The following is a 231028-nucleotide window of genomic DNA, read 5'->3' as shown; positions in this document are numbered from 1 at the left end:
ATAAAATCTTACCTGTAGCTAAGCAACCTATAGATACGGGCCAGGTAGCTGGAGTGCAGTCAGAATGGATCCAATTGATTAGTTTGGAAAGAATGAAAATTTTCACCATGAGCCTCTCAGGGTTACGTTTTAACTCCCTCCCTCCAGCATCTTGGTTGTATAGGATGAATCCCTGCATCAAAGTTCAAGTGGGCCTCACTATATCATAACATCCTTCCAAATCTTCTTATATTCCAGTTGACATCCATTATCACTCTCTTTTCCTTGAAAACCAACAGCCTGATTTGGCATTGAGAGAGTAAAGAAGAAGTTTAGGAGCAACAGAGCTAACTGCTCAGGCTGTCTCTATATTCAGTTGGACATTGACAAATTGGCAACCAATGTTGTGAGATATTGCCTGTTAAGAGCCCTGCACACCTTCAGAACCAATTCTGTTCAGAACATCAATGCTAGGTCACCACCACCACCACGCATGTGCATGCATCTCCTGCCGGCCAGCTGATTTTCGGGTGGCCCTACCCACGCCACTGTACCCCTCCCAGGTGTCTCTGTGCGGATGCCAGATAAGTACAGGGCTCGTGCAGGGGCTAGGGGAGGGCGAAAGATGGTCTGTTTCTGGCTGGGGGAAGTGGATTTCACCCTCCTGGAGACTCTAGGAAAGCCTCCGGAGCCTAGGGAGGGCAAAAAAAATGGGCCTTCTCAGCCTACTGGAAGGTTTTTGTTAAGCCCAAAATAATATACTATCAGTAGTAAGTATTTTAAATAATAGCCAACATTCATGGTATTCAAGGCAATCAAAATTCCTTGGTACTCAATAGTTACACAGGGTTAACTATGGGGGGATGCAATGTTCTCAGTGGCAGAGAGAACAGTTCAAAGAAGTTCCTGCAACATTATCCTGGCTCACATATATTCGCCTTTCTATGCACCAATTGCCAAGCACCCAAATTGTAATCACATGATTGGAGGATCACTACAGAGGTGAGTTCCTACCAGTTCGCACCTATTCGGTAGAGCCGGTTCGTCAAATCTACCGAACCGGTTAGAAGAGGTTCCACCAGTGGACCCGGAAAGCAGGCCACACCTACAGAAGAGGTTCCAAAAATTTTTGAAACCCACCACTGGCAAGGATCTTGTAACTTGACAGCTTTAAGACTTGCGTGCTTTAATGCCAGAGTTTTTGAATAGCTACTTGGACCGACCTAAGTACTAATTCATAATTTCATATCCGGTCACATGGGTGGCAAGCCACTCCCATTCAGTCACATGGGTGGCAAGCCACTCCCACAAAGGAGGCCACACCCACAGAGTAGGTTCCAACAATTTTTGAAACCCACCACTGGATCACTACAACACCTGCAATTTTGAGGACTGGCACATATGTCTCCTTTTCAGTAAACGAGGACTATCTGTATTTTGATCAAGGCTAGGAAACCAAAGACCTAAGAATGACTTTTTCAATAAAGCTGTTCCAACATTATTTCGTTAGAGTGTGTTAGAGTGTGAATTTTAGCAAGATAATGATATAAAGTTAAAACTGTAGTGAATCAGAGAGGCCAATCTTAGAAGTGAGAGCTGGGCATGATTACAAAATAAACTATTAAATGTCCAGGGGTCCAAAGAATTCAAGACAGACTATTTGACAAAGGATTAGAACTGTTGGTAGCATCAAAGCAGATGTATTTGATTCCTTTCAAATTCCTTGCTCTAATGTCTAAAAACACAGGGATCATCTTTGCTCAGTTCTTTTCAAATTTCTTCCAAGTTTTAGGGCTTGGCAGCATCACCACCAGACTGGCTGACAGTATTTCAGAATTGTATTAATTAGAAGTATGTGCTGTCATCTGAGATCAAGTCTGCTTTTCCAAAACACATTGGTCATCTACCATCTTCTGAGAAAACGATGGCATTAGCCAACTCAATCTAATTAATACTTGCCTTTCTCAAGGATAAATGTTTGCCATTGTTGGTGTAGTCTTCTCCTTTGCCCAAATGAAAACACAAAATAATAAGCAAGAACTAACTGCACATCGGTAACTGAAATTATTTAGTGCAAATGGCAAATGTTTTCTATGATAGAAAAAAGATATATTCTGTAATTCTGTATTCAATGCTTTGTCTATTTCAAGTAGACATGTTGATTATTAATATTGAGGAAAAATATATTAGCCATACTAAAGAACCACCATCTTTAAGTCAATGTTAGTGATTAAAAAAAAAATACATTCGTTAGTCAAAACTTCTATAAACATTTATAAAATCACAAAGAGTGAAAGAATGGCAGTTGATTTTCTTCTCGACTGTTCTCAATGATCTTTTTTTTTTCTCATTACAAGCAAAGGTATAGATAAAATATTAAAATTTACCATAGTACTTCCAAAGTAGAATTCCCTTATCAATTCTTATAACCTACTTCTGTGAGGATTTCCATCTTATCTTGTGTGAACATAGTGGTGAGAGAATTAGGAAACCCAAACCTATATTTTGAGCAACAGTGAAGTAACAGCAAGGCTTTCACATTTAAAACTGCTAAAGTGGAGCAAAATAAAATAGGTGAAGGCTAGTTTTGGCTTTCCTTTTTTAAAAATCAGTATTCCTACAGCTAGTCCTCAACTTACGACCACAATTGAACCCAAAGTGTATGTTGCTAAATGAAATGTTAAGTGAATTTTCCCCCCATTTTGCCAGTTGATTCACTTGCCACAGTTGTGAATCATTGCAGCTAAGTTAATAACAGGGTTATTAAGTGAATCTGGCTTCCCCATTGATTTTGCAGGTCACAAGGTGGATCACACGACTCCTGGACACTGCAACTGTCATAAATATGAACCAGTTGCCAAGCTTCTGGATTTTGATCATGTGACCAAGAGGATGCTAAACAGTTGAAAAATGGACGCCACTTTTTTTTCAATGCCGTTGTAACTTTGAATGGTCACTAAATGAATTGTTGTAGGTTGAGGACCTGTACTTATGCTTTTTCCGTGAAATATGTTGTATATTATAATCAAAAGCCACCGTTTTTTTCAGGCAATTGTTTCAGTTTACCATGTCTTTCTCTTTCTTTTCCTTTCTTTTTTTCTCTCCTTCCTTCCGTTTTTTCCTGAAAAATATAGTGTTTTCCAGGACAAGACACTCCCAAAAGACTGACTAGGTAGGAAAATGTTTTACTCCAGATGCCATCGGAAATAATTACCACAAAAATTAACAACAGATGTATATAATCTTTCTTGAAAAATAATTTGAGAAAGTTAAAATCCGATCACCATCCTGCCTAATAAAAGCCTAAAAATTAAAATATTTTAAACCAGGAAGTTGGGGAACTGTTCTTTTATGGAACTGGCAGAATTTTGTTTCACAATTGAGGAAATGAGTACTCATTATGACACACAGAACATTCCAAAGACTTGAAATAAGACTGCTTAATCTAGAAAGTACTGTGTAGTGTAATGTAATGCAAATATTTTATAACAAAGTAAAATGAATAATAAAAACTCAATCACAGAATTAAATGTCAGATCTTTCTCTACTAACATGAGTAGAGAGCATTTAATTTTTTTAATTTTTTTTGTTTCTTTTAAATGTCTTGTCTTTTTAAGAGGTTTGTGATAAAATGCATTGGTAGTAACTGTAGGTTATTAACTTCTGCGGATGCACAGTAGAAAAAGAAGGACATCCACGCAAGGAAGAGGGAGAACTTCTTTTGCAGAAAAAAGCTTTTCTTTAGGACATTACACTGGAGAGGAGCTGCGATGGTAAAACTCTGCTTAGTCTTATCGGCACCTCCCCAAACTGAACGCCATCAGAGGTGCAAAACAGCACATTCAACATATTCCGCTTGCAGCACCAAACTCATAGCAACATCCTTCGACGCAAGTAGCAAATTACGCATAGAATTATAACGTATCTTTTCTCCTTTCCCCTCCCAAAATAACATCTCGCTCATCCTTTGACTCGTCCGTCGAGTTATTTGGGACTGGGCGGCTCCCAAGCTTAACGTCATGTTGCAACAACTGCGTGTAGCAACGTTTTTGCTTCCCGAAATGGCGAGCCTGCTGGGTTGAAGGAGACGCGGAGCAGAGCGGCGAGGGCGCTCGGGCCGTGAGTAGAGCCGCTTGAGAAGCCGAGTTGGGGCGTGGGGCGTCCGCGGACCGAGGCGTTTGCTGGAGCGCTGGGAGACGAGGCTCCCGGGCAACAAAAAAGCCGAGCTAGCTCTGACTTCGCCTTTTGGAGATCCGTCTTTATCAACCAAGTTGCGCGCGCGTCCCTGCCTGAAAATGAAAGGGGCGCTGGAACCTCCTAAGGGCGCTTGAACCTCCTAAGGGCGCAAGCGGGCGACGCTTGGAAAGTTCCGTTTAGACTGGCCCTTTGCGCTTGGCTGAGTTTACCCCCGAGTAAAGTCCATTGCCTTCGGTCCCTACGAGAAGCGGCGGAAGAGAGAGAGAGAGGCCTTCTTATCCAACGCGCTTGAAAACAAAGGCAGTTTTAGCCCCCGTAGTGAACGGAGAGGGAAGCTTTTGTCTCCAAAGAGTGTCCTTTTCAATCGGACGCGCGCAAAGCGTTTCTGTCGTTACGGGAAGGATAGACGCGTGTTTTGACTTGGTCGGAAGAGGGAAGAATGCAGGGCCCGACCCCGACGACTTTGTTCCGTTTCGGCTGAGAGTCCGTGGCGCTGCCGGTTCTCCTTCCCGACGGCCGAGGGGAGCGCGCTTGTTTGTTTGTTCTCATTTTTATGGATCTGCACAACAGTCCCCTTCGATTCGTATATTTTACTCAGACGTTGCTTATAAATTTAAAAAGCTGTATTCATTGATTATATGCGCCTGTGCAACATTATAAAAGGAAAACAAAAGTTGCTTGGAAAAAGTTTTGCTGGTGACTTCACCGACAAACTCCAGGAAGTTTTCTTGGCCCTAATACAGGAGATGTTTGTGGGATTTTTTCCCCCCCTAGTGGGATTTTTGCTGCTTTCTGGTGAGAATATTAAGTCAGATCCTGCTGAATTTTTTCAAAAGCAAAAGGCCCTTCTATTCGTATATTTTACTCAGACATTGCTTATAAATTTAAAAAGCTGTATTCATTGATTATTTGCGCCTATGCAACATTGTGGGATTTTTTTCCCCCCCTAGTGGGATTTTTGCTGCTTTCTGATGAGAATATTAAGTCAGATCCTGCTGAGTTGTTTCGAAACCAAAAGGCCCACCAGATGGATTCGTGGCATTTTCGTTTTCCTTTTGTTGTCGCAAGAGATGTTAAATAGAACTTGCATGCGACGCGGATTATTCTAAATGTAAATGGAGTAAGATTGTATCCTCTGCTTCTGTTGGAATCCTTGATTAAATTATCTAGTATAGTATAGCCTGTTTTGTCATTGTACAAAAATAAATATAATGAAATTGGTTTTAGCCTCACTGGTCTCTATCATCTACTATGATTAAAATAATAGCTTTCGCTATAACAAGGTGTTTTTACGGGTATTTTAGGGAAAATCCTAATTACTTGGAGCTGTAGTCTGGACTTTTCATAACCTACCATTAGACTGACGCATAATATCTAAAGCCTTCTATTTTGGCTATTGTTATGTTCCATTATGTGTTTGTGACTCATAAGAAGGAAGTAGTCCAGTTTATTGATTGGCATTTGTACGTTTTGTTTTCTTAAAAAGTTCTAATGTTCAAGTGATAAGTTCAAGGAAAGCAGGATTCTCAAACTCTGAAAATACATAATCCTTTTAAAGGATAACATGAATTTGTGTTTACAATACCCATCCACTCTGATTAGATAGTGTCATCAAAGCAATGAACATGGATTTGGGCGAACTCTGGGAGATAGTGGAGGAGAAGGGGGGCATGGCATAATAGATTCCATAAAAAGTCAGATCAGACAGGATTTATTGACTGAACACTTCACCCTCTCATTATCTGGACTTAGTTGTGCAAGAAATAAATGTACACCTTTAATCAGTGTGTGATAGAACCATATAGCTTTAGAAAATAAAACCCTATCATTGGAAACTGAAGAACTGAAGAAAAATTGGAGAAAAAGTTTTAAACCACATTTTAATGGAAGGGTGAACCTGTTCTTCATTTTTGCATCATTTTCATTTTGAAGAGCCAGTTTCTTTCACTAGGCAGATGGGAAGTAAAAGGGTATTTCTTTGCCTTAAATCAATTTCTCTTCCTCTTTCTATTTTGAGGACTATTAAAAAGGCAAAATACTATATTTCCCCCAGGGGAAAAATTAAGAAATATTTTTTTAGAGGCAGAAATCAGCCCACGCTTTTTCTTAATAGCCCACGGCAGATGTCAGCACTTAAGGAGACAAAGAGCTTATTGAAAGAAGCCAACTATATAGATGAGTCTATTCATAAGCAAAGCAAATGTTGCAGACAGAAATCCATTCAAGCTATGATACTTCAAAACTGCTTGCAGGAATGTTTAACAGCTAACAAAGGCAGAGTGATAGGATTGGAAGCAGACCCTCACCCAAAACCCAACACAGGACAAAAGCCATTAGACACAATAGGAATTGCCCAATTCCCTTTCAGAACACAAGCCCCTACATCGCATGACCCCCAGAGCAGTCCAAACTTCACCTGGGAGCTCAGATAAACAATAAGTCACAGGTTCCATCTTTGGGTGCCAATTGTGTGGCACGACAAAACCGCGCTCGACTAAAGCGCGCCCGATTAAACCGCGTCGCTGACGTCATCAACAGGGCGACAACAGCGAGTGCGGAGAAAGAAGGGCGCTTTAAATAGCGCTTTGAAAGCAAGCCGATTCAACTTAAGGTAAGGGTTAGGTTTAGGGTTAGCTTTAGGGTTAGCTTTAGGGTTAGGTTAAGGGTTAGGGTTAGGTTTAGGGTTAGGTTAAGGGTTAGGATTAGGGTTAGGTTAAGGGTTAGGTTTGGGGGGGTTAGGGTAAGGTTTTCGCTTTAATTTTAAATTTACCGCTCACAGCGCGATGTTTTCGTCGCGCTGTGATGACGTCACGTACACGCTTTCGTCGAGCGCGCTTTAGTCCACCGCGGTTTTGTGGTGGAACCCTAAAAGTATATATTTTAAGATGAATATAAGTGGACTGTATTAAGATTAATTGGGGTAAAATAATAATCTTGGACTATTGTAAAAGCATAGGCCCCAAGTGCTTTCTGGATCCTAAACTAAAAAGCAGTCTTATTCCCTTTTTCTGTTGCAATATACAAAACAATATACCCTACAGAGGAGCGTAGATAGAATCATACTCTCAACGGAATCTCAGGGAAATTCCCTTTCCCTTTATAAAAGTTCAGTCATTTTTTAGAAAGGTTTGGTTTGGTTTATTGAATTTATATGCTGCCCTTCTCCCAAGGACTCAGGGTGGCGTACAACATTAAAAAAAACACACATTACAAAAGTTTTTAAAAAATTAAATAGAATATCCCAAACAAACCCAATTAAGATTAACAATAACATTTTTTTAAAAAGAAAATTGATTAAAATTAACAATAATCAATAATTTATTTTGTTTTGTTCAGGCCAGGCTTGCTTGCTGGAAAAGCCAACTTTTTAGGGCGCGTCGGAAGGACCGGAGGTCGGGGATTATACGGAGCTCTCGGGGGGCAGCTCATTCCAGAGGGAAGGCGCTCCCACAGAGAAGGCTCTCCCCCTGGGGGTCGCTAGCCGACACTGTCTGGCCGACGGCACCCTAAGGAGGCCAACTCTGTGGGATCGCACTGGACTGTAGGAGGCTACCGGTGGCAGTAGGTGGTCTCACAGGTACCCTGGGCCTAAGCCATGGAGCGCTTTAAAGGTCATAATTAGTACCTTGAATCGTACCCGGAGGACAACCGGCAACCAGTGCAGGCCGCCTAAAAGGGGTGTAACATGGGAGCACCTAGGTGCCCCCATGATAATCCGCGCAGCCGCATTCTGGACCAGTTGAAGCCTCCATGTGCTCTTCAAGGGCAGCCCCATGTAGAGAGTGTTACAGTAGTCCAGGCGAGAAAGGACGAGGGCATGAGTGACTGTGCACAGAGCATCCCGATCCAGGAAGGGGCGCAACTGACGTACCAGGCGAACCTGGTGAAAGGCCCCCCTGGTCACGGCCGTCAGGTGTTCTTTTAAACTAAGCCGCGTATCCAGGAGGACGCGCAGATTGCGGGCCCTCTCTGAGGGGGCTAAAATCTCTCCCCCTATCATTAAAGATGGAGCAAGATGCATAAATCGGGATGACGGAAACCACAGCTACTCAGTCTTGGAGGAATTGAGTTTGAGCCTGTTCCTCCCCATCCAGATCCGCACAGCCTCCAGGCATCCAGCTGAGAAAGGAAACTGAAAATACTGAAAGCCATACACTATAAATATGCTCAGTGACAGCATAATATTGACTAATTTGGGGAAAAATAATATATGGCATGTATGTGGTTTGAAATTAGCCACCAATTCTACGTTATATCTTATTGTTAGTCCAACTTGCAGCTGCTGAAATAGTAAGCTTATTTTTTTATTTACATTAAACCGCTATGAAAAGGTAAAATATACACAGAACTGATTGCACAGTATGGAGACCACAATTTTCAAGCCTTACTTTATATGTTTTTTTTTCTTAGCCCCATGCACTCGGTCTTCCTTCAGATTGGCATCTTTACACAAGATTCCTGGTTTCATCCAGTTTAAGAATATGGAACAGGCCTAATCCAAAGAGTTTGCTCGCTTATCTGTGGCTGTAATGGAATTTGCTTGGTTTTGACTTACAACTAGTGTTGGGTTAACTGTTTATTTGTAAACAGATAAGTGAGCCTTAAAACTTAAAATACAGAACATGATTGGATGTAGGATATGGTAGTATGCACAACCTATAAGATTTTCTTTAATGCAGTATGTCGTGTGAATATGTCCGGTGGTTATTTCTAAATTGTGATTTTACTGTATAAAGCACAACTGCCTGAATTTACAAAACACACACAGTCAAAATCAAATCATATTATGACTGGATAGTGTGCAAATCAGGTAAAGGCAGCTTTTGTCAGGTGTGCATAAAACTCAGTGAAGTCAGTGAGATTTAATTATTATTAAAAAACATTATTTTGTTACATAAACAACACATGCCCACACCAGTGGGAAAAGAAAAAATCAAAACACAAAAAAGACAAAAAACAAGGCAGTGAGATTTAATTGTGTATCCAGTTGTAGTCCGAATGGGCCTGGAAATGTTTCCCCAAAGCATGCACATTTTCTTAATCTTTCTAGCGTATTCATTATTAGAAATATCTTGTTATTTAGAAGAATGCGGATTTTGTGACTAATCCTTGACTTGCAAAACTGAAAGGTTGTAACTGCCCTTATCTGATATGCTTACAATTCTTGGAATGTCAAGTATGTGATTTGCCCTTCATTCCTTCAGTCCCTTCTCAGTGCAAACTGGAATTTCCTCTGGGGGGAGAGGAAAACCTAGTTTTATGTTCTCTCCCTTTTATGTATGTTCTTGATTTCACTGGGACTCATTTCAGTCTTGAAAGCTAAATCTGAACAAAGATACTCCGTGATCGTGAGCTATGAAAAAGCAACCTTAGTCTCTGCGTATGTTTAAATCAGTCTTAAATTTATAGGAATAATATGCTTTTGGTGATTGGTGAATATTTGTAGTATTTTCAGTATCAGTTTGCAGACATTGTGATGTTTAAATCTTGGCAGTGTAATCCTATACACTTTTACTCTAAAGTTGGGACGTAGATTTGGAAGAATGGAATTGCAGCCTTGGTATCTTTGTTAATTTCTTTCAAATGTTGATTATGAACCTTTTCTTGTAAAAAATGATGCTTCTTCATCTCTTCCAAGCGCTAATACTGCTATGAATGTAGGTACATATGTTAGTTTATTGATTATGGCAATTAGAAATCTTATAGTCCTGCCTTAGGTATGAAAGCTAGCTGGATGATTTGGGGCCAGTTACTCTCTCTCAGCCAACTCACCTCACAGGGTGGTTGTTAGGGAGAAAATAGCAATGGCGCTAGCAATAGCACTTAGACTTCTATACCCCATGGTCATGTGATCAGAATTCACATGCTTGGCAACTGGCATGTATTTATGACAGTTGCAGTGTCTGCCATCGTGTTGATGAAAGAAATGTCCTTCTGGGTTCGGCTCCAAGTGGGGGAAAAGACACTGGAGACGTGGAGGCTGCTTGGAAAGATGGTTTATTGTTGGACAGGGCCACATGGCTTGAGCCCTGAACGGAAAAGGTGGATCACATGCTTCAATGTTGGTGGAGAAGAAGAGAAGGGCTGAGGGAGGGGCTTGCTAGGCTTTTTATAACCTGTTCAGTCCCACCTCTCTGTTTCCTGTTCCTGTGTAAGAAATGTATTCTGATTGATTGTCAGACATCCATGGAGCCATGCAGGGGCAACTCTCTAGGCTGTGTTTTGAATCCAGGTTTGGTTGAATTATCAGATGCCATGTGGGGAGTTGTGGCCAATATTATCATGCTTTAATCCCAGCCCCCTGCAGCTGAAGTGGAGAAGTCTTTATTATGTAAAGGGACTAGCCTGGCCTTCTTAATGGCCCATTGACAAAGTGAGGATGGGCAGGAAGCTACAGGCAGCTATTCTGTCTTTTAAAACATGTTTCTTTCTTTTCACATCCAGAGAAATATTCTGCCTTTTCAATATTTCCTAGGATATTTCATTTTTTCTGGGAGAGGGCTGGGTGATAACTTCCTACAGTGTGATGACCTTTTGTGACTTTCTGACAAGCAAAGACAATGTGGAAGCCAGATTCGCTTAACAAACGTGTTACTAACTTAACAACCTCAGAGATTCATGTAACAACTGTGGCAAAAAAAAAGGTCATAAAATTGGGCAAAATTCATTTAACAATTGGCTTGCTTAGCAACAGAAAATTTGGGCTCAGTGGTGGATCTAAGTCGAGAACTACCTGTATACTAACTTAACTTTTAGTTAGTTAAAAGATTCGGCTGAAGCAAAATGATGTCCTGAACATGGAGTAGTTTGAATAATTGAAATAGCTAGAAATTTTTATTTTGAAAATACCAAGGTAGGAGACCATCTTCCCTCACCTTCCCTCACCTCTAAGTAGATTGCAGAAACTGATCTTAACATTTGATGAGAAAAGGAATAGAAGATTATGTTATAAATAAGTGATCAGGAGGTGGAAATTATTGGGGGGGGGTGTCATTCAATTGAGAAGCTCTTGGGGAGTATCTCTTTGGTAAATTTTGACTCATACAAGGACTGATCTTGACTCCTTTTCCTTCCTTCCTTCCTTCCTTCCTTCCTTCCTTCCTTCCTTCCCTGTTTAATTATGTCTTCCTGATTGCCCTCTCTTGCCTTCTTCAACGCCGTGGCACGACAAAACTGCGCTCGACTAAAGCGCGCCCGATTAAATCGCATTGCTGACGTCATCAACAGGGCGACAACAGCCAGCGCGGAGAAAGAAGGGCGCTTTAAATAGCGCTTTAAAAGCAAGCCGATTCAAGTTAAGGTAAGGGTTAGGTTTAGGGTTAGGTTTAGGGTTAGGTTAAGGGTTAGGGTTAGGTTTAGGGTTAGGTTAAGGGTTAGGGTTAGGTTAAGGGTTAGGATTAGGTTTAGGGTTAGGTTAAGGGTTCGGTTTAGGGTTAGGTTAAGGGTTAGGTTTAGGGTTAGGTTTAGGATTAGGTTTAGGGGGGTTAGGTTTAGGTTTAGAGGTTAATTTTAGGTTTAGCGTTTACAGCGTGCTTCTGTCTCCGCGCTGTTGTCGCCCTGTGATGACGTCAGCTACGCGGTTTCGTCGAGCGCGCTTTAGTCGAACACGGTTTTGTGGTGGAACCCTTCAATGCAGCTGCTCAGAATAGAATCTCCATTGGGATGGCTTCTCTGTCCCTGTTTCTGCTAGAAAGAATGAGAAGAAGATTTGTACTTGTGTTCCTCTGCAGTGTTTCTGTGTAAAACAAATAACTGTGTGGCTACTGGAGGTTCATACATACAGTATGAACGAGTATCTCAGCGGATACAAGGGGAAAAAAACCTTAATTCTTATACAATACCCCCCCCCCCTACATAACAGTAGAGAGGGAATCAGTTATAAGAAGGGCCACTTACAATATTTTAACCTTTTCCATGAGGCAGGCATGCATACTTGTTCGTATGTATATGCATTTCTTCTCCCTTTACACACATACACACACACCTTTTTTTAAATGAGGCATAAACATATCTAGATTGGTTAACAATTCTAGGTTGATCACTGGGAAAACTGAGTATGTCACAGGATTTTTGCATTTTTTCTGACTTCCTGTGAGACTTGGGGAGAACATCCTAAACTCAAGAGTTGTTTTCCATTAGAGTAAATATAGCAAAATGAACACTGTACATATTCTAAATGCTGCTATGGTGGTGCAAAAACCTGCCTTTAGAATTTGAAATTAGGAACAGAGGAAGCTGCTGTATAAAAAGTACCCTAAGTCAGCCCATCTTATTCAGTAATGTTCATAGCCGAGGTGGCGCAGTGGTTAGAGTGCAGCACTGCAGGCTACTTCAGCTGACTGCAGTTCGGCAGTTCGGCTGTTCAAATCTCACCGGCTCAAGGTTGACTCAGCCTTCCATCCTTCCGAGGTGGGTAAAATGAGGACCCGGATTGTTGGGGGCAATATGCTTACTCTGTAAACCGCTTAGAGAGGGCTGAAAGCCCTATGAAGCGGTATATAAGTCTAACTGCTATTACTATGGCTAATAATGTTAGTTCCCCAGAATTTTAAGTGACAATTTTTCCAGTTCTCTGTGGAAATGCCCAAAGATTGCTCAGATGTATGCAAAACATGTATTTCCTGAAGAGCTAAATCTCTCCATTCATTAAGCATAATTTTAGTGAGAGAGACATTTAATGGATATCAGTGGCATTGTGGCGAAAGTTTTTTGTGAGTTCCCATTTTCAATCTGCACCTTTTGCTTAATTTCAGTTTCAGTTCCTCTGGGCATTCTAAGTGGTGTGATTGTGAGAACTTTTTTTGAAAACTGGATATTCCATTTTGATTCATCCTAAGGGTTATTTTAATTTTTTAAAAAGTCCATACTGTTCCCAGTTTGAGCAAATGAACCAATGTAGCAGCAGATGAGATGGCAGAAGGAGCGCCAGCAGTGAACTTTTAATCATTGTGTGTGTGATTAAAATGATTTGGCTTTGTCTAGGGCTTCCCGTCTCGTCGATGGTCTTTCGATATATAAAAGGCATAAAATGAAGCCTGGATATTGAAGCTCAACAAGGACAGCGGATTCTGCATTAAGAAGGAAGCCTTATGACATGGCTGTTCTTGTTCAAAACCCACACAGAGAACTGTAAAAGGGCTAGGGGCCTGTGATGACAGTTTTCAGTGTGCCAGCATCCCTCCTTTACAAGCTTGAACAGGAACTGGATACAGATGAAAAGGAAACCGTGGTCTTCTTGTGCAGCGATCTCATGCCTGGCGAATCTATCTCTGATGTCCTACAACTCTTGACAGCTTTGAACGAAAAGGAGATTCTTACCACCATCAACTTATCTGAACTATTGTACAGGCTGAAAAGATTTGACTTGTTAAAGAAGTTCCTGGGGACTGGAAGAGCAGCTGTGGAAGCTAATCTAGCCCATCATTCTCAGATGTTGTCAAAATACAGGTGAGCTAAATTCAAGAGCATTCTGGGCTTTTGAAAAACATACACCTCTATATTAGTTTATTTCCATTGGTTTCTGTTTCTAAGAATTGCTTCGCTTGAAAATGCTCCGTTGTATGGATAACACCAGAATTGTAAAATTCTGTGAGTCCTCTCTTCCATTTCTATAAACTGAAAAACCATTTTGGGAGGAGGATAGTGATCCAGTATTAGGTTATAACTTAGATTAGCGATCCACAGTTATCAACTATGATAGCCGGCTATAGAAATTTAATATTTTAATATAAATTTAAATCAAGTAACTATTGCAATGATTTACATTGGAAATTCAGACTATGAATGAAAGCTATCTGTATGTACAGTCGATAGATACATAACTGTAATCTTTTAAAAATCTTTTAAAATAAAAAAATAAATATACCAATCATGCAACTTGATCATTCAGACCACCACGGGTATTAGAAATCTCAGTCATTTACACTAATTATTTGTTCAGGGGAGCGAGTAAACAACTGAAACCCAAACCAAAGCTAGCTTGTACTTGAACATTTTATAATTAAATATAAAATTGCTGGGGTACCCTTCTTTTTTTATTTTTTCGTTTCACCATAACTAATGCAAGGACTCTTTTCATCTTAAGAATTTTCAACAATCCTACATCAGATGCAGAAGATTAGGTTGCAAGTGTTGGGAGCATCCCAAATAAGTCAGAACTAGCATTATTTTATGAGAGTTTGGGTCTCAAGGCATCTGGAGGGCCCCAGGATGGGGAAGTATAAAAACCTAAAATTCAGGTAAGAAGCCATCAATGGCCCAGTGCAGGCTATTTCTGCTGACTCACGACTGCCTACAATTTGGCAGTTCGATTCTCACCAACCTCAAGGTTGACTCAGCCTTCCATCCTTCCGAAGTGGGTAAAATGAAGACCCAGATGGTTAGGGGCAATATGCTGACTCTGTAAACCGCTTAGAGAGGGCTATAAAGCACTGTGAAGCGGTTATATAAATCTAAGTACTATTGCTATTGCTATCAGTATGTCAGAAGAGTTACCAAAATCTGTAGACAAGTAGGAATTTAGCAGGATATCCAAAATATGCCTATTTTCATTCCTATCCATACATGAACTGAGCCTCAGCAATAGATATATATTTTATGGTGTACAAAGGATGCATAAAAGAAAAATCGATATATTATTGTTATGGGAAGCTGCTGTGCACTGTTGTATTACTGGCCCAATTAATTCAATATTGCCCAAACCAGTATTCTCCGTGGACAGCAAAGTGAAGTGCATGCCTCACCATTGGTCATTCTGTGTAGGATTGATAAGAATTATAGTCCAAAATAACCATACTAACTTTCAAAGTTCAATTTGTTCCCGAATACCTTTTCCTGATTTTATTAAGCCATATTCTCTATTTTTACTCTTGGTATTGGGTTCTTGCTATTTGCAATTGTACTGAGTATTCATTTGGTCTTGCTCTTAACTATTAATAATTATTGGTTGAAAAATGCATATATGGTTAAAATATAGTTCAAGAAAGGAGTATTGTATAAGAATATGTAGCACAGCCCCTTGGATGGGAGAGCAAAGCCTTTTCAAAATTAATTTAATTTTAAATTAATTGCAAACTGTGTTTGTGTGCAGGGTGTTGATGACTGAAATCAATGAAGATCTGGACAAAGAAGACTTGAGATCTCTCTCTTTCCTTCTGAAAAATCATCTTGGTAAATCGCATAAGGAGAAGGTAAACTTAAGATAAACATGATAGCAATTCATCTCAGTTCTCTCTGTGTTACAGTGAATGAACACAGAGGAAAGAACAAGGATGCCCTGGTTTATGTCTGTTGGCTTTGCCTCCTTCCCACACGCAGGTGTAAGAGAGCACCACGCACCTGCAGGATGTAGCTATGATGTATGCTTTATAAATCAAACTTTGGAAAGATAGTACTAAATCAACAGGAAGGTTAGAAAGCAATAAACCTAATGGGATAGAAAGTTAGCGTCTGTTGTAACCAGGCCACTTCAAATTACAAGTGAAAGGATGAATAAATAGCTCCTCGGGGTTAGGTACAGCACAATAGAGCCGAGGTGGCGCAGTGGTTAGGGTGCAGTACTGCAGGCCACTTCAGCTGACTGTTATCTGCAGTTCAGCGGTTCTAATCTCACCGGCTCAAGGTTGACTCAGCCTTCCATCCTTCCGAGGTGGGTGAAATGAGGACCCAGACTGTGGGGGCGATATGCTGACTCTGTAAACCGCTTAGAGAGGGCTGAAAGCCCTATGAAGCGGTATATAAGTCTAACTGCTATTAATAGCATTTTCTCTTTCTCTTTCCATAAGGTCCTCTTAACAGTATAGCAAGTTGTTCCTGCATTGGGATATGGAGAATGTTGATTTCTATCTAGGTGGTCAGTGATAATAAAATACAGAAACTGCAAGAAAGTTCATTTGGGAATAACCAGTGCTACTAATAACTTCCAGTTGTTGAAGCTCTTTATTATCACTCGTTGACATACATGAAGCAGAATTCTTAGCTGATAGATTAATTTAATCCATAACTGTTTTTATTTAATTTTACCTGATACTGACAATTCCTCAGCAGTCCCTTTCACCAATTGTGTGTTTCTTAGAATGATTTGCAATAAGAGTAGAATTCAATTATGGGCCCTTCAGGTGATTTGGACAAAAATTACTGTCATCTTAACTATGAGCCAATCTGGTATGGTGCTTTGAAATATATAGAGAGGCACTGGGATGGGTTGGAGTGAAAGATCCTATGTCCAGCTTGCTCACTGAAATGAAGTTACTCTGCTGCTAGTTTCAAGTTCAAGCTACTATGTTGTGTAATCCCTTCCTTATTAGTAAAACTGGAAATTCCAAAAACTCTCCCTTGCAGGATTAGTATAGGGTAAACACTGATTGTGAAGGAATATATATTCCCTAAATAGGGGAGACAGATACTGTACTACCAATCTTTCTATATTCCATGAAAGTTTAATATATAACTTGTCATTTTTCAGGAATGTGGTGGCTTGTCCTTTACAATTACACTGTCTGATTTTTCTAGAGTTTTCTGGCAATTATTACTGACTTGGAAAAGCTAGAACTGATATCTCCCATGCATCTGGATTTAATAGAAAATGCCTTCCTGACCATTCACAGGCGAGACTTGGCAAAAAAGATTCAAAAGTACAAACTAGAAGGTAAGATTTGCTGTGTTTTACCATTCAGCTTTAGAAGCTAATTCTCATAGTTTGCTGTCTTCACTGACAAAGAGTTCTGCATTCCCTGCCTACTGAAGTTGGAGAAATACTTGGGCGAAAATTATACTGAACTCAGTGAGGCTTATTAATATGTTAGCATACCTAGGAATGCTGCTAATAGTAAGTATATCTGAACAATTTGTTGAGTCGAGAAATTTGAGCTTCATGATTTTGAAACAATATGAAACAAACAATTTCATTTTGTCATCAACCCATTTAAGTCTTAGTTGAAAATGGTAATATTGGCAGTACAATAATATATGAAAAAATTATTTCTCATGTCATGATAGCAATAGCAATAGCAGTTAGACTTATATACCGCTTCATAGGGCTTTCAGCCCTCTCTAAGCGGTTTACAGAGTTAGCATGTTGCCTCCAACAACAATCCGGGTCGCCATTTTACCCACCTCGGAAGGATGGAAGGCTGAGTCAACCCTGAGCCGGTGAGATTTGAACAGGCGAACTGCAGAACTGCAGTCAGCTGAAGTAGCCTGCAGTGCTGCATTTAACCACTGCGTCATGAGAATTTGGGGAGGGAGATTGCAGGAAAAAACTTGTTGGTCATGTCCCATCCTTGGGATTGGGTTACCTGTCTGAACAATCCCCCAGACAACAAGTAGAGTTTACTGTTCTAATATTCTGTGCCTTGATTTTTCCATCATTCTAAATCTTGAGCATCTATAAACATATAGAACATGTTCTACTCATCCTTCCAAGCATGGGCCTTTATAGTAGAGCAGGTAATGAGGATATGTTAGAAGATCTCATTTATTTATTCTCTCTGCTTCTCCCCACGTACATGAACAGCAATCAGTGTAGAGGTAGAAGAGAATTGAGCGGAACAGTTGTTTTACAAAATAACCACTATTGATGTAATTTCTGAGATCTCTCTTTCATTTTTGGCTTTAGCACGCTTTCCAAATATGAATGCAAAAACTCTTCAGGTGTCCTTACCTAAGTTATCTCTAGCTGACCCTCCAGAGGTAAGTGCATTATAATGCAGCACAACTAAATGCTGGTAGTTTCCTCAATTTTGGGAGAAAAGGGTTTTCTGAAGTATGCAGAGCCAAGGAGCTGTAAAAAGCTTGTCTAACTACCGGGAACTGATGAGATGGCAGTGTGTGGTCCTTTCTAAGTGGACTTGGCAAGATCTAGCTTATGGGTATTACGGGTTTACGAGTTTATTGACATTTGTATGCCGCCCACTCCCTTGGGACTCTAGTCAAACTCTGACTCCGAGCAGTGGTGGGTTTCAAAAATTGTTCGAACCTACTCTGTGGGTGTGGCCTCCTTTGTGGGAGTGGCTTGCCGCCCATGTGACTGGATGGGAGTGGCTTGCCGCCCATGTGACCGGATATGAAGATGCCGACGACACTTGTCAGAACCGCCTTAAATGACCTCACACACAGCACTGGCATGCATAAGAATATGATGTCAACTTGTTTTTTAAAAGGCATCGTTGGTTTGTGTTAAAACAACTTCAACACACGCAATGTTCTGATTGCACCACAAACGCAGTAGTCATCCTTGCCTTCCACAGAGGCACCGAGTTTTATAAACATGAGCATGATAGTGTAGAATAATCATATCCAAGGACCAGTGGTGGGTTTCAAAAATTTTTGGACCCTCTTCTGTAGGTGTGGCCTGCTTTCTGGGTCCACTGGTGGAACCCCTTCTAACCGGTTCGGTAGATTTGACGAACCGGTTCTACTGAATAGGTGCGAACTAGTAGGAACCCACCTCTGACTGTGAGTCAAGATTATAAACAAATTGCAGCCATTAAACATCGAAAAGGAGGAGTCTATTGCATGGGATTGATCATTTTCTGATATCAGCTGTGGCCTAAGTGGGTTGGCCTAAAACTCCTGGAAGTCATTCATTGTGCAGCTGTGCTTTCACATCAAAGGACCTGTGTAGATGAGATTAGCAGGGAACTCTCTTCCCCCTTTGTATCTTTTTGTATAGTCTTATTAGTGAAGTTTTAAACAAACAACAATTTTAAAAGGGGGAGCAGGTATTTAAGCCAAATTAAGATTCCCATTATTTTCTTAGTTTTTTGATACAGTGTTTTATATCAATGTTTGAACTTTGCCCATCTGACTGGGAGAAACCCCGGGGTGAAAACCTGCTCACTGATGAGTTAAGGGGCATTTCAAGTTTTTTGTTAAATGGTTAGTTCAGGGATGTCAAACTCACATCATCACAGTGGTTTCATGTGACATATCGGGACTTTCCCCCTCTTCGCTTAACTGGCCATGGGAATGGCCAGCATGTGATGACTCTGGCCAACAGGCCTGGAGTATGACAGCCCTGAGATAATTTGAAAATGCCTTTACCTGCTAGGACAGCTATTTTAATAAGGGACACCTCCCCCTTACCAATAGTAACCATTTTGGGAGATGACCCACAGTTGGGTGATCTCCCCAAATTCTGGAATTTTGTATCTGGAACTCTCAGAATTCCATATATACCCACTGGACTTGAAAGATGGAGGATTCTTGGGCTGTGCAAAATCTGGCAGTCCTTGGGATGAACAGACATCCTTCCAATCTCAGCTGCCTCTCCAAAAGCCTGCTCCTTGCTATGCTGAAAACAAAAACTCTTTAAGAAGAGTGATTAGGACAGATGTCCAAATACCCCAGAGTAGCATTTTCTTCTTCTTCAGACTGTATTTGTGGCATGCTTTTAGTTACCATAGTAAAAAAAAAAATGCCACTGCAAAATGGGCAGCTATATAATGATGTGATTGCTAAATCAATCAACCAATTATCTGAAAACTGCGGTGGTACTTGGTGAGATTAAATTTGCGAGTTTGACTCTCATACCAAATCCCCCAAAACCTTTGGGGATTTGATCAATATAGTCCAATGTACTCATTGTTGTTAAATGTATATAACTTATTTTTACTCTCCCATATTTTTTAAAGGATCATAACAAATGAGTCTGAAATGCTGTATGAACCCAGCACCTTATCCCTATGGAGAGCGTGTGGGTTTGCCTCCTCCTCACCAGCCATTCACTGAGTCAGGAACTAGTTCTGTGCTGCTTGATTTTCCTTTTCAGCTAATGGGAATTTTGTGCGTGTTTTGTTTTTCCCAAAAAGAAGATGAGCAGAAAGCATGCAATAGAAACACGTGCTTCATGGAGGAAAGCTTTACTGGGATAAAAAGAGAGGGTTGGAATCGGGTGGGTTTCAACCGGTTCGCGGCAGTCCCCGCGAAACGGTTGGTCGGTGAACCTGGAAGTAAGTAACTTCCAGGAACGCCGAACGGCCCACCCGTGCTCCTTACCGGTCTTTGAAGGCTTCTGTGCTTCCACGCAGGTGCATGGCACATACAGCGCCTGCACGATTCTCCGCGAGCAGCTGGAGCATCGCACAGGCGCTAAGATGCATGCGTGAACTGTGCACGTGCACGAGGACGCCGCCGGCCCCATTCCAACTGTACCAGTTGGAACGGGATGAACAACCCACCACTGGTTGGAATGCTCAGTGAATCTAACTATAAGAACGAGGATCATAAATTCAAAGCAGTCTGACTCTGTCTGTTTATATCTATCTTAATGGGAGGGTGGCAAATGTTTGCAGAAGCAGATTGTTTCTTAATTAGTTTTCCTCAGTCAGAAACCGTGCTATGCATTGCATAGCGGTTCACCGACAAATGCGCGATAGACATATGCGCGCCGACAAAACCGCAACGGACAAATGAGCGCCGTCAAAATCTCTAATTGATTTTCGACAATAGTGCGACGACAAATGCGCGACGACAAAATCGCGTCATCAACAAACTATAGACAGCCCAGTGAGTGTGCTGGGCCTTTAACATAGTGGGACGCGTATACGTACGTTATAACCCTAACCCTAACATTTTTTTGATTTTATTGTGCTTGTCATCGCGAATTTGTCGTCGCGATTTTGATGTCGCGAATTTGACGTCGCGATTTTGACGTCGCGTTTTAATCGGCGCGATTTTGTCGGCGCGCATATGTCTATCGCGAAATTGTCGGGTCACGCTGCATAGCATGTGCTTCAAGCGCAGGCCAGATAATATCGCCGTTGCAAAAGAGCAAGTAGGTATGTATCCTTGGCAAAACATGCTGCAGGATAAGGAATAAAAAAATGATCTGCCAGATTAGAAGGTCTATTCAGTCTAGCCTTCTATTTCTAACCCGATTAGTCAAACGTTTTCAAGCAGCTTATGAAGGCTGTACAAAACTGATACTAAGAAATACTATATGATAGCTGTGAAATTAGTTTTTAGAGCTATTAGCCATTGATTGATTTACTCTGAATGGATTTACGTACTCATACTTGAAGTCAAAATTATTATTAAGCAGTTTATATTTTAGATTCCCCCTCCCCCAATTACCTGTCTAGAATATGCTTTTTCTGCTATCACAAATAGGCAAACATAACAATTTTCCAACAGAAACAAAAAGTGATTTCTTATTTAATTTTTACAGCCCGTGAACAAGGGAAGAGTAATGAATGGAGCCTGTGCTGCCCAGGGTAAGCCCTGTTATATCTTTATAGCCATTCTGTCCCTGACTACTTCAGAATAAAAATAGCTTGCATTTTGTGTTCTTTGAATATTTGTAAAAAAACAAACACCTTAATTAACTATTTGAATGTTTTTTTCAAAACTAGCATTCTACTCACTGCCAATCTTTATTTTTACATCAATTCTTATTATCCCCAGTTACACATTCATCAGAGTACCTTTTTCCAGTATATGCTCAATGTGATTTAAAATCTCTTTTAAGAGCCAGAGGTCATGAACTCCCTTTCAATCGCTTATATCTTTCTGGGTGTTTAATTTTCATATGACAATTATAGATTTGGCAAGATAGTTTGGCTAATTAAAATGTTGTGATTCTAAAGCTTTGCTGCTAACCTACTGTCCTTTAAATATGTGAACTTTGATTCCTGTTCCTATTTAGCATGGCCAATAGATACCGGTGCGAAAGGCATTGTATTTAGCACTTACGCAGACGGACATCTTGGAGAGGATTGTTAATTTATATAAATTTGCATGAGTTTTTACTAGCTTTCATATTCTGAAGAAAGTTAGCAGAACGCAACTAACGGGCATTTTTATTATATCTACAGCAGAACAGATTCACATATCCATAGCGGAAACAGCAGTACAGGTACTGTACAAAATTACGATAAAACAGTACATATGTTTTTGTTTAGTGTGGAAGCATTTTAGGAATTAGAAGAGTGATCTAACATTAGATTTAGATTTATTTTATTTGTATGCCACCCTTCTCCGGGAGGGACTCAGGGCGGCGAACAACTCAAAAGGGGAAAGGGGAACATAGAACACAATACAAGTAGTTAAAATAACCAAGAATCACACAACCACACAGGTCGAGAGGGGAGGGGAACTCATCAACCCCAGCCCTGCCGGCAAAGCCAGGTTTTGACGGCTTTTCGGAAGGCCTGGAGAGAGGTGAGGGTCCGAATCCCTGCGGGGAGTTCGTTCCAGAGGGCCGGAGCTGCCACAGAGAAGGCCCTCCCCCGGGTAGTAGCCAGGTGGCATTGGCTGGTAGATGGCACCCAGAGGAGGCCAACCCTGTATGATCTAATGGGTCTGTGGGAGGTAATTGGCAGCAGGCGGTCTCTCAAGTACCCAGGTCCAATACCATGAAGGGCTTTATAAGTTACAACTAGCACTTTGAAGCGTATCCGGAGACCGATCGGTAGCCAGTGCAGCTCGCGGAGGATAGGTGTAACGTGGGTGTAGCGAGGTGCACCCACAATCTCTCGCGCGGCTGCATTCTGGATGAGTTGAAGTCTCCGAATACTCTTTAGGAAATAACCGATTGCAGTTTTGGTTTCTGCCTTCTTTGGTCTGTTACAATGAAGTTGTATTTCCCTTGCCTTTTTAAACAACGGAATGCATTACACCATGTTCCCCGCTATGGAGAGGGAAAGTGAAAATAAACTGGATTGCAAAGTAGAATACGGTAAGCGGCAGCGGACACCGAAGAAAAAGAAAACTAATTATAAGAAATCCAGCCTCCTTAAGTTCCTCTGTATTGGCGTGACCCGACAAATGCGCGAACGACAAAAGCGCACCGACAAAAGCGCACCGACAAAACCGTGATGTCAAAAGCGCACCGACAACAGTGCGTCGACAAAAGTGCGCCGACAGAAGCGCGATTTAAGTTAAGGTAAGGTTTATGGTTAGGTTTAGGGTTAGGTTTAGGGTTAGGTTTAGGGTTACAGCGCGCTTCTGTCGGTGCGCTGTTGGCGCGCTTCAGCGCTCATTCGTCGGCGCGCTTTTGTCACTGCGGTTTAGTCAGGCGCGCTTTTGTCGTTCGCGCATTTGTGGTGGAACCCTGTATTGGCTACTGCAATTGGCTTATTGTTTGCATCAGTCTGTGAATTGTTGCTGGCTAGAGTCCAATCTATAACCCTTCATTCCAAGTTTGCATAGACTTTATACTGCACTTGGGTGTGGCCTGTGGACTTTCCAACATAGTGAGAAAATTTATGACTCAAATCACTCTGAATTGAACTGACAGCTGGGGAAGAAAAAGTCAATCCTTCCTCATTATCTTGCTTGTCAGCCCTCGGTAGATGTGGGTGGGGTTGAGAGAATATATTACAGTGGTGTGGTTAACCGGGTCAGAACTGACTTTGCATATTAGCCTTTGTGCTATTCGTCATCTGGTGCTGGTTGTCGCAAGTTTTGCAAAGAATACAGGAAAAGCATTTATGATACCAGCTTTGCTTCTCTGTTTGTGTCCTTGACGAACCCCAAGACTTGACAATGCTATTCCTACGAACAAAGCTTTAGAGCAGTGTTTCTCAACCTTGGCGACTTTAAGTCCTGTGGACTTCAACTCCCAGAATCCCCCAGCCAGCTGCTTGGGGCTTACCAGGGGTTGTAAAAATCTAATTATATATATATATATATATTGGGAGAATCAGTAAACATTTCTTCCTGTTTTTATCGGTGTCAGGATCCTATGAGCAGAACTCACTGCTTAAAGCAGGGGCAGTCAACCTTTTTATACCTACCGCCCACTTTTGTATCTCTGTTCGTAGTAAAATTTTCTAACCGCCCACCAGCTCCACAGTAATGGTGATTTATAAAGTAGGGAAGTCAATTAAATTTTAAAAACGAAAGTGCTTCAATATCGGACAAAACCCTTACTGCCCACCATGAAAGCTGGAACACCCACTAGCAGGCGGTAGGGACCAGGTTGACTATCACTGGCTTAAAGAGTCAAAGACTGATCAACTTATGCGTGGGTATTCATTTAAACGTATTTACCGACACACAAAAGTATTTGTCTGTTTCTATATGTAACATGTCTAGGCACTGTATTTATCAGCGTAGAATTGATCCCAATAGAGTTACATAAAGGAAGCAGTCAGCGCAGAACACCTTGGCTCAAGGCAAAATGTTAGAATTGCGCGGTGCTTCAGGTGCAAAGGCAGAAAAGTGTTTTGGGTGAATGTGAACAATGTGTAAGCACCTACCTGCAAACCTCTTGCCTGCCATTGCATCTTTTCTCAGTCTGCTCACTACAGCTGCAGTGAAATTCTGGAAAAAATGTTTATTTGGTTTTCAAGTTTGGCCAACACACACTGGATTACTGTAATGTGCTCTACATGGGGCTGCCCCTGAAGAGTACTCGAAGACTGCAGTTGGTCCAGAATGCAGCCGCGCGAGCGATAATGGGTGTACCTAGATACACCCATGTTACACCTATCCTCCGCGAGCTGCACTGGCTCCCCATTGGTCTCCGGACACGCTTCAAGGTGCTAGTCATTACTTTTAAAGCCCTACATGGTTTAGGACCTGGCTACCTGAGAGACCGCCTCCTGCCATTCACCTCCCAAAGACCGATTAGATCACACAGATTGGGCCTCCTCCGGGTACCATCGGCGGGTCAATGTCGGCTGACGACCCCCCCGGGGGAGGGCCTTCTCTGTTGCTGCCCCGGCCCTATGGAATGATCTCCCCGTAGAGATCCGGACCCTCACTACTCTCCCGGCCTTCCGTAAAGCCACTAAGACCTGGCTGTTCCGGCAGGCCTGAGGCTGTTGATCAGCATCCAGCCCCATTTTTAAGTCTATATATGTTGTGTATTTTTTAAAACGGTTACATTTCTATTTTTAATTTTAATTCTTTGTTTGTTGTAAGCCGCCCTGAGTCCCCTGGGAGTGGGCGGCATACAAATACCAATAAACTGAAACTGAAACACTACACATGCCCCTTGTGTCTTTTTCACCTTTGAACCTGGAAGTACTTGCACACCTCTCCAGAATGTAATGCTTCTCGCAAGGCCCATGTTTCAGAAAGGACTCCGAGAAGCCATTATTCCTTATTGTTTTCTGCCACACAAAGGCAAAACTAATTCGGCGGTGCAAGTAGACAGGAAGTGCTGTGTTGATGATGTAGACTAAGAGGCTTCATTCGTGATTCTGTTTTTGCAGGGCTGTAACAAGTACAGAATGCAAAGCAAACCTTTAGGAGTCTGCCTGATTATTGACTGCATTGGCAACGATGCGGGTAAGTGCAGTGGATATTTATTTATTTATTTATTTATTTATTTATTAGACTTCTATACCGCTTCATAGGGCTTTCAGCCCTCTCTAAGCGGTTTTACAAATTTTTTAGCAAATTGAGTCAGCAACTTGCTCCCACAGTCCGGGTCCTCATTTCACCCACCTCGGAAGGATGGAAGGCTGAGTCGACCTTGAGCCGGTGAGATTTGAACCGCTGAACTGCAGATCACAGACAGCTAAAGTGGCCTGCAGTACTGCACCCTAACCACTGCGCCACCTCGGCCCAATCAACTTGCTCCTTCCTGCCAGACATTAATTGCTACACTACATTGATTTGGTCACTACGATATGCATAATGTGTAGAGCAGTTAACCTTTGAGAAAGCCAAATTGTCCTATGTGTTAATTTGTTTGTTTTCCCCTCCTTTCGAATTGTAAGCCGCCCTGAGTCCCCCCAGGGAAAAGGGCGGCATATAAATAAACTACTCAAACTCAAACTCAAATTAATGATAAAGGTACAAATTAAGGACGTTTCCCCAAATGGCAAGATTCAACTATAATTTATAATTATAATTTATAGTTACCATTAATAAGAAACGTTTGATCATACTCTTCTGCTGCACTGGAGAGATATTTATCTTTGCAGGCTTTGTAGCTCCAAAGGATAGGAGGAAGGAATCCTATACTCAAAAACTCCATAAGGGATGAGAGGGGAAGGAAAGGATAACTTAAGAGAAAAATTTGACGTGAGAGAAGGAGGAGAAAAGAAAAGAAAAAAACACAGGAAAATACTTTTTAAAAAAATCTGAACTTTACAGCCATTCACACAATATAAATTACACTATCACAAAACAAAGTGCAATTTATTTTATTTTTTAATCCTGCCTTTATTATGTTTATAAAGACAGCGGACATACTAATACTCTTTCCTTTCCTCCTCCTATTCTCTCTACAATACAACCCTTGAGGTGGGTTCAGGTGAGAGAAAATGACTGGGCCAAAGACACCCAGCTGGTTTTCATGCCTGAGAGAGAACTAGAACTCCCAGTCTCCTGGTTCCTAACCTGGGCCTTTAACCATTACACCAAATTGGCTCTCGTGTAATGCACAGAAATTGCATTCTTCTCTCTCAAAAATTTTTTTGTAGAGGTACTCTTAAGGAAAAAGCAGAATATAAAGTAAGAAAATCTAATACGAACAGATTGAGGTGTAATCAAGTTCAGTGCAAGAGATAGTAAGCCCTCAAGATAGGACAATATCTTAATTTCTTTATTTCTTTTTTCTCAATAGATTTTAGACTGTGTTTGTTAAAAATCCATACCGTGTACGGGTTCTGGGAAGTCGGGGGGGGGGGGGAAGGAGGAGGGGGGTTAGGGTGGAGGGAGGGAGGGGTATACATTAGGCTAGACAAGAATTTGGTGGTAAACTAGAACTATTTTGACACACAAAAAAATTGTACTCCGATATCTCACTGATTGAGGAATGATGAAATGTTTGTTTTAAAAGAAAATAAAACTTTTGAAAAAGGAAGATAGGACCATATCTTCTGGAATTAATTTTAGCAAATGACTATGGCTTAAAATGTCTGCCAGCTTGAAATTAGACAGGTAGGCCAATAAATGTTAAAACAACTGGATCTTAAAACAAAACCAGCCTTCCTAAGCCTGGACTCTAACCTACTGACTTGGCCTGGTATTCTTGGCTCTCCTGCTTCTCTCTCTCTGTAGGTTTGTTGACGAGAGCCTTTCAATCACTACATTTTGAAGTTCACTGTCGATTATTTCTCAATATGGATGCAGTGATGTGTGATTTGCATGCAGCAGCAAAGCTGAGAGCTCACAAAGATGCCGATTGTTTTGTTTGCGTGCTTGTCAGTCGAGGGAACCAGGAACATATATTCTGCACAGACCATATCGCTCCAGGATTTCAACTGGAAAGGCTGAAGGATTTCTTTACTGGTGAGAAGTGTCCCGATCTCCTAGGAAAACCAAAGCTCTTTTTTATTCAAAACTATGTTGAACCCCAAAACTGGCAAGGAAATGCCAGCCTGACAGAGGCAGATGGAAATCTTGGCACAATCCCACAAGTAGCAGACATTTTCTGGAGCCACTGCAGATTGGATGCCTCTGTATTGGAAAGATCCCCATGCTCATCGTCCTATTATCTTTCCACTTTGGCTGGCCTTCTGATGGATCCTCAGAAGAGGTAGGTGTTTATATGTCAAATACTAGCCATGCAGGAGCCATGCTGTTCTTTGGGAGAATGGAAAATAGATAGGAATATGAAAACAGCATTCTGACAATACTTGGGTTTACAGCAATGAGACAAGCATTGATATTGGTTCCTGCAGAAAGAGTGCGTGACAGAAGTGAGATAATTTTGACACAGGTCAAAAGTACACTATAGATATGTAGTTGTCAGCGTTCCAAGTATCATGTAGAATTAAATCAGACTCCAAGGCAAAACGATCCTTAAAGTTCCAATTTAATAAATCAGGAATCTTAGCACATCTGTGTAATCCCAATTCTGGAAATTGCATCAGAATCCCACCCAGTTAAAAGTTCATGATTTTGTCCCCACACCCACAATCCATCACATGGTCCAATCTTCTTCTTCCACGCTGGCATCTCCACCCAGCTACTTCCGATCAGGTGCCAAGGTGCGGAGTCAAAAGATGACCTTGGTCTTCTAGAAAAGAATGACAACAATACATTCCACAGTCCTACTCCTGTGTGTTCCCCCCCTCCCATCAACTATACTAAAGAAACAGCATAATGAATAAGAGAAAGTGTGGCAGGCCAAAATTCTAAAAGGAATATAATTGCAGGCCTGACGTTCCCATTTAACTGAGCAGTGCCCTCCATATACATTTCTTTATAAAAGAGAACTGGAGGGCTTCTGATGGTTAGGCTTGGATCCAGTGCTTGCCGTACACATAAGGCCTCTATTCCAGACAAGTGATGGAAACACCGATACAAACACAACTTTCTTGTCCCATGGCTGGGAGCAGGGAAAGCATCTTGAATAATTTCTTAACCAATAAACGTTACCCTGTTAAATCTTCCAGGTAATACAAGGAATGGCCCAAAACACAAAGTCTTAAGTTCTCCTAAACATATTTATGTGGAAGTAAAATCGTTTGCAAGGAGGTGATATGTTTGCATCCCTGCATGCTGAAACATCCCAAATACTACACAATCCAAGTATGCCTTAAGACAGGGGTCCCCAACCCTTGGTCCGTGGACCAGCATCGGATCACGGCATGCCAGAAAATGAGCTGCACGAACAAGTGACGTCCCATTCGCAGGATGTAGGCATCATATGAAACCATGCCCCCTCTGGTACCCAGAAAGAAAACCCCTCTGTTTCTTTACAGGGAACTCTGGTGCCCCAAAAACTTAAGAAAAACTTTCTTAAGAGTAGCTGAATAACCTTCATCTGAATAGAATAGAATAGAATAGAATTTTATTATTTGTATGCCGCCCTTCTCCGGGAGGACTCAGGGTGGCGAACAATTCAAGGGGAAAAAAGGGGGAACATAAAAACGAAATACAAATAATGAAAGTAAGCAACAGTCGCACAACCATACATGTCGAGAGGGGAGGGAACTCATCACCCCCAGGCCTGCCGGCAAAGCCAGGTTTTGACGGCTTTTCGGAAGGCCTGGAGAGAGGTGAGGGTCCGAATCCCTGCGGGGAGTTCGTTCCAGAGGGCCGGAGCTGCCACAGAGAAGGCCCTCCCCCGGGTAATAGCCAGGTGGCATTGGCTGGTAGATGGCACCCGGCGCAGGCCAACCCTGTGAGATCTAATGGGTCTGTGGGAGGTAATTGGCAGCAGGCAGTCTCTCAAGTACCCAGATCCAATACCATGAAGGGCTTTATAAGTTACGACTAGCACCTTGAAGCGTATCCGGAGACTGATCGGTAACCAGTGCAGCTCGCGGAGGATAGGTGTAACATGGGTGTACCGAGGTGCACCCACAATCGCTCGCGCGGCTGCGTTCTGGACGAGTTGAAGTCTCCGAATACTCTTCAAGGGCTGCCCCATGTAGAGCGCATTGCAGTAGTCCAGTCTTAAGGTCACGAGGGCGTGAGTGACAGTTGCGAGCGCCTCCCTGAAAGGTAGAACTGAAAATCTGGAGCTGTTCACCTGCAGCTTTTTACTTTTTTATAAAATGAATGTAATCTCATGTTGAAGGTATTTTTCTCTCTCTCTCCTTTCCCTTTTTTATTTTCAGGAAGTTGCCTCTGCTGGATATTTTTGTAGAGCTGAACAGCAGAATTTATGAATGGAATAGGATTAATTCTACAGAACAGTACTCACTCTTATTAAAGCACACCCTGAGGAAAAAACTCTTCCTGATTGACAAGTGAAGGCCTTTGTGAAACCTTTCGGAGATTTATCAGTTTCTCCTGGAGTCAAGTAGACCACAAGTAATAGCATTCAGACATATTTTGTACTTTTAAACAAATAATTCTGGCTTCACAGAATTGCTGATTTGGACAAGAAGTAGTGGGAACAAGCAGCTATTCTTACAATGTATTACTTAAGGTCTTAATGCACGCCACAGATTTCACTGGATCTGTGCCTTATTTACATAACTTGGCGTGATCTTTCTCAGAACTCAGACCTCAAGAGAATTATATTACCTTCTGACTTGCTTATGAATATAAGTTCAAACAAAATCCAAGGTGGATTATTATGAGGCAACATAATTGTCTCGGCATGCGAGTATAATCAAAAGTAATAGCAAATGCAAGGGTAATACTAGTAATTTTTGCCTAAAATATAAATATGTATTTCACCTGAATATCTCGAGACGCGTATTGTGCATTTTGTATTTTAAAAATGGTTACAATTACTTTGGATATTTTGGTGATGGATTATATTTTTTTTCCTTTCTGTGGAAGCTGATCACAAACATTTCAATCTTTGTCAGGCGCAAAGAACTAGAATGAGACTGAAATGATTAAAATAGGGTTTTTTTTTAAATTGTTGCTTACCTATTTACAAGAATCTCAACAGACTAACTGCATTCTCTTGAGAACTCTTCAGATAAAGCCTTCAAACATCTTAAAGGGACTCTGGTCTCCCTTACTTCCTCCACTGGAAGGACTCCAAGCTTCTTAGTCTGGTTATTCAATCCTCTTTTTAAACTGGGATTGTACCACAATCTTATACATGTTTATATATATCCTGGGGAAAATTTTCCCTTTTTAAATCTAAATCTATTTATTTCGTTAATTGCTTGATTGCTGGTTTTATTATTTCAGTAGATTACTTTTAAGCCTTGTACCATGCTTTTCTATTAAAACTCATTCCCAGTGTTGTTTCAGATAGATTTGCCTACCTTCAATATCCCTGTAGGCACCTCTGTTATAAAGTACTAGAACTAGGCAATAATTTGGTGGATGCGGAGAGGATAACAGCGAGAGGGAGTAATTTAGTTGTTGCTGGAAAATTGTTGCTATGAGTTTAGGCTGAAGCAGCTATAGCTAAAGAAGCAGCAGGCACATATGCAGTGGGGGACAGAATCCAAGAATCTTGTCCGTCTCCTTCAGGAAGGAACAGTAGTCCTCAACTTACAATTGCATTTGAGCCCAAAATTTCTGTTGCTAAGCGAGTTAGGTGAATTTCCCCATTTTATGATATTTCTTGCCACAGTTGTTAAATGAATCAGCGCGGCCGTTAACTCAGCAACCCGGTTGTTAAATTAACCTGGCTTCCCCGTTGACTTTGTGTGTCAGAAGATTGCAAAAAATGATCGAGTGATCCTGGACACTGCCAACAGTCATAAATATGAGCCAGTTGCCCACCGTCTGAATTTTGATCATCTGACCATACAATAGTTGTACGTGTGAAAAACGGTCATAAGTCACTTTTGTTTTAGTGCCACTGTAACTTTGAAGGGACAGTAAATGAACTGTTGAAAGTTGAGGACCACCTGTAGGTAAGAAAGACCCGGAACGAAGGGGAAAAAATGTCACCGAAACGAGACAGAAGAGGTTGAGTCTGAGAATATGAAACCTTTCCCCCCACGAAGGCCTATCAACAGCCACCAGACCAGTGGTGGGTTTCAAAAATTGATGGAACCTACTCTGTGGGTGTGGCCTCCTTTGTGGGAGTGGCTTGCCACCCATGTGACCAGATGGGAGTGGCTTGCCGCCCATGTGACCGGATATGAACTTATGAATTAGTACTTAGGTCGGTCCAAGTAGCTATTCAGAAACTCTGGCATTGAAGCATGCAAGTCTTAAAGCTGTCAAGTTACAAGATCCTTGCCAGTAGTGGGTTTCAAAAAAATTTGGAACCTCTTCTGTAGGTGTGGCCTGCTTTCCGGGTCCACTGGTGGAACCTCTTCTAACCGGTTCGGTAGATTTGACGAACCGGTTCTACCGAATAGGTGCGAACTGGTAGGAACCCATCTCTGCGCCAGACCGTTAATAAGGCAACAGTAGCTGCCAGTCTTGTGACTCAAAAAGCAAAGACTTTGGAGGATAAAAGGATCCCAAAAACCTGCCCGCTCTTTGTGGTCTTTAGATGCAGATTTAAATCGTTCTAGCTGGTGAAGGATGTAGGTAAGTGTGAATGAATGTGTGTGGTGGTGGTGGGGAATAGCAAATGTGCCTTGTAACCAGTAAAGTTGTGCTGTATTTTAAATTCACTGGTTTTCTGTGGGTGCCAAAGAACCTATTGGGCCTCAATGTTCAATTGAAAGTAGTTTGAGTATTTCCCAGTTGTTGACCAGGGCTGTGAGTGTGTGAGTGACCGTGAACCAAACCTGGGAATGCGTGCAATATTTTTACTGGGGTCAGGATAAGATACACAAATTAAACGATTTAAATTTACTATTGGAGTGATCAATTATGCCTTGGTGGAAATGTGGGATGACTGACAAAAAGATACTTTATCACTGTCCAGGCTACAAGTCAGTGGTGGGATTCAGCCAGTTCGCACCTATTCGGGAGAACCGGTTGGTAACTTTCTAAGCAGTTCGGAGAACCGGTTGTTGGAAGAAATATTTTGTTTTTTCCCACTTTACAGGGCTAATCCTGTAAGGAAGGCAGGAAGGAAACATTCTGGTGTTGTTTCTAGCCTACTCTTTATTGCCCTGCTTCCAGAAACTGCCTCTCCGGTTAGCCCTTATTCTCTTGGAACAGCTAAGGCGAAGTGCCCATCGACCTGAGTGACATTGACTTGGCCACGCCCACATGACCACTGAGCCCCGCCTACCCAGCTAGTCATTAGGGCAGAGAACTGGTTGGTAAATTATTTGAATCCCACCACTGCTGCAGCTTTACTGGAGAATTCTGAGGAGGGGAAATGGGTTTGGTATTTTGTGAAGTGATGAAGAAACTGCTTGAGAAGTTGGGATTACCTATTGGAAGACTTGCAGCAGAAAATGAAATCAGTATATTCAGGGAGAAATGTTAAGATAGAATTTGGGAAACTCTACAAATTAAGAGCCGAGGTGGCACAGTGGTTAAATGCAGCACTGCAGGCTACTTCAGCTGACTGCAGTTCTGCAGTTCGGCTGTTCAAATCTCACCGGCTCAGGGTTGACTCAGCCTTCCATCCTTCCGAGGTGGGTAAAATGAGGACCCGGATTGTTGTTGGGGGCAATATGCTGACTCTGTAAACCGCTTAGAGAGGGTTGAAAGCCCTATGAAGCGGTATATAAGTCTAACTGTTATTGCTATTGCTAAGAGGAAGAAAGAAACAGAAAGATTTACCTGGAGTGTTAGCAGTACTATTGGGAGTTGGGCTGACCCAAATGGATGAGCTCTTTAGGCAGTTACAGTCAGAGAATTGGTCTTTAAAAACAGACTTGGAACTCAAAAATGACTACCATGTTTAGCTGATTACCACTTACAAAATAGCCCAATGGTAGAACTGAGAGAGACTTTGGCTCAACTGGAGGATAGTGTTGTAATGGGAGTGGCAACAAAATTGAAATTTTAAAGGACTTTCTGCAGACGTCTGATAAAACTAATCTCACACAGGATATGGAGAATGTAATAAGATAGGGAAGATGTGCGGACAAACAAGGCAAAAAGCTATACAGCATTGCCTGCCTAACAGGCTCAGGCCTTGCCAAAAATCCTCCATCTCACTTTCCCTTTAATGGAAAGGAACTTATTGAGCACTTAATCAACAACCTCCCTAGGACTTCAGTAGCAATTGTAGAAATATAAGCACAGAAATGGCATAGAAATGCCCCGAACCAGCAATGGAAATACTTTTTTTTTTTAACATTGCTGTCCCAGTTTATTCTCAGCAGTTTCTCTTTTTATGATCTCTTCCCTTCCCTTCCTCTTTCTCTCTTTCTCTCTCCCTGCCTCCTTCCTTTTTCTGCTCTTCCCTTTCTGTTTCTTTCTTTCTTTTTCTTTCTTTCTCTCCTTCCTTTCTTTCCGTTCCCTTCCTCTTTTCTTTCTTTCTTTCTTTCTTTCTTTCCCTGCCTTCCTTCCTTTCTTTCTTTTCTCTTTCTTTCTTTCCTTCCTTCCTTCCTTCCTTCCTTCCTTCCTTCCTTCTTTCTGTTTAAATTTTTTATTTTTTTATTTTAAACACCTAAGCACATCAACAAAAACAAACACATAACTTAAAAACAACATAGGAACAAAAAGTTAGCAATGGAAATACTCTTAAATAGTCATTCATACCTCTTTATTGGGATAAAAGTTGAAACAGATTGTTACAAATCTGGGGGTCTTGAGCCCTGACCCCCTGAAATGGACTTGGAGGCTACAGCAATTCAGCCTCCAGTACAATATTCTGACCATGAGATTGAGGAACCAGAAAATAACTCTTGTAACCATAAATGATGGTTTCTCGTTCTTAACAAAACTAGGATTTGCAAAGTTAGGACAGTCTATTCTGATCAGTGATCAGAAACAATTACAACAGGAGCTTGAGTTTTGAATTGAAAAAAAACAACAGTCCAGCCTATCAAAAACAGTACTGTAAAAGACAGATTAGGAATACAAATCAAGAAAATGATAAGAGAATACCTATCTACCTTAGATGATTGAAAACCAGGTCCAGATGGATTACATCCCAAGATTTTGAAGGAGCTGGGAGATGTGATCTCAGAACCACTGTATTATATCTTCCAAAGATCCTTGAGCACCAGGAAACTGCTAAAGGACTGGAAAAGAGTGACATGGTTTTCCATCATCAAAAATGAAAAAAAAGGAATTCAGGAAACTACAGACCTGACATCAACATCTGGAAAAATTCTGTAAAAGATACCTACCACGAATCCACAAACACCTAGAAGCAAGCCAAGTTATATATCCAGAAGTCAAAACGCAATCTTTTTGGCGTGTTTTGATTAAGTGGCTAAATCAGTGGACCAGTGAAATGTGGTGGACATAATTTACTTGGAGTTAAGTAAGGCATCTGATAAAGTAGACCACAATGTACTACTTGGTAAGTCAGAAAGATGACAGCATCACCACCAGATGGATTCATAACTGGCTGGCCAACCCCATTCAACATGTAACCTTCAATGGAGCTACAGCTACATGTTAGGAAGTATGTGCCTTAATACGTACATTACTTAAAGGTTAAAACCTTGCCCTGACACCAAGCTGAAGAGTAGAGGAATCAAGGGAACAAAGAAATAAAATATTTTCTGCAGTCTTCTACCCTGAACTAAAGGGGGGGTGGAGAGTCAGCTCTAAAAAAAAGAGGCACATGTAAAAGTTGTGCAACAAAATGGTGGACTCTTGGCAATTTCTAGCTGCCTGGCTGACTGCCTGTAGAGAGCACTCTATAGTCTAGCCAGCTGGAGCATGGAGTCAGGAGAGTTTAAGGTTGCAAAGACCCAGATGCCTTCATTTTGTTGATGAAAGAAATGTCCTTCTGGGTTCGGCTCCAAGTGGGGAAAAAAACACTGGAGACATGGAGGCTGCTTGGGAAGATGGTTTATTGGTGGACAGGACCACATGGCTTGAGCCCTGAACAGAAAAGGTGATCACATGCTTCAATGTTGGTGGAGAAGAAGTGAAGGGCTGAGGGAGGGGCTTGCTAGGCTTTTTATAACCTGTTCAGTCCCACCTCTCTGTTTCCTGTTCCTGTGTAAGAAATGTATTCTGATTGGTTGTCAGACTCCCATGGTGCCATGCAGGGGGCTACTCTCTAGGCTGTGTTTTGAATCCAGGTATGGATGAGTTCTCAGATGCCATGTGGTCAGTTGAGTAAAGTTCCAATATCATGCCTTCCTGTAAGCTGCTAGTGAAGTCTTTATTATGTAAAGGGGTAGGTTGGCCTTCTCAATGGCCCATTAACCGTGGGGATGAGCTGGAAACTACAGGCAACTATTCTGTCTTTTAAAACATGTTTCTTTCTTTTCACATCCAGAGAAATATTCTGCCTTTTCAATATTTCCTAGGATATTTCATTTTTTCTGGGAGAGGGCTGGATGATAGCTTCCCACATTGTTACACAACTTTTAGAGAGGACTTTATTTATTTTTTTTAGTTCAAGGCTAAAACCGCAGAAAGTTTTTCCCCCCCCTTTGCTCACTTCATTCCTCTACTTTTTCAGCCCGGAGTCAAGGTAAGGTTTTTAAAAAGGGTACGGATTAGAGAGTAAAGGTAAAGTTTAGTTTTAGCACCTAATGGGGTAGCAGCACCTGATCTACCACCACTTGATCTATCACCGTGGTCATGTAATTCAGTACCATAAAAACTCTATAATCTCAGGGTAAATTGCATTAAAATATTTTGATCTGGAAAGATCGCCTGGATCATAAAGGGGGGTGGGTGGGTTTTAATCAGTAGGGGTGGGTGGAAAGCGCTCCGGGGATTTAATTTTTCTTCCTTTCAAAAAAAAGCATGCAGAAGTCAAGTGGGAATAGGCGCCTCGCAATAAGCGTGGATTCCCGCCTATCCAACCCCAAACTTCCCCAGTTTGCAGGCAAGAAAGGAGGGTCCATGCCACTTTTCCCCCACCAGCACACAGATCTCCGCCAGTGGGGCGGGGGGGGGATCACTTCACCCACGCCCAACACCTCTCTTCCCCCTCTCCTCGGCCCTTAAGACTGCAAGTGAACTTCTTTCCCCCATGAAGCGAGCCTGGCCCAGTGGTAAATGCAGCACTGCAGGCTACTTCAGCTGACTGCAGTTCAGCGGTTCAAATCTCACCGGCTCAAGGTTGACTCAACCTTCCATCCTTCCGAGGTGGGTGAAATGAGGACCCAGACTGTGGGGGCGATATGCTGACTCTGTAAACCGCTTAGAGAGGGCTGAAAGCCCTATAAAGCGGTATATAAGTCTAACTTGCTATTGCTATATGAGATTTAACATCAAATCCACTTTCCTAAGGAAAGAGTGCTATAGTTGTGTTGTCAAGAGCAAGAAGGACTGTCCTTAGTCCTGATCATGAAATGGGCCTTAACACAGCCTTTCCCCTGAAGATACCCATGTTTTGAGAAAAACATGGAAGGTAGAAATTTTCTGAAATGCACTTTTCATGTCCAGAAAAGCCCAGTCCTAGAGATTGACTTAAGCCAATGCAGTTTGGGGGCAATATGCTGACTCTGTAAACCGCTTAGAGAGGGCTGAAAGCCCTATGAAGCGGTATATAAGTCTAACTGCTATTGCTATCTATCTATCTATCTATCTATCTATCTATCTATCTATCTATCTATCTATCTAATCTTCTTATCCTATCTATCAGCCATCTGTCTTTCTCTGTCTCTCTACCTATCATCCATCATCTCTCTCTCTCTCTCCCTCCCTCCCTCTCTCTCTCTCTCTATCAATCATCTATCTATCTATCTGGGTGAAATGAGGACCCAGACTGTGGGGGCGATATGCTGACTCTGTAAAACCGCTTAGAGAGGGCTGAAAGCCCTATGAAGCGGTATATAAGTCTAACTGCTATTTCTATCTATCTATCTATATCTATCTATCTATCTATCTATCTAATCTTCTTATCCTATCTATCAGCCATCTGTCTTTCTCTGTCTCGCTACCTATCATCCATCATCTCTCTCTCTCTCTCCCTCCCTCCCTCTCTCTATCAATCATCTATCTATCTATCTATCTGGGTGAAATGAGGACCCAGACTATGGGGGCGATATGCTGACTGTAAACCGCTTAGAGAGGGCTGAAAGCCCTATGAAGCGGTATATAAGTCTAACCGCTATTGCTATGAAGTGCATGCGACGCAACTCTCCGGAAAGCGAACAAATGCCGTCGAGCGGGCTTCCTCCTTTACAGCTGCACCGCCCTTTAAACCCGTATCTTCAGTGGAAGAGGAGAGGCCAGGCAACGACATCTGGGTAAAGCACAGGAGGGACGATGGGTAGGTGGGTGGGTGGAGACGGGCAGCGTATACCGGGCGCAGCGTGGCGCCACCAACCCAAAAAAGGAGATCGCTTCCTACCCAGGGAGGAGCAACACTGCGTAAATCTTGTGACTTCCAAGCCGGAAATTCAAAAAACGGAGCATTAAAAACTTGTGAGTCTTTCCTTTTTTGTAAAAGAGAAACTCGCTCTCTCTGACTCGGACGGGAGTTCTCCGATCGGCTTGATCGCACGGGATCCATAGCCGAGCGTTCCCTGCGCGCTTTTGGGTAACCCTGCGCTGCTTCTAATGAATGAATTCGGGGAAAGGACTTTTGGAAGCTCTGGCGCGTTTTTCAACCACCCTTTCGCCGCAGCCGCCTTCCCTACTTTTGTGGTTCGATTTAACACCTGCAACTAATCTACAACTCCAGCTCAAAACTTTTTACCCCCCCCCCCCCGGGAGCCGCAATCGAGGTAGTAAGCGACTTTGGAGAGGGGTTGGAGGAAACCGAGAGGAGGGAGGCAGGGAGGGAGCTCCGTTTTCCTGGATCTCGCTGTTGGCGTCTTTCCTTTTGGCGTCTTTCCTTTTTCCAGCCTTAACTGCCCCCCCCCCTCTTAAAATCTCCGTCCAGGCGAAAGCCGAACAAGTGGCAAAAGTTGCTGATGAACTTTTGAAAAGTTTTGCTCGGGAAATGAGTTCGGGGGGGGGGGGGGCAGAAAGTTCGTAGAAGGGCGGTGGCGTTTCGGGACCAGGGAAAAGGAAGCGGCTGTTGTGATCAAGAGGGGCGGTGGAAGATGAAAGTTACTCCCTAAAGACCTTGGGCCCTGTAACGGGGAAGGATCCTTCCTGCCCTGCCATGACAATCCGTGAACGAGGCCGCCAGTTTTCATTAGGGCCAGCGTTTCTCAACCTTAGCAACTTGAAGATGTCCGGACTTCAACTCCCAGAATTCCCCAGCCAGCGAATGCTGGCTGGGGGATTCTGGGAGTTGAAGTCCGGACATCTTCAAGTTGCCAAGGTTGAGAAACACTGCAATTAGGCCAAGCTGAAAAAAAAAAGTTTGAGTTTGAGTTTGAAGTTTATTTATACGCCGCCCTTTTCCCTGGAGGGGACTCAGGGCGGCTCACAACCCAAGGGGGAGGGGGAGACAAACTTTTAACATATAAGACAATACATAATTTTTTTTTAAAAAAGCCTTTTTTCCCCCAAATAAAGGCGCAGTCTCGGATGGGGGAATTCCCTTCTGTGGTTTTAGGGTGCCGGGCGCATCAAATGGACCAATTCAAAAAGGCAGCTTACCTTGATCCCATTGCTCAGAGGAAGTTGTGCGTTAGGAAAATGAAGGCTTATTTTTTTGAAAAGGTCTGGAAATCCCCCCAAAGGAAAATGGAGGGCCACGGTTGCCATGTGATCTAACTTCAAGTGTACATTGCAAATTTTGCATTTTTGTATTAAAAAAAGGATGAATTTCTCTCACTTAAGAATTCTCCAGGTCCTGTTTTTGTGATAAGGTAGGATGGAGCATTGGAAGTGTAGTGGTATAAAATCCCTGACTTCCTCCTGAAGGACTAATCTCAGATGATACTTGGCTTGTAATTTATAGTGTTCCAGAATACAGCCTATTATCCCCCTGGGCTTGAATCAATGCCATTTAGAATTTGGATCCACATAGGATGTGAATAACCTTCAGCTTTTATTATTATATCCATTTACTTGTCCCAAAGTCTTTTAATGAGGCCTGCAGAAAATTTGAGAATGGATCGGGCTGGGGAAAAAAAATAGAAATTACAGCAAAAAATATATATTGAAGAGCCCTTATTTATTATGAATGGAGATTTACAACTGATCTTAAGTGGGGCTGCATTCCTTGTGAAGGTTCTAAACTGGGACTCTGTATCAGACAGGGAAATGTAACTTTCTAGCAGTATTTTTTTATAAATTTTTATTTTAAACACATAAACACATCAACAGAAACAAACACATGAGTTAAAAACAACATAGGAACAATAAGTTCCATCGTATATCATACCGCGGTTCCGAATCGGTTTCTTTGCAGTTAGTGTTTTCCCTTCTATACATTTCTATCTTGCGTTCATAGTCTCCTTATTCGTTATCCATTTTTATGTACAATTCTTTATTTATTTATACTTAGCTACTTATGACCAAATATTATTTACCTATATTGTGCTTTATATTTTTACTGTCATTTATTCTCTTACATCCAGTTATAGGTATACATTCACATAGTTATTCTTTTTCTTTGCCATTCTTATATTATTATTACCCCAGTTAAAAGGTTATAAGGTATGGTTTGGAATGCTTTGTTTACCATCCTTCACACCTGCTATGACACCACCTTATTTTCTCTTTCTTTTCTCCCACCCTTCCTTCTCTACTTCCTTCCTTCCTCCTCTCCTTCCCCTTCTTCCTTCCCTTACCTCTCCCCTACTCCTACCCTCTTTCTTCTCCTTCCTACCCTCTCTCCTTCTCTTTCTCTTCCTCCCTCCTCTCCTTCTCTAGCAGTTTTTTTAATCTGGTAGAAAATCATAGCTGGTACACTATGTTGTGCTTTGAGGGCACCACCATACCTGGGTGACTCATGCACTCCTGCTGTGAAGGGTGAGCAAGTGTGATAAATGTATGCATGTATGCATGTGTATATGTACGTACATACAGCAGGGGTGAAATTATTTTTTTTTACTGCCAGTTCTGTGGAAGGGGAAGGATACTACAAAATCTCCATTTCCTCTCCACTCCAGGGAAAGGATACTGCAAAATCCCCATTCCCACCACACTCTGGGGCCAACCAGAGGTGTATTTGCCAGTTCTCTGAACTACTCAAAATTTCCGCTTCCAGTTCTCCAGAACCTGCTGAATTTCACCCCTGATATCCTCTGTGTGTGTGTGTGTCTGCGTGTGTGTGTTTTACACATACATATATACTGTGGGGGCATTTATATTTTAAATTAGTAATTTCAGTAGGTGTAAGGTGAAGCTATAGACTAGAGAGAGTACAGTTTATTATTATTATTATTAGGATTTGTATGCCGCCCACTCTCGAGAGACTCAGGGCGGCTTACAGATAAAACGGGGAGTGGGGACATATAAAAATTAAAAAGAACAGACATTAAAATTGCACAACATTCATATAGCTTAGAGTGGGGCTGGATAAATCAACAGCCCCAGGCCTGCCGGAACAGCCAGGTCTTAATCGCTTTGCGGAAGGCCGGAAGAGTAGTAAGGGTCCGGATCTCCACGGGGAGATTGTTCCATAGGGCCGGAGCAGCTACAGAGAAGGCCCTCCCCCGGGGAGTCGCCAGCCAACATTGACTGGCAGATGGAATCCGGAGGAAGCCTACTCTGTGTGATCTTATAGGTCTCTGGGTGGTAAATGGTACGGCATCTATAGTTTCACCTTGCACCATCTGAAATTATTTCCTAAAGTAATAATAAAATTGTTTGCTTACTACATTTAGACTGTCTGATGATTGAACAACTATATTGAAGCAGTTATCTTGGGTAGTGGTGCCTTTCCACCCCCTACAAAGAGCTGTGCTTTTCACTTTTATCTGATTTCTTGCCTTCATATGGATTGGTGTTCCTATCCTGTTGGGACATGATAAGCCACATTACTGCTTAATGTTTAGCTCTTTTGACAAATGGTTGAATTATGTCAAAAGGATTTTAGGTAATGTTTGTTGATTACCTTTGAAAATAACTTTTTAACCAAATAGATGGCAAACCATGTTTCAGTGAAATGGAAGGAAAGGTCTGGTCATGATATATTTGACTTTTTTAGTGTGTATATGAGTGCATGGGGAAAAAAAAATATGTTCTAGCTTTTAGTGACATTGCCACATTACAAAAGCAGTAACATGACTTATCTGCGTGGCACGACAAAACTGCGGTCCACTAAAGCGCGCCCGATTAAAGCGCGTACCTGACGTCATTAGCAGCGCGACAAATATGACCGCGGAGAAAAAAGGGTGCTTTAAAAAGCGCTTTTAAAGCAAGCCGATTCACGTAAAGGTAAGGGTTAGGGTTAGGGTTAGGTTAAGGGTTAGGGTTAGGTTTAGGGTTACGTTAAGAGTTAGGGTTAGGTTTAGCGTTAGGGTTAGGGTTAGGGTTACGTTAAGCGTTAGGGTTAGGTTTAGGGTTAGGTTAAGGGTTAGCGTTAGGTTTAGCGTTAGGTTAAGGGTTAGGTTTAGGGTTAGGTTAAGGGTTAGGTTTAGGGTTAGGTTTGGGGGGGTTAGGGTAAGGTTTTCGCGTTAATTTTAACTTTACCGCTCACAGCGTGATGTTTTCGTCGCGCTGTGATGATGTCAGGTATGCGCTTTCGTCGAGCGTGCTTTAGTCTACCGCGGTTTTGTGGTGGAACCCTTATCTGTCCCCTCGTCCCAGAGTGATCATTTGCTGAATTATTTAACTTTAGTTTATGTTGACATTATTTCCTGTAACTGTTGCTCTTACCAGTAATTCTTTTGTGCAAAAGTATTTGTTTTTGGTTGGTTGGGAGAGAATTTGTGAGTGTTTATCTTTCATGGATGTCTTTTATTTCTTTTCCACTACCTTATTTCTAAATGCTTAGCATTGTTTTTTCCCTCCCTGTTTTAGAGATTTTAACTCCTAAGAAAACGTTCCATCATGGGTGACGACAACAATGTGGCATTTCGCCAGCAGCTACTATCAATTGATGAAAACTTAGGGAAGGACGATGTAGAAGATATGAAATTTCTCTGTTCTGATTTCATCTCGTTCAAGAAGCTGGAAACAGTGAAATCAGCCCTGGATATTTTCCAATTTCTCATCAATGAAGACTTAATTAATAAGGATGATACTTCTCTCATAGCAGAGCTTCTGTACATTATTGAGCGTTACGATCTGCTCCAGAAACTTCGTTATACTAAAGAGATGGTTCAAGAAAAACTGCATAAGGAAAGAAAAGTATCTGGTTATCGGTGAGTTTTCCAAACACTTCCAGTTAAAATACATTGTTTGAGGCATTATTTTCTCTTCTGAATGGGTACTAAGCACTTTAATCATATATTTATTTTGACTCTGTATATCTAAATATTTGCCATCAAAGTTCATTACCCAAAATTAGGCCTCCTCCGAATTCCATCATCCAGCCAGTGTAGACTGGCAACTACCCGGAGGAGAGCCTTCTCGGTGGCTGCTCCGACCCTCTGGAACGAACTCCCCGTGGAGATTCGGACCCTCACCACCCTCCAGACCTTCCGCGCCGCCCTAAAGATCTGGCTGTCCCAGCTGGTCTGGGGTTAAGATTCTAACCCCACTCGAATTGTGTGACTGTTGTGTTTTTAATAATGATGTATTGTCTTTATGTTAGAAATTGTTTGTCCTTCCCCCCACCCTTTTTTTGAACTGTGAGCCGCCCTGAGTCCCCCCAGGGAAAAGGGCGGCATACAAATAAATTTAAAAAATAAAAAATAAAAAATTTCAGAAGCTTAAATTGAAAAGGCAGGCAAGGTGCTAAGGATGAATAGCTTATAATCTTATATAAAAAGCATTGGCTTACATGTTCTTCGGGATTGGGTGCCATATAAATTCATTAAATACTTAAATACTTAAATGTTTAGACTTGTCACCCAGACAGATGCTGTATGAAGTAACACAAGGCCTCACAAAGGATGATGTGAAGACTGCTGCTTTTCTTCTGAGGGATGACCTCCCAAAGAAACAATCCATCATGGTGAGTAAAACCAAAGACTAAGAAGCAAGAAACATCAAACATATTTCAAAACGCCTGCCAAAAATATAAATAAAGCAGGAATAATTTTTTAAAAAAATCCCAAAAAAGTTATAGGTGGTGCAGTGGTTAGGGTGCAGTACTGCAGGCCACTTCAGCTGACTGTTATCTGCAGTTCAGCGGTTCAAATCTCACCGGCTCAAGGTTGACTCAGCCTTCCATCCTTCCGAGGTGGGTGAAATGAGAACCCAGACTGTGGGGGCGATATGCTGACTCTGTAAACCGCTTAGAGAGGGCTGAAAGCCCTATGAAGCGGTATATAAGTCTAACTGCTATTGCTATATGAGATTTAACATCAAATCCACTTTCCTAAGGAAAGAGTGCTATAGTTGTGTTGTCAAGAGCAAGAAGGATTATCCTTAGTCCTGATCATGAAATGGGCCTTAACACAGCCTTTCCCCTGAAGATACACATGTTTTGAGAAAAACATGGAAGATAGAAATTTTCTGAAATGCACTTTTCATGTCCAGAAAAGCCCAGTCCTAGAGATTGACTTAAGCCAATGCAGTTTAGGAGATTTTCAATTTATTAAAGAAACATTGGATGTTGCTCTTATGTTACTGACGGGACTTGGTTGAAGATGTGGAAAAACTTTGGTTATTACCGCAGCATGGAAAGCACATTTAAGTTATAACTATTGCATTTATTTTATTTTTTTCCCAGTCAGCTTCGGAGTTGCTGACTTCCCTGGAGAAGAAAGACCTTCTACAGGAGTCAAACCTGGATATTCTTGAAAATATCTGCGAGAAAACAGCACCTTGTCTTCTGAAGAAAATAGAGATGTACAAACAACCGGAAGGTGTCTAATTTTGAAAAATATTGTTTATCAAATATTTGTGGTCATTCTTCTGTGCAAGTCACACGGTACTAGATTAATACTGTGCCAAGTAGTCCCAAGCAAAAAATGGGCTTATTAAGTATGCCCTTGTTATTCTTTAAAGGGGGGCAGGTGGCAAATGTGGAACATAACCTATTTCACTGCCTTCCTTTTTTCCCCCTTAAGCCAGAGGTGGGTTCCTACCAGTTCGCACCAGTTCGGTAGAACCGGTTCGTCAAATCTACCGAACCGGTTAGAAGAGGTTCCACCAGTGGACCCGGAAAGCAGGCCACACCTACAGAAGAGGTTCCAAAATTTTTTTGAAACCCACCACTGCCTTAAGCCCTGTACTCCATATCTGCTAGAGATCCCTTTCTTCTCACTTTTCATATTTCAGGAGAAAAAAGAGTAAAAAGGATCAGAGAAAGTTAAGGGAGGTGAAGCAGGGAAAGGGCTTGGGCTTCACCCCATTCGCTTCCTATGTTCTGTATCATGTAATAAATAGGCAAGAATATATTTAGCAAAAATAAATATATTTAGTATGTCACTTGGGACCATCTTCTGGTTTACCCTCCATTTCAATTATATCAGCTAACCTGCAAGTCCTATTGTCTGTGGGTCTCCTAAGTGGTTTTGGACTACTTCAAGCCTATGGAAGATAAACGTTAATCTATAATTAAAGCGTGGCACTACAAAACCGCGCTCGTCAAAATCGCGGTGATAAAATCGCGGCGCTAAAGCTGCGACGTCATCACCGCGCATCATCACCGCCGCGACAACAGCGCGGCCACAGAAGGGCGCTTTAAAACGTCGCCGCGGCAGAAAGCCGATTTCAATTAAGGTAAGGGTTAGGATTAGGTTTAGGGGTTTGTTTTAGGGTTAGGTTTAGCGTTAGGTTTAGGGTTCGGTTTAGGGTACTGAGTGCTTGGGAATGCGCGGATTTGCCCTCCGCGATTATGTCATCGCGGTAGGGTCGCGTTTTTCCTTAACGCTTAGAACGGCGCGAATTAGCCTTCGCGCTTATGTCTCCGCGGATAAGGGCTTCGTGGATTTGTGGTGGAACCTAATTAAAGTTCCCATTAATATTTTCTAACTGATACAAAAATACCCTTATGTGAGGTAAAAAATCTTTAGGGGTGAGAGAGTGGAAGAGGCATTTCTTTAGCCAAGATGCTTACGAGCTGCATCTGCCTGCATGGAGTATCATTGCCATCCCCTTGTAGCCTGATGAATTTAAGCATCTCCTAAGTTGATCAATGCTGAATTTGCCCAATTAGTCTTTCTTAAGGCATCTTGAGGATTGTTTGGATAAAACATGTAACCTTTGTATTATTTTGTGAAGAAGTTCGTTTATTCATTCACATGGATAGAGCAACACATCTCACATGGGTAATGTATGGGTAGCGTAATAATAGCAATAGCAGTTAGACTTATATACCGCTTCATAGGGCTTTCAGCCCTCTCTAAGCGGTTTACAGAGTCAGCATATTGCCCCCAACAATCTGGGTCCTCATTTTACCCACCTCGGAAGGATGGAAGGCTGAGTCAACCTTGAGCCGGTGAGATTTGAACCGCTGAACTGCAGATAACAGTCAGCTGAAGTGGCCTGCAGTACTGCACCTTAACCACTGCGCCACCTTGGCTCTTAACCCCACAGACTGTAAAAATAAACTTTAAAATTCTACCGTAATAGAAACTATTATAAAAAAAAATAGTAAAATCATTAAGCGAAATATGAATTAAAAAGACTAGGAGGGACCCTCTTGACATTAATTACAATAGAGGCATCTCACCATCTTCCCCAAGTCCGCTGACGCAGCCGCGTCTTAAGGGGCTTCTGAAAGATTGGCAGACACAGATGGGGCCAATCTCACTTCAGGGGTGAATGATGTTGGGTGAAATTGTGTTAGATGAAAATTTTTATTTATTATTAAAATTTATATGCCACCCAATCCCGAAGGACTCCGGGCGGCTTACAAAAGAAGAAAAAGAAAAGAAAAGAAAGCAGTTTAAAATCACAAAACCACATTCATTCTAACCGGGGTTGGACCTCAACATGAGGTCAACAGCCCCAGGCCTGCCGGAACAGCCAAGTTTTTACAGCTTTCCTGAAGGCCATGAGAGTGGGTAAGGTCCGGATCTCTGGGGGTAGCTGATTCCAAAGAGTCGGAGCAGCCACAGAGAAGGCTCTCCTCCGGGGGCCCGCCAGCCGACATTGGCTGACGGCATCCGAAGGAGGCCCAATCTGTGGGATCTTACTGGCCGTTGGGAGGTATGTGGCAGTAGGCGGTCTCGGAGGTATGCTGGCCCTAAGCCACGTAGGGCTTTAAAGGTAATGACCAACACCTTGAATTGCGTCCGGAGACCAATTGGTAGCCAGTGCAGCTCGCGGAGGATAAGTGTAACGTGGGTGTACCTCGGCACACCCAATATCACTCGCGCGGCCGCATACTGGACTAGCTGCAGTCTCCAAACGCTTTTCAAGGGTAGCCCCATATAGGAAAAAAAAAAAGAGGAAAGTGCCATTATTGGAACACCTTGATGGACTTGTAAAAAGGGTGACCAAATTCAAAATTCTAACATCACACACAAACACACACACACACACACACCATGGCTAAGTGATTGTAGCTTGTGCCCTTGGCAACCACCCTGCATTTATTGCCACTTGCAATAGCTTGTGGTCATTTGCTAAGTTGAGACATTTGTTAAATGAGTTTTGCCCCCATTTTACAACCTTTTTTTGCCACAGTTAAGTGAATCACTGCACTTGTTAAGTTAGTACCACAGCTGCTAAGTGAATCTGGTTTCCCCATTGCTTGTCAGAGAATCACAAAGGGTGATCACAGGACCCCGCGACTGTCATAAATATGAGTCAGTTGCCAAGCGTTTGCATTTTGATCACATGACCATGGGGATGCTGCAATGGTCATAAGTGTGAAAAATCAGCATAAATCTTTTTTTTTTAGTGCTGTTGTAACTTTGAAGGGTCACTAAATGAACTGTTGCAATTTGAGGAATACCTGTAGTGGGTTCACTTAATGACCACTCCAATAAAGCTTGTAAAATTGTATGCAGTTACGACCATTGTGACTTATGGCCGAAATTTTGGAGTCAATTGCAATTGTAAGTCAAAGACTTTGTGGTTTTTTTTTAAAAATTGCTGTCTTCAGACTACTGTCATCTTTCCGGGGCCATGAATAATAATAACCTAACTACACCCTATTTTTAACGACTTGCCTGAGGTTATGTTAAACAACCTGAATATTCTACTTACCAATTCAGTTATATGGCTACAATAATAAAAGAAAGAAAATGGCATTGCCAAAAGAGTTTCCCACAAAAGGGAGAGATTCTAGGTCAGGACCTCCATTATTGCGCTGATTTATTCTAGCATAAATACCACTTTTTGAAGCAGTTTGAAGATTACAAGATACTTCCCCCCCAAAAAACAGAAAATGTGTGTTGAGACTAGGAGTTAATATTAGGAGTGCGATTACTTTAAAAACTAGGTGTGCTAAAGAGTTCCGTTTTATTTGTTCGTTGTCATATGACTCTTCCTTCAACTTTTAGTTGATGAATCAGCACTCTTAAAAATGTTTAGTACTTATTTAGATTTTTTAAAAAAAAGTTGTGCTCTTCCCCAATCATTTTATTGTTGCTTTATAGTGCTTCCTCAAGGAATCAAAGAAACTGTTCCCTCTCCTGTTGGTGCCTTTAATAAACCAACTTTTGGAAGTATTTCACTTCAGGTATGTCTTCGCAAACATTGTGGTCCATTTGTGTAAAGAAGCCTGTCTCAACATTTTCATCCTGGATGAAACCTCGAAAAAATGGTCAGGCCCACTCTCATGGCCTTCCGTAAGGCTCTTAAGACCTGGCTATTCCAGCAGGCCCCGGGCTGTCGAACTCATGATTTGAGTTCCAGCCCCGATTAGATTCGGTGTATGTTGTGATCTTTTTTACTATGTTTTTCTGTGTTTTTTAACTTCTATTTTAATTGTATTGTTGTAAGCCGCCCGGAGTCCTCCGGGATTGGGCGGCCTATAAATTTATTAAACATTCAAACAAACATTCAAACATTCCACCTGGCTATTACCTGGGGGAGGGCCTTCTCTGTGGTAGCTCCGGCCCTCTGGAATGAACTCCCCGCAGGGACTCGGACCCTCACCTCTCTCCAGGCCTTCCGAAAAGCCGTCAAAACCTGGCTTTGCCGGCAGGCCTGGGGGTGATGAGTTCCCTCCCCTTTCGACATGTATGGTTGTGCGACTGTTGTCTACTTTTATTATTTGTATTTTGTCTTTTATGTTCCCCTTTTTTTCCCCTTTGAATTGTTCACCACCCTGAGTCCTCCCGGAGAAGGGCGGCATACAAATTAATAAATACGAATATGAATACGAATTCCTCAAACTGCCTGGCCTCTGGTAGAGGACCTGAGATTGTGGAAGACATGTACCACCAATAGGGGTGAGAAGGGAACTTTATAAAAATAGCATTAGTCTGGATTTGATTTTGAGCAAGTGAAAAGCTACTTGACACTGAATTCAAAGAGGAAAGGAGGTGTTTTTCCCCCCTATCTTTTAGCTAGGGGCCATGCTGCTTGCTGGAACATGAAAGCATGTCAGTATTTATGTTCCAGCATGTATTAGAGAGGTTCTTTTGATCCTTATTAAGATTGGTGATTCTGACCTGAACAAATATCTCCTTTCTTCTATTGCTCTTGTCTGCCTGTCCTCTGAGATGTCTTTTGTTAACATCTGTGTTACATCTCTGTATCTTAAAATGCAGATGATGCCTATTACTTTGTTCAACAAAAGCTACAAATTTCTGATAGTTTTAATATTCTAGCTCATTTTTTCCTTTTAAAATGTTGCAACTAATAAGTATAGACTGAAATTCGCATCAAGAGGAAATAGAAGTAGATTAGTATTATGATGAAAGAGATGGAATTGAAATGGAACAAAAAATATTCTGCAGAAAGTCGTGAGGCCTAACGTCCCCAATCCTGTTCTTTTTCCTGATCAGACTTCTAGAGTACCGTATTTTTCGGAGTATAAAACACACCTTTCCCCCCCCCCCTAAAAGAGTGTAGAAATGTTGGTGTGTCTTATACACCGAATACAGCTATTTTCGGGCCCCCGAAGCCCCGCATCCCATTTTTGTGAAAAATGGGCTGTGTTTTGCAAAAAAGGGGGCATTTGTGCCTTCTCCCACCCCTAGAAGCACTTTGCAGGCTTCAGCAGGGCTGGGGGCCTTCCCCGAGCCCTGCTGAAGCCTGCAGAGTACTCCTGGGGGCCGGGGAGGACAAAAACTTTTTTTCCTGACTTACCTCTTTGAAATCTTGGTGCGTCTTATACACAGGTGCATCTTATAATCCAAAAAATACGGTATTTGCTAGTAAATAGTAAGTAAGCCCAGTCATGTTAATTTACAATGGCTTATACGGGAGTAAGCTAAACTCCAAGATGACATTCTTCGGAGTAGATATGACAACAAATACCTCATTTTAATTTTTCTTATTTTCTTTTCTATGCAGGATCCTGTTCTGCCAAAGAATCACGGTAGGTAGTTTTGCAGTGTACTGAAACATTCTGAGTTTTCTCATTTGCCTGTTAGATTTAAGTTTTTGGCAAACTGCCTTGCCGTTCACCTAAGCATTGTAACATGTCCTGGCATGTAGAGTCATAGGTCCACCAAGTAAACAAGAAATGCAGTTCCTTTTGCCAGTAGGCTGGTAGAGTTGTCAGAAGTCTCTTCTAAATGGCCGTTTGAGTAATGGGGTGTGGCAATCAAAATACTTTCAGTTCTGCTTTCTACATGAAGTCTTGGACAGACCGGAAATAGACCCAGGGGTTCCTTTTAATGTTTCTTTTCTCATACCAGCTGTGAAATTAAAAGGCTGGGATATGGCATTGAAAGAAAATAGGAATCTGACTTGGGAAATAACCATAAGCTGTTGTTAATAATGCAGGTTGATTTATGAGCACAGTTGAGCCCAAAATTTCTGTTTCTAAGCAAGGCAGTTGTTAAGTGAGTTTTGGCTCATTTTATAATCTTTTTTGAGATAGATGTTAAGTGAATCACTGCAGTTTTTCAGTGAATCATGCCGTTGTTAAGCAAATCTGGCTCCCCCCACTGACTTCGCTTGTTGGAATCCGGCTGGGAATGTTATATGTTGATCACATGACCCTGGGACAGTGCAACTATCCTAAATACATGCCAGTTGCCAAGCGCTCAAATTTTGATCCCCTGACTACGGGGATGCTGCAACAGCTGTGAAAAATAGTCATAAGTCACTTTTTTCAGTGCTGTTGTGTTCTGACCCCCCTCGTCCCACACCAACACACTCCGAGTCAAATATACTTTACGGAATTTATTAACAGACAGACAAGTCCTTGGCAGCAAACCGGCACAGACAAGCCTGGGCAGCAATCCAGCACAGATAAACCGTGGCAGCAATCCAGCCTGCTAGGCTCACAATGCTGTTCTCCAACATTTGTTAATGCGTTGACTTCTGCAAAAGGGGCGTTTGCACAAGCATTCCCTTTATAGTCTGGAGAGGAGCCTAATTACCACCAGCTGAGTGTAATTACCTCCTGTAACTGCACAACTGTTCCTGACGCCTATTAGCTCTCCGGTGGCAGGCATCCAGGAACAACTCACTGCTGACATCCGGATCACACTCCCTTATCTCCTCCCCACTGGTCCAAGGCTCATGCGGCTCCTTGTGGCCAACCAGCCTCTCTGCGCCCTGCTTGGAGTCGGCACCCTGTCCAGGGTCCTCCACATCCTCCAAAGCCAACTCATAGGGCCCCTCGCTGTCGGAGTCTGGTGGCAGCTCCAACGACTCCTGCTGGGCCACAACATGTTGTAACTTTGAATGTTCACTAAACAAATAGTCGTAAGTTAGATTTATATCAAAGTCATTGATTGAGATGGACAATAATAGAAATTGAATGACTGAATAAAAAAGAAATAAATGTTTGCAATCATTGTCTAGAAATTGATTTAATTTGGGAAATTGCAGATTCTGCCATTCAAATGTACTGCCTTTTGCCTGAATCAGCCAATGTAAAACATTAAATTAAAAAAACCAAGTACTGTATTTTTCGGACTATAAGACACACGGATGTACAAGACGCACCAAGATTTCAAAGAGGTAAATAAGAAAAAAAAGTTTTTTGTCCTCCTTGGACCCCTAGAAACACTCTGCAGGCTTCAGTAGGGCTGGGAGAAGGCAGAAATGCCCCCCTTTTGGGGGAAAATGTACGGAAAATGGGCTATTTTTTGCAGAAATGGGGGAATTTTTTCCTTCCCTCAGCCCTGATGAAGCCTGCAGAGTGTTTCTGTGGAATGGGGGAAGGCAAAAATGCTTCTGTTTTTGCAAAAAACAGCCCATGTTACACAAAAATGGGATGCAGAGGCGGGGCTTCGGGAGGCCAAAAATGGCTGTATTCGGTGTATAAGACGCACCAACATTTCCATGCTCTTAGGAGGGGGGGAATATCCGTCTTATACTCTGAAAAATATGCTATCTTATATAAAGCTGTGTGCACAGCTCCTAAGTCAAGTAATATATGAATTTTCCTTTTCTTCTTAGAATCCCTTTGCGATGAAAAGCTTGGGAGTCTACAAGAGCATACTGGAAATTTTTATTCTTTACCTGCAAATCAAGGTTTGTTTAGAAATTTTATATGACGCCCTGTTTTTTGTTTAACGCTAGTTTTAAAATAAAACAGGTGCCAGGTGCTCTGAATTGGCATTGAATGAAACTAGAAGTACTTCAATATTTCACCACAGTAGAATACAGAAACATCCAGGGTCCTTCTCAATCTGGACAGAGAAGAAATCAGAAAGCGTGGAAATACAGAGAGCCTTAAGATTCTTGTCATGGAATCCGGGAGTAGAAAGAAGTGAGGAGGTGCCCTGTTTTTAATGTTTCAAAGAACCTTTTTCTTAGAGTGAGATGTGAGGTGGGTTCACTTGCCTGGCATCTTTATCCAAACATAGTTATTATATGTTACACCCACAGGCTGACGTTACGGCAGTATTTTTATGATTTTTTTCCCCTATTCTTTTAGAAGTCTATCTGATTCTTTTATGGCGAGATAAGATGATCACATAACAACTCTGGATGATGCTAATTAGAACTGATGGGGGACACTTTGATCCAGGCCAGTGGTGGGTTTCAAAAATTGTTCGAACCTACTCTGTGGGTGTAGCCTCCTTTGTGGGAGTGGCTTGCTGACCATGTGACCGGATGGGAGTGGCTTGCCGCCCATGTGACCAGATATGAAGATGCCGACGACACTTATCAGAACCCCCTTAAATTACCTCACTGGCCTGCATAAGAATAGGATGTAAACTTGTTTTTTAAAGGGCATCTTTGGTTTGCGTTGAAACAACTTCAACACACGCAACGTTCTGATTGCACCACAAACGCAGTAGTCATCCTTACCTTTCATAGAGGGACTGAGTTTTATAAATATGAGCATGATAGTGTAGAATAATCATATCCAAGGACCAGTGGTGGGTTTCAAAAATTTTTGGAACCTCTTCTGTAGGTGTGGCCTGCTTTCCGGGTCCACTGGTGGAACCTCTTCTAACCGGTTTGGTAGATTTGACGAACCGGTTCTACCGAATAGGTGCGAACTGGTAGGAACTCACCTCTGATCCAGGCTTTGATCCAGAAGACATCCAATTACTTGTGTGCTTTTTCTCAAAAGATACTTCAGTATACTCTGACCCTTTTTGTTTACTTAAAAGTACTTGTTTTAATAGTTTTGTGATCTATTTTTGAATGCAAATAATAATGTAGTGTGAACATTTTATTTTTATTTCATGCTTTTGGGAACTGCCAAAAATCATGAAAGGTAGCAGAATTCTTATATCCGTTAATGTGATAGAATTGTTATTATTATTATTATTTATTATTATTATTTATTAAATTTATAGGCCGCCCAATCCCGCAGGACTCTGGGCGGCTTACAAAGCGAAAGAAAAAAGGAAAATAAAATAAAAAAATTAAAATTCACAACACACATTCGTTCTAGTCGGGGCTGGATCTTTCAATAAGGTCAACAGCACCAGGCCTGCCGGAACAGCCAGGTTTTAACAGCCTTCCTGAAGGCCGTGAGAGTGGGCAAGATCCGGACCTCTGGGCGGGTAGCTGATTCCAAAGGGTTGGAGCAGCCACAGAGAAGGCTCTCCTCCAGGGGCCCACCAGCCGGCACTGTTTGGCTGACGGCATCCGAAGGAGGCCCACCCTGTGGGATCTTATCGGCCGTTGGGAGGTATGTGGCAGTAGGCAGTCTCGCAGATACGCTGGTCCTAAGCCATGTAGGGCTTGAAAGGTAATGACCAACATCTTGAATTGCGTCCGGAAACTAATTGGTAGCCAGTGCAGCTCGCAGAGGACAGGTGTAACATGGGTGTACCTCGGTACACCCAATATCGCTCTTGCGGCTGCATTCTGGACTAACTGTAGTCTCCAAACGCTTTTCAAGGGTAGCCCCATGTAGAGCGCATTGCAATAATCCAGCCTTGAGGTGACAATTGCCAGCTAAAGGAGAGAGGGAGGGGGAGTAAAAGGGCATTCCAGCATGGAGTCACTCCATGGACGGATACAAAAGAAGCCAGATGATTGAGGATCTCCAGAGAAGATCACAGGAAGGGAGGGAAGACATCCCTGGTCTGTGCAGTTGTGTCCCAGAAGCAGCCATCGTTTCAAGTGTGGTCACAACTCCTTGTGTGGCCACACTGAAAAAGCGATTGCTTAGGTGATGTGGTTGTGCAGCCCACCAACAAATGTGAGCTGCTGTACTTTCCTAGTGCTGTCCGTGTTGTGAAAAGTGCTGTGGCAAATGCTGAAATAACATGATCCCTTCCGGCACACAGCTGCATGGCCCAGGGACACTGAGGCAGAGTGGTTTATCCTCGTTCCCCAATGTGAGGTCCTGACTCTATATCCTCAAAGATAAGTGGGAGATAGGGAGGAAGGATAAAGGGGAGGGGGGGAGACAGGCCCAAGACCTGGGGGTGTCGCTTGGGAAAAAGATAAGCGAATGACTCTGGTTGTGCTGCAGCAGCCATGACTTCAAAACTGTTTGTAAGTAGCTTTGGGGGGGGAAGGTCTTTTATAACTTCAAACAGTTGCTAAGTGCCTGGTCGTACATCAAGGACTACCTGCACCAGCTAGTCCTGGAAGTTCTAGCCGCTGCAGCACCAATGCAGTCCCATAAACAAAATTTGAATGCTTAGCAAGTAGCTTGCACTTACGACGGGTTGCAGAATCTTGTGGTCACATAATCATCCTTACAAACCTTCTCTGCTAGCTTTCAACAATAGCAATAGCAGTTAGACTTATATACCGCTTCATAGGGCTTTCAGCCCTCTCTAAGCGGTTTACAGAGTCAGCATATCGCCCCCACAGTCTGGGTCCTCATTTCACCCACCTCGGAAGGATGGAAGGCTGAGTCAACCCTGAGCCGGTGAGATTTGAACAGCCGAACTGCAGATAACAGTCAGCTGAAGTAGCCTGCAGTACAGCACTCTAACCATTGTGCCACCTCGGCTCTCTAACAAGCAAAGTCAAGGAGAAATTCAGCAAGGCAGATCACAACTCAAGGACTACCTCCATTGTCTGCAGTATTCTACTCTCAAATGATTAAGATAAGATAAATCTTTTAAGTCTTCTTATTTCTTCGTAATTTTTTAAGATGTCAACGCAGTGCCTTCGCCTTGTTCCTTGGGACAGAAGTTACCACAAACTGCCAGAGAGAATGATACGAATGCTGAAGCCATGGTTTGTATCTTCTGAATTGCTTCTCGAGTATCCCAATCAATCAGTATATGAATTGGAATCTAGCTCAGATCTAGCTGTTTAGTATGTTTTATCTTGGCCAATTCTTAACTTTTAAAAGTCCTTTTACAACATGGTGGACATGAGCCCTTCAGATGCTATTGAACTTCAATTCTCATTAGACCCACAAGCAAATCTAATCGCCTGGGGTTTATGAGAATTGTAATGCAACCTCCACAGACTTTCTAGGTCAAGATTGACTCAAACGTTTACCTATATTCCTCTTTGCTTGCAGCTTGATAGACAATACAGTGGTGATGGATTGTGGTGTGGGGAATGGCCGCCAAGCAGTATCGGTTCCAGGGGTGGGTTCCTGCCAGTTCTAACCTCTTCTATAGAAGAGGTTCCACAAATCTACTGTTTAGAACTGGTTCCAGCTCCCTCTCCCTGCCCGTCCGCACCCCGCTTGCCCCGCCCACCACTCACTAATTGGCTGGCTCACCAATTGCCCCGCCCGCCTCTAAGAGTCCTATCTAAATCTTAAAGTCTTAAAGTTGTCAAGTTTGAACACCCCTGGGGGTTTTTTCTAAAGGGTTAGGGGTGCAAAGGTCTTGTAACTTGACAGCTTTAAGACTTGGTGCTTCAAATGCCGGAGTTCCTGAGCCAACATTTTGGTTGCTAAGCAAGAGCGTTGTTAAGTAAGTTTCATCGGATTTTACAAGTTGGCCACGCCCACCCGGTCACATGGCCGGCAAGCCACTCCCATTCGGTCACATGGCTGGCAAGCCACTCCCACCCAGTCACATGGCTGGTAAGCCACTCCCACAAAGCAGACCACACCTACAGAAGAGGTTCTAAAACATTTTGAAACCCACCACTGATCAGTTCCCATGAGACATTGCTGCCCCCTCCCCAGAACAGATGGCAGAGTGTGGTTGTCTGGTTCTCATAACAAAGTGAATAGAAGTGATTGGTGGGCATAATGGACTGTGGGTGGCCCATGAGGAAACGGGGAATGAGCTATGCATGCCTTTCCATGGGAAGCCCATGTTTTGCTTCTTCTGTGCCAATGTGGATTTATTCAGTAAAGTTTACACTCTTGGAAAAAATAATGTCCTTTTAAATGTCTGTATTCCTCAAGTTGACAATTCATTGCAATTTTGTTCGTTTGCTTCATCTGTGAGGACCTGACACCAGTGTAGCTATAGCTGTTTTTTTTCAGCTCAGGTCTCATTTCTAAAAGCAATCAAAGGAAGTTAGATTCATTACAGAACTGATCCGGATGACTCTCGGATGGTTCTTCACACACAAAATAACGTCCAACTTGCAGGTTGTAATAGTGATGTTGGTTTTAAAGGCAACGAATTTTGTGCACCAGATGTCTGTGACAAATATTCGAGTGCAAAACTTGGAATTTGATAGAGCAGACAATTGAAAGTCACCCATATTAAGATCTACTGGACGAGAAAGACCTTTGGTGTGACTTAGCAGGATTGCTGTTAAATCCTAGTTGGTTTTCTAGCAATTGAGCAATGAATAGAGCAGATTGAATCTCAATCAAAGAATATTTTGCTAGGATTCCAGACACTGTTGCAAAACAACTGAATTTCATTGATGTTCTATAAGGTATTTTAGACCAAGAAAGCAATGCCATATAAATCTTAAACTCTTTTCATTGGAACAGCTATAGTAACAGAACCTTGCATATCTGAATGTTCTTCCTTCCTCCCTCCCTCCCTCCCTTTATCTTTGGCCAAATTAGGGAGAGACCTGTTTGAGGTTTTCTCACATTAGTTTCCTGGAATGGATACAGGTTAAAGCTGCTCAGTTTTTCCTTACTAAGAGGCTGTCCCTCCTATCCTCCAAAGCTATCCCCTCTGCCCTCCACAATCGCTTTTGGTAATGCTAATATATTAATTATGAGCCAAGATGGCGCAGTGGTTAGGGTGCAGTACTGCAGGCCACTTCAGCTGACTGTTATCTGCAGTTCAGGGGTTCTAATCTCACCGGCTCAGGGTTGACTCAGCCTTCCATCCTTCCGAGGTGGGTAAAATGAGGACCCGGATTGTTGTTGGGGGGCAATATGCTGACTCTGTAAACCGCTTAGAGAGGGCTGAAAGCCCTATGAAGCGGTATATAAGTCTAACTGCTATTGCTATCGCTATTAAGATCTTACAAACCAAAGTCTGATACTCTTTTCCTGTCTTTCATTCTGCAGATGTTATCTCAGTATAAAATGGATGGGCAGTGCAGAGGATATTGTCTTATTATTAACAATGTCAATTTTGAAGGTTTTCTCAGAAAAAGGAAAGGATCGGACAAAGATGCCAGTAAGTGGCTTAAATGAGTGCTTATATTGAGATATCCGTCTTTAAAAACAAAAACAAAAAAAAAACCTTGCTTCCATATCTTTCTATAAAGTGCTTTCCCATTACAAAACAGCAAATGATTACTAATGTGTACCTTTTGTGTGGTTTCAGGTAAACGTTTTTAGTTATTGTTGTGGCCTGTGTCCAGATTTTTTTTATCTCATTTTATTCCACAGAAGGTGGCAGGCTAGGATTTTATGGTTCCACCACAAAACCGCGCCCGACTAAACCGCGTCGCTGATGTCATCAACAGGGCGACAACAGCGCGGAGACAGAAGCACACTGTAAACCCTAAACCTAAAATTAACCCCCAAACCTAAACCTAACCCCCCTAAACCTAATCCTAAACCTAACCCTAAACCTAATCTTAACCCTTAACCTAACCCTAACCCTTAACCTAACCCTAACCCTTAACCTAACCCTAACCCTAAAGCTAAACCTAACCCTAACCCTAACCCTTAACCTAACCCTAAACCTAACCCTAATCCTAACCCTTAACCTAACCCTTAACCTAACCCTAAAGCTAACCCTAAAGCTAACCCTAACCCTTAACCTAACCCTAAAACCTAACCCTTAACCTAACCCTAAACCTAACCCTAATCCTAACCCTTAACCTAACCCTTAACCTAACCCTTAACCTAACCCTAAACCTAACCCTAACCCTTAACCTAACCCTAAAACCTAACCCTAAACCTAACCCTAAAGCTAACCCTAAACCTAACCCTTACCTTAAGTTGAATCGGCTTGCTTTCAAAGCGCTATTTAAAGCGCCCTTCTTTCTCCGCGCTGGCTGTTGTCGCCCTGTTGATGACGTCAGCGACACGGTTTAATCAGGCGCGGCTTAGTTGGGCGCGGTTTTGACGGGTCACGGGATTTTATCACTAAGAGATAATTAGCTTAATGAAAATAAGTAGAACTGACATGTGCAAATGGAAATAAGTTGCGGTTTTCATGGATTGGAGCATTCACACTGCAGCTTCCCTTAATCTTATGGAAATGGGAGTGTCAATTCTTTTCCCATCAACTTCCTCATAAAATAGCACAGATAATCCTGACTCACCAACCGTAATTGCGACCCAGCAACTCTGTCACTAAGTGATGTGATTGCTAAGTGAAAAGTCAAATGACTTCCTGATTTGCAAAGTTTGTTAGTTCCAGCTGCGGTCGTTAAGCAAATCATCACAGGTCATTAAACACAATGTCATGTGACTGCAATTTGTGATGTCTTCCCGGCTTTGATGCATACAAATGTCACTTATATGACTGAGGGACATTGAGACCATCACAAATGTGCATTGGTTGCCAAGTTGTCAAATCCTAATCACATGACCATAGGGATGCTGCAATGGCCACAACTTCGAGGACCAATTGTAAATCTTCTTGTTCAGCACTGCTATAACTTTGAATGATTGATAAGTGAAGATTACCTGTGTAAAATTATTTCTACTCCTAATGTTGAGCAAAAACAAGATGTCTACTGTAGTGATTAAGGGAGGACCATAGCCATTAGATGACATAAGAGCCGAGGTGGCGCAGTGGTTAAATGCAGCACTGCAGGCTACTTCAGCTGACTGCAGTTCAGCAGTTCGGCTGTTCAAATCTCACCGGCTCAAGGTTGACTCAGCCTTCCATCCTTCCGAGGTGGGTAAAATGAGGACCCGGATTGTTGTTGGGGGCAATATGCTGACTCTGTAAACCGCTTAGAGAGGGCTGAAAGCCCTATGAAGCGGTATATAAGTCTAACTATTGCTATTGCTACATTTAGTTTGTATATTTTTTCACATGGCTGCCTACTTTTTTAAGTCCTTCCTATTCAATGAAGAAAGATCGGAGCTGTAAGGGACTGAGCTCGTGTTTGCAATTCCAAAACGCCTTTGCAAATTCTATCAGCCTATTGAAATGGGGCAATAGGCTCTCTTGTTAAGTTCCAAAACAGAACATTATTCAGTTTCTGCATTTATAGAATGTTTAGAAGAAGTAAACAGGTAAGGGTAGTCTCACAGTTTATAAGCCTAGTAGATTATCGAAAAAAGAGAGACCATTTTGTGGCCTTTCCCCCCACTAAAAATGCAGAAATAGAAATTGTTGCCGTATCATTTCTGTGTAACTTAGATCCATGAAATGGCCCAGCCACTGACATTGTTTTGTATTAAACGCTTTGCCTTCTTTCTTTGTAACAGTGGAGCTGAAACGTGTGTTTACCTGGCTTGGATTCCAAGTGAAAAAGTATGACGACAAGACTTCTACAGAAATTAAAGAAATCTTGAGGTTTTGGCAGTCTTTCGGGAATTGGAAAGACAGTGACTGTCTGGTGTGCTGTATTCTATCTCATGGAAAATCTGGGGAAATTTTTGGGACAGATGAACGTCTGATTCCAATCCGTACCATCACATCATACTTCAAAGCCAACAACTGCCCATTGTTGGCTCAGAAACCCAAGCTCTTCTTCATCCAGGCCTGTCAAGGTGAAAAGATACAGCAACCAGTCTATCTCCAAGAAGACTCCGACTATGCTGTCTCATTTGAACCAGATGCCCAAAGTTCAGGATATGTGTCTTCCCAACAGCTGACCTCAACTATTCCAGATGAAGCAGATTTCCTGCTTGGCATGGCCACTGTGGATGGATATCTCTCTTTCCGGCATGTACATGAAGGGACTTGGTACATTCAGGCTCTTTGCAGTAAGTTGCAGCTCCTGGTGCCAAGGTAGGATTCACGTTACATGGAAGTCTTCTCTTTAATGTCACTGTTCTGAATGAACTACCAAGTATAGATTCGTAAGCTGTTAGGAGGCCACTTAGCCCATTCCAAATGGACTTTCCACACAATTTTCAACCATCGTTTCATAGGCTTTTCATGCACCAGCTCAAAATCCTGATAGCACAGGCTTGTCTTGAGTTAGTGATTTCCCTTCCATCCTAATCCTGTGAGGGAGAGTGAGCTGGGAGAATGTGACTAGTCCAAGAAGCTACAGTAGCCCTCATCCTGGGTCTCCTGGTCTTCTCCAACATCTTAGCCACGACGCCATCCTGGCTCTGGTAATCTTTGTGCTGAATAGGCAGAGGGGAGATAAATGCATAAATGGTTAAATGCAGCACTACAGGCTACTTCAGCTGACTGCAGTTCTGCAGTTCGGCTGTTCAAATCTCACCGGCTCAAGGTTGACTCAGCCTTCCATCCTTCCAAGGTGGGTAAAATGAGGACCCGGATTGTTGTTGGGGGCAATATGCTGACTCTGTAAACTGCTTAGAGAGGGCTGAAAGCCTATGAAGCGGTATATAAGTCTAACTGCTATTGCTATTGCTATTCTTGATTGCAGACAAGCTGGGGCCCTAAGAAATTTCCAACATGCTAAATAATTTTGTCTCTAAGCCTAAACATGCAGTTGATGTCATGCTTTTCTGATTTGCAATTATGTTAGTTTATAGTCCAGTGATAATATAAAGGGAAGTAAGTCTTGTCACTAAGTGATGCGATTGTTAAGTGAAAAGTCAAATGACTTCCTGATTTGCGAACGATTGATATTTTGTTGATGTTCATTTTCTTCTCTTTAGAGGTGAAGATATATTATCCATTCTTACAGCAGTCAATGAAGAAGTGAGCAAACGGGCGGATGCTCAGTGCGAAAGGAAACAGATGCCCCAACCAGCTTATACTCTCAGGAAAAAATTGATCTTCCCTGTGCCTAACGAACCTTTGGTGCCATCAGAGCAGAGTTCAGACATGCAATAATTTAGATTGCTGGGGACAGAGGGAGAAAAGAGTGGTGAGTTCAAAAAGAACTCTTCTCTCTTGTTTTCATTCATTTTTTGTTGTGTTTTGAGCAGGAATTCTGTTCCATTTGATATTTAAGATGAAGAAACATGCACTTTCCCCATCTGCCGCTCATTTCATATGTCAAAAATGATTTGTATGATCAGCACATTTCTTAAGCAAGCCTTCTTTTCTACAGCTGAAGGATATCAGATATGATCTAACTAGGTTTGCTTCATTGGGAAGGAATAGACTGCAGAATTATTGTTGCTCAGGGATCTATCTCCAATCCCAGGAGCAACCTTTGTGGATTAAACACAATGAGATCTTTTTTAATACTACCACAATAGATAAATTAATATGTCTTTCAGCTATTAACTACAGTGGATACTCTGCTATATTTATTTAATGCTTGTGGAGGCAGAGAAGATGCAGTTTGCAGAAGCCTTGATTGCAGATCTTGCCTAAGTTCCAACTCTCTCCAAGAAGTTAATGAAATCCAGAACAAAATCTATATAAAAGGACAGAACCTGGTAGTTCTGTTTCCCCCCTTTCAATGCGAAAATGTTTCCTCTAATCCACAACAGGTATGGACTGTACATTGTAAATTGTAAATATACAGTTGTACATTGAACATCGGAACACTTGCATTACAGTGAGCAGAGGGAAATAAAGCGACATGATAAATTACAATGCAGTGTTTTAGAGATAAGACTTCAACAAAGAAATAATGGATAAATATAAATAGGCCAATCTCACGCCAATTAAAAATTGTGTCAGGAAAGAAGTAGCAGAAGTCTTGGTTTGCTATATATTTTGAAAGCAAGTTCTTCTATATGGTTCCACCACAAAACCGCGGTAGACTAAAGCGCGTGTGACTAAAGCGCGGTGACAAAACCGCGCGACAACAGCGCGCCGACAGAAGCGCGCTGTAACATAACCCTAAAAATAACCCTAAACCTAAACCTAACGCTAAACCTTACCTTAAGTTAAATCGCGCTTCTGTCGGCGCGCTGTTGTCGGCGCACTTTTGACATCGCGGTTTTAGCGCCGCGGTGTTGTCGGCGCGCTTTTGACGTTCGCGGTTATGTCGTGCCACGCTTCTATATATCCTCTAGAAAATAGGCAGAATCTCATATGTAGAGTCACATTCCAGGAATGAAGTAGGGATGTGCAGCATTTTAGATTTAGAGCCAAATTGGTGATTAAAACAAGTTTACGGCCAGATGCATGCCTTAAAGACACTTTCCTGGGTGTGCCCAATAGGTATACAATTCCATGAACATATGGGTTACGGAAGCACCAACAGTGGCTTTTCACTTCAGATCTGAAGTGTTATAAATCTCTAAAATTCAGCTCTTATTTTAATTGAAGATCGCTTCAGTGTTTTAAGTACACTGTGCAACAGTGGCCAAACATCATTCATTCATTGAATTTCTATGCCGCCCAATCCTGGAGGACTCCGGGCGGCTTACAGAATGAAAAAAAGAATTAAAAAGAATTATTAAAACAACGGGACACAACAAGTTAAAAAGGAACACAACAGACACCCAATCAGACGGGGCTGGACCACGATCAAGGGGTCAACAGCCCCAGGCCTACCGGAAAAGCCAGGTTTTAATGGCTTTGCGAAAGGCCATGAGAGTGGGTAGGGCCCGAATCTCCGGGGGCAGCTCATTCCATAGGGCCAGAGCGGCAACAGAGAAGGCCCTACTCCTAGGCGTCGCCAGCCAGCATTGTCCTGCCGAAGGTACCCGGAGAAGGCCCATCCTGTGCGATCTTATTGGTCTGAGGGAGGTATGTGGCAGAAGACGGTCTCGTAGATACCCAGGTCCTAGGCCATGTAGGGCTTTAAAGGTGATAACCTTTATGAGAACTGTTCTAGATAGGTGGTTCTACATCCTACCAGTTCATTAAAAAATAATAATAACTGCAGAAGCGAAACGTCTTCAAAGAAAAATCGGAAAGTCCAGTTGCCTCTTGAAAAAGCACCTTTGGGACAACCGGGTCCTTGGGTGACTGAGAATCTCCATAGACATTTAGACTACCAAAGTCTAAACTACCAGTTTATGTTTCACTTTGTCTAGTCATTTAACGATGGTTTAAAACCTACAGGACCAGGAAGTGCCCTTTTTATAGAATGTATGTTATAACATGTCCACCATCTGGCCAGGAAACGTTTATTCTATTTACAAGCTAGTGAGGGAAAGAAAATACAGCACCAAATTATGAGACAGCAGCTGATAAGAATAAAGTGAAAAACATAACGATACATATACGCAAGGAATCTTTTGACACTTCTGGTGTTCCAGGTTCAGCCTGATGTTCTGAAGAAATAGCTTCGCCCAATCTCCCATGAGCCAATTCTTCATGCATAGTTCTAATCAAACAGTCCATATATATTATTTTTTTGGGCCCGTTCATTAAAAACCTCTTCATTCTTCTCAAGAAGCTTACGCCTGAGGAAGAAAAAAAAGCAAAGTTTTTTTCCCCCTGTCTTTGTACAGGGAGACTTAGAGAGCCTATAGAATAATGTTGAAAACCATTTCCCTCAATCGCAGATAGGATTGGGGAGTGACATCCCCCCCCCAATTCCCCCCCCCCCCCCGATTTGCTGGGTCATTCATTGCACAATCAAGTGAAAGTAGTTTATAAGAAGCTGGTTGAAATTCTGTGCTAAAACAACTGCATGTATCAAATGTTCTGTTTAGCACACGCATAAATTACAAATTCAATTTATAAATTCAAATTGGATTTTGCTTGATTATCTACAATGAAGAGTTAAAGGCTCTTTTGTATACGATCCAGCATGTTACAAAGGCACATTTGAGCCTGACTATTTTTAAAAAAAGTTGGTTTGGGGACTCTGATTAGATAAAAATGCTGGGAAGTTATAGGAACAGTTGTATTATAGAAGAAAAATCTAAAAGCATAATTTGAGTGCAGCTTTTTCCAAGCTCTCAAATATGGCTATGATCCTTGGAGTCATTAACCGGAGAGTAATCTTGAAACAATCGGATTTACATTTGACAATCTGTGTATATGGGTGTGCTGTTAACTCATGGACAGTCATTTTAAATGTTTATTTTAATGGCAAATATTTCCAAGAAGTTTAGACATTCAGCTTCACAGTCATTAAGATATCCGGGATATCTCTCCATGCCTCCCTACATCTTTGCCCTTGTCACTCCTAAGCTAAAAATGTTTCCAGAAGGGCGAATTTGGCAAATAATCACTTAAACCTTTGCAAAAGACTTACTGTTTTGGATTTTATTAGATTTTTTCCCCCACCTCAAAATGTTGTTTTCTTCTGTCAAAGAAGCTATATTAATTCGATATTTGTCTTCAGCAGATGATGTTTTTTGTAAGATAGTTTTCTCCATTTCTGCTATTTTGTTTTTCTGTAGTGGAGAAAATAAACTGGTGTTTGGAAAAATGGGAAGTAACATATACATTTCTATCTTCAATGAATTTTTTTTATTTATTTTTTTGCTATCGTTGGAAGAGCACTGATATCTGAGTACTCTTTAAATTAGTACATCATTTGTCGGCTGTGACCTTATTGCATCCGCTGAATCCCGCCCAGCCGCCCTGTTTAGAATAACCCGCTCCCTCTTGAAAGGGAGGGATGCGGACGACCCTTTACAGGGTAGAGCTGAGGAATTTGTTCAGTTTCTAACGGATAAAGTCGCTCGGATTCGGACAGATCTGGACTCCAATTGCACGGTACCAGCCGAGGTACCGGGGGAAGGTCTTGAGCGGATTTTATGGAGCGAGTTTCAACTTGTCGCTCCTGAGGAAGTGGACAAGGCCATGGGAGCGGTGAGTGCCTCCACCTGTATACTGGACCCGTGCCCCTCCTGGCTGGTCTCGACCAGCAGGGGGGTGACACGCGGCTGGATCCAGACGATAGTTAACACCTCTCTCTGGGAGGGATCCTTCCCGCACCTTCTAAAGGATGCGGTGGTGAGACCCCTCCTGAAGAAGCCTTCTCTGGATCCAGCCATTTTGAGTAACTATTGTCCAGTCTCCAACCTCCCCTTTGTAGGGAAGGTTGTTGAGAAAGTGGTGGCCTTTCAACTCCGGCGGTCCTTGGATGAAACCGATTATCTGGATTCCTTTCAGTCCGGTTCAGGCCTGGTTACAGCACGGAAACTGCTTTGGTCGCGCTGATAGATGATCTCTGGCGAGCCAGGGATAGGGGTCACTCCTCTATCCTAGTGCTTCTTGACCTCTCAGCGGCCTTTGATACCATCGACCATGGTACCCTTCTGCGACGGTTGCGGGAGGTGGGAGTGGGAGGCACCGTTCTTTGGTGGTTCTCCTCCTACCTCTCAGACAGGTCGCAGTCGGTGTTGGTCGGAGGGCAGAGATCGACCCCTAGGCCCCTCAATTATGGCGTGCCGCAGGGTTCGGTCCTGTCCCCCCTCCTATTTAACATCTACATGAAGCCGCTGGGTGAGATCATATGCCGGCACGGGATTAAATATCATCAACATGCGGACGATACACAATTGTATCTGTCCGCCCCTTGCCAACTCAGTGAAGCGGTAGAAGTGATGTGCCAGTGCCTGGAGACTGTCAGGGTCTGGATGGGAGCGAACAAGCTTGCACTCAATCCCGACAAGACTGAGTGGCTATTGATGCTCCCTCCCAAGGATGGTAAAGCTATTCCATCTCTTAGCCTGGGGGGTGAAATTATATGCCCCTCAAAGAGGGTTCGCAATTTGGGAGTCCTCCTGGATCCGCAGCTGACATTAGAACATCATTTGTCGACTGTGACCAGGGGGGCCTTTGCCCAGGTTCACCTGGTGCGCCAGTTGCGACCCTATCTGGACCGGGAGGCCCTTCGGATGGTCACTCACGCCCTCATCACCTCAAGACTGGATTACTGTGATGCACTCTACATGGGGCTGCCCCTGAAGAGTGTTCGAAGACTTCAGCTAGTCCAGAATGCAGCTACGCGAGCGATTGTGGGTGCACCTAGGTACACCCACGTTACACCTATCCTCCACGAGCTGCACTGGCTTCCCATTGGTCTCCGGACACATTTCAAGGTACTAGTCATTACTTTTAAAGCCCTACATGGTATCGGACCTGGCTACCTGAGAGACTGCCTCCTGCCAATTACCTCCCTGAGGCCTATTAGATCGCACAGACTAGGCCTCCTCCGGATTCCATCTGCTGGCCAATGTCGGCTGGCGACCCCCCGGGGGAGGGCCTTCTCTGTTGCTGCTCCGGCCCTATGGAACGATCTCCCCGTTGAGATCCGGTCTCTCACTACCCTTCCGGCCTTCCGCAAAGCGACCAAGACCTGGCTGTTCCGGCAGGCCTGGGGCTGTTGAATTATCCAGCCCCATCTTGTGTTATGAATGTTGTTGAATTTTTAACTGTTGATTTTTATTTTTATATTCCCCTTTCCCTTTTTATTTGTAAGCTGCCCTGAGTCTTCCAAGAGTGGGCAGCATACAAGTTAATAAAATAAATAAATAAATAAATAAATAAATAAATAAATAGATAGTTAATAGATAACTAGATTAATAGTTATAGATAAATAGTTAATAGATAAATAGATAACTAGAGAATGTTTATCTTAAAATTAGGCACCTTATGGCCATTTCTTTTTAGAGGAAGTCAATTTGCTTGATCACTACGCAAGAAAGGATGGAATTTTAACTGACTTCCACAAAATCACTAGCTTAAAACTACAGCATCACTGCTGGTTGATCTTATCTTTGTTGGTATTTAACTACCTAGACTTTAATTATTTTTATTTCCCAATGAGCTTATTTTTTTTGGCTACAAAGTGTTGGCACTTTAATTTTCTATCTCCAGTTTTAATTCCAGCTGCCATCTCTACTAATCCTGCCATTTTTTTAATGCTCTGTATATAGTATGCATTCTTTTTTTCAGATTCAATGTCAGCATCTGTTCATTTAATAGTTCTCAGAATAATAATCAGGTGTTTGTTATAGTGCATATTCTGGTATGATTGGACAATCAACAAATTTTGCTCTGTTCAATAAAGATCAATCTTACAGTTTTTGCTCTCACTATATGTTATTTAGCTAACTAAGATTATCTTATATTGTGATGTCCTGCTCTCACCTTATGTTTTGTCTCTCCTTCTTAAACAAAGCTTTGTTTGCATTGTTTACAAAGAATTAACGCATTGGCTCAGTGATTTGCACAATCTCTTGCCTCTGCCTTGTTTGGGGGACAGAATGTTAAGCAAGTAGTTTAGTTTAGTTAGTTTAGTTTATTAGTTTTGTATGCCGCCCACTCCCGAAGGACTCCGGGCAGCTTACAATAAAAAGGGAAGGGGGATAAATAAGACAATACAAAATTTAAAATACAACAACATTCACAATTAAAGTGGGGCTGGATACTTCAACAGCCCCAGGCCTGCCGGAACAGCCAGGACTTAGTAGCTTTACGGAAGGCCGGGACGGTAGTAAGGGTCCGGATCTCAACGGGGAGGTCGTTCCAGAGGGCCGGAGCTGCAATAGAGAAGGCCCTCCCCCGGGGGGTCGCCAGCCGGCATTGGCTGGCGGATGGAATCCGGAGAAGGCCTAGTCTGTGCAATCGAATCGGTCTTTGGGAGGTAATTGGCAGGAGGCGGTCTCTCAGGTACCCAGGTCCGATGCCATGTAGGGCTTTAAAAGTAACGACTAGCACCTTGAAGCGTGTCCGGAGACCAATAGGCAGCCAGTGCAGCTTGCGGAGGATAGGTGTAACGTGGGTGCACCTAGGTGCACCCACAATCGCTCGCGCGGCTGCATTCTGGACTAACTGAAGTCTTCGAACGCTCTTCAAGGGCAGCCCCATGTAGAGCGCGTTACAGTAATCCAGTAAAAGTAAAAGAAAGCTGCAGAAGGAAGGTTCCACGGGAGGCTACCAATGATGGCTGTAGCAGTAGGATACAAAGAAAACCAGAGGCAATTGGAAGCAGTTAACAGCAACCATTAAATAGAGCAGATTTGAGCGATGTAATATTTAGAGAATGGCACATTATCAGAGCAAAAAAACAGTCTCTGAGATGCCAGGTCAAAGTTTATTTCTGTTTGGTTTGATAGGGAAAAGAAAAAAAAATATGATTGATGCCCATTTCAGGAGAATCCATGTAGCAGTAGCTGAACTTGGGACCTAACTTTGTTGTTGCACAACCAGATATAGCAGTTCTCTTCACCAAAGGCCTCAGGATTTATTGGAATTTTTTTAAAAAGATACACATTGAATATTGATGCGGGTGAAAGCTGTCTCTCGCAGAGGTAAAGAAAAGCTGCTAGCATTGAGCAAGGACGATTGGAGGGTTATGCCTCTGGCCTTTGAGGAAGAGCATTGCTGTCAAAAAGGGAGGAGATTCACCCCTGCCCAAGGCAGGTGGAGGAACAAGGGGCTTGCTGTCCTCCTCAAGAATAAATCTCTGGAATTTCAGAGGGACAAAATTTGGATCTCAGTCACTGGGAAGGAGCCAATGCTACTGCCACCGGTAGCCTCCCATCGTCCAGTGCGATCCCACAGAGTTGGCCTCCTCAGGGTGCCGTCGGCCAGACAGTGTCGGCTAGCGACCCCCAGGGGGAGAGCCTTCTCTGTGGGAGCGCCTTCCCTCTGGAATGAGCTGCCCCCGGAGCTTCTTATAATCCCCGACCTCCGGTCCTTCCGACACGCCCTAAAAAGTTGTCTTTTCCAGCAAGCCAGCCTGGCCTGAACAAAACAAAATAAATAATTGATCACTGTTAATTTTAATTCTATTTTTTTTTAAAAAAAATGTCATTGTCAATTTTAATTGGGTTTGGGATATTCTATTTGTTTTTTTTTTAACTTTCGTATTATGTGTTTCTTTTAATGTTGTACGCCGCCCTGAGTCCTTGGGAGAAGGGCGGCATATAAATATAATAAACCTAAACCTAAACCAATGTTACTGGCTACATAAAGATGTAGAATTACCGTATTCTGAGCTATTTGGGGCATTATTAAAAGGAAAGGCAGGAGTATCTTTTAAAAAAAATAATAATAATCACCTACCACCAGCAAGTAAAAAGTAACGTTTGACAAAACGTTTGTGGGTGCACCTCAGTACACCCACGTTACACCTATCCTCCGCGAGCTGCACTGGTTACCGATCAGTCTCCGGATACGCTTCAAGGTGCTAGTCGTAACTTATAAAGCCCTTCATGGTATTGGACCTGGGTACTTGAGAGACTGCCTGCTGCCAATTATCTCCCACAGACCCATTAGATCTCACAGGGTTGGCCTCCTCCGGGTGCCATCTACCAGCCAATGCCACCTGGCTATTACCCGGGGGAGGGCCTTCTCTGTGGCAGCTCCGGCCCTCTGGAATGAACTCCCCGCAGGGATTCGGACCCTCGCCTCTCTCCAGGCCTTCCGAAAAGCCTTCAAAACCTGGCTTTGCTGGCAGGCCTGGGGGTGATGAGTTCCCTCCCCTCTCGACATGTATGGTTGTGCGACTGTTGCCTACTTTTATTATTTGTATTTTGTCTTTTATGTTCCCCCTTTTTTTCCCCTTTGAATTGTTCGCCGCCCTGAGTCCTCCCGGAGAAGGGCGGCATACAAATAATACAATACCAATACCAATACAAAAGGGGAATCACATCACAGATCTCACCTCCTTCTGAAGTTCCAACTCTGTTTTGTGAAGGGTTGAAGCAATGGCATGAAGAGTTTCGTTCTTCTCATTTATTTCATTCTCCAATGTCTTTTATTGGATAAAAACATTTAAAAAATAATAATTTCAAGCATTTGCATCACATTTCCACAGTTATTCCATAAAAATGTACGATTTTAAGTAAAATAAAGCACACTTATTAGAGATTTACCTTTCTGGACAATATTGTGCATAGGATAGGGTTACTCTTTGGGAGCAATTAACAATGCTCTAAATTTCACAATATCTCATCCAAAAAGTTATAATGATTTTTAAATTATATTGAGATTTAGTCAGCATTATAATCCCCACCAAATTACCCAGCAATAGTTCCCTTTCTTTTAACTCAAGCAAGATTTTAGGCAATTTACTGTTTTGTTTGAACTACAGTTCTCACAAGCTCTTGCTGCTAGCTCTTTGGAGCTGATGGAGCCGAAAACTCAAATTACCTATTCAATGAAATAAAACTTATAGGATAGAGTCTTATTCATCTGAAACAAGAATTGGGTAGACCTCAAGTTCCTTACTAATTTTTTGATGGATTTTTTAAAATTTATTTTAATTCTATAGCTGCCTATCTCAACAGGTGGACCTTTTTTTAAAAAAATCATGTTTATCAGAGCTTTGGTGAAGATCAACTACACCCTTCACTACACCTTAAGAGTTAGGGTTTATTCCTCTGTTTTATCTCATAAATAATTGTCTTCCAAATTGTCTTGTTCTACTACTGTTCATGTATCACGGACAAGCTTTTCATTTAGAGCTTGGTACCATCATCTTACAGTTTGGGTAATTCATTTTCGTGACCCGACAAATGCGCGCCGACAAAACCGCCGTGACAAAACGGCGAAGTCAAAAGCGTGCCGACAAAACCGCGCCTACAAAAGCACGATTAGGGTTTTTAGGTTAGGGTTAGGGTTAGGGCTGTTAACGTTACCGTTGTTTTCGCGTTGTTTTTGATGGCGCGCTTTTGTCGACGCGCATTTGTTGATGTGCTTTAGTGGGCGCGCTTTCGACTTCGCCGTGGACTTCCTATGTATCTACGTAAATGGAAAGTCTTTCGATTTTATGCTAGCAATCACATTTTAGCTCTTTCGCTCACATTTAAAATACCTAAGAGTAGTTTTCTCTTCGATAAAATTATGTTTACTCTCCTTTACTTTTTCCTAACCCACCAATAAACCATTTCATGAAAGATCTAGGCACAGGATTTTTTTTCTGATTGACAACTTTTACTGAAAGGCATACGCGTTCATGAACTATACGCTTTAACTTCATTGTATGCACAAAGTGGCTAGACTGATGTAAGATTTAAATCGGAGGGAGAGGCAGAGAAAAGGGAGAGGAAGATAGGGTGATTATATAAATGCAGATTACATGTGAGACAGATTAGAAGTTCCCTGCCTCCTCTGTCCTGTAACTTCCCCCTTTTTGTCTCTTTGTTAAACACCCACATTTACTTACACAAGGCATGGCAGCCCTTTGCTCTCCCTCATTCATTTAGCTTCTTGAAGATTAAATTGATTCCCAAGAATGGATTAATACAATCTAGATTTGTTCACCTCGGCCCCAACCTTACTAGGAAAAAAAAGGTTTTGTCTTGGAACAAAACAAGAGACTTAATGGAAGCTGCTGAATATGATCCAGACAGGAACTTGAAGGCTGCAATTGCAGAGATCAGTTAATCTGGACCAGACAGCTGAAGAATTAAGCTGGGTGGAAAAATCCCTCCTCTTAGAGGTGAAATGGAGTCTCTTGGCCTCCATCTAGAATAGAATAGAGCTAGAAGGGAACTTGGAGGTCTTCTAGTCCATCCACCTGCTCAAGCAGGAGAACCTATACCATTTCAGACAAATGACTGTAGCGTCTCCTTAAAAACCTCCAGTGATGGAGCACTCACGATTTCTGGAAGCAAGTTGTTCCACTGGTTAATTGTCCTCACTGTTACGAAGTTTCTCCTTAATTCCACGTTGCTTCTCTCTTTGGTTAGTTTCCAACCATTTTCTTGTCCTGCCCTCTGGTGCTTTGGAGAATAATTTTACTCCCTCTTCTTTGTGGCAGCCCTTCAAATACTGGAATGCTGCTTATCATGTCGCCCCTAATTCTTTTCTTTAGATTAGCCAGACCCAAAACCTACAGCCGTTCTTCATATGGTTTAGTCTCCAGAACTTTGATCATCCAGGTTGCTCTTCTCTGAACTTTTTCCAAAGCCTCAACATCTTTTTTGTACTATGGTGATCAAAAAATGGTTGCAGTATTCCAGGTGTGGCCTTACTAGGGTTTTATAAATCGGCACTGTTCCCACATTCAGCTAATTCTGTTTTAACATATGCTAATCTACTACATGAGTTCTAGCCTCATCTTGAAGCAGAAAACCAACTGGTTTTAACCTTGGGCCAGACATTCACTCTCAGCTTTACAAAAGAGACAGTGGCAAATTATTTCCAAAAAAAAACCCCCAAGCCTGCCAAGAAAACTGCAGGGACTTAACCAGGCAGTTATTAGGAATCAACACAAAACCAGCAAACAAAAATAATCTGCATAATCTTCGGTATTTTGAATGTGTCTAATTATTTTTAACTCTTGTTTTTTTCGTATCGGAGATTTATCATTTTTATTGAAACTTCATTCCCATAGGCTCCATTCCGTCTTAACGTTTTTTGCACTTTGAATCCTGTTCATCTGGATCTGTGTCCAACCTGCACTTTGGATACTACGGGAGACTCACATGGGGGACACTGGATTTTCACCAGCAATAAATCGCCTTATTTTCTGTCATTGAGATTGTTTGGACATTTGGCTACCCAAGCTAAAAGAAAGTTCTGCTTTATTTCTAATAAAACTGATTTTAAATCGCATGACTGATGTTTTAATTGTCTCCTCGAAAGGAGACAGGATTGCTTATTCTCTGGCCAAAACCTCAGTTAATATGGTAAGAGGGTAATAAAGAATTGGCTTTCCATTTCATTTTTACAGTTAATATCACCATTGTTGTTAACATGACCATTATTATTAGGGTTACAGGTAAATTCATTCATTCATTCATTCATTAAATTTATAGGCCGCCCAATCCCGGAGGACTCCAGGCGACTTACAACAAAAGAAGAAAAAAGAAAATCAAAAGAAGTAAAGAAACAGTTTAAAATTCACAACACACATACGTTCTAATCGGGGCTGGACCTTAACACTAAGGTCAACAGCCCTAGGCCTGCCGGAACAGCCAGGTTTTAACGGCTTTCCTGAAGGCCGTGAGAGTGGGTGAGGTCCGGACTGAGGTCTGGGGGTAGCTGATCCCACAGGGTTGGAGCAGCCACAGAGAAGGCTCTCCTCCGGGAGCCCGCCAGCCGACACTGTCCGGCTGACGGTATCCGAAGGAGGCCCACCCTGTGGGATCTTATCGGCCGTTGGGAGGTGTATGGCGGTAGGTGTGTACTGTGTACTGACAGTCGTCTCTCTCACATAACCTTGGTTTAAAAAGGAGGAGCCTGAACAAGGCTTAGTTTTTCTCCAGGAGAATTGGAGTGGGCAACAGAAAATGACTACAGTACAGTAATTCATAACCAGAAACTGCATCAGCTCTTATCCCTCAAGACCAGAGGTGGGTTCCTACCAGTTCGCACCTATTCGGTAGAACCGGTTCATCAAATCTACCGAACCGGTTAGAAGAGGTTCCACCAGTGGACCCGGAAAGCAGGCCACACCTATAGAAGAGGTTCCAAAATTTTTGGAAACCCACCACTGGTCCTTGGATATGATTATTCTACACTATCATGCTCATATTTATAAAACTCAGTGCCTCTGTGAAAGGTAAGGATGACTACTGCGTTGGTGGTGCAATCAGAACATTGCGTGTGTTGAAGTTGTTTTAATGCAAACCAAAGATGCCTTTTAAGAAACAAGTTTACATCATATTCTTATGCATGCCAGTGCTGTGGGTGAGGTAATTGAAGGTGGTTCTGACAAGTGTCGTCGGCATCTTCATATCTGGTAACATGGGCGGCAAGCCACTCCCATCCGGTCACATGGGCAGCAAGCCACTCCCCACAAAGGAGGCCACACCCACAGAGTAGGTTCGAACAATTTTTGAAACCCACCACTGCTCAAGACTAACAGTGGTTGGGCCAAGAGGCACAGCGGAAAGTGCCCTCTCCCATGTATCCACATCATGTTCCCATCTTTTCTATATCAATGGAAAACACTCATTCGTTCTTTGGATTTTCCTCATGCAATATTCATTTGTTCTTTGGATTGTCGCAGGCTCTTCTTCCTCATCTAAAGTTTGTTGTGTTCTCCTCCAGCATTTCAGTGGCGATGTTCAAGTGTTGGTATAATTTAGCCAAAAAACTCCCATTTATGTTCCCACATACAGCACAAGGCACTATTGATAGTTTTCTTCAGAGAAGTTCCCTAGTAGAATTCTATCGATAGCCGGATAGGTTCATCCCAACACCAACACCCCCAAATCAAGCTTTATAGGTGGGACCAATATTGGGTAATCCAACTTTTGGAAGAACTATCTTCTCTTTGGTTATCTTAGGGCAGCTAGATCGTCTCCATGTAAATGAATCATAGAGAACAGAGTGAAGAGCTGCTTATCTCCCTGTACATGGAGTTCAGGTGATAATCCATTACTTCACATTTTATCCTCTTAGCCCCACTTGGTGTCACGTGATCTCACTGTTCCCTTCAAATCCACTATGAAGCTTAGGAACTGAAGACATTCTGTGAGAGCTTTACCTGTGACTTAGTATGCAGGAAGAGTGGGGGTTCCTGTGAAACATCTCTAAACCAGAAGGTTCAAAACTAGACACTGCATAGATGCAGAAGTCTTATGCAGGAATTCACAGATGATCACTTGAAGAATCGCAGTAGCAAGGAATAAACCAATTCTTGATTTTGGTTTTCTGTGTATATACTTACACTGAACTTAAAATTTAATGGTCTACAGGAGGTTATTAAAAAAAAAATATCGGCAAACTTACCATATTTTCCATTAATGGAAATAGAATTCTTTGAAGGTAAAGCTTCCATTGCCAAAAATAAAAAAGCCAGTGAAGATGGACCATATTTAAGGGACGCCGAGCAAAGAAAATTATTTCTCTACTCAAACATCTACCCCAAGTGCCAAAAGCAATTGTAGGTGATGAAATCAAAAGTTTAAAACAAGAATGAAAAACAATACATAGGATATTCAACCACCATATCAGAGGAAGAAAATGCCAAAACACTGGGGGGGTAAATAATAGTGTAGGATTTCTAAAGCAGTGTTGACTTGCTAAAAAAAAGCCAACTTTTTAGTTGTTTTTTGAGAGAGAAAGAAGGAGGGGATGAAATGGATTAAAGTATCCTTAAATTTAAGCTTGGCCAGAAAACTGAGCAAAAGCATTCTCTGACATATTCCATTTATGGCTATAGTTGTACATGTACACAGTACATTATTGATATTTATATTCCAGTTGCACATTCCCATAAATTCCATTATTAGAAATTCTCCTCTAACCTTGCTCTTCACAGATTTGCTTAATTGTTCAAAGGGTTGCGGGACTTAATTCAAAATACTAAAGCAAATACTAGTTTAATAAATTATTATTATTCCCCCTAATAACTCTCCTTTTCCCCAACTAGCAGGTGGAATCTTGGGCGAGTTGCATCTAATATATATAAATAGGAAGCTTACAATGGACCACACTGCTACTACTTATTAAATAGATGCCTCAATGGCACTTAAAAAAAAAAATCAATACACATGCCTTGATTTTGGCATTTAACGCGTCTATATTTTCCTGGGCAATTTGCTGCTGCTGCTGAAATTCCTAGAAAGCAAAAAAAATTGGGAGTTAACAGAAAAATATACCTGAAAATAAACTTCCAATTCTTAATTTTTTGTGGCTCCCAATGAAGTCTCGGTGTACTTCTCCCCTTACGGAGCTCAATTTACGGTTCCACCACAAAACCGCGGACGACAAAATCGCAGTCGACGAAAGCGCGCATTTGACGTCATCACAGCGCGACGAAAACATCGTGCTGTGATCAAAAAATGTAAAAATAAAGCGAAAACCTTACCCTAACCCCCCCAAACCTAACCCTAAACCTAACCCTTAACCTAGCCCTAAATCTAACCCTAAACCTAACCGTTAACGTAACGCTAAACCTAACGCTAACCCTTAACCTAACGCTAAACGTAACCCTAACGCTCTAAACCTAAACCTAAACCTAAACCTAACCCTTACCTTTATGTGAATCGGCTTGCTTTAATTTAATTTTTATTTCAATTTTTAATTTTTTTCGTCACGCTGTGATGACGTCAAATGCGCGCTTTTGTCGATCGCGCTTTTGTGGACCGCGGTTTTGACGGGTCACGCAATTTACACTCTGACTAGCTATGCATTGGATGAGGCTACCATAACTTGTATAATAAATTCTACTGATAATAGGAAAAACACAGGCTTACTAATAAGTTTCAGTAAGTTTACATCTTACTAAAAATTTCCATTCAGATTAAAACTCAGAGCCTTAAGTTGCTTCCCAATTGGGCTCATTAATACCATAGTGTTCATCTTTCTCCATTACTGAAAGGAGAATTTAAAAAAAAATCAGTTTGAAATGACCCAATGAGGTAACTGCAGCATTGACCTTCCTTGCTTGCAAGATTACTTCCCAATCATAAAATCTCATGCAGTAACTAAGTCATTTTACAATATCAGTTCAAAATTCAACACTTCATTGCTTCGTGTTTGGAGTTGTTTGCTTCATGAATTCCTTTATTTAATTTCTATACCTTTCCATCTCAATCAATGACTCTAGGTGGCTTACAATTCCAAAACTATCAACTCAATAAAAATGTCCAAAATAAATATACACAGCAGCCGAGATAGTTAACCAGCTAAAACTAAAGCCAGAAAATGGGGTTTTTAACACCTTCAGTGTCCAAGCTCAAAAACACAGCCATGTTTTTAAAGCCATACGAAAGGTCAAGAGGGTTGGGGTCATTCTAATCTCCAAGAAATGAATGAATGGATGGATGGATGGGTTCCACCGCAAAACCGCACTCGACTAAACCGCGCCCGACTAAACCGCGTCGCTGATGTCATCAACAGCGACAACAGCACGGAGACAGAAGCACGCTGTAAACCCTAAACCTAAAATTAACCCCTAAACCTAAACCTAACCCCCCTAAACCTAACCCTAAACCTAACCCTAAACCTAACCCTTAACCTAACTCTAAACCTAACCCTTAACCTAACTCTAAACCTAATCCTAACCCTTAACCTAACCCTAACCCTAACCCTTAACCTAACCCTTAACCTAACCCTAAACCTAACCCTAACCCTAACCCTAACCCTTAACCTAACCCTAAACCTAACCCTAAACCTAACCCTAAACCTAACCCTTACCTTAAGTTGAATCGGCTTGCTTTCAAAGCGCTATTTAAAGCGCCCTTCTTTCTCCGCGCTGGCTGTTGTCGCCCTGTTGATGATGTCAGTGCCGCAGTTTAATCGGGCGCGGCTTAGTCGAGCGCGGTTTTGACGGGTGGATTGATTTTTGATTAATTATTCCTGAAGAAATTTTGTTCCATTCAGGAGCAAGCTTTAATGGTTTGTGACTTTTTTTTTTTACTCTTTTAGTGCTGAACAAAAAATGAGAGCAGTAAGTCTCATTTTTTGAGACTTTTTGAGACTATTATAAGAATACAAGTTCATACAGGAACATCAACACACATCATCCAAGCAATCCCTATTTGCAACAATCATACTGGCTGAGATTTGTAAGAAAAAGCTTTTAATTGAAGTTAGCCTTCTGTACAAAGCAAAGCAACTTTTGATAAGTAGGAAATGCACTTACTTCTCTGTCTTTTTCATAAATTCTGCCTAGCGAAAAACTGTCATTCTGAATAATCTTCTTCTGCTCCTCTAATTCTGTCTCAAATCTCTTTGTTAAAGATTGCTCTGAGGAAAGGATAAAGTTTTTTTTTAATCTATTATTTAATTCTATTGTGCCTGAGTCCTGGAAACTTGCGTATGAATTTAGCATGGTAATTTGCTATAAATAGCCATGTATGCAGCACCCATATCATACCCTCGTTAATACATTTTAAAAGACACACAAACATATGCTGCTTCTATTGTATCATAAAACTCCAACCGTAAATACAATGTGTATGTAGTAGCAGCTGCCTGCAACTGCAACTTGTAGTAGCAGCTGCCTGCAACTTGTTAGCAAAATACTTTTTCTTGTAGCTTTGTGTTTATTCCATATTGCTAATGCGTTTGCTTCAGAGGTGGGTTCGCACCTATTCGGTAGAACCGGTTCGTCAAATCTACCGAACCGGTTAGAAGAGGTTCCACCAGTGGACCCGGAAAGCAGGCCACACCTACAGAAGAGCTTCCAAAATTTTTTGAAACCCACCACTGACACACACACACGCACAAACATGGAGAAAGAGAAAGAGAAAGAAAGGAAGAAAGAAACACATAAAGAAAGAAAAAAGAAAGAAAAAGTGAGAGAGAGATGAAAGAAAAAAAGGAAAAAGGGACAGAGAGACCAAAGGAAGGAGAGAGAGAGAGAGAGAGAGAGAGAGAGAGAGAGAGAGAGAGAGAGAGAGAGAGAAAACACATGGCTGGCAAGCCACTCCCACCAGGTCACATGGCCGGCAAGCCACTCCCACAAAGGGGGCCACACCTACAGAGTAGGTTCGAAAATATTTTGAAACCCACCACTGGTTTGCTTCCTTCTGTCTTTGACACCTGATTTTCTACTTATTTGTTAATTTATATTTATTTGAGTTATGCAGTATTTATTTATTTGTAGGACAGTTTTTATTAAAATGTAATATATACTGTGACCATATTTTTGTTCCTACTTAGGCTTGGATAGTCTAGGATGGTGCTATGTGCCTGTTTTCTCCCACATTGTTCAATTTTGTTCACCATTTGACATGTTGTGACTCCTCTTCCTCCCTTCACACTACTCCCTACCCCGAAGTTGGTGGTTCTGTTTTCTTAAACCAGAGTGCTCTAAGTCTTTATGCTCGGTCTCAAAATACTCTTAATAATTTTATAATTAGTATTATATTTTTATAGCATTAACTATATAATTATCATGACTAATTTTAAAGGAGCCATGGTGGTGCAGTGGTTGGAATGCAGAATTTCAGGCTAAATTTGCTGACTGCCAGCAGTTCAATCCTGATCGGCTCAAGGTGGACTCAGCCTTCCATCCTTCCGAGGTAGGTAAAATGAGGACCCAGATTGTTGGGGGCTACCCTTGAAAAGCGTTCGGAGACTACAGCTAGTCCAGAATGCAGCCGCGCGAGCGATATTGGGTGTACCGAGATACACCCATATTACACCTGTCCTCCGCGAGCTGCACTGGCTGCCAATTGGTCTCCGGACGCAATTTAAGGTGTTGGTTATTACCTTTAAAGCCCTACATGGTTTAGGACCAGCCTATCTACGAGACCGCCTACTGCCATACACCTCCCAATGTCCAATAAGATCCCACAGGGTGGGCCTCCTTCGGATACCATCAGCCGGTCAGTGTCGGCTGGCGGGCCCCCGGAGGAGAGGCTTCTCTGTGGCTGCTCCGACCCTGTGGAATCAGCTACCCCTAGAGGTCCGGACCTTACCCACTCTCACGGCCTTCAGGAAAGCCGTTAAAACCTGGCTGTTCCGGCAGGCCTAGGGCTGTTGACCTTAGTGTTAAGGTCCAGCCCCGATTAGAACGTATGTGTGTTGTGAATTTTAAACTATTTTTTTACTTATTTTGCTTTTCTTTTTTTCTTCTTTCGTTGTAAGCCGCCCGGAGTCCTCCGGGATTGGGCGGCCTATGAATTTAATAAATGAAATGAAATGAATGAAATGAACTCTGTAAAACTGATTAGAGGGCTGTAAAAGCACTATGAAGCGGTATATAAGTCTAAGTGCTATTGCTATTGCTGTTATAACCTGGAGTATTGTAGATGAGATTATATTATATATTACTATATATACATCAGTGGTGGGATTCAAATAATTAAACAACCGGTTCTCTGCCCTAATGACCATCTGGGTAGGTGGGGCTCGGTGGTCATGTGACTGGGTGGCCAAGTCAAGGTCACTCAGGTCGATGGGCGCTTCACCTTAGCTGTTGCAATGTAATAAGGGTTAACCGGAGAGGCAGTTTCTGTAAGCAGGGCAATAAAGATTAGGCTAGAAACAACACCAGAATGTTTCCTTCCTGCCTTCCTTACAGGATTAGCCCTGTAAAGTGGAAAAAAACAAAAGGAGATTTCTTCCAACAATCGGTTCTCTGAACTACTTAGAAAGTTACTAACTGGTTCTCCCAAATAGGTGCGAACCGGCTGAATCCCACCACTGACATACATGTAAAATAAGGCAAAATATCTGCAGCATTTGGGTATCCTTGCTTATGTGCCTGAAAACTTGCTATGGGGTAATAAATCTCTGAGGAAACAGAAAATAGTGCTTTGATTACAGTAGTACAAGACTAATACATTCCTTTTACTTACTTTGTTGCAATAATGCCTTTTCTCGTTCAGTCCTCTCACTTTTTTTCCATTCCGCCTGTCTTCTCAGCCATTTTTCTTCCATTTCATCAGAAATGCTATCCTACAAGCACAAGCAAGCAAACAGAACCATCAACCAGCTTGAAACATATATGGGCAACAGTTTTGCCTATCAATGCATTAAAATACGTCATTCACATCAAATAGGATATTGTGGTACAATTTAAGAAATATTTCAAAAGTCCTCATGAGTTTATGCTCTTTCACAACTCAGATGTGTGGATCAACTATAACCTCATCAGCACACAAGAGCGAAATTGGGTGTACCGAGGTACACCCACGTTACATCTGTCCCCCGCGAGCTGCACTGGCTACCAATTGGTCTCTGGATGCAATTCAAGGTGTTGGTTATTACCTTTAAAGCCCTACATGGCTTAGGGCCAGTGTACCTGCGAGACCGCCTACTGCCACATACCTCCCAACGGCCGGTAAGATCCCACAGTTTGGGCCTCCTTCGGATGCCGTCAGCTGTTGTCATATAACTCCTTGTGTAGGTGTGGCAGTCACCCATGGCCCAGTGCATAATAGGGCATGCACAGCCACGCTGAACCACACAGGAAAAAACAAACTCCTAAAAGAACATAACATCCTGATAGTTCACTCTAGATGTGCCTTACCCAACGACGCCCAGGATTTGACCATATCTAGACAGAACTTCCCTGAGCAGTAGATTAGCAATTGTAGTTTGACAGGCTGTCTTAAATCACATGCTGATTGCTCCTCCTGCCTTTGTCCTATCTCAATAAAAGGGGGTCCCAGACCCCAATCTGGGTCGCCTCATCCCGAGAAAGCTCGTGTCTGTGTCTTTTCTCAACATTGGCCTCATGAGCGAACCACGGGTACATCACAGTCAGCCAGATAGTGTCGGCTGGCGGGCCCCCGGAGGAGAGCCTTCTCTGTGGCTGCTCTGACTCTTTGGAATCAGCTACCCCCAGAGATCCGGACCATACCCATTCTCATGGCCTTCAGGAAAGCTGTAAAAACTTGGCTGTTCCGGCAGGCCTGGGGCTGTTGACCTTATTGTTGAGGTCTAGCCCCGATTAGAATGAATGCATGTGCTTTGTGAATTTTAAACTATCCTTTTCTTATTGGGCGGCATATAAATATTAATTAAAAAAAGGAAAAAAAGGAAAAAGGGACAGAGAGACAAAAGGAAGGAAAAAGAGAGAGAGAGAGAGAGAGAGAGAGAACACATGGTCAGCAAGCCACTCCCACCAGGTCACATGGCCGGCAAGCCACTCCCACAAAGGAGGCCACACCCACAGAGTAGGTTCGAAAAAAATTTGAAACCCACCAGTGTTCTGTTCTATCTCCAAATTCTAAATATGGTTCCTCAATCCACGAGTTTGACAACCCTACCTGGTACATACGAAATGCATTCTTCAGGTATTTGTATTCCTTCTGCATTGTAGCTGAGGGTGGAAAAAAGGAAAGAAAAAAATGTATTCCATGCATCCAAGTTGTAGCATTATAAACTACTGACTCAAACCCAAAGGTGCTTTTTCAGGAAGCAACTGGACTTTGTTTTTTCTTTGAAGACACTCATTGTGTAATTTTAAATGCAATAGCAACAACTGAAAGAAATACCTGTATATGTGTATGTGTGTGTTTACATCAGCACTGTTTCCTGGCCACTGCTGCAAGTCCCTGCAGTTTTCTATAAGAGCTGAGGTGGCGCAGTGGTTATATGCAGCACTGCAGGCTACTTCAGCTGACTGCAGTTCTGCAGTTCGGCTGTTCAAATCTCACCGGCTCAGGGTTGACTCAGCCTTCCATCCTTCCGAGGTGGGTGAAATGAGGACCCGGATTGTTGTTGGGGGCAATATTCTGACTCTGTAAACCGCTTAGAGAGGGCTGAAAGCCCTATGAAGCGGTATATAAGTCTAACTGCTATTGCTAACTGCTATTTTCTTGGCAAGATTTTAGAAGTGGTTTACTACTGCATTCTTGTGGCAGGACTAGAATTCATGGTCCCCGCAATTTCTATCTTTGTGTCTTAACCCACTACAACAAACTGGTGTATTAAACATCCCATTGTCCCTGGCTACTTATCTATTTCTAATTTCCTTTGTGAAATAATTCTGTGCCCGGAGTCCTACGGGATTAGGCGGCATATAAATGTTATTAAACTTGCAAACTTGCAAACTTGCTCAGTTCCCAGTACACATGTAGACATGAGACAAATTTATAGCCCTCCATCATACCCAATTTTTCTTGCGCAGTCGCCCTCTCGTTCCGCAACTCTTTCTTATACTGCTCTTCCAGATTATTCACTTCTGTTATGTGAAATCCTTGAATGTCTCTGCCAAGACAACGTAACAGCAAGTAAGGTAAAAGAGGCGTTTCTCCACTTGTGGTCTGTTAAGTCCTCTAGTTAGTATGTCTTCATAATAACTTGGAGAGATACACACGAAGTGGTAATGTTGCCTTGGGGAGAAGCTCCTGTTGTACAAGTCACAGACCTGATTTTTGCCAATTTACAATCCTTAATCATATCTAAAAGAAGCATATCCAATCTCGTTATAAAATATCCTTACATTTCAGGAGGAGCTCCTTAGGAGGAAATCAGAAGGCTTCAAATATTCTATGGGGGAAGGGAAATCTACAAAAATCTGTGCATTATCTAGAGAGATGACAGCAAAGCAGCGCTAAAAGTACAGAAGAAACACATACAAGCATGTATTAGGATGGAGAGATAAAGTACGGAAGATCAGCCTTTCATGTATCCATTCCCTTTGTGGTATTGTCAGAAGAATCTAAAGCATGAGATCAATTCAATGCAGATAGTCCTTGCCTTACAACCTTTCAGCCCAGCTAACAGATGATTAGAGCTAGTAGAGAACTCCACAAGGAAGCAGGGAAGCCCATAGCATCTGTTAGCTGTTGACCAGACTTCTTTTGAATGTAATCACACAAGGCACCAGGAGCAAACATTTACTCTTCAGGCCATCTCTCAGAATCCATCTCTTCTCAAAGTCAACTCCGTCTTATGTTTGGTGGGACGCAAAGGAAAGGAAACCCAAAAAAGTCATCAATTCCTTGATATGTTTTGCCCAAAGTAACTAAGGAACATAGCGCCAGTTTTATGAAAAAATCTCCACAGCAAAGCCTTGAAATTACTGGCTCTCTCTTGAATTTGGGAAAATTGGTAACTCCATCCTGTTCTCGAAAAGACCTGTGTACTGTGTAACTTGCACAGGAGCTAAAACTAGGGGTTCACCAACAAATGCGCGCTCGACAAAAGCGCGCTGACGAAAACTGCGAGGTCAAAATCGCACCAACGAATGAGCGCAGAAGCGCGCCGACAACAGCGCTCCTTCAACAAACAACTAATAACAACCTAATAACCCTAACCCTAATCCTAACCCTAAACCTAACCCTAAACCTAACCCTAAACCTAACCCTAAACCTAACCTTGAAGCTAACCCTGAACCTAAACCTTACCTTAACTTAAATCGCGCTTTTGTGGGCGCAGTTTTGTCGGCGCATTGTCGTGGGCGAGTTTATGACGTCGCGGTTTTCTCGCCGCACTTTTGACGTGCGCGCATTTGTCAGGTCACGAAAACTAGGATTTTAGAATACGTTTTCTTACTACAGTGGTACCTCAATGCTCAACATTAATTGGTTCCAAGAGCCACAAAGAGTACAAAAAATTATGAGTACCAAACAATTTCCCCCCATAAGGAATAATGTAGTGAATCACAAGGCAGCTGACATAGACAAGTTCTAGCTTGTGCATTGAGAACTAATGAGAAAGAAAATAACTTTTTAAGGCTCCAAAGCTGCATCTGCTGCGTAGCAGGCACTGATGGGAAGGGAACGCTAACAAGTATTTGGGTTCCAGCAGTAAGGTAGGAAAATTAACTCTGTTCTTTGTGCTTATGCTTGCCTAGGAAGAAAGTCTATCGTGGCGTCAATAGGGAGCTTCCCAGTGGTGCTATTTAGCCAGTTCTATCCAGTTCGGTTGAACTGGTAGCAGTAACAGCAGGAGGCTCTGCCCACCTGTCCAGACATCATCACATCCCGTTTTTGACGCTCTGCACATGCATGGAAGGTCCTACGCATGCACCGAGGTGGCACATGCGCTCACATTTGCAAACTGGTAGCGAAGGTAAGTGAATACCACCCTGGAGATTCTCCACAGAGTAAATAACAGATTTTCAAAGAGCCGAGGTGGCACAGTGGTTAAATGCAGCACTGCAGGCTACTTCAGCTGACTTGCAGTTCTGCAGTTCGGCTGTTCAAATCTCACTGGCTCAGGGTTGACTCAGCCTTCCATCCTTCCGAGGTGGGTAAAATGAGGACCCGGATTGTTGTTGGGGGCGATACGCTGACTCTGTAAACCGCTTAGAGAGGGCTGAAAGCCCTATGAAGCAGTATATAAGTCTAACTGCTATTGCTGTTGCTATTTTTCAGCAGGACTACATCCAGGGAGGGAACTGTTCATTACTGGGCAATACTGCAAATAGAGTACCAGCACTATTTAACTTATGCTGTATGCTGAAACATCCAGATATACTTGCAAGAAAAATTTGCAAAACTTGTATAGACTTAACTTTTGAATAACTCTGAGTTTTCTTTGTTGGCCGTTTTCAGTCACACAAAAATGAACATTAAAGCACAATGTGAATTTTAACAATAATTTATTTTGTATATTTGTGCTATACATTAAAAAAGATTTTCTATGTGACTGAAAATGGCCAATAACACAGATTGAAATAAGGATAATCAATAGTCAAAATATTTTGTGCATTATTATTTCTGAGTTAGCCTCCACAGAACAATGCTAAAAAGTCACACACTGCTTTCTTTCTAAGGATGGGAGGAAGGGAAGCTGTTTCCTTAATATATTGTTATTCCTCCTTCGCTCCTATAACTATGGAAAAAGAAAAGTTACTTCAGGACTGCCAAACAAGTCAGACCTCATTTTATTATCATGTTCCTCTTGCATCTCATTGCATTTTTCTTCCATATCTTTTTCCAGCTAGAAAAAAAGAAAAGACAATTATATTTAATAAGTACTTCCCTAATATATTTTTTTATAGCAGTGTAACTGTATATCTAGATAGCCAGGGAAGTGTTTAAAGACACCGGCTATACTTCAGGAGACTGAATTCTAGGTTCTGTTTTAGTCACAAAGCCAGCTGGTCTGTCTCTCTCTCTCTCTCAGCCCTTGGAAGAAGACAATAGCAAAACCACTTTGCCAAAAAAAAAAATATGCAGGAATCAAGACTGGAATCAAGACTAATTCAAAGGTACACAGTTCAACTGCACATAGAAGTTTTATCTGCAACTGAGGCTAAATACATTCCACTTCATCTCATCTCCACACTAATTCTTCCCATTAATATCTTTGCTTTAGAAGCAGACATAATATGCCTACAGGAAGTACACCTTAAAAAGGAACATATTAACTTACTAGAAAAACCAAAATTAGGAAAATTATATACGTCACTAGCTGATTAAAAAAAAAAGAGGATTTGCAACATATATCAAAGACAGAATAAACTCCAAACTAATCTTTGCTGATGAAGAGGGCAGGACTTTAATGATTAATTTAGAAACAACACAAAAACCGATACTATTAATAGTAATATATGCGCCAAACCAGAACCAACTTGAATTTTATAGAAAAATGCATAATAAAATAAATGAATTACACTATGAAAACATTTGCTTAATTGGGGACTATAATGCAATAGTGGATATAAAGAAGGACTATGAAAGCAAGAAAAAAAAAAAAAACAAGACCAAGAAAAATACAGTACCAAAGTCCTTCTTTGAAATGACAACAGAGTGTAAATTACATGATATATGGAGGGAAATGCATGAATCACGAAAACAATATACATTTTATTTGAACCCCCACCAATCCTGGTCGAGAATAGACATGGCTTGGACATCATCGGGCCTACGAAACGAATTAGAAGAAATTGAAATAGAAACTGATGAATGGGCAGATCATAATCCGATAAAATTAAAATGGAAAGGCCAAAAAAGGAAAAAGAGATGGATGATGAACCAAAATTTGGTAAAAGAGACAGAATATACTCAAATGTTAGAAAAAGAGCTAAAACTATTCTTTGGGGTGAATAAAAAAGAAGACACATCACTGAAAAATCTCTGGGACACCACGAAAGTGTAGATAAGAGGACTCACGGTTGCCTATGCAGCGAGGAAAAACAAGTTGCACCTATTCGGTAGAACCGGTTCGTCAAATCTACCGAACCAGTTAGAAGAGATTCCACCAGTGGACCCGGAAAGCAGGCCACACCTACAGAAGAGCTTCCAAAAAATTTTGAAACCCACCACTCACTCACACACACACACACACACACACACACACACACACTCACACAGAGAGAGAAAGAGAAAGAAAGGAAGAAAGGAAGAAAGAAAGAAAGAAAGAAAAAGAGAGAGATGAAAGAAAAAAGGAAAAAGGGACAGAGAAACAAAAGGAAGGAGAGAGAGAGAGAGAGAGAGAGAAAGAAAAAAAGAAAGAAAGAAAGAAAGAAAGAAAGAAAGAAAGAAAACACATGGCCAGCAAGCCACTCCTACCAGGTTACATGGCCGGCAAGCCACTCCCACAAAGGAGGCCACACCCACAGAGTAGGTTCGAAAATTTTTGAAACCCACCACTGCATGGTGGACATGCAAGGTGGCAAAAAAAATATTGGGAAAAAAGTTAAATATTGGTTGGAAACTGGAGACATTCCTATTAGGTATAACAACGACTAAATATAAAAAAGAGACCCTATATTTAATGTTACATATATTTACAACGGCTAGGATTGCATTTGCGCAGATGTGGAAGAATAAGTCGACACCAAATGAAGATAAAATAATAAGAAAAGTTCTAAACTGCATGGAGATGGACAAGCTAACTAAAGAAATCCAAGGAAAGGAAGAGACAGATTATTATTTAGTATGGGGGAAATGGTACAGGTGGTTGAGGGAAAGAAATAAAGGTTAACAATAATACCCTAAGAAAGATAAAAGTTACAAACCAAGGAAAAAGGCTACACAAGCAGAATAAGACAAAGTCTGCCTGATGCATATAACTGAAATATAGATAGATAAGTAAAAGATAATGAAATAAGAGGGTTAAAATGGTGAAATTCAATGGAAGTGTATTAGGAGGGAAAATAGTCTATTTAAAATGTACCGATTCAAAACTGCTACCAAAAGGAACATGAAATTCCAGTGTTTTGTATAAATGTATGTCTTTGTTATTGTGTTTATGTGTTTAAAATAAAAAATAATAATATCTTTGCTTTAGAAATGTCTTTTAAATTCAGTCCACCTAACTTGATAGTAATTTCTGGCTTCTGGAAGGGGTCAAAATAATTTCCTCCAACCAGTAGTCTCTCTCCCACTATAGAAAAAACTTCTGAAATATCTACAGGAAGATTCGCAACCATTATGATTACCTGTTATGTGTCACTTGATGATCTCGGCGCAATTGCTCTATAATAGCTGTCAGCTCAGAAATCTGCTCCACTAAATCAGCAACAACATCTTCCCTACAAATATAGTGTACAAATTGTTCCAGAGAAACAATAATTATTACTTTAAATGCAAAAATATTTGGATGTAAATGAATAGAACTGATTTGTTGCAATGTGCTCTACTAGGGGCTCTCCTTGAAGACCTGTCAGAATTTACAACTGGTACAAAATGCAGAGGTGCAGAGAGGAATGGATGCCTTTGGGAATGTCCCTATGTAATCACTGACTGTGAGCTGCATTCGTTGTCCGAGTGCAATTCAAGATGCTGGTTATTAACTATAAAGCTCTTGGCATAGAGTCTTGTTCTGACCCCCCCGCATTCCTACACCAAAGCACGCCGAGACAAAGATACTTCAAAGATTTATTAACACACAGACTAGACTTTGGCAGCAATCCAGCACAGACTAACCTTGGCAGCAATCCAGCCTGCCAAGAGAGCCACGATAGCTTCTCCAGTTCTAGTAAATACGTTGACTCCTGCGACGAGCGTGTGGAAAGCCATTCCTTTTATAGTCTTGAGAGGAGCCTAATTACCACCAGCTGAGTTCAATTATCTCCTGTAACTGCGTAACTGTTCTTTACGCCCTATTAGCCCTCCACTGCCGGGCATCCAGGGCCAACTCCCTTGTCTCCTCCCCACTGCTCCAGTGCATGATGTCAGGATCACACTCCCTTGTCTCCTCCCCACTACTCCAAGGCTTGACTTTGGGAGCATGCTCCCTTTGGCTCTCACTGCTGCTCCAGGCCTCAGGCACCTCCTGGTGGCCAACCAGCCTCTCTGCGCCTTGCTCAGAGTCGGAACCCTGTCCAGGGTCCTCCACATCTTCCAGAGCCGACTCAGAGGGCCTCTCGCTGTCGGAGTCTGGTGGCAGCTCCAACGGCTCCTGCTGGGCCACAAATCTGGATCCCTCAGAGAGCGCCTATCGCCAGCTGCTTCTGCCCACCCTGTTCATTTTAGAACTGTGTACACTCCAAATCCCTTCTATTAAATCATTCATTCATTCACTCACTCACATCACCTCACTCATTCATTCATTCATTTTTTGTACGGCCATTCATCTCAACAATGGGAGGTGAACATCTGCCAATTGCAGATGGCCACACTGCTTGGATCTTACAACATCCTAGGTTCTTCATTGCCTGTGCAACTAAAGAACTGTCAGCTGTGACGTGGCATTGGTTGTGAAACAAGTCACAATTTGTTAAATTTATATATTACCCAAGTCCCAGCAACTCTGGGGAGTTTACGATCATTAAATCATTGAAAAGCAAAGAACAATAGAAAAACTCTACATATGGACGAAAACAGTATAAGACCGAAGAACAATGACAATAAAAAATTGAACCCGGAAGGGAACAAAAATGGGGAAAGAAGCATCTGTCATGCAGAGGTGGGTTGCTCCTGGTTTGGCCCGGATCGGCTGAACTGGTAGTGGTGGCGGTGGGAGGCTCCTCCCAGCCACCTGGACGCTTCTGCGCATGCCCCCATCTATTCTCTGCCTCCCGAGTCTCAACTGATCGGGAGGAAATGGGGATGTTGCAGTAACCTTCCCTTGGAATTGGAAGGGAATGGAGATTTTACAGTATCTTCCCCTGTCATGGCCCCCAAGCCACACCCGCCAAGCCAAGCCATGCCCACCAAGCCACACCCACAGAACCTGTAGTAAAAAAAATTTGAATCCCACCAATACTCCCAATGACAGTTAGATAGATAGATAGGTAGGTAGGTAGGTAGGTAGGTAGGTAGGTAGGTAGGTAGGTAGGTAGGTAGGTAGGTGTAGTTAGAAATAGCTCCTCCGGCATTTTTATCTGAATTTACTAATAAGTAGAAATGCATTCTAAAGGGATAATTCTATCAATCTGATACAGTCAAAATAAAATGGTATAGGACAGTTTCCCATTTCAATATAAACTTAAAAAAACAAAAAAAAACAAGATGATACAACAAAGATTAGAAACACAAGTTGAACTAGGGAAGAAAATGGTAAGTGAGGCACCTGTCTACCATAGATGAGTTCAAATCATCAGGACCAGATGGATTACACCCCAGGGTTCTGAAGGAACTGACAGATGAGATTTCAGAACCACTGAACTATATCTTTCAGAGATCCTGGAGCACTGGGGAGCTGCCAGAGGACTGGAAAAGAGCTGATGTGGTTCCCATCTTCAAAAAGGAAAAAAAAATAGATCCAGGAAACTACAGACCTACAGCCTGACCTCAATACCAGGAAGATTCTGGAAAAGAAAAATCAAGCAATGAATTAGCGAACACCTAGAAGTAAACAAAGTAATAGCCAAAAGCCACATGGATTTGCAAAAACAGATCATGCCAGACTAATCTTATTGAATTCTTTGACAAAGTGACAAAATTAGTGGCCAGAGGAATGCCGTTGATATAATTTACTTGGACTTCAGTAAGGATTTGATAAAGTAGACCATAGACTACCACTAGATAAAATAGAAAAATGTGGGCTAGACAGCATCACCACCAGATGGATTCGTAACTGGCTGACCAACCGCACTCAATGTGTAGTCCTCAATCGAACTGCATCTACATGGAAGGAAGTATGCAGTGGAGTACCCCAAGGCTCTGTTTTAGGGCCATACTCTTCAACATCTTCATCAATGATTTGGATGAGGGAATAAATGGAGAACGCATCAAATTTGCAGATGACACCAAGCTGGCAGGAATAGCCAACACTCCAGAAGATAGGCTTAAGATGCAGAAGGCTCTTGACAAACTTGAACATTGAGCACTATCTAATAAAATGAAATTCAATGGTGAAAAGAGTAAGGGTTCTACATTTAGGAAAGAAAAATGAAATGCACAGGTACAGTAGAGGGGGTACCTTCCTCAATAGTAGTACTGTGAGAGGGATCTTGGAATCCTAGTGGACAACCATTTAATATGAGCCAAGCAGCTGCCAAAAAGCCAACACAGTTCTAGGCTACATAAACAGAGGGATAGAATCAAGATCATGTGAAGTGTTAATATCACTTTATAATGCCTTGGTAAGGCCACACTTGGAATACTGTATTCAGTTTGGTCACCACGATATAAAAAAGATGTGGAACTCTAGAAAGAATGCAGAGAAGAGCAGCAAAGATGATTAGGGGACTGGAGACTAAACATATGAGAATGGTTTACAGGAACTGATTGTGTCTAGTTTAATGAAAAGAAGGACCAGGGGAGACATAATAGCAGTGTTCCAATATCTCAGGGGTTGCCACAAAGAAGAGGGAGTCAAACTATTCTCCAGGGCACCTGAGGGTAGAACAAGAAGCAATGGGTGGAAACTAATCAAGGAGAGAAGCAACTTAGAACTGAGGAGAAATTTCCTGACAGTTAGAACAATTAATCAGTGGAACAGCTTGCTCCAGAAGTTGTGAATGCTCCAACACTGGAAGTCTTTAAGAAGATGTTGGATAGCCATTTGTCTGAAACGGTATAGCGTTTCCTGGCTAGGCAGGGGTTTGGACTAGAAGACCTCCAAGGTCCCTTCCAACTCTGCTATTGTATTGTATTGTATTGAGGTCAACAGCAACTCCACCTTGGAATCTGAAATGTTCCCAATTTTACTATCATTTATGATTGTCTCTTCAATTCAGGAGGCTCTTTTGAATACCCCTGAAAAGGAGACTTTTAACCATAAAGGTTTGTAACTACAAAAGAATTTCCTGTAGGGAGAATTTCAACTAATTCAGCAGACAAGCAACCTGACACCCTCCAGTTTATTTAGCTTAGGACTCATAAATCCTGTATAGGGTTTTCACGTCTTAGGGAAACAGTGCAGTGGTGGGTTGCCAATTTTTTTACTATCAGTTTGGGTGCGCTCCCGTGCACTCTTGAGACACTTCTGCGCATGTACAGAAGCGTCCGGGCGGGTGGCCAGAGCCTCCCTCCATATTTACTACCCGTTTGCCCGATCCGGGCCGAACCAGGAGCAACCCACCTCTGAAACAGCGCTGTAATATAATTTATATGGCTTTCTTTACCTTTTTCTGTAAAAGGCAGCAGGCAGTGATGAAGCTGATGAAACGGTCCTTCTTTACTCCAGAGTAGGCACTCAGATAAGTGCACCAGTGCTTAACACACCGGATTTGTTTTGTAGAAAAAAAATCCAGGGCAACAGATTTGGTACACTGTTCCTCAAAATATTTCGTAAACTCAGATTAAAATAGACCATAAAGAAATGAGATTAACCCGATTAACAGAATACAGGATTATAGAGGAGCAAACAGAACAGAAGACACATTTAGCCACTATACTGATTGCAATCCAAGAAAACCATAAGGATCAAAACTGTATCAGTGCTTACGTTTCAAGCTTAGGTGGAGTGCTACAAGAGATGAGAAAAGGAAAGGGAGAGAGAGAGAGAAAAGCAGTATAAATCTCCATTGCATTCTATTAAATACATTCATTTTATAAAGTCATTGTATTCAACATCTAATCTATTATGTGGGTATAGAGAAACTATAGGCTGAATTTTGTGGATTATACTATTTTGCAAATTCTGAAGTCTGCAGGCATAACGTAATTACAGCAATTACAAGCATCGTGTCTTAATACAATAAAGGATTTTGGGGGTGTTATTAGAGCTTTCAGATTGAGACTCAGATCTGCAAAGAACATAAAACAAGCTGAATGTGATGATCAAATGATTGAGACAAATAATTTAAATTGTCTCAATTACCACTATTATGTAATGCCTATTTTATTTAAATCTCTAGACAATCCCATTACAGTGGAAAATCATAAGAGAAATCCATTCAGTTGAATCACACACTGAATCAAAATCTCCTCTTAAATATGAGTTGTAAATGTATTTCAGGCTAAACTCGAGTCTCAAAAATCAACATTTTCCCAACAATAAGATGTAAGAAATATCCCAAGCAGATGTATAAACAGTTTAAGGGTTTTGTAAGATAGGAAATGCTTGTTTCCTTTTTCTGGGGAGTGTGTCAGAGGGAAGGGAAGAGAAAATTAACTGGGTCTAGTCATATCCATGGCCAAATTCTAGATTTCTTCATAGATTTCTATACGCCGTTCTCACTTTCACTGTAGGACAGAAAAAAAGCATCTGTTTTGAACTTGAGTCTTTTGTATTTATCTTAATAGGACATAAGCTGTAAACCACCATGATGCCAAAATGGTGAGACATTGGCACTGATGCAGACATGCACATGCCATTATGATTCACCTCGACAAAGATCTCGGATGCAGAGTTGTAAACCTTGTGATAATATACATCAGCAGGCATTTATTTATTCTCTTGCCTCCTCTGCATATACTGTAGGAAGTTATCACCCAGCCCTCTCCCAGAAAAATGAAATATCCTAGGAAATATTGAAAGGCAGAATATTTCTCTGGATGTGAAAAGAAAGAAACATGTTTTAAAAGACAGAATAGCTGCCCGTAGCTTCCTGCCCATCCCCACTTTGTCAATGGGCCATTAAGAAGGCCAAGCTAATCCCTTTACATCAGGGGTGGGTTTCTCGCCCCGTTCCAACCGGTTCGGTTGGAACGAGGCCGGTGGCGTCCTCGCGCACGCGTGCGGCACACATGTGCACGCGCGCGGCGCACGCATGCGTACTAGCGTCTGTGCGATGCTCCAGCTGCTCCTGGAGGATCGCGCAGGCGCTGTATGCGTCCTGCGCATGCGTGGAAGCGCAGAATTCATCAAAACCGGGTAAGGAGTGGGCGCGGGGGCGCGGGCGCGCGCGGGCACGGGGGGGGGGGGCTTTGCCGTTCCCGGAAGTTACTTACTTCCGGGTTCGGCGACCAACCGGTTCGCAGGGACCGCCGCGAACCGGTTGAAACCCACCCCTGCTTTACATAATAAAGACTTCTCCACTTCAGCTACAGGGGGGATGGGATTAAAGCATGATAATATTGGCCCTTTACTCAACTGACCACATGGCATCTGAGAACTCAAGCAAACCTGGATTCAAAACACAGCCTAGAGAGTAGCCCCTGCATGGCCCCATGGGAGTCTGACAACCAATCAGAATACATTTCTTACACAGGAACAGGAAACAGAGGTGGGTTATAAAAAGGTTATAAAAGCCTAGCAAGCCCCTCCTTCAGCCCTTCTTTCTTCTTCTCCACCAACATTGAAGCATGTGATCACCTTTTCTGTTCAGGGCTCAAGCCATGTGGTCCTGTCCACCAATAAAACCATCTTTCCAAGCAGCCTCCACGTCTCCAGTGTCTTTTCCCCCACTTGGAGCCGAACCCAGAAGGACATTCCTTTCATCAATACCCTTGAACCTAAGATGTCCTTCTTGAGCCTAACAACCTATTGCTTTTCAGATGTGCAAGACTTCATCATGGAATCCCAGCCAATATGGTCTTTGGTTATAGTACCTGGAGATTACAGAGGTGGTGAAAGCTAACACATTAGAAAGGCAGGCTGCTCTATTTGACCTTTGCCCTCTTCCTCCATTAAAATAGTTTTCTGGATATGTTCAGATAGCAAAAAAACACCTCTGAATTCTCTCTCAAAATTTAGTGGGAATCTGTATAAAGAGGTGCAGGTTTAACTAGTTGCATTGTTCCCACAAACATGAAATAAGAAAACATTGATAATATATCACAGAGCAAGAAGTTAGGAATCATGCTATGTAAATACGTGATCTGGCCACTATGAAAGATTACCCAGGCACGGGAGTTTTGATGCGTTCTTGTGTAGGCTTTGGTTTCTCAAAGAATTCTTCACCCAATGTGACATCAATATGTTCCTTACTGTGAGACAAGGTAAAACCAGGCGTGATCTCTTCTTCAATTATTTTGGATATCTGGGAAAAGAAAAAGAAAGTAACCTTAGAAGAATAGTTTCAGAATCCAAACCAGTTACACTTCTTGAAATTGAATGTATTAAAGCATTTTGATCTGGCTCTTTAGCCTTAAATGCTGTCTTCTCATAAATGAAGCCAGAATTATATGCAACTGGAAAGCTGATGTGTGCTGTCCTTTTTTTCTAATCTTAGGAAACCTCAGGCTGACTGATAAATATTTATTCCTGAATACTTAATATTTTGACAATATCATTTGCTTAAAACAATTGGGAAAGAAAGTAGCAATAGCAATAGCAATAGCAGTTAGACTTATATACCGCTTCATAGGGCTTTCAGCCCTCTCTACGCGGTTTACAGAGTCAGCATATCGCCCCCACAGTCTGGGTCCTCATTTTACCCACCTCGGAAGGATGGAAGGCTGAGTCAACCTTGAGCCGGTGAGATTTGAACAGCCGAACTGCAGAACTGCAGTCAGCTGAAGTAGCCTGCAGTGCTGCATTTAACCACTGCGCCACCTCGGCTCTGTACACAAAATAGAGTCTACATTTTCTGGAGAAATGTCATAATCGTACATCCTGCCTGTTCGGACACAGAGTCATCCAATATGGAATCATTCAGAACATTATTGCAAGGTCAAAAAGAAAAACCAAAATTCCAAACTGCTCACATAACAATATTTAAATATTAACAAATGAAAACAAGCCGTCACTTAATAAGAAGAATAGATGATGTTAAATATCTTAGTAGGGAGTGAAGCCTTGGGATGAAGGCTTCATTCCGAGTCGCCTTCCAGGCGGGAAAAATGATAGTTTAAAATCATTGCCTCACATTACAGGTGGGAAAATAGAGCAACCTCAGTGGTTGTGATGCCTGACAGCTCCTTTTAAAAGAGAGAACTCGCGGATACAGAGGTGGGTTCCTACCAGTTCGCACCAGTTCGGTAGAACCGGTTCGTCAAATCTACTGAACCGGTTAGAAGAGGTTCCACCAGTGGACCCGGAAAGCAGGCCACACCTACAGAAGAGGTTCCAAAACTTTTTGAAACCCACTCTCTCTCTCTCTCTCTCTCTCTCTCTCTCTCCCTCTCCCTCCCTCCCTCTCTCTCCCTCTCTCTCTCTCTCACACACACACAGACTGACATAGAGAGAGAAAGAGAAAGAAAGGAAGAAATAAATAAAGAAAAAAGAAAAAAGAAGAAAAAGTGAGAGAGATGAAGAAAAAAGGAAAAAGGGACAGAGAGACAAAAGGAAGGAAAGAGAGAGAGGAAGAGAGAGAGGGAGGGAGGGAGAGGGAGAGGGAGAGGGAGAGAGAGAGAGAGAGAGAGGAAGAGAGAGAGAGAGAATAGCAATAGCAATAGCAATAGCAATAGCAGTTAGACTTATATACCGCTTCATAGGGCTTTCAGCCCCCTCTAAGCGGTTTACAGAGTCAGCATATTGCCCCCAACAATCCGGGTCCTCATTTTACCCACCTCGGAAGGATGGAAGGCTGAGTCAACCTTGAGCCGGTGAGATTTGAACAGCCGAACTGCAGAACTGCAGTCAGCTGAAGTAGCCTGCAGTGCTGCATTTAACCACTACGCCACCAGTCGGAACACATGGCCGGCAAGTCACTCCCACCACGTCACATGGCCGCAAGCCACTCCCACAAAGGAGGCCACACCCACAGAGTAGGTTCAAAAAATTTTGAAAACCCACCACTGGTTGGATAGCTAGGGCAATTCGTTGTACTGGTCTACCTGATAAAGAGCTGTAGACACTCTACTGAATTCCTGCCTCTTCATTCAATCCCAATTTAACAGATAACAATGAAATTGTGATAAAATTAAAACATGAAAGAATGGAATGGAATAGAATAGAATAGGTTATTGGCCAGTATGATTAGACAACCACAAGGAATTTGTTTCTGGGCATAAGCTCTCAGTGCACATACACAATAGTGATAGATCCTTATCATAGTCATTGTAAAAATACATTCATCATAAACATTAGACACAACACTTAGTGGTAGTCATGGATACTAAAGCAATCACATGCTAGGATACCAATTAAACAATTAAATCGTAAGATACAAGCAACAAGTTACATAATGATGGCAATACTGCCTTTCTAGATAGTTTGACAGTCTTGTGGGAATTAATTGTTTAGCAAAGTGGTGGAATGGGGGGGGGGGGGAACCGTCCTTGTGTCTAGTATCTTGGGAAAGTGAAGGAAGTAAAGGACTGGAAAGTTAATTTGAGAAACAAAAATCGGCAGCATGATTAGATAAGAAGGGAATAAGGATGAGAAATTAAGAAATATAAGGGTATTATAATTATTAATAATTAATATTATTAATAATACCACCATTAGCCCATGCCACAGGATCTTAGGAACAGACCAAAACAGTGTTGGATGAAAGACTTCATTCTGATTATCAAAGGATGAGATATATAGTCAGAAGTAAAGTATTAATATCTGACCTTAATCATTGCCCGGATATCTGCGAGACCGTCTTCTGCCACATACCTCCCAACGGCCGATAAGATCTCACAGGATGGCCTTCTCCGGGTGCCGTCGACCAGACAATGTCGGCTGGCGGTTCCTCGGGTGAGGGCCTTTTCTGTAGCTGCTCGACCCTATGGAACGATCTACCCCCAGAGATCCGGACCCTTCCCACTCTCATGGCCTTCCGAAAGGCTACTAAGACCTGGCTATTCCGGCAGGTCTGGGGCTGTTGACCTCATGAATGAGGTCCAGCCCCACCTAGATTGGAGTGCATGATGTGTTTTTTCTTAATCTGCTTTTCTTCCTATTTTTAATTTTTATCCTTTTTAGTGTTTGTATTTTGTAAGCCGCCCGGAGTCCTTCGGGATTGGGCGGCATAAATTCATTAAATTGATTTTGAATTTCATTAAATCCTTATTCTGTGGGATAATTAACTTTTCCCTTATGCTTCTACTTCACTGAAATTAGTACAAGGGTTTGACTTTTCAAGACAAGGATGTTACAGGGATGGAAGAAAGAGAATGATTAAATAGGCTTCCTTAACTTGGCATCCTCTGGATATGTAAAAAGTATCATTGCCATAATCACATTCTGACTATCATTGTGAAATGTGTCAACCCACACATGTAGAGTGCACTAGTTTGAAAAAAAAACCCTGAGTTAAAAACATTCATATTCTAAATACAATCATAATGCATACAAAAATATAATATATTTTACTTACGTCTTGAGGTTCTCTGCTTCTTAATGGTTGCGCATAGATTTTGGTGGAAAATTTCACCCTGGAAGGAAAAAATAAGATTATTTAGACTACCAGGGAGATAAAAGGCATTTGTCAAAAATTTGATCTCTGCACAAAACTAGAAAGAACGCTTACATCTGGATGTCACTTTGGAAAGGAAAGCTTAACAGAATACATAAAAAGAACATCTGATATAAATTACCCAATTACCCTTCAGTAAGCACTTTTTATATTCTCTACAAACTTGGTAGGTATATTGCCAATAATTTTTAAAAAGGACATACTATGAAAAATAAACACTGTGGTGCTTTATTATTTTCCTAATAAGATAAGAAATATATTTTCTCTCATTCTATCATAAATGTGTCATTCATGAATAGCAACATCAGAAGATTGCATAAGATTTTGCTTAACATTTTTGTTGAAGAAGTTTTTTTCTGATTCTATAGAGTCCAGTCATTACTAACTAATGCTTTCTTCAACATTGCAGGAAACTAATTTAGTTTCACGTTTTGTAATTGACAAGCAAGAGCATAGGAAGATTGCTGAAATAATTTGAGAGCTAGCTAGCATCTTGCTTAGAACATCCATTTAACTTAAGCATTGTACAAAAGGCTTTAGCTGATGGCCTTCTGAGGATTGTTGGATATGATTATTCTGCACTATCATGCTCATATTTATAAAACTCAGGGCCTCTGTGAAAGGTGAGGAGGACTCCTGCATTTGTGGTGCAATCAGAACGTTGCGTGTGTTGAAGTTGTTTTAAACGCAAACCAAAGATGCCTTTAAAAAACAAGTTGACATCCTGTTCTTATGCATGCCAGTGCTGTGTGTGAGGTAATTTAAGGTGGTTCTGACAAGTGTCGTCGGCATCTTCATATCCGGTCACATGGGTGGCAAGCCACTCCCATCCGGTGACATGGGTGGCAAGCCACTCCCACAAAGGAGGCCACACCCACAGAGTAGGTCTGAACAATTTTTGAAACCCACCACTGATTGTGCAGCTGTACTAATAGTTTTATTATGATGTGAAAATCTCATTTTGGAACAAAAAATAAGGTCATTAAAAATACCATGGCAACGAAATTGCTTTGCTTAGCGACTCCTATCAAAAACAGGACTTTCTGCATAAAAATAGAAAGGACATGTATTCCAGAAATTTATGAGAGACTCTGCTTATAAGGATTTCAGCATAAAAAAAATTAAGGAATCGGGGAAACTTCCTTCAAAGAAATTAAAAGAATTAAATACATAGTAATTAAGTATAACACAGGGGTGTCAAACTGGATTTCTTCGAGGGATGAGCATTGTGGTTCTCCTGCACGGGTCAGCGGGAAGGTGGGGAGATGGGACGGACGGGATGGACGCTTCCTGCAGTACCCTGCCAGCCAAAATGGGGGGGGGGGAGAATGTGCAGGGGGACCACACGCCATTTTAAGCCTGGACGGCTTCTTGTAGCACCTTGCCGGCCAAAATGGGGCACACAGCCCCCTCATGCCCCATTTTGGCTGCCAGAGGCACCGTTAGCTGGTCCGTTGCTATTTTCAGACTGGCCCCGTGGGCCAGATTTAAGCATCCTGTGGGCTGGATCCGCCCACAGGCCTTGAGTTTGATACCCTTGGCATAATAGATACTACCCATATTGTGCTGATATTTTACTCTTCTTTCCTTTACAGACTTTTTATGGAGAAAAAGATAAAAGAATGAAATAGCATGAAAAAAAACTATAGAAAGATTATGGTGTCCCGACCCTTTCTAAAATTCCCTGAATGTGCCAGAAAAAGAAATATTCATCCACAACCACTTCTACAGAAACAATTAAGCGCATGTTGAAAGACACTGTTCTTACTTTGTTGCTTTTACTATTAAATTTGTTGCTCCAACTGGCCTCCAAATCAGGACACTACAGACAAGCAAATTTAAAAATGCATCCTGAATAGGGAACAAATAGGCCTGGCATCAATTAATATAGTTTGAGATCTTAGTAAAATGGGGGAAAGTCTCATAAAGTATTACAAATATTTAAGAGCAATAGTATCACCGCGATATGTCAAAAATTAAAATATTCTGCGCTATAATCCAGGATATTCATGTACATATCATTGGGTGGACATAGTAAAAACAGTATACTGGAATAAGTATGCAGTAAATTACCCTGAGATTCTATACTGGAATTGGTGCTTGGAATGAGCAGCGTAATAGGCAATTTTGTAAATGATTATATACTTTTCAGCAATTGGTCATCTGCTCCAGTGGTGGGTTTCAAAAATTGTTCGAACCTACTCTGTGGGTGTGGCCTCCTTTGTGGGAGTGGCTTGCCGCCCATGTGACCGGATATGAAGATGCCGACGACACTTGTCAGAACCACCTTAAATTACCTCACACACAGCACTGGCATGCATAAGAATAGGATGTAACTTGCTTTTTAAAAGGCATCTTTGGTTTGCGTTAAAACAACTTCAACACACGCAATGTTCTGATTGCACCACAAACGCAGTAGTCATCCTTACCTTTCACAGAGGCACTGAGTTTTATAAATATGAGCATGATTGTGTAGAATAATCATATCTAAGGACCAGTGGTGGGTTTCAAAAAAGTTTGGAGCCTCTTCTGTAGGTGTGGCCTGCTTTCCGGGTCCACTGGTGGAACCTCTTCTAACCGGTTCGGTAGATTTGATGAACCGGTTCTACCGAATAGGTGCGAACTGGTAGGAACCCATCTTTGATCTGCTCCCATGCACATGCATGTTTATATATAATGGACTTCACATTGACTGTGGCATCACATCCATTTTGGACTAACACAGATTTGTCAAGGAATGGAAGTTATAATATAGTGTTTGATCATGTGCTCTGAAGAATACTGATCAAAAACAATTTAAAATTCCCAGCATATAGATAAGGTTTTCTATCATGTACATCCCTTGCTTTTGCATTTGATCTCCAAGCAGAAGAAACCTACCTAGAAGTAGTTGAAGGATTTAACTGGACTTTGGACTGGTCTTTAAGGATCCCTCCTGTTGTTGTTTTTCTAATGTGGAAAAAAACATTGTTTAGAAGGATTAATAATTCTTCAAGTGTCACGTCTAAAATGCAATTGGTCTTTAAGTCTCACCAGTATTTCTGAGTGTTCTTGACCTGAATAGGACTACGTAGTGTTTCTCAGCATTAGAATATAAATATTGATAACACCCATTTCTAAATTATAATTTGTCCTCTCTGGCACACAGCAATGTTACAATCTTTCATTAGAATTTTGCAAATCTTATGATATTTCTACAAGGGCCTGGGAACCTATAGCAGTGAGTATAGTAATAGGTTGTGTATCTGACTCTGCATTTGAAGCTTTCTTTAGATTAAATTGTAGTTGAAATAAGCAATGTAGGCAGAGCTACAGTATATGCATTAGTATATGGGGCATTAGATAGAATGAAAAGTTCAGCAAAACAGATTGGGGGAAAAATAGCTATCATACACAGCACAATATTATATACGTGTGTGTGTGTGTGTGTGTGTGTGTGTGTGTGTATGTATGTGTATGTCTTCTAACCGGTTTGGTAGATTTGATGAACCGATTCTACCGAATAGGTGCGAACTGGTAGGAACCCACCTCTGCTCATACAGCCAACTAAATGTTTAGACTGGATTTGATATTTTTCTCTACCGATTAAGTCTTCCCCAAGGACGTGGGATAGGCAGATATTGATGTTTGATGCCGTTAAAGCTATTGTCGCAGGAAATAAACTGTTCCATGTATAGATGCTTTTTGCAATTGACTGATGGTGATTTTCTGAATGCCAATGATTTTTAAGTAGTATTCCATATGTTTTCAAATTGCTTTCGAATAATAATATATATTCCTATTATACCCGAGTAATATACTTGCATTCCAATATTATATCTGAATTACAGAAACAATTAATTTGACAGTTACATATATTCTACAAACAGTTTATGTCAGGAATCAATATGTTTTCCAGGCTCCTTATAAATCAAAAGGAACTCAGTGAGTTCCTTGCCATTTATCTTGCTTAAAGTTTAGCAGGGGAGAGGGTTCCTTGGTGTTTTTATGAATCATGAGGGCAATTTATGTTTTTTATGGCAATGTACTATTGATAACTCTCTTAACAGCTTTTTAGTGGTTCTGTTATGTGTGTATTTCTGTCAGGATCTTATGCAACAGTATTTTCTCAGGTTACATAAAATCCAATTTTTTATATACTCTATGGATGAAGTGCTTTTTCCTTCTCACAGACCTTCCTATCAATTGTATATTATTTCATCCCCCAGTATTTAGTTACTCCTTAATGAATGATTGAAGAGATGTCCTTATGTACTCTTAAGCGTAAGGTCTATTCTCTGATTGGATTTTGGGTTGTTTTGGATTTCTCCAACTAAAATATGGCATGGAGCCCTCCCATAACACTCTCAAACGTTAACAAAAACACTTATGGAGATTGTGTGGCTGGTTCAAATGTTCATTGATAGTTCAGCAACTGAGAGTTTATTGACCTTTACAGGTATACAATTCCATCCCTGTATTCTTACTTACTTAGACTTCTGATTCAGTGAGCCTGCTTTAGTTTTTACAAGCCTTTTACCCCTTGCTTTCCAAGGATCCCAACAAGGGCAATATAACAAGGGAGCTTCGGACATAATCTTCTGATCTTGAAAGTTGTATGTCAAGAAACCTGCAAGACTTAAAACAGGATATGAGGATTTAATGTTAATGGAGGATTTTACAATAAGTAAATGAAATGCCAGTATGTGGCTATTTATTGAATCTTGGTATATTTAAGGATGAAGGATGTTTAAATAACTATAGTCAAATAAAAGTTGAGGTATGATGATGTTAATATAGTAAATATTTGAGTTAAGATATTTGAATTAATATGAATTATATTTGAATTAATATGAATTATATTTGATGACAGTGGAAGAGATGCACAAAAGCCTTTTGTAACCAGCTGATACACTTTCTACAATATGTAAAGAAGGAGGAGTTGTAATGTTGTCATATAACTCCTTGTGTGGCGGTCACCCATGGCCCAGTGCATAACAGGGCATGCGCAGCCATGCTGAACCACACAGGAAAAAACAAACTCCATAACATCCTGATAGTTCATAACATAACATCCTGATAGTTCACTCTAGATGTGCCTTACCCAACGACACCCAGGATTTGACCATATATAGACAGAACTTCCCTGAGCAGTAGATTAGCAATTGTAGTTTGACAGGCTGTCTTAAATGCTGATTGCTCCTCCTGCCTTTGTCCTATCTCAATAAAAGGGGCTACCAGACCCCAATCTGGGTCGCCTCATCCCGAGAAAGCCCGTGTCCGTGTCTTTTCTCAACATTGGCCTCATGGGCGAACCATGGGTACTTCACATTGTAAAATTAAAAATATATATAATAAAAAAAGAAAGAACCTGCAAGACGGAAGACAAAATATATCTTCACAATTTAAAGACTTATCCTGTCCACATGTACATCTAAATATTTCCCTGATTTTAGACGGCCACGTATGATGGGTTTGGGGTCTAATATCAAACATGTTGAAAAGTATGTTAAAGCACTGTAGTATGTGAAGTCAACTAGATAAACAAATAGTTAAAAGTAGTATTTTCTCTTTTCTTTTGCCCCATTGAATTTGAAATTTGAACTAAATTCCAACTCATCTTCCTTTACGGCATAGACTGATTGAACTCTATGGAGATTATATTTGGGAAGTCATCATGAAAAGATTTCCAGCAGCAACATTTTTTTAATTGCTGAAAGCAGAACTTTTTCTATTGGGACTTATGGATAGCCAATTAAAAAAAACACCTCTGAAAAGGTTGGTTTTATATATGGTGATTGTCGCAAGATAATTATGAGCCATGGTGGTTAGAATGCAGTGCTGCAAACTACTTCTGCTGACTGCCAGCAGTTTGGCAGTTTGATGGTTCAATTCTCACCGGCTCAAGTTGACTCAGTCTTCCATCTTTCTGAGGTCGGTAAAATGTGGAGTCTGATTGTTGGGGCAATATGCTGATTCTGTAAACTGCTTAGAAAGGGCACGATGAAGCGGTATATAAGTCTAAGTGCTATTGCTATTATACGAACAAAGATAGAAAATACTGAACTATGATAATGGAGGAATGGATTGTGAAGATGATGAAATTTTCAGAAATAGCAAACTGACCTGTTTGATCCAGAGAAGACAACAAGTACTTTTATTAAGACTGGAAACCTTCTATGGATCTTTACTGAAACGTAATTTAGGGTGATTTATGATTTGCTGATTAAAAAGAGTCGAGTATGGGAAAAAGTAAACATGATGTAATTTTAAAGAGGGAGGTGTGAGGATCTACTTGCTTGTAACTTCAGCTTGGGAATTGTTTTTTATATATCTTTTTGTCTCATATTTTTCTTACTTTCTCATGTCACTTTATTTTCTTTAATCGTTATATTATGTTTATCTTTTATATATGATGTTTTTTTTAAATATATATATAATTTTTATTGAATTCCTTTCACAAATATTTTATATCAAACTTTTAGAAAAGATTTATCCTCTCCCGAGGTGGCTTACAATAATAAACAACATAGTTCATTAGTTTTAAATAAGAAAAAGTTTAAAATATGGCGAGACTTTAGAAACCCAAGCAAGCTTAGGTAGACATGGGAGATTCGGTGCGGAAACCAATTATTTTAATTATAGGTATATTATAAATCTACACCTTTGCTGACCTGAATTCACCATTTCAGTGTCTGGAAAGTTTATGAGGCTATGGGCACAGAAATATTATGTGCAGTTCAGTGGTGGGATTCAGCCAGTTCACACCTATTCGGGAGAACCGGTTGTTAACTTTCTAAGCAGTTGGGAGAACCGGTTGTTGGAAGAAATCTAATTTTGTTTTTTTCCACTTTACAGGGCTAATCCTGTAAGGAAGGCAGGAAGGAAACATTCTGGTGTTGTTTCTAGCCTCATCTTTATTGCCCTGCTTACAGAAACTGCCTCTCCGGTTAGCCCTTATTACATTGTAACAGTTAAGGCGAAGCGCCCATCGACCTGAGCGACATTGGGTGGCCATGCCACATGGTCACATGACCACTGAGCCACGCCTACCCAGTTGGTCATCAGGGCAGAGAACCGGTTGTTAAATTATTTGAATCCCACCACTGGTGCAGTTGTACAAAATGTCTACATTCTCAACCCCAGCCTGACACTTTAACAAAAAACAGAACATTTTTAATTTTAAACAATTTAGAGAACAGAGAACCTGGCAGATTCCAACTGGAAAAAAAAAGGTTTTGGAAATCACTCTGTTACTTTTGTTGCATTATAAAATGATTTAAGTAATAGGAACAAGCTTCAAACTGCAGTTGGTCGTACAATAGAAACAGACGGATCTTTGCCTATCACCATTTCAGGTTCAAGAGGGAGGTTTACCGGCATTTAGACTGAGATCATCTGCGATGCCCCCTTTAGTGGTTGGCTAATATGGAACATTTAAAACCGGTGACTTCAGCATCTTCTTAGGGGAATTTAAGCTCTTCTTCACCATGGAAACGGGTCTGTCTGCCGCCTTCCATTCTATTTTTAAAGGTACAGTACATAAAGTAATTGAGTCACGCTTGTTCTTACATTATTCCAAACTAAAGGCTGTGCTCTGATACTGGATTTCCTGAACCATCAATCAGAGGAAGCAACGAATTAAAAAATAAGGGGAAGCCTTCTTACTAAGTCACGCATCATTTCTGGCTTTTGAAACTCTGAAAGAGATTTGTCATGTGATATCCTCAAAACCTATATAACTTGTACTGAATGTCATGTTGCGCAGTATTAAATTTAGTGCCAAATTTAAATACTGTGCTGCATTGCTGCCAAGGTCTAGTCTCTGTGTTAATAAACCCTTGAAGTATCTTTGTGTCAACGTGCTTGGTGTGTGAAAGAGGGGGGGGGGTCAGAAGAAGCTGTCATCATGTATACGGCATAAAGAAGATACTGAATAACTTCTATCTGAGCAAAGTATAGTGAATACACACGGACACACTCACTGTGTGTAGACAACATAGTGCCGCCTCCTAATATCTTGAGTTTCTACTTTCTATTATACACTCAGATGGTTGGTTTTTGCACAGTAGTCCAAAGCATATGAAAATTACCAGTTTGCTTATTCAATTTTTCCCAATGACTTCTATTTGATAGATGAGGAAAATGGAACGCTGTTGATTCCTCCAGAATTTCTGAGCAGACCATTATGCTATGCTTCTTGAGGGAACGGCAATCGTTGGCAGCCAAGTACGGAAAATGGATTCCATTCACTGCTGGAAGGTAGAATGTGGTGGTGGTGCAGGACAACTGCTGATAGCTAATAGCATTCTACATGGCACAGTCTCGCCTCCCCTCAATCCTATTTAATGTCCAAAAAGGAGGATTAAGTGAAGTCTGCAAAGGATACTTCCTTCTCTGTGTGATTACATTAGGTTGCAATAGAAAGGTAATTGTGCGAGATTGCTAAAACATCATGTTTATCTTAACAAAATCTTTTAGAATGCAAATAATTTCATTCAAAATATTCCCTATTAGTTTTGCAAGTTGGATTGGGTTAAAAGAATGTTTCCAGTTTGGACTGATCATCCCGCACTACTTTCTGCCAAAAATAAATCTTTCTAAATTCATTCATGCATTTAATTATCTCCTGATTGTAAACTGTACTGTGTTCTATATAGAGCAGGCCACCCAAATATCCAGAAATTGCAACTGGAACCAAATGTAGCAGCTTTTCAGCAGGTTCCACCTATTTTATTTGAATGCTAAATGCAATTGCTGCCACTGTATCTCTGAACATCTATATGGTTCTTATTCTGTATTCTCCAATTCCGTGAAGTTTGATGGCCACCTGTTGTGGCCCAGCAGGAGCCGTTGGAGCTGCAAACAGACTCCGATAGCGAGGGACCCTATGAGTCGGCTCTGGAAGATGTGGAGGACCCGGGACAGGGTTCAGACTCCGAGCAGGGTCCAGAGAGGCTGGTTGGCCACCAGGAGGCACCTGAGGCATGGAGCAGCGGTGAAAGCCAAAGGGAGTTTGTCCCTGATGTCACGCCCTGGAGCAGTGGTGAAGACGTCAGGCCCTGGAGCAGTGGGGAGGAGCTAAGGGAGTTGGTTCCAGACGCTAGGCAAAGACGGGCAGATAAGTGCCAGCAGCAACTAAGGAGATATAGAAGATAATTGGGGCCAGGTGGTTGTGATTAGGCTCCTCCTAAGAGAGTATATAAGAAGAGACTTTGGGAGGCGACCTTTTGCAGGACACAACCGTTATACTAAAGCTGGAGAAGCTCTTGTGTGTATTTATCTGTAGAAGTCTGGGTTGCTGCCAAAGTCTTGTTTGTATGGTAATTACTGTGAATAAATTGGCTAGCAGTAATTTTGTGTCGGCATGACTCACCGTACGGAGGGGGGGGGGTCAGAACAGTCACCCATAAAGTCTAATTCTTCAGTCATTATCGCCACTATGTGGAATAGTCTATCAACTAAGAATTAATATTGTAGTCACTATACAGTACATAAATCTGTCACTTCAAGAAAGTGCTTGTTTCAAATTGAATAGTCTTGCTTTTAATTATTGTTAATCTGTTACGATCAAGATAGTCTAGACCAGTGATGGGCAACCTTTTTGGCGTGGTGTGTCAAAAATCGGCAAAAAACCGAGCATAACTCGCGTTGTGTGTCACTTCGACAAAAACATAATTTTGCGCAATTTATAGTTTAAAACTACAAAAATATATAATTGCAATATAATTGTATTTAATAAACCAAAACAAATTATTTAACATAGCTGCTTAGTAACTTCTTTGTTCATCAGTCGATTTCGTATGTTGCCCTTGATATTATTATCAGTATCACTTACCAACGGTCCTGCTTAGCAACCAAAATGTTGGCTCAGAACTCTGGCATTGAAGCGTGCAAGTCTTAAAGCTGTCAAGTTACAAGAACCTTGCACCCCTAACCCTTTAGGAAAAAAAACCCCAGGGGTCTTCAAACCTGACAGCTTTAAGCCTTGTGGACTTCAACTCTTCAACTAAAGAGAGACTGATAAATATTAAAAAAAAATAAAACCAAAAAGCAGCTACTGCAGTGGCTTAGAATTTTACTCAATTACTGTTGAGCCCATGGAAAGTTCCGCAGCCCCAGGAGCAAAGGAAGGGGGACGGAGAGAGAGAGATTGGCTGTTTGGGGTGCTTGAAACCACCTGGCCCTCCCCAAAGGAAACCCTCATTTGCAGGATGAGCCTCGACTGGCTCTGCCCAGCGGGGTTACCCCAAGCGCCATTGGGCAGCGAGGGATGCTTATCCTTTTTCCTTCGGCTGCTTCAGCTGGGACTTCAGACACCCCAAGGGAGGGACTTTATCGGGCCTCCCCCTCCCCACCCTTTGAATGAAGGTGTGATATGGCTCCTCCATCCCTGCTCTTTAACCCAGCCAGAATTACAGGAGGGCTGCCCCCGTTCTGCTTTCCGGGGTGGATCTTAGCCGAGGGACACCAAGACCCCAGAATGGGTGGGGGGTGGGGGAAGAGCTTCTTGACGGAGGCCACGATCGACTTTTGGAAGTTGTGTTTTCGTAAATAAGATTAACCTTTGGATGTGTTTGTTCCGCTCGGCCAGCGGCGTTTTCTCCCACTTAATCCCGGCGGATCCTGATATCTGAGCTGGAAAACTGCAACCCCCCGGAAATGATGACGCCCCGCTGAGTAGCTGGGACTTGCAGAAAAAGGCTGCAGAGAGAGAAGCGTTCGATCCGTAATCCGTCTGTGGGGGGCGCTGGGGACAGGCCGGGCCCCTTCTTCCCACCTCTATCCCCCCCCACTCTTGAGGGACAAGCCCTTTCCCCTGTCCCAACGGTGGAATTTGAGGCTACCTCTGCTTTCCCTCTCCCTCCCTCAGTTGTGCGGCAGCGGCAGCGGCAGCTCTCAGCCTGGGCGGCAGCGTCACGCAGGCTGTGGAAGGAGGAGGAGGAGGAGGAGGAGGGAACCAACCCAAGAGAGGCTTTTACCGAGTCTGCGCCCCACAGCCAGGACCGTCCTGGCGCCTCAAGCCTCGTTTCTTCCTGCAAGCCCTTCTGGCGTCAAGCGGAACTCTCGGGTTGCCCGAAGGGCTTTGCAGGAAGAACGCGGCTTGAGGCGCCAGGACGGTCCTGGCTGTGGGGCGCAGACCCGGTAAAAGCCTCTCTTTGGTTGGTTCCCTCCTCCTCCTCCTCCTCCTCCTCCTCCTTCCACAGCCTGTGTGACACTGCCGCCCAGGCTGAGAGCTGCCGCTGAAACAAGTTTGGGGAGCATGTGCGTGTCACCCGAAATGGCTACGCGTGTCAGCACTGACACGCGTGTCATAGGTTCACCATCACTGGTCTAGACTATTAAAAACTCTCAAAATATTTTTACTTGCTATATTAGTTTAAATTTATTTAAATATTGGCAATTCTTTTTTATTGGGACGCGGTGGTTCAGTGGCTAAGACGCTGAGCTTGTCGATCAGGTCGGCAGTTCGAATCCCTAGTGCAGCGTAATGGGGTGAGCTCCTGTTATTTGTCCCAGCTTCTGCCAACCTAGCAGTTCGAAAGCATGTAAAAAAAGCAAGTAGAAAAATAGGAACCACCTTTGGTGAAAAGGTAGCAGCGTTCCATGCGCTTTTGGTGTTTAGTTATGTTGGCCACATGACCATGGAGTTGTCTTTGGACAGCGCTGGCTCTTTGGCTTTGAAACGGAGATGAGCACCGCCCCCTAGAGTCAGGAATGACTAGCACATATGAGCGAGGGGAATCGTTACCTCTTCCTAATTCTTTTTTGCCATTAGTTCCAGAGACATGCACTTTTAAAATAAATAAAAATAACTTATGCATACAAGAAAACACCATACCACCGAATGTGCAAAAAGATGGGTTTTATTATCCAGCTTCAATTTGACTATAATATGCAAAAACAACCTGTCACAGATTATAACTTCAGAAATGCATATTCTAAGGGGAAAGCCAAAAAGAAATATCCTTTATTGTATGTTGAATTACAGTTGACATAATATCTCAAATGAAATTCATTTCAGGTTTTGCCTGCAGAAAAAAAATGACATCTACATTTGCATATTAAAATAGATACATTTGTTTTTTTTAAAAAGCATTCTTTTCATTCAAGCAGACTGAAGCATACATATTGTTATGAAACATATAAAGAGTTCAGATAATAATGAAATATTTAACAATATGGTTTTAAATCACATGCGCATCTATTTCTTTATGAAAAATTGGCACTCAAATATGGTATCAAAGTACATATGAAAGTGATCATGATAATTCTTCTAAGGATTTTATAGGGTTGTTATTGTTAGCTTTATCAATCCTGCAAGATGGGTCATTCATTATAACAGCAGCTATCTGGGATAGTTCATCGTAATGTATTTCTGGTAACTGTTCTGATTGTTATTTCTTTATCTGTTTTCTATTTCCAAGGCCATTTTTTAAAAAGAGCTTTGGCACAAAAATACTGCTCCTCTAGCTCTCAGCTAATTCTTTTGAGAGGAGGGTCTGTAGGCATGCTATGTAATTAGCATTTTAACTTTGGAGGGAAGTAAATTTTGATTTTTCTGCTACCGGTTACACGCTCATTATTAATACCGAAGATAAAAAATGTAAGCCAGGCCAAGTAAAAAAAAAATCAGAATATGACATCTTAGATAATTCATATTTGGAAAAACTGGGGGGGAAAAAACCTTTTCAAATAAACCTATATTTACTGAATAGTTTTACAAGACTTATAGGATATGGTTCAAAAGAAAGGAGTCTGATTTACAAGGTCTTTCTTGTTATCAGCGACAGAAGAAAACCTTATTAAATCTTTCTTTTGAACCATTCCAACAGAAATAATTTAAAAAGACAAAGATATGAATCCAATTAGGAATGGCCATTCGAAATTACTATGATCTAAAAAGAATTTACATAGTATATAAAACATGCATCAAATCCACAGTAGTTGAAATATTGTGCTTGGTTCCCTGTAGTTACTGCGGATTATCTCGAATGCTTCTGTTTCATTACCCAGGTTTTTCTCGGTTTATATAAAAGTATGGCAGGCTGCTTTGGAACCTTACTTAAATATTCCCTTTTATTTGTCTTGCCAAGGAAAGCAAGTTTTTAAACATCACAAAGGAATTGCATTTTACAAGCTTAAAAAAAAATTAAAATATACTTATAATTTAAATAGAATTAACCCGTATATAGAAGCTTAAATAAATACATTTTTTACTATTTACAAGCACCATTTACAATTTATTAGCTGCAACCAATGGTGCCAAGCACAATGATTGATACTGAGACTGAATTGATAAGCTACTTTGCATGGCTGTTTGCAACGTTGAAAACATTTGTTTAAAGGAATCCTTCTAAATCTTCACCTAGAATGCCTATTCAAGGGGGGGGAAAGCCCTTACTTTTGATTCATTGATATATAAAGCTACCTGGATGGTTTACCTCCAGCCCAGTTAGTATTTCTGAATGCACCCTATGATGTCTTTAATATGGAGAATAGCCTTATAAAACCCACAGGTAAATAATATAATCATTTTTGGTGTTTAATTTTCAAACCATTCAGCTTTTATCTTATTCCTCTCCTGCTTGATCTATGGCGAGAGGGCTATATTTGTTCATCGTAACTATAAATCAAGCAGCTTAGTTTAGTCATGACACTCTTTGCAAGTGTTTTTGATTAGCAATTAACTGAGTAAGTGAGATGTGTGTATTTTAAGAATCCCTTCCTTCCGTTATCCAAGTATAGAAGAAAAAACTGTGCCCCCTTGTGCTTTTTCTCCTTCCCATTTGTTTCACATTCACAACTATCCCACTGTGCTCATTTTGTGAAACACGAAATTCTGCCATCCCAAAATTGCTTCGGAAACTTTTAAGCTTGGAATCTGTCTTACACTTAATTATGAATGGAAATTCTTTGTCTACTGCAGCTAGAATAGCTGTAATTCTGTTTCACATTAATACAATTGTGCCTATTATTTTGTAAATATTGCGAGATTTCTCCCTGAAAGCTGTGCCTTAGCTTCCCGAGAATCAGAAAGTTGTTATTTTTATAATGTACTTTAAAGAGATTATTTTTATTAATTACTGATTGTGTTTCAAATGTATGGAATTTTCTCCAAGATTATTCCAACATTAATATGCTAAACATCTTCCAAATATTGCTACGTATAAGGTAATAAATGCTTGCTTGCCAAATATATCCTCCCAAATGTATATAGAACCTCCACAAAGCACATAAAACTTTTTAAAATGCTGAGGTTTTTTGTTTGTGCAAAAACACTCCTAGATTTCTCCTAATGTGTGAGATTGCTTAATAAAAGAATATTTCACCTGATCTTTCTACATTAGAATGAATCGGATTTCATCTCTATAAACAGATTGCACCTGTTATTTGAAGAATGCCCTTCCTTACAATCGTGTATAATTTGAGATGGTCTATTTATGCATACAGATCTCTTGGATGACATCCAATAAAACATATTCTAAAATAAAGTTGCATAGACATTTGCTTGTTCTTTTAATATCAAATGGTAGAAAATGTATTTGTTTGCATTATTTAATCATGACAATGTGTTTTCAATTGTCTCAAGGCGATTGAATGTTATTTCCTCGATTTTCTTCTTTTCTTAACTTTTAAAATTTCTGATACTGACCCTCCCATATCCCATTTAGCCACATGCCTTTGTTATTCAAACAACCTTATATTTAATGCAACCATTTTTACTATCTTTCCATTTCGAAGCATTGGTTCCCCAACTAAGAGTGTCTGATGCTAAATAGCTCAATCCTCTTTCAAGACCTCCATTGTTGTGGAGGATGTGCTAACTGGGCCTGCAAGTGCCCCAATCAAGACTGGAAGACTGTGGTTCCTTCTCAAGCCCCCCATCAAATTGCTGCCTGCACTAACATACACTCCTGAGCTTTGTCTTTGGAGACAGCTACTTTCCCTCTGACTCTTTCTGTAACCCCTGCCTCAGGCTGTTTGACAGCTCTAGCAATCCCCAGTTTCTTTAGCCTCTCTACGAGATTCATCTTCAGCTGTCCTGCATCAGGATTCGAGAGTTTTTGTCCGTACAGCTCATGTAATAATGTTTCAGCTGGCCGAGAGGCCAAAAAATTTTCAGACACACATGCTCGAGACTCAAAAGGCTGAGGGGAAGAACAAGGGGAATGCAAAGGAGAATTTGGAGGGGTTGAGGGCACAGCAGGCATCTTGGGATGAGGAAGCAGGGGGGCTTCAAGTTGGACCGGAGTGTTGTAAACCGTGGCTGAGATGCCTTGTTCTTGCAAAACTTTTGCTAAACTTCTAGTGCTACTGAAAGTGGTGGTTGAATCTCTTCTGCTTGTAAGGAATTCTCCAGTACTAAGCTTATACAACATGGGTGGAGAGCTGGTAATTACACTGCCTGTACTGCTACAACTTCCGGAGCACAAGGGAGAATACAAAGTACTGGAAAACAAAATAAGAAGATAAAACACATTAAACACAGTTATTAACAACTTCTGTAGAAAGTGCAAGGGAGGGAGGGAAGGAGATATTCTGCATTTAAGGTCAGAACGTTGGTGCCATGCCAATTTTAGTTCTGCATTACGTTGTACATATTCTTTTTTTCTTTATTTTTATTGTTTTCTAAAAAAATTGAAATGTGAATGCAGCTAATTTAATTAATATATCAAGTGTATCAAGTAGATGCTCAATTCCATATTGCCTAAATATAATCAATTTTTAAGAGTAATAGTAAACCTCCTTACCTGGGTGTAACCTGCGTTATATCAGATGGGTGAAGTATTCTACAGGTAGTAAAAGTAAATGTAGAGTTTGTAGAAGAAAGACATTTCCCTGGATTGGAAGCTGCAATGCAAATTATAACATATATGATGAAAAGGAGATGGGAAACATACTAGCAGGCTAATGAAAATCTGAATTAATGCAAAATTAATTTAGTAAATTCAATGCAAATAGAGGGAAGAAAACATGATCTACATTACTTTAAATCATCTTTCTAACATAATGCCTAAGACAGATAAATTAAGACTTTTAAACAGATTTTGCTATTTTAGAATGGGCTACTGTGAATATGGCAACTAGGAAACAGTTGAAATATTCTTCCCCATTTGTTAATCATAGTTAAAAATGTGGAATATGTTCAAGCATTCTACAGCTCTTCTTTGGTCCAAAATCTACTTTTGCAATTAATAGTGTTTAAAGGATTCTATTCAGATTAATTTCAAGAACTGGATTAATTAGCAATAGCAATAGCAGTTAGACTTATATACCGCTTCATAGGGCTTTCAGTCCTCTCTAAGCGGTTTACAGAGTCAGCATATTGCCCCCAACAACAATCCGGGTCCTCATTTTACCCACCTCGGAAGGATGGAAGGCTGAGTCAACCCTGAGCCGGTGAGATTTGAACAGCCGAACTGCTGAACTGCAGTCAGCTGAAGTAGCCTGCAGTACTGCATTTAACCACTGCGCCACCTCGTCTCAAACAATTTATTTGTTAATGTTAATGACAGGTAAGTACCATGCCAAGATAAGCTCTAACTATAATTAAATCAAGTACAGGTAGTTCTCAGCCTATGACAATAGAGCCCAAAATTTTATGTTACTAAGCAAGACAGTTGTTAAGTGAGTATTGCCCCATTTTATGACCTTTGTTGCCCCAGTTAAGTGAATCCCTGCATTAACGTGGTTGTTAAGTGAATCCATTGACTTTGCTTGTCAGAGGATTGCAAAAGGAGATCACATGACCCTGGGACCCTGCAACAGTTATAACTATGAGACAATTGCCAAGCGTCGGAACTTTGATCGCACAACCACAGGGCTGCCGTAGTAGTTGCAAGTGTTAAAAATGATAAGTCATCTAAACAAATATTTATAAATCAATGACTACTGTATTAGTGGGGCGGTGGACAAGAGATGGCGCTCTCGCCTCACAATCAGGAGGCTGTGAGTTTGATCCTAGGTATAAGCAGACATTTCTCTCTCTGGCCATGAGAATTTATCTGCTGAATATAACTCTGCATTGGCGACAGGAAGGGCATCCGGCCAGCTCCATTCAACTGCCCAGACTCCACCCCGCAAGGGATTATGGGGTCATTAAACATGATGATGAATAACAGCTGTATTTGTAGAGAGAATTCAAGAGAGGAAGAAGCCAATCTCAGGGTCACACTGTAAAATTACTTTTATGTGAGCCCCAGCTCAAAACTGTCTTTGTCAGTATCTACTTTACTGTATTAGTTATTATCCTTGACTGAATGCAAGTTAATCTTTTACTGTTTCTTTCTATGAAAGTATACATAAAATCACCTTCCTCAATAAAATAGTGACTAAAATACGATTCAGATTTTCAAATTGTCAATTGTAATTAAACATAAGCTTTGTTATTATTAATGGAAGAGAGTTGCTACAAGTAAGTTTGTTCATTGATAGTATCTGCCTAATTTGGAAGGAATCCTTCCAGCTCCACTTCACAGAACAGTGTACCACATTCAAGAGGTTTCTGAACACACATTCTCCCCCCCTTCCCTCCCCCCCCTCTCAGAGTATGTTTCTAGAGCCTCTCTTTTGCAACTGGGATAGAATTCCATACGTTTCTCAAGAATGTATAGCTTCCTGTGAGAACTAAACGGCTTTAACAGGTCTGTTCACACACCTTAATAGAATAAGTAAACGATCTTCAGATCTACAACAGTTGGTGCTAAGAACATTCAACAAAAATTGTAACGGTCATGCCACAAATCCTTACCTGTATGGGGGACTGCCGCTAATTTAACAGGTGGGAGGAAAATCCCTGGCACTGACTTTGGCACTGCCTGTTTACTTTCCTCCTGTGAAGAGACCTGGAAGGTGATGCCTTCATCCCTTTCTTCATCTTCTTCCAGATCAGAAAGGTAATAAACATCCTCCTGAGACAGTGGTGCAAAATCTTTTGTGACGACACCAGGGCGAGAGTCAAGAATAGTACCTAGGTTGGGCTGAGCCAGCTGTTGCCAATGAAACAGGGTCTGGGAGCCTGGAGAAGCACAAATCACAAAGGGCCTTCAAACACTGCATTCATCTAAATCAGTGTTTCTCAACCTTGGCAACTTGAAGATGTCTGGACTTCAAGTCCCAGAATTCCCCAGCCTGGGGAATTCTGGGACTTGAAGTCCAGACATCTTCAAGTTGCCAAGGTTGAGAAACACTGATCTAAATACTTGGCAGCCAACTAAAGAAGTATGAATTGAAAGCTTGAGGCTGCTGCATAGAATGCAAATTGATGGGATTTTGTAAAATAGTAACAAATCTATAAAGGACCTTTTCACGTGTGGATCCTTCAGATTTTAAATCCAAGAAGTTTTACTTTGAAGCAGAACATTATGATTTGGGTTAAACAAACAAAAAGAGGCACTACTTTCACTCATTTATTTTCAGTGAATATTTAGATAACATTTTAATGGACTAAACAAGAAGCCTAGTGGTGAAGACATTCGTCTCTGACTGAGAAGGTTTGAAAATTCAATCCTAGGTAGCAACAGATGTTTCTGTCTCAAGACACAAACAGAAAATATCTGCTGCAAACTCCTTGTAGGTGTCAGGAAGGGCATCCAACCAGTAAACACTCAGATCCAGAAGTGGGTTCCTATCGGTTCGCACCTATTCGGTAGAACCGGTTCGTCAAATCTACCGAACCGGTTAGAAGAGGTTCCACCAGTGGACCCGGAAAGCAGGCTACACCTACAGAAGAAGTTCCAAACTTTTTTGAAACCCACCCCTGCTCAGATCCATTCAATCACCCTGATTCTACCTCGAATTAAGGGATTACAGGGTCATATGAAGAAAAAATAATAATAATGGACTAAACTCGTTTGGATGGGGATTATTTTCAGTAACAGAGTTGGGGTGTGAGACACAGAGATCTGTAAAAAGGCTTAACGGCTGAGGTACATCAGGCAGAGAAACCAAAAGGTATACAATTGCATTCAGTGGTTTCCCTCTAATATATCAGTGGTGGGATTCAGCCATTTCGCACCTATTCGGGAGAACCGGTTGGTAACTTTCTAAGCAGTTCAGAGAACCGGTTGTTGGAAGAAATCTTTTGGTTTTTTCCCACTATACAGGGTTAATCCTGTAAGGCAGGCAGGAAGGAAACATTCTGGTGTTAGCAATAGCAATTAGACTTATATACCGCTTCATAGGACTTTCAGCCCTCTCTAAGCGGTTTACAGAGTCAGCATATCGCCCCCACAATCTGGGTCCTCATTTCACCCACCTCGGAAGGATGGAAGGCTGAGTCAACCCTGAGCCGGTGAGATTTGAACCGCTGATAGCAGATAGCAGTCAGCTGAAGTGGCCTGCAGTACTGCACCCTAACCACTGCGCCACCATGGCTCACTTAACACCTCGGTGTTGTTTCTAGCCTAATCTTTATTGCCCTGCTTACAGAAACTGCCTCTCCAGTTAACCCTTATTACCATTGTAGCAACTAAGGCGAAGCGCCCATCAACCTGAGTGACCTTGACTTGCCCTCGCCCACATGATCACATGACCACCGAGCCCCGCCTACCCAGCTGGTCATTAGGGCAGAGAACCGGTTGGTAAATTATTTGAATCCCACCACTGTAATATATGTATAATCTGAATGCAAAATAATAAGAAACAGAACCAAACACCACTTTGTGGGACAGCACCGAATTATATGTGGAAGTAATCTGAGAGATATTTGATCAGGTTACTGATCCTGAGGCCAGGTCATTGATTGGATATAAAGTAGTCAATGGAAGGCAACCATAGTAAGGCTCACAGGGAACTGTGACTGAAAACAGGACTACGATCACCTTACCTTCAAGGGGTTTGACGATTTGCAATTTCTCTGGGAGAAGAGACCACATGCTGCTAGAAGATCCAGAGAAATCAAAACGTTCTGAACTGCTATTCAAAGAAAGGGAATTGTTTACTGGTGTGCTGCAGACAACGAGATCTTCCTTTTGGTCAGCCAGCGAACGCATCTCCCGCTTCAATTCTTCTTCGAAAAACCATTTTTCACCTCAGGTAATTCTGACAACGGAGATTAAGTTTATGCAAAGCAGTGGCTACATCATCGTCTGCAGGGATACCTGGATGGCTCAGCTTCTGGAGTTTCCCTATCAAACAGAATTAAATATTGCATCAATAGGACATAAACTGGTATTGTCTATTTTTTAGAGCCTAATGCTGGGAAAGATTGAGGGCAAAAGAAGAAGAAGGGGACAACAGAGAAGGAGGTGGCTGGATGGAGTTCACTGAAGCAGTCGGCGTGACCTTAAATGGACTCCAGAGGATGGTGAAGGACAAGAAGGCCTGGAGGAACATAGTCCTGGGGGCTGCAATGTGTCAGACACAACTTTGCAACTAACACAGATGATTCGAATCATTTATGTTATATATTGCTGGAGGCAATAAGAACAACAACAACAACAACAATAATAATAAATGTACTCCTCTGGTAGCAACTGTAAATGATTTGTACTCAGATCCATTCTGTCCTAGTTGTCTCCTAATGTCCTGTCTGAAGGGAGTTGGGTGAAAACTCCATGAAGGAAATCTAGGTGACAGAAGTAAAGCTATCTTTTCTTAATTGCTTGCTAATGATCTAAATCAGGGGCAGTCAACCTTTTTATACCTACCGCCCACTTTGTATCTGTTAGTAGTAAAATTTTCTAACCGCCCACCGGTTCCACAGTGATGGTGATTTATAAGTAGGGAAGTAACTTTACTTTATAAAATTTATAAAGCAGAGTTCAGCAAACCCCTACCGCCCACCATGAAAGCTGGAACGCCCGCTAGTGGGCGGTAGGGACCAGGTTGACTACCACTGATCTAAATTGATGTTACTATACTACTTGAATGATGCCAAAATGTTTCCATGGCAGGTGTAATATTAAGTTACTGATAGGAAAATGGTTATATGCAACTTTGTACTTGATAGTACTCAACATATATGTTGAATAAAGAATTCACCTTAAAAACTGCTGTCAACCCCCCCCCTGCTCCCTCCCCCCTCCCCAAGATAAAAAGGCAGTTTGTGCAAGATATAACACAGGCCAATTGTAGCTCAAACACTGCTGTTTCCTTACCTTGGAAACACCCTCTGTACTGGCCTTAGAGCCTGAACTCCTTTCCTTCCACGTATTGCAAGCCAGAATGAAAAGGCTTTGCTGTCATGACAACACTTGAACGATTGGATCCTGGAATGGACAGTGAAACAGGACAGGAAGCAGAACGGCCACGCATATCATTAGCAAGTTGACAGTATCCAATATACGTTCTGTTGAACCCTGGGAGGGAAAAAAGAGAAAGGGACAATGATACAAAAGGGTTTTGCAAACCTCTTCTGCATGATAAAATCTCTCCCCCGTGCTGAACAACACCCACATCAGAAGAGGTGGACCAGTAACTGACTGGGTGATGCCAAAGACCCTGCATGCTTTTGAAAGCAGAACAGGAGCAATGCCTACAAAGTGATGCATGTATTTCTCCTTTCCCCACCTCATTTGATAGGCAGGTTTATATCACCCATTGTTTGCATTATGGGAGTTATAGAAACTTTGTGCACAGAGAGACAATGGGTCCTATGTGGAAGGGATTTAAGTTGGAGCTCCTTCAATTGGATCTTTTAAAGTTAAACCTGTGAACTGAGAAGTTATTGTGTAATATATCCGTAGTGCCAAGAAAGTTTAAGAAAATTATGCAAATGTTTTCCTAATATGCAGTAAAAGATACCAAAAATGACTTTACATGTTCTAATGGGAGTCATATGGAGGGCAATTAGCTTATATGACTGAAAAAGTTGTGAAAATAAAAATGTAGCTGGTAGCTTTTCTAATGAAAGAAAACCAGCCTTCTAATTACTGGAATGTATATGTTCTTATCTTAGAATATTCTGAAATAATATTTCAGAGTTTAGCATGAATTAAACATAAAAGTCCTGAAGTGCTAGTCAAGGATTTAATTTTAGCTCGTGACCCGACAAATGCGCGCACGAGAAAAGTGCGCCAATGAAACCACGCCCACAAAAGCACGATTTAAGTTAAGGTAAGGGTTAGTTTAGGGTTAGGTTTAGGCTTAGGGTTATTAGGTTGTTATTACTTGTTTGTTAAAGGCGCGCTTTTGTTGGCACGCTTCTGCGCTCATTCGTTGACAGCGATTTGAACTCACGGTTTCCCTCGGCACGCTTTTGTTGGCGTGCTTTTGTTGAGCGCGCATTTGTTGGTGAACCATTTTAGCTTGCATTTAGCAAGTTATACATTAGAGAGTGTAATTAATAAATTGTGTAATAGCTTTAAAATACTTGAATATGACTACAAAATTATCCACATGGCACTATATCAATCTTTAATATTAATATTATACTGATAGCAAGGAAGAAGCCCTACCGAAGAACCCGCAAAAGGAGGTTAACTGGGGAAAAAAAACAGGAACTGCACTTACTTTTGTTTACCCAGTGATTCCTCATCCAAACTTATCCCTTTCCGCATGTTCCCTCAATTTCTGCTGCCAGAGATTCCTTCAAATTTAAGAGAATGGAATTAATAAGCTTCCTAAGCTTGGTTTACAAATAATTAAAGAGTTGCAACAATCATTACATCTTTCGAGGAATCTCCAATTGGGACAAAATAAGTACCTAATTTGGATTAGGACAGTGGTAGTCAACCTGGTCCCTACCACCTACTAGTGGGCGTTCCAGCTTTCATGGTGGGCGGTAGGGGTTTGCTGTAACTCTGCTTTATAAATTTTATAACGTAAAGTTACTTCCCTACTTTATAAATCACTACCCCACTGTGGAACCGGTGGGCGGTAGAGAATTTTACTACTAACAGAGATACAAAAGTGGGCGGTAGGTATAAAAAGGTGGACTACCCCTGAGTTAGGAGATCAGCACATTCACATCTAAAAGTTTCCTCACCCTCCATTATCCTATTAATGTGCTAAGTGCATGTCTAAAATTGCTACAGGGACTCCTTGTAAACATCAGTTACAAGAAAATACGTTAAAAAAATGTAAAGGGTGCCAAAGTAATTGACAATTATAATTCAGAACAAAGACATTTTTCTAAAGGGACATTTATTGTATTCTCATTAAAAGTGAAGTACAATAGGAACCAATAGCTCTATTAAAAACCATTCAGAAGTGATTTTGACAGCCTGTCTGGAGCACTACTTTGGCAATCTATTGGTTAATTTCTACAGTTAATTAGTACAGTCATATTGATATTTTTTTTCTTCAGCAATGAAAGAATGAATTCTGAGTACCACAAGAACTGATTGTTCATTGGGGTGGCATTCTTGACATAAGCCTATCCCTGCTAGGCAGGTGTGGAATGTCACCACACACTGAGAAAAGGAGCAGGGCTTTTGCTACTGCAATGCTACTGATATTACTCTGACTGTCCTGCTTAAGAGTAAATTTGCTGTTTAATCTATTTATGTATGAGAAAATATTTCAGGCAATATTTCTTTACAATAAATGCTTGAAGTATATAGTTCAAAGCCAAAAGAAATTAGCAGGTGTTACAAGCGGACAACTACAAAGAGAAATTACAAGAAATATTAATACAGCCTTATATAAGGATGAGGAAATGTAATTTGCATAGTTTTTTATGAGTTATATCAAAATTTACATGTTCTAGTGTCATGGCAAACCATATATCCAAATAAAACATAGCTTTCATAGCTTAGTGTGTTCCCAATATTCTTTTTTTCTTAAAAGAAGAGGACAAAGCAAATATTATAGATATTTTAACAAGCAGATAATTACGGATCTGTCCAAGGAATCTGTTCCTTCCTTTTCCCTCAGTATTCAGAACTAATACATAGCAGAAAAAGAAACTGCTTGAGAAGTTTATACGGGAGTCTGTTATAACGCAGTGGTTAGGGTGCAGTACTGCAGGCCACTTCAGCTGACTGCTATCTGCAGTTCAGTGGTTCTAATCTCACCGGCTCAAGGTTGACTCAGCCTTCCATCCTTCCGAGGTGGGTGAAATGAGGACCCAGACTGTGGGGGCGATATGCTGACTCTGTAAACCGCTTAGAGAGGGCTGAAAGCCCTATGAAGCGGTATATAAGTCTAACTGCTATTGCTAATGAGAGTGAAGTCGGAAGGAGGTAGTAGACACAAATCCTAGTTGCAACTCTAGCACGAACAGCTAGTGTTTCTTCCACTACTCCCAAATTCACAACAATAAAATTAAGAGGGAAAGTAGCATTAAACAAGAAGCATGTCCGTCCTTGTTTTCAATGTTGTCTTCTTTGTTCTCCAAGTGAAACAAGTTACTCAGCCAATTTGGAATAAAATAGGATGTAGATAAAGAAGCTAAATTTAGAAAGGATCACTGGTGCCAACTTTCTCTTCCGAAGATCAGTTTCAGTTTGCCCTTGAAATTTTATTGGCAGGATGAAAGAGCTTAACTACTGAAATCTGCTACAGTCAGAAAGCTTAGTTACCACAGGAAATGCTCCGCACAACTGCGGTCGACAGAGAAGGGCTGCTTGGCTGGTTTACTGCGCAACGCTTTCACTTCTTCTTGGGACTCCTGCAGCATCCCCAAACATTCCACATTCCGCTCTTGGACCTCATGCAGCTTTAAAAGAATAGAAAAGATCAATCATTTACTCAGCCGTGAGAACAAAAGGTTCTGAAGAAGCTATTTACATGCAATCCAAGGAAATTATCATTGGGACTTTTCTGAAGTCACACATTAATCAATTGCTGATACAGGTAGTCCTCAACTTACAAGCGCTACCAGACTGACAGCTCCACTTCGTTCCTCGCTCTTCCGTCCATTGAAGCTCCTTGTAAAAAAAACCTCCCGAGTTGAACTCATGAGGTTTTTTTTACAAGGAGCTTCCCTGGACAAAAGGGCGAGGAACATGACGGACCTGGAAAGGTAAGAGGCGCGCCTCGCAGCCCAACACCGCCCACCTCACCCCAATGGTAAAGGCAGCCTGCCTAGATCCCTTCCCCGCCGCCCCTTTAGCGAGGGGTGGCAGGGGGGGAGAAGGGAGGCATGCCTCTTACCTGTTCAGCCCTGCTGCGTTCCTTGCCCATTCGTCCAATGAAGCCCCTTGTACAAAAAATCTCACAAGTTGAACTCACAAGGTTTTTTTTACAAGGACGAAAGGGCAAGGTACGCAGCGGAGCTGTCAGTCTCCCGTAGCACTAGGATACATGTCTCGCTTGTTCCCCCACTGCTACTCCTCACTAAAGGGAAGTCGGGGAAGGTAAGCAGCCAGGCCCACCGTTATCATTGGGCTTGGCGGGAGGTGTTCTTTTTGCATGAGAGGGAATGGGGTGCGAAGTGCATTGCTGGCCTGCCACCTCCCACCCCACCCGCAATGTAATGGCTGCCTGACTTCTTCCCTTCCTCGACGGCCCTTTAGTGAGGGGGGGGGGAGAAGCGAGAACGCGGGTCCTAGCGTGGAATGGCACTGTTCTCTTCCTGCCCTTTGCCCGCCTATTTTGCCCCCAGGGTTTCTTCCTCAGTCATCCACCTCTTATCACTTCGCCTCTGCTGTGAGGCACCCGGCTGTTCGTCCTTCTCTTCCGTCCCCAGCCCTTCCTCATTGAGCCTTTGGAGAGATACTCTTTCTTCGTGCCACTCTCTTTCTCCCTTCCCTTCCTCCGATTGGCTGTGGCTAACTGTCTCTTGAGCCCAAAAGGCCGGAGTGAAGAGTATCTCTCCCAAAGGCCCATGAGGAAGGGCTGGGGATGGACGAGAAGGACGAACAGCCAGGTGCCTGACAGTGGAGGCGAAGTGATAAGAGGTGGATGACGGGGGGGGGGGGAAACCCTGGGGGCGAAATAGGCGGGCAAAGGGCAGAAGGAGAACAGTGCTATTCCACGCTAGGATGCGTTCACGTTCCTCGCCATTGTGTCCAGGGAAGCCCCTGGTTAAAAAAAAAGAGAAAGAAACCCTTCTCGTGACTTCAAGAAGTTTGATAGAACTCGCGAGAAGTTTTTTTTTTTTACCAGCGGCTTCCCTGGACACAATGGCGAGGAACGCGACTGAGCTGGAAAGCTAAAAGGCACGCCTCGCTTCTTGCCTGCCCCAGAAAATAATAAGCTCTCCCCTATAATAAGCCCAAGGCCATATTTCATGGGTCAAAAAAATAAGGCCCTGTTTAACCACAGTCTCCTGAAGGCTTGATGCTACCTTAAGACCCTCCCAAGGTCTTCTGGCGATACTTCAGGGACAACCAAAAGCCTTTCAAGGAAGAGAGGAAAGCAGGCATGTTGAGCCCTTCAGCAACAGAGGAGCAACACATCAGTTCTGCAGAAGTCTGCTATTACCAACACAGTGAATTCTGCCTCAACACAAACATATACAGAATTGCACCATGAACCATTTGATATATGTTTCATGGCTTCTTTCTCCTTCCAATTTTTGGCCATAATATACTGGCAGTAGGAAAATATTTAAACAATGAATAAAATTAATGTGGATTCTATTTTAAAGTTTCTGTTTTTTCTTCACTTGTTAAACCAAAACAAAGTGAATGGCATCCGAATCAAAGCGGTGCATTAGAAATTCTCCATCAATATTCAGGAAAAAATATGAATATTCTCAGGTAAAATGTTTACATTTATTCTTTTCCATATTTGTTCTCTACATCAAAAATGGGAAAGTAGATGGCATCAATACCTCTGCTGTCAGCTGTTTCTGGGCATCTTTAGAAGCTTGTAGATGTAGCTTCAATTCTTCTTTTTCAATTACATGCTGAGAATATACAAAATATGGTTATTTAATCCTGTATGAACTCTCTTAAAAGTATTAACTTCTTAATACAGGTAACCGTTTGACTTCCATCATTTCCCTTCTCTGAACTTTCTGCACACCTACCTCTTTGATCTTATGCTGAAGATCAACAATCTGAGATAAAAGGGATGAGATTTCCTCCTGGTAGTTAATCAGCTCTTCATCTTTCCTCATCAATTCTTCCCTCATTCTTGCAATCTCAGCATTTGTTTCCTCTATTTCAGCAGAAAATACATGCTTTGTTAAGAAAAAAGAAGCATATCATCCTTTCTTAAAAACAAACTCCTTAAAGCCTTTCGTACAATAGTTATTTTAAGCAAAATCCAAGAAAATGCAAACTAAATAACTCTGCCTGCTTGAATTGTAGACCTCCACAACAAGGATTCTCCATTAATCAAATTTTTAAACCCAGTTCAACACTCTAGTTTTAATACTGCTTAATAGCAATGTTTGTTAATATTTAATTTGAAGGCTAATTGAGTCACAATAAATAACCGTATTTAAAGTTTGGCAGATAAAAGGTTAGAGGAATTGAATTTGATAGGAAAAAAATGTAATTAAAATGATTACACGTTTCTATTCACATATAAAGCTTTAACTTGGGGGATTTATTACCTGCTAATTATTTAAATTACAACCCATTGCACTCAAGCAAGTATGGCCAATTATGGGGGTTGATATAAATTGCAATTCAATTATATCTGGACGGAAAAATACTGCCTTTTAAAGGACCAAATGAAGTTAAGAATAGTACAGAGCTCAAACCTGGAGTAATGAAGGTGAACTGAATTTGTATCTAAAGATCTATTCTCTGTGGAAGACATGATCAGAATACTCACTTATTTCTTTAACACAGTCAGTGACTAGCTGATGCTCCTTATCTTCGTATGTCATAGTTTCAGTCTTTAAATGACATGCCTTCAAAAATTTAAATATTTCGTTAATTTTAATTAATTTTCCCATTCTCTGAATAACAAAATGTTTACTCTAGAATATATTCAATGTTAGGAGAGTATTTATAATCCAACTCCAACAGAAGGTTCTTCAGAAGGATCTGAAGGAACATTCTGAGGGAGAAATATTTCCACGAATGGATGTCATTGAATCTACACCACAGGTTGTAGCCCTATATTAGAATTACAAATAAAATAATCCATTGTGGTACTTAATCTCATTTAAAACAAAATTACAATATTGCTAATTTTATTTTTAGATTTGTAACGACCCAAATAAGAGAGTTCACCCTTTTTATAGCAGTTACACTTAGAAACTCTCTCACTGAAGCATCCAATGTCAGCTTACATTCTGTTCTGGTCAGTCACTGTCATCTCAGATCTCACAGCATTCATGCGAAATTAAAATTGTTTTGGGGTCATTTGAATCTACATTGCATTCTGATGTTCATTTCTTCAGTTTGGAGATACACTTTGAGAGCCTTTTGCTGTCCTTTTTTGGTTTGGTTTGGTTTGGTTTATTGGATTTATATGCCGCCCTTCTCCCAAGGACTCAGGGCGGTGTACAACATTAAAAAAAACACATATTACAAAAGTTAAAAAACAATTAGATAGAGTATCCAAAAAACAAACCCAATTAAGATTAACAATAACATTTTAAAAAATTCGATTAAAATTAACAATAATCAATCATTTATTTTATTTTGTTCAGGCAAGGCTGGCTTGCTGGAAAAGCCAACTTTTTAGGGCGCGTTGGAAGGACCGGAGGTCGGGGATTATACGAAGCTCTCGGGGGGCAGCTCATTCCAGAGGGAAGACGCTTCCACAGAGAAGGCTCTTCCCCTGGGGGTCGCTAGCCGACACTGTCTGGCCGACGGCACCCTGAGGAAGTTGAACAATCCTACTTATAACTTCTTCCATAAGCATGACCTTAGCCATGTTAATGTATCCTTTTTTTTTAATGCTTGGATTTATATTCAATTAATAATACCCAAAAGGAATAAGAATGTAAGTTACCTTTGTTCGAAGTAATAGGTTTTCCTCTTCCAATTCCCTGAGTTTATCTTGTAAGATATCCAACTGTAAGAAACCTTGTGATAAGTTGAAGGACTCATTGAAGCGAAGTGGCGTGGAACAGCTAGAATCAGTCTCACTTTCTTCAGAAGCGGTGGATACCACACGAAGCAGTTCATCTTTTTTTGTCAGTTCATGCTGTAGCTGGTGAATCTGATTTTAAAGCGTTTTTGTTTATTAAATATAACCATTTATCAAAACAATGCAATTTATGCTAGTGAATAAACAAAGTTAAAACATAATTGTACTGCTCTTTCCATTACCACTTCCTCAGAATATGCTTATCTCCATTCAGTTTAAAAAAAATAGTATTAAATATGGATTTCCTCCCAATTACATTTTTTATAAGAAGGCTTAGAAATATTAATGGAAGATATCTTTGCTCGTTCCATGTTCCAATTATCGTATTTTCTTTCCTAGACCGTCATTATCCAAAATCCAATGATGTGAAAATACATCATTTTCCTTGGCAGAAGTCCCTTTTTTAAAAGCAATAGTCTAAGGCTAAAGAAATATTATCAGTTGATCATTCAGTGTTTTTTTTTTAATTCTAGGAAAATAAAGAGCTATTTCCATATTCATCAAACAGCAGAATTCTTTATTCATAATGTAATATATCTATATATGGTGCAGTTGCTTCCTGGGTGTAGTGTGCACTACAACCATAGGTAAATTTTATTTATTTCAATTATATCTCAATGTTTTTCCCTGGGACCTAAATTAAATGAGCACCAATCTAAATATTATATCAGTGTTTCTCAACCTTGGCAACTTGAAGATGTCCGGACTTCAACTCCCAGAATTCCCCAGCCAGCATTCGCTGGCTGGGGAATTCTGGGAGTTGAAGTCCAGACATCTTCAAGTTGCCAAGGTTGAGAAACACTGTATTATATAGACCTAGGCTTCACTAAAGTTGCTGAATCAAATCTTTTCAAATATGTTCTGGGATTCTTTCGCATTATTTTTTTAACCTTTTTCTATTTTAAAAGGTTAAAATAGAAGAATCATGAGAATTGGGAATATTGTACATATACATACAAGCAAGTTAGACTCAAATTTGTTAGAATCAATTTTTTTTTTATTTTCATTTTCATACACTCACATGTATACTGTACATAGCCAACGCCATACAGCATTAAACAATAATTGGAACAATAATTCCTCTTGTCAACAATGCCCCAGAAAATAGAAACCCAATATAACTCTTCCGCACTCCATACACCTCTTTCTTCCATCACCCTCCAACTTTCTATCTTCCCTCCATCATCCCCCTCTACCCTACTTCCCCTCCCCCTCTACCACTCCTCTCTCCACATCCATTCCCCCCCTTCCTTCTCACCTTTCCCTCCCACCCTCTCTCCCATCTCTCTCTGCCCATCTTTCTTCTTTCCTACTCCTCCGCTCCTTGATGTATTTCTGCTACATGTCAATATACTTGGCCTATCTTCGTACTGCACAAGAATCAAATTTTATGTACTTTACATGAAATCTAATTCCTATATTTACTCTTTATTTAGATGCAGCAAGCATAAAGAATAGTTTGAAACAGTACAAAAAATTAAGTACACAAGCAAGAGTTCAGCCGAAATATTCAGCTCTGCATAATATAATATACGCTTCCACATTTGAAATAGATAAAGTAGCCTTCAAAATTCTTGCACCTTTCTTCAGTAAATAAAGACCAACTTGAAACTTTGTAGGAAAGAAAGCTTCTAACATCAATAGATTGAAAGTTTTCATCTGATTTCCATAAGCAGCCTTCATAATTAATATAACTTCACCAGATGCTTACACAATACATCAGCCTCTTAAAATCCCCAAAACTTAAATCTGTTCACTTACTTTGTCAAAGGCTTGACCCAACTGATCTTCCAGAACGTCATTTTGCTCAGTTAGGATATGGTTTCGTCTAAGAAGGGCTTGTCCAATCCGTGCTGCTAATTCTAGATCTCGATCTTTCTGCTCAGAAAACCATTAAAAACTGCATTATTCCCCACCACAAGAAGTTATTCAAATGATAGCATTTTTTTTCTTTTGTGCATAAAAATGAAGAAAAGAGACGGAATTTTGATAAAGTAGCAACATTCAGGATCTTTTTCAAATATTTGGCATTTAAAACCAGACAGAAATCAAAAGCAACATAAAAGCCGTTACTATTCATCAAACCTCTGAACCAGCCCTTTTTTTGGGGGGGGGGGGGATATAGAATCAGCTGTACCACAAACACAAGTCATTTCCTTTCTTGTTCTCTCTAATCTTCAACTTCCAAACTCTTGAGTTCTGTGGGTACCTTGGATATACGTGTTCCCCAAAGTAGTTTCACCCAAATCTGGAGTTAAGCTGTCACCCTGTTGCTGAATGGGAAGATATCCTTTCCCACTTTACTTAGAATCTGGATCAAGCATAAACTGAGAACTAAACTTTTAAATAAACAGCTTCAGTTTTCCTTTGTAAGTGGGTTTCTTTTAATCAATGCCCAAGTTTTTTTGAGTATGTAGCTGTGGTTCTAATATAAATCTGACACTGGAATACCAAAGAATTAATATTTTAAAACTCCCTTTTTATGACCCTGTAATCCCTTAATTCAGAGAAGTGTCAGAGCGATGGGATGGAGCTGAGCATTTACTGGCTGGATGCCCTTCCTGATGCCAGGCGGAATTTGCAGCAGATATTTTTCTTTTCACCCTAGGAGAGAAACATCTGCCGCTACGTAGGATTAAACTCTCAGCCTTCCGAGTGGGAGGTGACTTCCTTCATCACGAGGCCACCACATCACTTGATCAAAGAATAAATAATTGTAATCAAGAAAACGAAGTCTTGGAAAATAAGATAACTATGCCAAGTCACAAAAGGCCCAGATATACATACCAATGTTAGCAATCATTAACACAGCAAGGAAAGAAACATTGGAGGAATGGCGGATAGAAGCACGAGCTACTAAGCAAAGCAACTCTGAAAAGGATAACTGTCATCCTTACAAGATAATCCAGACAATTACACCCAGGAGTATTAACATATGTCTTTATTTGAAGGTTACATGAACAGAATCTTGCAAATCTGAAAGAATATCTCCCCCTGCGTCCTTGCCATTACAGTCCAAGAAACTAGAAATAATAGTTTCTGAGGCATTTGGCATGTCCCCATTCCTTCCGTGGTCTTAGCTGTCTCTTCTTTGATTGCTGGCCAGTCTGGATTCTCTCAAGGTCATTTCCCATAATTCTGAGTCTGAGACTAAGGCCCAGTCAAGGAAAAAAAATGTTTCTAAAGACGTTGCTGCTCTCAGGATTTATTCTGGGGAAAACAGTAACATTTTATATGATATTCCACCATATTTTAGGCCAGGTTTGAATCACACGAATCAGGGAAAGATTATGGTGTTGGAATTTGAGCACCCTAACAACAACACTAATAAAATGTCTATTCTTAAAATTATCTGTTTTTTCCCCTCAAATTTTAAATATTTATTTCCAATTTGTAAAACTATGTTTAGTTATAGAACAACAACAATTTTACCTCAGTCAACAGATGAGTGATTACTTCAATATCATTGCAATTTTTGGGTACATGGTCTCCTCTATCTGTGCCAGCAACTGAAAAACAAAACAATTCCTTAATGTGATTTAAACAAATGAAAATAATATACTCCAAGAATAACATACTTAAGAATGTAAAAAAAAAAAGAAGTGAAGACCAGTAATTAAAGAACAAGAATAAGAAAAAAGACATTTAGGCTTTGTTGCATTACATTTTTTCTCAAATAAATTCCAATTAAAGAAAATAAGAGAAAAAAGTTTTCACAGAAAAAATAGATTTTGGTATATGAAGGTCTGTGATGAAGTGTTATATTTATTATGAATAGCAGTGGCAGGACGATTTCTGTGTTATTTTAAAGAAAAATCCTAGGTTGGTGTACAGTAGTGATCTGAAGTTTTTATTTTTTAACTTTAGGCAAAAAATAAAGTAGTAAAAACTTGCAGAGAATAGCTTTTGGGTTTTTCCTCTCTAAATTTCTAATAATAGTTCTGTTTTGGGTCAGGTAACAGAGGAGATGAGCGAATAGAGTAGAAAAGTCAGCAAAATTCTGAATCATAGGGCACGAGTCTTCTGCTCATTTCCATCCCTACAAGACCAAATTTAGTTCAATTCTCTTTAAAGTATTTAGTCAAATAGTCAAGACAGGCAGATAGACACATTTACTGTACATAATTTCTTTCTTCCTTGGCTTGTAAAGAAAAAAATGTAACCAAGACACAATTTATTATTCTATGCAGCAATAGTCTTTGTATCACAAACAGGAAATAGACATATGACAAATCTGTTATGTGGATCTATTTATATCCTAAAATTTACAATTTATTAGACAGGAAGACAGACCCAATTAACAAAGTATCCATTTTTATTAAAAGGAAAAGTCAAAAGCCTGCTCAACTTAACCCGTAAGTCACAGATAAGAGAATCCAAGTTATCATATTTCTTAAGTAGTCTACAACAATGTCAAAAATCTACTGAGAAAAATATCCAAAATCAAATTGCACAAGTATAAACACGTGGGTTTCTTCTACTTTCAGAAGTATTGTACAAATTATTGAAGATTTTGCACTATAAACTAAATGTTCTTCTGTCCATAAAGGCGTAGTCATTTTAATACATATTCTTCCTCATTGCAGCAATCTGTGTTCCAAATGAGCTCCCAAACCTTTGGGAGAGATTTTTAGTGAAGTTAGATGGAAAGAAATAATAGAAAAATGGGTAATCAGTGAAAATATTCTCCTTCTTTCTATCTTTTGCCTATGCAAGGTTGACAGTATTTTACTTTACACAACTAAATACAATCCAGTTGTGGATTGTATTCAGTTTTTTCCTTAGTCTAAGACAAAAAGACCTTATTAAATTGCTTAGCTTTTGAAGAAGTTGAATCTCAGGACTTTCTGATTTGTAATCAGGTAGCAAACATCAAAAATCCAAAGGTCAATTATAAACTATAAAAATGCAGTTTCTCAGATTTCCTGGAAAATCTAGTAAAGATATATATATTGGCTAATGTTTATGTGTACACTTACCTTGTAGAGTGAAATCCATGAGCAGCTCTTCATTTTCGTTCCAATCCCTTTTATCTAGGGCCATATCCATATAACAACTTATATACTAGGAGTAGTTTAGAAGAGCTGCAGGCAAGCTAAAGTCACGGCTAGCCTTTATTCTTTGTTCTGCAGTACATACACTGCTTAACCTGCAATAACACTCCCTCGTATTTACTTAGTTATCAAATAAACATTTCTCCAGAAGTATCATAAAATAGGAGGAGCTATATATTGGCTACTGCAGTTTTGAATACGGAAGTCAACTAGTTTTCTAGTTTTGGAATTATAAAGGGCATTAAATGAGGAATACTACAACCATATTAGGAGTTTAACTTCACTGACAAACCTATTTTTTCTATCATAGGTATTAGTACAGTAATGTAATGCAAGATTAGAGGAATCTGGGGGGAGGAGCCGAAGTTGTGACAACACGACGTGCGATCTCAATGCACTGTTTTAAAAGTTGACTGCCTATAAAAAAACTTAAAATTAATTTAAACTGGAGAACAGAAGAAATAAGCAGCGGAATTAAATTTGGACTGGTTTTGAACAGTGGGTTAACTTACTTTTTAAATGCTATTTTTACGGATGGAATTTATGCAAGCCTTTCAAAAAGAACGGATTAAGTTTCCTTCTTCTATTTTTTTTCTTTGACTATTCTTCGTAATCTATGGACTAAAACTCTCCTCTTTCTTTACTGTGGGTGTTTTTCTAACTCATTTAAAAATCGGAGCTTTTCTTTTTTAACTTGAAATACAAAAAGATACAAAAAGAAACAAAGAAATGGTAACATGGTAACTTTGTAACGCTGCTACTTGGAAGCTGGCTTGGCACTTCAAGGACTCACAGCTTATTTATAGAGAGTGATAAGAAGAAGAAGAAAACCACACAGATGTCCCTTTGAAGTAGATTCTTAACCAGAGAAAGGTGAAATGTTATTGTGCTGCTTAATTCTGCTAAAACCTTCTAAGCTAGAGTAGCAGTGTCAGCCGGAAATCATGGCACAATTTCAACACCAGAAAGAAGTTTTAAATCTACAAAAGATATTCTCAGAAATACTGAAATTATCAAATACAAATAAGAGGATAGAGAAGAAGTTGGATTACTTAGTCATCTAACAGTAAAATATGACAGAGAAGTTGAAGATGTTCATCAAATGGAAAAAGTGGCGGTTAAAATCCAAAAAATCGAAGAAAAAAATGAATATAAAGAAATTAAAATTGCTGAGACTTATGGTGATTGGTTTGTTTCTGAAAATGGAAAGAGTGGAATACTAAAAGAGGAATTAAATGGAGGGGAAACCCCAGATGGGAAGATACAGAAGAGAAAAAAAATAAAAGAATTTATGGTCTTAAAGAGAGAAATCTTATTAGCAATGGTTTTGATAACACCATCAACAATCAAAGATAAGCAGATTAAGGAAACAGAAGAAGGGCATCGAAATTACATGAGAGATCTTATAAGCAAAGTGTTGCTAAGAGGAATCCATACAAAGCTGATTAAGGAGATGATTAGAGGATTGATGCCACAAATGGCAGAAGATATGACACTGTTTTGTTACTGGAAAGATACAGGTTGATAGATGAATAGAGTATAACTTAAAACTAGCTAAACTTAGCGAAATTTAGTGATAGCAGATATAGTTAAATAAATAATTGATAATGATAATAATGTATACAATGTGTAGTGTTATGATAAGTAATAACTGGATATGAATATTGAATGGCATCCATGAAAGGAAGATTAGAAACCCTTTTGGATTATATATAAAGATTAATAATAATAATAATAATAATAGAATTAAGTTAGATTCAGTTAAGTTTTGATTACTAGGTGGAAAAATGATATGATGCAGGATATAGTCAAATAAAGGAGGGATAATGATAATAACATATATATATATATGTATGGGTACAATATAAGGAAATGAGATGTAGAAAGGAAATGAGCAATTTGGAAAGAAGGATAGAAAACTTTGCTATTAACTATTATGGATGTTTAGCTAGAATAGGACATAAGGATTTAATGTCATTGGAGGATTTTAGAAATGGTAAATGTAATGCCAGTATGTGGTTATGTATTAAACCTTGGTATATTTTATGATGAAGGACATTTAAACAACTATAGTCAAATGAAAATGGAGGTATGATGACGGTAACATGTATAAATATCTGAGTTAAAATACTCGAGTTAATATAAATTATGCTTGATGACTGTGGAAGAGATGGCTGGGGAAGAGATGCATGAAAGTTTTTCGTAACCAACTGATACACTTTCTACAGTATGTAAAAAAGGAAGATATTATGTGTTGTGTTTGTTTTGAAAATTAAAAATAAAATAAAAACATTAATTAAAAAAAAAGATTAGAGGAATCTAATATTTCAATCTGAAGTGGAAAAATGCTTTGGTTCTAGCAGAAGCATAACTGCTATTGTGTATATTTGCCCGCAGCTCCTTAAAGAAATTGCATTGATTTCTTTAGTCACTATTGAATTTCAGTTTACTTAACTGGGTGGATTGAAAGCTCAATCCTAAAGATAAGGAAGTTAAACACACCCACTCTGCATATAAGGTGATCAAAAATACATGTAATAAAAAACTTGTATAAGCCAATATTTAACAAACAGGTACATTGTTTATGATAGTAGGAAGAGATTTTAATAGCCTTGTTTTTTAGGGCTTAACAGAGGCTAATGTTTATTGCCTTATACATAATCTGCAATTGATGCCATTTTAACTCTGTTCATTGTTGTTTATTTCCATGTTCTCCCACAGCGCATGTAACAAGATCAATATTCATAGGACATTCCACTATTTTTTAAAAAAAATATTAGAAAAAAGACAACCTGTGACCCCTTGGGTCCCTACTAATGCCTCACGCAATGGCAGAGCTTCTAGCGTGCTGAAAAAGTTCTTTACAATTTAGGGAGATATTCAGAAATATATCTGCCTTGAAAGTAACCTATGTTAAACCATATAGCACCATCAAAAGTTAGCAGTTGACCACAGAAAATGCTTTATGACATTTTGTATTATGTCATAAAGTGTTTTGCAGTAATTTCTCCAAATCTGGAGGTACTTGAGTTGTTTTTGCAGGTTGACTGAATCTTGAATGCTTATATTTGTATTGGGATACTTACTCATATAATGGAGTGCCTCCTCAGCAAGAACAGGAGAAGAAGTTTCAGGACCATGACCGTGAGAACTTCTTGACTGTATCCAGTCATCATTTACAGGAAGATATAAAGAATCCACATGTAGTTTGTACTGAGGCAGCTGTTCTTCTAGCATGCTCACTAGCTCTACTTCAGGAAGGTCCTCATTAGGGCAAACATCTAAAAGCATATGCAGACAACATGTTACAGATCAACTTTGGAAGAAAACCATTTTTTTCTTTGCTAAATAAATGGTTTTCAACACTCGGAAACAAAATGACTAATGTTATCCATTCTGATTTGAACTAAGGCCACAAGTCTTAAATGTTTACCTTTCTTAGAAATCAATTTTAAAAAGCAATAATTGTTTTTCTCTTACTCCAGCTTTTATTAGTATTTTAATTTATCCTTCATTTAAAAAGGCAGCATTCCTTTTAAAGGAGCTAGCCCTTCATGGTTTAGGACCTGGCTACCTGAGAGACCACCTCCTGCCATTTACCTCCCAATGACCAATAAGATCACACAGATTGGGCCTCCTCCGGGTGCCGTCGGCTGGTCAATGTCGGTTGGCGGGTCTCCGGGGAGGGCCTTCTCTGTAGCTGCTCTGGCCCTATGGAACGACCTCCCCATAGAGATCTGGACCCTCACCACTCTTCCGGCCTTCCATAAAGCCACAAAGACCTGGCTGTTCTGGCAGGCCTGGGGCTGTTGATTAGTATCCAGCCCCACTCCAACTGTATGCATGTTGTTGATATTTTTAACACTTGTATTTTATTTTAAATTTTTTAATATATGTTTGTCTTGCTTGTAAGCTGCCCAGAGTCCCAAGGGAGTGGGTGGCATACAAATGCTAATAAACTGTAAACTGTAGCTGGTTTAGATGCTTTTCTTCCTTCCCCTCCCCAACCTTTTTTAAAAAAAATTTTATATGATCTGCCTGCCAAGCATTTCGGGAAAATTTACGTGCCATTTAATCTATCTTGAGTTTGGCCCAATAAGGGCATTGCTTCATTGTAAATTTGTGACAGTTCTAAAATTCAATATGAAGTACTGAAGATTGCAGCCTTGAAGCAGTTATAATTTCCAAAACATCTACCAGCGCCTTTTAATTAACTCATCAGCTTACCAGTGATGCTCTCTGAATTGCTGTGGTTGAAATTCATGAGGGTTGCTTCAGGCATCAATTCTTCGTAAACCACATCCTCTTTCCATTTTATATCTTGCTCCTTCTCATCTGAGCTGAATGATCATTTGGCAATAATCTATTGCCGGCATTCATTTCATATCAACTAGACAGACAGGAGGACAATTTAGCCCAAATGAAGATATATTTGAAGTTGCCAGGTTCACTATCTTTACATCTCAATTTTGTCCCGTTCATTCACCATCTTGGGAAAAAGAAGAGGAAAACAAAAATTCAAGTTTAAACATTAATGTTAAACCGTTCTTGTCCTAATTGCTGCTCTCTAAATGAGTAATTGTATCCCATTTTAAACAAAATAGGAGTTTTCTAATTCATTTTCTGCCACTCTTTCTAGCTTTACCCTGGCACATGAAAATCTAGAATAAAAAGAAACACATATATATATAGCAAAGTTATCATTTAGGCAAGTCTAAACATCAGTTGCAAGAATGTCAAATTTAATTCAAATACTCTTGTTGCTCCATTTCCCCCCTCTATATTGTTTTATTTAATTAAATAAAATGAGAAAGGTTACTTTCCTCCAATAAGATAACATTACTAATATAAGGTTATAAAATTTATTGCAATATGTAATTTTATATCTGTATTAATCATTTTGAATTGTCACAGATCCTTGGCTAAAAAGCAGAATAGAAATAAACTACAGCAAATTAAAGCCTTCAATATATTACGTATAAAATGGTGCATGTTTTCTTAGTGCAAAGTCATTTAGGAAATCTCTGTCTCTCTCTCTCTCTCTCTCTCTCTCTCTCTCTGTGTGTGTGTGTCTCTCTCTGTCTCCGCCCACACTAAGTACACAATAAAAATAAACAAGTTAATCATATTTTACATAACTTAAAAGTACTGTAGCCTCATTTCTTACATGTAATCATGTCAACATGTAAAGGATTGTACACTATTTTTTTAACATTTCAATTAAGAAATCTTAGCCTGATAAAGAATTATGCCCAAACCTCTGAGGCTACAGACAACAGCATCCTAAAGATAACAACGTCTATTTTGTGTTTAAGTTAGTTTTGACTCTAGGAAATTGCTGCCTAACAAAATTTTTGGCAAGATTTTCATAAGTGGATTCCATAGCACCTCTTGGTTAGAACTAGGTGTCCCTCAGCAATGTTTATTTGAATCTGCAATTGCTTGATTATTTCTTGCTCTATTTTAATCTACTTCCTACAAAATTCTTACATAGTTCTTCAAGATGAATTAGGGAAGGGAAACATTCACAAATAATTATTTAAATCAGAAAAATAATGCCTTTAAAATTAAAAAAAAATTAATCTTTTTTAATAACAATTAAATAAAATGTATAATTTTATAACAATTATTCATCAATTATTCAAAAGTAGAAGTTCCTCTATGTTTCATTCAGACATAAGAATAGTTATTACCTCAAGAGTTCAAAATACAAGAAATACAGACACAGAAACACCTTTGTAACAGTAGTGGGATTCAGCCAGTTCGCACCTATCCGGGAGAACCGGTTGGTAACTTTCTAAGCAGTTCAGAGAACCAGTTGTTGGAAGAAATCTCCTTTTGTTTTTTCCCCCACTTTACAAGGCTAATCCTGTAAGGAAGGCAGGAAGGAAACATTCTTGTGTTGTTTCTAGCCTAATCTTTATTGACCTGCTTACAGAAACTGCCTCTCCGGTTAACCCTTATTACATTGTTAGCAGCTAAGGCAAAGCTGAGTGACCTTGAGTTGGCTACGCCCACCCAGTCACATGACCACCGAACCCCACCTACCCAGATGGTCATTAGGGCAGAGAACCGATTGTTAAATTATTTGAATCCCACCACTGCTTTGTAAGGATTATTTAAAACTCTCCAAATTCTCAGTCATGTAGGTCATGGTTCTTGACTTCATCAAGAAGCTTCTTCAATTCTGACTGGATGTGGGAAATTCCCAGAAGAAGCTTCTTGGATGAGAAGCGAAAATCTTCAAAGAGAAACCAGAAAGTCCAGTTGCCTCTTGAAAAAAGCACTATTGGGACAACCATGACTTGGATGACTGAGAATTTCCACAGATATTTTCCAAATATTTGATTATTTTTTCTTCTGCTTATCAGAACACTGATACTTTATGTCAGTCAACAGCCATTCATAGATAAAAGGTTTTCCACCTTGGAAAAACATTACTGTGATTTAGTTATGCAGAATGAAACAAATCTGAACAATTTCCATATAACTTATAACTCAATTTTGCCAGAATCACAAATATACTTTAATTAACTATATGATTTTTCATATAGGAATATATCCTGCATATTAACCTAAAAAGAAACTTCTGCCTGGGTTTTTCTAATGGCATTATTCAGATACTGACAACATTCAATGATAAGTCAGGCTTATTGTGATCCGAACATAACTATTTTGAAAACATGTGAACATTAAACCTTTTTGAAAATCTAAATGATGGAAAATTAAAAGATTACAGTATTACTAGATTGGTAACAAAATTAATTAAGTTAATTTTGTTTTATCTACTGCCTATAAAATCAACTGTACAATAATGCTATTTTTTCTAGCAATTCTGTTTTCAGTTTATGAAATCACAGATGATCCTATCATTTCAGCACTACCCTAGGAGAAAATTTTGAATATTTTAATTTGGGGAGTTTCATTGAACTCTATGCTAATGCAGATTGTTGAAAGTAAGAAAATAAGAAATAATTAAGCATTTTTATTCACATTGAATTACTCCCAAGGACCTAAGATAGGCAGATGTTGTTATTTGATAATGCTAAAAGTATCATTGCAGGATGTAAGTTGCCCCAAGTACAGTTAACTTTTGCAAGTGACTGGCGATTTTGTCAATGTGTTCATGTGGTGCTTCAGATGTTTTGGGACTGTACCCAAGGCCCTCATTACTATTGATATTGTTTTTGCTTTCTTTTGACAAAGTTGTACTACTATTTGCAGCTCTTTGTATTTTGTGATTCCCCCCACCCCTAATTCTTTTTCTTCTATTCTGCTGCTTCCATTATTATCATCATTATTTTATAAATAACTCAAAGTAGCAAAGATATCTAATATCCCTTTCTTCTATTTTCTCCATAACAACAACCCTTTGAAGTGAGCTGGGCTAAGAAAGGATGATTAGCCCAAAGTCACTCACCCAGCTTTCATGCCTAAGGTGAGACTCAACAGCCTCACAGACTAGAACTTATGATTTTCTGGTTTCTAGCCTGATGCTTTAACCACCATACTAAACTGGCTTTCTGTTAAAACAGTGGTTCCCAAACTTGGCAACTTTAAGACTTGTGGACTTCAACTCCCAGAGTTCTCCAGCCAGAAGAGCTAGCTGGAGAATTCTGGGAGTTGAAGTCCACAAGTCTTAAAGTTGCCAAGTTTGGGAACTACTGTGTTAAAACCCCTCCCCGTTTCAATGGCAGCCGAAGCAGCAGCAAAGCAGAGGCTGACAGTCTGTCTGGAAATATATTAAAAAGAAATAGGCATAACAAACTGTTCCAATACCATTTCAAAACAAAATCAATACATGGAATCCTAGGGTTATGCAGCACTTTGGATGAGCTCTCCAAACATTCCACTGGAGCACATGGCAGATGAGCTCCTTTTAGGGAAGGTGTTTCCCAGCCATGTTGTATGCCATTATTTCAAATAAACTAATTATTTTAGATTATCAGCCAAAATATATCCTGCTTTATGATCAATATTTAGGTTGATTCACATTAAACCATGACCTGCTCAAGCACCTTTAATGAATAAAACAAAATTGGTTGGATCATACAACGTGCTACATCGAACAAACAAAACACATTAGTTTGTACAATAATGAGTGAATCTAATCAGTTTAAATTGCAATATTTACTGTCTTAAATGAGCTCACAAGGAAACGAGTTCCACTTTGAATTTACCTAGTTTGACTTACATTTTACTAAATCTAGAAAATCTTTTCTCAACATTTGGTAAAACCAGTGCATGTAACATATTGACAAATATTGAGTGCAAATGCTTTATTGCACCACACCAAATACTTGATGAATGAATACTGTGCACCACTGTTATTTTAAAGGCCAATTTTAGTTACTCCCAATTTCCTTAGTATGTGCCAGCCTAAGGAAGCAAAGAAACAATTTTGTACTGTAATTTAAAAACCTGTCAATGTTGAAGTATAAATACGTTTTACATGGGATTTTAGAGCATTTTATAGAAGTCAAAATGGCTTATTTTGGAATATGTGTTAGTGCATATACTGCCATATTGTTGTTGTTTTTTTACTGACTTTGATAGCAGATCATACTGATTGTCCATGCCAGTGGTAGTCAATCTGGTCCCTACCGCCCCTTGTGGGCATTCCAGCTTTCATGGTGGGCGGTAGGGGTTTTGTCCGATACTGAAGCACTTCCCTTTTTTTAATTTAATTGACTTCCCTACTTTACAAATCACTATTACTGTGGAACCGGTGTGCGGTTAGAAAATTTTACTACTAACAAGAGATACAAAAGTGGGTGGTAGGTATAAAAAGGTGGACGATCCCTGGTCCATGCAAAGACACAGTAAGGACAAACCAAAGAGAAGAGAAAGGCAAACTTTTTTGTCCAGGTTGCAACAGGGATGTGGTGATACTATTGAAGAGGTATTAGAGAACAGTTTTGTATCTGGGGAAGTTTCTGCAGGTTTTTATTTGAAATAACAAAAATGTGAGAAGTCACTTGGAGGAATTAAGCTATCTTAATTGAAAAAAATTGTCATAGCCCAATTCTGGCAGTTTGACTTTACAATGTGTGGCTATAACTGGAACTATAGAAAAGATTATATATTAAACATTGTTTAAGAAAAGCGCTACTTAAATTCAAAAGGACATGCCAGAATGTAAACACTTTCTACCAAACAAAGCAATAGCAATAGCAGTTAGACTTATATACCGCTTCATAGGGCTTTCAGCCCTCTCTAAGCGGTTTACAGAGTCAGCATATCGCCCCCACAGTCTGGGTCCTCATTTCACCCACCTCGGAAGGATGGAAGGCTGAGTCAACCCTGAGCCGGTGAGATTTGAACCGCTGAACTGCAGATAGCAGTCAGCTGAAGTGGCCTGCAGTACTGCACCCTAACCACTGTGCCACCTCGCCACCTGAAGTGTAACACTTCATATTAATCTAGAAGACAAATAATATTTGAGGGAATATGTTCTATGAAAAACCTTCCCCTTAAAGAAAAAGAATTCACCAATCTTACTAAAATTAAACATTTGCATTCTTTCTTTGATATTTGCACCATGCAACTATATTTGAAACGTTCTTAAATATACTCTTTAGAATCTATGACTGACTTTCTTAATACACTCTTCTATAGAATCAACACAATATGGGTATATTCACTAGTACTATTTCATTAATAGTGGCATAATTATAGCACTATTATACCTTATACTTAAGTGTTGTCTATATATTCAGAATAGATGTAATTATTTTCCCCAAAAAGAAACAATGGTTTACTGCTTGCACTTAGGTTACGCCATGTGGTTTATATAAAATGGCTCTGGAGTAACTGGTCCCATTACATCAGACGCTATTTAAATGTTACATTATGAATATGCTCCGCGATATATTAGGCAGCTTGTTCAGGCTTGAATCTTGACCTTAATCAAGAACCCTTTCCCCCAAGCCATATGGTTAATATTTTTGAGAACAAGATACTCCACAAGGGATATTATCCAACAATATAGCAATTTTCAAGGATAAATTAGACACGAAGCACAAAGGGGTGGGGTTTTTTTGGGTCCATACTATACTGTATTATATTGTACTGTAGCAAAGCATAACAGAGACTTGAATTTTAGTGTTTGTGTAGAGAGAGAAAGAGAGAGGAAGAGAGAACAATTGACACTATCAGTATTCAGAATTTTTTTAAAGACTGGGCTTGAACAGTCAAGGTTAAATAGCAGAATAAGAATAATATACATGTAAGAATATAAAATGAATGCTTTCTACTAAGTTTCTTCAAGTAAACCAGTGGCATTTTTTCAGCAGTGGTGGGCCTGACACACATCACTCAGGATAGAGCAACTAAATAGCAGTAAAGAGTTAAGGACTTTCTATACCCCTCTGCTGCCATTTGGTGGTCATCCAGATTTCTGCAGCCCTAATTCCACAGGCAGGACTTCCTAAAGGTGCTTTTTCCAAGAAGCAACTGGACTTTCTTGTCCATAGACATCCACATGCTGGCATTTCAGAAAGGCAATAGAACTAGTCCTTGACTTACAGCAGTTTATTTAGTAACTGTTTGAAGTTAAAATGTCACTGGAAAAGTGACTTATGTCCGTTTCCCCCCTTACAACTGTTGCAGCATCCTCACTGTCATATGATCAAAATTCAGACACTTGGTAACACATATTTATGACTCAATGGGGAAGCCAAATTCACTTAACAACCATTATTAACTTAACAACTGCATTGATTCACTTAACAACTATGGCAAGAAAGTTCTTAGAATGAGGCAAAATTCACTTAACAACTGTCTTGCTTAAAAACAGAAATTTGGGGCTCAATTGTGGTTGTAAATTAAGAACTACCTATAAATTCTTGCCAGGCTTAGTCTTCTTACAGCTGGGTACCCATATTTGCTTTCTTATACTAATTTTACAATGGAGGAAGTTTGCTCCATTTTTGACCTTGAGATTTCCTTAGCTGACTTTTCAGAAAGTCCTTCTGCAGTCTAATGTTCTGTTCATTAGAAAAATAATGCTAATTTTCAAATGAAAAATTTAGCTCTTTGTTATGAAGTTAGTAATAAAGTTAATAGTTTGCATTAAAATTATTTGATTCACGTATAATATTAAGTCATAAAACAGTTTGGTGTTATATAGCATGTGAATTAACTTCTATAATTTGTAACCTATGGATTATTTCTTGGGAGGAATTGCATGTCATCTCCAAAACAAGTAAACCACAATATAGAATAGCCTTATGTAAAACCAAGCACAAACTACCACTTAAGATTGTCATTAGAAACATAGAAAACGAAAACAGAAAAAAGACCCAGTGGTCCATCAACCTTTCTGTTTGTGTTTGTTTTACTTATTTACTTATCTATTTTTTTTTTAAAAAACATTTGTATTATTGTTGTTGTTAGATTGACTCCAGTGGTGGGATTCAAATAATTTACCAACCAGTTCTCTGCCCTAATGACCAGCTGGGTAGGTGGGGCTCTGTGGTCATGTGATCATGTGGGCGAGGCCAAGTCAATGTCACTCAGGACTTCCTGGGGGCGTGGCCTGTTGCCGAGGAGGGCTCCACCGAGCTCCTCAGAGATCTGGTTTGTATATCTAAATAAGATCATAGATAGCACCCCTTTTTGGCTAAGAAAGGGGCAGGGAGGATAGCTCCGTAGGCTAGGGTCTATTCGTAAGCCACAGCCTTTTTCTTTTTTTGGCTGTGGAAAGAGATTAGATCCAGCCGAAGCGGAGCTTTTATCTCCAGCCATTTCTTCTCAGCTGCCTTTTTTTTTTGGCAGCCCCAGACAGGCTAGCCCCCCCCAGGACAAAACAAAGTTTTTTCAAGCTAGAATTGATACGGGAGGGTACCACCCCTGTGAGATTTATGCTTTTATTACTATCTTAAATACCAGCACCATTCGTCTTAGAGACTTCTTTGTCTAAATAGACCTCAAAATGGCGATTTCTCTCCGTGGATGATTACTGGATGTACTTAGCCGGGTTTATCTTCCTGCAGACCGCTCCTTAACAAAATAAACTCTTCTTCTTTGGAAATAGAGGGGAGAGAAGCGCTGCTTACTTGTTTATTTATTATGGCACCCAGATCAAAGAAGCGTCTTGCTACAAATGTGTCTAAAGAATTTAAAGAATTTTTTCTGGAAACACAGCCTTTGTCTCCTACGCCCTCTACTGGAGAATTTTTAACACAGGAATATCTCTTTAAAATGTTTAATGCCTTTAAGCAAGAAATTAAGGAATTTGTATTGGAACTTTATGATGATCTAAAATCTAAAGTTAATCAAATGAAGGCGAATACGTTTGCAGCCGTGTCTGCCCTGTCAGATTACTCTGCTGAAATAGAGAACAAAGTGGAAAGTCTGGAGAAGGCTAATTTTAATTTGACTACCAATATTCAAATTTTACAACAAAAAATTAGAGATAACGAAGAACAGCTTATGATGATAAATTTTAATAGGAAGGCATTTGCAATAAGAGTCAGAGGATTCCGTGAAAAGGAGCAAGAGAATTTGAAACAGACCTTTGCTGAAGCCTTCAGCCATGCGCTGGGAAGCCCGGGACTTAACTTTGATTGGCAGATTCGGAAAATCTATCGCCAGAACTCATTGATAGCGGAACAGCGACAGCTCCCGAGGGACATAATTATACATTTCTCTACAAAAGAATCTAGAAATGCGATTGTGCAAAAGTTTCATAATAACAGTTTCCGAGTTGACGGCCAGGACCTGATTGTTTTCAAAGATATTCCTTTTCAGATGCTGAAGGCAAGAAGGGACTACACCTTTTTAACTAAGGAGCTTAGGAGTCAACAGATTCGATACAGATGGGAGGCCCCTGCCGGTATCACGGTTACATTTGAGAATCAAAGATTTCGTCTTAACTCTGTTTCGGAGGCTCAAGATTTCTATTGTAGGATTCTGAAGGCGGGACTTCCTGACGCGCTTGGAAGAGAGGAGAGACAAGCGGAAGGAGAAGGCAAGCGGCTGGCCATGTGGCTGCAAGATGGAGGGGGTAGCCCCTCCTCCCTCGGAGAAGCAGAAAAACGGAGATCGAGAATTTAGACACTTCAAAATGCTTGCTAAAGTTGAGGACTGAATGGGGGTTTGAGACCTCCGGTAGAAAAAGCGGACTAATTTTTATCAGAAGGGAAAGCTGGGTGAAACTACTTTGAGCTAGATTTTAAATTAACGTTAGCATAAATTTGATAGTGGTAAACATCAGGCAAGCAAGGGATGAGGGTAAAATTTACGTTGTTTAAAGCTTATTAGAACAGAAAGCCGGTTGGGATTATCTTAAGATAAATGTAAAAAGAATGCGGAATGATTTATGTTGTTTAAACTTTGTTAGATGGGACTATTTTAAAATAGAAGGTTAACTGACTCTTGCTGAAAGTATTATTTGAATATGATCCATGCTATTTAACTTTTATTTGAAGGGAAAGTTGGTTGAAATCGCTCTGAGTTACATTTTAAACAAATGCTAGTATAAATTTGATAGTGGTAAATATCAGACAAGTAAGGGATGAGGGTAAAATGCATGTGGAATGAACTACGTTATTTGTGGTAAACATCAGACAAGCAAGGGATGAGGGTAAAATTTACGTTGTTTAAAGCTTATTAGAACAGAAAGCCGCTTGGGATTATCTTAAGATAAGTGTAAAAAGAATGCGGAATGATTTATGCTGTTTAAACTTTGTTAGAAGGGACTACCTTAAAATAGAAGGTTAACTGACTCTTGCTGAAAGTATTATTTGAATATGTGGAATGATCCATGCTACTTAAATCGCTCTGAGTTATATTTTAAACAAATGCTAGTATAAATTTGATAGTGGTAAATATCAGACAAGTGAGGGATGAGGGTAAAATGCATGTGGAATGAACTAAGTTATTTAAATCCTATTAGAAGAGGAAGTCGGTTGGAATTATCTTAAGATAGAAATTGATTCCTGTGTAAAGTAATATCTGATCTACGCTGCTTAACTTTACTAAGAAGGGGAAGTTTGGTTAGATTATTTTGAATTACTATTTGAAAAGGGGGTAAAGAAAGATCATTTACGCTGTTTAAATTTTACTAGAAGGGAAAGTTTGATTACTTGTCTGTAAAGTTATATTTGAATATATGGCATGAACCACGTTGCTTAAATTTTATTGGAAGGGATCATGAGGTTTAGGAAGAGGAACGGGAGAATCTACAGAAGGTTGGGGTAAATAGCAAAGAAGTAAGAGACGAGAATAAAATATAGATAGAATGATTTATACTATTTAAGCATAGATAAAGATGGGGGGCTGAGATCAACGCAAAGAGTGGTTTCTTTTTTTTCTTTTTTTTTCTTTTTTTCTCTTTTCTCTTTTCTTTTCTCCTTTTTTTTTTCTCTGCCTTTTTTTTTTCTTTTGATATATTACTTTTATTTTTTAATCCATATGTATACAAGATATTTTAGACAGAAGGTAGTGCCAGGTGTGGGCCCTGGGAAGTCGGGAGGATTAGGGATGGGGATTGTGGGGGGTGGGGTGGGGGGGTGTTAACATAGTCTTAATAACAAGAATGTATTTATATACGGTGGTTCTTTTTTTTTTTTTCTTTTTTTTTCTTTTTTTTTTCTCCTTGGTTCATTTTACTTTTATCAGATCAAACAACACTCGAATAAAGGCATACACCAAGGAGGGAGGTAGAGGGAAAGAAGAGGGAGGAGTAAGGAAGGAGTAAGGGGAACGTAAGGAGGGTGTCCGGGGAGTAAGGGGAGAAGGAAGGTTTGAGGGGAAAGGGAAGTAGGAGGGGAGTGTTAGAGGGAGAAAGGAAAGTTGGAGGGGGTAGATGGGGTGTATGGAGGATGAAAGGGTTAGGTGGGGTTGTGAATGATGAGTTGTGTTTCCTTTTTACTTGTTCGTTTTATTCCCTTTTTCTTTTTTTTCTTTTCTTATAGTAAATACCCTGTATATAAATGATTGCAAATGGAATGTGAAAATTGAATAAAATATATTTAAAAAAAAAAAAAAAGAAACATAGAAAACGAAAACAGAAAAAAGACCCAGTGGTCCATCAACCTTTCTGTTTGTGTTTGTTTTACTTATTTACTTATCTATTTTTTTTTGAAAAAACATTTGTATTATTGTTGTTGTTAGATTGACTCCAGTGGTGGGATTCAAATAATTTACCAACCAGTTCTCTGCCCTAATGACCAGCTGGGTAGGTGGGGCTCTGTGGTCATGTGATCATGTGGGCGAGGCCAAGTCAATGTCACTCAGGTCGATGGGCACTTCGCCTTAGTTGTTACAATGGTAATAAGGGTTAATCGGAGAGGCAGTTTCTGTAAGCAGGGCAATAAAGATTAGGCTAGAAACAACACCAGAATGTTTCCTTCCTGCCTTCCTTATGGGATTAGCCCTGGAAAGTGGGGAAAAAACAAAATATTTCTTCCAACAACCGGTTCTCTGAACTACTTAGAAAGTTACCAAACGGTTCTCCCGAATAGGTGCAAACTAGCTGAATCCCACCACTGATTGACTCCCACTAGAAATCAAATCGGCTCATTTTAGCTTTCATTTTTGGAGAGTCTTTGAAAGATGAATTGATATCACTCACTTAATCTTTACTTTTATTTATACTTTTAAGTTTAGGTTACGGTAATGACATGCCTTTGTATTTTAATCCATTGAATTGTTGATCAAAATATGTCTACTGTTAAATACCAAGAGACTGCAGTGAGGAGTGGTTATAAAAAAACTAAACACTCAGTATATATGTTTTAATAAGTGCATTGCTGATACTTAAAATCAATCTGATTATAGTAATCCACAGACACGGCTATCCTGTTTGATTGCCCATCCCAACGGTACCAGCTTCTGAGCTCATAATGATTTCTCTTTATTTCTCGACTGATTCAAGTGAGCTCATCCCGAAAAAAAGAAGAGAAAGAGCCAATTGTTATCATTTCCTTTACAGAACGGTGGGAGGGAGAAACAAGCACCGGCTAATCTCGACTGTCCTAGCCCAAGACCTCAATGACAAAAAAATATATATCAACATCAGCAGCTGCTTCGTGCTTGGGATGGATTTATACAAGGCGCTCGTGCAAAATGTGCAAACCCGCAGTCGCGCACGGAGGAGCCAACCTCTTCTTTCCAACTTCGCTTTTGATGCTTTTTTTTTCCTTAAAAAACACCCCTTTGAGCATTTTTTTCCCTTTACGTCTTACAAGAGGGAAGAGAAGAGCCGCCTGTTCAGGAGATGGAAGAGCCCGCAGGTGAAATAGGGAGAGGAGGGATGATCAAAGGGGCAAGGGAACCTTTTGCAAAAGGGAGGAGAGGATCTGGCAACCCCGGAGGAAGGGAAGAGCGTGAGGATGCAAGCGTTGCCATGTTCGACTCCCTCCAAGCCTTAATAGCAATAGCAGTTAGACTTATATACCGCTTCATAGGGCTTTCAGCCCTCTCTAAGCGGTTTACAGAGTCAGCATATCGCCCCCAACAATCCGGGTCCTCATTTCACCCACCTCGGAAGGATGGAAGGCTGAGTCAACTCTGAGCCGGTGAGATTTGAACCGCTGAACTGCTGATAGCAGTCAGCTGAAGTGGCCTGCAGTACTGGACTTACTTGGACTTAATCTTCGTAAATGTCAACGACCATAAGGCAGTGACCGTTGCATTGTGAAGGCCAGGGGCAGGACGTCACGGATTACAGAACGCCATTGATTCCTATTTAGGGCGGCTTGTTGGGCATCGGTTCGAAGGGAGCCCAGATACCCCCAACGCATTGGTTCGGCCGTGTGCGCTAGTTGTTGTTACATTATCAGTGTGTTGTCCTACATTACCCCCCCCCCCCTGCAGTACTGCACTCTACCCACTGCGCCACCTTGGCTGTCATAATGGATACAGGTCAGGTATTGAGCCGAGGTGGCGCAGTGGTTAGAGTGCAGTACTGCAGGCCACTTCAGCTGACTGCTATCTGCAGTTCGGTGGTTCAAATCTCACCGGCTCAAGGTTGACTCAGCCGTCCATCCTTCCGAGGTGGGTGAAATGAGGACCCAGACTGTGGGGGCGATATGCTGACTCTGTAAACCACTTAGAGAGGGCTGAAAGCCCTCTGAAGCGATATATAAGTCTAACTGCTATTGCTATTATAATTGTAGTTATAACTGTTATAAAGAGAGGACCCAGACCGTGGGGGCGATATGCTGACTCTGTAAACCGCTTAGAGAGGGCTGAAAGCCCCATGAAGCGGTATATAAGTCGAACTGCTATTGCTATTGCTATTATAATTGTAGTAATAACTGTTATAAAGAAGAGAGGACCCAGACTGTGGGGGCGATATGCTGACTCTGTAAACCGCTTAGAGTGGGCTGAAAGCCCTATGAAGCGGTATATAAGTCGAACTGCTATTGCTATTCTCTAATCTCTTGGAAGCAAAGCATGTCGCGGGTCGGGTTTTTTTGGAGCCCAGATCCAATGCTGAGACACCCATCCCTGTACTGAATCCTTGGTCCAGCCAATCCTTCTCCTTAAGATAATAATCTCCATCTGGGAAGGAATCGCGGGAAAGGGACGACTGCAGAAATGGGAGAAGAGAAAGACAGACGGCAGCCATGGGCGGGTGCATAAAACCAGGGGGAAACGCGGAGCCACCACCTCGCCTTCCCCTCCCTCGCCTGCTTTCTTACCGCTTTCCCGGGTTGGACTTTTTTTCCTCCCGACCTGGGCGCTCCCCCACCTTTCACTCCATTCAAGCTACGCGCTGAAAACCGCCGTTGTTAACCGCAAGAGCCTTTCCCCGGCTCCCTCTCTCGGGAGCAGCCCGGACGGACTGAGGCAAACGTGGGAGGGGTAAAGGACAGAGGAGGCGGTCGCGCTGGCCGACAAGATGGCGGCACCCACGAAAAGGAGGTCGCGCCGCCCCGCCTCCTCCTCCCGCTTATAACCAGACGGCTATCCCGTCAGGAGCTCGCCCAAGCGCTCCTGCCACCCGTTTGGCTTTTGAAACTACGATTCCCATCGTGCAACGGGACGGCGGGGAAACGGCTCCTTGGAAACGCCCCTGATGGGGGGGGGGAAATATGAACCGCAGGGCACTGTGGGGCTTGTAGTCCCTCAGGTGGGAGGCGCTCGTGGTCTCTCCTCCGCCGGTTTGGACCTCTTCGCCGTTGCTCAAGGGGGCGGGGCCTGGAGTTTTGAGGGGGGGGTCTGGGGACCGTCGTCGGTCGCTGCGTCTCCGGCGGAGGGAGGGCGGCTCTCGGTCTGCCTCGCGGTCCTGGGGGGGCGTTTGCCCCCCACCGACGGTTCCCGCTGCTGCTCACCGAGAACCGGGCGAACAAGGCACGCCCCCACCCCCCCACCCCGATCAGCCTTAATCCCCCTCAGGAGGGGTGATTCTGCTCTGGAGGAAGCCCTGAGGGGGCTCGATGAGGCAGAATTCCTGGTGAATTTTCCGAAGGTAAAATTGGCACGCAAATTAAAAGTCGGGCCGGGTGGTGAAGGGGTGCAAAGTGGGAACAAACGTACGTGTGGAATAGGAAGGCGGGACGCCCGAAGTCCTCCCCCCCCCCTCGGTCCCCGCACAGTTCCTGTAAGAGGGAAAAGACGGAAACTTTCCTAGTTGCTTATTATTATTATTATTATTATTCCGGCTGAATTAGTTTTGACTCAGTTGGGGTGATTAAAGCTGTTGAGGCAAAACTTTGTCCGATGGAGTTTATGAGGTGGAAGAGAAAAAAAAGAGAAAAAGGTGGGCTGCCTCTGCAAGAATCAAATACTAAAAAGGCTTTGAGGGGATTTTGAAGGCTGTACATCAGTGTTTCTCAAGCTTGGCCACTTGAAGATGACTGGACTTCAACTCCCAGAATTCCCCAGCCAGCTGTGCTGCCTGGGGGATTCTGGGAGTTGAAGTCCACAGGACTTCCAAGTTGGCCAAGGTTGAGAAACACTGCTCTACATCAGTGTTTCTCAAGCTTGGCCACTTGAAGATGACTGGACTTCAACTCCCAGAATTCCCCAGCCAGCTGTGCTGCCTGGGGGATTCTGGGAGTTGAAGTCCACAGGACTTCCAAGTTGGCCAAGGTTGAGAAACACTGCTCTACATCAGTGTTTCTCAAGCTTGGCCACTTGAAGATGACTGGACTCCAACTCCCAGAATTCCCCAGCCAGCGAATGCTGGCTGGGGAATTCTGGGAGTTGAAGTCCAGACATCTTCAAGTGGCCATGGTTGAGAAACACTGCTCTACATCCATAGTCCTTACTGGAAGGGTTAGCGCTAGTATTTGTTAATGTTAAGATGCCTAGCATGATATATCCTTGATCCTACATTCAGCTTGATTGCAAGTATTCTTTTTTTAATTATACAGCGATTCACCTGATTGCATTTAGCCCAAATTATAGTTCAAACGTTCAAGCAGGACTGGCAAGTATATCTTTCTGTTATCCCCTGAAGCCTTCCTAATATGTTCCGCTGATTTGAATACTGATCTTTAAGCATTACTCCTGCTGCATTCCTTTGTCCCTATTTTCTGGTAGTTTGTATTTGTAATGAAATTTTTATTTGGGGGCAAGAAATTACAGGAGAACAGATAGAATACAAACCCGAAATCTTTCTACTGGGAATAATCAAAGGGAAATATACAAAGAAAATTAAGTACATATGAACATATCTGCTAACTACAGCAAGAATAGCATTTGCCCAATGCTGGAAACAAAATAATACCCCCTCGGATGAATTAGTGATTAAAAAAACTTTGGATTGTGCAGAGATGGACAAATTTACACTGAAATTAAAAGATAAAGACGAGTCGGAATATTATGAAATTTGGAACAATTGTTATAAATGGCTTTTTATTCTTATAAACAAGAATAAAATTAATTAAGCCAAAAAACTATATATATATATGTGTGTGTGTGTGTGTGTGTCTGTGTGTGTGTGTGTGTGTGTCTGTGTATGTATATGTATATGTATATGATGTATATGTATATATGTATATATGTATATATTGTATTTGTGCTGATAAATAAATAAAGGGAGACTAGTATAGATCTATTTCAAGCTATTTAGCTCTCATCAGCTAGCCATACCCTTACTGGGATAACGGATAAGAGCCTGTGGCCTAATGGCTAAGATGTCTGCCTAGTATGTAATATAGCCCAGGTTCAAATCCCAGTAAGGGATTTATATATATAAACTGTATAAAGGTGTGTAAATATAGAAGCAAAATATTATATACATGTACAGGTATGATGACATAACAATGTTGATGTAATGACTGTAAGGTGGTGTAGAAGGGAAAAATAATAAAAAAATCTGCCAGCAAAAAAGAAATTTTTATTTGGGGGTGAAGTGAATACTGGTATTAGAGTTTGTTAAATTTACATTTTATTGATGGCTATGATTCCTGACTATTGCTTTTTTTAGTTAGCTAAAGTGGATGAAGTACAGATTGAGAACAGTTTTTATAACAACATTAACATGTTCATCTTTAAGGCATATTTTTCCTCCTTCTGTTCAATCATGTCCAATTCTTAGAAACTGTCTGGACAAATCCTAGGTTTGAGTGAAAATGATAGCCCAAAGTCACCCAGTTACCTTTTCTGCCTAAGGCATCACATCTCTTGGTTTCTAGCCTGATGCCAGGCTTAACCATTTCACCAAGCTGGCTCTTAAGGTATATGTACACAATCCTTTTTTAATGGAAGAATCAGTGATCTTCCAAAAGGGACAACATGGATAGGTTGTAGTCAAAATAGAAAGTATGCATGTTGAGATTAAAAATCATGCTTTCTAATATGGTACCCCATCAGTTTGTTTGTGTGTGTGTGTGTGAATAACTTACAAAAGAATAACTTACAAAAAATCTTTGGCATTTGAAATGATGACTTAGGTATATGTGTGCAAATTCTGAGTTTAAATTCTTTCACATTTTTAAAGTCTTAGCGTATTCTTTTATCTTTGTTAAAAGGGAAATCCATTAAAAGAACCGCAGATCTCTTTGAGAAGATTACTGTGCTGTTTGTGTGATGAAAACAAGTCAATTGATGCAAAGAATTTTGGAAATGATTTTCCTAGAGTTCCTTTCTGGACATGTTATTTTATAAAATATGTCTATAGAAAGAAATAATATATTTTCAAAAAAAAAAGTGGTTCTCAAATTAAAATATGTTTGCACGGCATCTTAATTGGATGTGTAATCATGAATATACAGTAATTATTCAGTGAGTATGTCAAATCAATGTCAACCAATTATACTTCATTTGTTAAGGTTGATAAGAGTGTTACATTTTAGTAAAAAGAAATGTAATGCCAGATTATTATCAGCACTAGAGTTAAGAAGGGGGTGGTGACCAGCTGGTGTTGTTAATTTCCCTATTCCCCAAATGTACTTACCTCCAGTTTCTATCTCATATTCAAGCAGAAGAAAGAAACCTTTCTCAATTTAGTTCAGACGTGCTGTGGTTGAGTTTTGTAAGGATTATAAACTACTGTTGACCTCACCCCATTCCTAAGAGGTCAGTAGGGGCGTGCGTAAGTGCACCAGAGTGCCTAATGTCTCTGTCCTACTGTCCCCATTTATTTGTCCACATTTCCTGTGTTCTTATTCATGTTTGTTCTTATTCATGTTATCTTGTACATGAGCGACAAACTAAATAAATAAAATAAATAAATAAAAATAAATTATGGTTAAGTCACTGTCGTGGTTGCATGGACTGATTTCAGACATGTAACAGATCAGATCATGTAAAGAAATTAAAGCCCAGTATTCTTTGTTTATGTCAATGCCCTGAAACAGTTTCTGATATAATTCTGATAATGCTTGAATATGATTTCAAATATTTTTGATGAGTTGTGCTAGGGATCATTAATTTTATCCCGAACACTATATGTTGGGGGGATTTCTGTGGAAGTTTATGGCCGAAGAGGAAAAGAGACATTTTTGGTTGATATCTGGATGTTGAATGTACTGTAATCTTTAATATCTTGATGTTCTATTTCAGGGTCAATGGATTAGCGTGATATTTTCCATGAACTAAAACAGTTCCATGTCTTGTTTGGTAAGCACATATTTGCTTTAATGTTTGAAATCTATCAGGTGTTAATATATAAATAATATGCATGTTGGAAATATAATAAAGAGATACAAAGAGAATAATTTTATTTTGTCAATTGCGGAACCACTGAAGAGAGAAGGTCAGAATTCTGGTTCATTTTCCTGAGTCAAAGTTTTTAAATAGAATCTTCTTTGAACTGTAAAATATAGCCGAAAATTGTGGTTTAATGCCTCCTTTTACATCTTAATATACATTAAAAATGTATATTACATCTTAATATAATGTTCAGGTTCAGGCCCCACAGCAAGTTGTTGATTAACAGTATCCCAAACTAAAGATTACAGGGATAAAATTAATAATTGGAAGGGCCGTTTTATAGTTTCGTAAAGAGGGGGTTAATTGGATGACTAAGTCCAGGATCTCTCTTATTTATCTAGCTTTGAATTCAGAGAATTATACTGGACTTAATTTTGAAAAAGTGAATTTAATCATGATTTTTCAAAATGGACTCTTAGATGTCCCTAAACCCACTGAGATAATCACATTATTTGGAAAGGGTTCATTTCTTATTGTGCACAGTGTCAACATTAATTCATTATTACTATGCACCGAGGTTGTAGTTTCATATAACAGATGAGTGTAGATTACATTTTAAAGGCTTTATTTTTCTACTTTCAAATATCTTTGTAGGATTGTTCCTGTATTCTACGGACACGAGTTGAATCCATTAGAGTAGAAAAGCAATCGGAAAGCATCAGTAGTCAAGACTTGGTAAGAGAAAATTCATCTTATCTTAGCAGAACCAGTATTTTTCTATCACAATCATGTTTACGCTTGTGATAAAATGTATACTGTCTATTTTCTGTTCACTTTGAGTGATATTCGACAAAATATTGCTTTCTCCATTCTTGCAAGGAATTGCCTATTTTATTGTAAAAAAAGGACCAGATCCTTCAAGAAAATGTTAAGCCATTAAACATCTATCCAGTGCAGCTGTATAAATTAATTCAGAGGCTCTCATTCTCATCCCTTTGGCTGAATATAGATAAGTTAGTCCTTGCTTAACAATAGTAATCAGGACTGGAATTGCTAAGCAATTTTATAACATGACATCATGTGACCGCATCACTTGGCAATCCTGACGGTCCCCATTGCTGCTGTTAAGTGAGAATCGCAGGTCATTAAGAAAGGACCTCCTTGCAACTTCCTGCTGGCTCCCAAACACAAATCAATGGAGAATCCAGCAGGAAGATGCAACTCCCAGCAACTTGCAACCAGACTGGCAGGCGGATAAATCGCTGTTGCCAGGTGGGAGAGGATACGTGAGCGATAGCGATAGCAGCGACATGCTGAAGTAATTTGGGGCCTAGGAATGGTTGTTGCAGGATGGGGAAGATTGGTTCACCGACAAAAGGGCGAGTGACAAAAGCGCGCCCGACTAAACCGCGATGACAAAACCGCGAGTTCTAAAATGCACCGACGAATGAGCACTGAATCGCGCCGACAGCGCGCTGACAGAAGCGCGCTCTAAACCTAAACCTAACGCTAACCCTAACCCTAAACCTAATGCTAACCCTAAACCTAACCCTTACCTTAACTTAAATCGCGCTTCTGTCGAAGCGCTGTTGTTGGCGCGCTGTCGGCACGTTGATGACCTCGTGGTTTTGTCGGCGCGGTTTTGTCGTGCGCGGTTTTGTCGGGTCACGGGGAATATTTACTCGAGTGACTTGCGACCTGTTCTCCTGGCTTCCCCCTTGATTTTGTCTGTGGGAAGCCAGCAGGGAAAGTCATAAATGGTGATCATATGAACAACACTGCAAGTGCAAGCTGGTTGCCAGATTTCAATCATAAGACTGTGTGGATGGTGTGATGGCTGTAACTTTGAGGATCAGTTGTAAATACCACATATTTAGCACCGTTGCAACTTCAAACAATCTTTGAATGTGTGGTCAGTAAGTGAGTACTATCTGTATATATTAGAGAATTGGAATTATGCACCAAATAGATTTCTTGTCCTCTAGAGCAGGGGTGTCAAACTCAATTTCATTGAGGGCCGCATAAGAGTTGTGTTTGACCTTGGAGGGCTGGGAGGGCATGGAGCATGGCCAGGGTGGGCGTGATCATGGTGGCAGTGACACGGGACTCGTGTTGGGGGAGCACTTGTGGTGACTAAGTGCTAAGGCAGGACTTCCCTTAGACTCTCCCTCACTCTCATTATACTCTTTCCTGACCAATTCTTTTTCTTCTGATTGCTGCTTATGTTCCCAGCTGTTTTCTTTCCCAGCTGTTTTCCTGCAGCTCTCTGGCAGCCAAAACGAGGTGTGTGGGGGCCACACGGCACCCACACCCCCTGTTTTGGGCCTGGATGGCCTGCAGCAGCCTGGCAACCGAAACAGGGCATGAGGGTGCCATGCGATCCCCCCCCCCCCTGCACTCCATTTTGGCTACTAGAGGCACCGTGGGCCAGATTTAAGTATCCTGTGAGCCGGATCCGGCCCGTGGCCCTTGAGTTTGACACCCCTTCTCTAGAGTATTTATATGCTTTAGATAGGATATATTTTTTTAGTATTTTGGTTTTAATGTACTTACATTATATAATATTTTGAGTGAAAATGAGCGTCTGGATTTTTCATGGATTGAAATGTATACCTTATCTGATCAGCCATATAGATTTTTTTTTACAAATTAAATACATTGAACAATAAAAAAGTACACCCCAATTAAAGAAGTTCTTGCCATCAAAAACCAGGCAAAATTAAAAAAACCACTTGGAGCTTTTGAAATGATACATAGACAGGAATGTTGGCAGATTTTCAAAATTTATGTGAAATGACACCATTTTAAACAATAAAGATTAATAGTTATTTTTGCTATTCAGACAGATGAACTTGCTGTATGTTGGGGCCAATCAACTCAAAGAGGAGATGTACAGATACCATTGTCATCTGATGTATCACACTATGATCTCCAGGTGGAGATAGGTGATTGCTTTGTGATGGAAAGATGTTCCTATTTTGTCTTAAGTGAGAGATCTTCAGTGTATACTTGAACCAAAGATATGGATTAGAAATTTTACCCTTTGCGATCCCCTGCCAATAGGTCTGAGATATACATTAGTTCTATTTTTATTAATGCTTGCTTGTATTTTACAACCTATTTCCATTTAACTTCTGGTCTTTCCTTTGATTTAGTAAGTCTTGATATTAGTCTTTGTTTTTAATTCATGCTAGCTTCAGTAGTATAAGGATATTGTCAAATCGTGCATGAATAATTATTTTTCAGCTGCAATATCTATCACCTCTTTTTTAACCAGAAGAAAATGCATGTTTGCATTCTTCTCCATTGCCTCAGATCCTACATGAGTGAATAAGATAGGAATACTGTCTATTCGAGCATGGTATTACACAAGCATCTTTGTATGTAACTAGCACATGGTGCTGGTAATTGGTATGAAGATAATCTCTTATGCTAACGAGCTGCTTAAGATTTATTTTAAATGAACTTCAATTGGTAATCCCTATTAAAATACCAGTTTTAATTCTTATTTCACTTTTTGTATACCAATGCCTTCAACATTTAAAATGCTACACCAATATTCATTGACCTATTCTGAATACTTTGTAAATTTATAAATTACACGGTGTTTATCATTCGATACTCACCACAGCATAATACAGGTAGTCCTTGGTTAAGCACAGCTTTGTTCAGTGACCATTGAAACTTATAATGGTGTTGAAAAAGTAGATTTTTGACTGACCCTCAAACTTATGCCCATCATAGTATCCCCACAGTCATATGGTTACAATTTGGGTGCTTCACAGTTAGCTTACATTTATAACATCCCATGGTTACATGAGCTTCAAAGCTGGTTTCTGGCAAGCAGAGTCAATGGGGAAGCCAGCAGGAAGTTGCAAGTTGCAGTCACATGGCATTGTGCTTAATCACTGGGGATGATTCACTTAACAATTGCAGTGGAATGCTTGACATAATAAGTCTGATGTGGCCATATGATGTTTCACTTGTCATTGACTATTGCTTAGCAACAGTTGCCAATCCCAATTGCGATAATTAAATGAGAACTACCTGTAATCTTTTTAAAATAAAAAGATTGTCTCAACTAGGAAATAGCTTTCTGAATCAAATTGTTGTGTTCTAGTTCAAGTCAGATATTTATGCTTGCTTTGAAAAATGTTCTTTTTCACAATTGTTAAGATTTTGTGAGTAATAAGAACATTTTGTTCATTTATTTACTTTGCTTGTATATCATTCCAAAGTATTATTAGTGAATTAATTAGAATGTTAAGTGGTATATTCCTGTTTCTGTGTAGGAAAAGGATGTAACAACTTAACTTCAATCTACCTCGCCCGTCATATCCCGACAGGAACACTGGTGGCTGTAAGAATTACAGATCTGGAAAGATGTTCTGAAGAACTCTTAAACACTTTACAAGTAAACATGATTTTAAACTTGATATATAATGCTTGCGAGGTTATATAAGTTGAGAGGTTTACCAGTATCCCCATATTCCTACTAATTCTAGATATGCAAAGAAATTTGGAAATCTCACGGAGAATTAGTTACAGCTTTCTCAAGTAATTTCAGTCATCTATTTTTTTTTCCAGATTCAGGGATTGTTTTCAGATCATTAGTGCCATACACATAGTCTCCTATGGCTAAAACAGCATGGAATATTTCCTTTTAGATTATTACAACATTTATTTCCTTCTTTAGAATGAGGTGATATTATCCCACTTTTTCCGACATCGGAATATCTTGACTTTTTGGACAGTGTTTACTGCTGGAAGATGGCTTTGGGTTATTTCTCCTTTCATGGCTTACCGTAAGTGTTTACAAAAACATATCCTTATTTATTCAATTCTTTCTGCACATGCAGAGCAATTCAGCTTATTGGTACCTAGTTTGTGGAATCTTTTGTACTTCCAAGTGGGATAATTACTTAAAGAGAAAACCGTTGGGACTATTTTTTTGAAACAGAGAATTGCTTCAGTTATGAGCTTTGGGGCGCAATGCTAATGTGCAAAATATCAATGAATTTGATCATTCTAATTATGGTAGAAAATATCTGGGCCAGCCCTGACCTTCCTATATTTATATACAAGAGCCAAGGTGGCACAGTGGTTAAATGCAGCACTGCAGGCTACTTCAGCTGACTGCAGTTCAGCAGTTCGGCTGTTCAAATCCCACCAGGCTCAAGGTTGACTCAGTCTTCCATCCTTCCGAGGTGGGTAAAATGAGGAGCCGGATTGTTGTTGGGGGCAATATGCTGACTCTGTAAACCGCTTAGAGAGGGCTGAAAGCCCTATGAAGCGGTATATAAGTCTAACTATTGCTATTTATAAGGAGGAGTTACTACTAAACCTTGGGCTCATTTTTTTTTAGATTCAGCCAGTTGTCTCTTGAGGACGTACTTCCCTGAAGGCATGAGTGAAGCTTTGATAGGAAATATCCTCTTTGGTGCAGTTAGTGGATTGAACTATATGCATCAACATGGCTATATTCACAGGTAATATGGAAGAACCTCATTGCAATCCAGCCAATGATTTCAGCTGAAGCTTGAAAAGTTATGTGATTATTTTATTTTATCTATTTTCTTTTAGTAGCGTTCTCTGATTAAGATGTATATCCTTACCAAATATAACAATTTATGTTTTCATTTCTCGTTCTCAGAGGGAAATCCAAAATGCTTTTAAAATATATTAAACCTCCACAAACATTCCAATTATTTTAATATATCAAGTTTTGAGTATATTACAATATGAATATTTAATTTCTGGTGCAAGGCATTTTCTGATGAGATTCATGAGCTCATTAAGGGTTTCTTCCAGAGATGGGTTCCTACCGGTTCAGACCGGTTTGGCTGAAACGGTAGTGGTTTGGTAGCCAGGATTGCTGGAACTGGCAGCGACCCAGGCCTGCCATGCCCCCGAACCGGTTCTCCGGGCGGCACCATAGATGGCACCATCTTGGGTTTTTGCTTCTGCGCATATCCAGAGCAATTTTATTGCACTGCATGTGCGGCGCAACCACATGTAAACCAATAGTAATGACTGCCGGAACACCCCCCCGCTCCCCGGTTTCTTCCCTTGGCCTCTAATTGCTAAATCTTAAATTTTAAGAACTATTTGAAGTTTCTAAGTACATTATGAAGAAATGGTACAAGAGACAGGACAAAAGGAAAACATTGAGCTATCTGTAGGAGCTCTTATGTATAGCTAAATGATCTTGTTGAATTATTACCAATAGTAATAATAGTAAATTTTGCTATTCTGACGGGGAGGAGGGAAGAGAATTAGAAAAAAAATTGAGAAATGGGTCACATTAACCTAGAATAATTCTCTTATGTTGTACTGACCAAGGGATTATTCACACACATTTCACATTGTGGGCTTTTTAAAAATCTTCCTCAGTCCTAGAAACATTGAATGCTATATGCTGGTAATGGCTGGCTACTATACAATAGCTCGTGAACCTTTTCTGTTTCACTCTAACCTAGCCCAGCCCACAGCCATCCAGTCTCTTTCCATTTTCTCTCTGTGCATGTAACTATAGGCTGAACTGTTGGGTATTTAGTTAGGGAAGCTTTGTGGGATGAATCCAGCCCATAAGCCAGTTTTATCATCCCAGGCTTGCAGAGAAATAGAATGAGAAGGAGTTGGTACCTTCTTGGGATGAGGCCTATTTAATGGATCATTTGAAATTGTCACTTCAAATCAAGGCATCTTTTATATTGTGAGCATCTTTGCTAGATACATCTTCACAGGCTGAGTGAGGTCTGTTATTTATTAGACGAGTAATTTTTAACTAAATTCAAGAATAACTCAAGCAAGAACAGCATCAAGTTAAACGTAAACAGTATGTCTCAATTCTCTTTCTGATGCAATAAAGAATAGCATAACCTCTAAATATAATCTATAGAAAAGATTATAGCTTTTAAGAGAAAACAAAGCTACCTAAGTGATGTATCCGAATCTTAATATGTATTTAGTAGGATAGTCTTTCAAGTAAAATAATTGGGGTTTTATTAATTAATTTGTTTGTTTGCATTTCAGAAGTATTAAAGCTAGCCACATATTGATTTCAGGGGATGGCCTAGTTTATTTGTCGGGCTTAAATCACCTCTATAGTTTAGTCAGCAGTGGACAACAGTTAAAAGCTGTGTATGATTTCCCCCAGTTCAGTACATCTATGCTTCCTTGGCTGAGTCCTGAACTACTAAGGCAGGTCAGTATATATTAGATTGCATTGTGGATGTGCTTTCCTGCTATATATATATATATTGCGTCAGAAATTTAATAAGTATTTAAATTCTGCACCCTAGATGTTAATCTTAATTTTGTTGGTTTATATCCTTTATGATTTTTTAAACATTGGCATTTAATGTTTTATCTAAAACTATGTATGCAGTATGAATTTTGATGCATTACAGATATACTGTGATTCCAAGATGTATATTCCATATCGTTTAAAATGCTATATCTGAATCCATATAGTCCCATGTACAATTATCTTGGCCAAATTATCACTGAAAATCAGGAAGCCTTTTGTTATATGTACATAGTAAGATAATTGTTTTTAATTCATCTATTTCTGTTGACAAATATATTTTTAGCATTTCTTTCCTGTAGAATTTAATTTCCAGTATTCTGGAAAATAAATAAATTTGTTGTAGTTGAGATGGTCATAAAACTTTCTTTGAAAGGACATTGTATGAAAGGACATTGTAGTTAAGCATTATCATCATATTAAGATACTTCTATCCCAGGAGTGTCAAATTCAGGGCTCGGGTGGTGGTGGTTAGATCTGGCCGGAGGGGGGGGGGGGGCGCCCTGAAAACAGCAAAGGGCCGGCCCATGGCGCCTCTGCCAGCAAAAATGCAGCTCTGGAGGGCTGCGTGGCTCTGTTTGCGCTGTAGGAGGTCATCACACCCAAAAATGGGGCCCGGGGAGACACGCGCATCCCGCCCGAGCACTGTTTTTGCTGGCAAAGTGCAGAAGGCTGTTGCAGCCAAAAACAGATGAGGAGCCTGTTTTCGCTGGTAGAGCGCTTGGGCTGCCACAGCCCCCCCCCCCAACGTGAGTGACTTCCAAGCTGGCCTTGCCTACCTGGGCCATACTCACCCCGATCCCTGAGGTCAAACACAACCCTGATTCAGCCCTCAATGAAATCAAGTTTGACACCCCTGTTCTATCCAAAGACTTAAAATATATTTCCGTTATTTCTTTTTCCTTTTTATCATATATGGAAGATGTTCCCATTTAAAATAGGTGCTTTCCATAGGATCTGTGTAGATTCATTTATACATTTTAAACAGCTAATATAAAATGCTATACAAATTGGCACACACATGTGCATACAGATATATAAATGTAAAATACTCTGCCTGAATCAATCCACTTCTGGATGAAATCCTCTTCGCTGAAAGTTTTACATTGCAGTATAGTATATTGGTCCAGTTGTGGAATTGATAAATAATTTTACTTCTCAATCTACAATAATAATAATTGTATTATTAACAGATTCCTATTCATGGACATACTTCATTTGAATGGAGCATTCTCCTTACTTGTAGCCCAACACACATTGTCAACATTTGTTCCAGATTTGGGGAGAATAGACTAAAATGAAACAAACAAAATGTTAAAAAGTTAGATGTTTATATAGTTACTTACCAAGCACATCTAAATTATATTAAAGTAACCAAAATATCTTTACAATCTTTTGTGAAGTTGCATGTCATTGATATTTAAAATAGTTGACTACTCTGCAGCCTAATTGTATACCAGAGGTAGACCTTTTCAAGTTAGTAGACTAACTTATTCCATATGTATGAATAGAACTGTACATGGCATGTTTAAATATTTCTCATCCATTTCCTAATGTACATTGACAGCCTTTGAACAACTGAATTTGCCTTATAAATGTTTTCTTCTATAGGATATGCATGGATATAATGTGAAATCTGACATCTATAGTGTGGGCATTACAGCTTGTGAACTAGCTAATGGGCATGTACCTTTTCAGGATATGCCTCGCACACAGGTAAAGCATAACATCCCTTCACAAATTGAATAACTATTATTGTCAAGAACATAAGACTCTTAATTTTGAAATTTTATGTAGCTAGAGTTTCAATTATCTAAGAATTAGATTCAATTCTCTTAAAAGTATAATGCTGACTAATTTGGTTGGACGTAATGATTTCTCATTTAAGTTCACTGTTTACTTGGTTCATGCAAAGATCACTCCATGAAGCATTGCTCTTGAGCATTGGTTAAATTGCCCTTCTTTGGCAGCAAAGCAGTATGTCACTTACCAGTGGAACAGCTTGCCTTCAGAGGTTGTGGATGTTTTATGATTGGAGGTCTTTAAGAAGAGACTGGACAGCCACTTGTATGAAATTGTATAGGGCAGTGATTGCTAACCTTTTTCGGATCATATGCCAAAAGTGGGGGGGAGCGCAGCGGGGTCTTCCAGGAAGCCTCTGGAGGGCAAAAAAGGAGGCCAATAGCAATAGCAATAGCAGTTAGACTTATATACCGCTTCATAGGGCTTTCAGCCCTCTCTAAGCGGTTTACAGAGTCAGCATATTGCCCCCACAGTCTGGGTCCTCATTTTACCCACCTCGGAAGGATGGAAGGCTGAGTCAACCTTGAGCCGGTGAGATTTGAACCGCTGAACTGCAGCTAGCAGTCAGCTGAAGTGGCCTGCAGTACTGCACTCTAACCACTGCGCCACCTCGGCTCTCCAAAGTTAGCTGGCCAGCGCTGGAGCTGACGGCAATGCCTCGCGTGCCCTAACAAATGATTCCGCGTGCCATCTGTGGCATGCATGCCATAGCTTTGCCATCATGGGTATAGGGTCTCCTGCTTGAGCAGGGGATTGGGCTAGAAGACCTCAAAGGTCCCTTCCAGCTCTATTCTGATTGATTGACTTGAATTTAATTCCCAATGAATACTGAATTGTAGGAATGGATGAGAGAAACCTGCGTGTTTTATAACTTTCTGATTAATACTTTTGCAAAACTAATGTACTATATTTATGCAAGCTAAGACAGTCATTGGATATTTATCTAGTCATGGTGTTTTTCTGCCCCTGTTGCAAAGGGACTCCAGTATTTTCTGTATCTTTCTACCAGATGCTGCTGCAAAAACTGAAAGGTCCGTCTTACTGTCCTTGGGCTATAAACACTTTTTCATGCGGAGAATCTAGGATAAAAATTTCTCAGTCGGGAATTGATTCTGGAATTGGGGAAAGCATGACACACACGATGACAAGTGAGAGACTACAGACTCCGCCTAGAACTTTCTCTCCTGCTTTCCATAATTTGATAGAATTGTGTTTGCATCAGGACCCAGAACAAAGGTAATGCTTTAAAATAAAGTGCAAATTTGAGTTTAATTGTTTTAAACTGCAATTAGAGCTGTTTTGAAAGCCTGGTTTATATATGAATATCATACAGTATTACCAATTATAGTTGTCAGCAAGACATCCTTGATTATTCATAATTACCAGAAGACCCATAGTATCCCCAGATGGCAACCAAATAATCATCATCATCATAATCATAATCATAATCATAATGTATGTGTGTATGTGTATGTATGTATGTTTGTATGTATGTATGTATGTATGTATATATATATTTATCAGCACAAATACAACAATATGTATGTATGTATGTATGTATGTATGTATAGTCACAACCCCTGGTATGCCCAAATATGGGAGGAAGTTCACTGCTTCCATTCTCTGTCCATCGGCTCGTCATAAGAGACCATCCAGACAGAAACCCAGTATTTTTACTGTTGCCTTTGTTACATTTGTGTTGTATTTGTGCTGATAAATAAATAAAGGGAGACTAGTATAGATCTATTTCAAGCTATTTAGCTCTCATCAGCTAGCCATACCCTTACTGGGATTAGAACCTGGGCTGTATTGCATCTTAGGGAGATGTGTTAACCATTAAGCCACAGAGTTCAAGCAGTGAACTTCCTCCCATATTTGGGCATACCAGGGGTTGTGACTTTAAATATATACCTTTCTCCCTGGCTCAGCTGATAAGGAGAAGAACTCTGTGGCTTAATGGTACATATATATATATATATATATATGTCTGGATGGTCTCTTATGACGAGCCGATGGACAGAGAATGGAAGCAGTGAACTTCCTCCCATATTTGGGCACACCAGGGGTTGTGACTTTAAATATATATGATAATAATTGAAAACAAAATTTTAAAATGTCTGCAATTTCATGAAATCATCAATTTTTGAAACATTTTTCCTGTAAATGTTCAGACATTTTTAAAAGTCATTTTTATAAATGTAATCTCAGGTTGTTTTTTTCCATGCTAAGATTAATGAGCCCTTAAAGAGTAATATATGAAAAAAATATGAGTAATTGATTTAACCTACCTCTTGTTCCCAATACTGAGAGAAATTAATGAGAGACGGAAGAAAAATTTAGATGAATATTTAGAGAGGAACATTTTTTCTACCCATGACATGTAGGTCCTTAAGTATATTAAACTGTATCTTTATTAAGACAGTAATATTTATGTTATAGTATGTCAGTTAAAAGGTGGTTGATAAAACAATTTTAATTAATATTACAAATTTGAAAGTTCATATTTAAAGACCTTGAAAAATATATTTGCAGTATTCTATTTTTAAACTATTAAATCTATTGTAGCAAGGACATGTGGATGGAATAATTAAAGTGGGAAAAATACTGATTCTTTCTTCAATCAACCGATTTTGCTAAAAATTGCAAGGGAGGAGAAGTAATTACCAGCTGTTTGCAAAAGTTAAAAATCTAATCTTTTTTTTCCTTCTGGGATATAGACCATCAGCAAGAGGCCTTCTGTCACATGCTTTTTTCAAGCAGGTGAGTTTGTTATTCATTTGTCTAGCTACATAAAATCACTGAGTCTTTGGGTCTAGAAAACAGAAGCTGCAACATCTTTGACTTGAACAGGAGATATCTGTTTGGAGCAGTTTAATATATAAATTTGTGCACTGGTGAAACAATGTACTATGCTATTTCTGCAAGTGTGATTTGTGTAATAGGTACTGTCCACTTATAAATCCTGTTTGAGATTAAGGTGTTGGCTTTTTTTTTAATTTGTGATTTTGATTAGTTATAGAACTGCAACTTATTTGTTCCAATTCTTAGTTTTATTATAAAGAACTCATTATATCATATCTGTGGTAGGCAAAACTTATATTTGCTTGCCTTGCCCCACCCGTAGAACTGAGATAACTGTTGGCATGAACACAACTATTTTATAGAACCAGCAATGCTTTTATTTTTCTTTTGAAACAAATAGTTGGGGAAATTCCTTTTCTTGCCCAATGCCCTCATTATGTATTGGTTGTTCAGATATCTACTGTTAGGATATTACTCCATACATTTTGCTCAATGTAAGAGTTTCCTTTTTACCTCTTAACCTGAAAAAAAACACACCTTTGTAGCAATTAAGGCAGCAGTATGCATTCATTTGTATCTTTCTGCATAAAAGAATTACAATTAATATTCTGTCTTTCACTCCAGGGATCAAGGCAGCTTATGTAACACTTTTACCTCTGTTTTTCATTAAATGTAATTATTTGCACTCAGGGGAAGGGAAGTATGCATAAACTGCTGACTAAACAGTGGTTCTTAAATTATTTGACCCAATTACTCATTTTCCCTGTGTCGAATAAAGTTATTGCCCCCTCTATGGAGGCAATGCCATACTCCATGGTTTTACACAAGAATCTTGGCAGTGGCAGCCTGAGATTCATTCTTGATTCAAAAAACAGTAATTACACATTTCCTCATTATTCTGAGGATATTCCTAGATTATCCCCCAATTTAAGAACTACTGGATTAAAGAATGGCCATTTTATCTGAATTATAATGAAATTGCCATTGACCTATCTGTAAGAAGCCCTTGATTTTCATAGTCTTTATTAGCAATCACTATTTCTATGAGCTTAGTTAGTAGCAATAATTAACACTTGGGCAACAAGAACTTGCATTGTATTTCCATAAACTTCTGAGAAAGTATTCATAATTGTTTTAATAGCTGTGTGATGTAAGGCCATTATTCCAATGACTGCCTTCTCAATTTTCAGGTGAAAGAAGAAACAAAGGGTTCATTACTTTCACTCTTGCCTCCTGCCATCCAACGTAGTCAATCTCAAATACCAACGGTGCATTCAGCTGCCACCTGGAATAAATCTGAATGTAGGTTGCCAAATGAGAAAAAGATATATTGGGAATTTTAGGAATACTAAGACCATACGGGTGGTCCTCAATTTACAACCTTTCATTCAAAGTTGACCATTCAAAGTTACAACTGAACTGAAAAAAGTGACCAGTTGCCGCATCCTCGTGGTCATGTGATTGCCATTTGTGACCTTCCCAATGAGCTGACAAGCAAAGTCAGTGGGGGAAGCCAGATAACCATGGTTGTTCATTTAACCACCATAGCAAAAAATGACATTTAACAACTGCTTTGCTTAGCAATGGAAATTCTGGTCCTAATTGTGGTTGTAAGTCAAGGACTCCTATACTTCTTTGGAAAATAATGTGATTTACTTGCTGCTTTTGTTCAAATAAAGGTTTTGTTTTGTTATACTTGAAAATGCTAAAGGCTTATACAGATGATGCTACACAGAATTTTTTCAAAGTGGTATTATGAGAATTTATTTACCTTTCCTAATTGAATTTCAGAAATATCTGTACAGTTCTTTACATCTTTGTTACATCTGAACTGTAATAGTATCCATTTATATAGTAAATGGATTTGCTTGGAATGGCATATGCTTTTACAGTACTTATGTTCTATGACTACCTTTCCAATATTAATCTGAAATGTTGTTTCCATTCTTTATTTAATGCATTGTTAATCATCTCTTTATCATCAAGTTTATAACAAATATATAACTTCTTTAAAATATAGTGTCTTTTCCTACTTGCAAAAAATATCAATGTGGAAATCTCTTGAGAGCGCTGGGTATCTACTATATAACTTTCAGTGGTTGTTGAAGTAGCCAACACTGTAACTTGAAAAAAAAAATAGCTGTTTTTAATGGAACATGTGTCTTTGAGAAATCAGATTAAGGGAAAAAATAATTTGCCAAATAAAAGCTTGAAATTACTTGACTATATACTTAAGAATATTGCTTAACTTTCATAGCTTTCATTGTGATCTGCTGTTCAGGAAATATATTCATCCTTCAAATAAGTAGCCAAAATTTGTAGGACTAATATAAGAAAGATCTGTATTATAGAGGCAAAGTGACTATTAGCCCATTACGGCAAACTATATTGTGGAAGGCTTTGAGCTGTGTTCAGTGGTGTCATCCCACTGAAATACAAGCATCTATCAATGGATTGTGATTCATAGCTCATTTCCTTTCCACTTCTTCGGTCCAGGGTCAGTGGAAGAACGAGAGGTCTGATTAATATTACTCAGACATTTGGGGGAGTGGGGCGGCGAAGGTGACTTCTAAGTCATCATCTTGTCTTTGTAGCTTTGCTTTTCTTGAGAAGAGAAAGTTCAGTCCTAATTACAAACAGAAAATAACAGAACAGGAAAAAAAGGCTGCTTTCTGTGAATAGTACTGTGAATAATTGAACAAAGTAAGCCTAAATTCTTGTTACCTCTACACATACTTTTGGAGGTGGTTTAATATTTTATTAAAAGATTTTTCGATAATGTATATTCTATTTACTCGTGTAAAAATAGAAATTAGTTTTAAGTACACAATCTTATTTAGCACCACAAGTGACCTTTTTAACTAGGAAACTACTGAAGGGAAATTATGTATTGTCAATTTAATTCTGACAAATTTAATTGTAATAAAATATTATTTAACAAAGATCATTTGAGTGAATGGTGCTTTATTTCATGCTCATCAATAAGAGAATATACAATGCTAGCATAGTAATTTAGAAGCCCTATTGTTTTAGACAGATTGTTAAGTAAGCATGATTAGAATAATACCTAGAACTATTTTGAGACCAGTAAATAATTTTGTCTGTAGCAAAGACAGTACAAGCAGGTTAATCTAGAGCAGTGTTTCTCAAATGCATTCGCTGGCTGGGGAATTCTGGGAGTTGAAGTCCTGGACATCTTCAAGTTGCCAAGGTTGAGAAACACTGCTCTAGAGAAAACTGCATTGTGATTGTCAGGAGGTTCTAAAGCAAAGAATACATAAAGAATCTGGTGGAAAAAAATTAACAGTGTCGTTTTGCTCTATCAATAAATGTCTATCTTTGAGAGGAATAAACCATGATGATTTTTAGTTAGAAAGATACTTTGAACAATCTAGATTGATTGGCATTTTTCACAATTTTTTTTTCCTAAGTGTATCAATACTTCATGTTAAAATACTTTTTGTGAAAAAGAACAGATTTGGTACTGCACTACCTTCTCATTTTGTAAATACATAATAAAAATCACTGTTTTCTTTTATCACTTCAACATGATACACAAAATCCTCCTTGAAGTCATAACTGAAAACTTGTTTTTGTTCTAAAATCCAACCATAAATTTCAGTCACAAGCTGTTTTATCAGGAGTAACTAAATTGATACCTTTTTTTTATTATCCCTTTGCAGAATAGGAAACAAATTTGGTGTTCGCTTTTGGGACAAGTGTCTAAAACCTTTCCAGATAGTTTCTTTTCTTGTGACATTTAGTTTTCATGACTACTGGCTTGTAGGTCAGTTTAATTCTTTATGGTAGCTTAAAGTTTTTTTTATGGCATAAACGTTTATGGATTAAATTCCATTTCATTAGATCTTTGAAGAATATGCATACCATTTAATCAATATGAGGGAAGAGAAAATAGAGGAAAGTGGAGTCAGAGAGAAATTACATGCAATAAAGAAGCTGCCAATTATATAGAACGACAGGAACAGGAAAAGTCATTTCAGTGAACATTAACAGGCAGTTAATCTGTAACTGAGTCTAAGTAGTCATTCAAACATTCAGCACATTTGTTTTGAGTCTATAGATTTAACCTTCAAAAACTTTGGTGAACTGCTCCCCACCATGCAGGTATAGCAATAGCACTTAGACTTATATATCGCTTCTTGATGCTATATAGCAATAGCAGTTAAACTTATATACCGCTTCATAGGGCTTTCAGCCCTCTCTAAGCGGTTTACAGAGTCAGCATATCGCCCGCACAGTCTGGGTCCTCATTTCACCCACCTCGGAAGGATGGAAGGCTGAGTCAACCTTGAGCCGGTGAGATTAGAACCACTGAACTGCAGCTGAAGTGGCCTGCAGTACTGTACCCTAACCACTGCGCCACCTCAGCTCTATATCCCTAAACGGTTTACAATGTCAGTATATTGCCTCCAACAATCTGGGTCCCCATTTTATCAACCTTGGAAGGTTGAGTCAACCTAGAGCCTCATCAGGATTAAACTCCTGGCCGTTAGCTTGCAACACTACATTCTAGCCACTGCATGCTCCTGTTGAACACAGCTGTCAACCCTTGATTCTCAGGCATCAACTGTGACTCATTAAGAATGGTGAGATGTTGTGGCAGAGGGAAAGGAGGAGAGAAATAAGTAATGCATAACAAAAATCTGAAGAATCAGGTCATACATGTACTGTCCTGTGTGATTGGTAGTGGCATATATTATGCTTTCAAATCAGTAGATTCCTGGTGACTATGTAGACGAGTACATAACAATTTTCTCGGCAGCATTTTGCAAAAGTGGTTTGCCTTGCCTTCTTCGTAAGGCTGAGAGAATGACTGACCAGAAGTCACCCAGCTGGTTTTGTATTTAAGCCAGGACTAGAACAGTCTTCCAGGGTCTATCCCAATGCTTTTAATCACTATATGAAATCAACTCATATAGTGACAAATATGCTCCAGCAAATAGGTAGCTTCTAATTTTTTATAGTTTCTGTGCATTAGACTTAGAGGACAACAGCAAATTTAACTGTTGGAGATAAAAAGTTATCTCCCTTGGTTTACATATTTTTATTTATTACATTTGTATCCTGCTTTTATTATTTTATACATAACCGAAGGAGGCAAATATACCTAACACTCCTCCCTCTTCCTTTCCCCCCACAATTCCTCAGTTCTTCTGGGGGGGAAAGGAAGGAATTTGGGTATGTTCTCCACTTCGATTATTTATAAAATAATAAAAGCAGCAGAGATGGGAACGTTCATTGCCGTGGAGTCAGATATAATCAGTATTTTGACATTAACTTGGGCTGAATAGATGATGTGAACGTCCTGGAGGTTTTTAGAATCTGGATGAAGATGAATAAATTTAAATGATGCTAGTCAGATGGTTTTGAACTGGATTTGTTTTGGAAGGCATCCAATTCTAAGAATATTCCATGTTTGATTCTGTCTATCAGGAGGTTATGCTTCCCCATACTAAGCTACCTCATAACACAGGCTTGCAGCTTCTACTATAAGACAGTAGGTGCAGATGTGGCCAAGGGGATTGATGCATATGACACTTTCATCCGATGTGCCATATAGACATACTACTAGACAGTGCTTATGTAATTTCCTTAAGAGTCAGCAACAATTGGAATGGCATGTTATAAGGCACATATTGCAGAATTAAAAACCTATTATCTTGATTCAAACAATAACTGAGCAAATAAAATTTGATTAAAAGATCATAATGTACAAGTTCCATTTTGGAATCTTAATTAAACAAAACATCTTGGCATCCTGGATCAATGAAAAGATTCATACAAGTTAACTCTTTTCGCTAAACTCTGGACTGCTTATATCAACTGCATTCAGCAGAGCAAGTAGTCTTTTGGAAGAAATGTTTCAGTCCAGTTGTTGATTAGTATGAGTGTTGTAATCCAATAAGTTTCAAAGGCATCAGGCTGGGACAAAAAGGAGAATGGCCTTTTTATTTAAAAAAAAAAATATAAGGTTGCTTTAGTAATAATTCAAATAAGTTTTCAAGCTTTCCGAACTAAAATGTACTAAGAGCGTTTTATTTTTTATTATGACCAGGGGGAAAAGTAATAACCCAAAAGCACACTCATAGCAGGTTGAGGATCAGAAGGCTAAGATTCATCCATTATTTGGGGGTCTGGAGTCCTGCCTCAATATTTTGTGGAGAATCTTAAGAACAACTTCCAACTGCTCAGGTGTCATTTTTAAGATTTGATCCTGGTTGTTGAGCATGTCAAATATCATGCCTGCTTGATTTCTTGGAGTCTCCGGTGCAGAAGGAAACGCCCGAAGTGCATCCTTAGACACCAGACCAGCAACATTTGGAGCAGAATTTGATCTCGCTTGGCTGCAGCTCCCTTCCTCAACACCTTGTAAATCAACAAGTGCTCTTTCAATTGCTTTTTCAAGATGCTTATAAGCTTCCAAATCTAAATCTTCTATGGCAATGGAAGTCTAAACATTGAAATTAAAAAAATGCATGTATCATCATGATGATAAATCATACAAAAGCTTTTACATAAACTAGGAAGTATCCTTATTGTATCACCAAATTGTACCATTTTTGCCTTTTCATGTACCATTATCTCATCTATCCAATTCATCACACCCTAAATATTTGCCTTAGATTAGCTAGGAAAAGCATATCTTGCATCCTATCTGTGGCAGCACAGTTTCTATTCTGATAATTTCTAATTCTGAAAGTTTGTCTCTGTGGCATTCTTTCAAAAGTCTGCTACAGAGAGATTTAGATTTTGCAGTTCTTCAGATTATAAATTTAATAAATAGAACTGTTTGGACATATAAAAAGTGCCCATTCTGTAAGAAAACATTGTCAATTTGCCTGAGAAAATCTTATACAAGCTTTTCTGGTTTAAGGAAGTGCTTCCCAACCTGGTGTATTGGAAGAATTCCCAGAATTCCTGTCAAGCATTCTTAAATTATAATAGCTCTAACACAGGGGTGGGTTTCTCGCCCCGTTCCAACCGGTTCGGTTGGAACGGGGCCGGCGGCGTCCTCGTGCATGCGTGCGGCGCATGCATGCGTACTAGCATCTGCGCGATGCTCCAGCTGCTCCTGGCCGATCGCACAGGCGCTGTATGCGTCCTGCGCATGTGTGGAAGCGCAGAACTCGTCAAAACCGTGTAAGGACCACGGGCGGGCGGGCGCGCCCTTCGCCGTTCCCGGAAGTTACTTACTTCCGGGTTCGGCAACCAACCGGTTCGCAGGGACTGCCGCGAATCGGTTGAAACCCACCCCTGCTCTAACATAACTAGAGGAGCCAAATATGTTTTTAAAAAGCCAATACAATGGAGATATTCTACAACTGTAGTCGCCGTTCCCGGAAGTTACTTACTTCTGGGTTCGGCGACCAACCGGTTCGCAGGGACCGCCGCGAATCGGTTGAAACCCACCCCTGCTCTAACATAACTAGAGGAGCCAAATATGTTTTAAAAAGCCAATACTATGGAGATATTCTATAACTGTAGAGATGATCAGTTGTTATTTTTGAGAACAAGAATTCTGATCTCACAAGCTAAATGTTCTGTTCAATCTTTGTTTTAAAAGGGTGGCCTGTGGGCCAGACTTACTCTGATTTTATACAATGCATTAAAGAATATAATTAGTCATCTTCAAGAACAAAGTTGATTATCTTCTTACCAATGAATTTGCTTTTGCATATCCGGTGCTAGGAAATTTAATCGAGGATTTTTCTTGAACATTTTTTGATAGTTGTGAATCAGATAAGGCAGCCGTCTTGCTAAATGATTTTTTTTGTTTGATGTCATCACGTTTCTTCTCTGGCTTCGCTTTCACGCTTTCCTTTTTTGCACCACCCAGAGATAATAGCGTTTTGGAATCCTTCCTGTTTTCTGTCGCGCTCAATTTTCTAGAAGACAACTCGCCGTGTTTTTTCCCATGTTTTTCTTTCAAAGCATCCTTAGACGCTCGGACCGTGTGCTTTTTCCTTTTTGGCTGAAGGGTTCGTCCCTCCTTGCTGTGAGTGGTGCAACGCAGCATCCTTTTTCCGGTCAGACTTCTTGGTTTTGGTTTTGTGATGATACTTGCAAGCTGGCTTGGCTTCTTCCTCAGACTCCGGGTGTAAAAAGAGAAAAGTCTGGGGGTTCACTGGAAAGGGAGGCTTGGAAGCATAATTAGGAGATTTGGAAAGATAATTTTAATTTCATTTTGGGCTCCAATGTCATGTGCGCTCAAAAAAGAGGAAAAGGCAAATGGTTCAGATGTTTTCCTCAAGGGTTCTCTCTGGGGCTTACTTTGCGATATTTCTTCATAGGACCTTCTCTTCAAATCTGACACCTCTAGATTATCAGGGTAACCTGGCAATCTGTAACGCTCTTTCTTGCAAGTGTGCTTCACTTTTTTGCAGCCGGAAGTCTGGGTTTCTTGGTTCTTCGTTTGTATTTCGAAAATACTGTTCATGAGACCACCTAGACTTTCTCTTTTATATTTTTCACTTGCAGTTGACGTATGAGGAAGGTTTTCATATGAAGGATGTTTCGCTTTGTCGGGTAAATCTACATCACTAACTTTTGAAATGCTTTCAGTACTTGAAATAGAGGCATCGTGATCCGTATCATTCTTATCTATTTCTTTACTAATCCCAGTTTTGGGACTAGTTGGTACAGGAAGCTCTTCGAAGCTTTTTTGCAGAACAGATGCTAATCCTTTTACCTCTAGTTCTGAAAGTTGTTCTGTGTTGCCTTCTTTCAAGAGTCTGCTACAGAGAGATTTTAGATTTTGCAATTCTTCTTCAGAGAACCTATCTTGTAGGGTATGAGTTGTATGGGATATCTCCTGTACACTTTGTTCTTCTTTGGCTAAATCTGGTCCGTTCTCTGCCCTGAGCGCTGTTTCTTTGGCTACAACTGGAAACACCATTTCGAGTATTTTTTTTAACTCTTCCTGTGTGATCAGTCCAATTTCTGAAATTCTTTCCGAGAGATGGTTTTGGATTTTCCTGTTTAATGCAGACTTTAAATTGGCAATTTCATTCTCTGAAAGTGCCTCAAAAAGATTTTGAACGCTTTTGCTCAACACACTGTCATCAAAACCCTCATCAGATTTCTCCTTCAAGTTCAAGGACAACTTCTGACACACAGTTTCCAGGTCTTCTTTACTTAATCCAGTTTCTGAAAGTTTATCCTTCAGGTGATCCTGAATACCTTTGCTTAGAAACGATTTTAAACTTTTTATTTCTGCTTTTAAAATCTTTTGAAGGAGGGTATCATGGAGGGAAGCATGTTTTTTTACATTAGCTGTTTCGATGCTGAATGGTAACTTTACTTTAATGATTTCTAATGACGCGTTTGAGGATATGTTTCTTAAATCCAATGTTGATTCTTTCACTGAACTAATTTGGCTTTTAAGAGGAAATAAAATAGACTCACTGTAATCATCTTTTCTGCTTTCATATAAATCTGCTTCTGTAAATACCGGCTTGCTTTTGCAACTTTCCTTAGTATCTAAGGATTCAGATTTGGAAAGTTCTCTTATATCACTCTCACTTAATGGTTTTATGGTTATTATTTCAGTTTGTGAAGTTACTCCTTTCAATAAAGCTTTCTTGAGCCTATCACCAGAACTCTGGAGAGAAAGCTGGTTCTCTGCTGTCACCATATCTGGGATTATCCCTTTTTCAGACAATTTTCCTATAAGTTGAGCCTGTAAGTGCTGACTTACAACATCTCTCAGTTCACTAATGTCTGATTCTGAAAATGCATCCGTAGTACTAGTCGTTATTTCCTTCAAAGAAGATTTCTCTCTGTCATCTAATAGGCTGCTGTCTTCTAATTCTTGGCGTAACTCCGATTCTGAAAGTCTCTCTGCAACTAGGTTTTCAATGTTTTTGCTCAAAAGTGATTTAAGTGCTACCACTTTTACAACTTTTTCAACAAGAAAAGCTTCAAGAGAGTTTTTGAAGTAAACATTAACCTGTTTTATTTCTGCTTCTGATAGTCTTTCTCTTTGTGGCTTTAATTCAGAAGTTATAGTTGGTGGCTTTGTTACTCTTTCAGCTTCCACTGCAATTTCTTTGTCTTCCCCTTGCAAATCATTTTTTTTTCAAGGAGTCTTAATATTGACAATTGCTCACCACTTCTGATTGATTTGGGATCTAAGCCGTTATCTAATTTTGTCAAAGGCAGACCTGGAGGTGGATCTTGGTCTTCTTGTTCTTTGAAATCAACAGGTGAGTATGCTTTTTCTAAAAAAACGGAATAGTCTATTGTGCCTTTCCTAAGCTCAGGAGGCTGTACTTTGCAAACACGTCTCAAGAAGGGTTCAAACTTGTTTCTACTATAAAATGCATCTTGGAACTGCAATTTAAAGAGAGAATGGTAGAACTAAGATCTTTTGAAATATTGATTATAAACGTGAGATATAAAATATATCTTCTTTGCCATAATTTAAAATATATTAATATTTATATTTATATTAACAAATATATTTATATTTATAAATAACTTTGTACCATATAGTATCAACCTTGTTAACTTTCAAGACTCTTTTCTCTGCTATGTATTCAAGATGAACTCTGATTAATATATATGCATGATATTTCAGTGTATAAGTATATGGGATATCTCAGTGTACTGAACTAGAAAATGAGGGTGGGTTCTGTATTCATAGATCACCGTTTGAAGAACCACAGGTCCAGGTAAGTCTTGATCAAGATTTTTGAGATCCATGCAGAAGGGGCAAGGCACTCACACTGATGGAGAAAATAACCTGCTTCTCAAATACTACATCCCTCTGGGTATGAAGGGCCAACAAATAGTGTTGAATGAAAGAGGAGGATGTGACCATATAGCTCAGTGGGAGTCAACCTGGTCCCTACTGCCCACTAGTGGGCGTTCCAGCTTTCATGGTGGGCGGTAGGGGTTTTGTCCGATACTGAAGCACTCTCCTTTTTTTAATTTAATTGACTTCCCTACTTTATAAATCCATTACTGTGGAACCGGTGGGTGGTTAGAAAATTTTACTACTAACAGAGATACAAAAGTGGGTGGTAGGTATAAAAAGGTTGACTACCCCTGATTGTAGCTGCTCTACCAAGCTCTACCGGCAATTGGATGTGCTGAAAGAAAACAGCGGTGGGTGGATATCATGATGGTAGAATATGTTTGGATGGGGAGCAGAAAGTGTTGCTTTAAAAATCAAAGCAGTCTTATAGTGGCCATAGTCTATTTTGAGAAGTATTATAAAAATATTCCAAACCAACTGAGCAAACCAAGCCCTTTGTGCAACAACAATTGAACAGTAGCATTTTGCTATATGAAACTGTGAAAGGTAATATATATATATATATGTATATATGTATGTATGTATGTATGTGTATATATATATATATATGTTTTCTGAGGTTTTCGCGGGTGTTAGTATGTAGGTCTCTAGTTGTTCAGGTTTTCTCCCGCGTAGAATTGGAGATGTCTTGGCGAACACACCTCCACCAAATAAGGACACACCTCCACCCAATCAAGACACAGCCAAGCCCCCACCCAATCAGTTCAAACCCCCACTGGCAGTTAAAAGGAAGAAACAGTCGAGATCTCACACTACTCCTGGAAACACCAAGCCTGAAGTAGCCTGAAGCAGCCTGAAGATGACGAATGAGACTTCGTCGAAACGTCGCCAAGACATCTCCAATTCTACGCGGGAGAAAACCCGAACAACTAGAGACATATATATATATATATATATATATATATATATATATATATATATATATATATATATATATATATATATATATATATATATATAAAATATAAATATAAATATAAATATAAATATAATATAAATATAAATACGAAAACACTCATGCAGGAATCATGAAATCCCCCTAACTGTAAAGCATACGAAATTGAAATTTGGCACGTGCGTTCCTTTTGGCGTCTAGGTGTTGATAACGAAGGATTTTTTGAAATGACCATCAGAGCATTAATATTTCGTATATTATAATTAACACGCTCTGATGCTAAGGAGTTAGACGGTCTACTTCCCCTCCCAACCTGAAAACTTGGGTGTGGGCGTGGCCGACATGTGACTCATCCGGCTGGGAGTTTGGAGAGGAGCCTGAGGGAGAGAAAGGGATAGGATAGGTGGGGCTTCTGTGGGGCAAGTCTGAGGGAGAGAAGTGGATAGGAGAGGAGAGGCTTCTGTGGGACAAGTCTGAGGGAAAGAAAGGGATAGGATAGGTGGGGCTTCCGTGGGGCAAACCTGAGGGAGAGAAGTGGATAGGATAGGTGGGGCTTCTGTGGGGCTGGACTGAGGGAGAGAAGGGGATAGAAGAGGTTTCTGTGGGGTAAGGCTGAGGGAAAGAAGGGGATACGGGAGTGAATCTTTCCAAGAATAATTTTCACAGAGTTCAAAATGGTTGAAAGAATTGATATTACATGAGAAATTATTAAATCAAAGCAAATATTTTGAAAAATTGCTCATCTTCTGTAGGATAAGACTGGGGAGCTTCAAGGATTAAGGCACTGGTAATGTGTAAGAGCTGCTCAGCATACAGTCTATTTTCTCTGACATGGCTGTATGAACTGGTTATCCCTGCTGATCTGGAGAAAGAGGAATTCCTCAACAGTCAAGTTTTCATTCATTTCATTCATCAGTTGGGATCATTTATGATCACAATTCTGCATTAAGGTTAAATGAAAAAATATAATTTAATACATAAAGGAGGAATGCATACGGATTTTTTTTTATCATGGAAACAGGAAAAATTAATTATACCAGTTTCCTTGCAAGAATCATTGTTGAATAATATTTTGCTTTTTTTTGAGGATATATTCAGTGACACAGAACAGTGATTTACAGGAACTGATTTGCAGAAACTGATAATATTCATTCAAAGCATCAGAAATGGTAAAAATTGAGTGCTGAGTAAAGAGATTGATCTTTATAGTGTAATGATGCCGAATTCAAGTAAAAATTCTCATTGTTTTGGAGACCGGAACTACCAATAGCAAGGAACTAATGCCAAATTATATTAAGTAGTGGCATCCCAGGACATTAAGACGTCCACAGTAATTGGGGAAAACTGCAGGAAGTAAAGCAAATGTAAATCTTGTTATAATCAAGATAGCAGTTAATGGTGCTGCATGAGGGCATGCTGATGTGAAGGCACATCTGGGGTATTTGAGGATGGCATCTGGGGCCCTACAATAGGTGGGAAAGCAACAGTCAAAAAAATTAATATTAATAAACTTGTAAATATGCAAGAGGGTTCCGATCAGGCACAATGTGGTAACACAAAGACTTTGATACTTGAATAAGTGCTGAAGAAAAAATTCCAGTACCAAGAAGGATGTCAAGGAGGGCAACAATAGCAAGAAACTTTATTGGAAGAGAAATTGTAAAGATTCTCTAACCCCCTGGCAGAGACGAGATGTGAGCTTGCCAGATGCTAAGCAGCTAGCCTAAGGAATGTCAGAAAAGTGTACTGTTTAATTCTCTCTCTCTTCCTCTCTCTTACACACACACACACCTTTAACAGCTAAATGCTAGGTAGCCAGATCAGTATTTCTCAGGACTCCCAAAACTGGTGAAATCAATAGTTGGCGCAATACTGGAAGAAGGAAGATTTGCCTACTATTCAAGAATGGACATTTAAAAGTTACAAACTTAGCAGAGATGGCTAAAATATCAGCATATCTCAAGGACCACTCAAATGAGAAATATAAACTGGAGTGGGGAAGATGGATTGACTATATTCAAAACAAATATGGGACTAAGAAATTCCAGATAGTTTATGACTGAAGAAACAAGGAATGATATAATCTGTTTAGAGTTAGCCTAGCAGAGAGGAGTTAAAGCTCAAATGAAAGATACTAACTTTAGTTTATTTTAGAATATCTTTGTTAAAGATTTATACCCTGTATTGGTTCTGGGCAGTCGCGGGAGGGGGGGGGAAGGTTGGGGGGGTGTTTGGGTGGGGATGGCAGGGGGGGAGGTAAACATTTGTAAAGTTTTTTTTTATAAAATTTTCAATAAAAAAAATAACTGTGGCTAGTTCATGACAAGAAGGGTGAACAGAAACAGGAAGGCAGATGGATCATGCGAGTTCCAACTTACAGTAAAAGGTTCTGGTCCTTCTAGGAGATAATGGAAGAGGAGGAGGAGTGTTTGAACTCTACTTCCATTTTTTGGGCAGTGGAACCTTTCAAGTAATATTATTTGTCCGTTTGGTTATTGGCAACAACAGTGACTCCGTGCCTATTTGTTAACTTTTGACAATGAAGGCAGAATCAAAGGGTGACCCATACCCAGACATATGAAATAAAGACAGTAACCAATTGTTGGCAATAGCTTGCTGTTATAATCCAAATGTGTGTGAAGTAAAGCCTGCCAGTTATAGGCATAAAATCCTACCAGGATTGCTTGTCCAGATTTAGCAACCAACTACTCTCCTGTAGAAAGAAAAGATACTTTTATGCAATCTATTTTGAAATTTCCACAAAGTGTGAAGAATCATTATGATAAGAACAGGGTAGAACAAAGCCAAGGACTACTGTACATTCCACCTAAAAATCTTCTTCATGTACAAGTACCCAGAGATCCATGAAGGTGCTTTGGTCCTATGTGGGATGACCAGAAAACTGAAAAAAAATTGTGGTCCTTAGTTCTATGTTTTCTTAGTTCTATGCGAGTGTTAATTATAATGCAGTCACAAGATATCTTCTAAGTGAACTTTATTTACCCTTTAATATGTAATTTTAAACTTGTATTCCACTTTATTACTCAGTCTTAATACCGTGTAACTAATTATTTCTTACCGTAACCTCTTTCCATGGCCATTGCTGTTCTGGTTCAACAACTGAATCTGGAAATGAGTAATTAGAATGAATATTTAAATATAAGCACAATTAAATTAGCATTTTATAGCTACAGTATAAAGTAGTACTCAATGTCTGTGTGAAATTCATTCACACAGGGAAGGAAATGGCTTATCAGAAAACTAAACCTCCAAGAAATGGGAGTAATTTGAGACTGTGGCTTCCCCAAATTTAAGCCACAAAACTGGCTTAATGTGGAAGCATTACAGAGGTAGCAATAACAATAGCAGTTAGACTGATATACCGCTTCATAGGCTTTCAGCCCTCTCTAAGCGGTTTACAGAGTCAGCATATTGCCCCCAACAACAATCCGGGTCCTCATTTTACCCACCTCGGAAGGATGGAAGGCTGAGTCAACCCTGAGCCGGTGAGATTTGAACAGCCGAACTGCAGAACTGCAGTCAGCTGAAGTAGCCTGCAGTGCTGCATTTAACCACTGCGCCACCTCGGCTCTTATAAAGGTGGGTTCCTACCAGTTCGCACCTATTCGGTAGAACCGGTCGTCAAATCTACCGAACCAGTTAGAAGAGGTTTCACCAATGGACCCGGAAAGCAGGCCACACCTACAGAAGAGGTTCCAAAATTTTTTGAAACCCACCACTGATCCTTGGATATGATTATTCTACACACTATCATGCTCATATTTATAAAACTCAGTGCCTCTGTGAAAGGTAAGGTGACTACTGAGTTTGTGGTGCAATCAGAATATTGCGTGTGTTGAGGTTGTTTAACGCAACCAAAGATGCCTTTTAAAAAACAAGTTTACATCATATTCTTATGCATGCCAGTGCTGTGTGTGAGGTAATTTAAGGTGGTTTTGACAAGTGTCACCAGCATCTTCATATCCGGTCACATGGGCGGCAAGCCACTCCCATCCGGTCACATGGGCAGCAAGCCACTCCCACAAAAGAGGCCACACCACAGAGTAGGTTCGAACAATTTTTGAAACCCACCACTGAAGCATTAGTTAAAAGTTCCAAAAGCATCTTGAGTTAGCTGCTCCACTAAGCTGAGTTTGAGATGGCATGGATGTATGAGTGTATTTGTGAAAGATGTTTGTGTGATGGGGGAAATGAATATAGTATATCTCCAGAGTTATTCAGAATGAATGTAGTCTTGTGCAATCTGCCCCTCCCAAACCCTACACAAGGCATACAGTTTTGGCAGGGATGAAATGCTACCGATTCGGATTGGTTCGCTTGAACCAGTGGTAAAGATGCCAGCGGTTCACCTCCTCTTTTCTTCCCACGTTATGGTTGCAGGATTAATATTGTTGCCTCAATGAAACGTGTGGGCAATTTTCTTTAGCCTGGGCTGCCACGCTGTTCATTCCTCGCCTGGAGGCCACATTTCATAATACTTTGATGCAACCAGAGGGACGGATTAAAATTTGAGGGTCTATTTTTTAACTCTACCCAAATAATCTGGTAGGGGGAAAAAAACAGCATCATATTGATTACACCTTCCCTGTTTTTTTAAAAAAATTCCAAGCACCATTACTATCTGTTAAAAATTAAAAATAGATTAAGTTCTACATAAACTTTTCTGGAATACTGAACCTACTGTGGTCTGCTTGGAAAGATATGACTGTACCACATATATTGTTTCATTAAGAATGTAGGTACCAATAGCCTTACCTGAGATTCTGCCAGGAATTTCAGAAACAGAAAATGATTCCTTTGAAGTCTTAGAAGGCACCTTATCAAGAAAAGGAACAATTACTTTCATATTTGTAATAATAAAAATACTGCATAAACGTATACAAGAAGAAAACCAGTATGCAAAATATACTAAAGGGAGAAATAAATCTAGTGAAGATTTTTTTTCATAGATCCAACTTGCATTGATTTGTCTACATAAATGTTACAGTTGTCACGTACAAAAATATGTCTTTTTGCTTCCCGCAAAGAGAAAATTACATTTTCTCAGCTGTTTTTTTGCATGTGACAACTGTAATATGTACACAAAACGCTTGCAAGTTGGATCTATGAAAATAAAGTCTTCACTAGATATATTTCTCCCTTAAGTATATTTTGCATACTTGACATACTGAGGATTACTTATGATGAGGTCTGACCCACCCACCCACCCCCGGCCCATTCTGAAGAACTGCATTCCTGGCACTACATTTGCTATACCCAGTGAAACTCACCAAAGCCAGCCCAGACTTTAATCTGAGAGTTTTTGTTTCGTTCGTTTCGTTTATTATATTTATATGCTGCCCTTTTCCCCCGAAGGGGACTCAGGGCGGCTCACAACTCAAACCAGGGAAGGGGGGGTACAGACAGAAATTTAAAAAACACACATAACAATACATAATTTAAAAAACACAACAGTCGTACCATTCGAGACGGGGGCAACAGCTCTTAGTCCCAGGCTTGTTGGAACAGCCAGATTTTAAGGGCTTTGCGGAAGGCCTGGAGGGTGGTGAGGGTTCGAATCTCCACGGGGAGCTCGTTCCAGAGGGTCGGAGCAGCCACAGAGAAGGCTCTCCTCCGGGTAGTCGCCAGTCGACACTGGCCGGCGGATGGAATTCGGAGGAGGCCTAATCTGTGGGATCTAATCGGTCTGGTGGAGGTAATTGGCAGCAGGCAGTCTCTCAAGTACCCAGGTCCAATACCATGAAGGGCTTTATAAGTGACGACTAGTGCCTTGAAGCGTATCCGGAGACCACAATATGAGGAAATGGGTGCCAGTAAGGGACACAGCTAATAGCGAGTAGCGTTTGGGGTAATGCTTGACAGGGGTGAGTAGGACTTGCCACATGAAGCTTGATTTTCCTAACCTGCACATCTAGTCTAGAAAAAAGTCCAGAGGTCTGATTTCACTGTAGGATGCTTCGTTCCCTACAGGTCCTGTGTAGAAACCAAAGGTGTGAATGAATGGGAAGCTGTTCTTAGCAGCCTGTTTTAATTTCTCTAGCAAGTCTACCTCTAGTTATAAAACCCAACAAACTTGGAGCAGAGGAAGACAAGGTTGTTTTACCAGTCCTGGTTAATTACACTAAAAATGGAACAAGTATGGTTTTCAGCTCATCCATTTGGTAATCCAGAACTGATTAACAGAAGAGGATAAACTTCTGAGTTTTGTTGAAAGAGGAGGAGATTAAAATATCCTATATAATTTTTCTTCCCTTCTCTTTAAAAGTGTGATGGGGCTACCAGCAGAAAAAAATCATTTTGTTTCTCTTCTAGGCAGCAAATCTATTTGTTTGGATGAAATTCCAGTTATCAGATGATGCCAATGCCGATCAAAAACTGGTTAATAGGAGCACGGTGGCTCACAAGGTTAGAATGCTGGCTGACAATTGACAGGCATGCGTTTGAAACCCATTGCTGTTGCAGGGCAAGTTGAGCTCCTGTCACGGGCTCCAGCTCCTGTTGACGCAGCAGTTCGACAGTGGGAGACCACAAGTAGATAAATGGGTACTACTTCAGTGGGCAACTTTACGTGAACAATGAAAGAACCCATAACTTAGCATTCCCCAGGCAATGGTGAAAAGCGTCCAGAATGCGGCCGCACGAGCGATATTGGGTGCACCGAGGTACACCCACGTTACACCTGTCCTCCGCGAGCTCTGGCTACCAATTGGTCTCCGGACGTAATTCAAGGTGTTGGTTATCACCTTTAAAGCCCTACATGACTTAGGGCCAGAGTACCTTCGAGACTGCCTACTGCCACAAACCTCCCGGCCAGTAAGATCCCACAGATTGGGCCTCCTTCAGATGCCGTCAGCCAGACAGTGTCGGCTGCCGGGCCCCCAGGAGAGCCTTCTCTGTGGCTGCTCCGACTCTCTGGAACCAGCTACCCCCGGAGATCCGGACCTTACCCACTCTCATGGCCATCAGGAAAGCTGTAAAAACTTGGCTGTTCCGGCAGGCCTGGGGCTGTTGACCTCACTGTTGAGGTCCAGTCCCGATTAGAATGAATGTATGACGTGTTGCTTTTTTAAACTGTTTCTTTTGTTATGTGTTTCTTATGTGTTTTTTTTTTCTCTTTATTTTTGTAAGCCGCCCGGAGTCCTTCGGGATTGGGCGGCATATAAACGTGGTTAATAAATAAAATAAAATAAATAAATGGTGATGTCACCGGCAAAAATCCTTTCATCATAACACGAAATTGGTAGTAGAAGCTGGTTAACGCAATGCTGGTACAGCTGTTTTAAATATATATCTACTCTTGCTTTTTAATTTCTCATGGAAGGACACTTCTCAGGTTGCCAGTGAGGTGACTGGGAACTAGTTTCAGTTCATAATACAGACATGCTCTGTGAATAATGCATGGATTTCAAAACAGCGAGGACAAGAATATAAAACGCCTATGTACAGAAAGGGGTGAAGAAGAGTGTGTGTACAGCATACCGGTAATTTACATGTTAGCAACAATTACCTCTATTGGTTTTGGTAAATAGTCTAAGGCAGGTGCTTCTGCTACAGATTTTCTTTAAGCAGTAGTTTGCTTCTAGGACCAAGAAAAGGAGGCGGTTCAGAATCACCGCTCTCTGAAAACTCGCCGAGGATTCTTCCAGAACTAGATAGAGATGTTTCAGACACATGAGAAATTTGTCCTCTTGTAATCTTCGGTTCCAGAGTCTCTCTGTCAGATGAAAATTCTAATGAATGGGGCCTGCTAGGCACTACAGTCAGTGCTGGAAGTTCAATTTGTTCAACAGGTGTACAAATTTCACTTTTCTCCGATTCTTCTGAGTCACTTCCCACACGGGATGGTACAGGTGCAGTAATTTGTAAGTGCATATTAGATAAGTCAGGTGGAATATCTGGAAATTTCTAAAAGAAATAATTTCAGTAATAAATCATGTATTTAAATCTAGGAAAAAACTGCAATTTCTTCAATGAAATATATGCGTTGTTTGTCAAATGCCTATGCATTCTTTCATTTCATAATAAACCCAGTAATTTTTATCTTTGAGGACATTTTATAAAAACGAAGCCTGAAAATGCTCATAGTAATTCAGAAATAATCTACCTATCAAATGTATTTGTACGGTAAAATTCTTCAGGGGTTTATTTTTACCTACTTGCATGTAGAAAAACATAGTACCAGGAAGTGGAACACAGAATACTTTAATAAATTAGCATTGAGACAATTAAGAGTAAAATCTCTTATTTCCCTTTGAGATAGGAAGCTTCTCTGGAATTTTATCTTTGCTGTTGCATAGGTTTATTTAGGTCAAGTGAGGAACAAGTTAGAAAATACTACACATTATGGGGGAAAGAAACCACCACTATGGCAGCAATAAAAACCTCCACTGAGTTTAATGGAGACTGTAGTTTAGTTTTTGCATTAGAGAAGAGTTAATATGTTTCGTTCCTCACTAAAAGATTGCCTACACAGCTGGGTTAATGAACTTTTTTTTCTTTTTTGGGTGAGAAGGAGAGATCAACTAAAAACCCACTATTCTCTCAGCCTTATTCTCTCAGCCTATCTTTTATCGAGTCTCAGGAGTGAGGCTGCTGTTGCAATTGAGCTGCCCTTATAGAAAGTAATGTGGGTAATTTTAAGGACAGAAACTAGTTTTCTCTTCCAAGCCTCAGTTGTAAAAATGTAGTTCCATGACTGCACAGGTTTTCCTTACTAGCCAACACTGAACTGGGATAATAATAATTGCTTATTATTATCTATATACTACTACTAACACTCTTATTTCTGTAGCTTTTAACTGGGCAAAACAGTACATCTTAAGCAGTGGTGGGTTGCAGGCATTACGCCCCGGAACGGGCGTACCGGAGCCAGCCCGGAGCACTGGATACCATTCTGGTACGGTGTTCCGGAGGGCCCATCCGCCCGCCCGAGTTCATTACCGGTGTTTAAAGGCTTCTGCGCTTCCGTGCAGGCACATGGCGCATACAGCGCCTGCACGATGCTCCGTGGAGCAGCTAGAGCGTCACGGAGCATCGCGGAGGTGCTTGAACACATGCGCGTGCTGTGTGCGTGTGCATGCGCGCTGCACGCATCCATGAGGACGCCACTGGCCCCGTACCAACTGTACCGGATGGAACAGGATTTGCAACCCACCGCTGATCTTAAGGCAACAATTTTTGAACCAAGGTAGCTCAAATGAGCTAACATACAGAAGTTCGGGACCTATGACTCCCGTGGAATTGAAAGTTGGCAAATTTTACAAAACATTTTATTATAAGCTTTGTCATAAAACCATTTGTGACATAATACAAGATACCATAAAACATTCCCTGTGCTGTTGTTTGACTGTACTATTCTTTGGAAAATGGGCTATTTTCAAAGCAATTATATAACTCAATTTATCCCAACTTTTCCAGTGACAATAGTATATTGAAAGCTCTGTCACTGTTGAAGGCATTCAGGAATCTGGGAAGGAAATATCTCCCAAAGGATGGCCCAATGGGTCATGGGTTGTCTAGTTGTTGTTGCTATTGTTGTTATTGCTGTTGTTGTTATTGTTGTTGTTGTATTATTACTATCATTATTACAACCTCATTTTATCACATGATTTAGCTACGAACCTCATACCTGATAATCAGATACTTGTTTTACTTCCTTAACTTCTGGTTCTACAGAAACAGGAAAAAAAAGAGGGAGTTACATTTTGACACACTAGGGGAAAAATCCTGGTCACAAAATTCACAATGCTATATAATTTTACTTCTGATTTTGATGGTATGTAAGTTTAATTCACATTCCTGATGATGGTATTATGGATTTATTTATTTTTTTTACAAAAAACCTATTGAAATTATGAACAATTAATCAGAAATTTTGAAACAGTCTGTTACTTTAAAAGATAAAAAGAGTAAATAAATTTAGTTCGTAATTAACTTTATAGTAATATACAACCTCTGTTTTAACATTTTAACATAACAGACATAGCACTTTTACAGGTGTTGAAGTATAATAAAATTCCAAAATTTCAATCAAGAGGCAGGACATCATCCGGTATACCTCTCCTGTGTATTGAATTCTAAAATGACCCTTGTGGACCACTGCATTAAATAAATAAATAAAAAACTTTAGATGTTTCAGTCTTGTGAATTCATAAAAATTGTTCAGGATACCTGAATTTGAAAATTATATCCATTACTTGTTAAATTGTAAACTTGGATTTCACAATAGGGACACTTGCAGAAAGACCCCCTTAAAATAGAGCCGAGGTGGCGCAGTGGTTAGGGTGCAGTACTGCAGGCCACTTCAGCTGACTGTTATCTGCAGTTCAACAGTTCTAATCTCACCAGCTCAAGGTTGACTCAGCCTTCCATCCTTCCGAGGTGGGTGAAATGAGGACCCAGACTGTGGGGGCAATATGCTGACTCTGTAAACCGCTTAGAGAGGGCTGAAAGCCCTATGAAGCAGTATATAAGTCTAACTGCTATTGCTATTGCTAAAATGGTATGAATAAGGCTGGAAGGCAAAGAGAGAAAGGGTGAAATACCAGGTAGGAAAGAGAAAATAAGAAAGGAAAAGTGAAAAAAATAGAGAAATGAGGTAGAAAATAATGTGCTATGCAGTATCTACAGTGATTAGCAACCAACAGGGAACTCAGCTTGAGTTTCGTGTAGTTGTGGATGTGATGCATGGGGAAATGCATCCTACCAACCATTCCTCAGGTTTAAGGTTCTACACAGGACTGTACCAGGGTACCACCATCTGTGTAAACAGACACCCAAATGAAGAACTAAATGTATCTTCAACATCAGAATTTTCTGTTGAAAAGCCGGTTTTTGATAAAATACTATTATGTTTTTATACAGACCTGTGAATATTAATCTATTTTCAAAGTCTGAACTTATACGTCACACACATGGCCTTCTCCGGGTTCCATCTGCCAGCCAATGCCGGCTGGCGACTCCCCGGGGGAGAGCCTTCTCTGTTGCTGCTCCCCCTCTGGAATGAGCTCCCCGTGGAGATCCGGACCCTTACTACCCTCCTGGCCTTCCGTAAAGCTACCAAGTCCTGGCTGTTCCGATAGGCTGGGGGCTGTTGAAATATCCAGCCCCGCCTTAATTGTGAATGTTGTGCATTTTAAAAATTTTTGTATCGTCTTATTTATTCCCCTTTCGCTGTTTTATTGTGAGCCACCCGGAGTCCTTCGGGAGTGGGCGGCATACAAAACTAATAAAACAAAACAAAACAAACACATTAGAACAAAGCCCCAAAGTTGTTTCTGTAAGAGCAAAACAACACTGGGTGCAGGCACTTTGGATAAACTCCTCTATGTTTCTTAAAAAGTTGTTTGTCTTGGCTTCTTTCATTTTCCTTCTAAGAAATAGGAACATTATTGTAATATCCAGCAAAATACTTTATTTGGCGTGGAGGAAAAGACGGTGAACCTGTTCTATTTAAGTTGCTAAACAAGGAATATGGTTACAATAGGATTACATGATAGGCACTTTGCAGTGGTGATTAAGACAATTATTCTAATTTCAATATATGCCAGAAAGATTCAGATAACCTCCTTTCCTTTGATAAATTGTTTAAAACAAGCAGCACTTTTGCTAAAAGTAGTTAATCTTTTGTCAACTAACTGAAGAATTTAAGCCTGTAAACTTCCATGCTGCAACTGGAAACTGCAAACAAACAAAACAGATCGTCATTTTACTTAGGTCAATTTCTCTTCCCGTTTTCATTCAAAATAATATTTGATTTTAATGGTGCAAATACCAGCATATGGTATTTGCCAAGAGCTGTGGTGGCGCAGTGGTGAGAGTGCGGTACTGCAGGCTACGTCTGCTGACTGCTGGCTGAGTGCAATTTGGCAGTTTGAATCTCACCAGGCTCAAGGTTAACTCAGCATTCCAGCTTTTTGAGATTGGTAAAATGAGGACCCAGATTGTTGGGGGCAATATGCTGACTCTGTAAAACCACTTAGAGAGGGCTGTAAAGGACTGTGAAGCGGTATATAAGTCTAAGCACTATTGCGATATGCAGCTATAGTGCATCTGTGGATTCTAATCTCTCCTCAATAAATTAATACAAAAATAAAATATTTACTAAACCTGAACGAAGGTAAACGTCTGATTCTTGAGAACAGGGGGGCCGTGAGGAATAGGTGTGTGCATCTTCCCAACAATTTCTTTGAAGCGAGACAGCTTGGGAGGAAAAAGCAGTTACAATTAATTTTAATTCACAATATTTGCAAAAATAACTTTGTTATTTGTATTGGAACTGCATACTAAGTGGTTTTTTTCTTCTTTTTCTGGGAATTGTTATAGTTCTCAATGCTTAGATAAAATGTATTGTCTCAGTCTGATAGCTAGGGTTGTGGCCCAGCAGGAGCCATTGGAACTGCAATCAGACTCTGACAGTGAGGGGGCCTTATGAGTCAGAGTAGGTTCGAACAATTTTTGAAACCCACCACTGATGATGTCGTAGCTAGGTTTATTAACTCTTGACTGCTACTGTGCTTTTTATTTCTCCAATTATAACCTGCCACATCTCTGCTGAGGCATTTTCATTGAAAGACAAGCTCAGGAGTCCAAACTTTAATATCTCAGGACAGAAGCTAAATCCAGAAAGCCTTGAATATTAGGAAACCTGAACCTTCAGAAGATGTTGATCAGAATCTCCGTGGGACTCGGGTTCCTAGTCTGAATTAAAAGACAAGGCCAAAGAACCACCCTCTCCAACACCTATAGCAGAACGGGTTTGTATATGTGGTAAAGGAGAAGTGGAAGATAATTCACACGTTCTATTACACTGCGAGCTATACAGAGCTTGTAGGTCTGCGCATATTCTCCCCTTATTAGAGAGATTGCCAGGGAGGGCAGACCATTTTTATCTAGGCTTTCTCCTCCAGGACACTAACCCGGTGACCATGTATGCAGTGGCAAAGTTCTGTGCTGCTGCAATGTCCGTAAGAAAAAAATTGGCTACAGAAGTATAGTTGTCATCTGGTTCCAATTATCTGGACATACCTCTAACAATCTTTGGACCATTATGTTATTATCCACTTTTAATGTCAATACTTTTTAATTATATTTTAATGTTAGTATTTTTTAATATAGTGTAAAAACTAATGTGTATTGCTGGTCTTTGACTGTAATAAAGATATGAGATGAATCACCCTCTCCAAAGAACACAGGTTATTAAGGTTCTATAATATCAATGTGTGTAAGATATAAACAGATTCCCTTGGCAGTTAATAGCTTACTCAGCAGTAGATTCTACTTAATGCAAAGATTATGTCCCACATTATTTTCAGCTTCATTCTAGCTGTGGAATTAGGGGTGCTAATTTAACACATTCCATATCCGACAAGTTCTGACCTCAGTAGGGTTAGATGAGTGGGCCTGCTTGAATTTAAGTATGTTTATGAATTACGAGAGCACCTTTCTCAGGAATACCATTAAACATAATTAAATTGCTGCATTTAAAAATCTTGCTACAAGTTAAAGATTGCATGATAAAATGGGCACAAAACTTTGAAGAACCAATAATGATGGAAACATGGGAAAAGATTTGGGTAAGAAATGTAAAATTTACGCAAGCTCAAAACTTGAGAGAGAATTTTTATGTTTTATAGATGGCATTTAGATCCCAAAAAGTTAGCTTGTATGTATCCGAATTTACAATCCAAATGTTGGAGATGTGATTGTGTTGACGCTACGTATTATCATATATGATGGACTTGTAAAAAAGTTAAAGTATTTTGGATAAAAATATGGTGGATTATTCAAAATATTCTTAAAAAGAGGATAAAGTTCACTCCCCAGTTGTTCTTGCTAGGTATAATTACAGATTGTACAGTTATAGAGACTAATTTGATTCTGAACTCAACAACGGCAGCAAGATTGTTGGTGGCGCAGTACTGGAAGAAGGAAGAATTGCCTACTATTCGTAGAATTGCCTACGTGCTCTACATGGGGCAGCCCTTGAAGAGTATTCGGAGACTTCAGCTTGTCCAGAATGCAGCCGCGCGAGCGATCGTGGTGTACCTCGGTTCACCCATGCAACACCTATCCTCCGCAAGCTGCACTGGCTGCCTATTGGTCTGGATACGCTTCAAGGCGCTAGTCGTTACTTATAAAGCCCTTCATGGTATTGGACCTGGGTACTTGAGGAACTGCCTGCTGCCAATTACCTCCACTAGACCGATTAGATCCCACAGATTAGGCCTCCTTCGAATCCCATCTGCCGGCCAGTGTCGACTGGCGACTACCGGAGGAGAGCCTTCTCTGTGGCTGCTCCGACCCTCTGGAACGAACTCCCCGTGGAGATTCGAACCCTCACCACCCTCCAGGCCTTCCGCAAAGCCCTCAAAACCTGGTTGTTCCGACAGGCCTGGGGCTAAAGAGCTGCTGCCCCCGTCTCGAATGGTATGACTGTTGTGAGTTTTTAAATTATATATTGTTATGTTGTTGTTTTTAAATCTTTTGTCTGTATCCCCCTCCCCGGTTCGAGTTGTGAGCCGCCCTGAGTCCCCTTCGGGGGAAAAGGGCAGCACAGAAATTTAATAAACTGAACTGAACTGAACTATTCAAGAATGGACGTTAAAAGTAGTAAACTTAGCAGAGATGGCCAAAATCTCAGCATATTTGAAGGACCATTCAGATCAGAAATACAAGCTGGAATGGAGAAGATGGATTGACTACATTCAAAATAAATCGGACTAAGAAATTTCAATTAGCTTATGAATGAATAAGGAATGTTATAATTTATCTAAATTTAGTTTAATAAAAGGGGAGTTAAAGTACAAGAGGGAGGTAGGATGCTATAATTAGTTAGCTTATGTTAGTGTATGATTGTTAAATGTTTATACCCTGTATTTTGCTCAGGAAAGTTGGGGGGAGGGAGGGTTGGAGGGGGTCAGGGTTGGGGTGGAGGGAGGGAAGGGGAAATATTTGTAAAATTTATTAAAACTCTTCAATTCAAAAAAAATCTTGCTACAAGAGGATCATATTTCATATCTGCTGTAGCCATCACACAACCAGGATGCAAAGGAGTGTTTCTGTCCTGTTAGCTATACATGGTATTTGTAAGAGAAAGATGAGAAAAACTCTTGGATTCTAAGAAGACAAATAATGGGAGGGAATTCAGTTTTCAGCTGCCTTTTTTCACTTTTTGTAAATGTCAGAGATCAAAGAAGAATTGTCATTCACAGGCACTTTGGCGTTTAATCAACTGCACACTATTTGCCTATTTTAAATATAAAATTACCTTTGTTTGAGGTTTTGATCTTGGTCCTCTTTTTAAAATCAGCTGGTCCAAACTCAGCCTTTTCACGCCATGTTTTTAAGGTCCGATATTCTTTTTTCATTTTTTCTAATCTAAAGAGCAACATACATACATATATAAAAATAGGACTAACATTTTTTTTGCTATCAGATAGAGAAGGACAAGGTTGAATTCTGATTCAGTCAAGGATAATATTAGGCTGCAATATCAGGGATCAACTCCAAATTCAGTCCAATCTGCAATTATTATTAGCTAAATTAGTTATTCCGAAGCAAACAGAATTAACCATCCAAGACCACCACACTGGGAAACTTCATATAAGAGCTGATTCCTAATTTCTATATTTTCTATTTACTGAATTGCTTAAATTACATGTAATATTAAATTAGTAAGTCTCGATGGCATTTATATGATGAGCAATAGAATATTCTTATTGAATATTCTTTTTTGTTGGCCAAGGAATTAGTTTCTGATACATAAGCTGTCAGTGTACATACTCCTGAACCGGGAGGATCTTACAACAGTCACTCATGCCCTCGTGACCTCAAGACTGGGCTACTGCAATGCGCTCTACATGGGGCAGCCCTTGAAGAGTGTTCGGAGACTCCAGCTGGTCCAGAATGCAGCCGCACGAGCGATTGTGGGTGCACCCCGGTACACCCACGTTACACCTATCCTCCGCGAGCTGCACTGGCTACCTATTGGTCTCCAGATACGCTTCAGGGTGCTAGTTATTACTTATAAACCCCTACATGGTATTGGACCTGGGTACTTGAGAGACCGCCTTCTGCCGATTACCTCCCACAGATTCATTCGATCCCACAGATTAGGCCTCCTCCGTATTCCATCTGCCGGCCAATGTCGGATGGCGACTACTCGGAGGAGGGCCTTCTCTGTGGCTGCTCCGGCCCTTTGGAACGAGCTCCCCGTGGAGATTCGGACCCTCTCCACCCTTTGGGCCTTCCGGACGGCCGTGAAGACTTGGCTGTCCCAGCAAGCCTGGGGTTGAGTTCCCCCCCCACTACTCGAATTTGCTGTGTCTGTTGTGCTTTTAAGTTGTTCGTATTGTCTGATTGTTTTTGTCTCACTTTTTGTAATTTCCCCTCCCTTGGCTTTTGTTCAGCCGCCCTGAGTCCCTTCGGGGAATAGGGCGGCCTACAAATTGAATAAACTCCAACTCCAAACTCCAAAAGTAACGAAGTGATAAGTTATAAGTTACCAATAGGAATAGGTAATAGGAAAGATGAAAACGATATCAGCAATACCGCCCTACTACATGGTTAGATATCCTTAGGCATAAGACAGTGCTGTTGGAATTAGGTGTTTAGCAGAGTGATGGCATGGGTTGGGGGGGAAACTGCCTTTGTGTCTAGTTGTTTTGAATGCAATGCCCCATAGCAGCATCCTAAGGGGAGGAAATGAAACAGTTTATGTCCAGGATATGAGAGTCTGTAGACATTTTCTCAGCCCTCTTTTTGACCCATGCAGTATACAGATCCTCAATGGCTGTTGCAATAGTTTTTTCTGCAGTCCTATCAGTTGAAATCTGTACCTGTCCTGTTTAATTGCTGTGCCAAACCAGACAGTTATAGAAATACAGATGACAGACTCAGTAATTCTTGCTCCTTGGGAGTCTGAGCTTTCTGATTTGGCACAAGAAGAACTTTTTTTTCCTGTGCCTTTTTAATGTTAGGTGTCCATTTCAAGTGCTGGGAGATTATGGACACCCAGAAACTTGACCTCCTACGTATCTGTATGCAGATTCATCACCATCTCGAATGAGATCAATGAATATTGTCTCTACAAACTTCAATACTTTAACAGGGATCTTTTGAGATGCAGTTATTGTTATAGAGAGAATCAGCTAAACCAGTGTTTCTCAACCTTGGCAACTTGAAGATGTCTGGACTTCAACTCCCAGAATTCCCCAGCCAGCGGGACTTGAAGTCCAGACATCTTCAAGTTGCCAAGGTTGAGAAACACTGAGCTAAACAATCAGATTAAAAAAAAACCAGAAAAGTAACAATCATGTAAAAATGCATAAAGTCCCATGTACACTTCCAATTAGCATAGAGATATAACTTAATAGTAAGTATTCTATTGGTATCGTACTGAGACAGCAATCTCTAAGATTCAAGAAGGTGCCTAACTCTTCATTTATACTGGGCAGTATATGACTACTGGGTGCCTCTTGGAAGCTGGTATACATCTGCTGATTCCCTCCTGCTACCTAAACATTAGATTATGAGTTAAACTACGTCGAAAAAAATGAATTTTGCTATTTATTAGGACAATACCTATCGGTAGTCTAAAATGAAGTAGAATGGACAGCTCATAGCACATTTTACTTTGCATGTGATTGGCATAAGGTTCTCTTTTTGTCTTAATATCAAATAGTTATGGCGCTAGAATATCCTTTTGATGCCTAAAAAAGAAATTAAGAACAGAGACTTGATGTTAAAATACTATAGTCAACCATTCCTTAGCATACTAATCAGAGGTGGCACCTATTCGGTAGAACCGGTTCGTCAAATCTACCGAACCGGTTAGAAGAGGTTCCACCAGTGGACCCGGAAAGCAGGCCACACCTACAGAAGAGGTTCCAAAATTTTTTGAAACCCACCACTGGTCCTTGGATATGATTATTCTACACTATCATGCTCATATTTAAAAACTCAGTCCTCTATGAAAGGTAAGGATGACTACTGCGTTTGTGGTGCAATCAGAACATTGCGTGTGTTGAAGTTGTTTTAACGCAAACCAAAGATGCCTTTTAAAAAACAAGTTTACATCCTATTCTTATGCATGCCAGTGCTGTGTGTGAGGTAATTGAAGGTGGTTCTGACAAATGTCGTCGGCATCTTCATATCTCGTCACATGGGTGGCAAGCCACTCCCATCCGGTCACATGGGCAGTAAGCCACTCCCACAAAGGAGGCCACACCCAGAGTAGGTTCGAACAATTTTTGAAACCCACCACCGATGTTAATATTACAGAACATGTTAAAGCCTTGGAAAGTTTCGATGTTCCCATATTGTTCTAGGTTTGTTGATGGATTATTTTCCCAAATAATATTTTAAAATCCAAACTTACCAAGCCGGATCAAGCCTGGAATCCCTTCTGCAGGCTCTTCATCATCTGTACCCAACCATAGTATCAGATGTCCTAGCAACTGTTGTTTTCTTGCCATGTTTCCATGTCATGGCTTTCATCATCGCCAGCTCATAAAAGATAGGTTTAAGTCATCCTAAGCTATACCAGCATTAAAGCAGCATTTGCTCTCTCTCTCTCTCTCTCTCACTGCAACCTTAAGGGCGGCCTCGAAGTGTTAGGCTTGGTCACCCGTTAATTACTGCATCCAGGAGAAAATTCAGTCAACTGCAGTATCTTGATACAGAGGGAAGCTAGGGAGCAACAATGGGACAAGGAATTTTATGCCAAGTACAGCTTTATGCTGACACAAAGATGGATGGAAAGAAAAGCATCTGATGGAGGGGATGTCTTTTATTCCGAGAAGGAAAAGGAGGATACCTTGACTGGATATCAACGTATACAGATTTTCAAAGCCCAAGCCAGTCCCACAAAAAGAGAACACTTTCAAATTCAATCTGTTTCTTCGGTCAGCTGGTTTTTTTTTAAATAAATAATAAAGGAGATCTATATTGAATGCATGCTTAAATTTAGAGAACATAAAGGAGCAATGCTTTTTCATCAGTTTTCTTACCTTTCGCGGGCTGGCTCTTTCAAAGCTTCCTGAAGAGTTTTGTACTGTTCTGTAGTTTCTTTAGGACTTTCCAATTCAGAACTTCCAACTGTGACCTTCAGATCTGGAGATAAGAAAGCAGGGTAATCCATGTGTCGTGGTTTGATGACATTGCTGGAAAATAAACAAAACCAGTGCCTTCAAAGTTTGTTCCGGGTAGAAGGAATCACAAAAGAGTTCTTCCCTTCCTCATTATCCTTCCCTATTGGATACCATTATTTTTTTTTATCAAGGGAAAGCACTCTATATATCTTCAATGGAAAAAAAAATACTTTCAGAAGCAAATGATGTTTAAAATAAAATTAGTTTAAGCACAAGGACTCACTATACTTAAGCACATAATTTCAGTTTTAAAAAAACCCAAAACATGATCATGCTTACTCAGCTAAAGTAAGTACTTTATAAACATTATATCTAAATTTTCAAGGAAACTAGAGACATCAGTTATAGTGAGTTTTGTAGGTATAAATATCCTGATAATCTAGCAGCCATGGCTATGGGCCAAAGTTTACAAGAGCTTGCCTAAAAATCTTTGCTGCAATTTTAGTTAGACATTCTAGATTGTTGTTCTAGATGTTGCTTGTACTTCTATCAGCCAGATACATGAAGGTTTCCTCACACATTGTATAAATGAGGTAAAAAAAACATTTCATGTAAATAGTCCAGTGAATGAAATGTGCTCTCCCTCTGTTCATTTCCCAATGAGTCTTAATTGGAAATAAGTGGAATTTTGTTGTGAGATTTGACATCTGAAACTAGCTATGTGATGCTTACTGTTTACCTCTTTACAAACAGCTGAGCAATAACACAGGGAGCATTCCCCTTGCGCATTAATACATCAATATGGTGTTCATACCAAAATTCTAGCTCAGCCATCACTAATCTGTATCTTCTAATCTTCAACTAGTTCCAGAATTCTCCAGCCACTGTGATCATGAAATCACAATACCATAATTTTGAACCCATCTAGCTTAGAAAGAATTCTGTACATATTCAGAACTCATATGCTGGACTCCACAAGAACCATAAACAACCATTAATGACAGCTGGGAATAATAACAAATTTACCATGAAGAACGGAAAATTTGCTGGTAAAAAGGTTTTGACTTAATCCAATATCCATGCAGGCTACCATTACATTAGATCAGTGTTTCTCAACCTTGGCAACTTGAAGATGTCCGGACTTCAACTCCCAGAATTCCCCAGCCAGCAAATGCTGGCTGGGGAATTCTGGGAGTTGAAGTCCGGACATCTTCAAGTTGCCAAGGTTGAGAAACACTGCATTAGATATTTAAGAAATAAATCAGGTGTTCATACAGAAATGTCCAAGCAAAATTAAAGGGTAATGACTGTCTTTAATACATTCTTTGAATAGAAGCAACTAATTTAAGTATCTACCTTTGATCATCAAGATGGTGCCACTGACAGCAACCTCAGTGAAATATTCGCTAGTGTATTTGATGTTCTTTTTCATTTTTTTTAGCTCATTGCAGATTACATTAAGAATCTACCTTTAATTAAGTATTTTGGTCTTCGGTAATTGGTTGAACAGTTACAACATAACCAGAGGTGGGTTCCTATCAGTTCACACCTATTCGGTAGAACCGGTTCATCAAATCTACCGAACTGGTTAGAAGAGGTTCCACCAGTGGACCCGGAAAGCAGGCCACACCTACAGAAGAGGTTCCAAAATTTTTGAAACCCACCACTGGTCCTTGGATATGATTATCCTACACTATCATGCTCCTATTTATAAAACTCAGTGCCTCTGTGAAAGGTAAGGATGACTACTGCGTTTGTGGTGCAATCAGAACATTGCGTGTGTTGAAGTTGTTTTAACGCAAACCAAAGATGCCTTTTAAAAAACAAGTTTACATCCTATCCTTATGCATGCCAGTGCTATGTGTGAGGTAATTTAAGGTTGTTCTGACAAGTGTCGTCGGCATCTTCATATCTGGTCATATGGGCGGCAAGCCACTCCCATCCGGTCACATGGGTGGCAAGCCACTCCCACAAAGGAGGCCACACCCACAGAGTAGGTTCGAACAATTTTTGAAACCCGCCACTGAACATAACTACATGTAATAAGAACTGGGCTGGTATTTTTGTAGCATAGCTAATAAGAAATAGTTGAGGCATCTAATCAGTTAATTATGAGGGCATATGAGAATAATGCTTCATGCCGATGCTATATTCTAAAATCACTCTCTTCTGGGAAGAAATAATAACAAATAATAATATGATATGGTACTGAGACAGGTTTTAATATTTTGAGATGCTATTGGTCTGAATCACATATTTACCACGTGGAAAATGAAATCTGGACAGCAGAAATGGATGTTCTGTAGCTGTCTAGTCACTAAGAAATTTGTTCTTCAACCAATGACATCTGCAGTATATAAGGAGAATCCAACTGACAAAAGCTTCATGATCTCATAACTCAAGCTGTAGCCCTTTTCTATATCCACTCATTTAAAAAGGATAGAGCTCTCAAAGACATACCAATTTCATCATTCTGATAAATGCAGCAAAATTGCACAAATTCTACTGTCTTTAGTATTAGAAAAATAAATTTATGGGCCAGTTACTCAATAGACTGAAGATTTGATGTTATTTACAGATTGTTTACACACAGATGTATGGACAATTATTACAAAATATTGCCATATTTTCTTGAACTTCTTTATACATACATACATACATACACACACATGCATGAGATGCCTTACATTGATGCACACTGATATAGTGTGTGCCCTTATCTAAGTATCTGTCACTTTTCTTTTTTCTTTGTTCCATTTAATTAAATTGGAAAAATGGTAAACATTCATATTAAGAAGAAAACACAATTCTGAATTTCATTCATGCATTGCTGACTAGTAACTGAAATAAAAACAGATTTTAGGGAAGATTTTATATTGCCAAAAATTAGGATATTTCTTCAATTTGGGGAAAGGTTTACATGTGTTCTAACATATAATTGAAGTTTACATAAGACAATTTTTGATATAATTAATTATGCATTTATAAATAAGATGCATAAATAAGCTCATAAATAAGTATGAGTGTATATATCCCCAGTCCAATTGGGAGAAAAGCCTTTATATAAATCAGGTTTTGTAGAATACTTTTGGTAAAAGTTAGAACCTAAGGTGCCTAAATAATAGTGTCAAACTTTGAATTGAAAAATCCTAGGAGATTTGCAAAATCTGTTTTAATGCCAATTTCCGATAATTTTAAAAAAAGAGTTTGAATTCTCAAGACACAGTATATAGTAGGTTAACACCAGGTTATCTAACACTGGAATGAGAGTCAACAACCATTCTCTCCCAATTCTTCATATATCTTTTCCCAAGAATAGGAAAAGACAGAGAATATATTCATTATCTGGAATAGAATTTTATTTCCTAGACAAGAGGAACTCATGGATGACAGTTAATTTATATTTTTGGCTAAATGTTTTCATTTTAATCTCTTCAGTTCTAATTCATTTAAAAATAATTTAATTCTAAAACTACATGACATACTGTATGTATGCTATTAATTAAGTTATTTAATGTCTGGTATAAGTGCCTTGAATGATCTTTTCTATCTTCTGGTGGTGGAACCCGTAGAAACATGGAATATGCCACAGCCTGGGCAGGATCTGCTCCTGGCAGTTTCAACTGCAAAAAAACCACCATGTAATAAAATCAATAACAATATAATTTTGGTTTATTAATATACATTTTCTAAAATAGCATAAAGAATAAATCTTATACAGTATAGCCTGAAGTTTTAGAAGTTATGTACAACAATCTTAGTCTCTTACTACTGCATCCATGGGAGAACAAACTGAGAATTGGTGAGGTATTACTGTATTTGTTTTCCTTACTCTGAATACTATCTGTAATTCTATTTCTATTTGCAATCTGGAGTTTTATGGATATGATCTGTCTACTTCTACTAAAATACTTTTCAGATCTATCATTGCCCAATTGGAAGATATGAATTGTAGCTCAAAACAACTAAATTGTTGTAGTATTATGTACTTAGCTGACTCTTCTATTTTATTGATTAACTTATAAATCTATAGAATCTTCATGGATTATTCATTTGGATATCTATATATGTCTTAATTAGAACAATCCATTATAATTTTTCTTGCTCTGGTTTAGAGCTTGATTTTTGATTTTGCTAAGCCATTTTATGATATTTTCACTTTCCTATTCTTTGTCCTATCAATCCTCTATCATACATATTTGCACCTGTTTTATTTTTTTTTCTGCACATGATAGTAAATAATATTGATATCTGTGGTTTTCAGATGTCCCCTTACTAAATATTTCTTGGGGGAAGAGGGAGAAAGGAGAAAGAGAATTTTGTCCTTTTCTGCTTTCCTGCAAAATCATTTTAGATTTCACAAGGTTCTGAGAGGAAATTGGGATATTATTCAAGAAGATATAAAACCAGATTCATATCTTGCTTCATTTTTCATGTTCATTTTCCCTGGTCTGAATATTTTGACTGGAGGACCTGCCTCAGTGCAAGTTGCTTTGATTTCTTTTTCTCTGCAGAGGAAATCAAATACATATACCTGTAACTGACGACCGCATACTGCAGGTCAGCACAAATTTCAGTTAATTGCAATTTCTCCTATTGTTTATGTCTGCATGTTTCATCTTCAGCCAAAACCCAGGGGTGAGTTTCAACCGGTTCGCGGCGGTCCCTGCGAACCAGTTGGTCGGCGAACCGGAAGTAACTTCCGGGAATGGTGAAGGGTCCACCCCCCGCCCGCGTTCCTTACCCGGTTTTGACGAGTTCTGCGCTTCCACGCATGCGCAGGACGCATACAGCGCCTGTGCGATCCTCCAGGAGCAGCTGGAGCATCGCACAGACGCTAGTACGTATGCGTGCGCTGCGCGCGTGCACGAGGACGCTGCCGGCCCCGTTCCAACCGAACCGGTTGGAACGGGACGAGAAACCCACCCCTGCCAAAACCCTTAGTAAGTTAGTAGGAAAAACAACTGTATTTCCTACTTTGGGTTGTGGAAACTGCTCTACTCTATTTATGACAGATTTAGCATATGGTTTAAAGCCCTGCCCTTGAATTGCATAACACATAATTCATCTGGTCCATTCATCTTCCTTTAACAATTCATTTCATGGTGAGTGTGGATCATCTCTCCCTTCAATATCTGATTAAAATTCAAATAATCTACTTTAAGAAATAGATAGCAACCTGATGTGAATATCCATATCCAAGACATCCATAACAGAACATAAATTGCACCTCTGCTGTGCAGAAAATCTGAAAAGGGTAAACATACAGCTTTTAGTTTGCCAGGTATATTATATATTCTAAAAATCTAATAAAATCCTTCTAAGTATGAAATGTAACAATTTTTCTGGTTTTCCTACAAGTCTGAGTATATGTATGTATACATAAAAAGACTACCTAAACAATACCAAAAATGTCTGCAATTCATAACTGGCTTCCAAAGAAAATATTTACTTGAGAGAAGAAAACATACTAATGATGTTTCTTACTGAAAGTAGGACAAGACTGGCCTGCAACCAGATCCCAATTGGAGAAACAATCCTTTGTACACAGCCATTGGCCAAAAAAGAATAGTACTAGTATCTTTTTCACAAGTTCCTAATCATGTTCTCATGATGTTCCAAGAGATAAAGGGCGGCTTATTGGATATATTGCACTTGTGAGGGTTGGTGGCTAAGTCCACCATTTTGTCTTTTTATTTTTATTGTCTCTTTTTACTATGTTTTTTTTTTATAGTGAACAGTTCAAGTGATGCCTAAACAGAATAAATTGAATCGAACTGATGTCCCTTTCAGAGGAGGGTTCCTACCAGTTCCACCTATTCGGTAGAAGAGGTTCCAAAAATTTTTGAAACCCACCACTGGTCCTTGGATATGATTATTCTACACTATCATGCTCATATTTATAAAACTCAGGGCCTCTGTGAAAGGTAAGGATGACTACTGCGTTTGTGGTGCAATCAGAACATTGCGCAAACCAAAGATGCCTTTAAAAAAACAAGTTTACATCATATTCTTATGCATGCCAGTGCTGTGTGTGAGGTAATTTAAGGTGGTTCTGACAAGTGTCGTCGGCATCTTCATATCCGGTCACATGGGCGGCAAGCCACTCCCATCCGGTCACATGGGTGGCAAGCCACTCCCACAAAGGAGGCCACACCTACAGAGTAGGTTCGAACAATTTTTGAAACCCACCACTGGTCCCTTTATCTGAATAAATCTGAAGGTGGTAAGACAGATGCTTGATTGGCCCAGGGCTGCTTTAGGGGGAGCTTGGAGTTTCTCTTGAAGCACAGGCACATGGTTCAGCCAATGGCCCTCATTGCAGTTTGGACTGAGCAGATGATGGGGGCACCGGAGCAAATTGCCCCTGTGCAGACTCTCTGTGCTCATAGAACAATTTGGATTACCAAGCAGCTCTGTGAGAAGAAATGTCACCTTAAGCACTGCTGGAGAAAGACAAAGAATGAAATCAACCAAGCATAGGAAGAGTGTTTATTAGAATTTACCAAAGGGTGATATGACAGCAGTTTTCCAATATCTGAGGGGCTGCACAGAGAGAGAATCAACCTATTCTCCAAAGCACCTGAGGGCAAGCAAGAAGTAATGGATGGGAACTTAACAAAGAGAGATCCAACTTAGAATTGAAGAACCAGAAAAAAACCAACTACCATACAGTTGAACATTTACATGAACAAGAAAAAACCTAATAAAATATATGGGTGTGATATTAGTATTATATTTTATTGAAAAATCTTTTGTTCCACTGGGTTCTTATGTTATTATCTACACATTTGTACTAAAAAAGCATAAGAATTCATTACTAAGTCTGTTATTTTATACCAATTTCATTTGCAGAAAAGGGGAAGAAAGAAGTGAATATTTCCTTAGGATTGAAATAAACTAGATTTCTTGACAAGAATATGCTCATTTTTATCTCGTGTTGATATAAGCCTGAATTTATTATGTGGATTTATAAACAATAGTTCATAAACTATCCATTGTTATGTCAACAACACAAATGGAGATTACAAAATTTAAATGTATGTGAGGACAATAAAAAGTACTGTTTACATATAAATTTAATATTCTTTTAAAATTATTTTTTCAAAAAAAAAGTCTCACCATGTTTCTAATCCTCATAGCACATGTTTCAGTGAAGGACTGCTTCTAAATATGGGGGCAGAAACAAAAATTTAAGTTGCTTTTCTGGGTTTACATACTGCTTACTTCATCAAAGCAATAAAAGCTTTAATCGAACATTAAGATTTCAAAGAGTTTAGAAAATGCATGAAATTACAACAGTAAATTTGATTCATCTATGACAGGGGCGAGCAAACTGCGGCTCCGGAGCCGCATGTGGCTCTTTCATCCCTCTGCTGTAGCTCCCTGTTGTTCAAAGTATGTGTCACAACCGCCAATGTGCGACACCCGCCAAAACGTGATTTATTCAGCTCTTTGACCCTGGAAGGCCAAGCATGGATAAATCCAAGAAAAGAAAAGTTTCAGAAGAAAACAGAATGTTTAATTCAACTACATATGCTAATTTTGTGGCTGCTCAGGATCTAGTCAGGCATGGGAAGGGTTTTGTGGCTCCCGGTGTTTTCTTTTCTGTGGGAAACAGGTCCAAATGGCTCTTTGAATGTTTAAGACTGCCGACCCCTGATCTATGACATTAAATCAAAATCAAGTGTGGGAAGCATTAACCCATCTTGTATAAGCAAACACCAGATTTGATTTTGATCCTTAGCTTTTGCTGATTATGAATTAGTGTGAGTTACAGAAAGGCTTTGAAGCCTTTCTAGTAAAATCTTTCTTACGGTCAAAGACCAGCAATATACATTAGCTTTTACACTATGTTAAAAAATACTAACATTAAAATATAATTAAAAAGCATTGACATTAAAAGTGGATAATAACATAATGGTCCAAAGATTGTTAGAGGTATGTCCAGATAATTGGTACCAGATGACAACTATACTTCTGTAGCCAATTTTTGTCTTATGGACATTGCAGCAGCATAGAACTTTGCCACTGCATACGTGGTAACCGGGTTAGTGTCCTGGAGGAGAAAGCCTAGATAAAAATGGTCTGCCCTCCCTGGCAATCTCTCTAATAAGGGGAGAATATGTGCAGACCTACAAGCTCTGTATAGCTCGCAGTGTAATAGAACATGTGAATTACCTTCCACTTCTCCTTTACCACATATACAAACGTGTTCTGCTATAGGTGTTCTCTTATACCTGCCCTGGCTTTGAAGCATTTCTGTAACTCATACAGGATGGAATGGATCCTTCCTGTAGTGGAATGTTAATTTGGTTTGTTGTTATTCCTGGACTAAGAGTTTTTTTGTTCTTATCCTTATTGAATCAACTTAAAAATATTACAGAATGAGCAGCTCGGTAAAATAAATAACATTGCGGAAAAAACTCAAGAAAGCATAGCAAAGTCCCTTCACTATCTTACCCCATTTAACACAGGCCCTTAATTATCTTCTAGCCATATAATTTCCAAGTCTGCAAGAGTGTCATTTGCCACTGACTGAGAATCAGGAATAAAGTAGTAAAAATATAAGGCGGCTCAACTTCTTTAGCAACTAATGGTTGGCCTTGAAAGTGACTTCCAGCTGTCCATACTATAAAAGAGCCGAGGTGGCGCAGTGGTTAAATGCAGCACTGCAGGCTCCTTCAGCTGACTGCAGTTCTGCAGTTCGGCTGTTCAAATCTCACCAGCTCAGGGTTGACTCAGCCTTCCATCCTTCCGAGGTGGGTAAAATGAGGACCCGGATTGTTGTTGGGGGCAATATGCTGACTCTGTAAGCCGCTTGGAGATGGCTGAAAGCCCTATGAAGCGGTATATAAGTCTAACTGCTATTGCTATTGCTATAAAAGCTCAGCCCCAAATCAGTTAATAGTGGAAGAAGATAGTCCATCATGCATGGAGGAGGTAAAATTAAAACAGTTTGCTGGAATGAGCAACAAGACTGAAGCTACTAAAGTTTAATGAGGAGTAGCAGAGCTTTACAGCCTCACAAACCTTCCAAAAATACTGGCCAGATCTTTACTATTTATTATATCTTTCTTTATTTACAGAAGAATTAAATCACCTTCATAGATATGTAGGAAATTAGTTTACTATATTATCATCCTACAAGGGTGTGTGTGAATTACAGTATGATGAATAATAATGAGAAATTACTAAAAAGTTTAACAATGAATTTGCTTGTTTTTCTTAATAGCAATATCCGTACATGTAAATTTTTCTCCAAAAATCCAAACATGACAAGTGATACAACATCTACTTATGAAGCAGGCAAACTTTAAAAAGTCAAAAAGGTCTTTAATGTATGAGACTTTAAAGGTGAACAGACTGATACAATAATTTTCTGAACACTTGTGGTAATAGAGTTACTACGGGCAATTAACCTTAAGCCTGCAAAAAGCAAAAAAAGGAACTTTGGAACTATAAAAGACAACCGAATTTATAGGCATATAATGATGCACATAAGCAAACACTGGCTAGTTATGTTCTACAATATAAGTACTGTAAAGTTGTAATTAGGAGAACCATTAGAAAGGTTAAAATAAATAATTGGAGATAATCTCTTGGAAAATGTATGTGGGCACATTACTCTAGATACTCTAGAACAGTGTTTCTCAACCTTGTCAACTTGAAAATGTCTGGACTTCAACTCCCAGAATTCCCCAGCCAGCGAATTCTGGGAGTTGAAGTCCAGACATCTTCAAGTTGACAAGGTTGAGAAACACTGCTCTAGAAAAATACAGAATTTGAGTAGAATTTGAAAAAATAATATATTCAACCTGATGCTAGATGATTAATCTATGCTGCATTAATAGGAGTAAATCTGAACCTTGGCAGATACTTTCAGGCATTAATAATCCATAACAAATGTTCAGAAAGTTTTAGGCAAGGCCAATCTCCATTTTCAAGCTCCTTTGCATACTAAATTATTGGGCAAAGGTATTGTTTTGAATGTGGATTTCTCTGGGAAATGAAACTATGTAATGTTTGTGGGCTGGAAGAAACAGTCATGTTCTTAGGTACTATTTAATATTGGATCTCGGAACTGTCTCTTGATTCTGCTCTATGTGTGTTCCTTTTATAGGTAATCCTCAACTTAACTTAACCATTGCATCACCGCTCCAGTCATATGATCACAATTTGGGTGCTTGGTAACTGGCTCACATTTATGATTGGATGGAGTGTCATACAGTCACGTGATTGTGATTTACTATGTTTTTTTGCCAGTTTCTGGTAAAAACCGTCCCTCGACGTGGATTTACATAACAACCATGTGCTTGTTAATGAACATGATTTGTCTAACAACCGCAGTGATTCATGACAATCATAAAAACTGGCTCTGGTCACATGGTGACTCAACTTATCACCACCTCAACTTATGATCAGTGTTCCAGTCCTTATTGGGGGTCATAAGACAAGGGTTACCTGTACTGTATAGCATCTTTGACTTAGTTGTAACTTTGCGAACCTGACTTGGTTAATAGATTATGATCTGTTGCCTGCATTCACCTTGGAGAGGAAACAGAAAGCTCCTGAGAGTACCATTGATAGCCAAAAAAAAAAAGATCATAGTATACATCAATCCAGAGTTTGCACTCTGGGTGCAAATGATCAGGCTCAAATTATTATATCTGGATACATTATATGAAGATTTGGGTTTCTTAAGAAATCTATATGGAAGGTAGAACGAGAATAAGAGTTTTAACTCAGTTAAAACAGGTGATAGTGCAGTGTTTCTCAACCTTGGCAACTTGAAGATGTCCGGACTTCAACTCCCAGAATTCCCCAGCATTTGCTGGCTGGGGAATTCTGGGAGTTGAAGTCCGGACATCTTCAAGTTGCTAAGGTTGAGAAACACTGTGATAGTGTATCTGTCAGGCCCGCAAGCCATCTTGTGGTTTGCTTCTCAGGCCTGCTCTCTACTGTCTATTTTCTATTGTGGGAAAATCGGAGGGGGGATTGTATGGAGTTGGGTAGTATGTAGCCGTAACAACATTCTTTATGGAAAGCCAAAGTCATCCTTTGTCCCTGCACCTTTGCACCTGGCTGGAACCGGATGGGTGGAAACTGTCAGCATAGCAGTGGAAGATTGGACAACGTGATGGACTTGTGGGTGTGGGGGCAGGATCTTGAACTTTCAATTGGGTGGGAAAACCGGGAAGCTTTCAGATTCGGGTTTTCCCAGATGCACCAACATGGCTCTCTTAATAAATTGGAACTTTTGAGGAATCCTTTGCCTCAGACTCTGATTTACTTTTGGATGCTATTTGGAACCCTTGGAACAGACCATTGGAAGGCCTAGAAGGCCAGGTTGGGGCCAGATTGTCCTAGAAAAAGTCTATGCAGGTGCTGTAAGTCAACATCGACTTAAGGATACGTAATCAAATAAAAATAGAAGATTCAGCTCAAATCAAAACCTTTATTTCAGTGTAGTGCTATGGGCAGCATAGCACTACACAATCAAGCCAACAGTTTGATTAGAACTGTTAAAACCAGAAACAATGGACTGAAATATGAGCTCAGCTAGGTAACCAATAAGAAAAAAAGTACAGTATTTTCTCCAATACCATCAAGACTAATACTGCTACCATCGAGACATAACTGCTATTGTTAGTCCTCATATTACAATTCTAATTCCCTTTAAATCTATATGCCTTTAAACTAGTGTTTAGACCTAAGAGATATAAACGGAGAAGAAAGGCTTAAATCTAAAATTCCCATATTTATGAAGCTGGAGGATCAATCACTTTACTAGTAATAAAAGAAATTTGGCAGTTTCAAGAAGGATAGCTCTAATAGATAAGAGGAGACGTGTTTAAAATAAATCAGTATGGATTCTAATATCCTTATAAAACTAGCAATGCAAAATCACAGCAGATTCTCCATTGTCTGTATCACTTGGACATCATCAAAGGATATTCAAAGAGTTAGAACAGTGTTTCCCAAAGTGTGGTACGCGTACCCCCAGGGGTACGGGAAGAGTTTGGTGGGGGTACGCGTTGCACCGGAGTTTGGTGGGGATCACGTGGGAATATCCACTGCACCGTGCTTAGCTGCACCCACAGAACCAAATTATGTCATCTCAACATAAACAATTTCATCCTTCTCACTGAATCAAATAAATGTTCTTTATAATATAACTTTCATTTATTTTGCGTATGTACGAAAAAAAATAAAAAAAATTTTGATTTTTATTAAAGCATATGTTTTTTATGAGAGGTACTCAGCGTTACGAAAATTATAGAAGGGGTACACATATGTCAAAAGTTTGGGAAACGCTGAGTTAGATGCTTAAACCAAATAGGGGGGGGGGCGTAATAATCTTATGCTTCAAAACTTGATTGAAAAAAATATGAAGTTTGTAAGAAATCATTTAAAAATTACATGTAGTTAAAAGCACTATATAGTATGTGTATCAGCATTATGAAAAATCATCAACTGCAAGTTAATTTCCCCCAAAGCCGCTTAACATGATATATGCTTTACAATGCTTTGTATTGCAGCATAATTATGTAGAACAGTTTTTATATTAAACCTACCTGAATAACTTCATAAAGGTGCATAGTTACATTCCCAAACAGCCTTGGAAAGTCTTTTGGACCTTCGAAGCCCACCAACTCTAAAACGATCCTATTCCTAGGATCACTTTTCTGTTTTGGAACCTGAAAATCAAAATATGTAGCAAACATATTTACTATGAAAAAGAGAGAAAGCATGCATCAATATTGCCAACTGTCCGCAGTTGAATACAATAGATATCAGTTCATTAATTTGATTGATAACCACCTGTTCTTGGAGCTCACTTTGGGCTCCTGCTTAAAATATAGTTTTATTTGTCTTGTATGCCGCCCTCTCCCGAAGGACTCCGGGCAGCTTACAATAAGCAAGGGAGGGGATAAATAAACAAAACAATACTTTAAAATCCACAACAGTCACAGTTTCCGTGGGGCTGGATATTTCGAAAGCCCCCCCGGCCTGCTGGAGCAGCCAGGACTTAACGGCTTTGCGGAAGGCTGGGAGGGTATTAAGGGTCCGGATCTCCAAGGGGAGGTCGTTCCAGAGGGCTGGAGCTGCGACAGAGAAGGCTCTCCCCCCGGGGAGTCGCCAGCCGACATTGGCTGGCGGATGGAATCCGGAGGAGACCTAACCTGTGAGATCTAATCGGTCTATGGGAGGTAATCGGCAGGAGGCGGTCTCTCAGGTACCCAGGTCCGATGCCATGTAGGGCTTTATAGGTAACGACCTATTAATATATTAAGATCCTTGTGTCATTTCTCTAGTTATAGGCAGCTAGTTTTGGAAAGCAACGTGCAGTGACATTTCAGGGAAACTCCCCTCTTCCCTAAAAGGCGAAGAAGTAAGGGTGTGAAGCATTTGGGAGAATTTCTGTTGTCCACAACTTTAGTAAGTCCTGATTTATCAGGTGTAGAGAACTACTGTTGACTGTCCTCAAGTAGCAGTCAGTTCAACTTTGTCCAGGCAAGAGCAAAAGAATAAGATAGGGCTGTGCTTCTGAACTCCAAAACTTTAGTTTCTAAAGATGAAGAATGAATGAAAATCTGCAAATCATGATTTTTTTATTTTTTTTTTATTTTATTTAGCATTTATAGGCCGCCCTTTTCCCTGAGGGGACTCAGGGTGGCTTACAATAGTAAGGGAAGGGGAGTGAAAGACAAATTACAGAAAAAAATGTGAAATAACTAAAAAGTACTAAAACACAACATTCACTCAGCATTCGGGAGGGGCAGAAGAGTTTATCCCCAGGCCTGACGGGCTAGCCAGATCTTGAGGGCTATACGGAAGGCCTGGACTGTGGTCAGGGTACGAATCTCCACGGGGAGATTGTTCCATAGCGTCGGCAGCAGCAACTGAGAAGGCTTCCTCCGGGTGGTCGCCAGTCGGCACTGACTGGCGGATGGAATACGGAGGAGGCCCGCTCTATGCGATCTGATGGGACGCAGGGAGATTATTGGCAGGAGGCGGTCTCTCAGATAGTCAGATCCACTACCATGGAGCGCTTTATGGGTGGTAAGTAAGACCTTGAATTGCACCCGTAGATCTACAGGCAGCCAGCGCAGCTCGCGGAGGATAGGTGTTATGTGGGCGAACCGAGGTGCGCCCACAATCACTCGCGCGGCCCGCGTTCTGTACTAGCTGAAGTCTCCGGGTGCTCTTCAAGGGCAGCCCCATGTAGAGCACATTGCAGTATTCCAGCTTAGAGATCACAAGGGCTCGAGTGACTGTCGTGAGAGCCTCCCGATTCAGGTAGGGCCGCAACTGGCGCACCAGGCGAACACTGGGCAAATGCCCCCTGGTCACAGGCCGATAGATGGTGATCAAAACTCAGCTGTGGATCCAGGAATTTGATTCTGCAAAAGCTGGTGGGCTCCAACTGTGAGGGGTAAAACTGGGGGACTTGGTTGTGGAAGACTTAATAGTAATAAATAGAGTCAAAATGGCAGTGCTACTGCAAAGTTATGTGTCCTCATATTTTTCTAGTATGTTATATTACTATAGTATATTTCAGATATTACTTCTTTACTATTAGCCAAAGGCAAAGTTATTTTTTTCATATAGGCGTTTAATAGAACATTATGCTAGCCACCAAGATCTTCCTGTAATTATTCAATAGAAATTCTATAAGTAACTGCCTAGCAACATTAATTTTCCCCTGCAGTTGAGGGTATTTGATTGATTCATGATTTATTTATTATTAGACTTATATACCGCTGCATAGGGATTTCAGCCCTCTCTAAGCAGTTTACAGATTTTTAGCAAATTGAGTCAGCAAATTGCCCCCAGTCTGGGTCCTCATTTCACCCACCTCGGAAGGATGGAAGGCTGAGTCAACCTTGAGCCGGTGAGATTAGAACCGCTGAACTGCAGATCACAGTCAGCTGAGTGGCCTGCAGTGCTGCACCCTAACCACCCTAACCACTGCGCCACCTGATAAGTATGGATTCATTGAAGAAGAATTAGATGAACAGATTATCTGGACCAAGTTGTGAAGAATTAGATGAACGGATTATCTGGACCAAGTGTGAACAGACACACAGTTGCTCACCGAGGGTGGCGCAGTGGGTAGAGTGCAGTACTGCAGGCCACTTCAGCTGAACTGCTAGCTGCAGTTCAGCGTTTCAAATCTCACTGGCTCAAGGTTGACTCAGCCTTCCATCCTTCCGAGGTGGGTGAAATGAGGACCCAGATTGTGGGGGCGATATGCTGACTCTGATAAACCGCTTAGAGAGGGCTGAAAGCCCTATGAAGCAGTATATATAGTCTAACTGCTATTGCTATTTGCTACCATCTGACTTCTTCCCCTTATTTCTATAGTGAAATTTCACTATATCACTGGGCAGTCTCATAACCACTAGATATTTCTGCAATAATGCCCAGTCTCTTACCATTAGCCAAATTGACAAAACTAGTCCAAATCAAATGATCAGGCTCAAATTATTATATTTGGATACCATTAGATGAAGATTTGGTTTCTTAAGAAATCTCTAAGGAAGGTAGAAGGAAAGAGAATAAGAGTTTTAACTCAGTTAAACATGTGATATATAAGAGAGAGAAGATAAGAAGTAACAAATAGATGTTATAATGCCACAAGTAAAATCTATGACTGATAAGCTTGTGTATGACACTGGAATGCAAATATGAAAGAGTCAATTTGGCATCTTGTCATCACACTGCAATTTCCATCATATTATTATTATTATTGCAATTAGCAAGCCCATATGCAGAGCATGAGGGGTGTTCTATTCCTGTTAGCATTAAAATAAAAAGAAAACTGTGAACAATGCCTTTCCACTTACAGCAACATACATTTATAGTGGAGCAATTGAAAAAAAATATGTTTCAAATAATAATGGGTTAATCAAACTAGATTAAATTTGCTGTGGGGGAAAAAATGCACATCACCAGATTGCTACCAAGCTAAATGTAGAAGTATTTAGATTTTCCCGTAAAGTATTTTATGGCCATGATGGAAAAAATAATTGTATAGAAAGAATAAACATGCAAATATAAAAGAAAAGAATAAACAAACATACTTTACAGAAAAGTATCTCACATCTCCGAAATAGATGACTACTCAACTTTCTGGACCTGAACTGTGGTCTGTACAATTGGGGATTTGTGCATTTCATAATTTTATCAATACTAATACGAATCAATAATAGGTGTCACGTTTAACATTGACTGTGGGAGCTCTATGTTAAGGAAGCCTAGATCTTTCTGGTTAGAAAATTACAATAAAGCAAGTTGAATGCAATAAGAGTCTTAAAATATTTCAGAGCAGGCTATAAAACATAATTAGATTTCTATACATCCAATTCTGACTTATAGGAATGTAAAATAGAGTCTAAAAAGAAAACAAATAAGAGATGTTTTAATCTGATTTTTAGTGTTATGTGGTGCCGTATGTAAGGAGTAATTCCAAAATTTGGTCGAAACTATAGCTGTATTCCAGTGGTGGGTCCCGGATCCCGTTCCAACGGTACACGACCAAATTTGCTTCCGCGACACTCCAGCTGCTTGGCAAAGCATTACACAGGTGCTGTACGCACCATGCGTGTGTGCAGAAGCGCCAAAGGCTTAAAGGACAGGTAAGGAGCTCGGGCAGGCGGTGGGTCCATCTGGAGCACCAACCAGAAAGGTACCTGGTGCTCCAGGGAAGCTCCGGTACGCCATACAGGGGGGGGGGCACCATAGAACGGTACCTGGTGCTCCAGGCAGGCTCCGGTATGCCCATACAGGACGTACCGCCTGCACACCCATCACTGCTGTATTCACAGATCATACTAAGTACAAGACATGATTAACTGAACAAGTCAGAAACCGAGGTCTGTCATAATATATCTGGGCTGTAAAAATCCAGACAAAGATCTACCTTGGCAGAAAAGAAAAATAGGAATCTTTAGTACTTTGCTGCATCTAATGACCGGCTGCATTGATTGTCTGCCGTGACCCGTCAAAAACCCGTGCTCAACTAAGCCGCGGCCCGATTAAACCGCGTCGCTGATGCATCAAAAGGGCGACAACAGCCAGCGCGGAGAAAGAAGGGCGCTTTAAATAGCGTTTTGAAAGCAAGCCGATTCAACTTAAGGTAAGGGTTAGCTTTAGGCTTAGCTTTAGGGTTAGGTTTAGGGTTAGGTTAAGGGTTAGGGTTAGGTTTAGGGTTAGGTTTAGGGTTAGTGTTAAGGGTTAGGGTTAGGTTTAGGGTTAGGTTAAGGGTTAGGTTTAGGCTTAGGTTTAGGGGGCTTAGGCTTAGGTTTAGGGGTTAATTTTAGATTAGGGTTTACAGCGTGCTTCTGTCTCCACGCTGTTGTCGCCCTGTTGATGATGTCAGCGGCGCGGTTTAGTCGGGCGCAGTTTAGTCGGGCGCGGTTTTGTGGGTGGAACCATTGTCTGCTGCCTTAAACAAACCATTTGTCAGTCTTCTCACATAAGAAAGCTGAATGAAGTAAATAAATAATTCTCAATAATTCAGGAAAACCACAATCGGAATCAGCCACGGTTGTGATTAATGAGCAACAAACTTAGTTCAAATTAAACCATGCTTTACTTATTAATGTATTTTCCAGCAATTAAATTACTGATGTTTGAAAGTACTGATATTTTTAAATGCTGTCAGAAGAATAATTTGGGGTTCCAACTCGAGCCGGAGTTGTGCAAGCTGCCTTTGCCTTGGGGCAGCTGCAGAGAAATGGGGTACAGCGACACAATTAAATAGGGGAGCTTGTCGACATGCTGATTCTAGGGTGACACTTGAGATGCATGGGGTTTGTGTAGGTACGTGTCATCTAAGATGTTTATTTTTGTGAAATGCAGTTCCACTGGAGCCCTAATTTAATTAACTCTATTTCTGCTTACAGACCTTATTCTTGATATATGAATTAGGTCTGCGTCACATATTTTGGGATTCGAGGAAGTCTAAGTAAAGATTTCCCCCCATTTGCTATTTTTACTTGATTAATTTAATTTCAGATTGACCATCAATCATCTATTGGAGATACTGATATGATGCTTAGCGCATTGTAATTATGTTACTGTTTTAAGGGAGGTTGGAAAGAAATCTAAAGAATAGAATTTATTTTGATGTAAAATTTCTCATAGTATATTAAACAATAAGGCTATGCAGTATATTACGAAGACAGGAAAAAACAGATTCGAATTTTATAGGGAAATACAGTATTTGCATGTCTATTTATCAAAGCTGCTTTTAAAAAAATTCCTCAGATATATTCTATATTCACTACTATTCTGTGAACTTGTCAACAATGATATGTATAATTTAAGGTCTAATCTTGATTGCCTTTCAGGTAGTTGTATCCTGATGCTTCTATTGCACCAAATGTCTAGAACTACAGCAACATTGATACCAGTTGCGGGTTGCTCCCGGTTCGACCCACCCGCCCAGACGCTTTTGCGCATGCACAGAAGCGTTGAGCGCACGAGCGCGCAAGCACGAGTGAACCAGTAGCGCTGGGATTTGCAACCCACCTCTGATTGACACCAAATGCATGAACTTCTCACATCCTGTCTAGTTCTAATTTCAGAAAGTATAGTTTGTTAATCAGCTACTATACCAGCACCTGGGTAAAAAGATACATTTGGAGGTAAAATCTTTGCACTGTTTCACATTAATTGCCAGCAAGCCTGCCTGTTGAAATAGGAAATATATTCATTTCATTATAAAATCACATACAAGCCTGAAAAAGTGTATTTAGCTGTCAGCACTTTTGAGTTAGAAAATTGCTACTAAAGTTAATATTGTACTAACAAATATCAGAATAGGTTTGAGTCTATTTAACATACATTAGAATATTTTGACTTAGAATCATAGGGTAGTAGGACATCTCCTTGTCCAACCCTCAGTGGAGGCAGAAATCCTCATAACATCCCAGACAAATAGCTGTCCAATTTTTTATTGAAAACCTCGTAGCTTCAGCTATTCGTTCCTTAATAATTCTTATAGCCAGAAAACCTTTCCCTATTTCAAGATTTGCTGTACTGGAATGCACAGATCATAATGGAATACTAAGACTGCAGTATATAATATTTCCATCAAAGGCAGATACAGTATGCTAAGTTAGTATATGGAATAATACAACTTTGTCTGGGTTGGCTTAATTCCTGGAGATTTGGAACACACTGTATAGTTTTCTTGGCAACTTTGGAAAAATGGTTTACCACTTCGACTTTCTGGAATATATTTTAGACTTCACACTCTGGTGTCCAACTGTGATATTCCCATATTCAGGTACTGGGAGACCTGACTGCATAACTTTTTATAGAACTCATAATCTCCCAATTTCTTAACCAAACTGGCTTTTTTTGCCAGTTGCTGAGATTCAATGCACAGGCCACCAATGTTTGTAATCAATTCTAGCACAAATTAAGTTTTCAAATTTTAAGACAAGAATAAGTTCGTGCAACAGATGTGATGTTTCACAAGGACATCTCCCACCATTCATCATCAAAATACATTTGCAATCTTCAAGCATTTGATTAGCAATAAAATGCAATGCATGACAATGAAAAAAATCTTTAATTACATACCACATCACCACAAGGAATTAAATTATGGATGTCACTAGGCATGTGAAGCGCTGCCTCTTCATTTACCTTCTGATTTCTCATCAACATCTATGAAAAAGGATAAATTAGGCTCTGTAAGCTGGACAAATCATAGCTACTAGAACCTGAAAACAAAAAAGGAAAAGTGCTAAAAATCAGCCATGACTTGTAATGAAACTTGTTGCAGCTTATCTGTCATCATGCATCTGAATTTTCATGCTGAATGAGAAAGAAAGAAAGAGACAATGCAATTTGCTTTGATGAAACATTTTATAAACGTGCAGTCCCTTTGGCCTTCGTGCCACCAAGTTACACAGGGGTGGGTTGCTAATCCCGTTCCAACCGGTTTGGTTGGAACGGGCCGGCGGCGTCCTCGTGCACGCGCGCAGTTCACGCATGCGTCTTAGCGCCTGCGCGATGCTCCAGCTGCTCGCGGAGAATCACGCAGGCGCTGTATGTGCCATCCAGCTGCTCGCGGAGAATCGCGCAGGCGCTGTATGTGCCATGCGCCTGCGTGGAAGCGCAGAAGCCTTCAAAGACCGGTAAGGAGGGCGGGCGGGTGGGCCCTTCGCCGTTCCCGGAAGTTACTTACTTCCGGGTTCGCTGACCAACCGGTTCGCGGGGACCGCCGCGAACCGGTTGAAACCCACCCCTGAAGTTACAGTACAGTGCTGTTGCAGGAATAGCACATTATTAACTATTAAGAGACTCCTTAATAATTCTGTCAAAGCATAAAGATTCTTCATTGTCTTCTCAGCAGAACAAAACAGTTTACTTTGTAGAGGCCAATCATACTGTCTCTCTGCTGACACAAAAAGAATCAGATGAGATCTATGGTGAATGTCTCTTGTTTGAGGAGAATTGAAGTCATCTTACGTAGGCCTGGTAGATAATTCAATAAAAATATCAGCCATTATGCTGCAGGAAAAAAAGAAAGAAAGATCAATTTCATGTTAGGGGCCACAAAGGAAGTATCCCTGCTCAAAAACTACTAATCCACAATTATCTATAAAATATATGGAATAATCACATTCTAATACTAGGAATTATTGCACTTTTAAAAAGGATAAAAAAAGATGTGCAACCAGAACATGGAATGTAAGAAGTATGAACTAAGGAAAACTTCAACTTGTCAAAGTGCATTAGGAAAATAGGAGAATAAATACATTAAATGGAATGTTTTAGGAATGAACAAATCAAGTAGATTAGGCTGGACGGTGTAATTATGCGCTTAAATTGGAATATAGTTGGCTATTATGATTCCGGCATGAGACCATACAAAGGAAAGGAATATCAGTGATATCTCAAAGGGAACAGCTCAATATATGGCTAGCTAAACCCAATAAACAATAGAATCATATCTATTAGAATGAGTTACTATCCAGTGAAAATCTATTCTCTGTATAATCTAGTTTCCCTTAGAGGCCTCATCTTCTAATGTATTGAGAGAGTGAGTTTAATCGATTTTCAAAGATCTATTCCAATTTTAGTGCTTTCTGCGATAGTGAAAAATTAGAATCAACGCTTGCCATACTTTTCAATTAGCTGAGTTTCAAATGAGAGCCATAAGGAACATGGATTATTTCCAGATTGTAAACTGCCAAAATGTTGCAGTTGATTTTGCTATTTCATCATAATTTCTCTTAAACTAAAGTGCACTTTAAAAGAACTGAAGGTTCGTGTGACATGCCTGCACTTTAACTATAGGGTATTGTTAATGGAGAAAACTACTACATGAGAGAAGCAAAGATACAATTGGTAGTACATTGTGCTGAGCAATTTGCATATTATTAAGATGCTTAAACCTGTATGCTAAGCCAGGTTTTTATTGACAATTTGCACATGCAATATATTATAAAAGCTATTTAATAATGGTCCTAAATAAATCAATTACATTGGTCAATCAGATGAATTGAAAGGCTTCAAGAAGTGCTCCGAGAATGAATAAGATTAATTTAAAGGAACCAAATAAGGGACACTTTTCCAGTACCCACTAAATCTATCATAATAACACATAAAAAAGAATAGATCCTCCTCATAAATGCTCTTAACCTTTAGGCTAAATCTATAGAAATGAGTGACTTTAATAAAAATCGAATTGGAGCTCGTAATTCTAGAGATGAATATATCTAAGGCAACAGATTCACACAACCAAATCACTTACAAATAAAAAAAGGCAGAAGATAATCTGACCATGAATAAGCAGATGCTCATTCAGTAGCACAGAATAGGTTTCGGCATTTATACTGAGAACAGCAGAATATTAAACGTAACCTCAGAAAAAACAACTTTCCTACTCACAAAGCATGTAGAGTTAGATAAAAACAGTTTACACCGTAAAACTGGGACTCTACTGGATTAAAAATGTAAAGGAAGATAGATTTATAAATCTCTTCCTAGTAATAGGGACATGATGACGCGTAATCATCACGGTGCAGAGTCATGCACCATGGCAACTCACAGGACGAAATTGCGGTAGATACCGTCTCTTAATTTAATCTACCCTATAGGGTAGGGAGTATAATAACTGGAGTAATGGGTACTACATGTATTGCCTTGAGCTTCTGGAAGGATACTAATTGAATGGATGAATGAATAAAAAAAGGTACTTCTAAGTCATCCCCTAACTTGGAATCTGGCACATTTGTAATCCAAGGTACAGTTATAATTGGAGAATCCGGGAAATAGATATTTTGTGCCTACCAGTCAAATCCTGAAGAGGAACGGTTACCTCATAATAGAAGTCAGCATTCTAGCTCTCAGGGAGAACTAAGTCTTAGCTAGGATGGAATGCTGGACTGTGGAAATTCTGCTTCCATTCAACACAGCCCTATTCTCACCTTCCCAAGCAAGAAGAGAGCAGGTTTGTGCCCTTCAGATCGTCCTTAATTGGAGTGTGGGAAATGACAACTGTAAAATGGGGATATTCAGGGGTGGGTTTCTCGTCCCGTTCCAACTGGTTCAGTTGGAACAGGGCCGGCAGCATCCTCGTGCACGCGCGCAGTGCACGCATGCGTACTAGCATTTGTGCGATGCTCCAGCTGCTCCTGGAGGATCGCGCAGGCGCTGTATGTGTCCTGCGCATGCATGGAAGCGCAGAACTCGTCAAAACCAGGTAAGAAACGTGGGCGGGGGGGGTGGACCCTTCGGCGTTCCCGGAAGTTACTTACTTCCGGGTTCACCGACCAACCGGTTCGCGGGGACCGCCGCGAACCGCCTGAAACCCACCCCTGGGGATATTGTACATTGGCAGCCCTCCCCTCTGCTTGAATAGGACTGTTTCTTTTTTGATGTGTACCTCTTGATGGTGCAATTAGAATAGGTTCATGCCTGCTCAGTTTTTATTTATTTTATCTTATAAATGGTAGGTGAGCAGTAACCCAGAATTCACTGAACTTATCTACCGAAGGCAAAAGCATATTGGTGTAAATTTAAATTGTATTAGGATCAGACAATGGGAATTCTCTTTGCTATCCAAGAGTATTCATCTATGCTTGTAGAGGCTACATTTCAGGTACTAGAAAAAATTAATCCAGAATAGAATTACTGGAGATTGTTTTGAATGGAATGTAAAATTTTGGGAAGATCATAATTAGAAATTCATTTCATCATCTACCTATTGAAGTGGCACTAGATTTGCATTTAAAGGCACGAGGGAACAATGCATAACCAAGCATCTCACAAAAAACTATGAAGCAATGCTTAGTTCATTTTGATTAAGAAACCACATAGAATTGTCCTTTCCACTAATCCAGGCTTCCCCACTGTGGTGCTCTGCAGTTTGAGAAGACTACAGTTCCCAGAATTCCAGTGGCCTAAAATTCTAGGAGTTGTATTGTCACCCATTCATCAGCCCTCCAGTGGGGGCAGTTCAACTATAGGTAGTCCTTGATTTACGTGTAACTTTGAATGGTCATTTGAATAGCATTGAAAAAAATTATTTATGATTGTTTTTCCTACTTATAGCTGTTGCAGCATCCATGCCATGTTCATGCGATCAAAATTTGGATGCTTGGCAACTGGCATGTATTTATGATGTGGGTGCGATTGTGGGTGCACCTAGGTACACCCACGTCACATCTATCCTCCGCGAGCTGCACTGGCTACCCATTAGTCTCCGGACCCGCTTCAAGGTGCTGGTCATTACCTATAAAGCCCTACATGGCATCGGACCTGGGTACCTGAGAGACCGCCTCCTGCCGATTACCTCCCATAGACCGATTAGATCTCACAGGTTAGGTCTCCTCCGGATTCCATCTCCCAGCCAATGTCGGCTGGCGACTCCCCGGGGGAGAGCCTTCTCTGTTGCAGCTCCAGCCCTTTGGAATGACCTCCCCGTGGAGATCCGGACCCTTACTACCCTCCCGGCCTTCCGCAAAGCCACCAGGTCCTGGCTGCTCCAGCAGGCCGGGGGGCTTGTGAAACATCCAGCACCACGGAAACTGTGAATGTTGCGTATTTTAAAGTGTTGTTTTTGTCTATGTATCCCCCTTCCCTTGTTTATTGTGAGCCGCCCGGAGTCCTTCGGGAGTGGGCGGCATACAAGACAAACTAAACTAAACTAAATGTTTCCAGTATCCTGGCGTCATATGATCACCTTTTGCAACCTTCTGACAAGCAAAGTCAATGGGGTGGCCAGATTCATTAACAAACATGTTACTAACTTAGCAATTGTGAACAAAAAAGGTCTTAAAATGGGGCAAACCTCATTTAAGAACTGTCTTGTTTAGCGATGGAAATTTTAGGCTCAATTGTGGCTGTAAGTCAAGGACTACCTATATTCCCTGATGTGTGTATAGTTAATCATCCAGTGTCTTTCAGAAGATTGACGGGTATGTGATGCCCCAGGGCTTGTTGGCACTTAAAGTGCCATGATCTGACTTATTTGTTCTGCTCTGCCCAGTTCCCAAGGCAAACCTGGCTATCGAAGCCCTGGATGTGTTCTAGAGAAATTGTCTAGAATGTATAAATGCACTTTCAATTCATGCTGTAAATGTAGATAAGAAGGGGCATTTTATCATGCTTGGTGGTCATGTAAAAAAGCTAGAAAATTTTGAACAAATGCATGCACTGATGTAGAGCAGGGGTGTCAAACTGGCGGCCCACAAACCAGATGGATCACATGCAGGCCACGCCCAACCCAGCTCCACAAAGAGGAAAAAACATTGCGAAACATGACATGACGGCAACATGACATCGTGAGTTTGACACCTGTGATGTAGATAATTGTAAAGATTAATATAAAATTAGGACCAGAGATCTTTCTTTTGGGACTGATGGACAAAGTTGAAAAACAGTATTGGAACTCTGATTTTTTCTGATTAGAGAAAAGATAACGTGCTTATTGTTGTTTGGAAATCCTTAATGGATATTTTGGGGGAAACAGAAAAAAATGAATTTATGACTTATGGTTTTGATGATTAGACAGAGTAGATTGTACAGGTAGTCCTCGAGTTACAACAATTCATTTAGTGACTATGCAAAGTTACAAAGGTACTAAAAAGTGACATGACCGTTTTTCACCACTTACAACCATTGGAGCATCCCCAAGGTCATGTGGTCAAAATTCAGATGTTCGGCAACTGACTCATATTTATGACGGTTGCAGTGTCCGGAGGTCACATCAATGGTGGGTTCCTACCGGTTCAGACTGGTTTGGGTGAACTGGCAGTGGTTTGACGGTCTGGGTCGCTGAAACAGGCAGCATCCCCGGCCTGCCACGCCCCCGAACCGGTTTCCCCAGGAGGCGCTGGTGGCAGCACCATCTTGTTTTTCAGTTCTGCGCATGCGCAGAACAATTTTAATTGCATTGTGCATGCGCGGGCAGTGTGCATCAAGCACGCACATGAGTGAACCGGCAGTAGTGCCTGTAGACAGCCAGTGCTCGATGGATCTGGAGTACATGACTCTTAAATGTAGACCCATATATCTTCCACGGGAGTTCAGCATGGTTTTGATTACTGCAGTCTATATCCCACCTGATGCCAATACTACTATAGCTTTGGGATTCTTGTACAACATTGTTAGTAATCAGCAGAATAAAGTATCCTGATGCTGTGCATATTATAGCGGGGGACTTTAATCAGGTGCCTTAAATTCTATCAGCATGTTAAGTGCGCTAGTAGAGGAGCAAACATATTGGATAAAGTATATACCAGGGGTGGGTTTCAAGCAGTTTGCGGCGGTCCCTGCGAACCGGTTGGTCGCCGAACCTGGAAGTAAGTAACTTCCGGGAACGGCGAAGGGCGCACCTGCCCGCAGTCCTTACCCGGTTTTGACGAGTTCTGCGCTTCCACGCATGCGCAGGACGCATACAGCGCCTGCGCGATTGTCCAGGAGCAGCTGGAGCGTCGCGCAGACGCTAGTACGCATCCGTGCACCGCGCGCGTGCACGAGGATGCCGCCGGCCCCGTTCCAACTGAACCGGTTGGAACGGGGCGAGAAACCCACCCCTGGTATATACCAACATTAAACATGGCTATAAGGTTATACAATTACCACATTTGGGACAATCAGACCATATATCACTGCTTTTAGCACCGGCATACTTCCCTCTTGAGAGATGGGCTCTGCCTATAATAAAGACCGTGAAATCTTGGCCAGAAGATGCTTCCCATCAACTTCAGGATTGTTTTGAGAACACACATTGGGACATCTTTTACCACCCTGACCTAGGGGAGCACACTGCAACTGTTCTGTGCTATATCAAACACTGCACAGACTCTATCACTGTGGATAAACGTATTAGCTCTATCCCAATCAGAAGCCCTCGATGACCAAGGAAGTCCAGTGCCCCTATGAGCCGAGGTGGCGCAGTGGTTAGAGTGCAGCACTGCAGGCTACTTCAGCTGACTGCAGTTCCGCAGTTCGGCTGTTCAAATCTCACCGGCTCAAGGTTGACTCAGCCTTCCATCCTTCCGAGGTGGGTAAAATGAGGACCCGGATTGTTGTTGGGGGCGATATGCTGACTCTGTAAACCGCTTAGAGAGGGCTGAAAGCCCTATGAAGCGGTATATAAGTCTAACTGCTATTGCTATTGCTATTGCATGATAGGACCAAGGCCTTTAGGTCTGGTGATGGGGCAAGGTAGCGTTGCCAGAGCTAGTCTAAAGAAAGGTATCTGGAAGGCCAAGACTGCTTATAAGAGGAAGATTGAGGATAATTTTATAGTAATAACATGAGGCGGGTGTGGCTAGAGATTCAACAAATTACCAACCATCAACTGACCAATGTCATTCCCGCTGAGGGGGATGCTTCATTGGCAGAAGAGCTGAATCATTTCTCTGCTCGCTTTGAAGTGGCGACAAGAGAGACAGCTAAAATACCGTGGCACGACAAAACCGCACTCGACTAAGCCACGCCCGATTAAACCGCGTCACTGACGTCATCAACAGGGCAACAACAGCGAGCGCGGAGAAAGAAGGGCGCTTTAAATAGAGCTTTGAAAGCAAGCCGATTCAACTTAAGGTAAGGGTTAGGTTTAGGGTTAGGTTTAGGGTTAGGTTTAGGGTTAGGTTAAGGGTTAGGGTTAGGGTTAGGTTTAGGTTTAGGGTTAGGTTAAGGGTTAGGGTTAGGTTTAGGGTTAGGTTAAGGGTTAGGATTAGGATTAGGTTTAGGGTTAGGTTTAGGGTTAGGTTTAGGGGGGTTAGGTTTAGGTGTTAATTTTAGGTTTAGCGTTTACAGCGTGCTTCTGTCTCCGCGCTGTTGTCGCCCTGTTGATGACGTCAGCTACGCGGTTTCGTCAAGCGCGGTTTAGTCGAACACGGTTTTGTGGTGGAACCCTAAAATACAACCACCAGCCCATTGTAGCCCCCACCTCATTGTGGATGAAGAGGAGGTGAGGAGCATTCTGAGGACTGTGGACCCTAGAAAGGCTGCTGGTCCTGATGGTATCTCTGGCCGAGTGCTTAAAGACTAGTCTGATCAGTTGACTGGAGTCTTTATCAAAATCTTCAGTCGGTCTTTATTCCAGTCCACTATTCCATCTTGTTTGAAGACTTCCACCATAGTTGCACTGCCAAAGAAGTTCCCTATCAATAACCTCAACCAGGGCCGGATTTTCCTATCGGCTAACTAGGCTTCAGCCTAGGGCCTCAAGATCAAGAGGGGCCTACATTCAAATTGTTAGCAAAATTAAAATTACACTATTCTAAAAACAGTGAACACTAAAACACTGAACCGAAAATAAGGAGAAATTCTACGCATATGACTAATAAACAGACATAAAAATGTATTGGTTAAGATCATTCCAGCGCCGCGGCAGTTGGGGAGCCCGCCCACGTTCCCGGCACCGGCGGTCGGGCGAGAGGTGCGGCCACTCCCAGTAGCCGCCCCGTCGACGTGGAGCCCACCAGCGGCCAGGCAGGTGAGGGCGAGGGGGCCGAGCCGGGCAGCTGAGTGCAGCAGGGGAGGCGGCTGGCCTCGCTGCCTTTGCCGCAGAGCAGAGCCGCCCTCCGTCGGGAGGCCAGCTATATATATTGATATATATTGATATATATCACAGTAATGTTGTATTTTATTATCTCTCATGTAATTTACAAACTTAAAAATGGGAGGTGAAAGGGCCTCATAAGTGGAATAGCCTAGAGCCTCTTTTCATCTAAATCCGGCCCTGACCTCAACGATTATAGACCAGCGACACTCACTATAATCATGAAGTAGTTTGAGAAATTTGGTCTGCTGGCATATCATTTCTGGTCTTCCGCATACATTTGATAAACACCAGTTTGCATACAGAAGAAACAGATCTACAGAGGATGTTACAGCCATCACTCTTCACACTGTTCTGACTCATGTGGCACAGCGGAGGGAGGCAATGTGAGGATGCTTTTTGTAGATTTTAGCTCTGCATTTAACACAATAATTCCACATAGATTAGTGTCTAAATTTATGAATCTTAAGCTTTCTTATTCGATCTGCCTTTGGATTATGGATTTCCTGTCTGGCCACTCTCAGAGGGTCAGATTAGGTAATCATATCTCTTCAGCCCTTATTCTTAACACTGGTCCACCCCAGGGTTGCGTGTTGAGTCCCTTACTCTATAGTCTTTTATGTGCATGACTGCATTTCCACTCATACTAGTAGTACTATTACTAAATCTGCAGACAATATAACTGTGGTGGGACTAATCTCCAGGTGGTGGGGATGAGTCTGCCTATCAAGATGAGGTGGAATGGTTGCTTTCATGGTGTGGAGACAATAATCCTTAAGACAAAGAAGACCAAGGAGCTTATAGTGGACGATAGAAGGAATAGATCAGACATCCAGCCCCTTGCTTATCAACGGAAACCAATTGGAGCATGTTGTGTACTACAGTTTCCTCTCTGGTCCGTTTGGCTAGAGGGGCGTGTCCTTGTTTCTGATTCGTTACCTGTTTGGCAGCTGGGGTACATAAAGAGCTCTTTATATACCCCAGCTGTCAAACAGGGCTCAGCTGTTGCCAGTTAGCTAAAACCCGCGAAATGCGAAGTGCCGCGTTTGGCAACCTGTTAGAAATAAACTGTTAGCTGACTTGAAGTCCTGGCTCGCCTCTGTTTGTCTGACCCCGCGTTCCCCCAGCTAGAACATTGGCGACGAAGGTGGGATTCCTCTGTGGCTGAGCCCAGGCAGAGCTGAGAAAGTCGCGAAAACGGCCTCTCCGGTCCACTTGAGGCCCTCCAGAAGCCGGAAATGGATTGTTTCCAAACTTCCAGTTGGCCTGTTTTTTGCCATCCCCAGACTCCAGCAGCTTTCCTGAGCTTGGGGAGGGCAAGAACGGTTCCCGGCGCCCCCCAGGAGGAAATACCAAGCCCAGCTTGGAGGCGAGTAGCGCGGCTCGTGTGGGGAGATGTGCACGCATGCACATGTGGGGGCACGCTTTGCATTATAGGTGGCGACACACGCGTGCGCTATCGTGCATGCATCTTTGCATTTTTTGGCACCCAACAATAAAAAGGTTAGCCATCACTGGTATAGTGCAATATCGGGTTTTCAATTTCAATTATATAGAATGTAAAGGATGTATGTTTTGTGTTTTTATTTTTATAATTGTAATGTACACTGAGGACGGCATTTAATTTCGTTGTACCATGTGCCACGACAATAAAGTAAACTAAACTAGTGCCTGCCGAAACTCACCCTTCCCCCCCCCCCCCGGGGCACATATCACTTTCTTCCAAGCAAAGTCAATGGGGAAACGAGGTCCACTTAACAACCACGTACCTAACTTCAAAGCGACACTGATTCACTTAACAACTCTGGCAAGCAAAGCTATCAAAAAGGGGGGCAAAATTAATTGAACAAACGTTTCACTTAGCAACGGCAACGTTGGGGGTCAGCCGGTAAGGTGAGGATTACCTGTAGAATGAAGTTTCAACTTTAGAGAAAAATGATTAAGTTATAATTGTAGTTAGAGCCGAGGTGGCACAGTGGTTAGGGTGCAGTACTGCAGGCCACTTCAACTGACTGCTATCTACAGTTCGGCGGTTCAAATCTCACCGGCTCAAGGTTGACTCAGCCTTCCATCCTTCTGAGGTGGGTGAAATGAGGACCCAGACTGTGGGGGCGATATGCTGACTCTGTAAACCGCTTAGAGAGGGCTGAAAGCCCTATGAAGCGGTATATAAGTCGAACTGCTATTGCTATTGCTATTATAATTGTAGTTATAACTGTTATAAAGAAGAGAGGACCCAGACCGTGGGGGCGATATGCTGACTCTGTAAACCGCTTAGAGAGGGCTGAAAGCCCTATGAAGCGGTATATAAGTCTAACTGCTATTGCTATTGCTATTATAATTGTAGTTATAACTGTTATAAAGAAGAGAGGACCCAGACCGTGGGAGCAATATGCTGACTCTGTAAACCGCTTAGAGAGGGCTGAAAGCCCTATGAAGCGGTATATAAGTCTAACTGCTATTGCTATTGCTATATGAGATTTAACATCAAATCCACTTCCCTAAGGAAAGAGTGTTATAGTTGTGTTGTCAAGAGCAAGAAGGACTATCCTTAGTCCTGATCATGAAATGGGCCTTAACACAGCCTTTCCCCTGAAGATACACATGTTTTGAGAAAAACATGGAAGGTAGAAATTTTCTGAAATGCACTTTTCATGTCCAGAAAAGCCCAGTCCTAGAGATTGACTTAAGCCAATGCAGTTTGGGGGCAATATGCTGACTCTGTAAACCGCTTAGAGATGGGGCTGAAAGCCCTATGAAGCGGTATATAAGTCGAACTGCTATTGCTATTATAATTGTAGTTATAACTGTTACAAAGAAGAGGTTGGAAACCCCCCCACACACACTTTTTCTCTCTTTTTTTCCCTTTGTTGCACATTCAAGGTTTTCCCCCCCCCCCTGTTTCTTTCTTACTTTATAGTCGTTTCCATTGGTTTTTAACCCCCCTCTTGAACACTTTTAATAAAATTATTTCTAAAAAGTCAACTTTTGGTGCGCGTAAAGTGCCAAAAAGAGACGAGTCTCCGGCCTCTCATGCCCGGGAAGCCCCCCCCCCCCCGCGCGTTCGAGTACCACCGCACCTTGAGGAGGGAGCGAGCCTTCTCCCCTTTGGGCTTGTCCGGCGTGGCGTTGGCATCCGGGACGTTGAGGGTGGAGGTGGAGCTGATGCCCCGCAGGCCGAGGATGGTCGACACCGAGAAGTGCGACTCCCCTTCCGTCGAGCCGTGGGTGATGGTGCTGCTGGTGCTGACGCTGCGGGCGTGCGAGGAGCTGGCCGAGGTGGCGCCCTCTTCCATCGAATCCAGCGGCGGCGGCTGCGGCTGCAGCGGCGGCAGCTCCACCACGGTGCTCATCTTGCGGCGCCCGGGCGCGGCCATGGCGAGGGCGGAGGAGGGACGGCTCAGGCGCGTCGGGCTGCTCGGGAGGTTGCCGCCCGCGTCCTTTTTTCACATCTCCCGCTTCACCGGGAGCCCCTTCGTGGCGAGAGGCGGGGGATTTCTGGCCAGCCGCCTGCGCCTCCCCGTCTCCGCTTTCTCGCCCTCCCCTTGCCCAGCTCAGGCACCGTCGTCACAATTTGGATCCCTGGCGGCGGCGGCGGCTACCCGGAGTTGCTATTAAAACCCACCTCCCTGCCCAGCCTGGAGAAGCTGATCTTTGGCCAACGTCGTCGTCTTCTCTTCCCCGGAGACCATCGCTTACACCAGTGGTTCCCAAAGTTGGCAGCTTTAAGACTTGTGGACTTCAACTCCCAGAATTCTCCAGCCAGCAGCTGGCTGGAGAATTCTGGGAGTTGAAGTCCACAAGTCTTAAAGTTGCCAACTTTGGGAACCACTGCTTTATTCTATCCAATAAGTGTTCATCTTGCTCTTGCTCATTTAATGCTGTCCCACCTTCTGATCCTAATAAGGCAAGCTTCATTATGGTCATAACTCAAGGATTCTCTGTATTTTTCTAAATGGATATTTCTGGATAGACGAATCAGCATGTCTATATTCCATTTTCAGATAACCTGAAGCTCGATTTATTTCCTTATAACCAATTGCGTAAGGTTTTCTGCATTTATTTTTTATTATAACTGCCCATATAAGTCGAAGGGGTGGTCATATTACAACTGTGTCACTTAGCAATGGGGTTCCTGTATATTCAAGTGTCTCTTTCCATAATAATAATAAAAAATAGGTTCCAATGCAACCCACATCCCTGCCCAGCCTGGAGACGCTGATCTTTCGCGAACGACGTCTTCTCTTCCTCGGAGACCATCGCTTACACCAGTGATTCCCAAAGTTGGCAACTTTAAGACTTGTGGACTTCAACTCCCAGAATTCTCCAGCCAGCAGCTGGCTGGAGAATTCTGGGAGTTGAAGTCCACAAGTCTTAAAGTTGCCAACTTTGGGAACCACTGCTTTATTCTATCCAATAAGTGTTCATCTTGCTCTTGCTCATTTAATGCTGTCCCACCTTCTGATCCTAATAAGGCAAGCTTCATTATGGTCATAACTCAAGGATTCTCTGTATTTTTCTAAATGGATATTTCTGGATAGACGAATCAGCATGTCTATATTCCATTTTCAGATAACCTGAAGCTCGATTTATTTCCTTATAACCAATTGCGTAAGGTTTTCTGCATTTATTTTTTATTATAACTGCCCATATAAGTCGAAGGGGTGGTCATATTACAACTGTGTCACTTAGCAATGGGGTTCCTGTATATTCAAGTGTCTCTTTCCATAATAATAATAAAAAATAGGTTCCAATGCAACCCACATCCCTGCCCAGCCTGGAGACGCTGATCTTTCGCGAACGACGTCTTCTCTTCCTCGGAGACCATCGCTTACACCAGTGATTCCCAAAGTTGGCAACTTTAAGACTTGTGGACTTCAACTCCCAGAATTCTCCAGCCAGCTGCTGGCTGGAGAATTCTGGGAGTTGAAGTCCACAAGTCTTAAAGTTGCCAACTTTGGGAACCACTGCTTTATTCTATCCAATAAGTGTTCATCTTGCTCTTGCTCATTTAATGCTGTCCCACCTTCTGATCCTAATAAGGCAAGCTTCATTATGGTCATAACTCAAGGATTCTCTGTATTTTTCTAAATGGATATTTCTGGATAGACGAATCAGCATGTCTATATTCCATTTTCAGATAACCTGAAGCTCGATTTATTTCCTTATAACCAATTGCGTAAGGTTTTCTGCATTTATTTTTTATTATAACTGCCCATATAAGTCGAAGGGGTGGTCATATTACAACTGTGTCACTTAGCAATGGGGTTCCTGTATATTCAAGTGTCTCTTTCCATAATAATAATAAAAATAGGTTCCAATGCAACCCACATCCCTGCCCAGCCTGGAGACGCTGATCTTTCGCGAACGACGTCTTCTCTTCCTCGGAGACCATCGCTTACACCAGTGATTCCCAAAGTTGGCAACTTTAAGACTTGTGGACTTCAACTCCCAGAATTCTCCAGCCAGCTGCTGGCTGGAGAATTCTGGGAGTTGAAGTCCACAAGTCTTAAAGTTGCCAACTTTGGGAACCACTGCTTTATTCTATCCAATAAGTGTTCATCTTGCTCTTGACAGTCTGATCACATGCCCCATTCATGATCTGTTTACAATTTTGTAATATGTTCTGCAGACTAAAATTGTATACAGATGGTAGAGATTTTTTCCCCAGTATTAGAGAAATTATTTTGATAGATTATTTAACCATTAGATATACAGGTAGTCCTCACTGATAGCAGTTGGAACCCCATTGCTAAGTGACACAGTTGTAATATGACCACCCCTTCGACTTATATGGGCAGTTGTAATAAAAAATAAATGCAGAAAACCTTACGCAGTTGGTTATAAGGAAATAAATCGAGCTTCAGGTTATCTGAAAATGGAATATATACATGTTGATTCATCTATCCAGAAATATCCATTTAGAAAAATACAGAGAATCCTTGAGTTATGACCATAATGAAGCTTGCCTTATTAGGATCAGAAGGTGGGACAGCATTAAATGAGCAAGAGCAAGATGAACACTTATTGGATAGAATAAAGCAGTGGTTCCCAAACTTGGCAACTTTAAGACTTGTGGACTTCAACTCCCAGAATTCTCCAGCCAGCTCTGCTTACACCCAGCGGTCATGTTGGAAAATGATATAGCCGCAACTTGGTAAGATTTGATGTTGCAC

At 40.5% G+C, this 231028-nt stretch overlaps 6 protein-coding genes and 1 long non-coding RNA gene across 16 annotated transcripts; 2 read left to right on the top strand and 5 right to left on the bottom strand.

The window, feature by feature from the left end:
• Positions 1 to 3597: 3597 nt before the first annotated feature.
• LOC116503720 (CASP8 and FADD-like apoptosis regulator) lies at positions 3598 to 72726 on the top strand. 8 transcript variants are annotated; one of them, XM_032210326.1, is made up of 12 exons: positions 3598 to 4098; positions 42319 to 42662; positions 43318 to 43417; positions 44138 to 44273; positions 47961 to 48043; positions 49828 to 49852; positions 51892 to 51966; positions 55010 to 55095; positions 57311 to 57422; positions 59642 to 60167; positions 61016 to 61227; positions 72520 to 72726. In XM_032210326.1, the coding sequence occupies exons 2-11, from the start codon at positions 42349 to 42351 to the stop codon at positions 61191 to 61193; spliced, it is 1635 nt and encodes a 544-aa protein (XP_032066217.1). In that variant the 5' UTR covers positions 3598 to 4098; positions 42319 to 42348; the 3' UTR covers positions 61194 to 61227; positions 72520 to 72726. The 8 variants fall into 8 exon arrangements, with proteins under 8 accessions (XP_032066217.1, XP_032066247.1, XP_032066224.1 ...); XM_032210309.1 differs by lacking the exon at positions 3598 to 4098 and adding an exon at positions 37771 to 37875; XM_032210317.1 differs by lacking the exon at positions 3598 to 4098 and adding an exon at positions 37882 to 37990.
• On the bottom strand, positions 63020 to 102635 carry FLACC1 (flagellum associated containing coiled-coil domains 1). The gene is made up of 16 exons (XM_032234925.1): positions 102532 to 102635; positions 100942 to 101010; positions 97963 to 98020; positions 94613 to 94752; positions 92274 to 92294; positions 87877 to 87969; positions 87612 to 87624; positions 85369 to 85430; positions 82651 to 82748; positions 81806 to 81858; positions 80390 to 80489; positions 77725 to 77828; positions 75633 to 75695; positions 69844 to 69933; positions 64506 to 64615; positions 63020 to 63673 (listed from the first exon to the last, which is right to left on the bottom strand). The coding sequence occupies exons 1-16, from the start codon at positions 102633 to 102635 to the stop codon at positions 63595 to 63597; spliced, it is 1257 nt and encodes a 418-aa protein (XP_032090816.1). The 3' UTR covers positions 63020 to 63594.
• A 7254-nt stretch (positions 102636 to 109889) lies between these two features.
• Positions 109890 to 149921, bottom strand: TRAK2 (trafficking kinesin protein 2). The gene is given in 20 exon segments (XM_032234819.1): positions 109890 to 113003; positions 113006 to 113493; positions 113796 to 113895; positions 115796 to 116062; positions 117872 to 118076; positions 118078 to 118172; positions 119806 to 119810; positions 120499 to 120547; positions 120550 to 120574; positions 122511 to 122563; positions 122566 to 122647; positions 124709 to 124783; positions 124907 to 125037; positions 125662 to 125740; positions 126793 to 127002; positions 128692 to 128808; positions 130363 to 130439; positions 135071 to 135265; positions 136212 to 136473; positions 149639 to 149921. Coding segments are annotated over 19 exon segments (2487 nt in total). The 5' UTR covers positions 136267 to 136473; positions 149639 to 149921; the 3' UTR covers positions 109890 to 112824.
• Positions 149922 to 150119: 198 nt separating this feature from the next.
• STRADB (STE20 related adaptor beta) lies at positions 150120 to 167360 on the top strand. Of its 2 annotated transcripts, XM_032209016.1 has the most exons (12): positions 150120 to 150408; positions 153951 to 154007; positions 154695 to 154775; positions 156883 to 156985; positions 158333 to 158454; positions 158737 to 158845; positions 159406 to 159529; positions 161076 to 161247; positions 162961 to 163065; positions 164162 to 164388; positions 165870 to 165912; positions 167145 to 167360. In XM_032209016.1, the coding sequence occupies exons 2-12, from the start codon at positions 153996 to 153998 to the stop codon at positions 167295 to 167297; spliced, it is 1251 nt and encodes a 416-aa protein (XP_032064907.1). In that variant the 5' UTR covers positions 150120 to 150408; positions 153951 to 153995; the 3' UTR covers positions 167298 to 167360. The 2 variants fall into 2 exon arrangements, with proteins under 2 accessions (XP_032064907.1, XP_032064915.1); XM_032209024.1 differs by lacking the exons at positions 165870 to 165912; positions 167145 to 167360 and adding an exon at positions 165718 to 165841.
• A 3004-nt stretch (positions 167361 to 170364) lies between these two features.
• On the bottom strand, positions 170365 to 193084 carry C2CD6 (C2 calcium dependent domain containing 6). Of its 2 annotated transcripts, XR_004255919.1 has the most exons (8): positions 192979 to 193084; positions 189819 to 189911; positions 187339 to 187379; positions 185218 to 185615; positions 182466 to 182526; positions 180769 to 180815; positions 173633 to 176307; positions 170365 to 172426 (listed from the first exon to the last, which is right to left on the bottom strand). XR_004255919.1 is itself a non-coding variant. In XM_032223448.1 (7 exons), the coding sequence occupies exon 7, from the start codon at positions 175607 to 175609 to the stop codon at positions 174098 to 174100; it is 1512 nt and encodes a 503-aa protein (XP_032079339.1). In that variant the 5' UTR covers positions 175610 to 176307; positions 180769 to 180815; positions 182466 to 182526; positions 185218 to 185615; positions 187339 to 187379; positions 189819 to 189911; positions 192979 to 193084; the 3' UTR covers positions 173356 to 174097. The 2 variants fall into 2 exon arrangements, 1 of the variants encoding a protein (XP_032079339.1); XM_032223448.1 differs by lacking the exon at positions 170365 to 172426 and having other exon boundaries at positions 173356 to 176307.
• Positions 193085 to 200350: 7266 nt separating this feature from the next.
• LOC116504028 lies at positions 200351 to 203962 on the bottom strand. Its single transcript, XR_004254761.1, has 3 exons — positions 203924 to 203962; positions 201981 to 202049; positions 200351 to 200424 (listed from the first exon to the last, which is right to left on the bottom strand). It is a non-coding gene; the product is annotated as an uncharacterized LOC116504028 (long non-coding RNA).
• Positions 203963 to 212899: 8937 nt separating this feature from the next.
• LOC116523757 (C2 calcium-dependent domain-containing protein 6-like) lies at positions 212900 to 228511 on the bottom strand. The gene is made up of 4 exons (XM_032238875.1): positions 227933 to 228511; positions 216404 to 216490; positions 215453 to 215504; positions 212900 to 213040 (listed from the first exon to the last, which is right to left on the bottom strand). The coding sequence occupies exons 1-4, from the start codon at positions 228227 to 228229 to the stop codon at positions 213012 to 213014; spliced, it is 465 nt and encodes a 154-aa protein (XP_032094766.1). The 5' UTR covers positions 228230 to 228511; the 3' UTR covers positions 212900 to 213011.
• Between the last annotated feature and the right edge of the window lie 2517 nt (positions 228512 to 231028).

Source organism: Thamnophis elegans, chromosome 1 (genome assembly GCF_009769535.1).
Source record: "Thamnophis elegans isolate rThaEle1 chromosome 1, rThaEle1.pri, whole genome shotgun sequence".
NCBI classification, from domain to species: Eukaryota; Metazoa; Chordata; class Lepidosauria; order Squamata; family Colubridae; genus Thamnophis; species Thamnophis elegans.
This window is presented reverse-complemented; position numbering and strand designations above follow the sequence as displayed.

Excerpts from the sequence above, each read along its gene's own strand:
- LOC116503720 (XM_032210326.1), top strand. The coding sequence starts at position 42,349 with ATGGGTGACGACAACAATGTGGCATTTCGCCAGCAGCTACTATCAATT. Across the intron at positions 49,853-51,891 it reads TGTTCTGCCAAAGAATCACG|AATCCCTTTGCGATGAAAAG; the intron begins GTAGGTAGTTTT and ends TTTTCTTCTTAG. Across the intron at positions 55,096-57,310 it reads ATACGAATGCTGAAGCCATG|ATGTTATCTCAGTATAAAAT; the intron begins GTTTGTATCTTC and ends TTCATTCTGCAG.
- FLACC1 (XM_032234925.1), bottom strand. The coding sequence starts at position 102,635 with ATGTCCGAAGCTCCCTTGTTATATTGCCCTTGTTGGGATCCTTGGAAA. Across the intron at positions 101,011-102,531 it reads TCACTGAATCAGAAGTCTAA|AAAAACAACAACAGGAGGGA; the intron begins GTAAGTAAGAAT and ends TTTCCACATTAG. Across the intron at positions 98,021-100,941 it reads AATCCTTCAACTACTTCTAG|GGTGAAATTTTCCACCAAAA; the intron begins GTAGGTTTCTTC and ends TTTTCCTTCCAG.
- STRADB (XM_032209016.1), top strand. Across the intron at positions 161,248-162,960 it reads GTCCTGAACTACTAAGGCAG|GATATGCATGGATATAATGT; the intron begins GTCAGTATATAT and ends TTTCTTCTATAG. Across the intron at positions 164,389-165,869 it reads CATCAGGACCCAGAACAAAG|ACCATCAGCAAGAGGCCTTC; the intron begins GTAATGCTTTAA and ends TCTGGGATATAG.
- C2CD6 (XM_032223448.1), bottom strand. The coding sequence starts at position 175,609 with ATGGTGACAGCAGAGAACCAGCTTTCTCTCCAGAGTTCTGGTGATAGG.
- LOC116523757 (XM_032238875.1), bottom strand. The coding sequence starts at position 228,229 with ATGGCCGCGCCCGGGCGCCGCAAGATGAGCACCGTGGTGGAGCTGCCG. Across the intron at positions 216,491-227,932 it reads AGGCTCGCTCCCTCCTCAAG|ATGTTGATGAGAAATCAGAA; the intron begins GTGCGGTGGTAC and ends CCTTTTTCATAG. Across the intron at positions 213,041-215,452 it reads CAAAGATTTTACCTCCAAAT|TCAATGTTAAACGTGACACC; the intron begins GTATCTTTTTAC and ends GAGCTCCCACAG.